Source organism: Vulpes vulpes, chromosome 12, assembly GCF_048418805.1.
Source record: "Vulpes vulpes isolate BD-2025 chromosome 12, VulVul3, whole genome shotgun sequence".
In the NCBI taxonomy this organism is placed as follows: Eukaryota; Metazoa; Chordata; class Mammalia; order Carnivora; family Canidae; genus Vulpes; species Vulpes vulpes.
In genome coordinates this window covers 31,796,038-32,084,395 of record NC_132791.1, presented here as the reverse complement: position 1 = coordinate 32,084,395, position 288,358 = coordinate 31,796,038, and the positions used below count along the sequence as shown (strand labels likewise).

The 288,358-nt window shown below is 38.6% G+C and overlaps 1 protein-coding gene across 36 annotated transcripts; it reads right to left on the bottom strand.

Moving 5' to 3' along the window:
• Positions 1–83,266: 83,266 nt before the first annotated feature.
• ELAVL2 (ELAV like RNA binding protein 2) lies at positions 83,267–250,057 on the bottom strand. Of its 36 annotated transcripts, none has more exons than XM_072728143.1 (9): positions 249,588–250,057; positions 249,363–249,424; positions 152,881–152,971; positions 149,812–150,055; positions 123,046–123,149; positions 98,136–98,289; positions 94,271–94,496; positions 86,633–86,671; positions 83,267–86,040 (listed from the first exon to the last, which is right to left on the bottom strand). In XM_072728143.1, exons 3-9 carry the CDS (start codon positions 152,950–152,952, stop codon positions 85,710–85,712), a joined length of 1,170 nt encoding a protein of 389 aa, XP_072584244.1. In that variant the 5' UTR covers positions 152,953–152,971; positions 249,363–249,424; positions 249,588–250,057; the 3' UTR covers positions 83,267–85,709. The 36 variants fall into 36 exon arrangements, with proteins under 36 accessions (XP_072584244.1, XP_072584250.1, XP_072584251.1 ...); XM_072728149.1 differs by having other exon boundaries at positions 83,267–86,037; positions 249,588–250,017; XM_072728150.1 differs by lacking the exon at positions 249,363–249,424 and adding an exon at positions 249,202–249,299 and having other exon boundaries at positions 83,267–86,037; positions 249,588–250,013.
• Between the last annotated feature and the right edge of the window lie 38,301 nt (positions 250,058–288,358).

Sequence of the window (288,358 nt, the reverse complement as noted above, 5' to 3'; positions counted from 1 at the left end):
CCACAATTACCAATTGGTCTGTAACCCTAAAAGTTTAAGAATATTGCCAGAGAATATTAAGGATTCTGACCGGACTCCTTTCAGCACTGTATGATCCCTCTTCTAATCTTGGTTCACAATATATTGTATTTTTAATTTCCTCCCACAAATACATGACAAGACATTTATTTAGTCTTCTCTACATGTTAGAAGTGGCTGTCCACTCTGCTTCACTCCTTCATTACCTGGAATGCCAGGCCCTCCTAAATACACTCCCTCAGAGAAAAGGTGGTGAAGCAGGGCACATCCTGGAGCTAGGAACATGGGCCTACCATTATTAATCCACACTGTGTACACTTTGGAAGAAATCATTAATAGCATCTACAGAGCTCTTACATGTGCCAGGGGCAGTACTAAGTAGTTCACATATAGTACCTTAATTATGTCTCACACCCTTTGAGAACCAAGTATTATCCCAATTTTTACAGATGAGAAAACAGGCTTACTGTCGACATGCAGCTAGTAAATGGTACACCGGGACTTAAGCCCAGGCCAGTGGGTAAGTGGGTATTGAGATCATTGCATTCTTGTAGCGTTCCTAGTTCTACCTGAACGAGCCCTGCAATGAGAATCATTCCCTTTAAAAACAGGAGGCAAAAGCCAGCATTGGATAAGGACTATATTTTTTTATCAAAATACATCATAAATCCACAGATAACATGTCACTCACTGGCTGTATAATGTTGGGGACATTCCTTAAAATTCTCAGAGCCTAGTGTACTGATCTGTAAAATGGGGATCAGAGAAATACTTGGGTTCTTGGAGAAAAAGTTAAATAACATAGGCAAAGTATTTAGTGTGGTTCTAAGCATTTTGTAATGACTAAAGTATTCGTAATTATGGTTATTATTGTTGCTGGAAAACAGGTGGGAGCCAGTGTTCCAATTGATTAGTCTCCCTAAATGAGCCAAGAGAGCTGAGCTGAAAGCAGTTATCACCTAACTCCTCTGCTTCTGTACAAGGAGATGAGTCAGAAAGGGAAGACCCTTGCTTTGTAAGAGCTTTATGGGAGAGTGACCAATGACAAGCTTGTCTTTCTCTGACAACCAAGAGTTTGTGGGCAGGAGGCAGATGGGACCATAAAGCATGTGAGTCCCCAAACAGATTAGAGTTGCTGCAGCTGGCTTTACACCCACTGGAATGGATCCCAGATTCAGCTCTGCTCACCCAGCTCTACCCAGCACTGTATACACAGGAACCCAGGCAACTGAACTCTAGTCCACCAGGAAACACTAACACTGTGTCTAATGCAACCACATCCATCCCAGGAAACATTGCTTAACTCCTGAGAATCTTCCATCCTGGGGCTGAAGTAGGACAACGCCTGGGTGGCAAGTGAATTTCTACTCTTTCCCTTGGGAACATGAAACCAATAAACAATCTCACATTCTGGTTTTATGTGTGTGGCATTAAAGAAAGTTTCATGCAGAAGTGCCACACAGACTACCAGGAACTAAAGCATGTGGCTTTAACTTGTAAAACACAGTCCACAAAAGACATATTACAACAACTTCTGAGTTACAAGGCTGTCCTAAAACTTCCAACGAAGAATTTTCCATACTTAAATTCATGCTTGGCATTCTAAAGCAGTACTCAGCCATGAAACACATCTTCCCTATTTCACCACACTGTCTCCCCCAACTGTCTACGTACTGTTCTAAAAACATATTGAACTCCTTCCTGACTCCTAGATTTAGCCCACAGTTGCTCCATTCCCCACCTGGAATACTCTTCCTTCTTGTCACATATTTACAACTTACCCAACCTTCACATATCATCCCAATTCCCATCTTCTGTTTAAATGTTAAGACTTCCCCAATTCCTGTCATCTCCAGTCACCTTGCTCATCCTTGTGTATACTCCACAAATACTAAACAGACTCTGTCTGCCAGGCAGGGTGCTACACACTGGAGATACAACAGTGAACACAACAGACAAGTGGTAAAGACGAGCAAGAAAGCCTACAAAGCTAAAAAAGATATTTCCATAGCAAAAGGTACTACTGCAAGATTACCATCTAAGAAGGACTATTAGAATGAAAAAGGATCTCACCAGGTTCCCTGAGATCTGGGGTGATGCAGGATTGGGTCAGACTTCACTATAAGATGTCCTTGAAAACAGCCAAAGGTGGAGACTGTAGTTTCCAACACCCAGTGAAGTACTGATAGAAATAAACCAGGACTGAGTGAAATCAGCCAATCGGAGAAAGACAACTATCATATGGTCTCACTCATATGTGGAATATAAGAAACACTGAAAGGGACCATAAGGGAAGGAGGGGGGCGAGTGGGGAAAAATTAGAGAGGAAGGCAAACCAAGAGAGACTCCTAACGCTGGGAAACAAACAAAGAAAGGGTTGCACAAGGGGAAATGGGTGGAGGGATGGGGTAACTGGGTGAAGGGCAGTAATGATGGCACTTGATGGGATGAGCACTGGGTGTTATACTATATGCTGGCAAATTAAATTTAAATAAAAAATACATAAGATATAAACCAGGAGTTTTAATAAACACACACAGTTTGTGTGGGTAAGTTTGGAGCTCATGCAGAGCCTATCTTGTCCTCTTAAGATTTAGCCTGCCCCACCGTTAATGATCTACATGCGCTGCCTTGCCTTCCTTATAATGAACAGGTGCTTTAGAGTTCTGGTAGCTGTGGTTCTTTCAATGTACCATATCAATTCTACCTTTCTTCAAGCAGCATGGAGTGAATTTTGAACTGTTTTATTCTGGTGATGTCCCTTCAAAGATATCCATTTATTAAGTATCTCTCAGGTCACTGTCGGACTAAAGTCCATCATCTGTAGACAGAAGTGAGGACAGCACAGTTGGAAAGAAGTCTAAAGCTATTATTGTAAACAAACGGCTAGTTACAAGTGCCGGTAAGGGAGAGCTTTTCCATTTGTCTTTTCCTGCATACACTGGTTTGTCACCACAGCATTCATGTCCCTAATCTGATTAGCTAGAGGGGTGTCCAGAAATCCCTTAGCTACAATAGCCACTTGCAAAATCCAAATACATCAAAACAATGATTAATAAAATATATCTATAAGCGTGTTTATAGTCACAGGGGGTTAAGAGGGAAATGAAACAGCAGCTATTGCAAGCTCCTTTCCCCCGGAATTCATAATTTATTTACCTTGTCTGTCCTGCTCCCGGTGTGGCTGCAATCAATTGCATTCAGTGTCAACTCCGAGTGTAACAGTCTACTGTGCCTGCATTTCTAGCTCTACAAGCTAAAATACTTTTTTTTAAAAACGTCAGCATGTGCATTTTAGTTATCCGGGTGAAGTCTAATAGTTAGTAGAAAATTATCTGGGGGCCTAACCACCACTACCACCACCGCTCCCCACCCCCCAAAAAATATTTTTAAATAGGAGTATATTAATCAGGGTAGGCTAACTGGCGAAAGAACAACAAAACCTCAATGCCTGAACATAATAAACATTTCTTTCTCATTTACGCCAAGTCCAGTGGGGATATTCCCGATCTGGCAGTCTCCTGGGTGGCACTCCTTTAAGTTACAAACTCAGGAACTTCAACTTTTGTTGCTTGCGTTTGCAACATGACCCTCCATGAGTTCCACAGATGAATAATAAGAGAGTATCAGGCAGGACCTATCAGAAACTTATGGACTTCTTCCAAAATTACACACATGATTTAGGCTCACATTCCATTAACCAGAAGTGGCCACATGGCCTCAAGGTAAACACAAGAGCCTTGAGAAATAAATGTAAACCTAGACGAATGGCACTTTGTAAGTCCACCCCACGGAAGGAGAGTGCCAGACTGGTGATCAGCTCGCTATCTCTGGCCTGAGGACCAAAGCAGCCATATATAAAAAGTCCACATGATCTCCTGCCAAATCTCAACTCCTACTGATACTAGAGCAGATATCGATGCATGGCTGTGAAGGGAGGGATCCCAGTGAGACAGCAGGAGGTACCAGCTTAAACGTGTGTGTTCAGGAAGCTGACAGACCCAGATTCAAATCCTGGCCCATAACTTGGCAGGGGTGTGAGCCTGCGCAGATAACTGATTCTGTCTATGCCTCATCAGAACAACAGAGACAAGAGTAATATTTTACTCATACAGTTGTTGTGAGGACCATCTGAATGAGAACAAAGAGAGGCTTGCTGTAGTAAGGAATCAGACATTATCACTTACATTCAGCACAGACTCGAAGGCAGGAATACACAGAGAAAGGGAAGGTTTATACACAGAAACTTCTGTATACAGAGAAACTTCCCTTATACAGAGAAAAAGGGAAGGCTTCAGGTAGATGTAACTGGAGGCTGTTGGCATGGGGAGCCTGGAGGAGAAGAAACTAGAAGAACGCCTTTAATGATTCATTTGAGAAGCACATTTAACTTTCTCTGGGTAATCCTGAATTGAAAGTGGGGGGCAAAACAGGGGCTCTGGCAGTCACTGACCAAGGCCTGAACTTAGGGAGCCAACTGCTGGGGAGGCTATGGGCCAGGATTCCATCATCACCTATGGTCTGGCCACTGCCCCTCTGCATGTTCGATCTCTCGTCAACTATTATTATTCCAAAGTGGGTGGGTAGGCCTCCTTTTCTTTCACACTAACAGAGATAATCTGCCCAGGTCTATACTCCACCAAAAAATCAGAATTTTTATATAAGAACCCCGGGCACCAAGGGGTAAAGAGTGGGGAAGACACAGGAAAACAGCTTTACGTTCTGTGCTCTCTGGCAAAGCCAGGCCAACCACTACACTGCACTGCACAGAGCCAACATCTCTGCAACCAGGTAAAGCCACTATGACAGTACCACACTGTGTACTCCAGTGCTGGGCATGCTGGGCGCTCCAGGAGGCTGGGGAGCTGAGGGCAAGGGGAGACAGCTTAAAAGGCCTATGCACAGACTGCCTTTCCCCCCAGGGAGGATGGAACCCTCTGACATGAGCTTCCAACAACCTACAGGTATCCCTCTAATACAGAAGAATTAACCATGGAGATTTTATGGATTGTGAAAATTGTGTCTGAATGGAGATGAAAGATGTGATAGGAAGGAACTCTGACCCAGCACAAAATTAAGCTTCTTGGCTCGAGGAAGACCTTACTTGGACCGCACAGTGTTACTGGTGGCAGCATTCTCCTTCCATGACCGGCAAAGACTCTGGGGAAGCTATGAGGCTGCTAGAAGGTATCTTGCAGCTACTTCTGCTCAGAGGGCTGGGTGATTTTCATCCTTAAAACAGTGACCTGCAACTCTGCAAGTGCCTGGCTCAGACAACAGGTGGTGCCCTGTCTCAGTCACAAACCTTCCCAAAGGCAGGAAGTGCATTTAAAGAATGTCAGCAGGACATGAGGCAGGCTCAAATGGAGGTCCCAGGGGTACAAACACTTGGAAGAATGAATGAAGAAAGGAACTGGAGAAGCCAACTTTATGCTAACACCACAGTCTAAAACATGAATGGGTCTTCCCTGGGTTGGGAGGAGGGAAAGGAATTAGTTACTTCTCTATCCTTGGAAACATTAATGCAAATACAACATACTATTTTTGAAATGTTCATTGACTCCTTCCCCAACCCCCAAGAGGTTTCCTTTGTTTCCCTCTTAAGCCTTCCTTCCTTGTTTCCTTCTTTGCCCAGATGTGCCGTGCTCACTGCCTCAGGTCAGGGAAGGAATGAACACTGAGCAATATGGAGCCCTTCCTACACTGGCATTCCAAAAACCCAGATTCTTCAGGGAATGCTAAGGGGTAAAAACAAACACACACAAGTCACCCACCACACCAGACAACAAAGCCTCTTCTGAGGCAGAAGTTAGACACAGACAGAAGTCTGTGGACAGTCTGTGCATCCCTTACCTGCAGGCAAGAACCGAGTCCACCTTTGCCCTGGAATTAAGCACATGCACTGCCTGTCTTTCGGGGTGCTGCCCACCACCCCATTTGGTGACCCTGACAACTACCAGCGCAGGGGTACACTGCTGCCCAGGAAAAAGGCCCTTGCACTGGCCCAGAGCCTCTGCTCAGCCTGTGAGAAAACTCTCTCCCACTACAAATTTACCAGGTCCTAGATGCTATAACAAGCTCCAGAGATGAAAGAGTAGAGGGTGGAACCCTGAACAGCCAGCAAGACTGTTGGTGCCGATAGGAAAGGTTACACGTTGGTAGAACTAAATAGGCCCAGCTCCACCTCTGACCCAGGAGAGTGGAAAATACTTTGTGATTACACATAGACTTGAACAAGCAACTGGCACAGAGGTATGAGAGGGCATCTCATTGTTTTTTTGTTTGTTTGTTTGTTTAAAGATTTTTACTTATTTGTTCATGAGAGAGGCAGAGACACAGGCAGAGGGAGAAGCAGGCTCCATGCAAGAAGCCTGATGTGGGACTCAGTCCCAGGGATCATGCCCTGGGCCAAAGGCAGACGCCCAACCGCTGAGCCACCCAGGTGTCCTTCATTAGGGGTCTTTATTAGGGTTCTCTAGAGAAACAGAATCAGTAGAGTATGAGAGAGAGCACGTGCACATGTGTATATGTGCACGTGCGTGCATGTGTAATATAAAAATTTATTATAAATAATTGGTTCACACTATTATGGAGACTGACAAGTCCCAACATTTGCAGGGTGAGTATAGTTCAGAACAAAGGCTGGCACTCCACCTACTGAAATATTAATATCATTCAGAAATACCCTCATAGACATACCCAGAGTAATGCCTGACCATGATCTTGGCACTCCGTCACCAAATCAAGTCGACACATAAAATTAACCAACATAAGATCTCGATGAGCTGTCCTTTAAGGCCATTTCCAAAACTTAGATCCTAAGCCAATAAGCATTTGGTCCTCATTAGGTCAGTACAATGTAGTGATTAAAATGTGTTCTAGGCACAAAGGCCCAGATTCAAACACATGTTCTCCCAGGACATACATAATGACCTTGGGCAAATTATGTAATTCTTTGAGACTCTGTTCCCATATCTGTAAATGTGGGGATGGCACAGCTTATCCTCATTAAATCAAAGGATGCCAGTAAATAACTTAGCTCAAATATTTAATATACATAAGAAGTGATTATTATAACTTAGAGTTCTTTAAAAAGTGCTGCTAGCACAGCCCTGAAGTCTTTTTTTAAAAAAATCCTTACTTCACTCATCCTTTCTCTTTCTCTTCCATTCCACACCTTAGCCACAACAAAACTACCACTGATTTCTGAGGTTAACAGAGATTGCTAGTAGAATACTGAGTGATAATTTCCTCAGAAACCCAGGAACTCCATTCAAGGGCAGGCCTTTGACTTGAGGCCAGAAAGTTGGAAACCAGAAAACAAAGATAAATAATCCGATTTCCTCCTTCAAATTAAAGCTTTGTGTGCACGCATGTGCACCAGAAAATACTGACTTAATCAGAAGCATTCAATTAAGATTAGAAGAAGTAAAATACAGCATCAGAACTACAGGACGCACAGTAATCAAGTAGTTATTTCCAAAAAATCCAACCTCATGACAATGCTCAATATTGCTGATGTGTGGATATAAGCAATTCCAGAAGGAAAGATAATTACACCATTTGACAGTAATGCAAATTTTGTCTCCCTATGTCACTTTATCTCCAGCTGTGAGGCCAGAATTTTCCAGGGAGAAGAACACTCAAGACGATTTTGCCTTGACTACTTTTACACTTGATCTTTGCCAAAAGGCCAAGAAAGGATAACTTTCTAAAGATGTACTTCTTAATAAATTTTTATATGCAAATTTTGAGTTACGTAAAAGAAACAGGGGCTAGCTACAGCTTGCTAAAATTACATTGTCCTAAACCACACTGGTTTCCATCAATGGTTTCAAGAGTCAAATAATTTTGAGAGGGTAAAATAGCAACCAGTTTCTTTAGAGAGACTTTTATGGATACAAGTCGAGGTAGATGCCATATAACTAAATATAATGGTATATTCCACACTCCATGTCCATGTGGAATATGTGATTATTTCACATAGATATAACACCTTTTGTGCACAAGGAGTTCACAAAGAGTTCAAAGCATTATGTGAAAGAAGTTACACAAAAAAAAGAGCATATGCTATAATGCTCCTATTGACATAAAATTCCAGAAAATGCAAATCACAAACCTATAAACAAAACTCAGATCAGAGAGGTTGCCTGGCAAGGGAATAGAGAGGGCACTGGACACCATTACAAATGGGCATTAGAAAATTCCTGTAGGTGATGGAAATGTTTTGTTTTCTAGATGTGGTAATGGTTTTGCAGGTGTATATACATGTCAAACCTACATTGTACAATTTAAACATATACAGCTTATTGTCCACTGATTAAGTATAAAAACAGAGAGAGAGAGAGAGAGAGAGAGAGAGAGAGAGAGAATGTGATATGAACAGTCACAGTGCTGAGCAAGGAGATGCTCCAAATATAATGAATGAGTGAGCTCTCCTAGGAAGAGTCTGCCTACCCATACTGGAGCCGTTGTTCGGCCGGTGTTGTGTGTGTCCCATATACGTGTATATAGCTGTATTCTCTTATGGTGTAATTAAAGGATCTGGATGATATATGTTCTGCATTAGTCTTTACCATACAGTTTCTCTCTGATTTCTGTGTTCACTGTGTCATCTTTTCCTCTATAACTGTTTCTTCTTCTGTCCCATATTTCTCTTCTTTGCATATGTATCATGAACTTCTGCTAACAGCATCTTCATTTCCCTCGGAGGAATGGCTAAAACTTTTCTACAGGCTGTGAAGAAAGAGTCCTCTTCCCTTTTCTACCTGAGTAGTAAGAAAATAAGCATGGACTGTGAATAGACATTGGGCCCCACCAGGGAGAAACCTACTAAAAATGGAGCCAATACAGAGGAGAACTGGAGCAGTGTCGTGTGAATCCGAGTCCACATGGGCTGTCTCCGTACTTCAGTTTTATGACCAGTCAATGCCACTTTTCAGTAAGCAATTTCACCTCGGAGTTTTGTCTTCTGCCATATGGCCCCTGTGTATCCTGAAAAGGCAAGTGACATCCGTGGAAAAACATTATTTGGTGGTCCGCCCATCAGGGAAAGATGGATGGGAAAGTTAAAGTGCTAAGAGTATCTGAAATCACTAAGTGAGCTTCCATAGCTATGAACTGTGTGTCCAGGCACCTTGACAAGCCAGAGGATGCTTACAGGTATGGGCCTTGCTACTAAACATATCTGAAATCAATCTCAGGCAAGATGAGCACAAGCAGCAAAATTAGTCTTATCAGCTGTGTGACTCAAGCCAACTTGAGCTAAGTTTCAGTTCCCTCATTTTAGTTTTTAAAGATTTTATTTATTTATTCATGAGAGACACAGAGAAAGGCAGAAACAAAGGCAGAGGGAGAAGCAGGTTCCCTGTGGGGAACCCGATGCAGGACCCAATCCCGGGACCCTGAGATCACGACCTGAGCTGAAGTCAGAAGCTCAACCAGTGAGCCACCCAGGTGCCCCTCAGTTCCCTCGTTTTAAAAAGAGGCTAACACATGATCTACTTTTTGTTTTTTTCAAAAGACAGCTACATTAAGCTATACACTTAAGTCCTTCGTACAAAGCCTAGCACAGAGTAGGCCTCGGGAAATACGAATTGTTGTATTACTTCACTAAGACGTCATTATCTTCACCTACACTACAAAGCCATTACGGTTCTCCCTTCTTGTCCTTAATGCAAATCCTGCACATTCTTCAAACCCCACCACCTCCTCCAGGGAAGTCTTCTTGGATTACTTCACCACACAATGTACAATTATTTTCCTATCTGAATTTTCAAGCCATTTATTTTGCACGTGTGTCTGATGCCCCAACATACCGTGTCATAAACTGAATTTCCAGTAGTGGGCCGATGCCAGCTCGTATCAGCTTGTGAAAGCCAACTGCTAAATTTTCAGGAATTTTGAGAGACAGTGGTTAAACACAGCCATTATTAAAATTTAAATTACATAAAATTATAATTAAATACATTGTATTTAAAACAATGGTAATACACTCAAAACCTAACACTCCCCAGTTGTTTATATTACATTTTATCAACACCTGTGCTCTGGAGGTTATTTATGTCTGTGATGTATGGATGGAGGAAATACTATAAAATGGAGGGTTACTGTACATCTCCTTCCAACTCCACATGCAGTGACATCATGTTGGTAGTTTGCAATCAGTCATGGTGGGAGAATTTACACTGCAGGAATCAGCAAATACCAATCAGGGCTCTCCCTCCACTCCCAGCCCACTGAGATAGCTGTTAAACATTTACTGGCAAACCACTGATTTTAACTTTTTCACATTTGTCAAGTGTTCTGAGTTCATTAGCTCTTTGACAATAGGAATGCTTCACATTTCTCTTTGTTCTCTGTGTTGCTCAACATAGCATTCCATACACAGTAGGTGCTAAACATTTTGCTACTTATTAGAAGCATAGAAAGAGGCAATCACTGCACAAAGAAGACTTTGCTATGGCTACAGCTATGTGACCTAATGCATTTAAAAATATCCCTAACACAAAAACCTTGCAGTTCTACCACTGCTTGAATTGTAAATGATGGTGGTGAGGGGATGCCAAACATGAAAGTAGAGGAGAAATATTATAGTGGGACAAAGTAAATGTGTACTGACACATCTGTATCCCATAACAAAGAGCAGAGATCACTGAAACTCATGTCATAGGGAATGGTAAAAAAAAAAAATCAGTATTGTTTCACTTAGAGAGAGGAGAAATTGTAGGCACACAGAGGGTAATAAAAACGTCTTCAAATAGTTGAAAGGCTATCACAAAAGAAAAAGATTGGATATTTTCTGTATTGCACTAGACAATATTACCACAATCAAGGTTTAGATGTTACAGAGGCACATTTTGATATGATGAGGAAGAACTGTCCTACAGAGACAACTCAAGATGGATGAAATAAGAAGTGGTGAAATCTTGCTCCAGTATTACTTGAACATGTGGACTGATCACAGGGCTTGGCACATAGTATTAACTTGTGAATAAATAAATTAACAGGCCGGCCAGCAATGGTTCTCACCTGGGTGCCACTACTGTTCCCTGGGGGGTGTTTAGAAATTCACTGAGGCACTTCCAGAGGGGGCAGGAATGCAAGGCAAGAGATGTTTCCATACAACAAGGAATTCTATTGCCCAAAATGCAAACAGCGCTCCCACTGAGACATAGTAGGCTAAACAAATCTCGGAAGGAATGTTTTAGTTAATGTTTTCAATAATCACGGAACAAGTGTTTGTTGAGCAACTATGTTTCAAGCACTTTGCTAAACTCTAGGACTAGTTGCACAAGATGAAGTTCTTCTTGCAAGAGGCTCAAGACTAATGGAGGGAGATAATCAAGTAAATAACCAGTTTCAAGGCTAATCTAGAAATGTGACTGGGTGCTGAAGAAGGAGAGGGTTCATCTCACTTTTGTAGGACAGGGTCTGTCAAAGGGTGGGGAAGGCCTCTCAGAAGTGCTAGTGCCTTCAAGTTGGGTTTTCTAGAATACATGCAAGAGTCCGCGAGTTGGAGGAAGGAATTCCAGGTGGAGAAAATAATCTGTACAAAGAATAGCAATGAGAGAGAATATGGCACTAGATACCTGGTGCCATTAAAAAGATTTTGTTTTTGGAGGGGGGAAATCCCTGGGTGGCTCAGCAGTTTAGTGCCTGCCTTTGGCCCAGGGCATGATCCTGGAGTCCAGGGATTGAGTCCCATGTCAGGCTCCCTACATGGGGCCTGCTTCTCTCTCTGAGTCTGCCTCTCTGTGTGTGTGTCTCTCATGAATAAATAAAATCTTTAAAAAAAATTTTTTTTTGTTTTTTTGACTTTCTTCATAGAGCTGGAACAAATAATCCTAAAATTTGTATGGAACCAGAAAAAGATCTCGCACAGCCAGTGAAATGTTGAAAAAGATAACCAAAGCTGGAGGCATCACAATGCCGGACTTCAAGCTGTATTACAGAGCCATAATCATCAAGGCAGTATAGTACTGACATAAAAAGAGACCCACAGATCAATGGAACAGAACAGAGAACCCAGAAACGGACCCTCAACTCTATGGTCAACTAATCTTCAACAAAGCAGGAAAGAATATCCAATGGAAAATTGGTCTCTTCAATAAATGGTGTTGGGGAAATTGGACAGCCATGTGAAGGAGAATGAAACTGGACTATTTTCTTATACCATACACAAAGATAAACTCAAAATGGATGAAAGACCTAAATATGAGACAAGAATCCATCAAAATCCTAGAGGAGAACAGAGGCAGCAACCTCTTCAAACTCAGCTGCAGCAACTTCTTGCTAGACACATCTCCAAAGGCAAGGGAATCAAGCAAAAACAACTATTGGGACTTCAACAAGATAAAAAGCTTTTGCATAGCAAAGGAAAGAGTCGAAACTAAAAGGCAAGCTAAGGAATGGGAGAAAATATTTGTGAGTGACATATCAGATAAAGGGACAGTATCCAAGATCTGTAAAGAACTTATCAAACTCAACACCCAGAAAACAAATAATCTAGTCAGGAAATGGGCAGAAAACATGAACAGACAATTCTCCAAAGACAACATATAAATGACCAACAGACACATGAAACAATGCTCAACATCACTCGGTATCAGGAAAATACAAATCAAAACCACAACAAGATACCACCTCGTATCAGTCAGAATGGCTAAAATTAACAAGTCAGGAAATGATAGATATTGGCAAGGATGCAGAGAAAGGGGAATCCTCTTACACTGTTGGGGGGAATGCAAACTGGTGCAGTTACTCTGGAAAACAATATGGAGGTTCCTCAAGAAGCTTTAAAAATACAGCTACGCTGTGTCCCAGCAATTGCACTACAAAGGTATTTACTTCAAAGATACTAATCCAAAAGTGACCCAAAGGGGCATCTGCCCCCCAATGTTTATAGCAGCAATGTCCAAAATAGCCAAACTATGGAAAGAGCCAAGATGTCCATCAATGGATGAATGGATAAGGTAGTAGCATGTATATATACATATATATATATATGTATATACATATATATACACACACACACACAATGGAATATTACTCGGCCATCAGAAAGGATGAAATCTTACCATTTATACTCATGTTGATGGAACTGGAGGATATTATGCTGAGTGAAATAAGTCAATCAGAGAAAGACACTTATCATATGGTTCACTCATATGAGGAATATAACAGCACAGAGGATCCTAGGGGAAGAGAGGGAAAAACAATGAGAAGAAATCAGGGAGGGAGACAAACCAGGAGAGACTCTTGACTATGGGAAAGAAACTGAAGGTTGCTGGAGGGGAGAGGGTCAAGGGGATGGGGTACTGGGTGACAGACATTAAGAAGGGTGTGTGATGTGATGAGCCCCGGTGTTATATGCAACTGATGAATTACTGAATTCTACATCTGAAACTAATGATGTTCTATATGCTGGCTAATTGAATTTAAATTAATAAAAAAGACTTTGGTTTTTTTGGTAACAGTTACATTTGGGCACATGCTATACTTTTTAAACATTTCCTTAGATGGCACTGCAAGAACCTAAGCATAGCTTGCATGAAGGCTGAGTTCAGGTACTGTTGGGAAAAAAGACTGGTAGTTTGGGAAATGTCACTTCCAACCTGAGGATCTTTGAAACTTTCCCCATATAAGAGAGGAAAGTTATTACTAGGATACCATCTGATGAGCAGAGACCCTCATCTCTCTGTACTCTCCCCTTTCCCCCCATTCTCTCTGCTCCAGCAACATGGGCTTTCTTTCTGTTGATTTATCACATGACTAAGCTGCTTCCCACCTCAGGGTATTTGCACAGGCTCTTCCCCCTATCCAGCACTCTCCTTCCCAGATACTTACACAGTTGGTTCCTTCTCAACCTGGAGATCTCAACTCAGCATCACTTCCCCAAAGAGGCTTTCTCTGTCCATCTAAAAAGCATTAACTGGAAATGTCTTATTCCTTTTTTTGGTTATAGTCTGTCTTCACCACTAGAATTTTAAGTTCCATGAGTGCAGTATGTCCTCTATCTTGTTACCCACGCTCTGCACAGCTAGCATCCAGCAGGCTATTTATCCATGCCTGTGCATCTCATCCTGTAACAGATAACGTAATGGACAAGGAGGAAATAGAGGAGCACACCTGGGATGGCTGCATTACATCAAGGTGGGCTGGCATGGGTCCTTCCAGGAATCTGGGATGGGATTAGAACTAGAAAACCAGGTCTTTAGACAGAAATTTGTAGAACCTGGGATATTTAGCCTAGCAAAAAATCCTCTCCAAAGGTGCACGCTCTTTTCCAGTATCAGGAGAGCATTATGTGGAAGAAGGAATAACTGAACCAGAAACTACATAAGAGAGAGACTTTGGCTTCACAAAAAGAAAGACAGTTAAGAGGCAAAAGAAAGGTCAAGGTTCAAAAGCGCCCTCTGGAAAGTTCAGGGTTTCATCAATGGAGTTTAAGCAGAAGCTGGCCAACCAACCCAACAAAACCAAAGACTTTGAGCCTCAGGCAGAAGAGCAGACCCAACAACTAACATTTGTATGCCACTCACCACAGGCCAGGTGCACTATTCCAGGTACACAACAAATATTAAGTCATTGAGTCCTCACAACAAGCTCAAGAGGCAGGTGCTATTATCCCCGTTTTGCAGACTGAGTTGTAGAAGTCAGCTCACTTGACCACAGTCACCCTGCCAGTAAGTGGCAGAGCCTGCTTTTTTTTTTTTTTAATGACCTTTAATGCCTTTTCTAAATTTCACAGTAATTCCTTTCATGCCTCAACCAGAAACGAGTTGACATCCTATTTTTATCGTCCTCAGGGAAAAATATTACAGAATGTCCAAGTGTGACTGCCTGACACCACAGAGGTTAAGACTGTAGGTGACCAGACGGTACTCGTGCAGAACAGACCTCCAGAAAGCCTGTGCCGAGGGAGGGAGGGGCTCAGCCCCTATCATAATCTCTATTTCCTTTTATTGTCTATCTCCTCCTATACTCCAGACCCAAAAGGGAAGGAAGGGATTTGGCTTTGTTGAGTGCTGTATCCTCAGGTGTTAAATAAATATTTGTTGATAACAGAAAATAGAGCAAAAGAGGGAGGGAGGGAGGGAAAGAGGGAGGGAGGGAGAAAGTCTACAGTCTCATGGGTCCTCCACCATGAGCTCTGCACATTTGGCTCTTTGTGGTCCTGTTCATTTGAACCTACCAAGAGAAAGAAACCACTAGGAGCCCAGATCTCGGACAAACTAAACATGAAGCCCTTGTGGTTTTCAAAAGAATCCCTCACAGTTTGGGTTCCACGTAAAAGAAAAACAAAAACAAGCATCTTTCAAGCAAGGTAGCTGAAGCAAGGATAAAAGTTTAGAGTATATCTCTGGGTCGCTTTCAAAATCCCATTCTGATTAAATGTAATAAAACAGAGTCAATACTAAAATGTTAATAAAATGCTGTTTTTTCCCTAGTCACCACCATCTAATAAAGGTGTTTTGATCCTATTTATGAAATAAATTATATTACTTAGTACCCATGGGAGCTATTTTGGCTGTGGGAGGTAATCATATTCTAATTTAATGACAGAAGAGAAAAAAAATATGCATGACTAAAATAGCTATAACACAGGCTATCCAGCTTCAAGACGACTACATCTTGTAAGGGGCTACAGACATGCCAGTGCTTGTGGAAGTATTAAAATTAACATGTTTAAATTTTTTCATTTACTATATATTCAGTTTTGCCTTCTTCCAGATCCCATAAGCCCACACTATCTTTCTCATGAATATTTAATTTTTTTTCCCTGGGAAGTCAACTCTGCAACCACCCCTCCAGAAAAAGAACTGTAAACAAGGCTGGAGGGAAAAGTGAGACAAGGGAGACGAGGCGAGAGCAAATGCAAAAGGACAGATGGCTAAGAAAAGCAGAGCGTCCCAGAGTCACCCTCCAAGGGAGAGAGAGAGACAATTAGAACCCAGAAGTGAGCAGATTCATTGTGGAGGCATTTAGTGCTCTAATACCTTATCCAAATGGAGAAATGGGTTCTATTTTGAGGCAAAGGGGAGGCTTATGAATACTTTATAATGTTTGCATTAGAGAGACTATGTCAGCATGAATAGATTGCATCCTTTGGGTGAGTAAGCCACTCCCTGGTCAGTGGTTAGAAATTTTAAATGTCTTTCCTGAAGCAAACTTCCTGGGGGCAGTTGAGTCACCAATAAGGAGATTTTGAGACAGACAAGAAAACCTTCGGAGAGTAATAATGAACCACTTTGTAAACATCCATTAGGCCCAAGAGTATACCGGGCCTCTGAACAGAAGTGAGAGGAAAACCATTAGTGTAGCCACATTTTGAAGCTGCATGAAGACAATCGTGGAGGGGTCTAAAGAGTGAACCTTCTCACCCACATCATCCTTCTCTTCTACCTGAAGCTGGGATGGGGGCTCTTAGGAATTCATTTGGCCAGGAAACAGGGGGTTGGCATGATTTATTAAAAATTGAGCTATTGAATCAAAATTTCCAGAGAGAGGAACATCCTTTTCTAATACCCAGACACCATTAGGAAGGCCAGACTGCTGCCTCTACAGTACGATAAGCATGCCCGAATCCTGGACTCAGTAGTTGTGCGGGAAACATGTTTTCCCTTGGATTGGGAAGAGCTAACTAAATTCCATGGTTTTATTGGTTTTGTAAAAATGGCACTTGGTTTGGGGCTATTTAATAGTTTAAGGTTCCTCCAGAAGTAGATCTAGGGCTGACTCTTACCATGTAAGTGGGAGGTGATCCAGGGACATGGCAGTAAAAATGTTGAGAGGAGAAGGGAAGAACACCAGTAGAGGGGTCATTATCAGTATGCCATCAGGAGGGGCAAAGGAGTGTGACCCCACGAAGGAATTATGGGAAGCAGCACGGAAGAGAAGCCTCACATGGATACCCCGAGTGCGGAAGGTGGTGCCCTTCTTCACACACCAGCTCCCATCATGGGCCACTGTGGGAGGTCAGCCAGCAGGGGGATGGGGTGGGGGAGAAAAGAAGAAAGGTCTGAGTTGGCCGACCTTCTGGCTCTCTGTGTGCCCCCAGCGGGCTGAGGAGTGTGCTCCAGCAGCCAGAGGGAATGCTGAGGCGACAAGTGACAGGTGCTGACACTGGAAGTTAGGCCCAGCGTGCCCTGAAATGGCAAAAGCCTAGCGAACATGGGAAGGGCAGCAGTAGCAGTTGCCACTGCAGGGAAAAAGGTCAAAAAGCAGGCAAGTGCCAGTGCCTTGGCATGGACTACAGTGAACCAAAAAATGTGGGCCATGAGTGTCCAACAATCAGATACTGGCATGCATTGCTGGTTTCAGCCAAACCTGGAGAAGGGTTACTTCTATCTATCCCAGCAGCAGCACCACCTCTGCTGAGTGCCCAGCATGCTTATTAGTGCAACAAAACTGGATTGCTCTGCTTAACAGGGGGGAGTGGAATTTGAAGAAGCCTATGAGAATCAAGGATGGAGACACAGGCCTAAGATCCTGGGTAGTGCATGCAGGCTGAGGAGAAAAGTCACCCTCACTTCCTTTCTGCTCCTCGCCCTAAGCAGAGTAGCTGTGTAGAAGGCTGAAGAAACAGGGGATTTTTAATACAGCTTTCCTTGTTTTGTTTTGTTTTGTTTAATGTTGGGGGAGTGTATGTACAAACAAACTTCTCTCTCTGTTCTTCAAAATCTTCAGTAAAAACATTATTTACAAATGCTTTGGTATGACTTGACCCTAGGGATGCTCAGAATCCCACTGGTCTACATCTTGCCAGGGCAGAGATGGACAAGTGGACAACTGCATCCAGATTACATCACCATTCAGAGCACGTTCTTAAAGATCAAAGTTCTAAAACAAGTGACCTGCAGGCTAATTCAGTCTCAGATTTTGCCCCCCAATTCCCAAATTAAAAAAAAATAGTACCAATATTTTTCATATGACAGATACTGTGTTAAATTTCTGACCTCCTGGAAAAATAAATCAGAAGTTATTATTCACTAGAATAGTCATCTAGCAACAATTAGCCAAAAAGTATGCATTATTTAGATTGCCGCAATCCCCACCATTCTTTATTGTTTGCACTGATTTTTCCTAGCAAAAATGTGTTGATCAAAAATGGAAAAAAGTCAAAGGGTAAAAAGAAAACATACACAAATATGATGCATGATTGAGCAACAGCAGAAAATAGCTTATTGTTGTCTAGTAATTTGTGATTATCTTCTGTATTATTAGGGAATTAAGGTGACTTTCATAAATTTGCATGTAACTTCCTTAATGGGTAGCAGAACTTCTAGAAAAAAACCTGGAAGATAAAATTGCACTGGGAGGTTCTTTTTCGTAGCTGATTAAAATAGAGAATTATTTCTAAAAAAGAAAAAAGAGAAAGGAAAGCTATCTAGAGTGCTGCATGATTCTAGGAAAAAAGGGAATGCATACTTCTCTGTGGAAGTGAGGAACAATCCTATGTTTAAAACAAAAAGTGTGCATTAAACATGAGATTTCTAGAGTCCTTGAGGGTGACCTTTCTGCTCAGAAAAGATTACTCTGATGGTACTTTGGTTTAAAACATTAATATTTTATTTATTCAAGTTACAATTTTAAAAGCCTAGTTTTTCCTTAAGCTTCTCATTTTAGCTTACAAATTTAATTCTATTTATAATCTAGTAAATTTTAGCAATTGCTTTTAAAGGGACTTAGAAGAATATTTAGCTCCATTTATAAACAGTTATTTGAAGCTCTTCAAACATTTTAAAATTCATTTATAAATTTAATATATTTGATTTCCTTTAAGTACTTCAATTGTCTGACTTAAAACCTTCCTGAGTAATTAAATAAATCTCTTAAATCAAATAAATTAAATTTATAAATATAGTGAATCAAGTTCTTTTAAATATTCCAACACTGTAGATCAATTTAGTAATATTTCAACCTAAAACCACAAGTCTAAATCAATTACTCAATTATACATTTTAAATTAGAATTAGAAGACTGATTTGTGACTCTACCAAATGAAATTTTCTTAACACATTATAAAAACTTTAAATACAAAATAAACACAGGTTCCTTTTTAACAAAATAACATTTTGTGTTGTGATTCTTTTAAATAATTTTAAGATTTATTTATTTTAGAGAAAGACAGTGAGCTGAGGAGTGGGGCAGAGAGCAGGAGACAAGCAGACTCCACACTGAGCACGGAGCCAGAGGCAGGGCTCCATCCGAGGACTGCCCCCATCCTACAAGATCATGACTGGAGCCGAAATCAAGAGCTGGATGCTCAATGGACTGAGACACCCAGGCAACCCTCTTTTAAACGTTTCTATATTTAATTTCAAACCGTGGCTGGTTAGAAGATAAGACTATTTTTCTAGTTAATAAACACTGCTGTTGATTTTGACCAGTACACTTCACTGGATTCTGGCTGGCGAAAGTGATGGGACATCCTGAGTCCTATTTACAAGGGACATCAAACCAAACAGGTGATCACATAACCAGGTTCTTAAGATTTTAGCCACATCACTATTAAATTTCAAATCAGATTAGAGTCTGTATGTAACTGTCACTCAGGCGGCTATACACTTTGATTGGATGATGTTATTTCTTTGGCACTTACAATACACATCTCCCCTTTTCAAATCTAAAGACCTGCATCCTAATGGTGGAATCCTCATCCTTTTCCTATACTTCCCATCTCTATCCTGCCATTCTTATGGACATTAAGGTGTATAAAACTTATCAAAATGATATCCAAATGTAATCTGGACATTTCAAAAACGCTTTTGCGGATTTGCTCATGTTGTCTAAGATAGTTCTACTGCAAAGGCTATATGTATGGAAAGACTATATCTGGCTCCTCCGCTCATGTGCCACAGGTAAGAATTTGCTTTGGCCAACTGTGAGGTATACCACACTATGAGATTAAAAATTCAAAAGCTGTTAACATGGAACTCAGGCAAGCTGTAAAAGTCCTCAAATTAAAATGGAGGTGAGGGCAGCCCCAGTGGCTCAGCGGTCTAGCGCCACCTTCAGCCCAGGGCCTGATCCTGGAGACCCGGGATCGAGTCCCATGTCCGGCTCCCTGCATGGAGCCTGCTTCTCCCTCTGCCTGTGTCTCTGCCCCTCTCTCTCTCTCTCTCTCTCTCTCTCTCTCTCTGTGTGTGTGTGTGTCTCATGAATAAATAAATAAAATATTTAAAAATAAAATAAAATGGAGGTGGGAAGGATGTATTCTTTATCTTAACATCTTAGGAGTCACCAAGCTTTTAAGGAATCTGATAAAAGTTACAGACCCTCTGCCTAGACCAACACACAGAGCCTTTAGTTTATAATTTCCAAGATCTTGTGTTTTTTCTGATAGTCACCAATAGACACCATGTTAAAAAAACAAACAACAACCCTTCAACTAGGTGGATCTTTAAAGTTATTTCCCAACATAGTCTTGATAACATATCTATCAAAGTGACATATTACGGAGGTGATATCAGAAATTTGGTTCAGAGGATTGGTTTTCAAAATGAGTAATCTAGAAAGTTTGTCAAAGTAGAAGATAGTTCAGTAGACATTGGCTAAGGCTATTTTCTTTCTTACAAAATTAAATTTTATAGTCTGTCTGAATTTTCATTAAACATGTATGTCAGAGGTAGGGTATAGTAAAAAAAATGAACCTGTAAGGCTAAAATATATATATATATATTGTTTTTACTCAGCCTTCAAGCAGCAGGGAGGAAGATTTCTATGATAGGTTTTCCAAATAAATGAAGAAGGGCTTTTATACAATGAAAGGTAATAAGTGTGTGCTCCATCTTTCTATAATTTCAGGACAAAGAAGTTTTTGTTTGGTTGTCTTTTTTTTTTTCGATGAGTTACTAAAGACAAAATAGAAACAACTTCTCTGGAAGTCATAACCTTCTGTTCTTCATCTGGCTGGGATAATTAAGGATTACTGAATAGTAAAAGGAAGAACTACATATTTCGCGTGACAGATGAATGAATGAAGTCTTAATATTACTTCCAAATCCATAATCTGACATATGTCATGGCAGATCATGTAGGTTTCCATGAGCTTTAGCAGTTGTTTCCTCCATACACACTACACCATATTGTTTACTAAATAGAAATAATTCTACAACATATTATTCTATTTTTAGAGTCTATATTTTATCTAGTAATGTCAATCTAATTGAGTTAAAACTCCACATTGATAGAAGTTTAAAGGAAGATTTACAGCTACCTTCAACTCCCTTTGTGTCCTCTACGTGCTAAAAGCCAAAGGCAAACTTCTAACATGTTTTTTTTACCTTCTGGAGTATTTTTAGAGGTGTAGTGGATTTTTGAAACTATTTTATCTGTGCAGCCCCCAGAGCCAGGGCCTCTGCATTGAACACATTTAAGGCTTATGTTTAAGCTGCCTGGCTTTCAGAGTAACACAGAAAATGAAGCTCTGATGCATGAGGCCATCAACTAAAGCAACATGCTTTCTTTAAAGTTTCAGTTCAATAAATGTTTGCCTTACAGAATAGGTCTTTGCTTTTGGAGACTTTTTTACTCAAAAGCTCTCATTTTAAATTATGGGGTTTTTTAAAGAACATATTTATTGTATGGTAGAGATGGGAATCACCAACGTGTCGACAAAATGATAGAATTACAGCGAAGGGAAAGGTAAGAGGCTTGAACTCTGAAACCCTGGGCAGTCCTTAAACCCCTATGGCAGAGGTAATAAGAATAAACCTAACACAGAGACAGTGAGTGGAAGGAGTGAGTATCTTCAGCATTTGGACAGCTACCACAAATACCTGGCTCCTGAGGATTCAGACCTCTTTAAAGGCATTCAAATTTTGAATTTTAAAAAAGGCAGTAGAAAAGATGTCCATGAGATAGATGAAACCCAGGGATTCAAACCCAGGTGCCTCTGTCACCTCCTACACATACATTTCTAATCAGTGAGGAAGCTGGAAAAATCTCCATGCATCCTTCTCCTTGTGGGAAAAGTGGCCTAGAGGTTAAAAACTCCTACCAACGTCCTTAGTACTATTATAGCCAAACTTGTCAATATTTTAGTGTTTCCATTTTACCCTCACTAATCCTAAGGCCAAGTCCCTTCTTTCCACATTGCATATTTTTCATAGACCCCTCCAGTTAGCAATTTAAAACAAAATCGTTCATGTTTACATTGAAGTAAAACATAACATATATTAGAAACTAAAATCAAGATATGCAAACCCATAAAATGATGAGCAAAGATATATTAGAAAATATATTTCAGTTCAATCATAGACAAAATGCAGAAATGATACTAATACATCAATCACTAAAAAATGCATTTACTCATCTATCCATTCATCCAATTATCCATTCACTCATTTATTCAGTCATCATATACTGAGCTCCTGCTATGTGCTAAGCACTGATGGCAAAAAAAAGGTGAACAAATCAGACAGATACTCCTTCAAAGAGACACTCCTTCAAGGAGATACTGCGTGGAACGTGGTAGAAACAAGACATTGAGCACAAGACAGTGCATCAGAGGATTAAAGATGATGTTCTGGGAACAAAAAGAAGGCACACCCAGTTTAGATGAGGGAGGGGGTGGGAGCTCTAAAGGCTTCCTGAATAAAAAGTCTTCAAAAATAAGCAGGAGTTAGCTGGGTAAAATGGAGGATAGCATTTTAGAGATAATGTTTTTTTTTCCACACATAACAACAAAACACATTTCCAGCATGTGAAAGTTTTCCAAGTCTATTATATCCACATGAGGCTCAGATCTGATCTGAGCATAGCCAATCAAATTATCTCCCTGAAGCTCATGGGAGGTTGGTATGAGTTTTCCTAACACAAGCCCATGGTTCCTCTGACAGCACAGTGGACATACAAGGCAAACTCGATGGCATCTCAGAGAAATGCAGCTGGAAGACAACAATTAAAATCCAATTTCTCTCTTATGCAGGGTGTGCACACAATCATACAAATACTACAAGTCCCAGAATCCTAAAGCCCCATCCTTGCAAAGGAACGTTCACAACCCTTTTAACTAGTGAATTAAATTAAAAAAAAAAAGGGGGGGGGGAAGTACCTTATAGAAATAGTTACAAAGTAACAAAGGAGTTTAATTCTTGGGAGGGAGGTCTTGCAATTTCCAAGAGAGGTGGAAGAGCTGCACTTTCCCACTTGCTGAAGTCACTTTTGTTTTCAGCACACTGTACTTTTATCAGTACTAATTGGAACATACTTCCTGCCAGGGTTTAGCATTTCCAGATTTTTTTGTAGGCACTGATTTAATGGCGCTGACATTAAGGTTTCTATCCACTGGGTCACATAAAAGCCAACTAAAATGGGCTGCAAAAGGAGAAGAGTGTTGAAAATCAAAAGGAGTGGGAGGGCAGAAAGAGGACTGTCAATGTGCTTAGCCCGCCGCAGAGACATGATAGCCGATGCCGGCTCTAGTTATTAGCACAGCATGATGAAGGTCTACTGAGAGTTTCCACTGAGCCTCCTCCTGATGGGAAAAAGCTTAGAAAGGAGGAGAAGGCTACAGTCTATCTTCTTTGATCTCACAGACAGTGAACCAAATATTCCCATCTTAGTAGAAACAAACAAGCCAGTCCCCAAATCAGTGCTTTGAGCCTTTCTCAAGTGCTGTGGCCAGTTTGGTCGCCCTAGTAAAATTCAGGCATTTGCAAAGAAAGCAAAGATCCACAGCACTTTCAGGAAAGACCAAAGGCATGAGGGAACCACCAGGAGTTTAGCTTTTCTAAGCCCATCTTGAATCACTGCCTAAACTCCGCAGGAACCAGATGAGTAATTGAGGGGAGGGAGCAAGTGTGGGCATACCTAGAGAGTGGGGAGGACTGTGACCAACGGGGGAGTCCAGGCTCTAAGAGGCACCCACTATTCAACTTTATCCAATGTTCTGTCATAACGGCATGCAGGTCCAATCTCCAAACCTTCTGATATTTCGAGAGAAGTGGAAATAAAAGTTTAATGTGAAATTTCCCAATTTTGAAATGTTGGCAACAAACGTAAAACACATCCAGGTCAGGGACGCCTGGTGGCTCAGTGGTTAAGCATCTGCCTTCCGGCTCAAGGCATGATGCTGGAGTCCTGGGGATGGAGTCCCACATCAGGCTCCCTGCATGGAGCCCTGCTTCTCCCTCTGCCTATGTCTCTGCTTCTCTCTCTGTGTGTCTCTCATGAATAAATAAAACCTTAAACACACACACACACACACACACACACACACACACACACACATCCAGGTCAAACAAAATAGACCTGGTGCCAGATGCAGCTAAGAGAGTAATAGTTTGTATCACCTGATCAAAGTTTTAAGGCAAGAGTTTGGAGACCACCTCAGCAGAAAATAGGGCAAAACAGACATCGCTAGAGCTTAGGCCCCTGAACTATGTTACTCAAACCCAGAAGGGCCCCAAGAAGCATACCAGCTAGTCTTGGATACAAATGCCTTTAAGTTTTTCTCTCCTTTTCTCAAAGCAAACTTACTATTAGGTTCAGGATTTCCTAAGAAGAGAAAAAGAGACCTGGTTTTGATGTCATGGTTTTCTTTTAAAGGTTTTATGGGGAACGTGGCACTATCAAATAGCTTGCATTGGGTCTCTATATTCAGTCTTCTTTATTGAAATAAATTTGCAGTTTGGATTTCTGATTCTCAAGAAGACTTATTTTTACAGATATGAGAACTGAATGATCTGAGTCTTCTTTTAGTTTTATAGACAAAATGAGGACTTTTTAAGTTGGCAGTCATCAGCACTTCAGAGACTATAAGGACAATTTCAATATACAAGGACATCCCAACTGAATTTCACAGTGGCCAAAAGGAGTTCAGAGCTTAATAATAATAATAATAATAATAATAATAATAATAATAAACTGATAAGGGCTTCAGAGCCATGGGTCTATTTCTGTGAAGTAGGTGGTCAATGGGCAAGAAATCAAGTGCTCTGTCCTGGACAGGCAGGGCTGATAGCCTTTTATTCCTAAAGTCTCCAGCAACACACAGCATAGGCTTAAGCAGTCTGAAGTAGAAAGAGTCAAGTGGATTCATATGTCCATATGGTAAATATGTATTTAATTAAAGCCTTCTACAGGCCAGGTATTGTTCTAGTGGCTGATGATCTGTAGCAAATTAAACACATGTTCTGTATTAAAAACATTTCTTAACAAATAAATGTATACTGTAATGTCAGACACTGCCAAGTGCCACATGAGAGAAAGGAGAGAATAAATGAGTCATGACAGGATAATAAGGCTACTTCAGAAAGTTTTCTCTAAGGTCACAGAGTGCATTTCCTAGACACAGGAAGGAGCAAGAAACATTTGCACACTTGCATTCACATCTCTCTTCACCCTGCAGAGAAAAAGCACAATTTGAAACCCAGCCAAACTATTTATCACTCTTATCTTTGGGCAGGCTTAGACACCCTATGCCTCTGTTTCCTCACCTGTAAAATGGGGATATAATCATAGCCACCCACCTCTAAGGATTCAACATCCAGGAGCCTCATCACTAGGTGCTGTGCCAGAGATCGCTGCGTCAGCATGATCACGTCATCGCTGGGGCGAGCACAGTGTCTGCCTCCAGGCAGTTCCTCAGTTGGAACCTGTTGATTTCCCCTTTTCACTCCCTTAGAGCCGTGGCACAGAGTGGGTGTGAACACACACACGTTGATGTTCCAAATAGGAGTTCTTTGTAGGAGTGTGGTAGGTTGGAGATATGTTGAGGATGAGGGCAGCTAGAGTTCTTTTGGGACCAAAGTAAGGAGAAGAGTTCTGATTTCACTGCTCTTTTTTCTTCTTCCGTTCCATGCATATAGTCAAAACTTACACACTAATGAACTTGAAAGCAATTTTTGAAGGAATATTTGGACTGTCTTACAGAGAGTTTTTCATGATCAACATAAAAACTTACTTCCATTAAAAAAAAAACCTAAAAAAATTAACAGTTGTATGAAACCAAATCCTTTAAAATGACAGTGCTAAATGAAACTTTAACTTGATTTGTATGGGTTGATGACTGCCCAAAAGTTGCATAAAATTTTCCAATGCAAAAATATTAACTTTTTTGAAATGGAGGAAATGCTTCAAACATATATTTGATGAATCAATTCTAACACTAGTTGAATACTGACTGTGAGATTTTTCAAAGGTTGTTGAAAATGGGTCCCTTTAGCAATGCAGGTAAGGGAAAAATAGAGAAATTGATTTCAAATTAAATTTGCAAACTTAATCCCACAGCTGCTTACCTACATTCGCCCAAATATGAATTTAATAGATTTTTCCCGCTCACCATTAAAAAGTATGTGTTAGTCTCTTGAAAAACTGCCCCTAGGAAATCTACTTGAGAAATAATAAAAATAAAGAAACAGCCATTAGTTTATGAAGAACAATTAATTTCTAGATGTGCTACATACAGCATTACAGCCAGCATATTAGTAAATTTATTCCAAATCTTCCAAATTAATTAAATGTATTAAATCAGAAGCTGCATAAATCACAATATATTATAAAAACTAATGTTTATTTCTAGATCTAATACGTCTGTGGAGAAACCATGCCAGTTAATTTTCATGGACTGTCACAGACAGAAGGAAAACAAAACTGGCATATCTTTGACTTAAAACAATGAATCTGCATCACCATCATCAATCTTATGAAATTATAGGTCAAATCAATGGGCCTAGCATTAAACCTCGCATGCAAGCCCTTTGTTAAGTTGTATTCACGTTTTTAGCAAGATCTATCATAGTAAGTTCAAGTAAATCTGATCCTTTTGACCATCATATTTAATAACTCAATACCTCTCACCCTGACTACCGATGTCCCTCAATGTATTCTCCTTTTTTATCCATAAGACTTATCTTACTTCTTCTATATGCATGTGTATAGATGCACATATTATACATAATATCTAGGGCCTACTTTCCCTCAGAAGATTTTAAGACCCCCCAATAGTAGGAATCTTTAATTTGTTCAGTGGCAAGACCCAAGCGCTTAGAACAGTGCCTAAAACATAGTAAGCTGTCAGTTAATATGCGTTGTCTGTTTAAATCTAAGTATACTTATAGCAGCTTGTTACTTAGAGCACACAAGGGTGGATTTTTTTTTTTTTTAGTAAGATGAATTCTTCTCCCATTTAAAAATGTACATTCATTTCCTAGTTAGGAGCCCATGTTTCTCTCTGCCAGGTGCTCTAAAAGAATTAACTGAAGTTTATTTACCAAAAGAAAGACAGAAAAGGTCACTAAACCACAATGTGGGTACTCACATCCTCATAACCAGTCATTCTCGTATTTAACAGCTCCAGGCCAACAACATACAAATGCCAACATACCAAAATGTTTGTAGCCATGCAAACATGGTCTGGCCCAGAAATCAAAAGCGTGCCATTGAGACATTAATGTAACAAAAGCAGGCTTCCTGCAGGAGACTACCTTTCACGTCAGACGAGTCATTCAGCTACAGCCACAAGCTCATCTATATCAACATGCACCTTATTCTATTCTTTAAAGGCAAAATGCAAAACACTTATGCTGAATACTACAAAGTATCAATACAATTCAAATGTATAAAGTTCTTCTTCAAATGGCCAGCCAAATACCTTTTCTCTCATTCTGAGTCAATCATCAAATCATCTATTTTTTTTCAGTTTTCCTATAGAAAAATATGTACTAAGGTCTCAGATATTAAAAACAACCCTTTATTGTGATCTCTACCTTTAGCAGTGGAATGTCCTTGGGTATAACTCTTATATTCCTGAAGTCTCAGTTTCATCATTTCTTGAACAAGGTCAATGCCATGCAGAATTGTCAAGGTTTAAAGGTAGTGAATGCAAAAGTCTTGAGCATGGTTTCTGGCTTGTAGTACTATGGCATAATTTCTATTGAGGTAATAATGTGAATTTTACTCATAGCTGCAAGAAGCAAAATCATGAACAGTTATTTCCTCCCATTGTATGAATAGAATTGTCTCCTGTGATCTGGATTCTGGGGTCTTAGTTATGGGTTAAAAAAAGACAGCAGGTGACAAGGGAAGAGAGAAAGGTTGGTTAGTCATCCACTGAATGAGAAAGCAAACAGTATGTCCGAGTGCATCTTCCAAATGAGACTATGTGGTACCTAGAGTGAACTAAATCCGTAGCTCAGTACCTTGATGAATGATAGCTGTGCCAAACTTGCCTTTATTTTTTTTTAAGATTTTATTTATTTATTTCTGAGAATACACAGAGAGGAGAGAGAGAGAAGCAGAGACACAGGCAGAGGGAGAAGCAGGCGCCATGCAAGGAGCCCGATGTGGAACTTGATCCTGGGACTCCAGGATCACGCCCCAGGCTGAAGGCGGTGCCAAAACACTGAGCCACCCGGGCTGCCCCAAACTTGCCTTTAAAATGAAGGGTTAAGTGTCCAACTTTTAGTTTCGGCTTATGTCATGATCTCAGGGTCATGGAATCGAGCCCCAAGTTGGGCCCCAAAAGCACTGCAGAGTCTGCTTGAGTTTCTTGCTTCCTCTGCCCCTCCACCTGTGCTCTCTCTAAAATAAGTAAATCTTTTTTTAAAAATAAAATGGATCATACTCGTAATGAGTCAGTGACAACCAATATAGATAAGAACAAGGACGCTTTCACAAAATGTCAGACTGCATATGGCCTCCAGAACTCATGTAACACCTTACGAAGATCTCCATCCCAGTAATAATTGATGCTGGACATCTATCCACTTTGGCAAGTAGAAATTTAGGCCAATTTAAGTTTTGAGCAGTAAGGAAATATAAAATTTATGCAGCCAAATGTTATAAATTTCATAGCCATCATTCAAATGATGGACTCACACTAACTCTATGGAGGGATTTTCTCTTTGAGTGGGGGGAGGGGAGTTGTGAAAGCATTTTTTTTTTTTTTAAGATTTTATTATTTGAGAGAAAGAGAGAGAGGGCATGAGTGGGATTGTGGTGGGGCAGAGGGAGAGGGACAAACAGACTCCTCACTGTGCAGGGAGCCCGATACAGGGCAATGCAGTGCTCGATCCCAGGATCCTGAGATCATGACCTGAGCTGAAGGCAGGCATTTAACAAACTGAGCCACCCAGGCACCCCAGAAACATTCTCTTTTCATTAGAATGATATCAGGACACCTTCAGCATCACTGCATCAGCCTTCAAGGCCATAGTACATGCTGACATCTAATCTGTGGGACACAGCCCTGGGACAGTCACTAGCTAAGGGAGCTGTGACTCCCCTGCAAAGCAACTAACCATTCTAAATTCAAGTCATCAAAGGAAGCTTTCTCCTTAAAATGAACTTCAAAAAGGTGAGTCACTCCTTTTCACAGTCAGTAAGTTATCTGCAGGTAGAAAGAGAAGGGATGGTCATTTATGCTCCAATGCTGAAAATATGGGTTATGAAATGCCTCTTTGGATGCCTTTCAAAACAAAAGGACTTGAGTAACCACAGGCACAGACGTCAAAAGGCACTCCCCAGGGTGACCACACAAGTAGCAGTGGCAGCATCGAAACAGAAAACCCTTCACTGAGAGCTTCTTCATGTGCCAGCCATGGCCCTCGGCACTTTCTAAGCAATGTCTCTTGTTTAGTCCTAACCACAACCCACTGCTACTATTATTCCTTTTTTTTTTTTTTTTTGATGAAGAAATTCAGATTTGAAGGGATTAAATAAACTGTTGAAAAATCAACCAGTAAATGCAGAGAAGTGCCTGAGCCCGGGTTCTGCCTCTCAGTGGCACAATGTGAACACCTGAGTCAGAGGCGCTCTGGGCTACCGCTTTGCAGTCAGGCCTCTCTGATCCCAGTCATCAGCCAGCCATCCTAGCTTTTGCTCCTATACCCCCTCTTCTCCTGCTGACACTGCAATGAGCAAATCTCCCATCCCCTATCAGTTAGGATCCTGGGACGGAAGCAAACCCACACCAACTATCTTAGCAGAGAGAGTCTGACACAAGCAGTTTAGTTAAAACAGGTGCTGTCGAACTGAACAAGTAAACAGAAGACCAAGGACTAACCAGCACACACCCTATCAGGATGCACTGGTAAGAAGAGTGGACAGAGCAGGCTATAGGAGCTCACCACTGACAATTCTGTCCCTCGGCTGATGATGAGGTGTGACCCATAATAATGCCACATGAAAAAACTCTTCCCATCTGATCTGTCCTCTAGGGAACAGCTCCGTGAATGGGAGAATTAGTCTCTGTTTATGTCCACAGTGTGTAAAAATATTGTACCGAGAATTCAATCGCATGCATCTTTATATTCAATGTTTATAGGACTGTCAGTTCTGCCATAACTCGACACAGGCATTCCCTCAAATCAGCCTGCTATGTGAAGTCACACAATAAAAGCCACATGACTCATGGGAAAATTCAGGTTAGGGGTGCAACATTCATAAATTTTTGTCAGTGACACAGGAGAACCTAATAAACAGTTTTAAACTTATTAAATGAACATGAAATATGTGAGTACTGTAATAAATACTTATGGAATTTTATGAAACTTTACCCTGAAAATGCCCTTTGCTTGTGGAAAGGAGTACCAGATGGGCTACAGCTTGTGAGTTATTATGACATGGTAGAAGTACGGTTACCTAAAATCAGAGGGACAACTGTAACACCAGAAGTGGATGGGTGTGGGTTATGGCCCACAGAAATGAAGTAGGTGGTAGATTTCTGAGTTGTGGATGTATGATCTGTGCATACCTACACAGTCCAGTTCAGCTGGGTATAATTTTCTGCCTTCACCTAATTTTTCTTGAAGACAAAAGCCCACATAACTCAATACAAAATCATTCTGTGATTAAATTGTTCCCTAACATGCTGATACTAGAACCAATTAATGGTTTCGAAATACAGCAGAACTGATTATATTCTATAGGCTAGGTAGTATTAACTACAATTTTACAGATAAGAAAATTGACTCAGAGAGATCAAACTTCCCTTAAAAAAATGCTATCTTTCTTGGGGCAGCACTATATTTTCTCATCTAAGGTGCATCACTTGACAGTGTGAGGTCAAAGCAGCAGAACCTGAGGGCAGCTTTCAGCGCAGTTTTGCTGGTGACCCTCTCCAGGTGGGAGTAAGTGCCTGGAATGGCATGGCTGGTGATCTCAATCTTCTTTAGGTCAAAGTTTAAAGCAAAACTGCTGAGCAAAGGAATTCATGTCTCTCCTACACTTTCTCATAAATGAACCTCTAGACCTGTGTCACAGTGCTACTCAAAAGATGCTGGACAACGGTTAAAATCCATGGAAATAAATGTCCCAACTTCCAAGATCCAGAAATAAAACACAACGTGAATTACTAAGTCTGTTGTTCAGACTCTGCCAATCTTTCTAAAGATCTTTCTAAAATGCAGAAGTCAATGTAATTCCCAATGCCAAAAAGGTAAGGCCCCATGCTCTTTGGCCTGGAGGATAGGGTACTCCTAGATATGGCACCTGCTTACATATCCAGCTTCATCTCCAACTAAACACCCACCTAAAACCAAGGCTCCAACCAACTGAAAGGTTTGCTTTTCCACATACCCAAGTTCCTTTCAGAGCTACATAATCTGCCCACTTTAATCCCTCAGTTCAATGCCTGTATGCTCTATGTCTAGCTTCTGAACACCAGCCCAATGCTGCTCACAGCTCCTTGGATAGGATCCCTTCCCCATATCATCTGATAGAATGAACAACTTTTATTGGGCCCCCACTGTATCCTACACTAACTCCTAACAAAGCACTCTGCCAGGCATGTGTATATGAAATTTGACTTTTTTTTTTTAAATCACAACTATAGGTATTGGCCATGTCTAAAAAATTGTCACATCTCTAGAATCTACCTCAATCTACCTCAACTAAATGTGTCATAAATGTTTAAGGATTGAATGATAAAAGGCTATGTTATCACAACAGAAAAGAGAGAAATCTAAACCTTTTTCTTTCCTCTATCTGAAATCTGGAAAAGATCCTCAGCTCCACTGTTTCTGTGTAGGGTAAAACCTACTGGATTTGTGGAGGGTTGGGGAAGGAAGAGGGAGAGGGAAAGAGAAAATCTTAAGTAGGCTCCACACCCTGTGCAGAGCCAACACAGGGCTCAATCTCACAACCCTGAGATCATGACCTGAGTCAAAATCAAGAGTTCGATGCTTAATTGACTGGGCTACCCAGGTGCTCCTAAAGCCTACTGAATTGATAAAGGCAGATGTCATGGGCTGAACATCTGTGTGCGCAAAAAAAAAACAAACAAACAAACAAAAAAAACAAAAAACTCTGTGTGCCCTCAAAATTCATGTATTGAAGCTCTAATGCCCAGTGTGATGATATTTGGAGATGGGACCTTCGGGGGGACAGGGGAACAGGTTTAGATGAGGTCATCAGGGTGAGGCCCTCCTGAGGATTAGTGCCCTAACAAGAGCAAGACAGGGACAGCTACATTCCTCCATGCACATGCACCAAGGAAAGACCACATGAGCCCATATTGAGAAGGTCACTATAACAAGTCAAGAAGCAGGTCCTCATAAGGAACCAAATCTGTGGGCACTTTGATCTTCGATGTCTAGCCTCCAGAACCATGAGAAATCTCTGCTGTTTAAACCACCTAGCCTGTGATATTTTGTTACAGAAGTCCAACCAGACTAATATGGCATATGATCAGTAGATGTATCAGATGATTTTGCCAAGATGAAGATGGCCTGGGTCTACCATCTTACATCAAAGTGTAAGATTCTTGAGGACATGAAATGCACGGATGCTTCACACAAAAGACCTGTTAAAAATATAAATAGTACCAAAAAGTAAAAATTAAATAGTAGAAAATGCTCACCCAGGTTGAATTATTTAAGTGAGGTACCTACCTACTCAGAAGCTATGGAGGAAAAATAAGATTTTGGCTGCTCTGGATAATATATACTTCTTTATAGAATATGAGGACTGTGGGACACCTAGGTGGCTCAGTGGTTGAGCATTTGGCTCAGGTCGTGATCCTGGGGTCGTGGGATCAAGTATTGCATCGGGCCCTGCAGGGAGCCTGCTTCTCCTTCTGCCTGTGTTTCTGTTTCTCTCTGTCTCTCATGAATAAATAAATAAAATCATTAAAAAAAAAAAAAACCCCGAGGACTGTAAGAAAACTACTCCCCACCCCACAGCATGAGGCTGACAAACTCTCTTTTTAAGTACAAGAGGCCAGTCACCCAGTTTTACATTGAGGCCCATTTTAAATCAAATACTGTAACAAGTTTGCAGACATCAAATCTATGACATTGTAACAAACACAGACTGCTTCAGGGCTTACCTGGAGTTTTTCTGGATCTGCAATCCTCAAGAAATCTCTTAAACTGATGGTGGATTGCTGTCCCTGGTCAGCAGTGAAACAAACAGTAAATCATGTGATGGTATATACAGTCCCAAGAAATACTAGGTATGATATTCTTGAAACTGCATATTTTATAAGAAAAGTATCTACAAAAAGTCTAGTTTTTTTCCCTCCATTTGGGTCATGCATTTCTTATCACGAAGAAATGGGAAGTCTTGAGAATTAAATTTCTTTTTTAAAGAATTTATTTATTTATTCATAAAAGACATAGAGAACAGGGACATAGGCAGAGGGAGAAGCAGGCTTCCTGTGGGAAGCCCCACATGGGGCTTAATCCCAGGACCCAGGATCACACTCTGAGCCAAAGGCAGATGCTCAACCACTGAGCCACACAGGTGCCCCTAAGAATTAAATTCTTACATGGATATCAGGAGATGAATACAGGTACATTTAAAAGCAGATATTATGTGTCCTCCTCTGGGGACTTTGGCCACATTGATGTTCTAGGTCTGTTTTTCTAAGACTTCCATAGTGTATCTCACAGTTGCCTCAAATAATGCCTGAAACACCCTTCTTTGGTCCCTTGCCCACAAACATGCTGACCTGTCCCAAAGAGCTATTCCTACATGGTATGATCATCAACCCAGAGGGATTCCCTCATTCAAATCTTCAAATTGTCCTTCACTTCTACTGGTCTCCTCTGTCAACAAAATCTCATCACTTTCTCCTGTAAAATATTAGGGATAGGAAAACATCTAAACCTTCTCCTGACCATGCTTTGGAACCAGAGCATACATTCTGGGATTGGCTATACTGCTGTTGGGAGGTGGCTGCCCATGCAACAAATCCATTCCTCAACCCTACCACTTGGCAGTAAGGTGTGACCAATGACAGGCACCACCTTCAGACCAGGCTCATGGAAATGCCCCTCACATGCTCCTCTATGGCTCTCCCCTCTCTTCTGGCAGCAATGAAATCTGAGGTCTTAAGAGATGGGGGAGCTACCAAATGGAAGAAGCCTGGATTCTCTGTCACCATGTGAAGGAAAGTTACCCTGTGTCCAACGTCCCACTTAACTGACAGATCAAGAGATATATTTTATTGTAATAAGCCACTGAAATACTGCAGTTTGCTATTTTACAGCACAAAAAGCAAGAAATCTAGAACCATACAAGGTTAAAGCCATCTCCATGTATGTGATAATAAAGGCTGTGGAACTGCCCTTGAGTATATGATTCAAACCTTTTTTCCCCAATTATACAACAAACATACTGATTCAACAATTCTATACATTACTCAATGCTCACCATAAGTGTAGCCAAACACTTGATTCAGACCTCTTATAGTGATTCAAACCTCTTAAAGTTTACTGCTTTATTTATTTATTTTTTAATATTCTGTTGTCTGGATGTACCAGTTTATTTTATTTTTTAAAGATTTTATTTATTCACTTTTTTAAAGATTTTATTTATTCATGAGACACATACACAGAGAGAGAGAGAGAGGCAGAGACACAGGCAGAGGGACACAGAGGGACAGAGAGACACAGGCAGAGGCTCCATGCAAGGAGCCTGACGTGGGACTCGATCCCGGGTCTCCAGGATCACACCCTGGGCTGCAGGCGGCACCAAACCACTGCGCCACCGAGGCTGCCCTTATTTATTTATTTATTCATGAGAGACACACAGGGAGAGGGGGAGAGGGAGAGAGGGAGAGAGGGAGAGAGGGAGAGGGAGAGGGAGGCAAAGACACAGGCAGGGGGAGAAGCAGGCTCCATGCAAGGAGCCTGATGTAGGACTCGATCCCGGGTCTCCAGAATCACACCCTGCGCTGCAGGCGGCGCTAAACCACTGCGCCACCGGGGCCACCCAAGTTTACTGCTTTATGAAAATAATTGCGATTGTACCATATATCACATTAAAAGAAAAGTTACCATTTATTGACCTCTTTCTGTGTGCTAGGCAGGGATCATGTGATGTGTTTTATGTATTTTAATCTTAGAAACAGCCTATAAAGTAGATATTGCTAACTCTGTCGCATTTTACAAATGAGAACCCTTAGGCCCAGGGAAGGTACCGAGGACAAGCCTGGGTCACACAGCTAGAGAGCAGCACAGCCAGCATTCAAGCCCTAACAGTCCTCCTCCAGAGCTCCTAGACTGCTTGCTAGTCAGCCTTCTTTAAGCCAAATCCAAAACAAAACAAGAGAAGAATGTTAATGGCTTTCACTCCAGTTACCACATGAGACTCTGCATTTCACAACGTGCATGTGAATTTATTTTGTGCCATACAGAATAAACAATCCATATTTTAGTTAGCTCTACTGCAGAGTCCCTCAAGTTTTACATCAGGGTGCCCTGGCCTGATCTCAGCAGCTGTATAATGAAAGGATGGTTTTCTGCTGCTCACCTCCACTTGCTCCATACTCCACCAACAATGCTCCACCCTTCACCCCGTGAGTACCTCACATGCCTCACGTTGGTGCCTCTAAAGTTGGGTTTCTACCATCTCTGATCATCTTTTAATTAAATCACCAGTTTGAAAATACAGATTTCAGGCTTGGTTTCCAAAATGGTAGATCCTCCCCCTGGCATGTGGGCTCATCGGACTTTAACTTTCTTCCTCTTTCTCCAAGAAAATCCAGATGGCAGGTAGATTGCATCATGTCTTTGAACAGTCATGGGAACTGAAATCAGATCCCTAAATGAATCCACTATAATGAGTTTTTAATGAATTAATGATCTTTATATAAACTCCCCTGTTTATGACCGATTGCCTATCAAATTACAGGCTGACAGGAAGGACACTTATCGGTGATTGAGTCTCCCTCGACAAAGCAACCCAGGTGACCAACTATGAATGAACAAAGCCTCTCCCAGCAGACAACAGGGGAGCCAATTTGTGAAACAGGATAAACAGGCATAGCTGAGGTCATCCCTCCAAGGTCACTGACCTCCTAACCCACAGGAGATTCCGGACAGGTATTTTACGTGCCAACCTGGGCACAAAATGTAACTTTCTGAGTTAAAATGAAGACAAAGGCAAATTAGGCACTTCTATGAGAGTACAGATTTTTTTTTCTATTGCTATGGTAACACTACTCCATTTTAGAAGAAGGAAAAGGAAGAGTGGGCCTTAAAAACTAAGCTATACAATTTGTCAATGATGTATTAAAAAGGACTAAAAAGATATTTCTTTTAATTATTTCACTGCTAGGAATTTATCCGAGAGAAATAGTCTAATAAATGCATACGTATAAGAGACTTAATGACAGTACTTTATTAAAATTGGAAAAAACAAAATGTCCAACAATTAAATAAATTATAGTATATTGATATAGAGGAATACCAGACAGCTATTTCAAGTTATGATATAGATGTATATTTCCTGTCGCAGTGCATGTTCATTGTATATCTTTAAGTCTTACGTTAAGTGACAGGATAGCATATAGCATTTGACTACATTATAAAAATTTCTCAGGGAAAAACATCTGAAGATATTTATATCAAAATACTAACAGGAGCAGTTATTTCTAGTGAGAGAAATTTGGGATGATTGGAAATGTCTGCTGTGTGCTTTTCTGCATCTTCTAGGATGACTTTTCATTATTTGTGTCATTAAAAATAGGGAAACATATAACCATGGATGACTGTATTATTTATTCCAAAATATTTGCTGCTCCTTCTTAGGGGCCTTTGTTGCCTAGTTGTCTTTTTTTGTGAGAAGAATATAACTCTCATACCGAAAGACATCAGCTTAACTACGTGTTTTCCTTAGACTAATAAAAGATAAAACACAGAAGGGCATATGTGACTCTAAGCAAAAACTTTAATAGCTTTTATGTGTTTCCACCAATTTTTATTTTTCTTCTCCTCTGACAAAGGAAAATTCTAGATAGGCTGCTGCTTTTGCCTGTATCACAAACGGAGATGTAAAACAGATTTGAGCAGACTTGCAATAGTTCTATCATGAGTGAGGAACAGATCTTGGGTTGTCATAAGCCACTGAGATTTTGGAGCTGTTTGTTACCATAGCTAAAAAATTCTAAGCGGACTGATACATGAACTTTTACTACCACATCTCCAACAAGACCAAACTAAGATTTAAGTATAACAGCCTCTTTACTGTCTATCTCTGATTAGTTCTAAAGTTTCATGTTTAGCACAGACCTCCCATTAACAGTCTTTTAAACCGTGACTTGTGGCAGAGTTTACTATACCCAGCCTTCTTTTCATCCTGTCTGCCTCTCTACAGCCTCTCCGAGTCATACTGACTACTCCTCTGCCTTTCATGACCATTTCTTTTAGGCCTCACTATTCTGCCTATACTCCAGGCCATGCTCATTTCATGTCTACATATGCTGGACATGGACACTCACACTATCCTTCAACGTTCTTTATTCAGTGTTGTGAGATTTGCCTTCCTTCAACGCTGCTTTGCAATTTACCACCACTGGCTTCTGAAACCTTTAGTTTGAGTTCAGGCCACTGCATAATTCCTCAAACTTACTCCCCTCCTAACACAAAGCCTCAGCATTGGCCAAACAGCAATTCTGATAAATTTTCATTATTGTTACTTTTAGTGAGTAAGAGAGACAGAGAAAGACAAAGACAGAGAGCACACAAGTGCCATAGAATCTCAAGTAGGCTCTACGTCCAGTGGGAAACCTGACATGGGGCTCAACCTCATGACCCTAAGATCATGACCTGAGCCAAAATCCAGAGCTGGACACTTAACTGACTGAGCCACCCAACAACTCCAGTAATTTTGTTGTATCTTGTGCACACCTCACATCAGGGCCTACCTGCCCTCAATCAGGGCCTACGTGCCCAAGGTTACAGTCATGATGTCAGTAACCTAAGCGCTCTAGAGAAAGGGTACACTGGTGGTAGAATGAAGGAATAATTTCACAGGTAACTCTGATACATCAACTATAGGAAGCATGCCCTTAAGGTACAGGTGACAATGTGGACAGAGTAACAAGCATGGTGATAATCTCCAAACGTGGCCACCAATAATTCCTCATATTCCTGAACACACAAGACCTATTTCCTTTCTCTTAGAACTGTGCTGGCTTTGTGACTTTTCCACCAATAAAATGCAGTGGAAGTGATGTTCTGAGAGCTCCAAGAGTATAGAAGATACACCTCCACCTCAAAGCCTAAGCACTAAGCTGTAAGGAAGTGCAACACAGACTACAGAAAGATGCATGCCCATGGACTCGTGGCCACCTCGGATTTTCCAGCTCCAGCCCAGGTGCCAGTCAAATGAGCCACCTGAGGAGCCTCAGGCAACACTATGTGGAGTACAATAACTACCCAGCTGAGCTCAATCAACCCCAACACTTACGGGGGGGAAAATATTACAGTTTTACAAAAGTTTGTTTCACAGTAATACATAGCCAAGACAACAAGTATTCTCCTTACTTCTGCCCTGAATATAACACCATCCCAGCCTCTTGGTGGATGGTGGTTTAGAAAACTGTTTATGGAGCATTCCTGCCTGGCACAGTAGCATCAAGAAGATACCCTCAGGTGACTAACAGGAAGTGAATGTAAAGAGTGGAATAAGGGCTAGGTGTGCATATGAAATGGGAGAGGGGAAAGATGGCAGATAACACATAAGTCTTGCTAACAGACTAGAGCTAGATGAAAACCCAGAGGTGGTGGAAGATCCCTCCTGAGGCTGTGGATAGGAGCCAGGACAAGGGGAGTTATTCTGTCACTCTGTTTCCTCAGGCTAGTAAGGACTTGGGAAGAGTCAGGGGCATTAATAGAAACTAAATCTATACACATCCCTAACACCCCCAGGCTCTGGTTATCAGCAGAGAATATATAATCTATTATGGGCAAAAGCATAAACCTCCCATCATCAGTGCATCTAAGTCCTAGGTGGCAGAGGCCACCAGCTGATCACTGATGTGGATCTGGGTGCATAGACCACATCCTCCAGCCTCTTTGGCCACTAAGAGCGCCCATGTGACTGAGTTCCACCCAACAGAACAGAGATGGAAATGATGAACACCACTTCCCAGCCTGCCTATCGGAAACCTCCATGTATCTATCTCCCTTACACTGCTACCTTGGAAGGCAAACATCAATAATGATTAGAGCCTCAAGAGGACTCTGGGTTTCTCTGATCTACTGCTTGGAGGAAAGTCATCATCCAAACCAGCACATTAATTCTGGTGACTGAAAAGGTGCTCGACGACTGAGATTTGGGCATGTATGTTTTATGGTGGTTTACCTTTTATACCCTGCTAATACATCTTAGTTGCTGCATTGCAACACTGTATCTGAAAATGTCCCTCAGGGCAAAGATATGCAAAACAGATCTCCAGACACTGGAAAACTATAATACGGTAATGAAAATCCTTGGTTATTTCTAATAGTGAAATGGCTTAATAGAATTTTTACATTTAGGTTTACAAATTAATCAAAACATCACATGTCTCTGGCTTTTGCCTGGAATACACAACCTCAGTGTAACAATACTACCAATTTCATGACTATCAGGAGCTCTGCACAGCTATTACTGCAAAATTAACTATTACTTTAAAACACACCTTCTTTGATCAACAAAATCTTTCACCACATGAAATAATAAAAGTAATACCTGGGTGTACAAAGACTTGGAATTGCTGCTCCCATATACTACATCCACACAGTGTGTTCCCTGCATGTATTTTTCCCTAAGAAAATGGGCATCCCAATAGCGTACTACAAAGGCATTTTCAAAGACTGCTAAACTATCCATGAGTCTTATTCTTTTGAAAATATCAAAAATAAATCTTGGCAACAAGAAGATGTGGCTTTGGTCACATTACTTATTCTTTCTGAACCTCAATTTTTTTTTAACTGCAAAGGAGGCTTCTTCCATTTCCTTGCAGTGGCTCCCAAGCTTGGGAATCAGCAGCAGCAGCATGGGCTAGATGGCTCATTAAAGCAGACCGCTGAGTCACTCATATTGTTTCTGATTGGCAGGTCAGGGGTGGGGCCTGAAAATTAGCACTTCTAAAAAATGCCTGGATTTATTAGTCAAGATTTTCCAAAGAGAACCAATAAGGGAAATGTGTGTGTGTGTATACATAAATACATCCCACAACTTTAAGAAAATGAGGTCACAGGATTATGGCAAGTCTAAAATCTAACCAGCATGGCAGACCAGTAGCAGTCAATGTGAAATCTTGATTCTAAAAGCAGTCTGTAACAGAGTCCCCTTCTCTTTTGGTAACCTTAATCTTTTAAGGCCTTCAACTGATTGGATAAATCCCAGCCAGATTATGGAGGGTAATCTGTTTTACTCAAAAGTTTACTCATTTAAATGTTAATCACATTTTAAAAATATCTCCAACCAACATCTAGACTGGTGTTTGAGCACATAACTGGCATTTGACCAACTCAGCCAAGGCGACAGCTAAAATTAACCATCACATGAGGAGAAGCTGAAATTTTGGTGTGCCTCTAAGAGCCACTGCCCTACAGGATGTGAAGACTCATGAGCTAGGAGAAGTAACATCATCTGACTGCAAAGGGTTTTCAATTACAATGACCTCTCCTTTTTCTCATAGACCTTTTTATTTTTAACCAACTAGGGAAATTAGATTTTTACTCCCCAAATATTTGAAAGTTCTATGATTGCTTCCTAAATTCAAATAATTTCTGGATTAGCCACCTTATGTTACCTGAACCTCTTCTTGATACTCTAGATATAAAACCTGAAAGTTTAGTTATACTGCTGAGATCACCATTCTCATTAGACAGACATGGACACTAAAAGTTAATGTGGTCTTCCATCCACCCCTAAGATTTCTCAAATCTTCATGGATCTCAGTTTAGAAACCTGAATTTTAAAATTAATGCTGGTATTCTGACCAGGCACTTAATAATTACATGTTACATAAACATGATGAATAATTTTATATTTTGAAAAGTTGTAAAATGATGATATAAATGAAATGCTAATTATTCTCTTTTAAGAGAGTTGTTTCCTACTAGGATTAAGTTCTTGCTTTTTTGACACATTTTTAAAATCTGCACTTCACAGCAGTTAGGAAATAGCAGAATTTAGTTCTGATTTAATCAGATGAGAACTAATTCAGCTTCAGGCCAAAATGACACTTGGTGGGAGAGGTTGAGAAGCTTTCACACTATATTTTTTTTAAACACAAATTTCTTTCACTCTTCCCTTGAACTTTCACTCTGCTTGATACTATTCCTAGATTTTAATTCCTAATTCCCCAAAGGGTAGAGAAAAGCCATCTAATGTATTATAATGTAAGACATGTTTAGTTTAAAAAGAAAGGTTTTATAATACTAGAATCAAATAAGCCACTATGCAAGGAAGACAATAATATTTCTATACAGACACACACATCATTTTGACCGAAGTCCTTTAAGACCAAAAACATTTGGATATCCCTTATCTATAGTCATTATTTCTGTTTCACAAATTATGCTCCACAAAGTTCTTTGTAATAGGCATTAGGAAAAAAGAATAACTCAATCAGCTGGAGGGAAGCTCTAAGCTAAACAGACTCCTTTATTCAAGAAAGTATGTTTTTTTAATACGTTAATATATGTGGTGACTTAAAATGCACATGTGTACACACAGGTACACAAAGTATACTTGATTTCCCAAACTTACTTGTTCATGAACAACTTTTGTTCCCTGCTCAGAGCATCTCTCAGGATTTAGATTCCACTAAAACATGCTAGAAAATGGCCTAAAGAAACATCCAGGAAGAATTTACACTAACAATTATATCTTTCATTTAAGGAAATGCTTATAAATATCAGGCTGTCTGTACCTGACTCAAAACCAGTGTAAGGCCCACCCTTCAGCTGAAGGGAAAAAGTGGAGTCTAATCTGAGCAACAGTAATGCTTCTGTTTTCTAAGCATTCCAGAAAACTGATTTCCCTACAAAATAATGATGGTCTTTCAAACCAGTGTGAATGTATGATATAAAACTGCTAAATACTGGGGCAGTGGGGCATGAATGTAATATTATCAATATTGCTCATTTCTAGGTTGTTCAAGTTATGGGAGTTTGTTTCCTTTGTGTTGTTCTGAGTTTGTTTCCTTTGTGTTGTTCTGAGTTTTCTAAATTTCCTAGAAAGAGTTACACATTTCTAATTAGAAAATAAATTTAGGGGCACCTGGGTGGTTCAGTCGGTCAGGTGTTCAACTCTTGATTTTGGCTCAGGTCATGATCTCAGGGTTGTGAGACTGGGCTCCAGGGGGGCTGGATGTGGAGCCTACTTCAGATTCTCTTTCTCTCCGTGTGTCCCTCCCCCTTCTCTAAAAAACAGGAAAAAATAAAACCTCCAAGAAAAACCAATTTAAATATCGTTTTAAAAATATCATTTTATTACTTTTTTTAAAGATTTTATTTATTTATTCATGAGAGACACAGAGAGAGAGGCAGAGACACAGGCAGAAGGAGAAGAAAGTTCCATGCAGGGAGCCCAACGTGGAACTCGATCCCGGGTCTCCAGGATCACGCCCTGGGCTGAAGGTGGCGCTAAACAGCTGAGTCACCCGGGCTGCCCTAAAAATATCATTTTATTTTTTTTTAATTTTTTTAAAATTTTTTATTATTTATTTATGATAGGCACACAGTGAGAGAGAGAGGCAGAGACACAGGCAGAGGGAGAAGCAGGCTCCATGCACCGGGAGCCCGATGTGGGATTCGATCCCGGGTCTCCAGGATCGCGCCTTGGGCCAAAGGCAGGCGCTAAACCGCTCCACCACCCAGGGATCCCTAAAAATATCATTTTAAAAGGTAGTCGGATAATTGCTTCTCAGGGGAGATTTTATAATGTAAATATTTACGATGACAACATTTTCATCTTCATAACCAATAGGAAAAAACAGAAAACCTAGATCAAAAATTAAAACTAAAACATGAAATATGACCAAAAAGTGCCAAACTTGCCTTTGTTTTTTCTGTCAAAGTATACTGAGCTGTCTTTCAGCAAGAAAAGAGAACCTTCACTTTCATAAGAGATACAGTGCATGCTGCTGGAAAGACAGATTTCATGCAACTAAACTTAGATTAAAAAGAAAAAATCACCACTATAGTCAATAAATCACTTCCAGAAGTCACTTTCAAAATAGCTGAGATGTCTGTGGTAGAGTGAATAATACACTCCCACCCCCCAAGTTATCCACATCCTAATCTCTGAAGCCTGATCAGCTTTCAGACTTCTGGCCTCCAGAACTCTGAGAGAATAAAGTTCAGTTGTTCTTACTTACCAAATGTGTAGTAACTTAACAGCACCCATAGAAAACAAATGCAATGCTGCAATCCAAAGTAGGCAAGTAGTTTTGATTTATATCAGGCTGCAGGAAACTCACCCTCTGGCTGACCAGTTCCTGAGGGCAATCCTTACCTTGGATGGCTTGGCTGTTCCTTGGTCCTGATTCAGGGATGACCAGGACACTGGTTTGCAAGCTCTGGAAGCAGCACTTTTGAGTCACATGCTATTAAAGTGAGCTAACTCTAAGAGACAGAGCCCAGGCATGTGAATACTACCTATGGTAATGTAGATTTATTATTAAATACATCATTTCCTGAGATCTTTAGTGTGTGTTTAAAATCATCTCTCTGGCTAAGATATTATTAAAACATGCACCTGACACCATTATATACACACCTATAAACCCGATGTCCAACAAAAAGCCCACAAATCTAGAAAACAGCAAACATTTTAAATAGGAAACAGGTGAGAAAGAGACATTTCACTTACCTTATTGATTAAACTTTGAAAGAATAAAACATATACCGAAGAAAGAACTGCCGTACTTGTAAATCAAATTCATTCCACTTAAGAGCTCCATTATCTCCTGGTACTACCAAAATTGAAAAGAGGTTATTGCTTTTAAAGGTTTAATTTAAATTTAGGCCCTTTCAACAGCAAGTTCAATGATTTATCACACTGATTGAATTCTAATTCTCTTACTATGTTGAATTCCAAAAAGCTATTTCCTTCAAACATTAGGACCACTGAGATACATACCACACTTACAGGAACTCCTTAATCCTCCAAAAAATAATCTAATTCACACAACACGTAATTGAACAAGAAACTGTTACTACCGCATGGTGATTAAAGTAGTGGTACAAGGAATATGACAAAGCATGGTACTTATTTTCACATGGTCTTCTAGAAAATCTGGTTTTGCAAACTAATAAAATATTGATTACTCAGGGTATTCTGAATATGGAAGGAATGATATAAGACTACTAAAACACAGAGGTAATAATCTAAAACAACTCACTTTTCTTTAGGAGGAACTTCATCTCCCTGCCCTCTACTCACTCCATACCACCCTCTACATAAATGTGGCCATCTCAATGTAAAGCCATGGCAATTCTTATCTGAATGCAGATCAATTCTAAATAAACATCATGGCAGAGGCTTGCTAACCATTCCCACCTTCCTCATGGAGGCTTAAACTAGATTTCCCAGCCTCTTAGGTTGTTAGGATTGAACACAGGATCAAGATCTGGCTAAATACAGGTATGTATTTATGATACATAAATGATATGCATCACTTCCAGACCTGGCCTGTCAAACCCCAAGATCATGCATATTCCTCAACCTTCTATACCAGTTTTTGGAGCCACGTGTTAAAGAAGGCTTGCAGAGCCACAGAATGGAAGGACCCTGAAGAAATAAACTATGGTCATTTATTTCTTGAAGCAGCTGGCATTAGCTTAACTAATATTGTGGTTTTGCTTGACTTAATTTATGTGTTCAGTTGAAGTAAGAATATAGTGGCTGCTCCACACAAGCGAAAAAACAAGGAAATGAATGAGTCAACCCAGAAAACTCACCAAACAAGGAAATAACACAAGTACACAAAATTCCAATGGTGCATGGTCCTAAGTCCTAAAAATGAAATACACAGAGTTCTGGAAGTTTCAGTGGAAATTGGACAGCAGCGCTAGGGAAATATGGGCCATGATTCCCAAGTTGATTCTTGGACACAGACATTGCAGGAATTTCTCCAATCACAGGAAAAAACATATGCAAAAACTGTAAGGGGCAGAGATTGCAGGGCCTATGGAGAATGGAATGGGGAAAGATGAGGCAGGGGAAAGACAGGCTTGGTACTCTCTCCAACACCCTCCAACGTTAGTATCACCGACTGAATGATGCTAGTAGCTTTGTTAAGGAGACTGTAGGTTAACCTCAGGCAATGGCAAGTCACTGGTGGTGGTTATGGTAGGCACAGGCAGACTTAAAACTGCTATTGGGATCCCTAGGTGGCTCAGCGGTTGCTGTCTGCCTTCGTTCGGCCCAGGGCATGATTCTGGAGTCCCGGGATCGAGACCCACATCAGGCTCCCTGCACGGAGCCTGCTTCTCCCTCTGCCTGTGTCTCTGCCTCTCTTTCTTTGTCTCATGAATAAATAAAATCTTTAAAAAAAAAAAAAAACTACTATTTGGAGGGAAACACCCACCTATGAAGTAGAGAATAGTTTTTTTTTTTTTTTCCTTTAGGAGATGGTGTGCTTTCGAAGGAAAGGAATCCAAAATAAAGGGACCAAGTTTACAAACTACTGGAATTCTTATAAAGCAAATTAAAGGGTTTGCATGTGTGAAAAGTTCCCATATACTTTCTCCCGTGTCCCACATACAGTTTCCCCTATTGTTAACATCTTGCATTAATGTGGCACATCTGATAAACCACTATGGATACATTAACTAAGTTCCACAGGTTACATCAGGGTTGACCCATTGTATTATACAGTTCTACAAGATTTGACAAATGCATAATACGAAGCCACCATTATGGTATCACAGTTCACTGCCCTAAAAATCCCCTGTGCCCCACCAATTCATTCTCCCTTTCCTCTCTCCCCCTGAACCTCTAGCAACCACTCATCCTTTTCCTATCTCGGTAGTTTTGCCTTTTTCGGAATGTCATATACCAAATCATGAAGTTTTTAACCGTTTCAGATTGGCTTCTTTCAATTCTAATATGCAAGGTTCTTTGATGTCTTTTCATGACTTGATAACTCACTTGTTCTTATTACTCAATAGAAAATTGCTATTGTATGAATGGAGGAGAGGTGGTTTATTCACCTGTTAAAGGGCATGCATCTTGGTGGCTTCCAAGTTTTGGCAATTATGAATAAAGTGGCTACAAACATTCACATGTGGGTTTTTTTTGTGTGTTTTTAACTCATTTGGGTAAATAACTAGAAGTGTGACTGAATCGTATAGTATGACTACATTTAGCTTTATAAAAAAGTGCCAAATTGCCTTCCACAGTAGCTGTACAATTTTGCATTCCCAACAGCAGTAAATGACAGTTTCTGTTGCTCCACATTCTTGCCAGCATATGCTATCAACGTTTAGAATTTTAGCCATCCTAATAAGTGTGTAGTGGTATATCTTGTTTTAATTTTAATTCACTAATAACATATGATGTGGAACATCTTTTCATATGCTTATTTTCCATCTGTAGATCTTTGGTGTCTGTTCAGATCTCTTACCCATTTTTGAATTGGGTTGTTTCCTTTTGTTGAGTTGTAAGTTTTTTTTTTTTTTTTTTGTATATGTTTTTGGATACAAGTACTTTATCAGATGTGTGGTTTTTCCAAGGATTTTCTCCTAGTTCTATGGCTTGTCTTTTCATTCTCTAGCAGTGCCTTTTGCAGAGCAAAAGTTTTTAAATTTAATGGAGTCCAATTTACCAAATATTCCTTCATGATTCATGCTTTTGGTGCTATATCCAAAAAGTCATCACCAAACCCAAGATCACTTAGATTTTATCCTAGTTCATCTGAGGATTTTTACATTTTATATTTAGGTCTATGATGTATTTTGAGTTAATTTTTGTGAAGGGGGCAAAGTCTGTGTCTAGATTCATTTTTTTTTTTTGCATGTGAATGTCCAGCTGTTCCAGTACCATTTGTTGAAAAACTTATCTTTTCTCTGATGCACTGTCTTTGCTTCTATAGTCAAAGATCACATGACCATAGTTGTTGATCTACTTCAAGGCTTTCTATTCTGATCCACTGATCTATGTGTCTATTCTTTCACCAGTATCACCCTGTCTTGATTACTATAGCTTCACAGTAAGTCTTGAATTTGTGCTTTTCTTACTAACAAAGAAAACAAGAACTGTCATCACAAAGGTCACAGGCAGCTGGCTGCATATATCTAATTCAGAGAACAAAACACTTAGGAGAAGCCCAGACTATACAGTCAGTGTAGATCCTAAAGTTAGGATCAAGTGGGCCAGAGGCCTCAGCTAACCCATCATGAATCTTATGCATGAGTGGAAAGAAATTTTTTTGCCATTTTTAAGCAAATGAAGGCTCCAGTTATTTTTTAAATGCCACCTCCGCTAGCCTATCCCAAGCACAGAAACTTGGGACTGGGAAGACTTTTCACAACCTTAATGAAGAAAACCCACTTTGATCTCTGAATCCTTCATCATGAGCAGAACAAATCAGTACCAAAAATGCTTCTATAAATGTAGTCACATAGCATTAGACATGGCCCTCTTAAGAAGAAAGAAGTAAAACCCTCAACTTCAGCAGGTAAAGATAAGGCTCTGGATAATTCAGACATGTCAGTGCATCTGTACCCAGTGTGACCTTCAACTAGGCATGGAATCTCACTACCCAACAGTGGAATGTGACTCCGCCCACCAAGGCAGAGAAGCCAATGCAAGAACAAGAAACCAGAGCAGAAACCAGGTAGAGCCACCACACTACAGAACAGACAGCAGTTCCCAGATACTTGGTTGACTCACCACTTGTATTATATAGAGGAAATTGGGCTTCAAACCAATTGAAACGATACTGTACCTGAAGGAAGTTGTAATCAATTTCATTAGCAGAGACTGAGAAACTCATGCAATGAAGTGCAACTAATTCCAGAACAGACTTGTGGGGAAGAACAAGGACAGGGCAGGACAATCAGCAAAATACTAAAGGGGCACCCAGATTGGGCCAAAGGAGAGTAGTCGAAGCCATGGGATATATGTCCCCACCAGAACCTTTGTGAGGAAGAGCCGTAAGTTCATATCACATCCCATCCTCTCAACTGGCTAATGACTTGGAATATGCACATTTTAATACATATAACACATTTTAATTAATAGAGCAGATGCTGGCAAACTAGGGTATGCAGTCCACATCCAGCTATTATTGAAAATCAAGTTTTACCGGAGCACAGCCACGGCCCTTTGTTAACATAGTGCCTATGGCTGTTTTAGTTAGAACTACCAGGGCAAAGCTGAGTAATTCTAACAGAGACTACACAGATTATAAAGTCTTAAGTATTTATTACCTGGCCCTTTACAAAGAAAAAGTTTGCTAATCTCTGATCTAGAGTATAGATTTTTGTCAGCCAATAACTCTTTTTGTTGTCTTTGGGAAATTTCAAGTATTAAAGAAGTAGAACTATCTTTAAAAGGCCCTACTGGGCCACAAATGTCAATATTTTCTTAACCCCAAGAAAATGATAATGGCACTTGCTTTAAGAAGATGACTGGGAGGGTATGGAAGAGAAACAACTAACTCTTCACTGTGTTCTTTCTGTTCATTTTTACTATTTTAGCAAAAGCACATGTTAAATTCAATATCTATGTATACATATAAATATGTATTTTCCATGCACACATTTTTTTTTACTTAACTAAAAACTGGTTCCATCAACCAAAGTTATGTGGATTAAAAGTTTTATTAGGGTTCATTTTGTTTAACTCTGCAATTGTAAAAGGGAAGAAATAAACTTAAGAAAAAAACAATGTGGAAAGAGTGTTTTTAAGAGTGGAAAGTGGAAATCACTTAAATGTCCAATTTTCCAAAATATGGTCAAGTAAAGGGGGTGAGTTATGTAAACTGTGGTATATCCATTCAATGGAACTCCACGTTGCCATTACAATAGTGAATTACACATCCATTTCTTCACATGGAAGTAGGTTTACAATGTGGTATCGAGGAAAGTACACACAGTACAATATAAATCTCAAAATAAACTTACATGTATACATAGGCATTGAAAAGACTGGAAGGACATACATCAAAAAGTTAATATTTATGTATTCAAAGGGACTATGTTTTTCTTATTTTGCTTTTCTGTACTTTTAAAATTTTCAACAGTGAACATGGATTCCTTTTCATTACTGAAAAGAAAAAGGTTTTAAATATTACTGAGTAGAAGGGTGTATAAGGGAAGCTTCTGGGATGCTGGTCTGGTCATGTTTGGCTCCTGATTTGAATGCCTGTAACCATGAATGTTCAACATGTGAAAATTCATCAAGCTGTGTGCACTTACATGCACCTCAACCACCTCCCACCGATTGGACTCCATGCTGTATTAATACAATTACATACTGATGTGGATGTAAGTCATAGGATTCAATTACAGGTTCAGAAACATTCAAATAAACTAGCTTAAGCAAAGGGGACATTCATTGGCTCAAAGAAACTGAAGCAGCACTGAAAAGCAAAATAAAGGCAGAGAAGCCTCTAGGCCAGCAGTTATGAATTAGAGATAATTTCCCCATCCCGCCTTCAGAACATTAGGCAATGACTGAAGACATATCTGGTCAACACCACTGGAGAACACTCGTGGCATCTAGTGGGTAGAAGCCGAGGGGGATGCTAGACATCCAACAAGGCACGTGACAGTCCCCTGCAACAAGGAATAATTCCGTTGAAAACGTCCAAGAGTTCCCCGGTTCTCAGAGAAACCCCAAGGCCTTGTTACTCGACTCATGGTCTAACCACCAGCAGTTCCAGCCAGCACCTGTAACAGCAGGTCAGAAATTCAGACCCGTGGTGCCAGCCCAGATTATTTAAATCAAACCTGCACATGATCCCAGGTGTCTGTTAAGCATTTCGGGGTCTGAGAAGTACTACCGCCAGCTCCCACAATAAGGAGTCAGGTACTGACTCTGCCCAGCAAACTTGCTCCCTGTGTGACTTCCCTCCTCTTGCTTCAAATGAGATTTGGCCTCCCACAGGAATCCTGGCTGCTGTGGATTCCTGAGGTTCATAGGTCACATCCTTCCACGGGAGGGGAGACTCTCTTCTTCGGGTGCTGGGCTTACCAAATCATAGGTGGCTCTCCTAGCCGCAAAGGGAAATATGGAGTCCCACAACAGAACTACCTGAACTTAAGATGAAGAAAGCCCACACTGAAAATTTAAACTAATTTCTGAAAAACAAGGACAGTTAGTGAGACAAGACATTTTTTTAAAGATTTACTAAGCACCCATGATGTTCCAGACACCGTCCTGACTCTGAGAATGTAACGATGAAAATGACAAAGTGCTGGAATGCCTGGGTGGCTCAGTTGGTTAGGTGTCTGACTTTGGCACATCATGACCCCAGAGTCCTGGAATTGAGCCCCACGTTGGGTTCCCTGCTCAGCGGGGAGACTGCTTCTCCCTCTCTCTCCTGCTCATGCTATGTCAAATAAATAAATAAAATCTTTAAAAAGAAAAGTCTTCAGGATCCCCGGGTGGCTCAGCAGTTTAGCATCTACCTTCGGCCCCAGGGCGTGATCCTGGAGACCGGGATCGAGTCCCATGTCAGGCTCCCAGCATGGAGCCTGCTTCTCCCTCTGCCTATATCTCTGTGCCCCCCACCCCTGTGTCTCTCATGAATAAATAATAAAATCTTTAAGAAAAAAAAAAAAGTCCTGAGCCTACCTTTGAGTTAGAGCTCACAAATTAGAGAGTTCTGAGTTAGAGCTTACTGCACAGAAGTGGACACACATGGGAAGAGAAACAACACAATTACAGAATGTGATGAATCCCAGGAAGTAGAAGGAGGTAAAGAATCGAAAAAGTAAGGGAGAATGTGATAGAATGCCTAGGGCACAAAGACAAGTATTTTAAGGATTCTCCAAACGAGGTAACATTTGAACTGACACATGAAGGATAATGAGCCAGAAGCACCCAGGAGTAGGGCATTTGAGCTCAGAAACAAAAAGGCTGAGGAGGACAGACTAGTGGGCTCACGGATGAGGGCAGGGTTGATGGGGAGGAAGGCGGGCATAGAAGGGGACAGAGAAAAGGACAAAGCTGAGGATGCAGCATGAGAGAAATAGGGCACTGCTGTTGACATTAACTAAAATGACCTACCTCCAGAGGCAGGAGGCGAGGTGGCACATACTGACGAGGGCTCTGGACTCCACCATTCATTACCAGTGTTACTACCTCACACACTTACATATTAGATCACATATTACTAATCATATGTCAAGATGCCTTGGAACAGGCCCACTGCCTGTCTTCATATGGCCTATGACCTGAGAAAGTTTTCTTTTTACATCTTTAAATCTTCATATTAGACATGGTTATAGAAGCCCTTGCAGGATTATCCTGGATTTTGTCCTTGGTTGGCAAAGACTAAAATATTTAGCATGTGGCCCTCCACAATACAAGTTTGCCACAGAACCAGGTTTGCACGTAACAGTTGCTCAGGGGTGAAAACAGTTACTGTCCTCTGTCATCTCCATGGACAGGTGGATCCCCAGCCAGCACTAGCCGAGGCTTTTCACGTAACACCTCCGATAACAGCCATTTGCTTGACTTACAGTTAAAATATAGGGAAGTAACCTCCCAAGGACACACAACTTAACTCTAATTCTTGAATCAAAATTCAGTTCTTCATGTTTTCAAAACCCATGGTCTTTCCGTTTACTGTGGGAACTCCACTATAATTAAGGCTTTATTAATATGTTCTCCAAGCCAGGTATTTTATTCCCTACATGCCTGACACACAGTTAAGCTGGAACTGAGTAAATTTATATCATGTCGCTCATTGTATGACCGAAAAGGGGGGCAGAGAGGAAATAGTTGTTTTTGAGGGTAAGACATAAGTCGATTAATTGTCCTCCTTTTTACTTTTCTCCTTTTCCCATTTTCTATAAGTGTGTTGCTTTTATAATAGGTAAATACACTTTTTTTTTTATAAAGAAAGAAAGCAGAAATAATCAGTCTTTAGGCAAAGTATCTACATTGTACTTTTTATTTTTTTTTATTTTTTTTTACATTGTACTTTTTAAAGACAGCTATTTTGACAGCCAAAAAATACACTTAGGAATGCAGCATTACAAATTCAAGATCATGTCTATGAACTTGGCTTGAAGAAAAGCCCTCTGAAAAAATACAACCTACCATCTGTACAATGTATTAAAAAATGATTAGCATAGCATGAAAAAATAATGCTGGAATAGCAGAAAATTTTTCATATTTTAAGAATGCCCCTGGTTCAGTGTCCTTTTCAGACTTCTCCATGAGGTATAAGCAAAGGCAAAATGGAACTTCAAGTCAGGAAGACAGACACAGGACGTAAACAAAGCTGGGAAAGGAACAGTAGATGCTCTTTACCAAGACGTAGCACTGCTCTAAAGATTTCACAGAGCCCAAGAGAGAGAATCTTTGTCTGCGTGCACCGATGTCGAGAGCTGTAGGGGGAAGCCTCCCATCTCTGGCTTCAAATGTTAGGTCTGAGTCCTCCTAATACTATGTCAGCCATCAAAAGTGATAGAGCCCTTTCTCTGACAGCAGGGCTCTCACTCTCATGTCAGCAAAGTGAATCAGCAGAGCTTGCAGACACAGAACTGAGAAAGGTCCTCAACGCTGACCGTGCAGAGAGCACAGAGGGACATGCAGAGCGGGCTGCTGGGCTGGGAGAGCGGCCTTACGGCCCTGCATTCAGCTTCCATGCAAGGCACAACCTTGAACAAATCCCTCAACTTCCTTGAGCCTTAGCAAATATAAGGAATGAAGCCAAGACCTTACAACAACAACAACAACAACAAAAAGCCATTCTGTGCTTTTGTGATTTAAAAAATGAGGTCCTGTTCATATTTATATAAATATATTTTAATGCAGTGACTTCCAAACATTGACAGTTTTAGGAAACTATGTCTCACAAATGTTCAGATATTTTTCCCAAAATGAGAATTTTTAAATGTTTCCATTTCATACTTATGAGGGGATATTTTTAACATTCAAGTGTAGCACCCCAAAGGACTCAGGAACTCTGATGTCTGCACCTAAAAAAGCAGGCTGGGTGGGTTTGCTCCTACCTTGTCAGTGGCCCCTGGAGGATCCCTTATATATGAGCTTCTTTGTAGGAAAACTACCACACCATAAGGTGATCAAGAGAAGGTCCTCCAGCCCTCTACGGCAGCTGGGAGCCAGATGCCTAACTGAACTTCTCCTCCTAGGGGCCAGAAGACCTCCTGCCAGCCATGAGCCAATCTCTGGAGAATTTCAAATTTAAGAAATAGGTTAGGTACAAGCTGCTATCTTTTCCTCCTTTACCTGATCATCTGTCCCCCTCCACCCTTGGGGCAGACAACAGCCTCCGGTATGTTTTGCCTGTGACACTGCCCGCCTGGTCTCTTCCAGGACAGAGATGTGTTAAGGCCCAGCATAGGAGGAGACTGTGTTTATGATCTTTGCTCACAATCTCCACAACCTCTTCAGTTTCAGAAGCTACCTTACTTGGTGGTTGGAAGAGATCAAGTCCCTAATGCTGGCAATTGCACAAAAATGCCCCTTTAATGCTAACTTTGTTTGGTCTACAGACAGAAAAGACAAAACAAAACAAAACAAAAAAAACAACACACCTGTGACATACCTCTGCCAAGAAGGATCTAAGGGTTGGATGAGGTGGACGTATGAACACCAACATGTGTTTCCAGAGACTGAGAAATAAACTAGCACAAGTGTCAGCAAACTTGCTGTAAAACCCCATACAATAAATAGTTTTGGTTTTGCAGGCCACAGTCTCTGTTACGCTACTCAACTCTGCTGTTTCACTGCAAAAGCAACAACAGACACTCTACAAATGTTTCCATAAAACTATTTATGAACACTGAAATTTGAATTTCATATCATTTTAATAGATCACAAAATCCTTGTTTGATTTTTTTCAACCATATAAAAAATGTAAAACTATTCTTGCCTTGCAGGCCATACAAACATGCGTGGGTTGTAGCTTGCTGATACCTGACACCAAGAGAATGAGACAAGTGTCCTATTCAGCATCCCACCACAGAGCATGCAAAGTGCAGTGTTGCTTCTGTCTGGTCATACTTGATTTATCCCTTTCCTTCCTCAAACCCAATCCTTCAAAATATTCCTCCAGTGGGTCCACTTGTCTCTACACCTCCTTGGTCTGCTCCCACCATCCTGGCGGTTCCTCATTCTGCTCAAATCTCTCACGTCACCAAAGGAGCCTCCAGCAACATGAAGTGACAACAGGCCTTGAAATGAGGTGTGGTCAGGTCAAGAGCCTCCTGGTCCTTTCAGAATTAACTCCAAACTCTTAACCAAGAGCCACAAGGCCATGCCTCTCTCTCCAACCTTATTTGTGCTCCTCTCCTTGACTTTTGTGTGATATGCCAACTTGACCGGGCGACAGGGTCCCCAGACTCTGGGCCGAACACTATTCCCTACACATCTTAGATGAGATTAACAATGGAATTCATAGACTGAGTAAAGCAGACTGCCCTCTGTTAGTCAAGATTCTCCAGGGAAAAAGAAGCAACAGGAGATTGGATAGAAGATTATGAAGGCTGGGGAGTCCCAGGATCTAAGTCTTAGTCTAAGGACAGGAGAAGACTGATGCCTCAGTTCAGCAGTTGGGGAGTGGGGGTTGGTGGCATGGTATGGGAGGGAAAAAGAGAGAGAACTTAACCTTCATCCATCTTTTTGTTCTACTTGGGCTCTCAGCAGGTAGAATGATTCCTACCCATATTGTGAGGGTATCTGCTTTACTCAGTGTACCAATTTACATATCTTCTAGAAACACACCCAGAAATAACATTTAACCAGATATCTGGGCATCTCATGACCAAACAAGTTGACAGACAAAATTAATCATTCTCCCTAATGTGGGGTGGGCCTTGTCCAATCACTTGAAGGCCTAAGTAGAACAAAAATATTAACCTTCAGTTAAGTAGGAAGAAACCCTTCCTGCCCACTTGAACTGGGCATCTTCTGCCTTCAGACCCAAACTGAAATGTCAGCTCTTCCTGGATGATCTCAAGTCTGTCAGCCTTCAGACTGGAACTATACCACTGGCTCTCCAGCTTGCCCACTTATCCTATGGATCTTCCATAATTGTATAAGCCAATTCCTTATAATAACAAGTACACACACACACAACCACCTGTTCTGTTTCTCAGGAATAACTTAATACAACCACAAACTGTTGTACTTTTTTCTCTCACTTTCTCAAATGATGTTCTTTTTGCATTTGGGCCTTTTATGTTTCCTTTTTTTTGGAATGTTCTTCACATTCTTTAAAACTATCTTCTCATTCAAGTCTCAGCTAAATACCTCCTACTTCCCCAATATTCTTTGTAAAATAGCTTCCATTCTCACCCTCTGCCAGTGCTTTTCTATTTATTTCAGTCTCTGTTTTGTTCCCCTTGAAACATTTATCACAATCAATACATCAATTATTTTGATTATTTGCAAACATACTCTATTCGTTAGGGTAGGAACCGTGTGTGCTCTTCACTGTATACTTGGGCCCTAGGGTAAAGCCTGACATGGCATATACTTTCAACCAACATTGTAGAATGAATGAACAGCCTCCAGTTTATAAACTCCTCCCCTCTTGCTTGGATCTTCTATCTTCTTTATTATAAAATGATACTTGTATGAGCAAATGGCTCTTGGTGATGATAAAGATTCCCCCCACAAGGTGATACCTGTTTGCCTATACCACCATGAAGTCCTCTGCCACCTTCATGGTGTTCTTGCTCTCCCATCACTGAAATGCAAACGTGCTCTCAGAAGGGGCTATGTCTTACTAGTTAACTGCATATTTGCACTGGTGATTCAGATTAACAATTATGTCACCAATACACAGAGAATCATGGTAGGGACTGTCTCTCCCACTATCAGACTATATATATGCACAACCTGAGGTTCTCTGTATATCTCTAGTTCCCAGCAAATGGTAAGTACCTAAAGGTCTGCTGAATCAATCAGCTTATCCAGGGGATTTCCTCATTCACTGGATGACTTCTGCTGAATCGGCAAGACCCAGAGTAACAGTGGACAATCAGTGGCAGGGGAGGAAATTAATGGGTACAAGCTGTAACAAGAGTCTTTACTCTAAAGTAGAATCTGGGGATCCCTGGGTGGCGCAGTGGTTTGGCACCTGCCTTTGGCCCAGGGCGTGATCCTGGAGACCCGGGATCGAATCCCACACCGGGCTCCCGGGGAATGGAGCCTGCTTCTCCCTCTGCCTGTGTCTCTGCCTCTCTCTCTCTCTCTCTCTCTCTATCATGAATAAATAAATAAAATTTAAAAAAAAGAATCTGTTTAAAAAAAAAAATAAAGTAGAATCTGAAAGCCCATTGGCTTAATGTCGTTGTTTACTAGCAGAAAGTGTTTCCTCCTATTACTTATCATCACTTTTTGGCAAGTTCCACCCAGTGAGTGCTTGCTCTCTATTCCTCACACTCGTTTCTGAGAAGAGAATATCCTTCCACACAGTGCAGAAAGCAAAGTGAAAATAGGGTGGTTATTCACTGATTGGTTTGTAGTTGGTTAGCAGTGTACGTGATGAGCTTCTGTTGTGTCCTGCCTCATCCTCTGAGGCTCTCTCCTGCTTCACAAACTGTAACAGAAAGAACACCTTTAATTTAGGTAGAACAATCTGATCTCAGGGCATGCTACAACTTAATTGAAGATAAAATAACCTGTCAGCACTAGTTATGTGAGTCTGTCTCCCTACACCTGAGAGCTCCCCAACAAGGCCAGACATGGTTATCTGAAACCTGCCAGCAAGTCCAGGAATCCAGCCCTGGGAAATCTTCCTTTGCTGGAACTGCTCTATCATAGGGAACATCAGAACCTCAAAGACCTTCAGGTCTGCATGTGCCTGGGATGGCATTCTGCTCCCCTAGTTCTTTAATGGAGAACATGTGACTGGAGCGTGAAATGTGTTCATTCTCTGGATGGCAATTTTCTTTCCAAGTAAGACGACCCCTCATACCTGGTCTAGAGGCTTAATCCTATCACTTTTCCAGTGTGGATGTCATGCTGCAAGGGGCAGAGTTTGGGAAAAACAAGGCAGCTATTTTTATACCTGCCCAACTTTCTCTGCATACAGGCAAACAGGATTATCAGTGGTGATGCTTCCCCAAACTCCTGAAAAAGCTCCTTAATAGTGACTTACATCTGAGCACTTCCCCTTCGAATTTAATTCTCTTCACAAGGCAGCACCTTGAGGTGTGAACTTCAAAACAGCAACCAGAGCACAACTGTAGGCATTACTGTTTCCCAACTCCAGACCTCACTCTGCGAGCTGTTTATTTTTCAGCTGATACAATGGGGGGGGGGGTATGGGACAGGTCTGTCATATGACAATAAAAAAATCAATTATGTGGGTCACACTCTAAAGTGATTAAGTACTGGCCAGCAAGGCCAGAGTTGCTTTTGATTCAATGGAAACACACTTTCCAGCCCTGCATTCTTATAAGGCAATGCAGTTCAGTTTGTAGTGCAGTTCTTTTTATACAATACTTCTTTATTTGATTCCAAGTATGTATTTGCGAGATATTGCTATAAGTCACAAAAGGAAGAAGGGCATTAATCGATCGTGCTTCTTCTAAGCTTTATTTCCACAACATATGGCTAAGTGCTAGAAATGAAGAAATGTCTCAATTTGCCTGAAAACCTCCAACATGGCTTTCTAATAATAAGTACAACTACCGGGTAAAAGCATTTCTCAGTATTTGACTAGTGAAGCCTCCCACTGCTGGTAAGATTAGGTTTCCAGCAAGACTTGCCCCTGCCCCTCCTCAGCTACAAGAGCAAGATACACAATGGTCTCTGCTTGATTCCAACTATACTTTATTCCCAAACTCATAGTTTAGTTTTCTTCAGGATAGAGCTGTTTAAAGTCAATTGCAACATTAAAAAAAATAATAATAATGATGATGTCATGAACACTCTTACTGAAGAATTTCTGCACCTTGCTTACTATGCCCCTGAATAGACCACTGGTCTGTCCACGGATGCAGAGCAACAAAAAGCCAACTAGCAAGAAATGTCCATCCTCACAATCAGAACAGGCCAGCACTCCCAGAAGTGTAATTCATTAAGTGCGAACAAGAAGTTTTTTGAGAAAATGTGTACAAGAAGTAGAGTTAAATAAAAGTTAAATGGAATGCTTTTCTGCAAAATTTCTCTGAGCCTTTAATACTCTAACATGTATTCTGAATCTTACACTTTATACCACTGAATTCTTTTTCATAAAGTGCAACATTTTGTAGCAGTAGCATTCCATGGAATACATTTTTTGGAATTTTTGGAATAGGCCAATTACGAGTGTCAGAAGTATTTTACTTTTCTATCACACACATATTCTTCACTATTTCCTATTTTCCCATCACAAGGATATTATGCATACTGCTGTGTAAAATACAGTATTATACTAATAGAGAGGATACAGGGCAATGAAGATGTTTCAAAATGCTCACTGGCATTATATTACTCCTATTTCCTACTTGGCTGGTATTTTGGGCAATTCTGGGATGGGTCTTTCCTCCGAAGCACATGGTGATCTGAAGAAAACATGAATGAACAAAATGAGGGGCTGCATAGAAGTGCGACTGCCACATCTGTTAGCAGTGCATTTGGTAAGCTTTCCCCTGTCACTATATATATTCAGAAATAATGACAAAGAAATGTAGTTCCTCCGGGCAAATGAAATGGAGGTGCAAATTAGAATCACACCTCCAGTCTCATTTTGGTATCACTTCTTGTCTGGATAAACAACACTTACTCTCACTTTCCTACTCATGGCAAGTAGCCACTGTTAACACTTGCATTAGGGATCAGTCACAACAAATTACAGTTAAGTTTCACACTGCACTGCAGGAGGCAGCGTGGGCCCCAGGAGAGCACTGAGTTAAGCTAGGCCCGTTACCAATTTTGAGATAACTATCATCGGGGCTGAAAAGGCCCCTGTGCCTCAGCCACATGAAGTGGTTAAAATTCTAACAGTCTAAGTGGTATCTTAATATTTCTGTGTATGGTCGTTTATTATTCTCTGTGGAGAGCAGCGGTGGGTAGCCGCTTGCAAAAAGGGTGATTTTAATCACCAATCATTTTCAAGAACACAAGAGATCAGTAGTACTCCACTGTGAAAGCCTTATTATAAAGGGAAACTGCCTGTGTGGATTAAACACACAAACAGATTTCACTTCAACATAATTGTGTCAGATGCTAAACTTGCGAAATGTGGAAGGAGCTACAGACCTTGTGCCACACAAAAATATCCATAGAAAAGAAGAAGAAAATGCAGACTGTAGACTCATTACTTCCAAGAACTTGCCCTAACAGATGGACACAAGAAAAGGGGATTTTGTAACCCTGATTCTACAATAGCTAACTTATTACCTCAAATAGGGCAAAGTCTACCTTTTCTAGTGAAACCTGAAAAACAAAAACTTATAGAATTCATGCAATCAACCTCTTTTAGAGAAGAAAAAAATAAAGTCTTGGGAAACCTTTAAGAATCAGCATAGCTAGGAATAAATAGGAGAAACAAGCACTGTTAAAACATTCTTTAAAGGAAATAAGTTCAGATGAACTCGTTCATCACCAGACTTGCTAAGTTTTTTGGCAGATTACTTATATAGGGCACCTCTATGAAGTTCCTGAGTGATCCTGACATTCCAAAATGGGAGGGAGGAATCGAGGCCCTTTGTTTTACAGAACCAGATGATTTTACAAGATTTGGGAACAGGATTCATTTTATAATTTAGTATATTAAAATGTAGGGGGGATTTTTATATGATTTAATCCCAAGTAAAACATAAATAGGTTTATTAAGATGGCTGTAGATCTCTTCTCCACAAGGCTCCTCCCTGTTGTTAAGTTTCAGGTATCTGCTAGCTCTTCTAGAAGTACAGGAAAATTATTATACTCCACTGTATGGATATCCTCTCACTCCTACACCTTGGGACATGTGTTACCTTAAGTGTCCTCTCTTATTTAGAAGAAATAATTGTGTGAAGCAGCCCCTTATAACCCAATATGCACACTGCTGTCAGTATTAGCGTTCCATAATGGCAGCACACACCAAATTCCACACTAAGTACTGGATATACATGATCTAACTTATCCTTCATGATAAATCTATAAGCAGGTATTATTCTGCTTATTTTAAAAGTGAGGAAGTTGAATCTCAAAGAGATTTTGATATAGATTGCTCCCAGTAACAGAGCAGATAAGTGATATAGTATAAGCTCAATCCCAGCCTGTTGGACCCCAAATAAGGATGTGCAGATTTCTACTAAGAAATAACTAGGTAAGGAAAACAGATATGTGCAGATCAAGACATGTTATCAAATGAGCTTAACGCTTCATGGAAATCAGTGTGAAAACCAATAACCAGGAGAGGAGGCTACAACAGATTTCAGGCCAAGAGAGGAGGATGCAAAAGGTGGCTTTTGAAGTAAAGCTTTGGGAAGAGGAAAACATTCCATTGAAATTCTGTTCTTCCTTCCAGGCTCAACAGGATTTGGTAAGTGGGACAAGGACATTTCAGATGAAGAAATAATGTAAGGGTAAATAAAACATAAAACACAAAGCTCACACATTGATGAGACTGCAAACTCTTGAGGTTAGCAGAGATATAAGTACAAGGAAGAAAGGTATAAGGGAAGAGTGGAAAGACAGGACTGGGCCAGTAGTGCAAGCAAGGCATGCTTTGGAATTGCACTTAACTCTTCTAGATCACTGCCCAACTCCACCAACATTTCCCTTGCACTTTCTCCCCAAGCCTCTTCCTTCCATTTCCACAAGCATTTTCCTTTCTTTTCACTTGGTCACCTGTCTCCTAATCATTTTCCATCTCTTTTGAGCTCTTCTTCAAATACAGCTCAGGTTCTGTCACCATTCCTCATCTGCAAACCTGGCCTCCCATACAACATTCGTGGTCCTCTCTGACTTCATCCCACACCTTGTCTCCTGCTCCATCTCTCAATGTACTTAACATTTGTTAGGTTCAATTTAGGGCTTTCCCCAAAATAGCTGTAATGGCTTTGAAAATACACCATTAACTCATCTCCTCCGCCAACCCTGTTTCACCCTCACTGTTCTCCATCTCAACAAATGAACAAGTGAAATTCGAAAGCACAATCAAGTTGGAAATTTCATCATCAACCAGAACTCCTACCTTTACTCTGATTTTGAATGTAATTTTTTAAAAGATTCTATGGGCACTAGGTTCTAACTGGACAAGTTTTAGAAATAGATAATATCATCTCTCATTAGCTTTACAGCAAGGGTGTAAGTGATCTCCTTACTTCCAGTCTTATCCTCTTCCCAACTCCTTATCCATATTTTTCATAATAATCAAATTTAATTGAATCGCTTCCTTGCCTAAAACTTTTATTAATTAATTAATTAATTAATTTATTTATTTATTTATTTATTTTTAGGTATCCAACTGCCTCTAGAATAAAAAAAACTAATCTTTTAAACATGTAATAGAACTATCAAGAGTTGACCCCGTTCATATCTGTAAGCCTTACCTCTTATTCCTCTCCCTTGTCCCTATTCTCTCATTAATATGAACTACTAAGAAGTTCTGAAACTCACATGCATTTTTTTTCTCATCTCTGGACAGGCCAAGCCAGACTGCACATGGCCCATCTCTCACTGCTTTCCACATGGGTGAACTAACTCTCCCACGTCTTTCAGAGCCTCAATTTATGATACTTCTGCCAGGAAGATAGATCTGTCTCTTCAAGTCTAACTTAGGAGCTTCTCAGCTACTCTTCTACAGCACCCTGATATATTCGCCCTCTCCATTGCAATTGCCTTTTTGTCTTTTTCACCCATTATCTCAAGAAGCTATGGAAGACCTCATTAAATTCCTGCAATCTCACACATGAAAAAGTAAACTTTTCCATAGTAAGTCAATACTACTGAATTTCCTCATATTTACGTACTATTTACTCATTTTTCATGTATCTTCCTCCAATTTTGAAGAAAACGCTAAGAAAAAAAACTATATTCACATAATTTACTTTCTTCCTTTTAATTTCTCTGCTTTTAGACAGCAACCTTAGCTAACTGGTCCCTTTGAGAACATCACAAACATCTGTCAGTAGAAGAATACAGTAAGTGAGTTAACAGAATACACAAATGAAAGTCTAATAAGTGATGACTCTATGTACCATTTTTCATAACACCATATAAACTCCATTAACAGCAATTCATGGTACCTGGAAGCTTATAGTTTCCAAGACTAGGAATAAGAAAGATGGGAAAAAATATGCCAGTATTTTTCCCTGTATCTTACTACAGTTCCTTCTTTCTTCATTTCCTATTCCTTCTTCTCTATGAATGAGAACAGTGAATTCATTTAGTAAAAATGAGCTCTTGGGGGTGCCAGGGTGGCTCAGTTGGTTAAGCATCTGACTCTCCATCTCAGCTCTAGTCTCAATCTAACAGTCATGAGTTCAAGCCCTGCATTGAGCTCCATGCCGGGTGTGGAGCATACTTAAAAAAAAATAAAATAAAAATAGTTCTGGGGTACATAATGCACTACGGGCATCTGAGGCTTCCATTTATTTCCAACAGTAAGATGTTTAAGTAAGACACAAGTAGTTGCCAAACTGTTTGACTCATTCACAGAAAATTAAGTCTTAAAATCAATACCTAAGTAGAATATTGCCTTTAAATAGCAAAGTGGTTAGTATCTGGCCCTTATAACACATTCCTGATGAAAAATAAAAAGGCAAATGTTGCATGTGTCTAATAAGTCAATGTCTCTTTAAATTGGGCAATAAAAGAAGAACTTTCAGATGGGCACAATTACAACCCCTCCCCATGGAAAATGGAGAGAGAGGAAATCATACAAAATAATGCAAAAATATTTAACTGGTATTCACATTCTAGCTTGTAAATAATTTCTAATTCACTTGCCTAGACAGTTAGCCATCAATCTGGATGTAAAGAATGTAAGCCCAACCAAGAAACAGGAAGCATCAGTTCTGACACATGTGTGTTTATTTTGGTGGCTCACATCTGCAGCTTTTCCCCCCTCGATGTATCCTTTCAGAGAGAGCCAAATGGGGGAAAGGAAGAAAGTTACTGGGCCTGCATACATCTTTGTGACTGTGATAAACTGAACCACCCACAGCATCTTTAAAAGGAAGTTATTAGTTTTATGATGAAAAACTCCAACCCATATGGAGGCAAAGTCTAGAAGTAAAGGAAGTCTATTCGATATGACTGACTTTACTCAGTATGCCCAATGGCATCCCAGGACTGAACTAGTCACATTCAGTTTAGAAACGGTGTTTCTAAGAGGATGTGTCAGACTGATGTTCAAAGGTATTTGGTGCTCTTCTGGGAGTCCGACATCAGCAAAGGATCCTCTTGACATCATCCTGTTTTGATGATGAAATTACTTCCAAATAATCAGAAACTTTGATAAATAGTGAATAACACAGAGATGGAGGTCAAAACTGCCATGACCAAATCTACGATTCAAAGGGTTATAAGTTTCACAACATCAATTCGACAACCACACTGAATGAACCCTAATCCTTTGACTGAAAAATCTCTCATGCATACTGAATTCTTGTAGCCTTAAACAGGGGTGGATAAAAACTCTGGCCTGATGGCTAAATCTTGTTGATCACCTCTTACTGTAAATAAAGTTTTATTGGGATACAGCCACAACCACTCATTAATGTACGGCTTTTGTGCTACAAGAAAAGAGTTAAGTAGTTTTGAGAGAGATCACATGGCCTACAAAACCTGAAATATTATCTTGCTCCTTCCATAAAAACTGCAGATCCCTAGCCTAGAATGATGGATTATTCACCAATCTTTGCTCTACATAACCAGGTTCTGGATCAAAATTATTTTGTCTAGATTTTATACTTCTTTACTTAAAAGACCATAGCACTTAAGGCTTTGGGTTGGCCCAAAGACAACCCAACCCTCCACTTGGAAACACTATAGGAATGGGTCCAAATGGCAACCCTACAGATCTGAACAGATGCCTATTTTTCTTCTGCCCATGAGACAGATGGTCCTCAGAGAGGGGAGAATAATTCGTCCATGAGAGAGAATTCTCTGTGCAGCACTAATTTTGGAAATTTATCCCTGATCCATCTGGCCAAAAAGGATTCCTTAGGAGTACCTTTGCTTTTTGAATTTGTTTAACATTCAAGAGGGGAATCCTAAGTACCAAGGCTAGAATATCAGGTATTTTCTCTCTAAATGTCAGTAAAGCTTTCTAAGTCTGCCCTTGAGATAAGAAAACTCAAATACTTAAAAGAACAGAAGATGACTATAAGGATGAAGAACAACTCACCACTCATTTAGGGGCCCCATTTCAAAGAATTTGTTCAGTCCTCTGACAATAAATAACCCTTCTGGGTAAGGAAAATAACACCTAGATATTTCTGCCACATGCAGAAAGTAGGAGGATTAACATTTACTTTCCAACCCTAGATACAACAGAGCTTCCCCTTATTAACCACTCTAATTCGTCTTTGATATTCTGACTCTGCTGTCCTAAGAAGCTTTTCTACCTGGGTAAAACAAAACATTTGCAAAGTTAGTTAACTCAGATGTGATGTTTTCCGCCATTCCTTTCTGATGCTGCTCCACAACATCAAGTGTTGGTTAGGTCTGTTCCATCCATAAATAAGGAAGAAACAAAATTAAGAACTGACAAAGGAAAGTTAGGCAACTAGAAACAAGGGCCTTAAAGAAAGTAACTGTGGAGGGGTTCTTTCCATTAGTTTCAATTGAAGTCTGATGGTCTTGGGTTCGAGTCCCACATCTACCACTTACTTACCTATGTTATCTCAGGGTCCTACCTATGAAACAAACAAAAAAAATAACCTACCTACCTGTGGAGTTATCACAGGTGAATAAAAATGCATGTTAAATCATTTAACAGTGCCTGGGTAGCAATAAGTCCTTAATATGTACTTAAGTCCTTAATATGTCCTTAACAATCTTTACTGCAAAGTTCCTGCTAAGAGGATAACTGCTGTCAGAAACAGAAAGGTAGACTACAGGGGAAAAAAATTCACAAAGCAAAGGTATCTTTCTTGACTTTCTTCTGAGTCATATATACTTGGAGACAAAAAGAAAATTCTTAGTAGAAAAGATGTCATTAAATTTGATATCCACTATTCCTATCATTAAGAATACAACTGTTTTTAGAGTGCTTTTGACGCCAAAGCTGTCTATGGAGTTGCTTTTGAGCCTGATATGCCATCCAACCCCGCCTCACCCAGTCACAACATCAAGGGGAAAGAAGACGCTGCCTCAAATAACCAGAGGTCTCTGTAGATGATGCTATGCTGCAATCAGTCAAGAAGTAGTTACATGCCCAGCATTAGACAAGAATGGGTTGTGGAAGAAAAGCATTCCTTCTACAAAGAAAGTTGCTGTAACTTTAGCAAAATTTTATCACTGACCCTGATGTGGTTAAAGCACTTAGCTTAAATTTAGTCCTACAAGATTTTCTTAAGAACCTACTATTTATTTGTTTACAAAATTGCAACACCTTCTATGTAAGATCCCCAGACACATGTACGAGACATAGAAACAAAAACAATGAACTCATAATAAACCAAGGAGCAAGAGTAGATTTTCAAGAAAACCAGGCTGGAGACAAAATGACAAAGGACTTATAAATGAAAATCAATACCTGAATTGTATCTGGGAAGCAAATGGGCAGCCAGAACAGACTACAGAACACAGCTGCAGTGACTTCAAGCTGTTGTTAATCTCATAGAGCTCACCTTTGGGGCAACTCCCTGAAAGCAAAGCAAGATTATCCAGCTTCTCTCACCAGATGCTTCTCTTTTTCCAAGCTCCATGGATTTAGGTTATATCTGAGCTCACTTTCACCCATGTTGCGAGCTAATTACAAAGAATCCAGAAATGTGGGAATGAACTGGGAATACTGTAGGCTGCTTTAACAAACCTTAGCACCATCTGCTGAAATATTAAGATGCTTGTTTAAAAAGTTGGCTGCCAGAGAAGGAGGTCACAGCACTGACAGCGGGGATATTCTCTTTAATAATTAATTTTTACTTCTGTTTCTAGTACATAAGCAGTGGGGCACTGAGCCAAAGGTGAACAGTCCAGACATAAAAGAAGACCATTTTTACTTACCTTCTTCTCCTGGTCCAGGTACCAGCAGGAAAGAACCTAGAGAACCCTGGTCATCAAAGGACAAGAGATATAGTCAAAAGATTGTGGCATGTTTGTGTACTTTAGTGAACAACAGTTATTTGGGAAAATACACAGGAATGTCATTACAATTCCTTTTTTTAATGATCTGGCAGACAGACAATTAAAGTGTACAGTATTTATGCAAGACATCATGTAAATATGGTTTTATCCAGGTATAATCATCCCTTGGATACTCATGGGATTTAAGGTTCTTTTTGCATGGTGGATGTTTCTAACAGAATAGTCAAAAGTAGCCCCAGATTTGTGGACAAAGATCAGGCCAACAGAGTTCCAAAGGGCTTAGGAAAGGAGAGTCTTATATGCTTTAATGCCACCGTTAAAAGGCTTCAACACAATCACACCAGTAGACAAGAAACAGATAATAGCCCTGGTCCTTCGTACTTTTTCAAGAAAGGGAAGAACATTCATCAGTCTCCAGGTGATGAGGACAGCAACAAAAATCAGTAAAAACAGCAGCCAACATCTCTTGAGCACACACCACATACTAGGCACTACACTACAGGCTCCATTTGTTATATACTAATTCCTCCAACACTCTGAGGCAGGTACTGTTCTCATTTTATAGGGGAAAGAAAATGATGCTTACAGAGTGTAATGACCTTACCCAAGAGTTCATCAGCCTGGAATGGGTAGAGCTGACACAGAAGCCAAGCAGTCTGACTGCATGTGCAACCACTGTGGTCTAGTGCCTACAGACACGGTGTCACATAGGCCAGCTTACGTAAGAAGTGTCATCATCAGGTATGAGTAGTGACCAGAAAGACAGACCTTACAAGAGCTCAACTACATGCTTCACAGAGACAATAAGAGGAAAACCAGGCCACACATGTTCAAGAATCTTCATTCTTATGGCCACCATTACTGGGACTCAGCTATGCTACCTATTTGCTTCTCTGCACTCTACCAACTAGCTTCCACTCTGTTACTGATCCAAGTCACTCACTGGTTAAACTACAAATAGGCTGTTCTTGAATCAGGTACCAATGGTCCATTTAGCAGAGGCCAGGTACAAAAGCCTGGGCCACAAGGGCCGCATGACTTCACCTGAGTTACTGGAGAAGCAAACAATTGTGAACGAAGCTGGGAGCACAGCAGGCCCCAGGCTGCTCACATAGTACAGAAAGCAACTCTACAACCCTACTTGGATCCTGACTCACATTTTTGGCATTTACAGAGATTATTTATACCCAAAAAGGCACACAGGATTACTTCTCAGTCTCAGCGGTCTCCATGTAGTGAATATAGAGATGAAAAAGTAGGTACATGAAGATCTCCTACTAGTAAGTGCAAAGAGTACAAACAAAAACAGACCGGTAACCTGTGAAGGGTTCTCCTCTCCCTTCTTCACTTTGTGTTTGTTTCAATGTCCTGTTTATCAGAATTAAAGGTGCACAGGTTCTGATTTCCACTTACCAGGAGGCTGGTCATTTTTCATCATTATGTAGAGGGGTGGCTCCGAGTTTAGCTCAACCATCTGTCGTCCCTCACAAGCCTGAGGGATTCACAGCAGGACCAGGAAAGTTTGCCAACCCTCTCGAGCAGGCTCTCAGGGCAGGGTCGACAAGTCACTTCCCAAGCCTGTGTTGACCAGACAGGAAGAACACATGACTAGATAAAGTCAGACATGTGGGCTTGATAGGTCATAACAAAAAGCAAAGTAACCCTGCAGGAGAAAAAAACCCATCCCTGTTACATTCACTTTCGAAGCTGCAAGTGCTTATACTGGACACTACCTTCAAACTCCAAAGGTCTCTCAAGCAGAGAGGCTTAAAAATGGTCTTAGGTAAAATAAGACTTTCTATGCACACAAAAATTAATGAGGTAAACATTAAGCTGCAACATAAGCCAAAAGATGAACAAACATCTATAGTAAGAGTAATCAATCCACTGGAAAGAATACTTCACTTTAAAGAGGCAGGGCATTTAAAAACTTTCTCCTCAGAAAACTAAGTTCAGAAGACATGGGTTATTAAATATTATTAGATTAGATTCCCAACTATTAACACATTTCAGTTTTACAAGCTTTTTTATGAGACATTACAATCCTAAACGATTTTGCTAACAACTTTTCCTGGCTCTTTTATTTATTAATTTTTAAAATTTTATCCAGCCTCTTATAAATACCCTTGTAACAAACTGTTAGGATAGGCATAGAAAAGCCTACCAGGTTTGGAGTCAACATGACTGTTTGATCAGAGGATCTGCCATTTACAAACCTTGTTCAATTCAGCCAGTCCTTCCGCCTGAGTTTTACTTTTTTTTTTTTTTTAAAGATTTTATTTATTCATTTTGAGAGCAAGAGCAAGCAAGCAAGTGATCAGGAAAAGGAACAGGGGGAGATGGAGAGAAAATCCCAAGCAGACTCCACACTGAGTGTGGAACCCGACAGAGGGCCCATGACCCTGAGGTCATGATCTGAACCAAAATCAAGAGTCAGATGCTTAACTGACTGAGCCACCCAGGTGCTCCTGGCTGAGTAAAAATCCTACCTGTCCAGCCAAATACCACCTGTAAATAAGCACATTAGCACCTGCCCTATTTCACAAGATTATGAATATTTTCAAAACTTTAAAACTTTGAGTTAGGCATGAGGCATTTTCATTTTTAATGGCCACATGGACTCAAATCTATTTTACCTAGCTTTCAACAAAATAAGCCACATGTGGAGAGTAGGTTTCAGACTCCATGTTCAAATCCAAATTTAAGTGTTGGCTCTGCAAATAAATCTTGGGCCTTTACTTAAAGGCCATGTTTCCTCAGCTGTAATAGTGGAACACACAAGTCAGTTTATGGAATTGTGAGGTGCTTCACACAGTGCTCAGCCAATAGTGGACACCTGATGAAGCCCTGGTGTTCTTTTAATCCCATGGTTCCTTCCAAATAAAACTTTTTAAATTACCTGATGGCTCTGTGATACCACAATTTCTTGTGATAAAGGAAGTACATATACACACGATGTCCACTTTTTCCTAGAACACATTTTCCAGAAAATAACCTTCCAACTCTTTGTTCCAAAAGCACAAAGAGTCAAAAACAAAAGAAACTGACAGGGAGCACGAATTTTACAATCCTGATACCTGTCATATAAGAAACTTCCACTCTTAGCAGTTACTTTATAGATTTATGAATGGGTTACTTTTAATTATTAGAGGAGTATGTTGAAAATTAAGAGCAAATGAACAAAATTCCACATACCCAAGCTTTACCTCCTGATTTAAAAAAGCCCAAGTTTCCTGAGTATCACATCCACAAGTAGTGAAGCAACTTCTTTTTCATTACAAATATCAAATACTTAATGCCAACCAAAGAAAATAAACAATGGTTTAAATATTATACAAAAAATCCTCTAGAAAAATTTACTTTAGGGGTGTGTGTGAATTTTCCAGTGCCAATGCTTTTTAAAAATTTCATGATACAAACAAGAACACATTTAACCTCCAAGAGCTTTCATTTTGAGATGAACACAAGTGTACCTATGAAAACTCAAGCAACATCTACCTCCCTCCAAATTTAGCAGTTGTACAAGGGTGGGGCTCACTACTTCCCAACCACACTGATCAACAGAGTAATTTATAACTGTAAAGGTACTTATGCTCTCAATGGGCAAACTCAGAAAAACACCTTGAGGCAAAGTAGTAAGCAGCCAACCCTCCATACACAAAAACTGCCTTAAATCAATTTAAAAAGGCAAGACTGGCTGGCCAAGTAGGCTGCTGAGTTCTGATCAGTGTTTGTGGTACTTGGCAAGGGTAGCGATGAGAAATTATGAGAGTTCTTAGAAGGAAGTGGAATCTTAGAAAAGCTGAGATACACAATTTTTCCTTTTTGATGAATAAGGAGGGCAATGCTTCTGGCCAACTCATTCAATGGCTTCCTGGAAATGGTTCAAATATTATTTCCCTGTTCTATTTATCCTTACATATGTATTTATCTATATATATGTATCTTCCCTTCTCATAGTGACCACAGAACACTTTCTCATCAACCTCAGTCCTTTGCAGGTAACTTTTCAGTAAGTGCAAAACTGTTGTGAACTCCACCTTCAGCCCTTGGTAAAAGTACCCAGAGAATTGGTTGTACAAGTTCTTAACTTCATTGAGTTCAGCCATCCAAATGATAGTGGGAATAACCCAGCAACAGAGGCCATCCAAACACTGCTGCCAGGTATGATGCAGAGATAGGACAACTCCCAATGCATGCATCCCAGACCTCCTGAAAAAATCTCTGGGCCCAGAAATCTGTGTTTTAACAAGCTCTCCAGGTCCATCTTAAGCATGTTCAAATCTGAGAAACACTGCCAGAGAGCAACACTTCTCAAATTCTAATATGCATAAATCTGGTCATTCTGCAAAAATGCAGATTACGGATCAGTAGGTTGGAGGGCAGAAACACAGTGAGTCTGAATTTCTAATAAGTTCGCAGGTGATATCAATGCTGCTGATCCATGGACCATACTTAGAATAGCAAAATCGTAGAGAACAGAATCCAACATTCTTATTCTGTGTACTGTAATAATTTTTTTTGTACTGTAATAATTTATCAGCCATCTAATCTCAGAACCAAAATTAGGTAATGTTGGAGGTTGGAAGGGTGGTAATGCTAAGTATTCAGACACAGCCCGAGATACTGTGCATTTTAGAAAAACTCATACCTTCCATTTTCATGCATTTCAATTTAGATAGTGAGTGCTACTGCAAAATGTATTTCCAAGTATCATTTCACCTGATACAGCTAGGTTTCTAAATTAGAGCCTGGTACCTGGAGGTCTGCAATTCCAATCACACAGCAAGTGCTCAACATTAGTCAAGCCAATCGCTTCTCTTTTACTCAAGTTCCTCACCTGCCAAATGAAGGCATTTTTCTAACTAATCCACAGGCTTATGTACTCCTTACATATACAATAGTATGCATGACCAATAGGAAACATTAAAAACAGAAATAGCCACAATGCTCTCTGTGTCTCTCTCATGAATAAAATCTAAAAAATAATAATTTTTTTAAAAATAGCCACAATGGCTACTGACATAATTTTCTAGACACAGAAAGCATAGGATAGCTGTGTATGTTACCACCAAAAAAACAAATGTTCTCTTGTCTCTGAAGACAGAAAAATTGGGCAGCCCGGGTGGCTCAGGGGTTTGGTGCTGTCTTCAGCCCAGGGCGTGATCCTGGAGACCCGGGATCGAGTCCCACGTCAGGCTCCCTGCATGGAGCCTGCTCTTCCCTCTGCCTGTGTCTCTGCCTCTCTATCTGTGTGTGTGTGTGTGTGTGTGTGTATTCTCATGAATAAATAAATAAAATCTTAAAAAAAAAAAGAAAAATAAAGACTTCAATCTGAACTAGATTTCTTGGAAGTGCAGGTACCACACATAGTAAGGAAATAGCCTGAGTTCCAGTCCCAAAATGTATTCCCCTGACCATACTCCAGTTACCAAATACATAATTTACCATTTACCTACCTGGAAAGGGAGAACTCTCCTTTCTATTTTCTTTAGCAATGATAAAAGAATCTAAAACACATTTTTCCCATCAGGGGATCCTTTGTCTCCTCAAGTCTTTAGTTTTCCTATCTGTAAAGGGAGGATAATATTATGCACCTTTCAGAATTACCATGAAAATTAGCAACACTCATACAAATGCCCAGACTCCTGACTGAGTCACAGTTGACACTCAACAGAAGAAAATCATTGTGACAACCCAGTTTTATATGAGGAGAGTCTGATATAAGTCAGAGAGCTATCTGTTCAAATACACCCTAGAACTCCAATGGTGTATTATGGATGGGATGTTTGTACCCTGCCCCTGATGCACCTGCAGAAATGTAATCCCCAGGGTGATGGTATTTGGAGGTGGAGCCTTCGGGTGGTAATTAGGTCATGAGTGTAGACTCTTATGAATAGGATTAGTGTCCTCATAACAAAGAGGCCAGAAGTGGCTTGCTCTCTTTTCATTACATAAGATCACAAAAAGTTGGCAGTCTGCAACCTGAAGGAAGACCCCCACCAGAACCTAACCATGTAGGAATCCTGATCTCAGATTTCCAGCCTCCACAACTATGAGAAATACATTTCTGTTGTTTATAAGCCAACCAGTCTATGGCATTGTGTTATAGCAGCCTGAACTAAAACACTCTACTTAACATCCTGATATTCTTGTACGACTCTCTTAGGACTTGGATTTAGTCAAGAAATGACATTAGTCAAGCTATAAACTCTAAGCAGGGAATATTATTCTATTACTTAGAGAAAATTCAAAGAGGCCAGGTTACTCTTCTGGCTGTTAACACCATAATATTTCCATTAAAAAGGGAAGAGCTGTGAAATCTCAGGTTTATAAATGTACACCAATATCAGGTCACCTGGGACCCCTGAAAAATAGGGCCAAAGACATTTCAACTTCTTGTAACGTTCCTGTTTCTCATCTTACTGATCACACACTATACAGATACAGGACCAGCTTACACAGTATCCAGGAGAAAAGACCTTAATTGTTCATATCCCTCACATTCACAGAAGACTTTTTTACCCAAGAAGAATAGAAATGGAATGTGTAGCAGAAGTCCCTGGATGTGCAGACTTGTACTTCCTCTTGGGGCTCTGTAACTCCTTTCCCATACTTTCTCTGGAATCATTTTACAATTTAAGTATTATTTCCAACCCTGACTCGACCTCAAAACAAGCAAGCAAACCTGAAATATTTAAGAAACACAGATATTATAAGCATTCATTTCCTGATAGAGAAAATACATTTAAGAATAAACGAGGCCTCATACCACCTCTAATTCTGAGGAGGCAGCAGCTCCTCAAACTTCATTCTTCCCTGTTATGTATTCTACAAGTATGCTGAACACTCACAATGTACAAGATGCTATGGTGGACACAGAGGAAAAAACACTTAGCTCAACCACAGAAACATCCTACCCTAGGGAATTCCTCAGTCTAGAAAGTGAGCTAAAACATGAACAAACATATCTATGTGTTATGGACTTCACACACGTACACACACACACACACACACACACACACAAAATAAACCCACCAAAAAACCCCAAATGGACTCTTTGCCAAAAGGAGATGTATTTGCTGTAGTAAACCCAAACCACTTCATTTTAGGATAAAATCAAGTGTTTCCAATATGGCTGCCCACTATTAGCCATTACTATACACAGCGTTGCTAAGCCTGTATCTCTGAAGTCAGACAGCAAGCTGCACTAACTATAGTCCTTGGACAAGTTTCTTTACTTCTTCAAATCTCATCTTATTCCTCTCATAAATAGAGATTATTACAAGTACCTCTCTCATGACTTTACAATTGAGATACTGCACAGAAAGTGTATAACATGGTGCTTGACCCAAATACACAAATGTAAGTTTTCCAGTTGAAAAATGAGGTAGGAACAGACTACCACAGGCTTCCTGGAACCTGAAAATAGGTAGAGTAGGAACACCTTGTATTCTTATACCCTCTACAGCCCACTAACCATTACAGCAAGATGTCTCTACCATGGCAGAGAAACCTCCCTGTACTATGAAGCCCATCCAGGATTGACCCCAAGTCCAGAGAACTAGAACCCAGGAGTGAGCCTCAATATTAATGCTCCAACATTAAAAGCTTCAAAAGTGAGTGTCAAGCTCACAAGTGAACTTGAGAACCACTGTGGAAGATAAAACACTTTATAAGTGCCACAATGTGTGAAACATGTTTCAGCCAAGATCTGATGTTTTACTTTGAGGCTGCCCAGTCTTTAAAATCTCAGGATCACTGTACTAAATTCCATCAAGAAGTCTTCCTAATGAGGTTTTCACAGATCCATCAACACAACATCATCCCCCTGGGGCATTCATTGTGTCAGAAAGGAGAGCATCACACGAAGGTGCCCTCCTCACTCCTCCATTCAGATACTCTGGCCAACCCATCTATCCATGTTTCCAAATCTTTATCTCACTTAACAGCATCTCTGTTGAGTCTTTAATTTATCTAAGATAAGGCTGCCACACTCACTACCTTCAAATGTATTCATAATCAAATCTGAATATAAAAAAAAACTTTGTTCAATAAACATACTTCATCCTAATCATTCTAGTGCCCTGTTAAATACTGGTTAGGTTTCCAAAAGGTTTAACAACATAAGAAATGGTCTCAAGAAATTTGAAGAAACAAGAAAGCTATCAATAATTCATATTACAATTATTTAATCTTATTCAGAAGGGAAGAGGGGACAATGTCTTGCACTTTGCTGCAATTTTTGTGTATTCAATTCAAATCATGATACTTTAGGACTATTGTATCATTCAAAAATAAACTCACCCCAAAAAGGATAAAAATTTTACAGGAAAATGTATTAAAATTCCTGGAGTAGAGGCATCTAATTGGCCTTGGTGGAGCATGCAACTTGATCTCAGGGTCATGAGTTCATGCCCCACAATGGATGTAGAGCTTACCTTTAAAAATAAATAATTAGGGGATCCCTGGGTGGCGGAGCAGTTTGGTGCCTGCCTTTGGCCCAGGGCGTGATCCTGGAGACCCAGGATTGAATCCCACGTCAGGCTCCCGGTGCATGGAGCCTGCTTCTCCCTCTGCCTGTGTCTCTGGCTCCGTCTCTCCTTCTATGTCTCAAGAATAAAAAAAAAAAAAAAAGGAATATCTTTTAAAATAAATAAATAATTAATTAATTAATTAACCCTAGATTAATTTTTTAATTTACCAATGTTTAATTTCTCATATAGTTTAAAATTTTTTAAACTATATGAGAAATTTTATTGGAGGAAAAATGTGATCAAAGAAAAATACTCCACTTAGCAACAGATCGAAGGTGGCTGATCAGATTGCCATCTGGTCAATCAATTTCCATTTGAAAGGCTGCTCTAAAAATATCTTCATATAAGTGTCAAAATCTCAAAAAATGTAATGACTCCTAATTAATTTATGTTAGCTAACAGGAAACAAACTTTCACTGTACATTTTAGATTCCCACTTAGATAACAATTACCGAAACCCTCCAATATTTCCCAATTTTTTTCCCAAGTAAAGATGAAAAAATATATCCTGATTCTATTCTGAGTAGCCACTATAAACTAGTCTTGGGCATTAAAACTATCTCAAGCAGCCTTTAAAATAAAGAGTTCATCAACCTGCTTCAACTCAGTATGCTGGCAGTAAAATACACAAAATACATATTTTCTTTTTTGTACAAAAGTAAATGGCTACAGTAAAATAAGTAGGTGGCTGGCTACCCACTAACTCTGAGACTATCTATTCTTCTGTAAAATGGGAACAATAAAGAATTCCCTGCCTCACAAGTTACTATGACATTCAAATGTCAAAATGTATATAAAAGTATATTGTGAATCATAAAAGCAGTAATATTATTAAGTATGTACACACGTATATCCTCAAGTATCAAAACTATATTCAAAGGCAAAGACACAATAAAAACGTGAAATCCACAATCCCTTTATATGAGCTGCTGTTTCTGGAAGTGTCAGGCATTAAACTGGAGCCAAAATTATCTACAAAGTCATTCTTTGCTAAAGATACAAATCTGAGGCACCAGACTATTCTGTGAATCTCTTTCTCACACTTGTACATGCAGATTATCCCCCCAAAGGCCCCAACAAATCAAGAGCAACAAACAAGGAGTAAAAAGCAAAGGACACATTACTGAGAAAACAGCATGATGCTTTGGGATGAACCCTATTCAGGTTTGCAGAGGGAGGACTAAGAGAGAAAGGAATGGGATAGGTTCACAGCCAACCCGGCTTCCACAAAGCAAGGTGGTTAAGTGACTCTGATCAGTACAGCATGCTGACGATCCCACTGTACATCTGATTTGGCTCAGGATCACCCAATTGAATTTACTAACACAGTAGACTCCAGAAGAATCATCCATTAAAAACATTCCAAATACAGACTCTAAATGTGCATAAGGCCTTTTGTGATCTCCGCTGGAGCTTATAGTATCTAACAGCTGCAACTGTGACTGTTCTAGCTAATTGCTCTCAGCAACAAAAATAAACAATCGCTCCAGGAAGAAGACTGTACCCGCCAAATATTAATGAATTTTTTAAGAGTCAGAAATCTCAAATCTTGGTTCTAAAAGCCCTGCTACTGGTGGAAAAAAAAAAAAAAAAGCCATCTCCAAGAACAAACAGGGTTGAGGCAGCCCAGACAAAAAGTCCTTATTTTGTATTTAATCCTCCCCAACACTTCTGCACCCCCCCTCAAAAAAAAGGAAAAAGGAAAAGTGCCTTGTGTCTGGAAGAATTTAAGCAATCTGAGATATTTTAACTCATGTATAACTTTTTAACATATGGGGGAAAAGAGTCGTACTGATTGGAGCTATTTTTAAAGTGCAGCTCTACCGTAAAAATAGACATTTACTCATAAGGATGCTTGAATAGAGAACAAGCCCAATCTACGTCTCATTGTTAAGAAAGGGGTGAAAAAAGGCTGCTGTGCTTTCTGGAGAGCCGTTTATGGTCCGCCTGTGATGTCACGGCAGGATCCAGGTGCACTCTAACAAGCATCTTTCAGCCTCCTCAATCCTTTGAAAAGTGCTCTTCTACCATCAGCTACTTCTCTGAGCACAAGCAATAAGGAGCTAGTATTTACTCAGACCCTTGCAGAGGGAAGATCACCGCAATCAGAGATGCATGGAAGGAGAAAGCGACATTACTCACCCACAATTAGGTGCTTCATCATCCTCTCCGCATCCAGCATTTCCTTTTGCTAAGGAAAGAAAGGACAGAAGCAGGTGACTTATCAGTACTCTGGGATATCTACTTGTCCTCTGTCCATAAGAAGTAACTTCATAGTTCTCTCCTACCCAGACCCCCAGCTGCTTAGTTGAAGCTCACAACTACATCCCTGCCATAGATAGTGGCAAGCAGGCATTCAGGCGTCTCCACAACCTGATGCTGGACCTCAATTATTCTTTAGCCTGAAGCAATGGAGTTGTAATGGGAAACCATGTAGAAACACAGAATTTTGTACCTCCCTGAGAAAACGTCAGCGGCAATCGATAAAATAAAAACCAGGCAACACTTCTCACGTACCATGTCTCAAACCAAAATCAGAATGCATTAGCTTATGTCTGCTAAAAAAATTTTCTCCATTCATATGGAACGAAAAAAAAAAGGGGGGGAAGCATCCTTATCAAAAGAAAACCAAAAACCAAATTTGAATGTTTAAAAATTTCATTAAAGAGATTAGACATATAATCATGACTTTAAAAGTACCAGAGAAAAACAGTATTCAATGATCTTTTTCAGAAGACTGAGTTAATTCTGATTTGTGCTTGTGCTTTTTGTACTTTATAATTTTTCCACAGGGACTGTGTTATTATTGATTGAAATTATTCACAGGGATTAAAATAGTATCAGGTGCTTCATAATAAAATACTAAAATAATACCAAGTGCTTCATAATAAAATACGTGTATTTGCCTATGTTCAACTTCTAGATGCCATATATATCTCCTGAGGATTTAAGAAATCTGATCCCATAAAAGGACGTAGTTTATAAAAGTTAGTTCCACGTGTGTTTTAGTAACACTCAGTGATAGTGAAGGGCAAAGAACCAAGAGTTAGGAGGGCTGGGTTCAAGTGCCAAGTCTCATATTAGTAAAAGAACCTTTGAGAACCTTAACGTCTCTGGGACGGACTCACACATCTGCTGAACAAGACCCCTGAAGTGTCTTCTGGCTCAAAAGCAGAGAAAAACTAGACATAAATTAAATGTGAAGCCCAGAGGCATAGCACAGCTACTGGTACAGAGCAGGTGCTCAATGTATATTTAATGAAAGAATCACCAAAAGAGAAGTTTTAAAAAATATCTAAAACAGAGCATCCCAACCTGTGTGCCACAATGTGCTGCCACGTCACAAAGGGGTAACAGGTGCATGAGGATACTGATCTGCTCAGGACTACAGACTATCATACAAAACTGTTTGTAAAGCACAACTTTTTTAAGTATACTACCATTACACACAAAAAAAACATCTTTATTTGGATATGTTTACGATCAACTTATAAAAAATTCTGAGCTTCCTTAAGAAAGACAGCATATGTGTCTTTATCACCTGATACTCAAGCCATTTAATCTTAAAACAGCATGAGTACCAATTTACTTGTATGTATGGGTATAAAACAAGCACTTCTCTAAGAGTAACTTCTGAAAACCAGAATACTTTCAACATATACTTGGGTACATATGGAGAACACACAACAGCCATTCTCAAAAGAGAAAATTATCTTAAAGAATATTTAAGTAATACAGTAGCAACTGCAATGTGTGGCTTGACATTTATAGCAACAGCTACTTATCCTTTTAGATGGTAACTTGGGAATTTTTTGGTGTAAAAACCTGTATTTCATGCAATTATTAAACCTGGCAACCTCACAAAACCTATTTTTTTTTGAAAAAGGAAAAGATCTGGAACATGTCTATAAACATATGGAGGGGGGTTACTTTCAATGAGGTGCTTATCGATACTTCCCAAGTGGCAGCTTTTCCCTCGGCATCCATCAAATAAAAGCCCTGCATCTTTTGGAAACCGATCACTATATTTATGGGTCATAACCTTCCCTTCTCCCATCTCACCTCAGTCACTTGACCTTTGTTGCATCTGCAGTACAATCCACAGAATAAAGCTACCTTGCCAAATGCACTTCATTCCAAAGGACGGGTCACTCATACAGGAGCTGCCAGTTTCTTCAAATCTGCAAGGAAGTCCATGGTAGGGCAGATGGCTTCTGAAACTGTCCAGGGAGGATTCTCGGAAGGAGTGCACAATGAAAATCAGAGTTAGAGATGGCATGTGGCTGCCTGCAATCTGTAGGTCAGAGGGGCCTTCAGAATAAATAAATAAGCTCCACCCCCACCAAGGGCCACTTAAATGATCTGCCTTTCTTTCTTGTGGTTCTTCACTGAAAGGGAAGGTGTGGCTATCAACTGAGTTCCAAAAAATAAAAAATAAAAAAAAACCATGACGGTAAAAAGCTGTCAAAACCTCATCTTGGAAATGCTTGAGGAACATTTGGATTTTACAACGTTCCCCTTATCCTCTATGAATGTGATTCTTGTGCAATATGGGTTAAGAAAAAAATAAACTACAGTCCAACATTAAGAGTCTAATGGGTACTATGGCCCTAGAAATAGTATAAACACTGTAGAAAGATCACTTTACCACCTAAAATCATTGAGTTTGAAAGGTATATATGCTGAGAAATATATTAGTCCAGTGCTCTGGGAAGATTACTGGGGAGATTTTGTAGGGGGGTTTGTTCTGGTTTCACGTACACTGAACCACATGCTCCAAATAAATGTCTCCCTTAAAAGGAGGCAGCAACTTCTCAGCAACTCCAAAACTTACATATAACCAACCTATCATAGCAGGTGTATTTAGTGTTACAAGAGAAATATGGGCAAAGGAACAAAGTTTTGATGATTCGATACTTTGTATTTCATTATGGACTCAGATTTCTGACTTATCTGAAATTTAAATAGTTCTAGACATAAAAATGTTTAATGAACTCATAAGTCTATATTGAATGACTCCATTGCCCAGGAAATACTACAAGTAGACAGAAGCTTACCCACATGTCTTTGATCAGTATTCTCTTCTTGAATTCCTCCCCCAATGTCTTTCAAATGCCACTTAATGCCCCAGCTCAATTGCTACCACTGTGTGGTTTCCCATTCCCACCCAACTTATCCTTCCATCACACACACACACACACACACACACACACACACACACACCCTTCCTCTTTTTTTTTTTTTTTTAATGTACTTTGTGCACAGCACTCTTGATCTTCTTTCTACTGTATAGTTACTTGTAGATGTGGACAAGTCTTCTGGAGCACAAGACAGACTTTATGAGAACAGAGAAGCATATGGCACCCAAACACTTCTGTCTGCCCCTCTGAGACACTGTATGCTGTGGGGATTCATGCTTGGTTGCCAGAAGGTTTTTGAAAACATAACATCCGTAAGTATTTCTGGGGGTTAGTATGAACTACTTCATCTTAACCTGCATCTTTAGTTACTTAAACTAAAAGTAATATTAAGATTGAATTTGAGACCCTAAGATTGTGACATATCTTAATTCAAAGTAGAATAATGCCAGTTGGCGTACTTTTAATATTCAGGGTATTTTACCATATTAGTGCTTTGTAAATTGTTGCCCCTATATTATACTCACAGAGGACAAAAACATTTAGGCAAATTCTTCCATCAACCCAACTACTCAGATAAACAGTGTATTACTGTATATAATTACTTTTATTTTGCTTCAGAAAGGATATGGACAACTTAATGCGTAAGATCACTTTGAGATTCACTAAATGATACTAATGTCAAATTAAAAATTACACAAATGAGGGACACCTGGATGGTTCAGTGGTGGAATATCTGCCTTTGGCTCACGTAGGGATCCTGACTTTCCCCGGAATTGAGTCCTGCATCGGGCTCCCTGCAGGGAGCCTGCATCTCCCTCTGCCTGTGTCTCTGCCTCTCTGTGACTCTCATGAATAAATAAATAAAATCTTTTTTAAAAATTTACACAAATGAGCTAATAATCAAATCTAAGACAGGAAAAGTGGAATCCATAAGGGGAAAGCAGGTTCAGTTTCACAAATTGTAACTGGGCTTATAAAAACCATAGCAAGTTAATTTGAAACCTGCTGTGGGCTCTCATAGCACTTACGATATTGCAGTCCTGGCCTTGTGGCTTATCTGTCCTCCCTTCTAGGTTACAGCTTCCAAGAAGGTAAGAGCCACATCTTGCTAATTTTTATAGACTGGGAGCACAACACAGAATACACAGATAACCAAAACCTATACTGAACAACCAAAATAACTTATTTCTATAAAACAGAATTCTGGAGAGGTTAATTTCAGTAACCCTACATCAACAGGCGGCCTGTATTAATGGTATAGATGTTTTAGCCCTTCCAACTTAAAGGAAATTGAGCCTCCTTCTGGGAATTTTCAGAGAAAGAATACAAAGAATAGTAGAGAAAAATGAACCATTCACTGCAACGACTAAAACTATAAATGCTCTTCAAACAATAATCATGATTTTAGCAATACTTCAATTTTCTTCTCTTTGAGGTTCCAATATGGTAACAGATACAAAGGCTCAAAACCAAGGCCACTTAAAAATATCTCCTTATAAAAAATGTATGCTTATTGTTCTGGAAATGTATTAAAATTTCAACACACTTATTGTTAAAACACATGCATTTTCTTATTTCCAGGTAACCCTCTGAGTAGGATATTATAAGCTATGTTTTTTATCTTCTTATAAAGTAATAAGGGTAGGACACTTAGTCTTTTTTTTTTTTTAATTTAAACAGAAAGGCTAAACTGCTAACACTTTTACTCAAATCAAACTAAAATAATGTAAAATGATGGTAAGATTAAAAAATTTACGTTGGCAACCCTAACACTGAATTGGAATACTCTAGATGATTTGCAAGTTAAGGGGAGATAGGATTCTAAGGAAAAATAAAAACATCTCTCAAGTATACCAATAGTCTCATCAACCTCCTTTCCTGAGAATTTTTCCACTATCTATTCAGATATAAAAGAATAGCTGACATGCAAACCAGTCAAAATATGGATAAGCATGCAAGAGGAGAGGAGAGAGGTGAGGAGAGGATGTTCCAATTTCACAAAATTAGAGTATTAGATTCATATAATAAAGAAGGGGGTATGGAGATTTGAGATTAATTGCATGTTAGAAGAAAAGGAATTGTCTTGTCACTCAGCTACACTCTTGACTGCTAAGTTGTGAATTCAGGACAATTGCTTTTAGAATGGCTTTTTACCACAAAAAAAAGAAAGAAGAAAGAAAAAAAGAAAAGAAAGAAAAGAAAAGAAAGGAAAGAAAATAAAGAAAAGAAAAGAAAAGAAAGAAAAACATACCTGACAGATACAATCAAATTTTAAAAAGCCATTTACATGGTACTTTGTTAAGGGGGGAAAAAAGGAAATGAAGTATTTCATTCTTCTATCAAATTTTCTTCAGTTTGCATAAAAGATCAGCAAGAAGCATTTTTCTTCCTCCACAGAAGTGGTAAGTGTGTGTAATGAGAACCAAACATGTATGTGCAACACAGGGTGGGTGTGGACACGTGCTACCCACATCAGCCTTAACCTAATGAAAATGGAGTTTCTGATTTCAGAGAAGAGTTTCTTGACAATCTGGCACTAAATCTCACAGACCAGCAGTTAATCCAATGGGTGAATTAAACTTTGCTGGCAGAAGCAGAGTAAGATCTCTTCCTTCCATGTGGCTTTTCTTTAGCTCAAGTGAATTGTGAGGACAATTCCCATTTGTTTAAAAAAAAAAAAAAAGAATTGATGATTATTAAATCAGCACAACAGAATGTCATCAGCATCCAATGACCCAAACTTTATAACTAGCAGATGAATGCACGTATTCCCATAAAAATTACTCATTCAGTAATATTTGAAAGCTATCAGATGTGTCATTCAAAAAAAAATTTTTTGCACATTCTACTTCAATTAATATGCAGTTGGAATTCTTACTGTAGATAACACTGCCTTCAACTGAAGCTCTGAGAGAACCTCTTAGCGCAAGAGGGTAAGTTCGTGAGCCTGAGCCCAGGAGCCCCCAAAATGCGTATAAAGACCTACTCACCACACTGTTCTTTCCCTTCAACTTTGTTTATTGATGTACTGAACATGAAAAAGTACAAAGAATCCAAACACAAAAGAAAACATGTACAGCCTCTTAAATACTCAACAGAATATATTTTCTATTCCAACAGATGTGAATTAAGTCATACTGTACAACTTCAAATAAATACCAGCCTTACATTTTATTAAGTGCTCTGATAAACACTGTAAAGTGAAGCACAATTTGCATGCCCTCTCATCAATGCCTTGGTTTGCTACAGTAGTATAGGAAAGAAGCATGTAGCTGCTGTTTTCCCATGAGGGAAACCTTATTTTTTTTTAAGTATATACATGTATTTTGTTTTTTAGTTTTTTTTTTTTTTAACGCAGAAGGTTAACTCTGACAATCTAAATGCACCTAAGGATATGAGAAAGTGCTAAGCCAATTGATTTCTGAATAGCATTGAGTGGGTCAGCATGGAAACTCGCTTATTCACTTTAGCACGCGCCTCACAGTATATGTACTGTACTATACTGAAAAATTTTATAACTACAGTTTTAAATAATAAAAAATAAAACTCAACGCAACCGCAAAGATAATGTACAACTATGTTATGCATAGCACATTGCCTGTTCTAAGGGGAAGCATGTGAGCATCTCAGTTTATACAAAAAGCAGGACGTAACTATATAGTTCTCAGTGCATCCTGATGAAGGCATTTTTGCCTTCAGCTTTTTTGAAAATTTATTATAAGCTAGATGCTAATCAGAAAATATTTTGTATTTTTTAAAATTTCTTTCATACATGGTAAAGACTTATTTTATTATTTCCCCAAATAGTGGTTTAAGCATCATACAAAGTTAAATTTCAGTAGCATACAGATATTTATGATTTTTGTATGAAAAATGTAAGGAAATTTGTTCAAAACCTATGGTTATACTCATTTTTTTTACCACAAACATATTTATAAACAAAAATGTAGCATCACCATAAACAGCTGAAGCTAGACTATCTACAGACAAAATTAGCAACAAATCTGATGCACTGTAAATTCAAGTCCTCAGGACAACAAAAGTGAGTAAGCAAGACCTCAAGTAACAATGTTAATGCCATTTACAAAGGAAAAAACTGATACAAAAACATTCAAAACCTGAACATCACTTGGCATGTAAGGGAAAAAAAAAATCAAATTAGCTGAAAGGTTCATAAACACAAGGTCTTATTTACATTACACAAAGCTCAGGTGTTAGCCTTGAACGTAACTTTCAAAATACCTTCAAATATATCCAACTCAGATCACTTTTGCCGATTTGCTGCAGTACAAATCATGTGCAACATCTTTTTTCCTTAAGACAAAACAATTCTTCAAACAATACTGCAAGTACATCACTAAACACCATGAGCTCTATCTGAAGGGATTTCTTTAGGAAGAACAGATTTTTTTTTCCCCCATCTCTTGGTAATTTAAATTTCTTGCCTGCTCTTATATATCTTTTGTAAATTTTTTTTTTGTTTCAAAATCACAAATCAATGTGAGCCACCTATCACATAATAACCAGGATGATCAGACGCTCCACTGGTGATTACAAAAACGAAACCAGCAGTGTTTCCCCCATTGATTCTACTCCTCTCATACAAAGATCTCAAAAGTAGTATTTTCTACATCATAAATCTTTCTAAATTTTCCAACCGCTGCAAATTTCCTGGTAAATTTTAAAAGCTCACTAGGTGTCATATGAAGAGATTTCTCAAAGTATTCAAGTCAAAATATTTGTTCCAGGACCAGTAAAAAGTTTCTCCAAATTTTCTTTTTTATAAAAATAGATGCTTTTTTTAAACCCACATCAAAGAGGCTCTTATCTCTTTGGCAAGGTACTGCTTTACGAAAAGTTCTCCAGTATTCTTACAATAAGCGTTTATAATGTAGCCCCCCCCTTCCCCAACCCAAATCATAATTACAAAATAAATACTGTTTTTAACTTCATAAATAAAAATGTAAACTTCAAAATACTTTTCTTAGACATAACAGCAATGCTTTAAATGTAAACCAAACACAAAGCTAATCAGAAAAAGAAATAAAAGGGGGAAAAAAAGACACAACCAACTGAAGAATTACAACACAAAGCCTCAATATTTACTCACAGGTTCAAGGCAGTTATGTAAAAAGAAAAGAAATGTCTTCCCTTAGCTGAAACACTTTAAAAGGTCCACCTTCTTCAAAGAAGGCAATAGAATGCAATGTGACAGGTAAAAACCCTGTACCTCTTGTCCATATTCAAACATAAAAGATATTTAAGAAGTTTTAATTCAAATACTAGCAATAAAAAATCTCACATATTTCTTAGGATGCTAAGTAGTCGTTTTATCCCCATCTCAACACTGACTTACAAAGACATTTACTAATGTATAAAGTTTCTCTTAACTTGCCTTTGTTGTATAGTTTTCATATATAAATGGACTGAGGACAAGAGCTCATTAGGCTTTGTGCGTTTTGTTTGTCTTAAAGGAGACCTGCAGTACTCTGTCTCCCAGACGGTATCCATTGAGGCTAGCTATCGCCATGGCGGCCTCATCATAGTTTGTCATAGTCACAAATCCAAAACCTTTGCATTTATTGGTGTTAAAGTCACGGATGACCTTCACGTTGGTGACAGCTCCAAAAGGCCCAAACATTTGCCACAGGATACTCTCATCTGCGTCAGGAGCCAGGTTGTACACAAAAATACACCACCCTGTTCCTGGGTGCCCAGGGATATTAATTCCAGCCAAACTGGTCATTCCATCAATGGTCATTGGAGAAAACCTACTAAACAAAATAGGAAACACACATGCACACACACACATATGCACACACACACAAACACACACAAATAGAAACAGAGGTTGGTTACAGTAATGGACTATTTCTTTTCCCCTCCCATCCCAAGAGTTTCAGTAACCCCCTCCCCTCCAACAGATACATACAACTATCTGATGTTTCAACCAAGATCTGTGTGTGGCTTGCAGTGACATGCTATATTGACAAGGTATTAATAAATTATGAAATGGACATTATATGCTATATTGAATAATATGACCCACTATAGCAAAGAAATATATTTAGAATATATTTACAAGTGGCTTTGTGAATTAATAAGCAGGATTAGGGGGAGGGTACCAACACATACATACACATGCTATAACGTCGCAATGCAATATAAAACAAATGGGGTTTTGTAAGACCAGGTGGCATCCAGTGGTATAAAAACACTTGAGTCAACCGTGCTTCAAAATGCAGCTTTTCATTAAGTTACACATGCAAAAGAAAACTGAACAAACTTATGAAGGGTGTCACTCCCCAAATCAAAGAAACTAATCAATTATGGGAAGGGATGAGTATCATGAACCTCTATCATTACCTCTTTACTCCATAAGCCATATTGAGCAGATTGTCCAACCTGCAAAACATACATTTAGCAAACTTCAGTTTTTAATTTTCCCCTTGATGTTCAAGAAAGCTGGATTTGTTACTGCCATCTTCCAAGGGGATATTTGTATGTTAATTCTATGTGAAATCTCAAAAGACCCATATGTGGGTCTTTTCATATTCCTGAGAGAATGAGTACCCATTGCCATTAAGACGTTCTTCTGATGGATAGTTTATGGTTACAGCGATCAGTGACATACAGGGGAAATTTAGGTGGTTGTTTGAGGAAAACACTCAGAGAGGAAATGTGGAGGCTAAGGAACAGTTTTTCTTTGGGTTCTCACCTATTGCTAGGTAAATTCTAGGTGCTCCACATGCACCTTCATGTACTTTATAGTACTGTGAAAGAAAGAAAAGAAAGAAAAAACAGAAAACAAAGAAAGAAAAAAGAAAAAAGAAAGAAAACCAGATTCAAATGGAGTCACCTGTGCTGAGCCCCATGTCAGCAAACGAAGACTTAGTTTCTAACCTAATAGGAGGTTCAAGAATTCAAACTTTAACCAATCTATAAGTACCTGGTCAGGCCTAGCAACGTATTCTGCCTATAAAGACCCCTAACTCTTCCCCCAAAGGAAGGTGACCTTGCCTGAAACAATCCACTCTTTGTTATAAATGGCCCTTTTCCTGCTCTCTTCTGCCCATAAAAGCCTTCTTTTTGTACAGCTTCTTGGAGCTCCATTCTATTTCTTAGGTGAAATGCTGCCTGATTCATGAATTGTAGAATAAAGCCAACTTGATGTTCAAAGTTATTCAGCTGAATTTTGCTTTTTAACCATTAAGTTTTATAATTCCACTGACTGCTGATAACTCCAAGGCACACAGATTAAGTGACTTGCCAAAGACCACAGGGCTCATAAAAGTGGTGACACCAATATTCCATAAATTACCCTTCAACCTCTCAATTCTGAAGGACTTTCATTTCTTACAAAATGATGTATTACAGTCATGGAAAGAACCTTACAGATAGTATCAACTCAATCTGCCATTTCTCCATGTGTTCAACTAAGGTCCAGAGAAAGACAAAAGACTCCTTGCTTCTGCAAGCAACAGGGCAAAGAGTTCAGAGCAACAGGGCAGAGTTCAGACCCTGAGACTGATACTTATTCTGACTATACTACAGGAAGTGTAGCTCTGTTCAAGGTGGAAGAAGCCAGGTAGAAACAAACCAACCAACTTGAGCTTCTCTTAAAATTTCTAAAACAAAGGGCTGGGGTGGGTAGGTACCCTTTAAAACTCTCCATCCTTTTCCCATTTCAAAAGTTAAGTTGATTTTATAATACTTGATTCTTCTTGCTTTGTCAGTGTCAAAAGAGATGATTCTGACGTTCCAAATTTCCATAATGTATACCAATTAATTACATGTGTTTAGAAGAAGTAAGTATCTTATTTCACTGTAGACAAAACCACCCTCAACTGCCACAATGTTCAACACTCTCCAAGTGAGACCCTGAGGCAGGGGGAACAATTTTTTTTTCTTTCAACACCTATGAAAGGTAAGTCTGAAAAATGTTTTAATGTTATTGTCTAACTTGTGGCCTCAAGTAAGGCTAGGGCACACAAGAGAAAGCAATTGCTTCTAGTTTTATAAAAGCCAAAAAACATCTCTTTCTGGTCTTTTAGAATTGGAAAAAAGAATCTTCACACATTCCTATTCCCAATCACCTCTGGGCATTCTGTGTTTTGTAAAAATGGAAAGAAATAACTGAGCTGATGTAATGCAAAGTGTAAAGAAACAAAACAAATCACAATGACAAAGGATCCTCATCTGTATGTGTCTTTCTTGTCCCAAAACCCTCTCAGGAGCAGGGACATGTTCATTCCCCATTATGCCACTAAGCATAAAGCACAGGCCTAGATCACTGCAGGTTCATAATAACTGTTGACAAAGCAATAAGGTTACAAATACTATCCTTAACTATTTAGTCCAGAATGAAAATTATCAGGAGGGCTGGTTGGGGAGCCTGTTCGCACATGCAAGGAGAAAGCACGTGGGTGGAAAAAGTACACAGGTAGAAGAGCTTTGTTTTCTGCAGAGGCATTAAGTCAAAGATGTCATGCCTTTCTACTCCAAAAGAAAGGCCACAAATCAGAAATCAAAATGCATACAACCTAATATCACCAACCTTACAGTAATCTGATACAGATAATATCCTACAATTACTGGAAGGATAAATAGAGAATGAATTTGGCATATGACACCTGTAGAAAAGAATGGCCAATTAAAGTCTCCTTCCAAAGTGCTGAAGGGCTCAGATGCAAGACACCTTATCAATTCATTCAAAATAGTTACACCATCTCTGCCCAGGTAGGGACTGTCACACTCTGCAACCATCAGCTTAGTATACCAACCAGAAGTCCAGAGATGGAATCTCCTAAGCAAGTTTTCAGTATTTTCAAGACAGGATGGAAACCAAAACTACCCCAGAAGTGAATTACATGTGTTAGGGAGAGACACTTCATTCACCATTCTACATCCAAAGATTCTCCAGGCAGGGGGCCTACGACTTTTATACTAAGATCTCTGAGGACCCACTCAGTGGGTCTCGTATTTGCCCCACCTATGAAATCCTACCATACACTGTGATCCTGACCACTGATTTCTTTACTCAGTACACATTTTCAGAAAAAAAATTCAGTCTTTTGGAACTTAAGCCACGTTATCTGTCTAAACTTCCCATCTGCCACCACCATCTCCTTCCTCTCTCCCACATCACCCCCATCCCATTATCAAGGAGAGCAAGGAGGAGCATGGGACCTAAGAAACAGGATGAGACAGTGCTAAAGACTCCAGCCTGCATGCAGTTGGGCCTAGCAGTTTTCCTTACTCTCTTGGTGCCACACATTCATGTTTCTCATGGGAGCTAGAAAAAAGCAGTGGGTGCTCCATGTGGACACTATGTACCTCAAATCTTGTAGCTGTTGGAAAACTATAAACTAAGCATCTTATCTTGTAATTGCCTAGTTTACAATATGCTCAGACATAGGACCACTATTACTCTCCAGAATTAAACATTTTTGCTGGGTGTGTCCAGAGCTCAAGGACAGTCATCTTTTTATATGTGGTCATTTAAAAATAGAAAGCCAGTATTTAATGGAGACCAAGTTAGCAGTCTCCAGAATGATCCAGGGAGGTGTGAATGATCATGTACTACAGTATGGCAAGAAAATATTAAAGAGTCCATTAAAAAGATACTTTTAACTTTAAAAATATTCTTTATTCAAATTTAATGGATGCACTGCCCCCTGTATTCTCACTCAGTATCACTTATTCTCCTGAGGAAGACTGGGAAGTCCTCAAAGGGACAGTGACACTCTTCCCCCTGTTTTGTAGCTTGGATATAATCCACTTTACAAATGACACATTAAGTGGATTTAGAGGATTAGAAAGGGAAACCTAGCTATAATTAAAATAACCCTCAAAGAAGAGATAGCTTCATAAAGATTTTTATAAAAATCATCATCATCACAGTCAGGATGACACCAGTAAGAGAAGCCCAAATAAACAAAAATGGGGAAAGCTAATTATTTCTCCTCTCCCTAGTAAAGTACACTATGAGGTTAGATACAAAATAATCCAACAGGAAGTACAAAATTATCAAGGTAATTTTATGAATCTTGCTTTAAAGATATAGGATTTATTAAGATACAGGATAAATGAAATGTAAAGCTAGTCAACATGATAATAAAAGGCATTTAATATATTTCTTTCATCTTTACCTGTATTTTCTATGTTTGATTAGCATTTATGAGTTAATGAATAGCACAAGCCCATGTTCACATAATTTATGAAAAAATATATACTGAAGATACATGTACAAACATTTTTCTGTCAACAGGAATACAACTCAGACTAGGCAATATTTTGAACAGAACCATGTATTAGAGCATTCCCATTCCAAAGTTAGAGGTCTACAAAAAGATAACACCTTAGTTTCCAAGAAATTTAGCTGACAGACTGTAGGGAGGCGAACATGCAAGTAGAAGGGGAAATGTGAAGTCAATTAAAGTAATATAAAAATATAAAGAGAGATCACTAATAATACGTAAGAAAGTGAAACTCTGAACTCTACAAATAATGGTTCTCAAAACTTCTCCAAAGTACTGGCCAAGATGTGCTCTGAAGTTAAACCACAAGATCATCAACTTATCCCTTATTCCATTAGATGGTGTCATCTATTCTCTAAGAGAAAAAAAAAAAATTATTCAAGAGGACTGACACCAGCTTCTTCCAAAAGGAAATTATCATGGTGCAACCAGCAAATGCCTTCAACACAATGTAAGAATGGATTTAAAAGGCTCCTTTAAAAATGCATAAAAGCTTATAGAAGCAAGCACACAGGCAACATCAGACTAGATCACACTCAATAAAATTAAAGCTGCTCCGTAAGAAAAGAGATGAAAAATTTGGCTAAAAGCTTAATTCTGACACCATGTCCCAAAAATGTACTTAAAGGGCTTGAATTATACTATCCATCCAAATAAGGATGGTTTTATTTTGAAAACTGTAGTCAATTAAGTGAGCATATTAGATCAGCAGTGCTCATGTTAAAATAATTATATGCACGGATTGAGAGTCATAAATTTCATGAGCCTACTTTTAAACTTTACCCTTAATGCATGGGTTCTACTTTTTTTTTTAACCTTAAAAGATCTAGTGCATTTCATGAATATTAAAAATATCCTTGGCTATTATTATATTTATAACTTGTAATCTCTAATCTCTTTCAACTCTCAAGGTACTATGACAACATAAAAAACACAGTGAGAAATGTTCTAAGTGTCTGCTGGAAAGTGACAAATTGAAGGCTAAGAGCATTTGGACACAGATGTTAGGGACAAAATATTTCTGTAATGATCTAGACTTGAATGAGAGAAGAGCAAAATACCAACAAAACAAGCAAGTCCTTAATTCAACAGTCTTTATGAAGAGAAAGGAGATTCAACCTTTCAAAAGAAGGAAGGAGGGAAAAAATGAAGGTAAATGACAATCAAGTTTCTAAAATATTAAAGAAAAGGAACCAAACATATATCAGGTTATACCTGAACTCTGGGAATAAAGGCTCCCAATTTCTTCTAACACTCAGTCTAGACCAAGCACTTTCACTGGGCTCAAAAACTAGTTCATTACTTATTATCTACACAGAGATTATGGAAGGAAAGAACAGAGGGCAGTCGATACAAGAGTTAGGAATCTGAAAGAACAATAAAAATCTTCCCCATTTTCTGAAACCAAGTTTCCCTTACAACAGACAATTCTTATTCCCCTGTTTTCAGAATTTCTTTTTCTAAGAGTCAAGGAAAGAAGACTTTCAAGTTAATAGCATATGGAACAAAAAGATAAAAGCAAAGGATGGGCAGAAAGGTATTTAGAAATGATATTAAATTTGAGCATCAGAACATTCTGGAAAGCTTTCCAAACCACAAGTCTGAAGCATGGAGAATGTACGGAGTGGGCTGGGTGGGGCTGTGTGCAAACACAGCAGTTTCCAGTTTTGTCTTTGAGTCTCCTGAGTGCCTCACCATTGCAATGATCAGGTATTCTCCTGCAGATCCTGTCACCTTAGACCTGTGGTCCCGTATCTCGCTCATCATTCAGGCCAGACTCTCAGAACAAAGTTTAACTTAATGACTACCATAAAATGAAACCAGAGTTTACACCAGAAAACACTAGAATTAATGAACAATTTAAAATGAGCACAGCTTTCAACATGAAAAATTTTTATTTTCACAGGGTTGAAATCAACCAATGTCTCAAAGAACCTTCTTCCATGTAAACACAAAAGTCTTTTCTAGATTCCAAGAGCTCTAAAGTTAACTGGATAGGCTGTCCAGGAAACAACTCTAAAATTCCCTCAAGTTTGTGCAAAATTTGCAGAAAATATTATTCACTTTAAGATATCACACAGGAAACCAATAATAGGCAGAGCCTAAAATAAACAGTTTTATGAGATTTCTTTCTCCACAAGCTGCTCCAATCCATCTCTCCCTGCAGTCATGGCTACCATCTACCGTGGTGAAAGGCAGCAGTGTTACCTGACAATGCTTTAAAAAAAAAAAAAAAAAAAAAAAGGCAAAGTTTAAAGCAGAGCGTGAACACAGGCTCAATCAACTGGGTAACCCAGTTATCCAGTTTCAAATGGATCCTTTTGACAGTATCACCTCTTCTCCCAAGGCAAAAGCTATCCTAAGTAGGAACAGAACACAGTGTTTATGGCGAATTTCTTTCTCACACCTCAGGTGACACAATTTTTTTTTTTTTTTAAAGCAGGTATCTGACCGATTTAGCACTCTAAATATCCCAATGAAAAAAATGCATGTGATTTAAGCTCAAAAACATAACTGCTCATTAAGCTACATTTCTGATCCTATTTTTGGTAATTAACTATTCTACCCCTGCAAGGAAAGAAAGAAAACTGATATGCACTTGGGATTAAAAAAAAAAAAATAGCATGGGGTTAGATGGATGGAATTATGGCTGCAGTATACCATATGGCCAAAAAGGATATTAAAAAATGTTCTGGAAAAACAACCTTGGTAGCTTTGCTTATGAAACTGAAGTTCTTTGTGCCGTGTTTAAGGTCTTAAAGTCACTGTTCTCACATGAAGATTAGAGAGGTTTTTAAAACAACAGTTGATTTGATTGTTACCCCACGTCTAAAATAAAACTTGAAAAATTGAAATATTTATGCTGTCTACAAGATAGAATGTCTTCTTTGGACTAAAGATGCATAGTCATTCTATGGACTATACAGGGGTCTGAACACTACCACCCACAGGCCAAATCCACACTGCCATCTGTTTCTGTATAGCCTAGGATTGAAGGATGGCTTTTACATTTTTAAGAGTTGTTTAAAAAAAAAAGATATATAAGCAACAGAGACCATGACCCCCGAAGCCTAAAAGATTTACTATCTGGCCTTTTATAGAGGAGGTTGGCCAGTGAACCCTTAAACAACAAGATATAAAAATTTTAAAAGGGGAGAGGAATCCATTTGTAGAAACTTAATGTTTTCACATAGGTTACATATTCTTGGTGGTGTACATATTATAAAACAAAGTAACTAAAAGTGCTTGACCTAAAAGCTGAAATACAAGAAGAAAATCTTACCAAGAAAAAAACTAGAAAGGGGAAATGAGAAGCACTGGAAACAGAAAGAACCCAGCAATCTGTCGGTCAGGGTTTTTCAACCTTGCAGAACTATTGTTTGAAGCTAGATGATTTGCTGCTGTTGGGGACTATACTGTACACCGTAGGATGTTTAGAAGCATTCTTGACCTCTAACCACCAGATGCCAGTAGCAAACCCCACCCAAGTTTGCCCACATAAATGTCTCCAGATGCTGCCAAATGTCCCAAGGAGCAAAATTACTCCCCAGTTGAGAACAACTGCTATAGCTTATTGTCCTTTTTTGTTACCACCTTCCATATTAGCAAAAGACACTAGGTTTTCTTTGTGGCCATAAGAAAAAGAAAACAACAGTAAGAGCAAACCAGAATCCTGTCAATAAAAGTACTGCATAGTGAACCTCAGATTCTTAGTAGCTGGGTGCAAGAACCAGACCAGACTTACCTAAAACGCTGTGCCTGCTGAGCTAGTGGTCCTGGATACCTTCTGTTTGGAGACTGGTACAGCTGGGAAAGGATGGCCTGATTGGTTTTTTGGCTTGGATTATTAGCAAACTTTACAGTGATTGGCTCTGTGGCACCAGGAGGTTTCTGGCCATTTAGGCCTTTGATAGCTTCTTCTGCCTCAATCCGCTTGTCAAATCGAATAAACCCTACACCCCTTGATATGCCTATTGGTAGATGTGGGTAAGGATTTGGGAAAGAGGGAGTGGAAGGAGAGGGAGGGAGAGAAGAAAAGGATAAATTAATTTTTCCTTCTCAAAAACATGTTTTCACCCACATATAACATCTGCCACAAATCAGAGGAGGAAAGTCTTACCTTACCTTAGTAGCAATTCAGTCTAGATCACAATTTTATATATTTTTCAATGCATAAAGTCATCTATACAATCTGAATATCCATTACTACATGCCTACCAACAAGCCAAGACAAACAGAAAGCACTCAGGATGTCCACATTCTCCATACCTGCCATCTTCATGCTCTCTCATATACAACCTTGCCTTTAATAATGTCAACAACAGCATGCCTGAGTTCTAGTTCTCAAATTATGCTATCAGATAAGCAGCTCACAAATGAAGGGCACAGCAGCTTCCTTTCTTATAAGGAGAAGAGAACAAGGCATTTGGATAAAAAATGCTAAAAAGCTGTGCTAAAAATACATCACAGTGGTTGAAAGAGATTTCAGCTAAATTTTTAAATAATAAAGTTCTACTTAACAATATTACATAGGATACTGGCCCTCTAAGAAAAATGTCTGAAGAGGCTTCTCTGATTCCCTGAAACTCTCCCACTGCTTTTAACTAGCTATACTTTATGAGAGAAGCAATATTATAAGGCGAAAAGGGGATCAAAGAGGACCTATATTTTTAAAACAAAGAAAATAGAAATAAAGCCTCAAAGCTTTCTAGCTCTAGCAGTGTTACTCCTATGGTAATGCCATCTTCTGTCTCATGCTCTCCCCACTCTGAGACACAAAAAAGGAAAGCAGAGGGATGGCCAAATACCTGCCCAGCTAAAAACCCCATCCATTTTATTTCATTAGCTTAAATGGGCTGGTTGAGGTAGCCATGGCTGGCCATCCAGAGAAACAATTGTAGAGAAACACTTTCTTGGCAAGCAAATTGGTACTAGCCATACCAGCTTGGGACTAGTAGCTAGAGAAGTCTAGATGATTCAGAGTATGTCAATGAAGAACAGAATAAGAGGTTATTGAGAGAGAGAGGCTGAGAAAATGTACTTAGACCATCAGGACTTATAGGAACTTTAAAAAGGAATGAAGTTCTACTTGCTTTGTAATTAACACTGTGTAAGTTCAATAGCTTAGAATGTTATTTTAAGGTGGAGAGGCATTTCTTCCATATACATTTATCTCAGGCCTTTCCTATTTAAGTTGTATCAGTTGTACATTATTACCACCTGATGGCTGAATAACAAAATTGCAGGATTTTCCATTTCAGGTAAAGTGAATAATTTCACCCTGAAAATTTTAAGTATAAAGAAAAAATAATATGGTGAAATGATAGTAAATATATCCTTTTAGTTATCCACTAATATGAAGAATTAATAACCACTAGAACTTAACTATTCCACGGGGAAAGCATTTGATTAACAGACTGAGTCACTTAAACCTGAGGTACTCTAATCTGAGTATGCATAATAACCCAAAGCAGGGCACCTGGGTGGCTTAGTCAGTTAAGTGTCCAACTGTTAGTTTCGGCTTAGGTCATGTCTCATGAGATCAAGCACTCAGTGGGGAGTCTGCTTGAGATTCTTTCCCTATGCCCCTCCACTCACTTGTATGCTCATACTCTTGCATGCCTGCGTGAGTGCTCTCTCTTTCTCTCTCTCTGAAATAAATCAATCTTAAAAAAAAAAAAATGAATAACCCAATGGCTTGGTACAACACCCACCTTCAGAGTTAAAAAGATGGGCTTTCTATACTAGAGGTGAAATCTACTTCTCCATCCACCAAGTTCTCACTAAGAATGACGAATTAAGAGGCACCTGGGTGGCTAAGTCCATTAAGCAGTTAAGCATTTGCCTTCAGCTCAGACATGATCCCAGGGTCCTGAGATCGAGCCCCACATTAGGCTCCCTGCTAAGTGGGGAGTCTGCTTCTCCCTCTCCCTCTGCTACTCCTCCTACTTGTACTTACTCACTCTCTCTCTCAAATTTAAATGATGAATTAAAAAGCATGAATGATATGAACCCAAAAAATGGCATTTCTGTTGCTTTAAACAAATTTATCTGGATTGCTAAACCTGATTTCTTCTATTTAACTGATCATCAGTCTGTGATATAGCAGAGTGACAGAATGTACAAGGAAAATTATAAATGCAGCTATGACGAAAAGACCATATTTTTACATTCCTTCCATAGACTACATTTTCTTCATACAACAAAACCTATAGCCATTTGCCCAAGCATGTATATGAAGGTAGGTATCTCTCTACCCAGAACTCTAACAGTGATGCCTCTTATGCAGTGAAGCCAATTAACAGCACTGAGGAGAACACGGGCTGCTTCTGTTCAAACTGAGATCAACTAAACTGATTTTCACCTGAAAACTTAAAAACTTGGCCTGATTTTAATCTGTAGTTAATCTACTGCTTTAAAAAAAAAAAAAAAAAGATTAGAGCAGAAATAAATGATATTGAAACCCAAAAAACAAAAAACAAGAGAACAGATCAATGAAACCAGGAGCTGCTTCTTTGAAAAGATCAACAAAATTGATAAACCTCTAGCCAGATACACCAACACAAAAGAGAGGACTCAAAATCAGAAATGAAAGAGGAGAAAATAATGGTCACCCACAGAAATACCAAGGATTGTAAGACATTATCCACTGCTTCCTTTAGAAAGGAAATAGACACTGTAATATATGATACATCTCCTCTGGTGGTATCAGAGAGAGAGAAAAATGAAAAAAACAGGGAAATTGAGAGGAAAGGAAACACACAAAAAAATTAAAGCAAAACCTATGTTTTCCCCAGAACCCACAAAATCTTAATGTGACTGCTTGAGTACACGGCATTATGGTTGATTTTCCCCTCCTTATCATGTTTCTCTGTTTTCAGTATGTTTTTAAAAAGAATAGCATTGTTTTCATAACAGAAAATTACAATTTATTCTTAAAATCCATAATCAAACCTGTACTGCTAGCTTTTTAGCTTTTCTTTAAAAGCTTTGGTAGGAAAAAAAAAAAAAAAAAAAGCTTTGGCAGAAGAGCTCCCTTATAAACTTTTAATAAACCTATCTGTCTTCTGATTTTCGTTTGGTCAAAAGTTCTACCAGGAATTAAATAAAATTTTAACATTCAAATTTCAAACTCTTACACATGCCCATGTAACACAGCATGGACCTGGAAACCATCCTGAACAGCCAGTGCAGACACACCGTTATCCTCCCTTAGAGAACTAGGTACATACTGCTGTATTAAACTACATTTTTATACAAAAAACAAGACTATTTAGTAGGAGGAGCACTTTATGAAGAGGATTGGGGCTTTTATTCATGCAGCAGCTTGGAAATGAGGATTATATCATCTACAAATTTATTACATGCCATAAAACAGACTTCCAACCTGCCCCTTCGGGGTGGAAATGACTCAAGCTCGCTTACTCCACTCCACAATCTATTTTTATCCATGCATATTTATGAACAATTCCAGCAGAAAATTGCATTTTCTGGTCCACATATACCTTTGATGTGTTCTAGAGGCAAGACTGCTGTATGGAAAGGCAGAGTATTTCACAATCTGCCACTCAGAAATTGTAAAAGATTGTCTAAACCAGATGCCTACTTACCAGTGACCTGGTCAACAAGAATACGAGAAGTAATGATGCGTCCATATTGTGAAAAAAGCTGTTCCAACTCCTTCTGGGTCATTGTTTTCGGAAGTCCACTGACGTACAAATTTGCATCTCTGATAGAAGCTGAACTTGGGCGAGCATAGGAAACCTAGGAAAGGAAAATGAAATTAAGCATATACACATCCTCTGTTACCTGCCTTCAGAAACTCAAAGACTATCTAAAGTTAGTTAGCACCTTTTCCATACAGAGCACATAACAAACAACGAAGTTAAAGCAAGTCTGGCGTTAACAGTTTTACTCATTTCTGGAGAAATGCTCAACAAATGAGAAATGTCACACCCCCAGAGAGGGAAAAGAGAGAATATTTAGCCCTAGGTTTGCAGGTTTTCAAAACAAACTACATAACACAGTAATACTCGTGGTAATAGTTTGTCCTCAATGGGGCCAACCCCCTAAACTAGAAATGTAGGCTTAAAGACTCTAAATAGTTAAGCTTAATAGTTAAGCTTAAAGACTCTAAATCCAACCAACATATTTTTGTGACCTGTTTTTGAGCCTCTCCCATCTCTGTAGGTGGTGGTACAAAGTTTCCAAAAAGTCACACTATTTAATCAGTAAGTACACCTTTTTGATTCATTGCCAAAATAACTTTCTATCATCCCAAAACTCTCAGAAATTTAAAATATGTGAATGAGCTATATCCCTTGTTACTCATGTTCTTTTAGTACACAAGTCTCTGTAACATTGATTTTTCCAAAAGATCTTAGGTCCCTTTATTGGTTCTACCTACCATTTTATGTATCCTTTCAAAATGCTTCCTCTCTTTAAGATATAATGTCCAAAATTCTAGAAGGATGGAAGACAAAGTAAGTCTGCCTGTATTTATTTGTAATCAACATTCTTCATGTAACCTCCATGCCTTAAGGAATTACATCTCTTTCTTATCACTGATATCCTCAATACCTTGGCATGTGATAGATGCCTGTATATTTGCTGAGTAAAACCCATTTAATACCCCACTGATCCTGTGGTCCACAGCAACCGCTAGACCAAGGATTTAAGGGACAGTTCATGCAGTCATTGAGAGCATGCCCAAATTATAATCTACAGCTCTTTGCCTACAACTATCTCTGCCAATTTTTAGATAACTCTAAATCTCATGTGCTATTCCTAACCACATTCCCTCTCGTTTAATTCTGAGCTTTTCTGGGCTAAGTCCAAGAACTTCACAATATTACCCACCCCCCACCTTTCAGATCATTCATAAAAATGGCAATGGGTCTAACTTAGATCAATTTGTTCAGGGATCATAACACGGTAACTTCTGCTTGCTACTTTTATCTATTAGTATCCATCTTTAATCTAGTCCACTGTTCACTGCAACAACAACAAAAACATCTTTTCCATTTAAACAAGCTTTTGGTATTTTCAAATATTTTCTCCATGGTTTACATTATGTCCACAGTGTTATCACCTTTTTATTTTTGGCTTTTCAGAAAAAGTTAGTCAGGTTTTATACTACTTTAAGAAAGTCTTGTTATCTTTCATCCCCGCCCCACTCGTGTTAACATTTAATACTCTTAACCTTTATTCAACAAATTTGCTCATTAACAAGTGAAAATATACCTATTTGTCCAAAGACTATATCTGAGTCACGTGAGGATTGTCCTGTCTTAGAGACACAAGGAATTTGGAAGAGTGGTGGAGAGCAGATACTTTATTTACATGTGCTTTCTGTCTATGCCTAAACACTTAAGAAGAATGAAAGTTGGGAAACTTCAATGTAAGTGAAAAATAAGAAATGAAAGAAAATTTCTAGTGATCATCAAAATAATTCAAGTGAAATCTAGTCTTAGGACTGCTATAAACTGAAAACACAAAGCAAATGAATTACATACATACTCAGTGGTATAGAAAAATGAATACCCAATTTCTTTCCTAAAGCACAATTCTCAATTATCAGGGTAAGCTAAAAATCTCACCACTTCAATTCTTGCTTTCAGCGGCAGGGAACTCTTAGCAAGTTAGCAGTTAGTCTGCCCTGGATCACGTGATTAAAGTGCTCCCCTTACGAAGAGCCACCTCCCACAGGCAACAGAGTAAGCATCTGTACATTCTCAAAGTCGCAAGGCTCCCTTCTCAGGGAGGATGAAGCAAGCCATGGAGCAGGTGGCCACTCCATGAGTTTAAGCAAGGCATGAGATAGTGTAATATGGTTATAGGTGACAGCTCTCTAACCAGAGTGCCTGGACTCAAAACTATATTCAATTCATTGAAGGCTCTGTGAACTTGCATAAATTATTTAAGTCTATTACCACATAACTGTACATTCTTTGTATGGTTACTAGGATTAATAAAATAATTTCTAATCTACACAAAACTTTTAGCATAGAACCTAAAAACCTAGCTGACTATAAATACTATTTACTGCTACATGCATCTGAGAATATAGGTAAAGACACAGACCATTAAAGCTGAGAGTAACCTGAGTCCATTACAGTGTTCCAGAATAATTTACTCATGCAGTGACATTTACTGCTCTGTGCATTTCAGAGGAGTGTGGGTGGAGTGTTTTAAAAGTTATCCTAAAATATATTTAGGAAAACCGATTTATATTTAGTGCTTATATAAAAGCTTTGAAAACATACTTGGGTCAGTTATGTTATCTGTTTTTTTTTTCTTCAATGTCTAGTCTTAGGTTTACATTGGTCCTTTAACTCTCAGCCTGTACTGACAATATTTTATTTTCTATATTCTTGATGCTCTAGCATTGGGAGCCATTTATCCTGGAGAGACTGCCCCTCCCAAGGATAGCTATTTCTTGGATAGTAAATGACTCCCCTGTGAACATGTCTTTGATATATATAAATAACCAACCCAGAGCCCACAGCCATAACTCCTTTATCAAATTCTCACACACCAAGCCTATTTTCCCTTTCCTAATCCTAGGGCCAGATGCCTGACAACTAGGAATCCCAATCCCAAATCAAGCTAGAGTCCTCCAAAATTATTCAAATTAGCCAATGCTAAACTTAATCAGCACACCTACCCTGCCTCACCCTTTCCTTCCCACTAGCAACTCCAACAAAAGCTCTGAACCATGCTCCACCTCCTCTCTGCCTCTTGACTATCCCTGATGCTTCCCCATGTGGCCCTACAAGTCATGTTGCACCCTATTTCCAAAGATCTGTAATTATAAACTTCTACTTTCATAATGATAATTTCCGTATCTATTTGTCCTACCATACCTTATTAAAACAAACTCTAGGTATATTTTTAGAACGCAGCTACATTAAAAGAGCTCCAAGAACCAATAATAAGCCTCCTCAAGACTTATTTTTCAGTAATTTTGTAAAAGAACTGGTTCCCATCACTACAGGCAGGATAGAGGTGACCACACTGCATATAAACTCATGATAGTAACAAATAATATTTCCATTTAATTTACACTTAGGGACTTATAAGACTACACCATGTGCAAAGCATTTTTAAGCAGTGTTTTGTTTGTGGTAGGTAAGGCACACATTAACATATTACAGCTGGGCACATAGGTAAATAACATGCCTATGTTAAATACCACTAGATTCAAACTGATCCTTCTGACCCCATATCCTTGTATCTTTGTCCAGTTTTCTTTCTGCAATTTACCACACTATAGTAAATTTTGTTCTGAAAGTGTGGAAAAATTAAATGGATCTTGGCTATTTCTTACACATACAGTCAAACTGAGCTAAGGCAGCAGAAAGGAGACTGACACTAGAAATAATTGTTAAGTCAAAGTTATTTTATTTCATTTTCCATTAATATTTTCTAAAAAGTAACTTCTCCCAAGAATGAGTGGTCACTAATTGAGATTCACTGCAGAAACTGCACATAATTAGCATTTTTAAATTAGCTTTATTACTTTCTAATTCTTAAAATGAATTAAATGAGCAATATTATCTCCTCACTACCCGTCATCCACTTCCAAGAAATAAAAATGTAAGGAAGGGCAACCATCCCTCTCCCAGACCAAGGGGCCATGTGTCACATCCATACCTTTGTTTCCTCAGGATTAACAAGCCCTTCCTCTGCTCTATCAAGGACACCACTGTCAATAACATCCTCCCTTCCAAGACAGGCAAAATATTTCTTCTTCTTCTATCTCAAAGGATTATAAACAGAATGTGTACTTAGATCAAAGTAGGAAGAAGACTCCTGCAGTGGAAGACAGATTTGTACTCTGGAGATTCCAACCAGTTTCCAGACAAAATTTTATATCTAGCAATTATCAGCAAATTTCTCCATTCGTATTTTTCTGTGGATGTGGAATTTCTACTGGTGCCTTGAATCACTCACTTAGAAAACTATTCTTGGGCTAACTTAAACTTCAAAGTGTTATGTCTATTTTTATGGTTCTTCAAGGTTAAAACCTCTTGAAGAAGATGCAAGAGATGGCTTTCTTTTATGGCAAACTATGTATTAGAAATACTTCAATACAATGAACCTTCAGCGTATATCCCAGTGGGGTCAAAATAGCTTCTTCCTTCACCAACTGCAAGCTATTCTCCAATCTACTTTCACTAGATTAATAGAATGGGTTTGGATTTTAAATTTTCACCGCCATTTAAACAGGTGAATATTTAATGCCTGAGGAGCAAGGTTATGAAATGTCAAAACTACTAAGTGAAGGATCTAATTTAAGAGGCAGCCAGAGAGTCTGCAATTTAAATATTTAAAGATGATACAGGGAGTACAACACTGAACACCAATCTACTCCAAAGATAGCAATTTAAAACTCAGGTTTTTTCTAGAATTTCTCACAATCCTACAAGTGATATAATAAACAAAGACAAGCAATATTGAGATTACTTGAGGGGAAGGAAGGGAAGCAGTTAGAAGTATAGACACATAAATGCTCTAGCCAATGGCTTCTCAAATTGTTTTCAAAACGAGATCATGCTGGACAAAACAGATAAAAATCGGTTTATCAAAGTAATTAGGTCTTGAAAATGGAATAGTTTGAAACACAATATATTCTTTGTAATTAAAAACGCATTTCTTCATCAGCAACTAAAACTAATTCTACATTAAACATTCAAGGACAAGTAACATATAGACTAAGAATGGGCTATCAAAACACACATTAATCAAAATACACAGAACTAAAGGAATGAAAATATCTTATGGATAAGAATTAGAACTTTATTACATGTACATAGTAAAGTTTAAAATCCCAATATATTACTTTCGGTAGAAGTCCACTGAAATGCTTTTGTCCAGGAATACAACTGCTCTCATTTCTCTCTGATTCATCAACGAAAGATCAGTGACAGTGGACATTAATACCAACAGATTAAAGAGATAAAGTCTATACATGAACAAAGCAATTCCTTCTTTATTAAACTAAGAACATTTGAAAAACCTCCCACTGGCAAGATCACCATTGAACAACTTCTATCACTTGTCAATTACTGACCCAGGTCTATAAACATTAAACCTGAAAATTAGGTACTTGCCACTTCAGACTTTTTTGAAAAGCTCCATTCAATCTCTTCAACTGAAAGGAGTGGACAAGGTCATGCTTGTGCCTATTTAAACTGAGAATTAATTGCTGTTCCTATCAATAAATGGAGTTTTGATGGGACTATCTGAAAAATGACAATCTCACTAAATAAAAGTTGCTCTGGCTCCAGTAGGCAGTAGCAAAGGTCTTGTGGCAGCATTAAGGCTTGACAGACAGGTGGGTAGACTGGACCCTCCAAAAGAGCTCAGAAGTAAAGTACACAGATGGATGCCATCTCCAACCACAATTCAGGCCACAGACCTCAAAATTCACCTAAAGGGAACTGTACTTTTATCTGCCTCTAAATGCAAAACCCCACCAGAAACAAGTCTCAAACACACATCAAGGCATATACATATCACAGCCTAAGATTACGTTTTTTTAAGGGCATATTTCACAAATCGTTGCAAAGGAGTAACCCTGAGAGAACAAAGCATACAAAAATAAGTCCGTAAGAAATTAAAGATTAGCTCTAGCAAAGGTGTTAGAGCTAAAAGCAATAATCACCCCTAACAGGAAGGCTTAAAAAGGGTATTATAGATTAGGGGAGTTACCTTTAATAAGTATTCCAAGACAAAGAATTCAGAAAACCACATCAGTGGAAAATACATGGGAGACCTCAAATTTTACTGAGACTCAATTTGTTGAATGCTTTAAGTCTCATAAAGATTGTTTTAATTCAAGAAACACCACAAAACACAATTGTGCTCTTCTCTGCTTCAAATCCCTCAGGGGCTCCCTAATGCTTTAAGATTAATTTCAAATTTCTTAGTTCTTTATGTTCCGGGCACGGACTCCCTTCTCTATATAAACACACACAACCTTCAGTAGTTTTCCAAACCTTCCTCTCTGACTTCCCTGTGTTAGTATAACCTACTCCTCCCACTCAACTAAATGTGAGTCACTTCAGATTCAATAAGGGCATTGCCGAGTGCCTAACGTCTACTCTCACCGCCTTCTCCCATCGTAGTTTCCTTGCTGGGACCCACACTGCATCACACATCTTGTTCTCGTCCATACGGAGGAAACCAAGATCAATTTGTCTCTTATTCTGTCTCGTAATTGCCTGATGTCCTTGAAATAAGTAACCTACCTAGTCTTTACCCTACACTGCACACCCTGGTACCTGCCACACATTTACTGTAATGAAAAGGATTTACAATCACACAACTAGGTGGGGAAACTTAGTTTCTGAAATCTTGTCTTAAAAAGTTAAGAGGAGCTATAATCTTTTTTGTAATACAGCAAACATCGCAGTGATGGTTCTCTGTGCATAGACTAGACTGCAGATAGCATTAAACATGTCAGGAATGAAGTTTCATTTCACAAATTGGGGACTCAAATCCCCAGAAGCAATAAAATCCTTAACAGAATAATAAATTGCTGGGCGATGCAGGGCAGCAGCGGGGTCCTTAATTTTGGAGCAAAAAGGAAACAGAAATCACTTAGCCCAATTTCTTGATATTTAGAAAAGAGGAAGACTGAGGCACACAAAGGTGAAGTGACTTGTCCAAGGATGCAGAGCAAGGTGTAGGATTGAGGGCTTGCTGCTTTGTCAAGGGATTTTCCACTACACCACTGGCTGCAACAGAGCCTGAAATCATACAAGATTCTAGCAAAATGACAATTCTTGGGAGAATGATCAGACATTTACAAGGAAATACCAGAAGAGATATGCAAGAAGGTAAGTATTTTAGTTCTGCTGCATTTTTTCTTCTATACACCTAAGAAAATCTGAATACATCAAAATGGGTCTTTTCCTTAGAACAGTTCCTGTATTTCTTCCACTACTAGTATTGCCTGAGAACTATTTAGGAGATGTCTATGAAAGAGCTAAGAGAGGTGGGAGATGGCAGCTGAAAAAGAAAAATCAAGAGTCTCAAGACTATTGCTTTACACCAAGTAAATTGAAATGTACCTCAAATAGAATATTTTAGGTATTAAACAGGTTTTTTTTTTAATTACATATCATTTAATGGAAAGGGAAAACAGCAACTGGGTATACTACACTAGGGACTATCCAGCTTCACATCATTTCCAAGTTTTAGCGCAATAACATTAAATAAAATTCAAAGCAGTTGATCCTTATATCCAACTTAAAAATGAACCAAAGAATAAGTGATGTCATAAGAATAAAGTGATCCTGTATGGCATTATTAAAAACAACGCTAACACTACAGAACAGCAACAGAAAAACAAAAGGATGCTGGTTATAAGATTTGTATTAAGCAACTCATCACAAGCTGGATACTTGACAGCCTCTCTTAAACCCAGCCTCTGAAAAACTACACTGAGTAGAATCTATCAAATGTTCCCCAAATCAGAGGTACCTGGGTGGCTCAGGTCATGATCTCAGGGTCCTGGAAACCCACCAGATGGACTCCCTCCCTGCTCAGTGGGGAGTCTGCTTCTCCCTCACCCTCTGCCCCTCCCACCTCATGCTCCCTGTCTCATGATAATAAATAAATCTTTTAAGATTTTTTATTTATTTATTCATGAGAGACACAGAGAGAGGGGCAAAGACATAGAGGAAGAAGCAGGCTCCTTGCAGGGAGCCCAATGCAGGACTCGATCCCCAGACCAGGATCACGCCTTGAGCTGAAGGCAGACACTCAACTGCCGAGACACTCAGGTGTCCCAGTAATAAATAAGTCTTTTTAAAAATGCTACCCCAAAAAATAAATAAATAAATAAAAATAAAAAATGCTACCCAAATTTGTTTCATGCACGTATATCAGTTAAATGAGGGTCTAACAGACTGTCCTGATATCTTTATTTTTTTTTTAAAGATTTTATTTATTCGTTCATGAGAGACACAGAGAAAACGAGGCAGAGACACAGGCAGAGAGAGAAGCAGACTCCACGCAGGGAGCCCAATGTGGGACTCGATCCCGGGTCTCCAGGATCACGCCCTGGGCTGAAGGCAGGTGCCAAACTGTGCCAAACTGCTGAGCCACCCAGGCTGCCCTACATCTTTGTATCTTATTAAAGTATAGTTTTCTTAAAATTTTATGAAAGTATCAAAGTATTTAGTATACTACCCAAGTTAGTAGATCACATCTGCCCTTCCATTTTGCTTCTGCCTGGATGAAGATTCAACACATGATTCAACAAGGACTCTGCTGGTAAAGGCAAACAGGGAGCCTGTGGTAAAGCATTCTTGAAATGCAACTTAGGCAGAAAACGCCTTCCAAATTTCTAAAGATCTCTGTACGTAAAGACGTTAACAAAAAAATGAAAAACAAGTGATGCAACATCTGACGGGAGTGAAGGATTAAATCTGATCTACAACTATATTGGCAATGCATCAGTCATCCTAAAATCTAAGCAGGAATCTATCAAATGGAATTGATACTCCATTTCCAATCCCATATCTTCACTTAGCCCATTAATATTTTGGAAAGTGATTACACTAAAGTGGCTTGGAAAAAAAAAAAGTGGGAGTTTCAGCTGTAAGAACTAGAGTTCATTCCTACCCTCTCTGCATTAGGAAATTTTCTGTACTGGTTAGGAAAAGCAGACTCCCTTACTTTTAACATTAAAAATACGAAATGAGATTATTTATTTGGCCACATATCTTCAGAAGTATTAAGGAAGGGACACCTGGCTGGCTCAGTTGGTAGAGCATGGGACACTTAATCTCATCAGGGTCATGAGTTCAGAGCCATTAGGTGTGGAGCCTACTTAAAAAAAAAAAAAAAAAAAAAAAAAAAAGAATAAGTAATATAAATAGGCTAGAATTGAGGCAAATATGAATTAGTTTAGTACTAGGTCAAAAAACTTTTAAAGGCAAAAGAAAATACATTATTACTCGTGAAGTTCTGGCTGCAACAGGGCATACTCTGAACTGGTGGCCAGAAACTGATGCTAGTCCCAGAGCCGTCCAAAGTTATGAAGTAGTAAAAACCAGGGCATGGAACTGCATGGAGCTAAATTCAGGTCCTGTCTCTGTTACCTTACCAGTTATATAACTAAGGAGTAATTTCTGTATAGGTCCATCTGAAGCCTCTATTTCTTCATTTTGCAATCTGATGTTAATGACAGATGATAGTCCTTACCTCACAGGGACCACACAAGGATTAAATGGGAAAATGTAACTATTAGCACAGAGCTGGAGAACCATAATTATGTTTCATCATACTATAAGAATTTCATGTATATATAAAATCTTAACAATATAAATAATGATAGCCCCAAACACTTATTAAATGTTTATCATGTGCCAGGCACTGGTCTCAGTAGGATGGATGGATAGATAAATTTATCCATCTGTCTATCTATCTATCTATTTAAAAGAGAGAGAGAGAGAGAGAGAGAGCGCACAGGTATGAGGTGGAGAAGGTATGACAAAGGGAAAGAGGATCCCAAGCAGACTCCCTGCTGATTGCAGAGCCCTGATGCAGGGCTTGATCTGAGGACCCTGAGATCATGACCCAAGTCAAAATTAAAAGTAAGACACTTAACCAACTGAGCCACCCAGGTGCCCCTCAGTATATTACATATACTATTACATAGTTGAATTGACCCTAACAGCAAGGTATGGATTGGGTATTATCATTAGCATCTCCAATTTGTAAAAGAAGAAACTCAAATATAACTATCTCTGAGAAGACATAGGAAGACACAGAGGAGGCCTTTTGGCACAAGAAAGATTATGCACTTTAACCGAAAAATAGTTCAAAGATAAAATAAGGCTTCTCCCAAATCCTGGCAGTTATTATCAAAATTAACCCTTACTAACTATAGTACAATATTACAATACAATATTCCAAGTATTCTGTAAGACAATGGCCGAGGAGTGTATTAGAAAGCCCAAAGCCTGGTTGATGCTTGAGGAAAGGCTGTCTTACTATCATACAGAGGGTCAACAACCAGCATCTTTAAGCGGGCTGATAGAAAACACCAACTTCATTTTATTTCTCTAACCCAACTATTGCATATTAAATCCTCCCACTTCCTTATTCTCTCTCATAAAGATCTGTTAGAGCCTAAAGTTAGATGCAAAATGAGAAACAGAGGAGAAACAGAGAATCATCTCTATTTCAGGGAGACAGTGGCAGAAATAATAAATGGACTTCGGGGAACAGTGCCTAATTTCAGATTAGGGTTGCATGTATGTTTCTGAATGTGGGATGGGTTACAAGTCACCAGTAAATCAGTACCTAATGACTCAATGTGATTTCACAGTAGAAAAAAAATACTGGCAGGAGTACTGTGAATTTTTCATTTTGGACACTATCACTATGTATACTAGCAGGACATTACAGAGACTTAAAAAAAAGGAAATCTCAGTACTTAGTGCTCAATACTCAGATGTGTCTGGGGCCTCTTCAACATTGCCAGAGCAGCAAACTACCTCAAAGCATCTTCCCAGGGTAACAGTACGACAATTCACTTACAAAGCTTTTACGTTATTAGGCTGTAAGTTCCTAGAGGGTTGAAACTAATTCTTACATGTGCAACTATCTCATAGCCCCACTCATCAACCAGGCACTCCAGTTCCTCCTGAATGAAAATATTCCATGGCCTCCTGCAGGGGCTACTGCTGAAGTACCTCTCAGGCAAGATGATTAGAAGGTGTGATGCTTGTCCAACAATCTGGCTTTCTGTGCTTCACTGGAAACAAGACAAGTTAAACTGGCTTACAGACAGATAGACGTACTCATTCAATTCTTAGAAAACCATTCTCCAGTAGTAGCTTCTTAAGGATTCTTTCAAGATTCTGAAATTTGATCAGATGCAATCTCCAACAAAAGCCATGCTATCAAGTTACCTGTTACAATTTTACCTCCAAAAATAAACTTAAAATATAATTTATGTAGTACTGGGCCATCTAGTAGATCTAAAGCACTGCCAACAGATTAAAATGTTGAGTTAGAGAGTTAAACCTAAAAGGTCTCCACAGTACTCAGTAGAAGCAAACTGGAGCTGTTTCACAATAAAAGTCAACAAACACTGGTTGGTATTGTGTAGAAAAGGGAGGAGGTTCTCAAGGAGCCAAATTTGTGGCTTGAACATACCCCCATCTAAGGTCTAAGAGAAAAAAAGGAACACATGAAAATGACAGAGGACAAAGACACAAGGCTGATGCAGGTTATGTAGAAAATCACACATAAAAGGAAAACAACAGTTAAATCCTCATTAACTATAGAAAAGAAAAAGCAGGTAAGTCTTTTATATATCCTTCACTCGACAGTGTCTTCAATAAATTGTAACACCTATCAGAAAGTGTCAGTTTCACTTTTGGCTTCACTTAAATGTGAATATTCCTATCTTTGAGCATACAGAGCACATCTTCACTATTCCTTATAAGCAATATATAGAAACTTCCTCATTCAAAAATTTTAAATAAATGCTTATTTTGTGAATCGTTCTGAACACAAAGATGTCTGCCCTCTGAGAGCAGACCACCAAAGAGGTAATGTACAGTAAAAACCGAATGCTTTTATGGCCAAGTAGTAGTATAGAGCAGTATAGGCAGAGAATGACCCAAGGCAGGAGGTAAGACTTTGACTTGCATACTCAAGGATGAGGAGCCCAGCTAAAAGAATCTCTGCAAAACAAAGAAAACACTGTAATAGCAAGCTGGAGCAGATTCTGGAACCTGTAAATGTCACAATGAAGCTTTTATAAGCAGGGAGTGACAGTCCACAGAAATGTATACGTGTAGGTCAAATACATATACAATGTGGAGATAATTTTCCCATAAGCTAGGTGAGTGGAATAGTCAAAATCAGTGTGGCAATTTTAAAAGCTAATTTAAATACCATCTACAATAAGTTCCCTTTTTTTCTATAACTAAAGGAAAAACTGCTTTGCCGCAATGTTGGTTCAGAAATCCAAGTCTTCTTTGACCTACTTATACATACAGTAATGAAAATATAATGATCCTATTTCTGTGTGTACACTAAATACTCCACAGAGAAATTTCATCTTGGTACCATCTTTAAATATCTTAAATGAGTCTCACAGGTTACCATGGATCTTTGCAGAACAAGGCAGAGAGGTATCTATGAACAAATGAATTAATCTGCATAAAATTCATTGCTATAGTTCCTTTTGTGAATTAGATCTTCACTAAAAAAGGATAAATGTAAACTATGGGGGTAGGATTAATTAAATTGTCTTATCAATCACTTTCATAGAAGGTTAATATTTGACAGAATGAGTATACAGTTTCCAAGTATAAGTTTCTTCTAAAAAGTACATGTCACATAAAGGCCTCTCTACCTTTGGATGAGACATTCGTTCATGTGTAATACCTGTCTTCTTTCTCTAGGAGATAAACCCCATTTTGCAAAACCCTATCACCTCTGAAACCATTGAAGAGGCTTCTCGACAGCCAGTAACATAACCATTCCCACTGTGCTCTGCATTAGCTTATCATACATCCAAAAAAAAAAAAAAATCATATAAAGTGCTATCTCTCACTACTACACAATGACCCATACCACCCTGAACGCACCCGATCTCGTTTGATCTCGGAAGCTAAGCAGGGTTGGGCCTGGTTAGTACTTGGATGGGAGACATCTTGTCATATTTTAGCATGGCTCCAACCTTTTAGCAAGGCTGACTGGGTCATACTAGACACTCAAAACACTTGGAGAATTAAGTACTCCATTACTCACAGATGTGCCGTATCCAAGACTGTATGGTCTTTAAAAAACAATTTGCAATTACTTTTTTAATATTACATTTGATATCTTTGTCAGGGGGGAGAAAAAAAAAGCACAGGGATGATGGACATTAATAACTTTTAAAGCATATGCCCTAAAAACTAAATAAATAAATCATATGCTCTTCTATACAAACTTGGAAACTAACTGCTGAACTTGCTATGATTCCATATAATATAAAAGGCCTTAATGGGATTAGACTCTTGAAGATGAAGTAACCACTTTTACTAAACCTTTAATGTTCTTTAAAAATTATCCTCAAACATCCAAGGGAAAGTTCTAACAATCTTCCTTCAAACACCTGTTGTAAATGTAAAAACAGTTTGTAACCCATACCTACATTACAACTAAACCGAAAACACTTAAGAAATGTTTTCGGGCCTGATTTAACCCAACTGTCAGGAATCTAATGTGTGTATGTGTATATGTACACACATATATGCACAAAAAGGAAAACACTTCCTTTCAAGGGGAGCCTGTCTTGGGTAAGCCTTAATGAGTATAAACTATACATCATTTAAATAAAATGACTGGAACAAAACTTTCGGTTGCCTATGGCATTTGTCTCTCAAACAGACCTAGATGAAAATTTGTGTGTGAAACACATGGATAACATAGGAGAAAAGGAAAAAAAGGATAATATGAATGTTATTATAAGTCTTCCCCAGAGCCAAAAAAAGTTTTACCTACATATATTTTGTGGACCTGACATAAGTTATACAATGATGAAAAATTTATTCAATAGATAATTTAAAAGGAATAACCCCTGAAATATTGCTGAATGTTTTATAACTTCAACCTACCAAGATATTTTTCTCTCAACATGATTAGACATTAGAGAATAATCACAGGGAAAGCTTTTTTAAATGAACTGATTTGCAGGACTAATAGTCTCATTCAAAGACAATCCCTCATTCTCCAAATATCTATTAGACACCTGAGCTGTATATCCCCCAAACAGCTTTAACAGAAAGTAATTACTATATTCCTAAAGGCTTTTGTATGACAGTTGTGAAGATTTTACAAGAAAGAGGGTTTTAAGGAAAACATGGACAACCTTACCTGTACACAATGAACAGACAGTATCACTGCCATTCATAGACTCCTCCAAAAATTTAAAGAGGAGCAGTCGGAGACGATAACCACGTTTACCTGTGCTGCAAGACAAAGTGTTCTCTTGCTTCAGATGTGTGGAAGCACCTCACTTTACCTTGAGAATCCAGTCCTGCAGTATTTAATTACACTGTCGGGAGCACCGAATGGTCTGGCACCGTGCCCTTTCCCTGGGTCTTGCTGATTGATAGCATCAATAACATTCACTGGCTGTAATTAAACCACCAAATAGTACCCCCTTTGCCACTTGGTAGATCAATGTTCTTTAATACTCAGAGGACAAAGTACAAAGGTGAGAGGGGTGTTTTTAGCCCTCACCTTCACAGCTCATTTGACTTTGTGCGCCAGCAGTGTGCAGACAATGCATATTTCACAATTCCCCCAAGACACTGGTTAATGAAGAACACTATGGAAAATCCTGTAAGTTGATGACAATTACTTATTAACCCATTTTTGCAAATCTGAGAACAGAGCCATTCTAAGCCTTTTGGTGACAGTATGCACTGCCTTCACACAGCCTTGGGACAAAATTGCCAAATAGGTCAAAAGGTTTCTAAATTAAGGTAATATACAGTAAATTTTTTTTTTTACTTTAAATATTTATAACATGTTATCTGGGGGAGTCTTTATGATAAAAGAGCAAATTCCCATTTATTCAAACCCTGACAAGCAAAGTTCAAACAACCAAATACTGGGGAGGGGAAAAAAGAGGTGTGGTTGGGAGCCTATTAATAGGAAATAAATTTATATTGCCTTTTAAAAGCAACTTCCATATTCTGATTCACAACCCATCTTGAATCATATAATTCAACTCCCAATCTCTATACTAATATGAAATACCCATTTTAAATGAATGAGCCCCAGAAGAACCATATTGCAAACTCTCTACCCTCAGAATCAAATATTAAATGACATTTATGTACTTGTAATGCTAGAAGTATTTAATGACACTAAAATGCTCTGAAAATGAGTACCCTGTGTGTGTGTTTTTGAGAGAGAGACAAAGAAAATGTTATTATTTAGGTAAATCCAGCATTATAAAAGTACATCTGTTAACCACAAGTATTACAGACAATTTACGATAGAACCCACAAATGAAAATTTTATTTACATGTACATTTGTTTTTGAAACAAGCACCACAAACCTATCCAAGTTCAAAATCACTAGGATCTACCAAACGATGGTCCTCAGGTCAGACCATCAACCTATTAACAATCACCGGTAATGACTGGTTAAAATACAATCTCTGCTCTCACTCAGCAGATAATCAGATTCAGTAAGTTTTGATTAGGGTCAGAAATATACATTTTTTCAACCACCTCACTACAGGGATTCTGATGAACATTAATGTTCTGGCAGTTCCTCATATAGAAGGATTTTAAATAGGTAATCCTCCAATTCCAGGGCATATTCAGGATTCCTAGAAACTAGCTCATCAAAATTACAGTGTCAAGCTCTCCTTATCACCCATCAATATTGGTTTCCAAATGAGTAAAAAACTCACAGGTAGCTTGAAAGTAAAGTATATATGAATGTAAATCACCAACAAATACTAAAATGTAAAAGTAAAACAAAGCCCATATAACTCATTCCAAGGTAATTCCAAAAATCAGCCTGACTAGATGGGGCTCAGCTGGATAGGAGTTCATCAGCTTGGCTGGTCTGTGCAAAAGGCTGCTGTGCTTAATTCTATGAGGTCAGAGCCACTCTCAATGATTCCAGAATCTTTCTAGGTATATAGACAGGGTTGCTGGGGTGAAACAAGCAGGAATAGTCAAATTTCTGAATAGTCTTTTAACAAATTTGTGGAAATGAAAGCATTTTCTGGATGACTGGTTTCCAGGACCATGCAGGTAACTCTGCTTTCCTTGCCCTTCTCCCGCTACTAACCTGAAGGTCAGTGAGGGTCATTTTAAGACTCATTAGCAATCCCAGAACCTATGCAGGAAGGATTATACTTCTCATTCCTGTGGGATGAGGTAACTTTATACTAATGACCAAAAAATAGAGCACATTAGCATGATTTATTGATTTTTGTCCACAACCCACTTTTTTATAGCACGAGGTAACTATAGTTTTTAAAATATCCAACAAAATTAAACCAACAAACTAGATAGGGTGACTACTTTCTTCAGAGAAAAAGTAGCAATTTTCAACTCTTCCCCAGCTTGATTTCAAAATACCACTTTTTAGAAAAGACTGAAAAACAACTTAATATTCTTGATCTTCTCTTTCTGAAAGTAACAGGCCAACACAAGTACTTTCTACCTCTAGATGTTAAATCACATGATTTACAGTAACTGTGTAGTGGTTACCATCCCCACCATTTTACAAATGAGAAAGCTAAACCAAGAGAGTAGGACATAAATACAGGTCTGTGGCTCAAGGTAGTGATGCAACCTTCAAATGAGTGCTTCTCATTTGGGGTGGGGACACACAAGTAACAGACTACCTGTACAGTTTTCAAAACACAGCCCTCTTTCCTGCTTCATCATAAGCAGTATATCAAAAAGCTTCCCAAAGAAAACCCCCACAAGTCTGATGTAGTATCTGTGGCTTAGAACTGATGATAAGGGCAATGACAGGATAATATGGCAGAGGTAAAAGAAAATGGACCAAACACGCTTTTGTAAAGAGTACACACAAACTTAAAGAATGACAAACGCACTTTCTGTAACTTGTAAACTTGCATCTGAGGCTTGCCACAACCTACCAGAAAAACATTATTGAATGGGTAGTCTCCTATAGAACAGAGATCCAGAGAGTTACTAAATTCCTTTACTTTCCAGTTACCATCAAAATACTTAAATCTATGTGGACTTGCCCATCTGCTGAACATGACCTCCAGACATCAGTTTTCCTCTCAACCTGGAGGTATGGCTGTCTCCAGCACTCAGACAAAAGACAGTTTTTCCACTGCTAACAACAGTTCCACTTCCTCACACCTAACAGATCTGATCCAGAAAGTCTCAAGACAGTAAAAGACCCAAATTAAGGTCCCCAAGGAAATATTCCATTTGTTTGTGGCAGTACCTATAACCAGTTTCATAGGAAAACATTTGAATATCAATAATATGAGGTGGAAAGAACACAATAAAAGCCACCAGCATCACCTGACATGATCTTACATTTCTGTTCCTAGGGTACCGTTAGCCGTACTGTGTTTGAGAACAAGTCCCTTAACCTGACCTGCCTTTCTCTGGTCAAAGGAGTATTTGCCTGGGACACCTGAGTGGCTCAGTCTATTGAGCATCTGCCTTTGGCTCAGGTCAGGATTTCAGGGTCTGGGATTAAGCTTCATATCAGGCTCCCTACTCAGTGGGGAGTATGCTTCTCCCTTTGCATCTCCCACTTACCTCTTGTGCTCTCTAATAAAATCTTTAAAAGGGTGGGAGGAGGAATATTTGCCTACAAGAAACTATTGTTTTTGCATAAATCCAGACAAGTAAAAAGATAAAAGTCCTATGCAACTACTATGAAAAGTAGAGCAAGAAATTAAGGCACCCTTCTTCAGAAGTTAGCATACCTATCTTAAACTCTCAAGGTAGCTTGGTAGATCAGATAGAAGCCACCAAACTACCTCATAGTACTTCTCCCAAATCACAAATGAAAGACAACAAGCCCTGCCCTACCGTACCCTTAAAGAGCAGGAGAAATGAAGTGTTAACAGTGCCAAGCAGAAATGCCTTTGCTGATACACATTTATGAAACAGGCAGAAAAAGTAGAGGCTTGGATAATATAATCATCTATGAACTCCCTCCTAAGAAAGATGGATTCAATCCTGAGACACTCCCCTCCTCCCCCCCTACCACCACCCTGCCCTGTGATTCACAAGCAGGGACAGGCAGGAAGGAAGCAGACACTACCACCAGGACCTTCCTCCTCACCCATCCTTCTGTGCAGGCTCAGCCTTTGCTCCAGCAACCATGAAAACATTATCTATAGAAAAACCATTCAGATAATGCCAAGTTATTGCTCTCTGGAATTCTTCAAATGTCATTTCTACTATGAAGAGAGCTTGGAAGACGCAGGCATAACACAAACAGGCTTGAATTGGGACATTGAAGTTCAAGACTAGGCTAGGTTACCTACCCACACTCTCTAGTCCACCCAAAGTAAGTAAAAACCTATGGTGTTTTGCATTAAAAAAATTTTTTTTTCAAGCTCACAAGTTAAGTATTCTGCAAACACATGATACGCATTATACAACTAATACCTTATTTTAAAAATCTTATTCTTTATGTCAAATAAAAACTATATAACCTGGACTCAATATAGATGTAAGAGTTTTATTTAAATGCATTGAAGAACTTCTGATAATCAGATGCAGCAATATACTGGTAAAACCTGGCACATGTCTTCAGAAAGTTCCAGGCCATGGGTTAAAAATGAAGTTACAATACATTTAGTCTTTTTTAAAAAGGTAAAGAAATTATTCACTCACCTACCATTCTCACTTCCACTCCTGGCAGGCACTTTTCCCACTTTTTTGTCCCTCCACAAACAAAAGTTAACCTAAAGTGTTATTTGGCTGGTCAGACATCTCAAAACTTGTTAATTTGAAGCCTGTCCTTCAGATTATTACTTTAAAAATTTCCAAAACTGGTCAAAGTAAAAGGTAAATGATCTATATGCAGCAGTACTAAAATGTGGAGTACTTTACAGGAGATGCTTTTAAGTTTGTAAAGCCCACATTTCCACAAACACCTAAATAAAATCGATTTGTATAAGCCAAAAGAACACTAGGCTAGCCTGGGATGCTCAGAGAGACATGGAGTTTACAACAAACAGATCCTCCCTTCCTAACAAATACTTAAGTCCAATCCATCATTACCCTGCTCAGAACTCTTTGGTGGTTCCCCTCACCTATAATATAAAACCTTGGCATGGCACACCCACATTTTCTAATCTCTCAGTGCTCTCTGGCTCCTTTCTGCATTTCTCCCCTTGCTTACCACTCTAGCTAATTCTATGTGGTTCCCTGAACGTCTGCTTTCAAACTTCTCTACAAAAGTGTGAACTCTCAGCATTATTGCTATTATGAAACTCACTTGTCTCAAACATCCCAAAATGGTGCTGCAGATATTCTAAAAGAGCACCTACCAGGTGGCAAGCCTAACCTCACTTGTATTTCTACTTCCATGCTATTTCCTTCTCTACAGTGAAGAATCTATGATTTATGCAGCATTTCAGAATTAAATTTTATAAAAGAAGGATTTACAATGATAAATGAGAACCAATCCCCTTCCCAATAATTCTGTACCAAAAACACATTTGAGCTAGAGAACTGTTTCCCAAAGCAAATTTTACTGTGGCTGCTAAATTTTCAACAATGATAAAGAGAAACAGTTAAAATTGCTGTCTTCAGGATAGGGTCCTGCATTTTATTACTAACTAAATCATTCTATGATAACCATGAGTTCATTAACTATTTATTAAATAGTTACACCTTTTCTTATAATACACAACTTGGCAGAACATGGAAAAAATTTTTTTTAAAAAGCAGGTAATATACATACTCAGTGATGAATAAATTTTACAGATAAAATGGAAACTTTAATGATTAAAAGACTTGTCCAAGAGCACACAGCCAATAAAGTCACTTTATCAATGTCAGGAAGACTAAAATTTCTGAAATGTAGTTCTATATTTCTCTTATATTAAGGATATAGTTCATGCCAAACAAGTACAAAAGAAGTCTGTGAATACCACAGTTACTAGAAAAAGGATAGGTTAGGAAAAGATATAAATTTAACAATTTAAAGCAACATGGCTCAGAATAAAAGTTTATTATCTTACTTGTTCTTTACCTGAACACTTTAAGAAATAGATACTATCCATATTTAGTAATCCAATTTCTTTAACAGTTTCTCCTTATTACCTTAAATGGTGGTTTGGTTATTTTAATATAAGAAATTTCACATTAATGTGTATCAATTAATAGCTTTTAAGCAAAGGTGAAATTTAGGCTGGTTTATGTATGAATGATTAAGAATCTTTTTAGTCAAAACCAAATTAAGATAGTTTTTCCATGCTGGTAATATTTCCAAATAGTTCCAAAAAATAGGGATTTTTCTTCAGTAGGGCAGAGAAGCCATGAATTTCTATTCCTGAGATAAAAACTCCCACTTTCCTACATCCCTTGCAGGAGAGGCAGAAGTTGGGAGTGATGCTGGGAGGAGAAAATCTCCATCACCTATTCACAGTACTTGATGTATAAGATTTTTTAAGGAATATTCAGTATTTTACTCCACTAATTATGGATTTAAGTCTGATAATCATTAACCTAGGCAAAAAAAAAATGCATTTTCCCTTGGGAGAGAGTAGTATTGGCTTGAAGCCATAAATGTTTCATATACTGATTTAGATTTTATAAGTACTTGAGACCCCCTAAAAACAAAACAGAAAAAGAACATGAGGACTGAACACAGTGACCACAACCACTAAGATGCCAAATGGTCCTGAGAACGAAGGGTTCCCATGGGGATGAGGGCTCTTGATGAGATTCCCCCCGTATACAATTTTTCACAGTGGTCTGAGATGATTCCCACCATCCACACCTGAACTATGCACAAACTATCTTTTCACTATCCTTCCTAATATAAGAAGTTAAAAACATTTTTAATTCTTCACACTTAATTTACCATCTCAGTATCAGGGACAATGGGGCAGGCTTTATCATGACTGACTCCCATGTAGCTCAGAAATGGTGTCATCACCAGCAAGGTAAGCTGCCAAAACATTGACCCAATCAGGAAAATACTGATCCTTAGGAGAAGAGACTAATCACTTTGAAATTTACACCTATGAATGCTGCTACTTATAATAAATACAGTTCTAACATAAGGTGAACGTATTAAAGTTTTTCTAATTCCTAAACCATACTTTTTAAAAAGTGAAGATGGTGTGAACTACTTTTTACTCTGAATGCTGAACTATCATTCAGCACGCTCAGGAGAATTACCCACAAGAAGATTATCAAGGTAAAGAATGGAAACAAACTTAACTTTGCATGCAAAAATACCAAATAGAGAACCCACCTATTGAGAAAAGGTACATTTTGGTGGTTCGTAATGCTAGGCCTTAGACTTGCTGTTACTAATCACAAAGCATATAAAAGGCAGATTCCTGCATCTCACCTCTGGACACTAACCCAATAGTTCTGAAGTGGGCCCCAGAACCTGCATTTCTAACTCAGTTCTGCTGAATCCGATACAACCAAGTTTAGGAATAAATGCCTTAAAAATTTCTCAGTGCCTGAGGGACTCTGCTTCACTCATTGCAAAAATACTGAATATTTGTCATTATTCAACACACTCTCCATCTATTGCACAAAACCCTACTGGGCTAATGCTATTAGGAAGCCCCACGAGAAACTGCTAAATAAACCACCTTTCATAGCACTTGATTCACTGTTTCAATATTCCAATTACTAAGAATTCCACCATATGCACACTAAATGCTAGATGGCTTGGAAGATGAGAAGAACACAGTTGTATACTTGTATATGATGTATGTATTAATTAGTCTACCACAGCTTTCTAAAGGGAAAGAGTTTTGACATATTAAATATACAAGTTTTGTCTTTAAGGGCCTGGTCTTAGTCAAACTCTTTTCGGACTAAGGTCTCAACTCTTTTATTGGGGGCAGAGCCCAGCCAGGCAGAGGCTGAAGGAAGAACTTTAGATGGGCTCCCATAGATGGGGAGAGGCTGCTATTCAACTAAAGCAGCGTGAAAGAGACTGAGAAGATCAGCCTGCCAGTAAAGAGCCCATCTGACCACCATAGAAAGCAGTGATAATGCTGGGTCAACTCCAAAGTTAAGTCAAATGACATGGTATAGGAGTAGGGAAAAATAAGAGACGTCTGACTGAGAAGTAACATGAGGTAAGTGTGTAAGTTTAGCCAGACAACAACCACCAGGATGGACTGCAAGAAGGATAAAAAGGCTCATTTACGGAATAGTATCCCAGGAAATGGAATGGTTTAAACGCAGCTTCCAAAAGGTACTTGAAGCAGCCAACATGAGGAAAAAACTGGCTCAAGATGTTGTCTAAGAACATAAAACATGTCTCACTGAAAATAAGAAAGAAAAACCACACAAAGAACAAACAGACAAAAATGGTGCTCTGTAGTTTTGGAAAATGGTCCGCTTTGCCTCTCAGAGAAATCTGGGCCAAATTGAGGATACCAGCTGTTATCTGATATTTTTACAGGAACCAAATGGGGGCGGGGAAAGAAGTAGCCTGCTGCTTCCCCACCACTCCCACCCCCATTTCAGAAAATCAGAAGAGAAGTAGCAGATGTCACAGTTTAAAAGCCACAAGGCATTACTGTCCTTTCTTCTACATATGCTGCCCGAGCAGCTGGGCCCTGAAGAGAAAGCCGGGCAATGGGCAAAGAGGAAGCAGCTGTCATCAATGGTCTCCTTGCAGGCCATGGAAATTCATTCTCTGGCAACCCGTTTCCCCTGCATTTCTGCCTTCTTGTAGACATTATTGCAAAAGAACTCAGCAAAAGAACGGACTTCCCTAGAATCAGCTATGGGTGACTTTTTCTAGAATGGAGAAGAGTATGCTCTGGTTTGAGCGATCTACTCCAATTTCTTCTTAACCACAGCTCAGGACCCCAGCACAAAGATAAATTAGCAGCAATTCTGAAAATAAATCTAACATGGGTAGGCCTACAAAAATCTTCAGTAGGACAGAGAACACACAAAACAATCTGAAGGTGACTGGGTATTAGAAGTCTTTTTTTTAGTAGCATTTGATGATTACTCAATAGTAATAGTGCTTAATATTACTAGTAAAAAGTTAACCTTTGTGACAAAAAGTGTGCAGAGAAGTATGGAAATTGAAAAAAAGCAATCCAGATTAAAAAACAAGTATCAATCGTAAGTCTTTGTGCTTATAGACTATAAGAAATCTAATTTTTTCCCTCAAATTCTGGTAGCGTAACAACCAGCTCTTTTTCTGGCTGAAGGGTTAATATTTTCAAAAGACATTTCCTTACTCAAGAAACATGTAGAATTCTTGGACATCTTACATCCAAATATATCTGGGAGCTCCTCATACAGTTCCCTTTAAATGAGACAGAACTAGGAGGCATTTTTCCTACGGGCCAATAAATATAAAGAATGAGATGTCAAAACTACCCAGGGCTAATGAATTACCTTAAGCTGACAATTCTGAGAGAAGCAACATTTAAGCACAAAGATGACACTGCATTTCCAGACTTCTGAAAAAATGAGCAGAAATCTTCTAGACGAGTCTCTAAGCAAGATGGATGCCATAGTCAGCCTTGACTAGCTTCCCCTTACCACTTCAGGCTATAGTGTGAGCCAACTTCTTAAATCAAGGGTGGAAAATAGGTTCCAGCTTGAGTCAATTGATAGAGGTTGTCTGGAACACTATTTTGAAAAATATTTGGGTGCTACATCTAGACTAACTGAGAAAGACTGCCATGATTGATTGGCAATGTCTGCACTGGGCAGGAGAGGCAAAATTGATGGCATGTGCACTAAGCATTTGCCAGAAGCAAATTCATTCTTTCTTTTTTTTTTTTTTAAGATTTTATTTATTTGATAGAAAAAGAGAGAGAGCATGAGCACGGGGCAGGGGCAAGGGCAGAGGGAGAAGCAGATTCCTCGCTGAGCAGGGAGGCTGACACAGGGCTCAATCCCAGTACCAGCCAAAAGCAGACGCTTAACCAATTGAGCCACCCAGACACACACCCCCCACCCCCAACCTTTTATTTTCTAAAGGAAAGGAAATCTACACTGCAAATTATATTAACTTTTATGTTGACATTTTGAAAATTCACAAAAGCCAGAAAATATCCACAAATTACTGACCAATTGCCTTGAAAAGTATAACAGGAAAAATAACATGTGTGACATCTAAGCATGTCCAAACAGTCTCCTCAGAGTTAGAGCAGAGTCAGAAGAGAGCCCATGGACCACATCCAACTTGTCGGTTGTTTTTTATGATCTCTGAGCTAAGAATGATTTTTACATTTTTAAATGACTGGGACAAAGAAAAAAGACTATTTTGCAACACGTGAACATTCTATGAAATTCAAGTTTCAGCTTCCATAAATAAAGTTTTCTAAAATCACAGCCACGCCAATTCATTCATGTCATTATTGTCTATGGAAGCTTCAACCTGCCAAGGGCAGAGTTGAGAAGTTGTGACACAGACTGCATGGCCCACAAAGCCTAACATTATTTATTACCTGGTCTTTCACAGAACAACTCAGCCAAGCCCTAAGCTCAAAGAACTGGTCAGGGTTTTCTCAAGTTATATGTGAAGTACTGACTATAAAGGAAGGAGATTTAATTCAGCAGGCTTCAAAAAGTACTTAGCTAAAGGAGTTGCTACTGTTCCTTTATTGATATAGGAGTGAAAGTACTCCTGAACATTTTCCCCCAACATGTAACAAAAAATTCTGCTAGGTCTCTCAGAGAAGTGTCTACTTGAGCATGAAACAAAGGAAAAGAACTACAAGACAACCTGAATTGTTTTTAATCTCTGTTTTACAAGTAGATATAAAAAAATTTAAAACGTACTTTTATTGTTTTGGTTTGAAGTCTCAATCCATTCAGGGTGTTGATAGCTTTCTCTGCATCCTTAGGGTCAATGTAGTTCACAAAGCCATATCCCAAGCTCTGCCCTAATGAAAGGGGAGGAGAAAAAGGCATATATTAGTTCTACACCGCTGATGACAGAGATCCACTCTCATTTTGGCATACGGTCTTATCATTCACACCAGCACATTTTCTCAATAGTAAAAAGAAGTCTACATGAATTCTTCTAGAAACATATATGTAGTCTTTTTTTCACCTCCTGTCTACTACATTTGCAAGTTTAAACATCAGTTAGAACTCAGCAAGCTGTGCGTTTAAAAACAAAAAACAACCAAAAGAACCCCCACACATCTCCAAAGCATCTCATCAAACATATCCTGCCTGAGCCAGAGCACCCAGCAGCAAATGTAACGTTCAGCCTCAGAAACAGTGGGTGCAAGTCTCCGCCGAGCTGCTGAGTGGGCTTCACGGGCACGACTTTTTCAGTTTCATTTTCTTTACCCATAAAAGGCGAAGGCATCAGCATCAACCAAGAATCTGTCAGTATTCTGTACATTGTACCCTGACAAATTTACAGTCTTTACCAAGAATAATTATTTCCATTTAAAAGGTGAGGAATCGTGTGTTCACTCATGCATGTGTGTAAGCATGTGTACATGTACATTTTGTAGGAGAGCCTCTTCAAATAAACTGAATCCAATTTTCTAAAAAAGGTCTGATGACCTAAATAAGGAGACATGGAAATCTGAACACAAAGATTTACACTGAGAACATCCAAGCCAATGAGAACATGCAGGAAAGGAAGGAAAAATATAAACAAAAATAATAAAACACAATTTCTGAAGTAAGAGTAGCTTAACAAGGAGTATTTTGTTGTTTTTCCCTAACATCTGAGTTCTCTAACCCAATTTGTCCCAACTCTCAAACAAAATGGAAGATATTCAAGGGATTGGAATCAAAGGAATGCACACATAAGTAAAGCCAATCCGAAATATCGCAATTTTTCAACCAAAAGCAAGTTTTTCAGTTTCAAAAGGTAAGAAATACCATGGTAGAGTAGGTGACAAAAATGAACATAAAGGTTTAATCTACTAAAGTCAAACCAAACTAATTGAGTTTCCCAGAAGATGCTCAGCAAAGGTCCAAATACTTTTTATGAAATATATATATTTTTCCCCATCAATTTCAGAGCAAATAGGGATTTTTTTTTCTTTGATGGGGTACTTTAGGTGCATGTGGTTATGAACACAGGTATTTAGGATAGCCTCTCTGGCTACCCTAAAGCATTCCCTATAACAACACAAAAAAAAGAGAACACTAAATATAGTACCAAATAACCATGAAAACTTGTGGTTGTATTCTGGAACCACTATCAGAATTTGGATGTTGTACAATATTCAAAACTAATATGTCAGTTTACCTCAATTAAAAAAAAAAAAAGATTTGAGTAATAATTGCTAACATATGCCCTCTTACTAAATTGTTTGTTTTTTTTTTTTTAAGGAATAGCTAAAACTAATTCAATCCATTATTTTCTTTACACTAATCATAGAGATTTTCTTTTACTTACAGTTCTATTTTTTAAAAGTTCCATGGGAAGCCATTGTATTTTAAGCATTCAGCTTTTTAATAAATTCAACATTTACCGTATGTCTATCGCGTGCATAGTGCCCTCTTATGAAATGTGCTGCAGTTCTATTGTCATTGAGCAGGATTCAAATGGGCTGAACACAAAAGCAGCTCAAGGAAGCAGTTTATAAAAGAAAGAATATGAGCTTTGGAGACAGACACATAAGAGTTCTAATCTGCTCTGCTGTTTTAACAGTTCTCGGACTTTGAAGAAGCTACTCAACTTCTCTGAGCCATAACTTCCTTATTTCCAAAATGAGGGTAGTAATTTTTACCCAACAAGGTTGCTTAGGCAGTGATGAGAACATTCACTACCAATGGAAATAAATCATCCATGTGAAAAGATAAAGAAAAATAACATATCTAGAGGATCCCTGGATGACTTAGCAGTTTAGCACCTGCCTTTGGCCCAGGGCATGATCCTGGAGCCACGGGATCAAGTCCCACATCAGGCTCCCTGCATGGAGTCTGCTTCTCCCTCTGCCTCTCTCTCTGTGTCTCTCATGAATAAATAAATAAAATCTTAAAAAAAAAAAAAAGAAAGAAAAATAACATATCTACTATATTTTAATGAGTCTCCATGTATTCATTTAAAATTAAATCAGGGGATCACTGGGTAGCTCCATCAGTTAAGCATCTGACTCATGATTTCAGCTCCGGAAGTGATCTTGGGGTCATGGTGTCAAGCCCCATTGTTGGGGGCTTTGCGTTGCAATCTGCTCCAGTCTCTCTCTCTCTCTCTCTCTCTCTCTCTTCCTCCACCCTCCAAAGCTCGCTCACTCTCACTCTCAAGTAAATAAAAAATCTTTTAAAAAATAAATAAGGAAGATGCTACAAATATAATGGGGAAAGGAAAGACAAGCTGAACGTTGTACAGTTTTGTCACATTGCTAACTCTATAATAAAATAGAATCATCAATTGTAACTGCATTAGGAGTTTATTTCTCCTATCTACTGCACTATCCTTACACCTGCATTTTAGCACAATTAATCAAAGTGTTTTTTCAACCTTGGTCACACACTTGGAATCATCTACAAAGCTTTAAAAATAATAATAATAATAATACTTGAGTCCTATTCCCAAAGATTTTTATTTTATTGGTCTATTATGAAGCACTAGTACCAGGTTTTTAAAACCCTGGTGATTCTAACATGCATCCAAGGTTGAGAATCACAGTTTTAATGGTGAGAGATAATCTGGGGCTGCAAATCTGGGACCCTTGAGAGGGAGCCATGTGCTGACGGTCTGGGCATGTGAAGAAACCCTGCAGGAAGACAGGAAGACTGTCTTTTTTATGTATGCACTTTCATATATAAGTGAATGTCTTCCCTCTAAAACCTTCAGATTAGCCATCACTTCAGATAGACTGTTTATTGTCCTGTGAAGGTCACTCTCAGGCACAGCAGTGCCTGCTGGAGTTGGGTCACCAGATAAAGTAAAAAGCCTACCCTTCCAGTTCCCTGCTTAGCTGTCTGCCAGACTGGCCTCTAAGCACTTACTCCTAAGCACATGGTAGGCACTCAAAAGTCTGCTAAATGAATGAATGACAAACACAGTGGTTTTATGTATTTAACCAAAGGCATTAATATCATCAACATCACATTAGACCGTCCATCCACTGAACGGGTCTTTCACTTGATCTACCCCCCAGAGTAAATCACGGCTAGTTTCTACCACCCATAAATTGACTAAAGTCAGACAATATTTTATCCCTAAATGACCTCTCCTCCATAAACTTCCTAATTTGCTTAGTGGCTTTATTAGGAAATGTACCACTCACTCATCAATTAGAACATGTCTGTACTAACCAAATTTTACTATTAATCTAAGCAAGATAATACGAAAGGAGGTATTTGCCACAAAGGGGTTGCATTTCAAAATCCACTAAAGCAGATGAATTAGCATGTTATCACTGGGGGTACAGGGAGTTAGGAACTTGAGATTTTTACATTAAGGTATTATTACTGAATGCTTACAATACATAAATGTTTCACAGATGATACCAAGATAGGCAAGACTCCTCCCATTCTTACCTTTCAGCTATGTGATGGTTTCACTATTTAATTTTAGCCTTTTATTTATTATGCATAATATGATTTTTAAAACTGGGCAAGGTCAGTCAGCTCCCTCAAATCAAAAAAGCAGGTAGGAAAGTAGTGGTCAGGATCTGAATCCAAGATTCTCAAATGCTAGGCTCTTCTGCACTCAATTTACAACTAGTTAATATATGAACCCAGACCATCTTCAATATGCATTAAGTATAACGTAAGCAAGCATTTTCTAAGAGGGTTCTATCACAAACTGTCTGGAAACAGCTCAAATTCCTATACTTCATGTGCAAATATCAGTTTCATTATATATGAATTTCAATGCTTTTATTCATCCTATGACAAACTGCATCTTATATAGTGACTACTTCACTTCAGGTTATCCTGAGTCAAGAGTAAATAAAAAGATATATCAAGTCAAAATTATTTAGCCAGGGTCCAGTGTTTCCCACTCTTGTATTCATCAGCTAGTAATCGTCATAAGCCACTAAGGAAGAGTTAGACACCAAGCATCATCTATCCATGCCATCCAAATCTAATTTTCCAAACATTCTGAAATTAGAACGTGCATATTGATAATCCCCAAACCAAGAATCCTTTCTTTAAAAAAATTTATAAAGCTCTACATTTAAATTCCAAGTATAAAGAAACCCAAAGTGATTAAAAACCGAACAAAAATGACAAAGCTAAGGTTCTCCCAAAAAAGCCTTCAAGACAAAGAAATTCTGTCTTTAAAAGTCAAAAAAACTGGGATGCCTGGGTGGCTCAACGGTTTAGCACCTGCCTGTGTCTCAGGGCTTGATCCTGCAGTCCTGGATCGAGTCCCACATGAAGCTCCCTGCATGGAGCCTGCTTCTCCCTCTGCCTAAGTCTCTGCCTCTCTCCCTGTCTCTCTCATGAATAAATAAAATCTTTAAAAAAATAATAAAATGTGAAAAAATATTCCTTCTAGTAACTGGACATCGAGAATAACATCATCACTAGTCCCCAGGCTATCCTTACAAGCTACCTTGTCTCAAGGCTCTTAGGGATTTTTGGAACCATTAATCCAATCCTTGTTCCTAACGGCAAGGATTCTAGAATCCGACTACAGAGAAAGCCATGTGAGCAATCACATGGCCTCAGACCTCCATACAGGGCACTGAAAACTCCAGGTCAATACCATACTTCAGCACTTATATTTTATACAATGTGTGGGTGAATGCCTTCTGTTTTGCATCATCCTTTCTAATCCAACATATATGCCAGAAGATCCCTTCTTCACAAGAGGTAGAAAAATCACTTACAAACTGCTCCTGTCATGAGGAGAACAGTTAGAAGCAGGCTACTTAGAACCACAGTCAAGTGATCTAAAGCACAGAGCTGAAGCACTCCATAGGCCTCTGAACGGGACCAAGGCCCATCAAGAGCCACAAGGGAGGGGGTCAGGGCAGGAAGAGGAAAACAGGAAGAGTTCTTTCAGTAACAAAATGCTGGTGGGACACAGAGTAAACTTCAATTTATCCCAAACTGTGTGTAATTCAAAGCCAGCAGCCGTTCCCCTGCCACCTACATTGCTTTTAATAGCATACTTTAATTAAAAATTTAATTGCATATTTTAATTAAAAATACACAATCTTCTGGACCCATTTAATTCAAAGGTCACTTTATTTAGTCTTTCCTATTTCAAATTACTACCGATGTGCAGAATATCAAATTACCCCCTCAGGTTTAAAGGTACAGGTAATAGACCTCCATAATTCTTGATCATAAATCTGGTACATTAATTTTTATCCAACTAATAACGGAGATCCTTCTCAACAGAACTATGCAAAGTGAAATTCTGTATTAAAAAAAAATCCTACATATTTCTCACCAACATTTAGCATTCATTTGTTCAACAATTATAGACAGTCTACTTTCTGCTAATCCCCAAAAGACAAAAAGTTCCTCTTCATAAAAACCTACATCCTGGGATGCTGGGGTGGCTCAGCTGGTTAAGCATCTGACTGTCGGTTTTGGCTCAGTCTTGATCAGTCTCAGGACCCTAAGATCAAGCCCCAAGGGTGGAGGCAGGCTCTGTGCTCAGCAGGGAGTCTGCTTGAGATTTCCTCCCTCCCCCTCTGCTCCCCCCACCACCACTAGCTACTCTTTCTCTAAAATAAATAAAATCTTTGGGGGAAAAAAAAACACAAAACACCCTACACCCAGCTAGGAGGAGAAAAAAGATCAAGCTCTCCAGTGTATTAGGAAAAAAAAAAAAAAGGACTAAAGAGATAAGAGAAGTAGAGAGAAGAGTGTGGCAGGGTGGGGTCAGGGCTGCTATTTAAATAGAATCATCAGTGGGCCTCTCCAGAAGGTACATTTGATCCAAGACTTGAAGGAGTAACTCATAGTCTAATAGGAAAGCTTTGTAAGACTGACTTCAGTGCAAGTTCTACCAACTAAATCTGCCCTTCCTCCCCAGCCCCTTCTACATTACCACAGGTCCTCATGTATTATTCTAACTAGAATTAGTGCTACAATACCATCACCCTTTCCCTAGTCTCCTATGAACTCCCAAACCAACTGTCCTCCACCATGCTGTTGTTCAAATGACCTTCCTAAAAGACAAATCCAATCACAGGGCACCTGGGTGGCTCAGTGGTTGAGCATCTACCTTTGGCGCAGGTCGTGATCTTAGAGTCCTGGGATTGAGTCCTGCATCAGGTTCCCTGCAGGGAGCCTGCTTCTCCTTCTGCCTATGTCTCTGCCTCTCTTTCTGTGTGTCTCTCATGAATAAGTAAATAAAATCTTTAAAAAATGTAAAAAAAGACAAATCCAAGTATGCTCTGGTTTCTAAGGTCTTCATCAGCTTCTTGCTTACTTCTACTACTGCTCTACATATACCCTAAAATGCACATTCAGTTCCCTATGCCTGAAATACACATCTCCAACTGGCCAACTCCCACATAGCCTTTGAGACTTTCTTTGCTGACATAACCTTCTCTCGGTACATACTGTTCAATACGCCGTAGTTCTTCCACGGCCCTTATATACCTTTATCTTATAGTACACAAAGGTGATAAATCAACTTGGATTATCACCTCCCCAAACCATGCTTTAAACTGTTGAGCAAAGGCAAACGGAGCATAGTTCCTGACATAGAAAACTCTTAACACAGATTAACTACACGTTCATTGAATGAACAAACGAGCTAAGGAACAAAGAACAACCGTCTGCATTTCAGGAAATTAGGGTTTAGAGGAGATATATCCTGCTCCCCATGTCCCTACCGTTGTTCTAGAAAGATTACAGAACAAAGGTGTTCAAATGTTACATTGTTCTGTCCTTATAAGGAATTGATGTGAGATGTATTTAAGATAGTTCATGTAGAATTTTTCATGAAAAATTTCTACAAATACCATTTAAATGAAATCTCAATTTTAAAAAATAATGTCACCTAGAGTAATTTGATAGATTTACATAAATCTGTTTCACAAATCTGTAAGTATGAATTATGGGATGTCAGCATATAATTTTGTTGAAAGTGCTTTTTCACTAATATAATTAAGTCTGCCGAGACTATTCATGTACAAGTCAAATAAAATGCAGAGTGAATTCTGTAAAAACCTGGTAGTTGAATCAACAATAAAAGGTGACTATGCTGATTGATGTGTATCTATTATTTCATTTAGAGCAGTAGCAATGTTTTATGAAATAAAAAAGGACAAAAGCAGCATGAATCTTTTCTAAATCCCACAGTTAGCAGAAACAGGTCACTATGGTTCTCTCTGACAAGCAAGACTATTTGCAATCTGAGGTCTAATAATGTAATACTTAAAAAAAAGAAAAACCAAATTGAAAAGACACAATGTCTCCAAACACAGCCCCTATATAAACTTCATCTCCTAACAAAAAAAAAAAAAAAAAAAAAAAAGGAAATAATCTGAATTAAGAAAACAAGTTTACTCTAGGAGGGGGAGGGGTAGACAGGAGTGCAATTTTTGTTTTTTTAAAGACAGACCTCCCCCTTTCCCTCATTGTAACACCCTTCTTTCCTCCTCCCCCCACACAATAAAGTTGCAAATGTGTTGTTTCTTCAGATGGACTTTCTGTTCTTGGGCACTGGTTATGTCTGTCTGTTCAGACAGGCTGTGCACTGCAACTCTGGCATCAAAACAAGGAGCACCAGACTTTCCAAAGGAGCTCTCTTAGTATCTCAGATCTGATGTGTAACAAAACCGCATGGATACCACACATCAGGGTAAAGGTCTGAGAGAATCTTAGAAGGTTGTAATCCTCTCAAGTTTTCTCTCCAAATTTTAATTCCTGACTTACCCTTAGTCTCCTCAGATGCAGCACACCAGATGCAGCAAGACCTTTCATTTAAACACTCAACTTACTCAGGTCAAATTAAACAGGTCCTCCTCACTGCCCCCTAATGAGGAAGATCAAATTGTGAGACAGAAGACTAGTGAGATCCTATTACTACAGAACAAGCCAGCCTTCCTGAAAGCTCAGAGCATTTTTACCAGCTTCCCAAAGGACATTACCATGGATTAGCGAGAGGAAGAATTCAACCTAGACACTCACATAACACAGAAAACAGATGGCTCACTCAAGGACTTATCTTCCACCCAAATGCTAATAAGGCTGGCCTAAGACTAAAATGCCCCAATATTTTAAAATGGGTTTCAGGACTTCACAGATATATTGAGATAATATAGAAGAGTTTAAATTGTAACTTTTCTGCTGAAATTAAAGTAAATAGTGGTAATTTGGTAAATATTACCTAAGCAGCCTAATTCTAGAGGGAGCTGTTAACATCCTAGCACCAAGGCATTTTCCTTTCAAGTTAATTTTAATGGCCTTATCTGTCCTCTGATTATAAACTGGTACAGCTCTATTTTCCTATGGTTCCAATCCCAGTAATTATGAATCTGCTGGCAATGCAGCATGACCTTGCTTAAGTTAGTGAAACTGTGGATTCTTAATACATCACAATTTCAGACAACATTAAGAACTCCCACACAATTCGGTCTCAGGCTATCAAGAACAGCAACAGCATATTAAATTCGTGAGTACTGCACATGGGTACTAAGATGTCTCGCATCCAAGACTAGAAAATTAGGAAATACGATCTTTATCCAAAGTGAGAAAAATAAACCAATTGTTCTAGCATATACATCTTAGAACAAGACTTCACCTTGGAGGCTCTCTCTAGCCAGAGACAGAGTGAGCTACTGTAGCATCTCGACCACATTTAAAACAAAAGCCAGTTTTCATTACTTACTGATTTAGGTAGCTGCCCTCAAAAACAAACAAACAAAAAAAATCAGCAGTTTTACCTTAAAAACTGGACTTGCCCCCTATGATGAGAGCAAAAGCCAAAAACTATCAGATGGCCAGAAAGACCCTACAGTTAAAAAAAAAAAAAAAAAAGCTAGCAACTTTCTTTTGTTTAAAAACAAGTCAACAAGTATGAGCTAAGGCAAAACCTACTTTCAGCAGATCTAGGTCTGCTGCCATATTCTCACTTCATTGTTAACTATAATTAACCCCATGCAAATTTATTTTTTTAAAGTAGGCTCCATGCCCAGCATGGAGCCCAACACAGGACTTGAACTCATGACCCTGAGATTAAGACCTGAGCTCAGATCAAGCATTAGATGTTTAACCCACTGAGCCACCCAGGCACCTCTATACAAATTTCTTGTAAATCTATTCACAGACACACAAACACACGCGCACACACACACACAGAGGCTTGAGTTATTTGCTTTATCTTGTGCTTTCCTAAAAGGCAATGGAATTGTTTGAGTAAATATCATCTGAGATGAGGGCAAAAGAGCCATGTATCTCAAGATATTGTTATGGTAAAAAAAAACCAGTTAACAACTGCAGTAGTAAAAAGGGCATCTGCTGTTGCTTGCACTACCTGCTGGTGTCAATCTATGCACACATGTGCATATACACACTCATACACACATAGGTAAGCAGTCCATCAAAAAGCAGTAAAACAATGTATTATTCTCTCTTTGCAAGACATTTTTTATTCAGATTTGCAAGAAAAAAAATTTAAAGATCCTAAAGCACTATAATGAGCTCAGTGCCCTTTTGAAACTGTGTCAAAGATTCTTGCAAATCACTATGGTGAGCTACCTATTTCATCCAGAACAATGGGAAATAGTCTACAAATCCCACCAGATTAAAAAAGAAATCTTTTAAGAGATAAATTTTCTTATTAAACACATAATTGTTTGTGTAAATATATCTGATCCAAAAGTTAAAATTTAAATTCACCAAAAAAACCTTCCAATACTGAAAGCTCAGTAAGTCTGTGGGAAAAGTCTATTCCTACTGGACCATGACTGCTTTTATCTAAGCTTTCTAGAGCAAATGGTGCCACTGCCTAATTATAAACTGCCATCATGCAACTTATAAGACTTATATTACACATATTAATATTTAATTCTCACAATAAAGCTCTGTGTACATAGATCTGTACCAATTTTACAGTTATAAATTTAGAGGCCCAGAGATGCTAATTAACTTGCTCACAGGCACACAGCTAGCTGGTTACCATAGTTAGGTTTTTTCAAAGCCAGGATTGACCTTTCCAAAGTTGGTATTTCCAGCATACACTTCACTGCCTTTGGCCAAGTTTGGGAATTACACGGAGACAGAGTCCTGTGCATCCAAGGGTCTCAAGTTTTCAACAAGGATATATTCATAATCTTAAATACACCTGCAAATTCTTTTTTCTTGTTGTCATGTAACTGATTGACTGGAACTTCACCATTTATTAAAAAAGATTTTACTTATTTATTTATTCATGAGAGACACAGAGACATAGGCAGAGAGAGAGAGAGACAGAGAGAGAGAAGCAGGCCCCCCTTGGGGAGCCTGATGCAGGACTTCATTCCAGGACCTGGGATCATGACCTGAGCCAAAGACAGATGCTCAACCACTGAGCCACCTAGGTGCCCAAACTTCACCATTCTTTCTTAATCCATCAAGACACTGAGTACAAAAGGGGGGTGGGGGGGAAGGAATGGCATCCTGCAGGTGCACAAACCATTTAAATCCTCAAAACAAATCCATCATTACAAAACAGATTAGAGATATCCACAATATAAAAAGATTCATTTAAAACAGGACTTGATTTGCATACTCTTTTTCCAGAAACTCAGAAAGCAATTCTTATGGCTAAAGCCAAACATGTTTGCGACTGCCAAAATTATCTCCCACACAAGACACTTCTCTCGTCAGCAGATTGCATTAAAATGCTTTTATACGCACAGTGTGGTTTCCTAGCTGAAGAAAAGCAGGTGGAATCAATACCACATGCTCTCTGCCCTCTTAAGATCTTTGTTCAAAAATTTAAAGTAAGACAATAAACAAGGGGAGATGCAGGCCCCTAATGAACATGGAACACCTCAGATTAATCACTGGAGTTTCATGCTCAATCAGGACGAACTTGCAAGATATATTTAGTTAACTGAAACAGAAGAAACTTAGGAGTTTCTTGACAGAGAAATAAGAAAATAGGCATACGGAGAAGAGCTAATGTGTAGAGAAAGACAGAGGAAATAGACCAAAGGCAAAATGAATGAACAGTACATGGTCTGTACAGAAGTAAAGCAGCAGGCTCTGAGAACAGAGGTGCCCCTCATGAAGGTCAGTAGTGGTCATCCTGCAGTATGCACCAAGCAGGAAGGGACTATTGAAAAGAGAAGAGACAAACAGAAAAATCTAGGGAGGTTAACTCTGGAAGCCTAGAACAATCAGGACATAAAGGTCTAGGACCAAGAAGACCATGAGAAAGAAATTTTGATAGTCCAGGAAGGGCATCTGACCCAAATGCTTTTTATTCAAGTACCCAGGATCTCTAATAAATAAATAAAAATAAATAAAAATTAAGAAATTACAGGATAAAAAGACACAAGCTCTTTCACAAGTCCCTACAACCCGCCTCAATATGAAATGACTAACCACCTATCTATTCTCCTACTCCATAAAACCTTTTGCTTATGCTGCCCCTCTCTGAGCCTCTATTTTTACCTCTGAATAAACATGATTAATTCATTCTAAGCCCTCTATCCTCAAAATTGTACTTTTGGAACAACTACTCTTTTCCTTTGGTGGGCCTTCCATAATAAGGGCCAGGAATGGAATTAAAGGCAACCCTCTTATCCCAGTAGTTCCATACTTCCAAGGTATAACTTCTCACCTTCCTAAGAGTAACAGAAGACAAGGAACCTTCTCAGAAGGTTAATTTCTAATATTCAGAAATTATCAAAGCACCAACCCAGCAGCCTCTCCAATATTCATTTGCCATGCAGTCAAATAGATATGGATAACCCTGGCCATCAAACAGCAAAACCCAACTTGACTATCCAGTGAAGACTTATGATTTCCCAAGATCTCTTTTACAAAGCTGTAAAAATATATACACCTGAATTCTCCTCCTCACCCGCAGTTAAGCTGCTCTTTCTTATGAGTAGACAAAAAGTGTTAATACTACTATAAACAAACACAAATACTTTACATTTTGTGCAGCTATCACAAGGTTATACAGGATTTCTGAATGCACACACAGACCTAAGTCCTACATATACAAATGGTGATACCAAGTCAAAAAAGAAAAAGAGAGTTGAGAAAGAAGGGAAGGCTGGGTCATTTAAGAAGAGGACCCTGCAGTGTGTGGCTGGCTTAGTCCATTAAGCATCTGACTCTTGATCTCAGGATCATGAGTTCAAACCCCACGTTGGCCTCCATGCTGGGTGTCGGGCTACTTTAAAAAAGAAAGGGGGGGGGCAGACCTTGGATAGCATCACAGCATCACATCAATCTGGAAAAAAAAAGTTTCAAATAAAGTAAAAACATGTATCATTGCATCTCCTCATCTGTATCATTGATAAAGTATCCTCAATATATGTAACAAAGCTTCCCCTTGGGAACAACTCTCCACTTTAGCTCATTTTATTTCTAAAGAAAGACCATAATTAAATTAGAGATATTTTTAGCAAAGACAAAGGAAGTAAAATTCCAAAGGACATCCACTGTCCCCAACTGACACAAAGATTTAGGTATAAATAACATGTGATTTTCCTTCTCTTTTGTACAGTACATTTTGTTTAGTTTATATTTAATAAAAAAAAAGGCAGTTACATTTTCAGAAAGATATGAGGAACATGATGTATTTTTCCCCTCCCCCTCAATTTAAAATAGTCACATAAAAGCACTGATTTTTATACTTAGGAGAAATCCCCAAACCAACCAATTGTGTTTGGTCAGGTTAGGATATAAATGCTGACTATAAAGGAAACTTACTTAAATACTGCAGACACAGCTTCAAGGACCTCAAGAAAATCCTCTCTTGAAGCAGTAAAGAAAAAAGAATCCCAACAGAAAACATTCTATAGAGAAAGCCAGCAGTACAAGGTGAAAGTTTAAAAGGCTGCGGGCCAGATGGGAACCATGGCTACAAATTAAGTCAAAGAGGTATACCCGAACAGAAATAAATATCCATTTTGTTTTTGCTAAGGGACAGATATGTTACACCAAACCACTCAGACCATAGGGCAATTTGCCCACCAATTAACAGATGGCTTCTAAAAAGAAATACAAAATGGTCTGGCTCCCATGATTGCCACATTCACATCACACATAAGCATCTCTGACAAAATAACCTAGTTTAAAAGTTGGAAAGAAAAAAAAAAGTTGAAAAGATTAACTATTGTGATCCTCCAAATTTAAAATTCACATACTTTAAGAAGCAAATGCTTAGAAGATCTGTTCACACAATGACTCATTAGCACACAAAAACCTTGTCCTCCTGAGCATCACAGCAAATGGACCATCACACTGACCTGCAGAAACAGAGCTGCTCTCTTACCACTGACTAAAAAGTATATTAAAAAGGAAATATGCAAATCATATGCTCCACAACTTAGCCTACAGGCCCACTCCTAACTCTGGATACATTTCCCCTCTAAACAGGAAAAACCTAAACACAAAAATCATCTTTTTAATTTATTACCATTTTATGGACTCAAGTACCCACGAACCTAAAGAAAGATGGTAGGGAAAAAGAATTTTATTCAATAAGTGCATCTAGGGCGCGGGTCTGGCTCAGTTGGCAGAGTATGTAACTCTTGATCTCAGGGTCATGAGTTCAAGTGCTACATGGGGTATAGAGATTATTTTTAAAAAAGTAAGTTAACAAACTTTTAAAAAAAATAAAAGAGGTAGACCTAAACTTTATCTTACAGAAATTTTTTTCTCAATTTTAAGGATCTTTTAAAATTTATTTGAGAGAGAGAGCACGAGGGAGGGCCAGATGGAGAGAAAGAAGCCAACTCCCTGCTGATCAGGGAGCCGGACACAGGGCTCGATCCCAGGACCTTGGGATCGTGACCTTGGCTGAAGGCAGGCACTTACTGACTAAGCCTCCCAGGTGCCCCTACCTTAAGGACTTTTAAAATGATGCCTGCTTTCATCTGCTATTACTGAAGATTACATATCTGAGGCTCATTCTTGGGGAAGATGCCGTTTTTATGGTACCAGGATAAATGATATTAAGGATGTCTGATGGGGGAAGCAACTTCTACATAGTTGCTAAGCTATTTGGGTCGCATCACATGGCAACCCTGCAAACATATTTCAAGATTAAGGCAAAGACAGGTGGCAAAAGGTAGCTCATTCAGAAAAATCCATCTTTTTGCCACAAAGTGTCCCCAAAAGAAAAGGGGGCTGGGAGTGTAACTCAGCCCTACGATGCCGATCTGTGAAGGGATACCTTACCTGCAGAAAAAAGCTGGGCTATATGCACTCTTTCATGCTCACCCCGTGACTCCACCATCTACCTTGCCCTTGTCACACAAATCAATTCATACCAGAACATTCCAATCAGTCACGTTAAAGAGCCTCCTAAGCCGTAGAGTGCTATACAAAAATGCTAGGTATTCAAGTACAAGTACACCACTCAAATGACGATTTCACTAGTCTTTCAGCTCATTCCAATATTCAGTAACCTTTAGTGTCAAGTTTTCTTATGTTGTTGCTGACAATTTCTTCCTTGCTATTTATAAAGGAGAAGGAGACTAAATAACTATATGTTACAAACTAATTTCCTTTGTCTTAGGAAAACTTGAAAAATTTAATATATGGTGCCAGAGCACTTAATAGTCAAGAGCTATCCCCAAATACAATTCAATGTATAAATTAAGGGCTTATTCTAGCTATCCTCATAAACACCAACATTATTAACATAGTCCCTTTACACCTAGCTTACCAACCTCATTTTCCTCAAACAAGAATATTCTCCTAGTAAGAAAACATATATTCACTGAAATGCATCTCTCTTAAACCCAAAGCCTTCCGTTCTGTACCTGGGTTCTTGATCTCCACTCCTCTCTAAAAAAAAATGACATCTGAGACTAAAGGAAGTAGAACTTATACTGTGTTTTAAAAGCTTTAGCTTCTATATATATATATATATATATGTGTGTGTGTATATATATATATATATATATATATTAAATTGTAAAGGTATAAAAACTTCAGATATCTCTGAGATTAGTTGAGATTGAGATAAAGATTGGCTCTAAACAGCTTTCTTTTGAAGAAAGGGAGAGGGACAAATTCTTTTTCTTAAGCCTCCAGACTATGAAAGATTACATTAAACATACAATTAAACAATTCAATTATGCTCTTCTGTGCTACCTGAATGTCTTCATTTTAGTCCTTGCACTCTTAAAACATGGAAATTAACCCAGAATTTTTCTTTCCTAGCAATTCTCAAGACTTTTGATTGAATATTCATAAAACAAAGAACTGAAGGTTAATCTTAGTGATAACTCACATGAGCTATCCTATCTTAAATGATTGTCACCAAATTAAAAATCTTATCATCAGACATAGTAACTTTCCAATCTTGTATGTTACCCCAAGACCCTGGATTCCATTATTGCTCACAATGCTAACTTGTCCCTTCACTTTCATTCTCTGTAATTCTCATCTAAATTAAAAGAAGTACAATTTCTACAGAAACACAAAGTGACCAGGAACTATATTAGAATATTACAATCCCCAAAGGAATTCTGTTTTTTCTAAATGTAGAATCTACAGGCCAATGAAAGACTTTCAGTATCATATCTTAAAACTTGGTGATACCCTGGGTCGGGCCGGGCACCTCCGGACCCCTATGTCATGTTTCCACTGAAAGCTTCTTGAACAGATTCCCATTCTAATCCTTTAAGCTTACATAAATATCTTAACAGGTTGCAGGGTGAGAACATAAAACCGACAATGGGATAATTCTTTCAAACAATTACAGTTACAATTCTGCATTAGGGACTAGTTAAAAATAAAAGCACTGTAAAAAAAAGAAAAAGCAAGAATTTTATTTTCTCCAAACAAACAAACAAAAAAAACCCACAACACTAAAGACTGTTCAAAAACCATTGATACTGACAATGTAAACCACTAACTCAGTGGGACAACAGATCTGACACACCACAACCAACCTATAGAATACATTTCGGTGGTATGAAATAAGCTCTTGGGGACTTGTATGAGGGTTAGGAAAGAGGACTCCGAGAACAGTGCCTTGGAGACCACTGTGTTACTGACCCAGTGGCCCCTGAAGACTAGATTTTAAGCATCAAAATGTGAGGAAATAAAATTGTTCCCTCAGATTCCAATGACCTTGAATACAATGAAAGGACTCTGGTTTGCCTGTTTTGGAGCTACTATGCCTCCTTTAAACCTTGCTTTAAAAGGAGAATTTGACTTTCTCAAAATAAAGCCAGAAGGTCAAACAGGTTGTGAAGAGTCAAGGACAAGACCACATCTACTCTACAAAGTAAAAAATAACAAGATCTATCACCTCAAATGCAAAAATGCAAATTTCTCTGAAGCTGGACAGGAGGTTGGGGGTGGATTACAGGACTTGTGAGCCATATACACTCCCCCTTCAAAACCAAAGCATTATGTAGAAAACAGAGTTCCAACAAAAAGTACAATGATGAGAAAAGAACTCATTAAGAGCTAAAAATAAACTCTAATTCACAATATGCATACGGTTTTAACAAAAAAAGGAAAACAAGATGTAAAATTGCATCTGCTAAGTTAACCATGCCCTCGTGGAAATCGCCACCCCCCCCTCCACAAACTGAAATCTGTAAGTCTGTGCTGACTGAATAGAAGCAAAGCTTTAAACGTTTTCAATGAATATTCTAACAGAAATAAAAGGATAGCAATATTTTTTATGAAGTCCTCTGATCTGCTAACAGTACATGAATTCTGGGCCTAACAACCAAACACACAGGTCTCTGCATTTCCCTACTTGAATGTCTTATTTTATGAAATCAGAATATTTCATAATAATATTTACAATTTATATTAAAGGGGTACTAATTTTAAAGAAGGTGTCCCTCAAAGTAAAAGCAAGTATCAGTTTTTATCTAACCAATACCTTTTGACTCAATTTAACAGCCTGCTGACCTTCTAGGCCAGTAACAGTCCGCTGGGGAAGCTCAACAAAGAAAACCTTCATATTTTAAGTCAAGCTCATTCATTCTGAATAACATGCACACAATACCACACACAGCAATGACTCCACACTCCAGCACTCTAGTTCACAGAGACTGATAGAGTATCATTAATCATCTTTCTGGGCTCCCAAGTCCTGCCTTGAACTTCCTATTCCCACTTCATCCCACCTCTAGAAAATCAATTATCTTGGTCAAATCACCTAGAAAGCAGAGAAAAAGAACATTAGCTTTGGGTTCTTCCCACATCGTGTCTGAGAAACTATAAGAATTCTAAGGCAACATCTATTTAAAGATTTTTTTCAAAAATTGGTTCACCTAAGGAAAAAAAGTCTGCAATTGTCTGAATGTGTATTAACTGGTAAGAAGGAAGACAGGAGAGAGATACCTGTGTGCTACCCACTTTATTATTAATTATTATATTATTATTATTATTATTAATAATAATAATAATAATAATAAGAGACAGAGAGAGAGGCAGAGACATAGGCAGAGGGAGAAGCAGGCTTCCTACAGGGAGCTTGATGCAGGACTTGATCCCAGGACCCCGGGATCAAGCCAAAGGCAGATGCTCAACCACTGAGCCACCCAGGCACCCTGTGTGCTACCCACTTTATAAAAAAGACTCAACTTTGGAGTCAAATAGCTCATATAAGGCTACATTACAAGTAAGTGGCTACACTGAGATATGAACCCAAGTGTAACACATTCTTTCTAGACTAAAACCTCTAAAATAGCCTCCTTAGGCCTCCTCCCTAGCTGGGGAGTAGCAGGTAGCAGGCATTTTGTTTCAATGTTAATCCTGAGAACTTGATCCCAAGCTAAGCAAATAACAAGCCTAGTGTACATAAGGGTTTGGTAAATCCTATTACCACTACATTCAAGTCCATTTCACATGGAAAGATACAAAGGAATGCTATGGATACAGTTTAAATTGAATATTTCTATCTTGCATTTTTTTTCCCAGTGAAGGAGGCATACAGAGTAAGATTCTTTGCTCCTATTTAGAACAATGCAGAATGACCCATCCTCAATTAGCTAAACATGATGTATATTTTTTTTTAAGATTGTACTTATTCATGAGCGACGCAGAAACGTAGACAGAGAGACAGGCAGGCTCCTGTGGGAGCCTGATGCAGTAAGTTCTCAATCCCAGAACCCTGGGACCAGGACCTGAGCCTATGCTGCTTTACAACTTTAAAGCTCTCCAGCATATATAGTTGATGACAGATACTATCACCAATAAAAGGACATTCAGTGGTGTCAAAATATTGACATTGTAAAACTTTAAAAAGCAAAACCCCGTTTTAAGGAGTAAAACATACTTACTAAAGCCACTGCATAGGCCTCACAAATCAAACGACACAAGTAAAATGCCAGGAAATATTTCTTAAAGCTGACCTTTTTAGTTGAAAAGGCAAGCTCTGAGCGTTTCCACAGCTCTCAAAATTCAGTAGTAGCAATGCGCTCCACTGAAAGTCAATTAACTTAGAACAAGCTAAGAAGAAGCTGATGAATTGTGAAGCATGGTTTTAGCTTCAGAGATCAACTATTCTGTTCAGGAAATGTTCCAACAGGTGCAAAAGCAAAATGCTTTGCTCTATTCATAATTTCGAAAGTTTAAAAAACAAAGGTTGATGCTAAGGTGGCGTAATAGATGAGACTGAAATAAAATCCATCACATCAAAAAAGGGACAGGGAGAGTCAACTTCATAGGTAAAGAGAAACAGGATTTTAACATTCTTTGGATTACAGAAGGAAGAAATCCTGTATCAGAATTTAATTGCTCTTTATCTTCTCCCATTTAGATCACCATCTTCTTTCTAATCTACATTTTTCCATCATTACAGGGACTGCCACTGCATAATAAACTGAAAGTGGTTTCTACTCTATGTTACCAATCTCCTAATGCAGAAATAAACAAAAACTAGAAAAAACAGTGTGAAAGATCTGGTATAGCAAAGAGCACACAAACACGGACACTAAATTTTAAGGGGAGGACTCCTTACAGATGAACTCTGTGTTTTCTATGAATTTGAATACATTAACAAAGCTTGTGTTTTATACCAAAGTCATAAAGGAATCAAGTCAAAGGCACTCAATGAATGTTCTTAATCTATTGATAAGACAACCATGATCATTCTAGAAGCCCTGGTGATGATATGGGCCAACAAAGCATAGAATCAAAACTCATAAACCTCATTTACACAATAGGTTCAGGGATCCCTGGGTGGTGCAGTGGTTTGGCGCCTGCCTTTGGACCAGGGTGCGATCCTGGAGACCTGGGATCGAATCCCACGTCGGGCTCCAGGTGCATGGAGCCTGCTTCTCTCCCTCTGCCTGTGTCTCTGCCTCTCTCTCTCTGTGACTATCATAAATAAATACATTTAAAAAAAAATAATAAAAATACACAATAGGTTCAACCTCATTTTCCCGTAAATATTCTTAAAAAGCTACTGTAAAATGTGTAATCAGCACTAGGAAGCTGCAATACTTTTCCTTCACTTCCTTCTAATAGAATAAAACAAAGTAACACAAATATCAACATCAAGAAATCAGAGAAGCTAAAATCCAGATGACTGACAAATTAATCAGCAATGGTTTTGTTTCAAACTTCTCTATACCTTCACAATGCCATCTTTTCTTCCCAGCAACTAGCCATTTCAGGTTGCATTATCATAGGATATCCACAGAAGAAGAAGAAGGTTTTCTGTTTAGGTGTGCTAACTGAAAATTAATTTATCTCATGATAAAGAGGTCCTAAAGAAGATACCACTGCAAATATGCCATTTTGGCCTAAGATTATTTTGAGCTGAAGGCAATTACGAATCAACAGACACAGAGAGTTCTCTTCCCTATCCTTTTCTGCCTACAAAGAAGTCACAAATTGCCCTTGTGAAGAGGTCCCCTGCTCCTGTGCCATAAAGAGGAGAGCAACTTCCACCACCCGAGATGGAGAGCTGGCACCAAAACGTACAAACAAACCTTGCTAAAATATCTCAATACCTTCTATTAGTTCCCCGCCCCATGTAATGCCTGATCACTTTCCCACAGTCTATCAAAGCTTCAAAACCCAAACACCCTTTCCTTTGGTAAAAGGGTATAAACCCCCAAATCTAACCACTTCTACTTCAATTCTCTTTTGTGAACCCCAGTGTACATAAAATACTAATGAAAACTGTGCCTCTTCTGTTAATCCCCCCACTCCAGTTTTATTGAGATATAGTTGACGAGACATTGTATCATCTATCTTTTGTTAGGTTCAGTCCCTGGGGGGCCTGTGAATTAAACTAAGAATTATGGAAAAGATTTTCCTCCCTGATAATGGTAAAGAATTGTCTTTAGTTTCTTAAATTTGACAAATTTTAATTGCATCACCCTAAAGTTCTTCATCTAAACTACTCAATGCTGACAATGAATTCCGTTCTATAAAACGCTAGGTTCAAGGTTTGAGTGGAAAAATGAACATAAAAGAATTTTAAGTTTCTTCCCCAAAACTTTATAAAAAGCTTCTATAGTGGTAACAAATTTTTTAAATGACTGATTAGCCATGACCTTTCAAAAAAGACAACGGTGCAATTAACAACATAATTAAAAATATAAAGTTTCTTCAGTACCACAAAAAAAAATTCATTTTCTACAAAATTCACCTCATACAAATTTAGCCACTAAAATCTGAAAATAGCCATATTCAAATGTATTGTATTCCACAGTTGATTCACTAGGGACCACCAAAGCATTTATCTAGTAGAGCCAAGTTACCCTGTTTTGTGAAAGCCTGAGCACACACCACCCATTTCTGCTAAATCTCTAATTAAATACCCAGAGCCTGCAATATGAGGTGTTTATTAAGCTACCACCAATCACCCACCCACTCTGCCTCTCTTCAATTGCTTGTTTGAATCAAAATTCTTAATCTTTTGATACTATGGACACTGAACAGCTGACCTTAGGATTGCAACAGACACAAACAACCCACCTTTTCAAATTAATGTTCATCCAAACAGCCTGAGGCTATAATTGACTTCATCACAGTAAATATTAATATTGAAGGTATGTATTAGAAAAATAAAAATGCATCTTACTATTTCAATCCTGAAAAGCTAAGCCTGTACTTGTTTTTAAAAAGAGGAGAGAATATTCTCAGGAAGCAAAAAAAAAAAAAAAAAACCCCGAAACTTAAGTCTAGCTAAGAACTCTCCTATTAAAAAAAAGATTTTACCATACAGATAAAGGGACACTGGCCAAGTCCCTCCTTGGGTCTCCTATAGTTTTTATTTGTCTGAGTCTTTGTTTATTACTTTTGTCTAAAAGATTGTAATTAGCAGCTGACTTTCAGGGGCAGGGGATTGTCAGCATAGGATCCCACTCAAACAATTCCTAGAATAAGATTGAAGACATCACACCAAAATAAAAAGAAGCACCACTCATTCCAGAGGGCTTCAACTAACTACACTTCTCTCTGTCTTCTATTAGAAGAAAGGAAAAACAACAATAACAGAACAAGCTATCTTGGCGTTCTGAAAACTACACATGTGCATACACATAACCTTTCAGGGACAGGCTGGACGTTCAGTAAAGACAGACTTTTGAGTGGTAAATGACTTTTAAACTACACATCCCTAGACCTAAACCCCAGGAGTTAACTCATCAGAAACCACCACTGGGGAGAGGACCACACCTGAAACTCAGTTTGCCATAGTTCAGGAACTGCAGTTATAACAACTCTCCCACCCACCTCCAACCAGAGTTCAGGGAAACTGGAAATTTCTGCTTCTATCTCCTTGCAAATTTCTCAGGAAATGCAGTGGATAACTCCCAGGTAAATGGAATATTCTGGGCCTTACCTCAAAGATTGTAATTCAGTAGGTCTGGGCAGGGCCTAGAAAGCTGCATTTCTGGTCATCATCCCAAATGATTCCAATGCAGGTAACTACTGATTATAGTTCAAAAGGCTGATTCCCAAAACTGTTCACTTACCCATCAAAATCACCTGGGGAGCTTTCTGACAACAGATTCCCAAAAGTCTCCAGAAATTGTATTTTTAAAAACTCCCTCACATGAGGATGGGCAGCCAGGTTTCAGAAACACTGAGCTAGAATATCCAAAATTCACAACTACAGACTACAAAGTTTGTAGAGAAGTATGGATGTTCTCCTTCATTCTATGTATTCCCTCAGTCCTGGACTCTCAAAAACCTCTCATTCCCCTTCTGAAGACGACACACTTACCAAAAGATGCCCCTTAGTGAATCTGTTCAAGTTATGTGTCTCACTACAAATTCATCAGTTGTTCCTGTGGTTAGTTTTTTTTTAAAGAATTCTGGCCTCTCACAAGAGGCAAAGAGGAAATGTCCCAAGAAAGAATCAGAAAACCAGGATTCTGGTCCGTGCTTTACCACTTAAAAGCCATTGGTCTTGGACTAGTCAATCATTTAAACAAACCTGGGCTTCAGATAACCTGTTAAATACAGAGTTGGCTAAGGTCGTTTCAAGGACACTTCTGATTCTGACACACTATTACTCATTCCTTGCATCATAAAATCTATTTCACTCCTCTAGAATGCAGCATCAGCAGGTGTCAAGGACTCTGAAGTGCATAAACTCAAAGAGATGGACCGACATCAGCTAAACTGTACAAGTAGCAGTAGCTTCTCATGATGAATGTCTATAGACAGGAAACGGGATGAAGCCTAAAGCTGGGCACGAGCCCAAAGCAAAGGCCTGAAAAACAACATAATAAATAGAATTTAGGCTAAAGAGAAGATTACTATATTTACCACTAAAGAGGTGTCTTAATGTATTTCTCTAAAGCTCATTCTATCAAAATGGTGACATTAATTTGCCAACAACACAATCTAAAAATTATATACTCTTTTAGAACTTAGGAAAGAGGCACATACTTTCCTAACTCGATTTCTTTTAACCTGAGACACAGTTTCCTAATTCAGCATTATTTAAACAAAGAAAGACTTAAGAAAAATGAGAAAAGAATGATTTAAATGTTCTTCCCAAAGACCGATCTCATTGTTTTCTTATAACCCAGACAGTTAATGCTCACCTCCTACAAAATCAGAATACAAAGAGTTGGCCCAGTAGTTCCCCAGGAGGTAGGGTAAGTTGGATAATTAGACCCTCAAACTTGACCCTAAAAATGTGTACTGAAGGGATCCCTGGGTGGTTCAGTGGTTTAGTACCTGCCTTTGGCCCAGGGCGTGGTCCTGGAGTCCTGGGATGGAGTCCCACATCAGGCCCCCTGCATGGGGCCTGCTTCTCTCTCTGCCTGTGTCTCTGCCCCCTGCTCCCCATGAATAAATAAAATCTTTAAAATAAATAAAAATGTGTACTGAGAAACTGCATCAGCTGGCTAATGCTAAATAGCACAGGGCAGGGTCCAAATCCTTACAAATTCTTTCATTCTTTCTTTCCTTTTTAGGTTTTATTTATTCATTCACGAGAGACAAAGAGAGGGGCACAGACATAGGCAGAGGGAGAAGCAGGCTCCCTGCGTCCCTCTTTCAGTTTTTCTAGATACGTTAATAGTAGCTTCTTAGGACGATATGCCGACTTCACAAAGTACAGCCATTCAAATTCCAGTTTTAGAAATCTACCATTTACTAGACTATCCTTTGTTCAATACAAATATTTACTAAGAAATTCAGAATTAAAAATCTAAATGTACGCTTTGAAACTAAATGATTCAGACCCTTCTAAACACCATTTAACCCATACTAAGAATAAGATGGCAACAGACGAAGTCAAAAACAGGGTTACTAGAAGAGGTAGGTCCCTTTGTGTTATTTACCTACTTACCTACTCATCTTTTTAATATACAGTTATCATGGATGTTCACTTATGAAACATGCTCATACTCTGATGCAGAACAAGTTACAGAAGAGTTTCAGAGTGTCTGATAAGTCATTAAATGATTTCAATAGCTTTCAAGCAAAAGCTTTTATATGCTCTATGGATATCTAGTATTGGGGAGATATCTCCCCAAATGAGTTCTAAGGTCAAGTAAGGCTGGAAAACCGGTTTCTTTACTGCAGGATTTTAATGTATGTTTTCTAATATGCTAGGGATCTGCAGTTTCTCAACTGCAGGGCAGTTGAAGGGCAGCATTTCTCAAACTTATCTGTGAATGAAACATTTACTTTGAAGAACAAATAAGACTGTCTCCTGGAATGAAGCTTAGAAAACATCTTTTGACGCTCTTGGCCACTATGGATTTTCTTGGGTACTCCACTTGCTTACTAGAGGTTTTAAACAGAAATTTTACCATGGTGGAAAACTTCATTGGCCCCGTCTCACTGAAAAGACAATGGGGTGCTGGTGGGGAGATAAAGAAAGTGGAGAGCATACGTTAATGCACTTTGCCAATATCTAACCATGTACTTCAGATGACCGTGCACTGTGGTTCCATTACCACGGTTTGTCATACTAAAGACAGGTAGGAAGACATAGAATTCAAATTTATTACACGATAAAACAGCTCTAATAAAAGACTTTGAAAGAATAAGATAATTCAGGACTGCCCACTCTGAAATGTGGGCAGCCCGGGTGGCTCAGCAGTTTAGCACCGCCTTCAGCCCAGGGCATGATCCTGGGGACCCAGGATCGAGTCCCACGTCGGGATCCCTGCATGGAGCCTGCTTCTCCCTCTGCCTGTGTGTCTCTGCCTCTCTCTCTCTCTGATGAATAAATAAGTAAATCTTTAAAAAAAAAAATCTCTGAAATGTTTTCTGCAGAAGATGCCTAATAAAAAGGATGTAAGATTTGTTTCATATTTTTATCTATTCCCACTATCATAACAAAAAAATTCAATGTTTATATACCTAGTTCAAGTTTTTGGTTTTGTTTTTTTTTGTTTTGTTTTGTTTCTTAAATGGTAGGAACAGTTACTAAATAATCAAACCAGAAATCATATCATTGATGTCATGGCCTTTATACCATTTATCACACATTCATGTCAAAGAGGTTGCAAAATTCGTGTATGAAGAAACTGTTTTCCTAAAGATAGTAATAAAATTTAGTGTGTCAGGACAAATGTATCAAGAGCCATTTGTTCTCTACCTTTTCAACTGTTCAAAAACTGTTTATAAATTTAATGTATGATGATGACACTGATTTGGGGGAAAGAAATGGAAAAATATTTTCCATTTGATTATCACTATTCAATAACAAAAACAACCAACTCTTCCTTTTTAAGATTTTATTTATTTATTCATAAAGACACAACCAACTCTTCCTAATGATACTGTGGTGAACATCTAAGTAACATAATTAGTTCAAATATAAATATTTGTTCAAATATAAATATTCAGTATAGATTGATGACAACCAGGTTTTACTGAGTTTTTACTTGACTTAAATATGTTCTCCCTGTGAGCTTCAATGTGTACCTCAAAGAAATAGGATTGTGAGGCCAAGCTGAGGTGACAGCTCTCATTCACCTTGGAGACAATAAATCCTGCTGTCTTGTTAAAAGAACAGCTAATGGTATGATCTTAAAGTAAAACAACAACAAAAATAACCTCACAAATCACCTAGCGTGACCCCTTTCTTTGCTCTCTACCTCATTTTACCAAGGGAGACCTGAAGCCAAGAGTTGATTTGTCCAAGGTCAGAGGACTGAAGTTCAGACTCTTGGTCAAACTCTTCTCACTGCCATTAGGGCTTCTTTGCCCATTTCACCTATTTGGTTTGTATAGTTTGAGTTATAAAGCCATGTAAAGCAATTTAATATACACCATCACTCAAATTTAATGTGAGAAAGTTTGTCTTTCTACAATTAACTTCTTACATTTTCAGTGTTTGAAAACAACTCCCGCAAGAAATGTTAACTCCTATATCCCAAGAACCTGCTCCTCGATCAGGTTTTGGCTTATTCTAAATATTTAGTCGAATCTTACAAAATACTAAGGATATTTTCCACTACCCAATATTCAAAATTCAAATTACCTATCCTTTCATTTTTACCTTTATGATAAAAGGAACACTCATATACCACTTTTTCCTATCCTTACCAAGGAATAGAACAGAGGATCTTGCTACATGCAAATTTTATCAGTGCAAATATTTATACATTGACAGTGTGAATATTACCATTTATTTTGTCACACATATTATAAGCAGAACTATACAGACTTAAAGGAAAAAACATTTTAAGAGATTTCCTCCTCTTCCCAAATGGAATATTCTTCTTCTACCTCACTGTTAAAATGCTACATCATATAAGCTCAGGGAACTAAAAACTAAAGTTCAACATGACACTTTCTGTCCCATAGAGACACTTCTAAAACATTTTTGAAAGATGTTAGTGTACAGCACACGATATATAAAAGTCTAGTTATAATATATACTGCCCACAAAAATATTTTATACTTTAAAAGGAAAACAAAACTCTTAAAGTTTCATGCTGCTGATTTAGTAACAGAGTGTAGCTAGATGTGTAAAACTGTACCAATGAATGATCTACAAGCGGTAAACTTATTATTTTCTCACACTTGAAACACTGTTTAAAAGTGAATAATCTATGAAAAACTGCATACCTGTTATTTTGTCTCTTACAAGCTTACAGGACTCTATCTCACCGATGCTCCCAAAAAGACTCTTTAGTTCCTCCTGTGTCATGTTCTGAGGAAGGTAGTTGACTATTAAGTTGGTCTTGCTGTCCTCTGTGTTCCCAGAGTCAACTGGTGACGAGCAGTTGTTGTTTATAGTAGTTGGACCATTGGCTGTGTTATTGCAAGTTGGCCCATTAGACAGTTGTGTTTCCATGGCAGCAATTACCTGCTAAAAACAGAGAAAATAAGAAATGTCAGAATTCATATTTCACAAACTATTAGAGATTCCTACCAGGAATGTAAATACTTGTCACTAAATACAAGTCGTTCTGCTGAAATTACAATAAAGCTTCAACAAAATGTGAAACACCTACGCTAATTTATACTTCACATATTAAGCTAGTCAATTTAAGTTCACAATTATATTTTCACATACATATTCCATACATGCACATAAAAGCACACTGTAAATGTTAAACATTTACTAGAACCGCATTTTGGGTCTACTCACATACCCTTACTCACCTGCAATATCCAAAAACTTGAGGAAATTTAGTACCAAAGGGCACGGAATTAAACCCTGACTAAAATCATACTACAAAACAGAAGTGCTTAACATGCTACCAAAAAACAAACCAAAAAATGGTATTCCTAACTCTGAAGAGATTTGCAGTTAGCCTAAGAGTTTCAATATTCTAAAACTGACAGACATCCATTAACTTAAAATCAAGGAGCAAGAGTACTTTAAAAAATATAAATTTGTCAACATGTACTGTTTTGGTTACATATTGAAAATGTTTTTGATTGACAATATCTTATACCTCGTCTGTTGGTAAGAAATAAGAAAAATATCAGATGTTAAATGTTAGGGAATGAAAAGGATTTGTAGGATAACTTGGAAAAGAAGCTATGAGTACTTAGTGTACCTTGTAGAATCTAACAAGCCATTCTTGTCAACCTTGGCAGCTAAAGATCACCAACAAGGTACCTGGTCTACAGCATCAAAATAGAATCCCCAAACAATTCAATATGGCATTTTGCCTTGATTCTAACTTTAATGGGAAAAAAAAAAAAAACAAAACAAAAACCTCTCCAGCTCAGCAGAACGTAAATATTTCAACTTTTGCAAACAGACCAGCCCAAGGAATTCTCATTTGAGCACATAAGCCTGTTGAAATGCAAGTAATAAGGTACCTATAAACTCCAAATATAGAATAAATAGCAGACTTGGGGGAAATGGCCTCAAACTGTTCAGGCTACTCTAAAAATCTACTTATAAGCAAATTTGGATCCAGTTTTCTAAAAATCAATGCTATGCTCTTTGAGCAAGAGTCACAAACCACAGCCCCAAATTTTCTAAAATCATCTTCCAATAGCTATCTACTTTGGACAGCAAGATTGTGGGGGAATCCAAAAATCAAAGTATCACTGAAAGAATTATGCTTCATATTTCATTCAATACAGCTCTCATCTCCACAAAGAACTACTTCTCAAAACTGACAATTCTGAATTGATGGAATGCTACTTTTAGGGAAGTTCTCTAACATATAAAAGGCAAAGAATTTGAGGCAAAATTTTTAAAAAGCAAAGTAGAGGGAAAGAGTGCGACAAGAGAAAAAAAGTCTTTTAAAAAGCATATTGCCTATGAAAAATAAAAGGGCACAACACTGGATAAGCATACAGAAAGAAATCTCTACTGCCAAGAGATGTTTATAAAAGAAGGCAGCATAGGATAGATTGAGACTGGTCAACTGACCAGATTAAGACTGGTCAGACTGGACAAGAATCAGCATTATCTTGATTTAAAAAAAATAGACAAAATCTAGACTACCTATCAAATATCAAACAACCTACAACCCTCCATGACTGCATTTCCTTTTCAAAGAAATGGGTTTTTTTTTCCCCCACAAAACTGCATGCTACCTCTTTTGTGTAAGTGTTCTTAAGGAATACTTAAAGGAGTAAAAGAAATCTTTGGAAATCTGTAGGAAAAAAAATTGAAACAATTCAAGACATGCATTTTATTCTAATTAACAAATTTATCTGAAACTGAGAAAGGAGTTTTCAAATTTCCTAATAAAGTATGTAACTGTTCCAGTCTGTAGAATATTAGCTGTGGGTCACTTTCCACAGCAAAACTCTTACGGGATTATCTTTGCCCAGGATTTAGGAAAACAATGAGTTGCAAGAGGAGAGTGGCCAAGGCCAATTAAAACGAATCGCTATTCAAAAGTTAGGGTATGTGTAGAAACTATGTGAACCCCAAGTATGAGATTTGGACTTAACTCATTGGGATGGCATTTGAAATATAAAGTGTTCATTGACTGAAATTAGCAGGATTTAGCAAGGACAACAAACACTCCTCACTTAATTGCACATTTATTTCCATGTTCAGGTGGCAAGAATGAGCTCCTAAGCCAACATTCAAGTGAACAGCTGCAGTAGGCTGTGTGCGCTGAAAATTACAGCATCTCTCAGCTATAGGACCATCTGCTCAGAATAAAATGATACTAATGTGCTATATTTTACAAATAATGCATATTCCATTGATAGGCTCAACACAACTGTTCACAGAATGCAAACTCTTTCAACAGTTACTGGGCAAATAATTTTCAGCCAGATTTACAATTTCAACAATTTTTTTTTTGAGCATCAGGAATTGTAAATAACTTCAAAATTTAGTAACCAAAAAAATACATAGTAAACAGAATGTAAAGAATTACGGTAACTTAGTATTCAGACCATACCAAAACTTTTTTGTTTTTTTTTTAAAAAAGCTTGTCACTCTTTTCTTTGAGTCTGCACTAAATCCTAATTCAGATTATAAAAAGTTACATACAAAAGCATGGTTCTGATGCTACATATACCACTATGGTTAAAATTGCAATGTGCTTTCAAAGTCCTAATGATGGCCATACCACAATAGGTTAAATGTAAGAATAATTAGTATGCCAAATGAAAAGTTCAAGTGTTTGGTATGGCCTCAGCACTCCTGCAACATGCTAAAAAAAAAAAAAAAAGTAGCCTACAGAATTTAAGAAAAATCCCACAGACCCCAGTCCAAGGCTCTGCTGCCCACGAACCACTTCTAAGCAGAGAAGCCACATCACACAGTCTGACTGCCATGTTAGTTTGGAGTTGCCGTCTGCAATATGGACACAAAAAGTACCGTATGTTAGATGAGCAAGATAATGCAACAAATCAGTTTGTACAAAATTTACAGTGATTGTATTGATATTCCCAGCACGTCCATGCAGTGTGGCTTAATTGAATTTGAGGCAATTCCAATCTAATCTTTCCAAATTCATTTTAACATGTAGTTTTCTTGCACAAATTAAGCATTTTTAATTAAGAGCCTGATTTTAAAACAGTATTAACTAGTTACTTTGACATCTATCCTGAAGAACTACCTTAAACCACATCTCAAAAAAATTTTTAAATGATAAAATGAAGCAAAACACTGCATGCTGTCCTGTCTCTTAAGGATGTGGGAGAAGGAAAGAAATGTGAATGAAATTTATAGTGAGAAAAGGCAGTCATGCAATTCATAAGTGAATGCTTTGCAGAAAAGCATTCTTTCCCAAAAATATCAGAAAGGCAGTAAGGGAAACTATATTTGCCCATACTGTTACATTATACTATAAATGATCCTTAATCCTGGGACTTAAAATTAAAAATGAATCGAAACCCTGTGAGGTTATTCTGACACTATAGTCCAACTGATCTCTAACAGTTTCACTGAGAATTGTTCACATATACTAAGAGGCAGTAAACCAGCATCTTTCAATTGAAATAATTGGACCAATAAATAGGATTGTTTGGAGTAATGCTTATATAGGATGTCAGCTTTGTCCCTGAACGAAATCAAGTGAACATTTTTTAATATGTAAATTGTAAACGCAGCACGATTTGAAATTAGTGCTGCTATGAGGCCTCCAATATAGTTAATGAGCCATTTACCACTTATTACAAGTTGCCCAAATACTAAACAGAGCCACAATATTGGCACAAAAGCCAAAGTTTACATTTTAGCCATATAGGCAGATCCTTTAAATGGCCAACAGAATATTCAGAAAAACTCAATCTCTAAAAACAGACACATGACAAAGGAGAGCCAAAAACATCTTTTACTTGGGTATTTATGATTATAAAAATTTCATCCTTACTTAAACCTGGCTATAAGTGGTTTACTCTTGATGTGAGCAATGACATTAATTAACATGTAACAATGGATTCCATTTTCTGGCATCTACCAAAAGGGTTTAACATACTCCTTACAGGATGCCATGAAAATGTCTTACACTTCTTCCCTTCTCCCACTGTTATAATTCAGTCTGATTCTATGTTTACTTTAAAAACAAAAAACCTACTTATAGTTGAACTAAACCTGTGAAAAGATAAAGTGCTTTTATACCCATGAAATATTTTGACAAGAACCTAATCATGGTTAGACCACATGGGTAGAAGAGGCAGGACCACACCCAAGAGGTTAAACCAAGCTTAAATGTATGTCCTGAATACCTTCGGAAATTAATATCTGAACATTTTTCACTACATAAAACCACAGATTCACATTTAATGGCCTTGGTCCCTTCTATTCCATAGGAGACGACGCTAATAAGCTAATCTATTGACATCCCTCTTTCTGAAAGCCCCAGGGATGTGAACAATCACTTTATTGCACCAACTAGCTAGGAAGGCTGTGTATGGAAAATGATTCTACTGCACTTTTACATTTCAAGCACCCCAGACAGTTTCTCTGCTTGAGGCAGACACATACCTTTATGGAAAGTTATAAATAAGTTGCTCACATGGCCCTTACCTTTATGCTGGCCAACAATTCAGTTACTAAAAATGTAAAGCTACTTCCCCTTCACTTAAGGACAGGCGATTCTGCTCTACTCAATCTACCACAGACAACCGGCCTGCACTATTTATAGATTCTACTGGCTCTGAAACTCTTTGGAAAGGGGGAGGGGGGTGTACATTCCAACAACACAGAACTATTCATTTTAAAGCTTAAAAAATAATGTTTCAATATATGTTCACATCTTAATTTAGACATCAATTGTGCCAATTAAGACTGCTTTTTTTTCCATGTACTAATTTATGAAAGGCACTTTGGCATAGATCTAGAATATTCTAAACTTTCTCTGGGCTCCAAAAGATAATGATGAGGTGTTGGTTTAGTGGAATCATGATTTTATTGGGGGAAAGGGGCTCTCTGTCTTCACACTTCCAAAACTCCATAAAAGTTGATTTTTTTTTTTAACGTAATGGTCCACTGTGTATTAAACTTTTTTTTAAGATTTTATTTATTCATGAGAGACACAGGGAGGGAGGGAGGGAGGGAGAGAGAGAGAGAGAGAGAGAGGCAGACAGAGGGCGGAGGGAGAAGCAGGCTCCATGCAAGGAGCCCAATGTGGGACTTGATCCCGGGTCTCCACGATCAGGCCCTGGGCCGAAGGCGGTGCTAAAAAACTGAGCCACCCCGGCTGCTCTGTATTAAACTTTTTAAAGATTTTATTTATTCATTCATGAGACACAGAGAGAGAGGCAGAGACACAGGCAAAGGTAAAAGCAAGCTCCCCTGCGGGAGCCTGATGCTGCACTTGATCCCAGGACCCAGGGATCGCGCCCTGAGCCAAAGGCAGACGCTCAACCACGGAGCCACCCAGACATCCTTGTGTACTTAAACTTCTAAAGTTTCTTACAATAATGGATTTTAGGAAACCAACGCTATTGCTTGATTTCTCCTATCTGGGACCAACAATTTTCTGGTCACATGAGAGAAAACAGAAGTTCCTATTTTAATACAGAGTTCTGAAAACTAAGGTTTATCAGTGTTCTTCCTATTTTCAACCTCTTACAAGACAGCCACCCAACAAGATAGACTGCAAATCGAAAACATCCTAAATATATTCTGCGAATGCTCATTAATAAGTACAGGTCTACAAGGGAAAAAAGGCTTTCCAAGTCCTAGATTCCACCTGATTTAAGGAACAGACCTCTGGAGGTTAGAGTCACAGCAGACTGCCAAGAGACCACTGCACATCACCTGGTGAAGCCTGTGCATCTCCACCATCATGGTTACCATCCCAGTCTGGGCCCTCATGTTTCATCATCTGAATCATCTGAACCACTTACATAGCCTTCCCAAAGGTCCCTCATCATCCAAATCCACACTAACACTACTACTCCCTAATGGATTTTCCTAAACCCACAATAGCTCCCGGCTGTCTATCAAATTAAGCACAAACTACTAAGTATGAACAGTATAAGCACCTGGGACTCTCTACAACTTCTTTCACCAGCTCATATTCAATCACCTAAAAATCTGAACCATTCCTTGTCCCTCAGAGCTCCAGTACTTGTGAAGCTGTACATTCATTCTCTGGCTTTGCTCATATAATTCCATCTGCCTAGAAGGCCCTCCCGCCATACCCACCACACATGTACATACCTGGTTGTGTAGACTAAGCATCTGAAAACATACCTAAGGTCAAAACAGTTTGTTTTAAAAAGCTAAGCATGCAAGGGCAGTGACCTCCCTAAATGCATGCCAACTTAATAGCTTTTTTTCTATCCCACCTCAAGTGTTCCAAGCCAGAGATAATTAGGAAAGCATATTTTCAATTTTTGGTGCACTCCATAAGCCACCCTTACCCACTAAAAGCCAAATTCTCATTAAATGGCATAACAAAAGACACTATCTTCAGTGATCACTTGTGTACTTTTATTTCAAGAGTCTATTATGCCAAATTGCCAACTATAAAAAAGCTTGAAGCCAAAACAAAAACATGATATAAATACATTCCAAGCCTCTGGCCAGCAAGGTTACAGAGATGTCACCTCTGGAATCTGGGTCTAACTTGAGGAAAATGGCAGAAGAGGAGGCAGATGTGGAAAAAAAAATAACGAACAAAAACAATAGATTTTATAACACAAAGGTGTTTAAAAATGCATCATAACTAAGTTACGGATCTCAAACAGTTTTAATTTGATACAGACTAGAATGTTTATGCAAATATGGAAAGCAACATTTCTAAAAAGAATCTTGGCCAAGGTCAAGAGTAAGCATTTCTCTCACACTTTGAAAAGTCACACTTGGATAAAGTGACTTTGGTTAGGACACTTCCTTGCAAGCTAGCAGGCTCTCAATACCTCAAGTAGCAGAGCACCAGTGTAGAATCTGAATAGTGCAAAGCCTTTTTCCTCTGACCACAAAACTCTCTGAAAACCAAGTTACAAGGTGAACAGAAGGCATCTGTCTCTCAAGTTTAAAAGGAGAAACTACCAAAATACAGACAGAAACCTTGGCCCAACAGCATTTTCCTTTGGAGTATGCAAGGCAGGGAGCTAAAGCACTACAAATTATCAGGAGAGTAATGAGAACTTACGATGAGAGCTGGGTAAGCAGCTGATAGGGCCATCTACCTAGCAGATACCATTCCCACATAATAATTTTTATCTTTCCCACTAAAATGGCATCTTCAGGATGTATTTCAACTTTACTGAATTAAGCAATGGAAGAACTCAACCAAGCACTAAAAATCATGGGGCTGACGTGTCAGCTACAGGAATGAGCCATTAGTTTTTCTTTATAAACCTCTTCACTTTCCTTTGTCCTTCCCAAAATGATAAAGGCTTGTGGTTTTAAACTTCATGTGATTTCCTCAATTCTAGAATCCCTGTCAATTTCCTACCCCACATCCATAATCATTTTAACTGCCTCACAGGCTCTATAGATTTCCTCAGCCTCGTCAAGTTCAGATTTTTGGCCTTGGGGCTAACAAGGGTCTAAGAGCTGCCAGAGACAATATACCAAACAGCTGCAGAAATCACAGAGAGAATGTTCTTTGGCAGTGAACACCAACATTTCTGTCTCTTGGCCCTTTATGGCTCCTACAAACAAACTACAGAGTCTTTCTGACGCCACTCGTTCTGAGGTTTTGTAGTTCTAGAGCTGGCAGGATTAAAACTTTTGAGGCTAGAAAGTAAAGCTAATGAATTTAGAAGTCCCAAGTCCTTCCCTTAATTCTATGTCCATTTCAGGCATCCGTGCTGGGCAACAGAAAAGCAAAGCTCTAGTGAGAAAGGTTTGCTTAAGGTTCACACACTGTTTCATTCATTCACTCATTCATCAAACACTTATACACATCTCCCATGACCTAAGGACTGTCCTAGGTACTTGAGATACAGTAATGAAGATGAATCCTGCAGTCTACATCTGCAACAGGAGGTGTGTGCAGTAGACCACAAACGAACATATATAAGAAAGTAATGTAACAGCTATAAACAAATGAGCTTTTGAGCTTTGTAATAAAAGAAAATGTAAAGCCAAGTAGGGGTTGAGAACGTAGGGAGGGGTAGTTTCCAATATTAAACAGGCATCCCTGAGAAGGTGAACTCTGAGCAAAGTTTAGAGACAGAAACTAGCCACTGTGGTGGGTAAAATGACTCACCTGGATGTTCACATTCTAACCTCTGAAATCTGTGAATATCTAGTCACATGAATTGGGAGATTTATTTTTTTTTAATTTTTACTTATTTATGATAGTCACAGAGAGAAAGAGAGAGAGGCAGAGACACAGGCAGAGGGAGAAGCAGGCTCCATGCACCGGGAGCCTGACGTGGGATTCGATCCCGGGTCTCCAGGATCGCGCCCTGAGCCAAAGGCAGGCACCAAACCGCTGCGCCACCCAGGGATCCCGAATTGGGAGATTTAAATTGCAGAGAGAATTGAGAGAATTAAGGCTGCTAATCAAATGACTCCAAAATGAGGAGATTATCCCACATTACCCCAGCAGAGCCAGCATGAGCAGAAGAGTTGTTATAAATACAGGAGGAAGGATGGAGATTCAGTGTTAGAGTAATGCAGCATGAGAAAGACTCAACTAACTGGCTTTCAAGATGGGGGATAGCCACTAACCAAAGAGTATGTGCAGCCTCAAAAAGTGGAAAAAGCAAGGAAACAGATTCTTCCCTACAGACTCTGAAAGGAATGAAGTCCTACCAACACCTTGATCAAAGCCCAGTGAGACCCACTTAAGGGGGCTCTGACCTTCATAATTGAAAGATAATAAATTCACATTGTTTTAAGCACCAAAATTACGGTTATCAAAAATATAACAGAGAACAAATACATCCTGTGGGGATATCCAGAAGAAGAGCATTCCAGGCAGAGAACATCTAGGGTGAAGCTAGAAGGAGTCAAAGAAGTAATAAGGCCAGACCATAAAGGGCCTCGGAGGTGTAGGGGAAAAGAAAGGTTTCTTAGATCCTCTTAGAGTCCCTGGCTGGATCTGAAAATTAGACTGGCAAAAACAGATTAACAGGAAAAAAAAACATAAAAATTTTATAAGCTTTTACATGTACCCACATGGGAGCCTTCAAAGGAAATGAAGCCCAAAAGTAGTGGCGAGAACAGGAAACTTTCACACCTTTTAGATAAAGAATAAATTTGTGAAGAACTTGACAGGACAAAGGGGTTGGGGCTAGGGTATTAAGTGATGAAATGACTAGGTAGACAAGGAGTAGTTTAACAAGGTTTGTTCGTACTATTCTTAGTCCAATTCCCATTCTCTGGTAAGAATGTCTGCCTTCCTCCCTCCCACTATTTTGTGAGAATATCTTTCACATAAAGAGTTCTAGAACCTGTTTCAGGGGAAAAGGGGGATGGATAGTGGGCAGGGTGACCTTTCTGTTTCTGTTTTCTCAAGCTCCTTCAACTTAAGAAATTCAATATGCCAAAGTACCATATTTTGGGGTGGTGTGTCCTGAACTCTGTCAGAGGTCACCATAAGATTTTCAGCATAACACCATGGGGGTGCTGTAAAAATAAATCACATATGATTATATGGGAGGACTCCGCAACTTTGCCAGCAGGAAGACCTATCAAGAAACAACTGCAGTAACGTTGATACAGAAAGACAGGACTCCAACAAGGGTGACACCAGAGGATCTACCCAGGAGGAAAACAGGTTACTAATGTGCTACTTTAATTACATCATTAAACTGTTGAAATTCATGATCAAGAAACTGGCTTTGATTCTAACTGCTCACAGGCTCACCAACCACCAGTGCATTTATTAAGATACGGAACTCAGAACACAAGATAATTAAGCAAAGGAATGGCTTTCTATAGAAAGCGGTCTTAAGGGGTTGGCAGGGAGCTCCTCAAGGAAATTCAACACATAAAAACTGAGTTTATAATATTAAGTCAAAAATTTTTCCTTTTACTTATGGATTAATAGAAGAACCCTGTGATTTATTTGTTTTAAAAGTTACAAAATGGGAATCACTTGTGCTATGCCCCACATCACAGCAAACCAAGACTTCATTCCAAACCTAACTGCAATTTCAACCTATCCCAGGAACACAATCTTAAAACTAGTAAATGTGGAACTGTCTGGTGAGCACTAATGAGGTAATCCATCTAACATCCTTCTGTCCCTCAAAGAAAGATGAAGTAATCCACTCTTTCCCTTGTCCCCGCCCCCCTTCCACTTATAAAAGACTCCCTCCCACTTTGTTGACTCTGTGGAGCTTCCTTCTATCTGATAGGGTGCTGCCCAATTCCGGAACTGCTGAAAAAACCAGTAAGATTTCTTAAGTTTATCCATTTTAATTTTTTTTTTTTTTGACTCGGTGGCAGTGACAAGATCCAAAGTGAACTTCTGATGATATTTGGGGACAACAACAACAACAAAAAAACACAGGAGTAGTACTTGCAAGCCCTTGGGTTCTAGGTCTTTCTCAATATTCCCGAAGGCCATCGTTAGGTTCCTCTTACTTTTGAACACCACCCTCTGCATTAAGGTCCCAACCTAACTGGGTTTCCAGCTGAGGGCAGGTCAGCTTGTGCTAGCAGATGGTTCCACCAGGAACCCAAGCCCCTTGCCCTTGATTCAGTCCACAATCTCCCTTTTTTGGAAACCCAATCCAGTACACACTCCTCAATCTTAAGGTCTGCTGGTTCAGTCCGTTCCCCAGTTCCAGACTGGAAACTGGTGGTGGTGTGCACAGGGCTTTCTCTTGGCCAGTCTGCAGTAACATTTCTTGTTTACTGCCAGTGTGTTAAGCTGCACATGTGTCTTGTTTGTGTAGGTAAAGGATTCAGTGTTAATAACTGTTAATAACTGATTCCTTGATAGGAATCTCAGGGGAAAAGACCACAAAAGTTGGTAGGTACAGGTGTAGCGCTTAAATGCCATCTGGGCGTTTACCACCTAACTCAAAAGACTATGTTAGGATAAGAGCTAACTGGTTAAGTAACAGGTTGTATTTATACTAGGGTCACCTGCCAACTTCAAGAAAATTTCCATGCAATGAAGTACACTGTAAAACATCACAAAATTCCCAACCCAGAGGCACATCCCTTCCAGCTATCAGTTTGGCCACAAGAGATCCAAAGACTTAGCTTCTAATTATATAATAATAATAATAATAATTATTATTATTATTAAATTTAAAAATTAAAAACTAAATAAAGAGGATCCTTAAATTCTAAAAGTTAAGCAAGCCACAACCCAGCATATCTGCTGATTTTAAGGTCTAAAAACTATGATTCCAGAAGCTGTATATATTTACATAAATAACAAAATCTCGGGGATCCCTGGGTGGCTCAGCAGTTTAGCACCTGCCTTTGGCCCAGGGAGCAGTCCTGGAGTCCCGGGATCGAGTCCCGTGTCGGGCTCCCGGCATGGAGCCTGTATCTCCCTCTGTCTGTGTCTTTGTCTCTATCATGAACAAAATCTTAAAAAAAAAAATCTTACTGAAAATAACCTGGAATTAGAAAAACTCACTGTATTATGTATGTCCTGAGAATTTAGCTTAATAACCGTCAGATTAGAGGTCCCTAACTACCACAGGCAGAAATATGGGTTGTACCCCACTTATGGTTAAGGGTCCCACCAAACTACTGCCAGTCCCATCGGGGAAATAACAGTGGCTGTTATGAGAAATGTTCCAATTAGTTAAGATTACTTAAGAGGTGTACTTACAAGTAAGGGCTCAGATTAAGCAAATAGAATGGGATACCTATTTTAACTGATATGCAGAAGCCTCTAAAAGATTTCAAGATTCCAAAATAGCTCCATTGAAAGATTCATTGTAAAAGGCTAATGACAAATTAAAGACACAGAGAGGGGATCCCTGGGTGGCTCAGCGCCTGCCTTTGGCCCACAGCGTGATCCTGGAGTCCCGGGATCGAGTCCCGTGTCGGGCTCTCATCATGGAGCCTGCTTCTCCCTCTGTCTGTTACTCTGCCTCTCTCTCTCTATGTCTATCATGAATAAATAAATAAATAAATCTTTAAAAAAAAAAAAATAAAGACACAAGAGATGCCTAAGACAAAAAACTCTAAGATGAATGCAAACTCCTACTGCTCCCATCTATCCTTCTTTAAGTACTCCTTCTAGTAATCCTGTCTGAATGGTCTTTCTGCTCTAAAAAGGTTACGAGACCATTAAAAAAAAAAAAAAAAATGTGCCAAGGGACAATAATTCTTAATGACAACAAAAGAGGAAAAATCGATTAAAATTTAGAAAAAATGATTCTTTTATGTCTTCAAGTATTAGTAAAAAGCTTTTGCCACCTGAGCAAGTAACCTCAATTTATCTCACCTACCCAAAAAACTTAAATCCAACTTCTTTCATAATTAGTGCCTGTATTATTATATCTGATTCACAGCAGTAATTTTAAAATAGAAGCTATACTGTTTGCATCTGTCTACATGTTTATGTGTATCTACACGTTTATTTGTGTCTACACATGTTATACATGTGCAGTATCTTCTACCTCCAGACGATACTGCCAAAAATTTATCTGTAAAAGAACTCCATGTAATTGACTTTAAAAACACAAAGTGCTGATATGAATTGAAATGTTCCTAAAATTCTCAGAAACCTAACAGAAATTAATCTAAATGCTTTTCAAGTTCATGTGGATTTGGGAAAATATTCAGTACTAAAGCTAATCCAGATCTGTAGGCTTAATTAAAATAAACACATATTTAGAGTTATTAACACTGAATATAATACATATAACTTTTATTCTTCCTGTATTAGTCAAAGTAAGCTCATGTTTTGTTATAAAACTTGGCAGCAAAAAAAATAACTTGATATGCTGAAATTTTCATAGGTAATCTAAACATAATTACTGAGAACAAGTAAATTAAATAGATGTAAGCAAGACAAAAGTTCTGGGTCGATCTTTAAATAATCTCAAATCTTGGTAACCTGAAATTTTACAGTTAAATGATGAAGTCATTAAATGTCAAAATCATTTCCAAATATGATAAAACACAAGAACATTAATTACTAAAAATAGGCTTATCCACTTTTGGCTTCCTTTACAGAGGATCTAGAGATATTTTGGATCTATTAGTAAACACGTTTTGTGCCATGCTGAGAAACTTACTATGAGAAACATATGTTTCCAAAAATTATAAAAAGTATACATAAATTTGCCAAGCCACAGAATACTAATGCTAAAAAGACAATTCACAGTTGTGTACTTCCTTGTTTTTTTACTAGAAATTAAGGTTTTTAAGCATTAAGAATTCTAACATTGATTTAAATGACTAGAAATAATAAGAGAAACAACTATATTCAAGGAGAGCAGAATATGGGTTTTGTTTGTTTTGATTAGAAAAGGCATGAGGCATTAGAAACAACAAATACCCACCACTGACGTGGATGGAACTGGAGGGTATTATGCTGAGTGAAATAAGTCAATCAGAGAAGGACAAACGTTATATGGTCTCATTCATTTGGGGAATATAAAAAATAGTGAAAGGGAATAAAGGGGAAAGGAGAAAAAATGAGTGGGAAATATCAGAAAGGGAGACAGAACATGAGAGACTCCTAACTCTGGGAAACGAACTAGGGGTGGTGGAAGGGGAGGAGGGCGGGGGGTGGGGGTGACTGGGTGACAGGCACTGAGGTGGACACTTGATGGGATGAGCACTGGGTGTTATTCCATATGTTGGCAAACTGAACACCAATAAAAAATAAATTTATAATAAAAAATAATAAAAAAATAAAAAAATAAAGTTGTAAATGATTAAAAAAAAAGAAAGAAAGAAAAGGCATGAGGTTTGAAGATGGGTTTCTGTTAAGGAAAAAGGAAATAAATTTGTCCCAAAGTAAAACTGGTTATTTCGTAATGGAAAAGGGGAAAATAGGGGCACCTGGGTGGCTCAGTGGCTGAGCATCTATCTGCCTTAGGCTCAAGGTGGTGATCCCGGGATCCTGGGATGGAGTCCGACATTGGGCTCCCCACAGGAAGCCTGCTTCTCCCTCTGTCTCTCATGAATAATTAATATAATCTTTAAGAAAGGCAGGGAATAAAACACAAATTTTTTAAATAGAAACTTAGAGAGAAAGAAAAAGAATCTGACTTTGTTTGGATCAGTTGGTTAGAATTAAATGAATTTATTATAAAGGTTATTAAATTAAGCTTTGTAAAATCAGTAGTGTACTCATGTAAAAGCAGCACTCAATTGTCCGTATCTGCTAAAAAGACAAAAGTTTTCTTGGGACTACTAGTCCATTCCGGATAAGAAACTGCAATAGGTTTTTCTTTACCTTTTAAGCATTCTTCCCGGAAAACAAAGATTTTGTGTCTTGCCAAAATAATTTCCTGTGTTTCATGTCATTCTTATCACATCTCTGATTATTTTTGAAAACTCAGTCTTCCCTATTAAAAGTGCTAAGGTTTTTTTTTTTTTAACAACTATTTAACTTTCTGTATTTGCATTCAAAATCTTTAATCATCCTTATGATTAAATGGATAAATATCATTTCAAAGTGACCTATGATCCTCTATGACCAAGTGTTTTAAAACCTTTTTGATAGTTTTGATAAACTTCACAAAATCAAATTCTAAATGATGTCTTTTTGACCTCAAACTAATTTGTGATTTTTCAGCAGGTCCCTGGAACATCTCAAAAGATATAGCTTCTCTCCTTATAAAAAGGGAGATGTTAAACTTATGTGATAAAATTATATAGGAAGCACCGTCAAGAATACTAAGTCTTTTTACGTTGTATCTGTATACAGGTATATGTTAGAAGGACTCCAGAAACTGTATGAAACCAGAAGAAATCTGATATATTCTGGCATAATGTTATCAGTCATAATTCCAATTCTTAAATGCTGTATATCACAAAAATAACCAAATATCCTTGTCAATCCATTATGAACACTCATCAGATCTTTTAAACATGAACCATTTTTAAGCCTTTTATCATTTGTAGAGTTACTGTTTTACTCTGATGCTTTTGCAAAAGGGTTCCTGTAAAAGTGCTTCATTTCTAAGGAGATTCATGGAAAGCACTTTGACAAGTACAAGTTTCTGTTAACTTTAAGATCATAAAACTGAACTGGCTAAAAAATCACCAGAACAAATGGGAAAACTGGATTCAAGCAGAACAAGTATTAATGGAAGAGGACTATAATCTTTATGATTTTTTGTTTGAAAACATTGCTGGTTCCTTAATATTTTGATTTCCTAGATTTAAGGAAATCTTTTTTCTTAAGCTACCTATGACATAGCAATTTGGTAAAAAAAAAAAAAAAAAAAAGAAGAAGAAGAAAAGAAAAAAGAAAAGAAAAAAAGAAAAGAAAAGGAAAGAAAAGAAAAAAGAGGAAACATTTACCTTTCTTTTCCCTTCCTACTAAATCCCTCCAAAGTCAGAAAATCTTGAGTATTCTTTTCAGGACAATATAGGTATTTACATAAATTCAGTAAGAACCTGTTCTCCTTGCACCAGGGCAAGGCAAGAAACACTAACCAAAATGAGGGTAACGACAGGGAGAAAATTTGTTTACACCTTTGTTGATAATAAATTCTAATACCATGGTCTTTGAGGCTACATACCTGTAGAACAGATTAGGTGCTAAACTCTTCTGGTTTCCTGAAATATTTGTCTATGACTCTCTCCAAACCTATGTTTCAAATTTTTTCCCATCTTTCGGATTTGGAATCACTAAGAACAAATGCTACCCTACCCCCTAAAATCTCCTTAGGGGAACTATACCAAGTGCTCCTCATTACCCAGACAGCAGCCAAACTTCACAGACTAAAACCTCAGGTGCATATTTCACAGCTAAAGAAGGCTTTGCCTGACATCTATGGTCCTGTACAAACACTGGAGACCTTCAAATCAAATTGCCGAGGAAGAGAAGTAGCTGACATTGATGTAGACTGCTTCCTCCCAAGACACTGAATCAAAATTTCATGCTTTAACTAAACATGAAACCCTTTCATCTTCTCTTTCTTTCCTTCACCCTAGCATTGGGCTGGAAAGATAACCCCATCATCCATATCTCCCAGGCTACTGCTAAGAAGGGTAACCCTCCCAGACTGTCCATGGTTCTGGAGACCCCCTGGGTCCATTTCCCAGTCCCTGGTTAGCAACCCCAAACCCAGAGAACCTTGGGCCCAGGCTCTGTATGAAGAAAGGGACAGAAGGCAACCAGAATAAAACTACCTGCGCGGTTGGCAGACTCTAGAAATGTACAGGTCTCCACGGCTGTCACTTTTCCTATCCAAGGCCATAGACTCAAATGGGAATTACCAGGAGGCAATCATGATTCAAAATTAGCTTCCACTGGCAGATCAATGCTCCTCTAACTAGAAATAAATGAAAATGAGGAGGTCAGGGCCCTCTCCTTAACTCTAAAAAGTATTGCAGAATCTGCTGCTAAAATAGTAAGTACCCAACAACTGGACCCTCTTGCCAAAGATATTCTTAATAAGACAGCCTTTTATTATCTTTTAACTCAGCAAGAAGATGTTTGTGCTTAGGCCAGAACCACCTACTAACCTTGGATTAACACTACTTGGGAAGTTGAAACTCAGTGACATAAGATCATCATATGAGCCCCAAAACTTAGAAAGGTGAATCCTTCAATGGACTCTTTCTTTGATGTACCTGATTTTGATTACTTTGGGTCTTGGAAACCATGGCTCCAAAGTACACTCCAAACATAGGAATTTTCCAGCTTATAATAATCATAATAGTCTCCACAGCATGCTATATTCTCTGAAAAGCTATAAATGCATGTCCACAGCTGCTAAGCATCAAGCAAATGATCTCCCCTAAGACTGGACTGGTAAAATAAGTGACCAAGAAAATGACCAACTTAAAAACTGTGAACCTGGAGGCATCTAATTGGCTCAGTCAAGTTAAGTGTCCATCTACCTTCAGCTCAGGTCATAATCCCACCTGAGATGGATCCCCACATGGGCTCCCTGCTCAGTGGGGAGTCTGCTTCTCTACCCACTTACACACACTCTCTCAAAATCTTAAAATAGAAAAATTGTGAACCTGAAGTAATGGCCTGTAACATCACAGAGATTAAGCAAAAATCAGCATGGCCTATGAAACCACACAGATGATCAACCAAAACATTAGAGCAATAGCTGGGAGTGGTGATAATGCCTTGAATTTTTATCATGTCTTTTTCAGTTAAACTGACAGTCTGGGGATCCCTGGGTGGCGCAGCGGTTTAGAGCCTGCCTTTGGCCCAGGGCACGATACTGGAGACCCGGGATCGAATCCCACATCGGGCTCCCGGTGCATGGAGCCTGCTTCTCCCTCCGCCTGTGTCTCTGCCTCTCTCTCTCTCTCTCTGTGACTATCATAAATAAATAGAAATTAAAAAAAAAAAACACGTTAAAAAAATTTAAAAAAAATAAAAAATAAAAAAAAACTGACAATCTGATCAAAAGGAAGGCATTAAAAAAAAAAAAAAAAAAAAAAAAAAGGAAGGCATTGTTAAAAGAGAAAACACAGGTCCAAAATGGAGTTACTTACACTAAGGTCCACATTAGCAAACCAAGACTTAGTACCTAGCCTAATTACAGTCTCAACCCCTCCCAGGGATGTAAACTTCAACTAGCAAATCTGGAATTTTCTGGTCAGTACTAGTGAGGTAATCTGCCTGATGGACCCAGTATGTCCCCCAAAGAAAGATTAGGTAATTCACTCTACTTATCTGTCCCCTTCTGCCTACAAAAGTCTCCCATTTTGTTCAGTTCTCTGGAGCTCCTTTCTATCTGCTAGACAGGATGCTGCCCAATTCACGAATCACTGAATAAAAGCCAAGGTCTTTAAAGTTTACTCTGTTGATTTTTTGTTTTGTTTTTTACAAACAGCAAATGTAAAACTTAAAAGAGTAATTTAAAAGATACAACTACTAAAAAGAGTATAGTATATCAGAAATGGATTCAAAACCTTTGAGAATCTCCTTAAAGCTGTTAGAATTCAAGATAAGAAAATACCTCAATATTCCTCCTATGAGTTTATAATGAGAATAAGTTACATATTGTGCAATGGAAGTAAGGTTTTCAATCTACATTCTTCAAAAGAGCCATTTATACACCTCCAAAACAGTGAAAATTAAATCAGGGGTTAACTCAATCCTAGTTATAGGCTGGAATACACTACCTTCTAGTGATGAATCATTCCAACCTCATTCTTTCATTCTAACCTCAGTGGGCCTAATTAATTTCCATGCCATTATTTGGCTATAGAACCTAAAAAGAGATATGAGCATAATAAGAATAAAATCAACTACTCCCACAGTTTTGTAGCAGAGTTCCTGTTTGGTATAGGCAGATAAATTTGAATTGCTAAATTAAGACAGTTAACATAGTAATCAACATAGAAATTGGATTAACTTCACATTCCTCCACTAAAGTCACAGCTAAAGGGAACCCCCTCAGGGTAGCAACAAATTGTGAAACGCTGATTGGAAATCTTCAAATTAATCCCAGTAGTTGAGGGTTTTCATTAGGTAGGTTAAAAACATAGCTCCTCTATAGGATACAGACACTAAAATACAGTCATATTCAAGCTCCAAAAGGCAAACTATGCTTAGTCTTAAAGGAACTGTAAGAAAAAGAAGGTTTATGGTCACAAACATTTTGAACTCACAAGTGTTATAAAGGGCCACAATACCCCATCTGGCCACTAAGGTTAGCAGTGAAGAGTCAGCATACTCTTCACTGTCATTTAGTAAGATTTAGTACAGAAAGCCAAAAACTGTAGTTAGTATTTCATCCCTAGTGGCTTACACCAAAATGTCAACAAAACAAGGTAATTTCCTTAATAATGTTGGGAGGCTACAATTAGTTCTTTGGGACCTCAGAGAAATTGAGAAGAGCAGCTACGCTCAGACAGAAAATCTTGCAATTCGTTACTGTGCTGTGGAGACTACAACAATAGGCTCTCACCCCGCACACTGTAGGACCGCAGGAGTATAAACCTTGATCAGGACACAAGGCCAAGCATCCTTTCTCTCTGTAATGTACATCATCTCAATGGTATTCGCCTATGAAAGAGATTTTTCTTTTCAGCTGATGTTTAAAATACTGACATTCCCAAGAGACAAATACTTTTGATTTAGAAACAGGACTATGAATTATTTAGTATGAAAGTTGCAGCGTCTTAAAAAACAAGACCCACATTAAGAAAGATACTTTATTTCCTTTGGTCCACCTCTTCCCCTTCCTCCCTAAAAGACAGCTTTCTTCAAAAGTTACATCCCAGCTGGAAAACAAAACAGAGCAAAACCAAAAAAAAAAAAAAAAAAAAAAAAACCCCACCTAGGTAATTCTGTGGCTTCTTTTGGTGATTAAACTCCTAGTTATTTGCTACATTTCAAGAAGGGATATAAAGGGGAGGGCAAGAACTGACATTCAGTTAAGGAAATTTCTGGTTAATCTCTAAGGAGGGAGGGAGGAAAAATACTACAAATTACAGATCAGGTAAGGCCTCTTTCTTAACCTCCAGGCTTTGTGTGCTTATTACAACCACAATGGGCACATACACCCATCCCAGATCTCAGATACCTCTCTAACAAGGAAAGGAGTCAAAGTTCCCTGTCACTGACACTTCAACTTCTGTCAGATTTCCCTTTCGCAAGTTAGCTTACTATCACCAAAGCAAAGCATGCTTTAAACAAATGCTTAAGGATTTCTAAAAGGACACTGGGGCAAGTCCCCCCATTGTATAAATGAACAATGAGGCAGGTGTGTGAGCATATATGTGCACACAGAAACTACTTATGTATGCACATATATATTTCCAAGAGTTTAATGAGAAGCAATATTGATCTCCTATAGGTTAAAGTATTGAAAGGGGGTGCATATGAAACACAGGCTACATTTTAACATAGGAAAATTCTTAAGACTCAAATCACAAAGACAGCTAGCCTTTAAATTATTTCCACTCTAGTAAGAGGGAGGGGGGAGGGGAAGGATCGGTTTCCTTTAAAATCTTTAATTATAAACATATTACTTAGTCAAAGAGTATGTGAAAGCACTTTACAAACTCTGAGGTGCCAAATGAATACTAAGGACCATTATCATTATTGTTAGACCAAAGGAAGATGCCCCTTTAAAAATGTTACCATAGATAATATGCTTATTTGTCTCCTAGGTTAAGGTTTAGCCCCCCACCCCCACGAATGTCTACAGGCAATAAGGGTTCAGAGTTTTGTTGGGAGCTTCTCAACATGGATAGAGAACACTGTGGACAGAAAGTGCAGTATGCAGACTTTGCCCAACCATGACTGTCAGCTCCTGTGCAGGGCCTCTGAAGCAGATGCTGTGTTAAACTACATTTAGCATAGTCACAAATGGTGACTAAGGAGGAGAAGAATTTTTACTTGACTTGCTGCAATTTTTAACCCTAGACCTCTAAAGACTACATTTAAATATATAGAGTGCCCAGAGCCTAAATGTTTCACATCAGAATTACAGTCTTATTTTACCTTACTTTAAAAAGTATCTACACACACATTCACACACACACACACACACACACACACACACACACACAGTACACATGCCTTCCATCCTCAACTCCATCTTCTCATGCTCAGCTGCTCAGCCTCTTGAAATTTTAATATTTAAAATTAGAAACTGCTACCTCACTGTTCCTTTGGCTAAGAACTCTAAGGATGACACAAGCATCTTCCACTTATATTCAGGTTTATTATTTACAACACAAGAGAGAATGGGCATGAAGAAGTCTCAGCCATGAATGTACTCTAGAATCTAGATTGAAAATGTGCACACTGAAATGTGTCACACGGTGCCAGTTTCTACAATCCATATATCAAGGAAATGATCCCACGCACATCCACACACAACTGTCTTGTCTCCTCCCATCTTCCTATCATGATTTTCAAAATGACCTGAATTTGAACATTCCTTTCCTAAGCCTGCTCTAACTTCAATTTTAAGGCAATATTTAATTAAAAAAATAATAATAAAATTAACTAAGGCGTCCTCCTAAACTCTCCATGAGATTTGGATATCTTTTACTACAAGAAAGTTCGGATTATTTAAGTCCCTCTTGCAGTAGAATTTAATAAATCCTACTATCAACAGAAGGTTGGAAAAAGTAGGAAAGGAAAAGAAAGCAGCATCCCTTATTCTAGGCAAGGCCTCAAGCTAGATATTTTACAAACAAAATCCCACTTGATCTTCTTGTATACTATGAGCTATATACATTATCTTTAATTTACAAATGAAGATTTCAAAACTTCAGGAATCCATACAGCTATTAAGTGGAAAAACGAGGATCTGAAAGCAGTGCTGAGACTCCATCTGAAGATTCCTAACTGATGCCTCTGCTTCCAGGCTTGGCCCTTCTCCAATTCATCCTCCAAACCACAGTGACAGTGATCTACCTAGTGGGGTCCGCATCCCATAACCATTTTTCTTTTCCAGGTCTTCAGTGACTTCCCCCTGCCTACAAAGCAACATCTCAGCTCAACAGTGAGACACCCAACCTGACCTGGTTCCCACCCAGCTCTCCATGCCTACTCTCCATGCCAGTAGGCATGCCTACTCCTCCAACTGGCACACATGAGGCTCTAAGCAACCTCCTGGTATTCCCTCCCATGCTCAGGCTGCTTCCCACAGCTTCATTACCTTTCCTCTTCTGGAAATGGAAACCCCCTCAGCACAGGAAAAGGAGGAACAAGGTCTCTAGGAAGCCTTGTGTAAACTACTGAGTAGGGCAAGATACTCCTTCTATTATATTAGCCCATATACCACCCCCCCCTTTACCTCCTCAGCAATAAATGTTAACAGAGATCAACAGAGCATCAGTATCATCAAGTGCAATTCAAATGGTGAGTAAAAAAAACTCTACTAATTTATGGGACTTTTCATGTGGTTTTACCTTCCCGGCAATGCAACTCTATATACCCTGAGGAGCCAGTCAAGTTCACCACAGACTAGGAATAAAGAGGAAGACAGGGGCGCCTGGGTGGCTCAGCCGTTGAGCATCAGCCTTTGGCCCAGGCGTGATCCCAGGGTCCAGGATCCAGTCCCACATCGGGCTCCCTGCATGGAGCCTGCTTCTCCCTCTGCCTGTGTCTGCTTCTCTCTGTATCTCTCATGAATAAATAAAGTCTTTTTAAAAAAATAAAAATAAAAAAAAAATAAAGAGGAAGACAGACTTAAAGCAGGCTGTCGTGGCCTACCACCAACACACACACACACACACACACACACACACACACACACATCCCTTTCCAGATATGCTTACTAGTTCTTAGAAGCTAAAGCTTCAAGGTGAATCTGAATTTTTCTTTTTAATTCAAGTACCAGCCTTTGTTAGAACAATCTAACCCTCAGGGAGGAAGTTAGAGGGGGAAAGACAGGTATTGTCACCACATCACAGTTTAAGCAAACCTTACCACAATTGTGAAAAACCAAGACCTTACCACAAGCGAATACCTCTCTCCTCTAACCCAACCAAGGTCTGGTATATAAAACAGCATCAGAAAGAGAACTAGAGAAAATTATACCCAGAGCCAGAAAAGCAACATCTCTCTGATTTACAGGACATGAGAGGCACACTGTGCTGGATGCTAGAAAAACAAGGTAAACAAAACCTACTCATATTCCACCCCTCATGAAGCTTCTCCCAAACACACCTGCACCTAGAGGAGTCAAAGACCTGCAAGGTAGTCTTTAAGAATCCACAGCCATGGGCAGCCCGGGTGGCTCAGAGGTTTAGCACCTGCTTTCAGCCAGGGCATGATCCTGGAGTCAGGGGATCGAGTCCCACATCAGGCTCCCTGCATGGAGCCTGCTTCTCCCTCTGCCTGTGTCTCTGCCTCCCATGCTCTCTCTGTCTCTCATGAATAAATAAAACCTTAAAAAAAAATCCACAGCCAGGAATAATAATCTGAATGACCTATGCTAAATACTGTGCTATCTAAGAAAAAGATACAAGAGCAAAGGTCATTGCCATGGAAACTACCACCTGTAACTTAAACATCTGAACTTTAATTTAGATACACATTTGAGCAAAAATGAACCATTTTCCTTACCAATATTTAAAACACTAGAGAGTAATAGGAGATTGTGCACAGCTTTCTCATTTAAACATTAAATTGGATTTTCACCTCATCATGAAAATTTGAAATTACAAAGACGCACAAGCTCAAGTTTTTCTGCTTTAGGATTGCTAAGAGCTTCTTCTACCCATTTCTTGCCGTAACTTTTTCCCATATAAAGAGCAAGTTTCCTTAAAAGAATTTTCTCAGCACAGACTTTTACATGTAAATTACTGTTAACAAGACTTTCAGAAATTACCTACTATGTAACAGGCAATATGCTAGTCCAGAGCAGTTTGGACTACAATCTCTTTTCCCATAAGCCTAAAAGGAAAGAAAGCTTTACCATCATTTACTACTTTAATTAAGATGAACTTGGAAAAAAAAAAAGGGTGAAGGGAATCCTCAAGCCATTCTTGAGGCCATGACCCTAATTTTTTACGCTTTTTCCAGGAGAGGGGGGGGGGGGCAGAGATCTACACAAGTATACTCTTTCTTAGATGTATTTTGGAGTGCCTTAACTTGATTTTGATTGCCAATCTCTGGTTGAGAATTATCACTATATGATGAATGGTTTAGAAATATGATTTTATTCTACCCTTAGCCCCACCCAAGCATGGCTTTTAAAGCCATCTTACATTGGGCTTAAATAAAGCCCAGGATTCACAACAAATGCCTGGGGACTGCAGGCCTTGGAACTGAGTTAAGGAATCAGGATACTATTTTTCGTTTTCTGTTTCAAGAACATGGAAAGCAAGAAGCAGGAAGAGAATCAAGCTAGATGCAGAAGTAGTAAATTAACTCAGCGATTTAGCGCTGCCTTCAGCCCAGGGCATGACCCTGGGCGAGACCCATGATGGAGTCCAACATCGGGCTCCCTGCATGGAGCCTGCTTCTCCCTCTGCCTGTGTCATTCTCTCTCTCTCTCTCTCTCCTCTCTCTCTCTCTCTCTCATATGAATAAATAAAATCTTAAAAAAAACAAACTAAGACTGGAGAAAACCACCATACTAGAACACTCTTTAGAAGAAATTTCACTGCCATCAGGTCAAAAAAGGATTACTATGCATCACTGGCCAAGACACAAGTGGTACTTGGCTAAACTAACTTCTTGTCCTAAACTGAAAAAGACATATCTTGACTTGCTGAGACTAAAGACAATTGGCTTCCTATATTAATAACTGACCAAAATGCAAACAAATAAATCCCCGTATTATCCATCAAGGTTTCCTGCACATTAATCAAGACCTATTCAACACAGCTAACAAAAATAGCAGCAGCCCAGTGACCATTTTTGACATCCTTCGTGGTATAAAGCTCATCACATACCTAATGGCATGGTGAACAAGACCCAATAGTGCCTCTGACTAGAAGGAAGAAAAACTGTACTAAGGAGGAGCGGCAGGGTTTAAGGATAGAGGGAGACGAAGTCTTCCTAATTCAAATATGCATTCAAATACATGCCCACAGTTAATGAAACCCAAAATAAAGCTCAAAGACAACAATGGACTCTGCTTAAATAATCCATGCACAAGACAAGGGGTTACAGGATCACACTTCAAAGGAAAAATAAGGAAAGGTGCCAAAAAATATTCATGAGTAACCACATAAGATCATACACATGCCTCCTGGAAGAAAGCCAAGAGATGGAGTGGAATAGCTATCAGGCAATGATACTCTTCAAATCTGCCACCCAGAGTCACAACTGGAAGCCAGAGGGCAGACTTAGTCTGCAAACATGTGTTATTTGGTTTATCTAATCTTTTTAATTAGTACTAACACTTAAAACTAACAATTTAGCTATTCACAGGTTTTAAAAAATTCTTAGCAACTCTTAAAAAGAGAGACTGGCCACAGTGGCCACACATTCCCACAGAACTATTGGCCAACAGGCTGCCCTTTTAAATGCAACATGTTCTCTGCAGTTCTCCGAACACCAGCTTTACTCCTTTGCCTGGTTTCTGCAAAGGCTGGACCTCAAGTAAAACGATGTCATAGCTTAAAAGGCAAAGATGCTGAAGGGTGTGCAATTTTTCTACCTTGGTGGTAGAGAGGTTCAGGTAGACCAGAATATTGGCACATAGGTGGGGGAATAGAAATGACAAGATCCCCTAGTACAAAATGCTTGCCAACTTCACTGTAGATATGGCACAGACATACAGAGTAGGGTGAATTAATATTAACTGCTTTTGGCATGTCATGTTTATCTAAACTCCGGATCTTCCATTTCAAACCTAATTGTCTATGAAATAAGTATAACAAATAATGATGCAAAAAAACATCATTACTGTGTTACTTACTATACATCTCAAAATGTCTACCACATACATTCAAAACACTCTAAAATGAGGGGCACCTGGATGGCTCAGTTGGTTAAGCATCTGCCTTTAGCTCAGTTCATGATCCCAGGATCGAGCTACATATCTGGCTCCCTGTTCAGCAGAGAGTCTGCTTCTCCCTCTTCCTCCCCACTCCCTCTCCCTCTACCTCTGCCCTCAACTCATGCTCGCTCTCTTGCTCAAATAAAATCTTAAAAAAAAAAAAAGCACCCATTAAAATGAGATCCATTTTGGTATGTTAAACTACTGTAGATTGGAACTAACTAGAAAACCATCTCGTCCAAAAAATAATAATAATAGTAAGTATATCCTATACCTTCTGGAAGTTCAGGAGAAGGTTAATTCAGACTTAAATATCTTAATACCAGAAAGAAGTAAAGAGAGGCACATTAAGTGCTTTATATTGGGAGTGGGAGGAGGCAATCACATAAAAAGATTTAAAAAAAATCACCATTATATCAAAAAACCTTAAATTAATACAAATAAATGTGAAGGTCAAACTCTCTAAGAACTATTAATGAGTTACCATAAATTACATTTTTGAGGTGTAACAGAAGGTAAAGTAGGGACAGAACAGAAGTATAAAGAAAAGATCTTCCTTGAAACTTTCCTGTGGTCCTTGTCTTACCCAAAATACACTGCTGTAAAAACCTGCTTCAAACCAGGAGAGCAGTCAGGCCACGGGACAAAGGAGACCCCAGGCCCACAGGAAGTCTCTGAGAGCCAGGAGAGTGGAAAGCCAGTAGACTGGCCACTTCAATGCATGGTGGATATGCAGATCAGGAAGTGGGAGATGGAATGAAGCACTAGAGGGTAGGGTTCAGCCCCTTCTTCAGGTCTCCGAAGGAGCTATTTTGTTTCTGGTAGAAGTTTTCAAAGCCCTGCAAAACTGTCCTTAGGTCCATTTGGCAATATCAGAGCAATTACAATTTGGTTAAAATCCCAAGGTAATTAACTCACCATTCTTTCCAACTTTCTAGAAATAGAGGTCTAAACAAAGAGCAAGGGACATCACCACCTGGTGATTAGAATAATGGTTTCCTAGGAATCTCCTCAACTGTGAAATCCTTGAGCATTGTAAATTTCAGTAATTTCAGGCAAAGACCAGGAGAAAACTATACTTTTCTCCTAACTAAAAGCCACAGCTGAAAAAGTCAGAGAAACTCCAAAATTGAGGATTTTATAGGGCATGTTAAATCATTCTTTATCAATGGCAAATCTTTAAGGCTGCAGAGTATTACTTTTAATGCTAATGATTTTTTTTTAACCCCAGAATCCATGGTAATTTTCCTTTAAAAAAAAAAAAATCCTCATGAACTTCCAGTCTAAACTATTGTGAGTGAAGGAGATAGAAGTCCCCTAAATGGGCAGGGCATACTGCCTACTTGCAAAACCTCAGGTGGAATTTAGTTCAATTTTCTTCTTCCAGGGCTGTTTTACCAAACATGAACTGCAAACAGACCAATATTTGGCACTAAACAGCAGTAGTGCATTAAAATATTTATTTTATATTTACTAATCTAGTGTATAAGTTTCCAAAACAAAGTGACCCAAAAATGGAGATCTTACTAAGCACAGAATCTGAAATTCTCATTTAAGTATGAAAACAAGTATTTAGTTCTCCCCTTGACACCTAATTGTTATTAACCCTCATGATACGTTTTCAGCCGAATAACCTTAGGAAAATGGCATTGCACATACTAAATTCCTCCAATTTTACAATAGTTTATAAATACTGAGTATTATAGGTCTTTGTATAATCACTCTTAAAGGTATTTTCAGTCAATTTACTATGACCTTGTAAAAGTTACACTCTAGAATATAGGATTTACAGATAAGACGTATAGTACACTTAACTCATATCATTAATTTTGTTGGCTGTGCACATCAAGATTCTTATTATATATATATATTTTTAAGATTTATGTGTTTATTTTAGAGGAAAGACAGAGTGTGAGCAGGGAAAGGGGGAGGGCAGAGACTATCCAAGTGGACTCCCACTGAGTGGAGAGGGTGACACAGGGCTTGCTTGATCCCACAAAACAGATCAAGACCTGAGCCGAAACCAAGAGTCAGTCACTCAACTGATTGAGCCACCCAGGTGCCTATTATATTTTAATTAATGACCAAGCTTATAGAAATTAAGCACACCAGATCAGCCTAAATTCAAATCAAAATTATCATGTATAATATAAAGCAGCTTCTAAATATAGCTATGACTTCCCATGTCCAAAATATCAGAAGGAAATGCATCCATATGTATTAAAATAAAGGCTTCAGTTCAGTTCTTCAGAAGAGTTAAGAGATGGCCAGGTCAATCAAAGTCAAGAAAAGACAAGTCTCAGTATTACAGAGCACGTGCAGGAGACATGGAGTTTACACTTTCACATCAACCACAGTCAGGGCTGGGTAGTAACCTTAGGAGAAACCATCTCCTTTCTTGGGTGCTAGTCTTATAGACAACATAGGATATGGAAACAGGAGAATAAAATAAAAAATAAATAAAATAAATAAAATATGAAGTCAAGAAGTTGGCTGCCAGTCCTAATTGTTTTTCTTAGCAAGACAGTTCTGTTGATCTTTGACATATTTTAACCTCAGTAGCTTCCCTTACCTATGAAGTATAGATTTTTCACACTCACTCTGCCTATTAAACAGGGCTTTTATAGAAGAAATAAGCTAAACAATAGGTAAAAGAATAACTTATGAAAATACTAAGATACTAACCTTCTTGAGAACAGTATTCTACTCCCCCCCCCCCCCCAGATTTTATTTATTTATTCATGAGAGACAGAAAAAGAGAGGTAGAGACAAAGGCAGAAGGAGAGGCAGGCTCCTTGCGGGGAGCCTGATGTGAGAAACTTGATCCCAGAACCCTGGGGAATCATTACCTGAGTCAAAGGCAGACAGATGCTCAACCACTGACTGAGCCACCTAAGCATCCCCCACTTTCTCTCTTCTAACAGCACACTTCTAATTCATGCTAAGGTCAAGCTGTCACAATCACTGTAACTTGGAAAATTCAAATGAAACAAGATAAACCATACACTCCTGCATATGGACCAGGCTGACTGTGCTTTCCTCATTCACTCAAACAAACGAAAGGTCATTTTTCTATCTTAAACTTACCTATAAGCAGACCAAGAACTCTCATATACCAAGTTCCAAGTATCAAATATTTAAACTACCGCAGCAGGTAGACTATTTGAATAGTTTGCAAAACATAAAAATGTTTAAGCAGATACTGATTCAAAACACTTTATTGCTAAATAACTAATGGTGATATTTAGATGCCATTTTAAGAAACACACTATAGATACCCTGCGATAATTCATAATTAAACTACACAGTAGGTATCTGCTTGCAGCCTAAGGATTAACACAAGATCCTAACATGGTCAACAAACTGACAGTAGCCTGAAATTAACATTAAATGCTTAGCATTCTTAAAAAATAAAAATAAAAAATAAAATGCTTAGCATTCTTGAAAAAATCAAAAAGATTAGGCCATTTTAGATGTAGGAACTAAAATTAAGCTTGAAGATGATTAGTATGTACCATACCACACAAAGGAAGTCACTTTATACAGCCCATACTTCCTGGTATAGTCTGCTGATAAAGCAATCCAACATGAATTTACTGATAAAAGAAACGACTTACAAGCCTACCAAACAATTTGGGCACAAGGGAAAAGCATAACTGAACATAGAAACCCAAAACTCCAAAGGTGAAGGTAGCATCCAGAGGCCAGGATGGGAAAGCAAGAGGAAAAGCAGAAAGAGGCCAAATTTCTTCGATAATCTTAGACATATCATAGCAGCCCTTTACTTCCCTCCTATCTTCTCACCAGGCCCTCATCCCTTCTTCCAGTTTGAGAGCTCAGTTGGGTCCTCAAATATCCTAAGATACTAAATATTTGCCTAGTGAGAGACAGAGAGAGAGAGAGAGAGCCCATCACATTTTCTAAGGTATCCAACAAACTCATACCTCAGAAGGGCAGGAAATATCTGGAATTTTGTTCCACTACTTGTGAAAGGTATTCTCTGGAGCATGGAATCATCCCCCTGATAGATGATCCATTTGAGCAAAATCATCCCTACCTCATCTGTTAACCTTTACTGCTCAAATAAAAATAGCCAAAGTGAACATAAATGCTCAAAGCACCAAGGACTGAAGACATAAGATCTCAGCTTCCAATCCAGAACTACCTACATGGAGTGACTGCAAACATTAAGATAAGAAATACAGATCACTACAGACAGCATAACAATGTGCACAACTAAGGACAATTACAAAGGGCCGTGCACCCACCTGAAAACAAGATTCATTACTGAAAAAAAGGCAACAAGGATGCTTTGAGATGGAGCTTTCCAAAGAGGCTTAAGTCATAACTAAAAGGACACAGAAAAAAATAGATGTGTCTCAAACATCAACACATTTGAAGGACAAAGACATTCACATTCATTCTAATATGCAAATCCTGTAACATTCAGGGCACTGTGCTGGATACCCAAGATGACTCAGATAAGGAGTTCCCATTTAGTGTCTAGCAAAGAACAGAACGCATGCAGAACCACAGCACAGGACACAATCTGGTAAATGTTAGAAGGAGGGATTATATCTGGATGACAGAAAAAAATCAGAAAGGTTCAAAGAACAGAGAAAGGACATATGCACCAGAGGCTATCCATTGTCATATGTTCAAATAAGGGATAAGCCACGCATGGATTCAACCACTTAATAAATGCCTGCAATGAGAGTCCACAAAACAGGCAGGCACTCAGGGAAGGGAACTTAGTAGCAGAGAGAAAAATATTAAACAAAAAGACAAAACTATTTTTTTAAAGATTTTATTTATTCATGAGAATGACAGAAATAGAGGCAGATACACAGGCAGAGAGAGAAGCTGGTTCCCCATAGGTAGCCCGACGCGGGACTGGATCTTGGAACTCCCTGATCAGGCCCGGAGCCAAAGGCAGATGCTCAACCACTAAGTCCCCAGGCATCCCAAGACCAAACTATTATTTAAAATGGTAATGCATGCCACGAGAAAGAAAGAATCTACGGGTGTGAAATAGGAAAGGTAATCAGCAAAGTCCTCCCTAGAGAAGTGACATTGAAACTGAGACCTAGAGATAAGGAACACATTTAGATACATGTTAACACTTGGTCTTTCAAAGGAGAGGATGGTGACATGCAACATGCAAAGTGTTCAGGATACTGTAGAGTTGGAATGGTAAGACATAACCCGTGCCCTGAGGAATATCTCAGCCTAGGGTAGCAGGCACATGCAGAATGTGGAAGCCCCGTTAGCACAATTTTACCATTATGGAATCTTAAAAACCTAGAGAAATCTTGAAACCATCCAGCTCAACCATTCCTTTTTTTTCAAAAGAGGGACATAAAGGCCAAAGATTGGCTCACAGTCACTGAACTAAGTAGGGGCTGCAGTGGGACGCCAGCCTATCAATTCGCATTATCCCGCACTGCTCATTAGCTTTTTAATCAGAAAATTCATTTGGGAAACCAACAATAGAATAGAAATGTATAAAGAACGCTTAACATCTGTAGGGAAAATAAGTGGACTCGGACCTAAGTGTCCAGCACTTCATTTAGACATTGTAGACTAATCTTCCCTAGTTCCAGACAAAATAAAAAATGTCAGTTTTTCAAAAGGTGAAATATAATTTCTCTTCTGAAATTACATGCATCCAACTTTTGGGTGTCTAAGCATCCAGGAAATGATATTTGATAATGGAGATTGTGTCAGATTTTCTTAAGTGACCAACCTGCCCTGGCAAAACAGAGTCGGCAAACTATCAAACCCCCTCCCACACACACACTTTTGTATTTTATTATACTTGCCTGAAAAATACATTAAGGAACAACCGTTACAGAGAGGGTAAGGGGGAATGTGGATAGCCACTTAAGGAGTTCATAGTAAGGCTCATCAAAGCAAAAAAATTAAAGTAACTCCAGTGCTTATCAAGGAAGATAAACAGGAAATTGAAGACATGAAGATAAAAAAAATGGCTATATACTAACACAGCTAAATAGAATTCAACAGCAAAATAGGACCTTTCCATAAACCAAAGTATATTATAAGCTGAGAATTTTTATGAATTTAGTTTTGTGTCCTGGACAAAAAAGGGACTCAGAATCTCGTAAGTTATTATAGCTGTCCCAGGAAGTCAAACGTAGTTAAAAAAATTTTTAATCACATATTTTCCATATCATACATCATCATTTTTAAAGGATCGTATAGAAAGAAATGTAAGAACAAGGAAAATGTCCTTTAAATTGGAGCCACTGTAACTCAACCCTCACTGCCTCATATCTGGTTAACCCAAAACTCCCACTACAAGCACTAATCAATCTATATAGCACAAAGACCCAAACATAGTGTGTCAATTAGCAGCTGCTCAAGGTCAAGATGTTAACAAGTATTTCTAAAGCCTATGATGGAGGTTTAGCCTGAGTAGAATGGGTTAAAACTGGGGAAGGCGCACAATGGGAAAAAAAGTGAATGAGTTTATGGAACTCTGCAGAGAGTTGATCAGACACTGGGTCTGATTTGAAGATGACCTATCTCAATCTTTCATTTAATTTACAGTCTCAACGAAGAAACAGTGACCTAAGTAAAGAATTCCAGACCTTTGTGTGAAGGTCACCAGATGAAATCACCCTGAAGGGGAATTCTCCCAGAATGCTGATTGATGCACTGGAAAAAGCAGCCTGGCTGGTCTTCACTGATGCCACGCTCTATTTTGGACACTGTCTCAAGCTAGCTGAAGTTGGGAGATTTTTAAGTCTTTCCAAGGACATCAGAAACATTTGTGTCTGTACTAGAGCATTTATCTCTGTTACTGAAAAAAAGTCACCTTCTAGACGAATTGCGTGAAAGCCCACATCACGTGGGCTAATAAAAAAAAGTAACATAGAAAAGGAAAGGTAGTTTAAAAACACAATTCTGTAATATAGCAGGAAGGTCAAGGTGAACTTTAAGAAAATTAAAACCTTGATACCTAATTTTACCAAAATGATGTAAGCAATAGAGATCTAATTTATACTGAGACACGTTATATAGTTCAAATTATTCCAGACAAGGAATTCAGAAGGATGCTTGTTTCATACCAAGATTTATAAGACATGAATGATTTAGAAATGTACATGGACTTGAGCTACTAAAATGATGACAAACCCAAAGTGATTACTGACATATCAGAATAACAGGAGTTTTGAGGGAAAGAAGTCTCTTTCATTCCAAAAAAAAAAAAAAAGTGGTTCAATAAAAAGTCATCTTTTAAAAATAGACAGTTATCCCTTTTAACTGATGTTGATCTGCCCTTTATCACTGGAGATAGAGTACTTCAGTCAAAAAGTCACCTTGAAGCTATAAAGGAGGTTGGGGGAAAAAATTAAACTTCAGGTAAGGATAGGGCTAGCAGCCTATTAAAACAAAAAAAAAATGTACTAAGACATATGTGTTCAAAAGAGAGTATTAGTCTGAAAAGACTCAGTAACAGAGTCTTTAGGGGTGAGAACAAAGAAAAGAAAGCCTTTAAAAAATCTAGGCCATTGAAATTTTAAAACAACACCCACAAGTCCCAATTTACTTTTCTTCAAAATTTTTTTGAATCAGTATGTTACACAACTGAAACTACTACTACATTAAGTGTCAACTATACCTCAATAAAATTTGTTTTAAAATATGGAAAATGAGGGACAGGAAGAAATAGAAATGAACAATTTCATGTTTTCTCACCATTTGGGACTCAACAGATTTGCTCCAAGTTTTGAGGAATTAATACACTACAAAATGTTACAGTCATCTTAATCATAATGGGAATATAAGCTTTTCATAGTAAAGAAACACAAAAACACACTACACACACACACACACACACACACACACACACGCAAACACAAAAGAGAAGAAATACCAAATAACAAAAGATTTAAAAGTAGCAACAACAGAAAAGCATAACACAAAATACAGGACAAAACTAAAACTTAAAACTGTTACATAAAGGAATCAAAATGGATTGAATTCATGTATGAGGAGAAAGGAATCTGCTTAACTTACAGATAAAATCTAGCAATAACGGGGGCACCTGGATGGCTCAGTTCGTTAAGTATCAGACTTGATTTCGGTTCAAGTCATGACCTCCCGGCCGTGAGATTAGGTCCCTCTGTCAGGCTCCATGCTGGACACGGAGCCTACTTAAGATTCTCCACTTTGGTCCTTCCCACCCCTCCCAAAAACAAAACAAAAGCAATATGCTACAAATTAGAGACACTTATATGTCAAATTTTATAAGAATTTATGGCAAATTCATAAAAATGTATAGAAATATTTTATAAAATATTTGTTAAGATAGCTCAAAAAGGTTGTCAATTTTTTAAAAGATGGGGGGAAAAGAATACCAGGGAAGTGCAAATAACAATAGTAACAAATTACAAGTTGGGATCTTAGAAGATCTTGAACCTCAGTCTTTGAAATAAGCCTTAAGCATTAACTGTGATTTTTAAAACATCACAAAATGAGGGCAGTCCAGGTGGCTCAGTGGTTTAGCGCCACCTTCGGCCAGGGCGTGATCATGGAGACCCGGGATTGAGTCCCATTAAAGGCTCCCTGCATGGAGCCTGCTTCTCCCTCACCCTGTGTCTCTGCCTCTGTCTCTCATGAATAAACAAAATCTTAAAAAAAAAAAAAAACACCAAATGAGAAAGTTGATAATCCATAATGAAAATGAAATCATATCATAAAATCTGTGTGGTAAAAAGAATTCTAAAATATCCCCCAATATTCCTGACTCTCAGTATCCATCTCTATGCCTTGTATAAATCCCTCTCCTTGAAGCTGGGGGGAAAAAGTTGATGTTATGTATCTATTTTTCTTTGAAGTTTTCATGTCTAATAAGATGTCAAAAGTATGGAATAAAACATCATTGACCTGCAAACAAACTTTAATGGTAAAGAAAAATTCAAACATGAGGCAAAGGCAATATATAAATGGCAAATGTGAAAAAAGAAAATGGGCATTTGGAAAAGGAAAAAAATGTTGTTGATTGGGGTGAAAAAGACAATTGTTATTATTAGTTTAATTTAGGGTATGTCAGCCAGTATGCTAAACCCTTTAAGAGGCAGTATTCTCATGTGATCCACCAACAAGGAAATGGGTCATTTTAACCCTATTTTGCAGATGAAGAAATGAGCTTTAAAAAGATTAACTTGCCCAGAACTATAGAACTTGCAAATCCAGGTCTATCAGACTGTAAAGCACATGCTCTTTGCACCACATCAGTAAAGCAGTTAAAATAACCAATGCCTGGCTTCACCCCAGACCAATTAAATAAGAATCTCTTGTAAAGGCCCAGACACTGGTATTTTTTAAAGTACCCCATTTGATGCTAATGTGCAGCCAAGGTTGAGAGCCACTGCAAAGACCTTCATAATACACGTGGAATATCAGCTGGGTCATACAGAACAAGCAGGAGTCAAATCAGCAGAGACAGGGGAAGGCATCCAGCTTTTAGCAGGGAGTGACTATGTGGGCACATCAGTGCGGATGCAGAGACAGAGCAAGGCAAAAACATGTCCAGGGAAAAGTCTCACTAAAGCAGTAACTAAAAAGGCCAAGAAAGTCAACCGGAATCTTTTTGCTAAGAGCACAAAGTACAGGCCAGGAGATCTGCAGTGTAAAGACTACAAGTAAGAAGGAGGCACAAAACAATTTTTAAAACTTACGTAACAAAAGGGACATAGATTTTAGGAAGACAAGGAAGAAATAACAGTTGACTAATCTAAAGTCAATAGGCACCCTTGTGCCTGGGTGGCATAGTGGGTCAAACGTTTGCCTCCATCTCAGAGTCCCAGGATCAGACCCCACATCAGACTCCCTACTCAGCAGGGAGTTGACTCCCCACCCCCCACCCCCACCCCCAGTCTCTCTCTCTGCCCTTCTCCTGGCTCATTCTTTTTTAATAGACTGAATTTCTGTATTTTAATACAATGTAATATAAGAAAACCATACCCCACGTGCTCGCTTTGGCAGCACATATACTAAAAAGGAAAACCATATCCCAATTTTTCCCTTTTCCCGATAGTTTTAAAGACAAAGTAAACGTAGAACAGAATCTGTTGACAGGCCTATTCAGTTTCTAGTTTCAATGACTCTCCAAATCTGTCCAGTCCAGTCAGAGGTGGATGCAGCCATGAAAAAAAAAAAAGGAAATTCTTCCTAAATGGTAAGATGGAATACACCTCCCCATTCCAGAAGATTTTCATTTCACAAATAGTAAAAATGTATATATTAAGTCATTAATTTAATTTACATACAAAATCATAGTAAACAATACTCTCTATCCTCAACTGAATTCTTGGGGCCACATAGTATGTAAGAAACAGATTTAGTAAGAAGACTGCTTAAACTTTCAATTATTAGTCAAAATAACTGACACAACTTAAAATCTGAAGTCTGTCAAATGATAAAGCTTTGGTAGTCTGTAAGATTTCCTATTTTTCATTTTCCCATACTTTATTCTGCCTTAAGATGATTTCCCACACACTTAAGTAGGTAATCCTTAAGCTAAGTTATCTTTAAAATTACACTGTGCATGGCAAGAAACTGCTTTCTGAATAATTTGTTATGTTATACAAACTATCACATCCAGTCATTTATGATGGAAACCTGATTTGGTGGTTGGGTCTCTCTCCATCCCCCCAAAAAATAAATATCCTTAGAGAAGAAGGGGTCAACAAAGGAAAAATGTGGAGTGCAGTCATAAAAAGAGTCAACTTATTATATCTTTCAAGCCTTTATTAAGTATACCTTACAAATGAGGAAAAAAAATGAAGTTTTTTTTTTGTTTTTTGTTTTTTTTTCGTTTTTGTTTAAGATTTATTTGAAAGCAAGAAAGCAGTATGGGACTGGCAGGGATGGAAGGAGAGAGAGTGTCTCAGGCAGCCTCCATGCTGACCATGGAGCTGTAAACTCAGAGCTCAACCCCAGGACCTAGAGATCATGACGTGAGCAAAAATCAGGAGTCAGATGCCCAACTGACTGAGCCACTCAGGCGCTCCTGAGGTCGTTTTTAAAAGAGCTTTGTGTTCTTTTAATGCTCTCGAGTGTATAAAGGTATGGCCCTGAGAGCTGAGGGGGAATTGGTGGGGGGCGGTAGCAGGCAGGGAGGAGGAGGGGAATGAAATAATTAATTTCTAATTCCTGAAACCAGTTTTCTTTTTTTTTTTTTTGAAAGATTTTATTTTTATTTATTTATTCATGGGGGGAGGGGGGTGGGCAGAGACTTAAGCAGAAGGAGAAGCAGGCTCCATGCAGGGAGCCTGATGTGGGACTCGATCACGGATCCCAGGATCACGCCCTAAGCCAAAGGCAGACGCTCAACCGCTGAGCCTCTCAGGGGTCCCATGAAACCAGTTTTCAAAGAGAAAATGGCTACAGTGCTTAAGACAGCTCATTAAGACACACATAAAATGGCAGTTGCTGATGGGGGGGGGGGGGGGGGAGCCTTTCAGCAAATGAGAAATTTTTTCCTAAATCATTCTTTGGCTAGAGAACCACTCTAAAAGAAGTGAAGGGTCCTACAGCTGTTCTCTCACTTTGTACTGGAAACAAAATAGATCTAACTATGATAATGAATAGCAGGGAGAGTTCAGAGAGGGACTCCTGAAACTGACAAACTTCTGCGGCAAAAAGGACAGAAGACACAAAAATACACTGAAGTACTCTTGCTTAGATGAAAGAACACTGATATTTTCCCCAAACCACTGGAATCCACATTCTCAGAGACCCAAACCTCCTCTTTCCTATTCTGCACCTACACAGGTAAAGCAAAAATACAGTCTGGCCTTTGGAATGGACTTTCTATTTGATAGATAAATTGGAGGCGTACCGGCTGTTTTGGGAGTTCACTTTCAAACAAAATGAGGCCAACACTAAAAAACCTGACTGAAGGAAATGGGATAATACCCATTTAAGGTTCCATCCCATTCTCACAACTCCATCTCAAATACCTATAAACCTCAACCTCACTGTGTTCCCCCAAAAGAGGAAAATCAAAAGATCTGAATCTCTGAGGATTACCCTTATGAGATAGTAAAGCGATCATTTAGTTGGGGCCAATAACTATAAATTGACTACCTAACGTAGCTAGGTGCTAGCCATTTATCCCAAAACTCTGATTTCAAATTTTCTGTATTAGTGTTTCACTGCTGATCTTCTCTGTAAGTTCGAAAATCAGAGCCTCATTAAAAAGTTGTGACTTGCAAACCTGTGCTCTTGGTAAGTACAGAAAGCAAAAGAAACAAAATACCACAAACCTTACATCTCTTAGCATTTCCAACACAAGTTCCATGAGGAACACTTGACTTCTTAATGTCCTCCAAGTAAAGGGGGCCCACAGGGTCTCAGAGCTACACAGATACTCAGGGAAAACACTGCCAACACCCTCTTGACACTCGTGGCAAAAGCATCGTGTCTTTTAAATATATATTCTGTTTAAGTGGCTCTTAAAGCATAAGCACAGTGCCTTCCTTTAAAAGCAGTTTGTAACAAAAGGCCAGACTAGAAAATTGAAAAGATGAGAGAATAAATCAAATGTATATCAATTGTCAAAACCCAACCTGCAAAGGCAGAGTTGGTCAGAAGCTGTTGTACAGGGCAAAGAGGGAAGGAAAAAAAATAAGCACATTGGAAATGCCCAATCCCCAAAGGAGCCTTTGACCCGTTGTAAAAATCAGATAGCATTTCTCTTCTGCACAGAAAAAAGGAAAACTATACATCAGAAATGCAGGGCAAAGACTAATTTCTCTTCATTCCTGAAGGAATTAAATACAGTTACCCCTGTTGTGCGATGGATGTGCTTCCCAAAATCCATAGGTTAGGTTGAAGTCCTAACCTATAGTCACCAAAGTGACTATAGTTGGGGACAGGGCCTTAAAGGAGGTAATTTTATTTAATGAGGTCATAAGGGTAGATCCCTAATCGAATAGGACTGGTGCCCAAATTTGAGGAGGAAAGTTCACCAGGAGCATGCAAACATAAAGGCCATCTGAGGACATCGTGAGAAAGCAGGTATATGCTAGGAAGAGAGGCCTTACCAGAAAGGATTCTGCCAGAACCTTGATTCTCGACTTCCATGCCCCACAACTATGAAAACACACTTCTTTAGTTTAAGCAACCCAGTCTGCAGTGTTATGGTAACCTAAAGAAATTGATACAGCCCCCAAACCAATTCTGTGTCTCAGTTACTGTTTCCTCCCTGACGCTGTCACCCAGCCTTCAGAGACTTCTGGGATCCGAACCTTGGGTAGAGATCCACTAAATCATACATCCTTACTTTGGAATCCACAACCATTTATTTTTTCTTCACTACCACCAACATCCACCCTTCTATCTTCTAATTCCTGTGACACAAGCCTTTAGCACCATATACATCGATCATTTCCTGTCTCCCCGCAGTCACTTATGCTTCATTCCAATGTGGCTAGCTTCAACTTCTCAAGAGGATCTCATTCTATCACCTGCTCAAATATCACTAATAGCATACATACACACCTATATTCAAGGTTTTTTTCCACTTCCAACTACTTACCGTAATGTGTCCTCCCAGCTTCTAAGGCAAAAATCCTGCACAAGGTCAAAATGACCCATAGCCATCCCATGAATCTCCTGAATTTTCCCATCTTCCCTCTTTTTATTCTCAGTGTTGCAACAACTTAGAAAGTCCTCTCTGCTCTATTTCCTCTTACTAAAGGATGGCTGGAAGAAAGAAGTTACTGAAACACACTGTACAATCACAAGGGGCCATGGCAAAACCTGTACCTCCAAATGCTGCTCTGCTGTGCATTTTATCTTATTCAGATAAGCTTTTAGCCCCACCAAGGCATCATGCCAAGTTCTTACATGAGAGTTGAAAGATGGTACCATCTACTAAAAGAGAAATAAGAAACACAAAGTCACAAATTCAATAACATGTCTGGACTATTTCTGGTTTGAGAGAAGGGAAGAGAAAATCCACCAGGGCTTCAACTGGCCCTAGGAAACAGGCACATGAAAATAGATGACATGCTCTATTAGAGTCAATGATGTTTAACTTTTCACAGTACAGGTAAATTTCAGCTCCACAAAAAACAGGAAATGGAAATCATACATAAAAGAAATTAATAAAGTTTCAAAGACTCTCTAACTCTCATCCTACCCTAACTCTCATCCTAAACGCTGCATTGCATAAGGTCTAGAGAGACCATGAGACACCAAGAGACTGGATCTCAGAGTTCACCAGTTCTCCCCTCAAACCCACTTTGTTTCTAAAGCCACCACCTATATCTCAACAACAAAACTTGTAACACTTGTTACAAGTTTTCTCAGATTTTCCAAGTTTTCTGTGATTCCCCTCCCCTAGCAACCGCCCTCCCCCCAAGAATTTCACAAGTCTTTTCAATCTTCTTTTTTTTTTTGAGGACATAACTGATTTTATAACCTGTATTAGATCCTCACCGATTTTCATCATGTGGGTGACAAAAAGTAAATATACAAAGGTTTCAACAAATTGAATGCCTGGCTCTTAATTTTACATGTCCCCAAAACCGAAACAGCTTCTGTCCCACTCACTGGACTTTCACCTCCATATCTTCATATCTCTTCTTTTCTCCACTTGACATCTTCTCTCCCCTAGTTCCAATTCACACACCCATCACCTATAAAACCTTAACTCACCTTCCAAGCCCTCTTTTCCTTTAAAAACAGTATTCCAAGAACTTTCCCAGCAACTTAGCATGCATATTATCATGAAGACATCTTTAAGACTCTACCAATAACGACTTAAATACAGCCTTAGTTCTACTGTTCCAACCTCAATCAGAATGGACTATAGTCAGTAGCACTCAGATACTCCAGTGTCACTGCCTAGCACACCAAGAACACACAGATCATTTGATGAGCTTATCTTTCCCATTCTAACTTAATGGTGAAAAGACGGGGAAATAATACCAAGCAGATCTACAATCAGGTCCAGGAATCAGAAGGACTGATAGTATAACATTCAAGGACTTCAGTGACTATTTCACGTTTTGTTTCTTGGAACACCAAGTGCCCAAGAGGGCTGGGCCATCAGATTCCCACCAAAAGGGGAAAAGAACCACCCACTTTCTAAAACAGATTGACTGTTAAACACATGTACAGCAGGCCTCTTGCAGGAGAAAAAGCAAGCTGTCCTGAGAGTTCTTAAAAGCTTCTGAGGACAACAATTTTTTTTTTTTAAGAGATGAAAAGATACATTCTAACCCATACTGGATAGATAACCCCTTTCTCAAATTCAACACATAATGAGAAACGTTTTCAGTTTTAAAAATTCCTATAATTTGAGAATTCTATAATACCAGCCCTTTTCAAACCAATAATTACATTAGTCAAACCAGACTACTTGTTAAAATTACACAAAGTTTGTACGATCAATCCCTAGTATTTAGGAAAGTCTTTCTAAAATTTATGTGGTTAATTGCGACCTAATCTTTTTAGTCAGTACACCAACCATTTGTCACTCTTCTCTAAAACCTGGGAAGATTTCCTGACCAATAGAATAAAAATAAAATAAGGCAAAATAAGCATTAATATTTCCACTCTCGACATTACAACGATACACAGAGCCAGGACTATATATGGTAGGTACATGTAGCTCCCAGAAAACAAACAATTAATACTCTCTTGAATTAAAATTTTCCTCGTATCTCACACACACAGAAAACACCTGCATACACACCCTATAAATCAGTAACTATCAAACTAAACTACAGGAATAAAATGGCATTATTGCTTTTTAGAAATTAAAACACATTTCTAGGCAACATTTTCAAAGCCAAGAAGCTTAAAAAACAAATTAATCCCCTACCTTCATAGATAAAGAAGCTCATGATTAATTTGTTTACATAAAGATTCTCAAAGAGTCTAAGATCCCACCAGTAACTATTGAGAAGAATTGAATTTTTAGTAGACAATACGTCCACTGTCATTAACAGCATCTGAAATGACCCCAAAAAGAAATTAGACATAAAATACAGAACATCTTACATAGAAATTTTAAACTGCCTATATTAAAATGGACTTTAAAATCTCAAGATTGCATATTGTGCAGTCAAAAAAAATAGAATAAAACTTTGCCATTTGTAAAAACATGGATGCACCTAGAGAGTATTATGCTACATGAAATAAATCAGATTGAGAAAGACAAATATCATATGACTTCACTCATATGTGGAATCTAAAAAACAAAAAGCAGAATCAGGCTTGTAAGTACAGAGAATGTACTGATGGCTGCCAGGGGATAGGGGGAATGGGCAAAATGGATGAAGGGAAGTGGGAGATACAGGCTTCCAGTTATGGAATAAATATGCCATGGGAATAAAAGGCAGAGCATAGGGAATATAGTCAATGATACTGTAATAGCGCAGTATGGTAGCAGATGGTAGCTACTCTTGTGAGCACAGCATAAGGTGCAGGGATGCTGAATCACTGTTGTACACCTATAACCAATGTAACATTGTGTATCAACTATACTCAAATTTTAAATCCCAAATTTCCATGTAGTTAATAAAGAGCGTTCCTTTGTCCATTACAAAGCAGATACAAAAGCAAGAGCTATTTAATGGCAATGTATCTCCTCCCTGAAGGCTAATTTATTGTTATTTAGCATTTCCAGGAAAGTATTTCCAAGAACTAAGCAATAGTTTTTAATACTGACTCCTCTTCACAACCTGCTCTGCAGCACTACCACCTCTTTACAAAATGAGAAAAAGGCTTACATGGATGCTTAAATGACTTACTTCATCTCGGTATTTTTTCCCACCAGACTGTGGAATATCATACAAAGGAAGTATATTCATTTTGGTCCTTGGATTTTCTACTGAGACTTAATTCTACAAGAAACAAAATTATACAGAGTAAAACACTTCAGCAACCTAAGTAAGATAAACTTTCTAGGTCCCACCCCAGAAGGAATGTCCAAAACAGACTGTGCCTTTGGAAGGATGATAGAAGTGTAAGCGTAACTCTGGTTCCAGCCTTGGTCTCAGGACTTCACTGGGTTATTACAGTTCCGGTGATTTACAAATGTAGAAGCTTATTACATATAAAAGCTCTTAGTTCCAATAAGCTCTGGGTAACTTGCTATCTCCATTTTAAAAGCCTCTTCCTCACAATTACCATCCATTTGAAGAGTGATTTGACCCATACTCTGTCCTTTGAGACATTACATGAAAGGACTCTCACCTACTCAGAAATCAATCTTTTCAATTAGATGAAAACTTAATGAAAGCTGGGATCATCCTGATGAAAGCAAAATACTGCCAAAAGGCAAAAACAGTTTCACACTTTAACAGTAAAGCCAAAATGTTGCCAGATTATAATTCTGCTATATACTTATTTCTATATACTTATATGGTCCAAATATCTGTAATTTACTTCAATAAAGCAATGGTTTTTCTATAAATTAAGTTATTCAGAGTTTACCATCCTTACAGGAAGTCATGACACTATCATTGTCAAATCTATGTACAGATTTGGTTCCCTGAACAAGAAGATATTTAATCAAAGCTCTATAATTCAGACTTAAAAACAAGGAATAATATACCAAATATTACAAGCTATTATGAGAACTGCCCTTCCTTGGGTCCTTTGTATAGGTTGCCCTACTGATTCAGTATCATTATGGAATACAACAGAGGGAATGAATTTAGGTTTGCTTATCCACTCAAACCCATTCTCCTGATGGCCAATAATAAGGTTGCCTTTGATAGACAGCAAACCATAAAAGATAAGGAATGGGATGATGGAATGCAAAACTGGCTGACATGGAGTCCAACTCACAAGAAGGACATGGCAGCCAATTTAGCTAAGTGGACAAAGGTTGAATTAACCTAACCTTTATGCTTTAAATGTCCTGATTTGTACAATGAACCAAAATTCAGAATGAATCCTACTTTTATTTAAATCTAACAGTGAACCTTCATTCTGTTTAAGAAAAAAGGGGGGGGGGGCATTTTCCAAAAATAAAGCCAACAAAAAGCACTTTAAAAGAGAACTCATTTCTAAAAATCATTAAATTCAATCTTAAAACATAAGCAGCCCAAAGTAAACACATGATCCATACCTAAGTCACTAACACAATGCAGGAGCAGTATAAATACAAACAAAAACTAAGAAATGTAGAAGTCATTTTCATGTTATAAGGTAAATCTCATGTAATATACACTTAAATGAGCCGTGAATGCCAGGCATGGGGAACCAAAAACTGAAAAATCAGGGTGCTGCAGAGAAAGATAATGACAGGCTAATCAAATAGAAAATGAGAGAGGATGGAAAAGGACATCATATATAAGATTCAAAGATGCCATGACATGTGTGAGTGAATAAAAAGTATGGGCTAAGAATTCATTGACCATGTTCAAGGGAGAAAAAAATCTCTAACTAGTTCATGAAGAAGACATTACATCTGGGAAAGAATGGAGAACTCAATACTCAGCCAAAAGTGCCTGAAATTTGTTCTGTAGGCCATAGGGAGATGCTGAAAATTTCAGGCAGGAGTGGCAGAGTCAAAGCTATCCTTTACCTGTTGTCTCTTCTATACACGGTTCTAACTCAAATGTGCCTAAATCTTACAGATTTTTATCCATGAGATCTTTCATAAAAATCAATGCTAAAAAGGTTACAAAAGCAAAACAGTACTCTAACATATCCACAACTGAGGTCTAATACCTGGGCACAGAGAGTTCTAGTATAGTTTAGAATCGTGCACTCTGGAGCCAAACTGCATGCCTTCTAATTCTAGCTTGCCATTTACTGTATCTTTGCCCTAGTAACTTAAAACTCCTGTGACGCAGTTTCTCATCTTTAAAGTGGGGGAAATTTGACTTACCTAGACCTCAAAGTTCTGAGAACTTGAGAGAAAGATGTAGATTGCTTAGAACAGTGCATGGCACAAAGAAAAAGCTTCCAAGTAAGGTTGATACAACAACTTCCATGCCATATCCTTCTGACATCCGATTAATATTATTGTAACATTTCATATAAAATGAAGGAGTGTTGATTCAGGAGCCTCTGTAAAGGTATATTTATGTGGGAAGTCTGATTTTTTTTTTTCCTGTTCTGATCCTTCTAAAAGCACAAGCGAAACGCTACATACCTAGGTGAACAGTTTCCTTTTTCAATATGCCTTTGTCCATTTTTCCCCTCGCAATGGCTTAAAATGGTTCCCAGGCACATGCATGTAATTAAAATTCATTATCTTAAAAGACTGCTTTAGGAAACTCCGTAATGAAATCTGCCATCATCCCTTTTTTATGGATAGATATAATTACAACCTAATAGGCATCATTTAATCAAGACTTAACAATTAGGTTCTTAAATCCAAAACTTGATTATTTTCTTCCTTGAAAGGTGCACAAAATTTTCTCCCAGGTGGTGGTCATGTAAAGTGAAAGGCAGAAGAACTATTAAAACCCTTATCATAAAGGCCTTCTGAAGTGCTAATTACTATCCAATTATGACAGACATAATCTGAAAGTAGAGACCTTAACACAATCTATCACAATCTCATGGCTTTTTTTTTTTTTTTTAATTTGTTCACCTACATCTCCAAACAACTGCCTACAAAAAGCCCAAAACTTCAGGTTGTACTTAATTCTCACCTACTCCTTCTAGATAATAAGACAAAGTCATAAATAACAGCATCCAACCCCTTTCCTTGTTCTAACATCAGCAAATCAGATCTCTAAAGGAGAAAAGCAACCTACGCTTGTATCTCATCCCACATTTTGGATATAAAAAACCACAGACCCTGAGGAATGACAAGCTTTCCTAAGACACTTAAGGCCAAACCGGCACTAGGACCTAGGTCTTCCCCAGTACAAAACCAAATTTTGTATACACACACACACACACACACACACACACACAATATGTGGGGAAAACATTTTTGAGGGCCTACATTTTCAAGTCTGATCCCTGTGCCTCACACATCTAATTACAATATCTATCTCCATTTCCAGCTAAATAAGATTAATTCTTAGTCACTGATGCTTAATAGTAACCCCTGCTACTCCCAGCAGCCAACACCCTAGTTTGAAAAAGATGCAGATCACTAATTAATGCATCATCTATTGAGAGCCTGTAATTGCCTTACCACACCCAAGTCCCTTCTAGCTAGACTAAGCCTAATACATACCAAACATAAGACACACAGTTAAGCAAGAAATCTATTAAAGAATTAGGAAATCCTGGGGCACAGGGAGGGGGGAGGAGACCCTCAGTCGGTTAAGCATCTGCCTTTGGCTCGGGTCATGATCCCAGGGTCCAGCTCCCTGCTCAGTAGGGAGTCTGCACCTCCCCCTTCCTCTGCCCCTGCTTGTGCACTCTGTCACATAAATAAATAAAATTTTAAAAATATATAGAAAATCCTGAAATGGCTCTATAGATCACTAAAAAGAGAAATCTAAGCTCTTGGGTGTTTCATTCTTTCCTTTCCCAAAAGCTGTGAGACATCTCCTCAAAAATCTAAACCAAGCCCCTGCCTTTAAACTTAGTTGTCCAAGGACTCTCCGATTCAGAGGACACATGTGATCTTTATGCAAGATTCAAAGGATTCTAAAAGAGTAGAAACAAAGGCTTAAAGTCAAATAATTTCTTCCAAAATAACCTCATTAACATTAGCAAGCATTTTTTCAGTTTCCAAAGAACCCTAATTCAGGACAGAGAAAAGAAAATAGCTGTTTTTGAGAGTTTACTACGACACCCCAATCAACCCTTCATGGATTATCACTCTCATTTTGTAGATCAGAAACTAAGATTTGGAGAGTCTAAGGAACTTGAATAAGCACCCCGAATTCCTAATCTCCCGATTTAACAATCAAGTCCTAAAACAGAAGAGAGTTCCTATTTCTTCCTCTCAACTCCCCAAACACTGGCAAGTGTCACCAGTGTCCGCTCCTAGGGGCCACTTCACAGAGATGGCGCAGCCAGAGAGCCGCTCTGTTAAACTAGAATGAGCAAAGAGCAGCGTGCTTCAGCAACAAAAGTCAACCTGAAACCTCTAGTACAAGTTCTCCCCCTGCCTCTCCTCTCATCCAAGAAAGTAAAGTGGACCTGCAGCCCCATATACTTTCTTAAAAAAACTAAAATGAAATTTTAAGAGCCATTCGAAGGATGTCATCTTTACTAGTGTTAAGTGGTAGTCTAAATCACATGAGAATGTAAAACCACTTGAGATTGCATACTGCTTTCTCTGAGTGCAGAATCAGGATGGAATCCCTCTCAGCAAATGAACCTACAAAATTAGAAAAACTCAACTTATTTAAAATAAGTTACAATAAAAGTTTAAAATTTAATTTGGGGAAGCATGTGATGTTTGACATTCTTATTCAAACACTAATTCAGATCTATCTTCTCTCAATATGGGTGCCTTCAAAGACAATGAATACACTTTTTTCAATCTCCTCAGAGGATCTCATCCTCATTTATGAAACAAGCCACAGGTAAACTGGCCTCTTCCTGCTCTTCCGAAACAAGAGCACCTCATTTGGGCTTTTCGGATCAAAAACATATTCCATACCAGTAAACCTTATAGCTGGACCCAGTTTCGAGCCTAAATATTGTGAACTGTATATAGCAATCGTCCCTTCCTTCCATTTGTACTTTCCACTTCAATTTGGAGTTCTGTAACGGAGTTACCCTGCAGACTTTGTATTCTCAAAACAGCTGTTTGCCTTCACAGACACCCTTACCCAGAGACACACCTCAAAGAAAGAAATAAAAAAGCCAAAAAGATATATAAAAGCACCACTATGGGAAACAGTCTCAAACTTATATATTTTATGTAATATATAAATATGCATGCATTTTTTTTATAACTGCTGCCTTATTTTTTTTTAATTAGGCAGATATTTTCTCAGGTCAAAGATTTCATTGTTTTATAGCCACAAGTGATTTCCAAAATAAAAAAAGTGATAAATGTTCTTAATCCTGAATTTTGCATTTGAAAGTAAATAAAAGTTATATTGTCATTAATTCAATAAATATTAAATTCTGTATACAAGGAACTATCAGAATATAAAAGCGTCTTCTTGGGGCACCTGGATAGCTCAGTGGTTGAGTCTCTACCTTTGGCTCAGGGGAGGATCTGGGGTGCTAGGATTGAGTCCCTGATTCAGGCTCCGTGCTGGGAACCTGCTTCTCCCTCTGCCTAAGTCTCTGCCTCTGTGTGCCTCTCATGAATGACTAAATGGTTTCTTTTAAAAATAAATAAATAAATAAAAATGTCTTCTTTGTCCTCAAGGACTTCAGAGTTTCCAGAGAAGTAAGTTTCTTATGGGTTGTTACAACCTGAAACTCCAAAATACCAAGAATTCTCACCATTACTCAGCAAAGGTATCCTAGTGAAGGAACATTTGTTTTAAATAGAAATCAACATCATTAAGAATGCTAAATGTCACTGGTATGGATATTTCTTGATCAGGTACAGTGTATGAAGGTCTCAATACTTGACAACATAATGTACAAGAGTTTGCTATCCAAATTAAAATGCAGAAAAGGCCTAAGAAAGCAAATATGAAACTTAGAAGTTAGTGCTATCAGAATATTACACACACACACACAAAAAAAAGATTACACAAATGTGGAATCATACACAGAAAAATGGACACCTCTTCACCACCAGCAACCCCACGCTGCAATTTAAGAGGGAATGGATTCCTGTGGTGTATTCTTCTCCCAACAAACACAGCACCCTGGAATGGACAAGGAGAGCCCTGCCTGATTGTGGTAGTTTGGATGACATCTCAACGTCCTCCTCCCTACCTATCTAATCTGGGGGGGGGGGGGGGGGGGGCTGGAAATAAACGCAGTGGAAAATTAAAAAAAAAAAAAAAAAACAGTGCAGGTGTATTCAACAGCTGACAAAAGAGGTTAAGATTCCATATACACCCACGGTACCATTTAGTCAATTTCTATTTAAGAAACAAACTGGGACAATGATTCCAATGTACAAAAAAAAAGATGCCTTAGGTGAACTACTCCAAGGCACATTTTTAGCTCATGTGACCTTCCAAAGTGCTCCAAATGTGAGTATGTAGATGTGTGGGCATGTGTATATTTATAGAAAGTGTTGAGAACACTATAAAAACAACAAAAACAACACATGACTAAATCATGTTAATGTTGCAAGGGCCTTCTGACAACTAGTCCACGGCCTCAATTTTTAGGAAAGGAAAATAAGAACTACTTGCACCAAGTTTTTAAAACTTCACAGCACTAAGGTCTTCAATCCCAGAAAAATCTCGCATTTAATTCTCTAATTCCATGCCTTTATTCTTAAATTTACACTTCCCCTGGAAAGATGACTGTCTACTCCTCCCTATAATACAGATTCTAAATCGTCTTTTAGGGCTCAAATGAGCCTTGCCCTATTTCTTCCAGGCAGGCCATTCATCTAACCCAGTGGTTCTCATATTTTGCCCTGGGAATACTAAGGGTCCCTAAGACCTTTTGATAGATCCAAAAGGAGAAAACAATACTTTTTTCTTATTCATTCTCACGTAAATGTACAATAGAGCTTTCCAAAGGTTATGTGCTTCTGTATTCAGTCTGGTGCAATATGACTATACAGCTGACTTCTATTAAGCCACACATTAAACAGATGAAAGAATGTAAAATAATGCCACTCTTATCACTATTATTCTTTCAAAAAATATATTCTTCATCTTTAAAACATTATTTTTTAAAAGATTTGAGAGAAAGAGAGAGAGAACAAGCGGGAGGGGCAGAGGGAGAGGGAAAGAGATCCCAAACAGACTCCACATTGTGCATGGAGCACAATGCAAGGCTCAATCCCACTGCACAAAGATCAGACCTGAGCCAAAACCAAGAGTCAGATGCTCAACTGACTACACCATCCAGACATCCCTTTAAAATGTTATTTTTGGGGATCCCTGGGTGGCGCAGCGGTTTGGCGCCTGCCTTTGGCCCAGGGCGCGATCCTGGAGACCCGGGATCGAATCCCACATCGGGCTCCCGGTGCATGGAGCCTGCTTCTCCCTCTGCCTGTGTCTCTGCCTCTCTCTCTCTCTCTCTCTGTGACTATCATAAATAAATTAAAAAATTAAAAAAAAAAATTTAAAAAAAAAAAATAAATAAAAAATAAAATGTTATTTTTGGGGATGCCTGGGTGGCTCAGCGGTTAAGCGTCTGCCTTTGGCTCCGAGCGTGATCCTGGAGTCCTGTGATCGAGTCCCACATCAGGCTCCCTGCATGGAATCTGCTTCTCCCTCTGCCTGTGTCTCTGCCTCTCTTCTTCTATGTCTCATGAATAAATAAAAACTTTTAAATAAATAAATAAAATGTTATTTTTGTTAATGTGTTATAGGCTTATTTATTTTTTAAACTAAAATATAGTTTTAAACTTTTTCAACTTCATTTCTATATAACAAAAACTGATAGACATAACCAACATAAAAGGTCTTCTGAGTTCTCAATAATCTAAGCCTATAAAAGGGTCCCTAAGAAAATTTAAGAAACATTGGTCTGACTCACTGTTAAGCTAGTTTTTTTTTTTTTTTTTTTTAACGAATTTGTAGTGAATTCTTTTAGCACATATGAATGAACTTCAGAAAAGCTTCCTATTCTTCTTCCTACCTTCAAAGGGATGTTCCTGTAGCCCTGGGACAATGTAAACTACTTCTTATGCCCAGTACTTTTTTAATCACATGAACTTCCTTTGATAGGGAATTTTTATAAACCCACAATACAGGAGCCATGAAAATACCTTTATATTCCAGTTCTCAGAAAAGACACTTTATAGAGCAACATAAATGCTGTTAAGTGTTGCCTACTTAAGTTGGTTTAGAAAATGCTTGTGAAATTGCACTACTGGGTATTTACCCCAAAGGTAGAAATGTAGTGATCTGAAGGGGCACCTGAACCCCATGTTTATAGCAGCACTGTCCACCATAGCCAAACTATGGAAAGAGCCCACAGATGTCCACTGAGAAATGAATGAATAAAGAAGATGTGACATATATTATATATTAGTTAGCCATGAAAGAGAAAGAAAGAAAGAAAGAAAGAAAGAAAGAAAGAAAGAAAGAAAGAAAGAAAGAAAGAAAGAAAGAAAGAAAGAAAGAAAGAAAGAAATCTTGCCATTTGCATTGACATGGATGGAACTAAAGAGTCTTATGCTAGGCAAAAGAAGTCAATCAGAGAAAGACCGTTATGATCTCATTCATATGTAGAATTTAAGAAACAAAACAGAGGATCATAGGTGAAGGGAGGGAAAAATAAGATGAATCAGAGAGGGAGACAAACCATAAGAGACTCGAGACAAACTGAGGGATGCTGGAGCGGAGGGGGGGGTAAGGGAGACAGGGTTAACTGGGCGATGGGCATTAACTAGGGCATGTGATGTAATGAGCAATGGGTGTTAATATAAGACTGGTGAGGGATCCCTGAGTGGCGCAGCGGTTTGGCGCCTGCCTTTAGCCCAGGGCGTGATCCTGGAGACCCGGGATCGAATCCCACATCGGGCTCCCGGTGCATGGAGCCTGCTTCTCCCTCTGCCTGTGTCTCTGCCTCTCTCTCTCTCTGTGACTATCATAAATAAATAAAAATTTAAAAAAAAAAATTAAAAAAAAAAAGACTGGTGAATCACTGAACTTTACCTCTGAAACCAAGAATACATTAAACATTAATGAAATTTAAATTTTTTAAAAAAATTTTAAAAAAAGAAAAAGAAAAAAAATGCTTGTGAATGTTACAAGTACCTAGGATGCCAAAGAGTGGTTTTTCATTTGGTCATTTCCATCACAGGCAGAAAATCATGTCCTGTTTTCCTCTCCTGAGGCCCCACTCCTTCTTTCCCTGGGCTGCTTCTGTCCTGGCAGCCCCTGTTCTTCAGCCGTCCTCACAACTAGCCAATCCTACAAAATTGTCCTCAGTCTGGTTTCTCTTAAGGCTTCTCTCTACTACCCACTTGCTACGAAGGCTTCATAATGATCTTCACCATACAAATGGAAACACTTTGGCCTGGGTGTCAAGGCCCTCTAGAAAACCCAACCATCCTCCAACAGTCAAAAGTATTTCCTATATATGATAGAAGTACATCATATGTGACCCTCTCTTTTCCTCCTAGGAAAAAAAAGTCTCCCTCTCCTATATAAAAATCTCCCTCAAAGTGTCACTCAGGTTTACGTACTTTCCCAACTATGGCAGCAGCCCTCACAAACCACACTCCCACACTCAATGCCTCATGTGTCCTGCCTAGGGGCTGTCGGCCACACTTACACAACTGAAGGACAGCATCCATATCCTACTACATCTGAACTCCCAGAATCCTGGCACAACACAGGTACCGCACACTACTGAACAGTTAGATGTAGACAATATTAAAAATTTATTAAAATGCTCTGAAAAATAAAAAGGGGATCATCTTTTGAATTCGTAATTACGTGTCAATAGTTTTTTTGCCAATTAAAAAATATGAGTGATACAAAAAGATTGTAACTGCTAAACCATTTAAAATGAAAGACAGAAGTCTTGAATTCTTCCAACCCATACCCCAGAGATTAACAGTTTCATCAGCAATTTGAACACTGTCAAAATGAAGACATATGTATACCAGCACAGATGAGGAAAGCAAAGACTCTAATACATACAGAAAGGTATTTCTTTGCAGCTTGCTTTTTACACTTAAATATCAACACATAGAGAATACTTTCTTTATAGAGGACTGTAACAGACATGTTACTTAATTAACCAATTAATTAACTGATTTAATTTAACCAATTCCCTACTGATTAACATTCCAAGGTTTTGCCATTTTAAACAATGCTTCCAACAAATAACTTAGACGGGAGAGCAAAAATATAAATTTAAAGATAGAAATTGCTAGTTCACAGTCTATTTGCATTTTTAATTATACTAATTGCTGCCAAAAAGGCTCTAAAAACTTATCAATTTGTAATCCCTTCAAGGCACCGCCTGCATTTTAAAAATGAAACCAAAATAATACAGCAGGATAGAGGAAAGGGGATTGGGAAAAGGAAAAAAAAAAAGCCAGGAATCAGCGTAGGCCCTAGTTGGGTCTAGGGCCTCCAAACACTGTCACGATTTGTAAGACATTAAGAAACATCTTCGGCATTAATTCCGCTTGCATCTATTAAGGGTACTGGTCAATATTGTGGGTAAGGGCCTCTCCAGCTCTAACATTCTCTGACATCCTTGAATTTGCTATATATATATATATATATATATATATATATATATATATATATATATATATATAAGAAACACACATTACATACAAAGACAAATACTTATTCTCTAGTACTGCCCAAAACTTTAAAAAAAATTTAAAAAAATAAAAAAAAAAAGCAGAGAAAGTCAAATTGCTACACTGGGAAAAGTAAATGCTCTGATAAAACCCCTGCTAGGAATTTAAAAATGGAACTGAAATGGAGACCAGAGGAAATGGCTACCTGAGAAGAAATATTAAAAAAAAAAATTTTTTCGAAAGCAAAAAAAAAGGATTATTCTAATCATTTTAGGGGTTTTCCTAGTTTAGGACAAGCTATGTCTCATTGGAAGAAATACAGCTAAATGGCTATCACAAGCAAGTACCAAAGCAACCTGATGGCTACTAATTAATAAAAAGTCACAAACATCCCTTTCAAGTTTACCATCTGAAAAAGCCAATGATAACAGGAGATAGGATTTGCTAAGCTAAATAAAAGCCTTCATTAGCAAAAAGTGACAGGATCACAACCCTGCTGCTGATAAACTGCCAACACACCGGAGGCCTTCAAGTAAGGGCTGCCCATTTAACATATTGCAGCTTTAAAATGAGTTGCTGTAGAACAAACAGTTCTATGTCAAGGCATACCAGATGGAGCTGCTGCTGTACCCTGGATAGTGTAAATGGGGGGGGGGGGGGGGAGGGGGCCCAGGGTTTACCACAGGAGTATCCAGTACAATAACACTTCTTAAGGTTAGCCTTCCGTAATGAGAGTATCTACCTTACACTCAACTTCTCTGTCTGCTTCCAGAAAGACTCAGTGTTGAGCAGAAAGCAGCCATTCTTCGGACAGCCAGAGGAGGTTTTACACTGCTATTAAATGATTGGCCCAGCGGTCATCCCTAGAGCCTGCCTCCTTAATCCAGACAAACACAGCCTCTTAGTCCAGTCCTGAAGCAGTGATACCTTTTTAATATAGCATGCTTTGAAGCTGTATAAAACAGATCATAAAAACGCGTAGATGGCACAATCTCAGCCTAGCCAGAGTGGTTACAAAAAGCATCACATCAGACCTTTTCCTGTGTGGTCCAATTGTTAAACTTACCAGTTCGGAGGCTGAAAATAAGATACAGCAAAATCTTAATCATGGGGATGGATGAAGAGGAACAGTACTGTTAATACAGAAGTCATCTTAAAATATTAAATTATTATCTACCAGTTAATTACTATCGTATACTAATAAATATCCATTTAAAAACAGATATTTCATCTAAACATTAAAAATTTATAGTAACTCCCATTCATAAAGTATGTATGTTATACATGGCCCCTTTACGGTAGCCAGGGTACCAAAGCAGTGTATACCATTAACACACACACACAAATCCTGTATACAGTGTTTACCTTCAGCACGTATAATTCTGTAATTTTAATCTTGATATTAATAAAATAGGACCTACTACATCTGAGGAGTACAATTGCAAGACAGGATAAGTGACATCAAGGAACTGCCAATTTAGTCAAAAACATTTAAGAGTATCCCAAAAGCGCAAACATTTGGGGGGGGGGGTGCAAACTAACTTAAAGAGCCATTAAGAATAGACACTCAAAGCAGTGGGTAGTTCTCACCCCAATCCTTTCCCCTTAACTCTCAGCTCAGCTGTCTGAATAATGCCAGAAGTAGCATTAGAATTCTCCTCTCTTGAACTAAAGTTTGTTTTACTTCTAAGTTCCCTCAATCGAGAACGGAGGCTACTGTGTATATTTTCAATGGCTTCATTCTGCACCTACAGAAAAAGGGACTCAAGTCTAAAAGTTGTGATGAAATAAGATCCAACAAGAAAAAAATGCCGTAGGAACCAAATTACACAACTCTAGAAGATACCAACTACACGATTCAAGTTTTGACTGCCTTCCAAAAAAACACATAATATTAAAAAAAGAAAATAGCTGTTTTAACCATCAGAGTCCACTTCTGAGGAAACTAAGGAGTTAAAATATATTATAATAAGTGTAATAAGCAGGTAAGATACTATTTAAAATATCATGTCATAAATTCACTGTGCAGTTCCATTCTGAGCATCTGTGTGTGGATGAGGAAATTGAGCCTCATGGAGAATTTACTTCCTCTTCAATTTTCTTCAACTCTTTTTTCCTCGGCTTTTTCTGAATGCTTAGAGCAATCTCCCAGATTCTACCAATCTCTTACAAACATACATAGTCCTTTAGAATTAAGGGACTGGACAAAAGCCACTCAGGTCATTTCCAAAAGTGTTTTTCAACAAATGTCTTTAAGAGGTTTCTACAAAGAAAACTGCCTAAGCCTCCCCCATCCCAACAAATGTTTTAAAGACAATTCCAAATTAATATGTTACTTGTTTTTAGTTTAAATATAAATGAATACAGGGAGGGACACAGTATTGTGAAGAAATGGGGTGGGTTTTTCATATCTGGCAGAAAAGGATTCTACAGAAGTTTATTCTTTTTTTTTTTTTTTTCAGAAGTTTATTCTTAAACTAACCAAACAATTAAATCAATGACAAACTACAATTTTAAGTAGCATAGTACTTTAAGGCAAGCAAAAAGCTAAACAGATACTCCTCTTTAGGGACACCTGGGTGGCTCAGCAGTTAAGCATCTGCCTTCGGCTCAGGTCATGATCCTGGAGTCCTGGGATTGAGTCCCACACAGGGCTCCCTGCATGGAGCCTGCTTCTCCCTCTGCCTGTGTCTCTGCCTCTCTCTCAGTCTCTCTCTCATGAATAAATAAATAAAATCTTAAAAAAAAAAAAGATATTCCTCTTCAGTTTTTACCATCTCAATCAATATACGAGAAAAACACAATCAAGAAGATACTGATAAATTACGCTCCAAAACTCAGAAGGCATTTTTCAAAGCCATGAGTGAACTGAATAAAGAACACAGACAACACAGATCTCTGCTGGAGCTAGCATTCATTGTACAGCTTTTAGTGTGAAAGCTGCCTAATTATTATTATTGTCCTAAAGAGAACATTAAAATTTGTTTCTCAGCTGTTAAGAAAAAAAAAAAATTGCCAGATCTATAGCAAAACAAACCAAGGCAGAGGGATCAGATCCAGATCCAAAGTTCACCATGAATCTATCAAGAAAAGAAGATTTAACTTTAAAACCCTTTTCTAAGGATGTCTGGGTTGCTCAGTGGTTAAGTATCTATCTGCCTTCAGTTCAGGGCATGATCCCAGGGTCCAGGGATTGAGCCCCACATTGGGCTCCCCTACGAGGAGCCTGCTTCTCCCTCTGCCTGCTCTCTCCCTATGTATTTCATGAATAAATAAAATCTTTAAAAAATAATAATAAAATAAAGCTCTTCTCTAATAAACTAATGTCTATAAATTTAAAAACAAACCTGTCTTTGTGCAAGTAACACAAGGAGAGGGTACACAGGAGGGAAGATAAAATTATAAATGAATTTCAATGACCACTCCATACTAAGAAGCCCCAGACTTTTCCTTCATAGCACAAATCACAATTACAAACAATAACTTTCTGGAACTTTAACACATGTTCTCCTTGAATAAAGTCTAAGTTTCATATCAGCAGGACTGTATCATGTTTACCACTGTAACTCAATATGTAAGTGCATGATATACAGTATGAATACAAATACTAAATAAACGACTTTTGGCATAGGAAACCAAGAAATGTTCACATATAGAGACCAGGAAAGTAACTGTTTTTAAACTACTGAAGGGCTGGGGCACCTGGATGGCTCAGCTGGTTAAGTGTCTGCCAGGGTCCTAGTATGGAGCCCCACACCACCTGCCCCCCATTTCAGGCTCCCTCCTTAGCGCGGAGCCTGTTTCTCCCTTTTCTTCTGCAACTCCCCAGCTTGTGCTGTCAAGTAAATAAAAACCTTTAAAAATAAAAAACTAAAACTAATGCAGGGCAGAAATGGTTGATCAACATTCAAAAACAATGAATGGGTGAGCAATCAAAAACAGCAAAATACCTTTAACATCAGGAGGCTAGGCATAATACAATCATAAAAATGAAAATCCTGTGAAAGTATAGGTCTAGAGAAAAGTTTAATAAAAATTAGATTGTGGGACACCTGGGTGGCTCAGTGGTTGAGCACCAGCCTTTGGCTCAGGGTGTGATTCCAGAGTCCCGGGATGGAGTCCCACATCAGGCTCTCTGCATGGAGCCTGCTTCTCCTCCCTCTTTCCCATGTCTCTGCTTCTTTCCCTGTGTTGCTCATGAATAAATAAATTCTTTTTAAAAAATTTTTTAAAAATTAAAATAAAAACTAGATTGTGCCAAAATAAAAAGTATAGTAAACATTTTCAAATATTCATGAGCCACTTAAAAAAACCATCACCAAATTTGCTTCATTTTGTTAGTAACAAACAGAAAATAATCATGGAGAATGGAAAAGAGAAAAGATAATGAAAAACTCCTATGGAGAAATCTCCACAAAACTCCTTAGGGAAAATTAAATAAAAGAGGACATCCAAGATTTGACAAGTCCCTGTAGGTTTCTGAATTTCTTAAAGAACTGGGGAACTATAGAAACATTTTACTCAAAATATGTGGTAGTCTAGGCCAACTTAAAAGAGAACAACAACAACAAAACCACAGAAATTAAAGTGGTACATATCATCAAAGTCATAGTTTAAGATTACAGTGTCCTAGAAGTTAAAATGATGTAAAAAGCCATTCAGCTTTGAATTCTCAACACCTATCTCAATTACTGTTTCATCTTGTGATGCCCTAAATCATGGCTAAACAGTAAGGAGCATCTTTGGCAGGATTGCACATTCTACTCTTTGCTGTGTCTATTCTCACTAGCCTATTAGGCCAATTTTACACCAGAGACACCTGCTTATAATGCATAGACAATTTGATTATTTGATTGTTTTATTGTTTTATTGTTTTAGGCTTACATCAGCTTCACAGAGCACAAATATTTATAATCTACAGGGAATAAAATATACATAGAGATAGGAAACCCAAGATCATGTTAATGCACAGCTACTTTAGCTTCTCAATCCTAATAAGACATCATAGAAAGATGCACCAGTAACTCCACAGCTTTGAGAGAAATATATATGTCTGCTTAATATAGTGATTTTTATTTTTTTTAAGATTTTATTTATTTATTTGAGAGAGAGCGCGCACAAGCATGGGGAGAGGTGGAGGGAGAGGGAGAAGAGACTCTCTGCTGAGCAGGGAGCCAGACATGGGGCTCAATCCCAGGACCCCGGGATCACGACCTGAGCCAAAGGCAGCAGCTCAAACAACTGAGCCACTCAGGCGCCCCAAGTAGACGTATTTATGAGACTCAAAAACAATGTAAAAAATTTTACATCTAAGACTTGAATATGCCATTTGTTAAAGCAACAGTTTTTACTAATATTTTCTTGTAGTAATTAAAATTTTTATAAGATCATCTATCATTTGTGGTTTACCTAGAGATTCAAATAAAATTCTTAATTGACAGTAAATTTCAAGTACTGCATTATCTCACTTTTCCTGTAAATTATCTCTATTCCAAACTTTGAATTCAAGTGAATTAAACAAATGCTTCCTAACTTTCTACTAAATGAGTAACACACTAGATGCAAGAGATAAACCAAAAAAAAAAAAAAAAAAATCAATAATCCCTTTTGGAAGACCAAAAGGATTATCTTGAACCTATATTCTTCCCCATCCTCCCTCCAACCAATTTTTCTGACAGTTAAGTTGGAGAAACAAGTTGAATCAAGAACACTCTTTACCGGGTAGATATTTTCTTGATTCAAGTTTGGACATCATACATCCTATTGAACATCTGACCTGCAACTATTTTTCTCAGAACAAAAATAGTGATGCTTCTAAAAGCCCACCAGATTTGGAAAATACTAGTTTCAGAAACTTAACAAGTTTAAGGAAGAGCAAAAAAAAAAAAAAAAAAAAAAAAGGAAGCGCCCTTACGGACTCTCTACTACAATGAGCCAGGGTTATATGAATGTCACCTTCACTGGGAATAGAACATACAGTATTTCAATCTTTTTTCCTGATTTTAGCAGCATCCAAAAATAAGCTGGAGACAGTGTCTTCATTCCCTTGCTTACAGAAAATAACCAATCCATACTTCATATGCTTCCAAAAAGTAATCCTCCAAGTCAAGACTGCCAAATGGCATCAGGAAAGACACCAGCCTGCGATGGAATCCTTCCACAAGTCACCTAACCACAGACATAAAATAATGCAACGTCAGAATCCTAGCTCTGGGGAAACAAGTGGTGGTCATTTTGCTAGGAGTGCTACAGAACCAAAGTGAGGCTTTTAAAACACAAAAAAAGGTAACAACAGCTCCACCACTGAGGAACCACAGGAAAAGCCTGGAGATGGAATACAGTTGCTAAGATGCCTCTTGAATCAATCTCTGGCCACCAGTAGAACTATGAAAGGTAGAAAAAACACTCTGGAGTTCACAGAAAAGGTAAAAAAGGTAAAGAACTAAGAGTCACAGACCCAGGTCCTACTTCCCCCCTGGGTAGATTGAATCCTTAAGGCAAACCACCTTAGGCAAACCTCTGAGCCTCATTTTCCTCATCTACCCCAGGGAGCTGTGGTAGGGTTCTGGAAGAACAGATATATTGGGCCCATCACTGTCACTACAGGAAACGCTCTCATCTCTTGGTCCCATCATTTTGGACGGTGCTGTTTTTCTGTCCTACAACATCTGTCAGCAACTAAAAACAAAACAGGCAGCTCCTTACTGCCCTCTCCCAATACACTGCCAAATCGTTCAATACAAGGTTGCTTAAACTAATTGTATTCTTAAGAAGAAATAATTTAGAAGTTATTTTAGAAGTTGAACAAAAGGGGGTAGGGGTGCCTGGATGGCTCAGTGGGTTACGTGTTGTACTCTTGATCACAGCTCAGATCTTGATCTCAAGGTCAGAGTTCAAGTCCCACATCGGGCTCTATGCTGGGCATGGAGCCTACTTTAAAAAATAGTTGTAAAATAGGGAGGAAAAAGATCCTTTTTTTTTTTTTTTTTTTTTAGATCACAAACTATGCTGTTCACCCTTAAATCAAACTTTACTCCCTACTGTCCACAAACTAATACCCATAAATTAGCCAAACTCAAAAGTCCAAGAAGGAAGATACGAATTATACCCAAATAGCTAGTTCCAAATGAGGGACTGAACCTCTCCAGAAAACCAAGGAGATGAAACAGCATGTAAGTCTGTTTGATCACCTTTCAGAAAAAGAAAAAGAAACCTAAGTTCCGTTAATGCAGAAAACAGGCAGACCTGGGAACACCAAGAACTGGCAAGAAAAAACTATGATCAGTAGTCTTGAGAATCCATGATCCTGGCAGACACGGTCTTAGGCATGAGGAAGACTCAAGGAAAAGGTGCATATCAGTGCAGTTTAATACATTCCAGCTTCTAATCTGTTACTTGCTTTCTACTACTGGAACTATACTAAGGAGGAGGAGTCAAAGAAACATCTTACGACTCTCCTAGGTGTTTGAAAAATGTTATTTTTGATGCTGGCACATCCTGCTATAGAGAGAAGACTATGAGGGAAAGGCTGGGGTGGGGGCTCATGTAGCCCCACACACACACACACGCCTGGGATCGTTCTTTTGGTACAACAGCAAAATTAAGACAGTCACAGCAGTATCTCTGTCCAGCCACAACTTAAAATTTGGCAGGTTCTGCAGTGCATAAATATTCTTCACCAGTGACTGGGCTCCTGGCAAACCGGGAAACACTCATACCACAAAAGAGAATCAAAAGAAACAAAAATTACATGAGAGGAAGCACGGAGAAGAGGGAGACACAAAACTAAGTAAATAAATATACACATAAAATAGACCAAGAAAAGCTATATTCTCCTGTCCCCAAAGCAATATGCAGCAACTTGGCCATATCCCTAAATTCCCAGACTATACAGATCTGTCCCTTTACTCAATCCCTCAAACTGAGAGGCCATCTTTTAAATTATCATTTTCTGCCTCATCTCCTTAAAGCAGACAGACCAAATAGGACAAGGATGCTTTAAGCTTCTCTAAAGCTCTTTCAGCATCTAGGAGTTTAGTAATAACATGTGATAAGATAATAAATTCTATACAATCTACCTGGCTTCTGAGCATAGTCTCAATACAAAAAAACTTTAAAACTTTTTAAAATCCTAAAAACATTTTAGATTAATTTGGAAAAGCTCTAGATGTCAAGTTAACCACCAACAGTGCACCTATACCAAAGTCTTTCTTACCATACAGGAGTAAGCTCCACAACTGATTTTCAACCTTTAAGGAGATAAAACATTTTTTTTTTTTTTTTGTCAATTCTCATTTCCTCACCAACAACCCAGACATCTTAGTAGCCCCTCAACCAGAGGATCCAGGGCACATCAAAATAACCATCATATTCATCTATAACAATCATATAACCAAGGAAGAGGACTGGTGGGATGCCTGGGTGGCTCAGCGGTTGAACATCTGCCTTGGGCTCAGGTTGTTATCCTGGGGTCCTGGAATTGAGTCTGATATCAGACTCCCCGCAGGGAGCCTGCTTCTCCCTCTGCCTATGTCTCTGCCTCTATGTCTCTCATGAATAAATTTTTAAAAAATTTTAATTACTTAAAAAAAGGAAGAGATTAGTAATCTTCGTACCAAGAGTTATTTTTAAGTGCCTCTTAAAAGTAAGTTCAAAATACAACTACAATTTTTTCAAAACCATATACACAGTTAATTCAAAATTAGGTTTTTAAAATAGGCATATACTTTTACTCACATCCCAAGTATAGGGAAAAAAATGGCTGGGCTGGAAACTGCACCAATTTTTAAACTGCCAGCATTACACTCCTATTATTCAGAAGGCTTTTGCTAAGATGTTCAATACAGGGACATATTCTAATTCCTCGTTATGACTAGCCTACCTCAAGTGGCTGCCAGGAGAGCAGGGTTTTATAAGCATTGTTCTGTCCTCACACTCTACATCAATGCTAGGTTGATCAAACAGATCTTTGTATCTGTTTGCCAGACTGAACAAAAAGTTAACCAGAAATGTAACTGTGTCAAGTCACCAAAAGGAAGGCTCTACATTGACATTTTCTACCTACTTATCATTCATCTGCATTCATCTCATTAGACATTAACACACAGCAAAGTTGCTCTCTGCTATTCAAATTGTGCTATTATGCTCAGGAGTAGATTATAACATCCACTTTCCTTATAGTAAAAAAATAAAAAAAAAAAAATACACCATTGGTCCAAACATGGTATGTGGAGCCTCTTTCTACTTCTGCTGGTACACCTGCCTGCTCTACTGCACACATGGGAGAAAGCTTTGCTAAAGCTGTCCTGCTGTTTCTAGAGAAGGGCAGAAAAGGCTGAAGGCTGGAAAAAGGAGAAAAAAAAAAAAAAAAAAAACCAGGGGAAAGAGGAGAGACAAACACATAAACCTCACACCTGGTAACCTCTCATATCAGCTTTTTTATAGCAATCTGAAGGGAGAATGTCTTTTCTAAGCTGACACCATCAGCAATACAGTTAGCAGGTGGGCGGCAGGCCTCTTTAAGCAGCTCATAACAGCCTATTAGTTTTCACAGCACAAAAGCAACTTCTGCTGACCCCAAAGCGTATGAACAGTAGGGGAAGGTCTAAAATTCCAGAAAGACGGGAGGGGGGAGGGGGTAAGATAAATTACCAGAAGTACAATCTTGTAAAAGAAAGACAAACTCTCTTCAGACCAGAAATAAAAGGAGACTTCTCTAAATGAGGTAAATGAGATCATAAAATCTAAATTTATATGGAATGATCTAACATAATTCAACTATTTACAAACACAATCAAAAGAATACAAAATCTTAAGAACTCACACTTTTGTCTTTGTATTTGAGTAAACTTTTAATTTCCATGGCCTTAGGGAACTGTCACAAAGTAATAACTCAAATATCCACAAAGGCCAGGCAGTAATTTATTCCAAAACAAATCATGCTCCATATAAAGGATTCAGTTGACAAATATGCGCTCCATGTTGCTCCACCCTTCCAACTTTTCAAAAGACTTAAAATATGGTTCTAGATCTTTATATGCTATTTCCCAACACCTAAATCAACACTTCACTACTTTTTAAAAATATGTATTTTTGGGGCCAGGAGTGTCGGGGAGGGGGGAGGGGCTCAGTCAGTTGGGCGTCTGACTCTTGGTTTCAGCTAGGGTCATGATCTCAGGGTTGTGGGATCTGCCCACAACAGTGTCTCTGTTCAGCTCAGAGACAGCTGGAGATTCTCTCCCTCTCCCTCTGCTCCTCCCCCATTCACACTCACATGCTCTCTCTCAAATAAAATGTTTTTAAAGAATGGTTGAGGCCAAATGAAACAACTACAGACCATATGCAACCTCTGGCCATCATCTGGGACCTATGGCAGAAACTATTTGTCCATGGATACCCTTTTGTCCTCTTAAATAGCAGCAATTCACTTGGTCACAGAGAAATTCTTCAGTGAGTAAAATGTTGCAAACTGCTTAAGAGCCAATGGAAAGGTGGAAGCCGAATGAAAAAATAAAAGGACAGGTGACTAGGCTGCACCTGACCCAGAATTGCCAGGCCAGAGGTAGAACTACCACAGGGCTCAGAAGCACAGACAGGTGACTGAGGGACAGAGGGCTGGCACAGAGGTGTCAAAGAGAAGAGAGGAAGGCTGTGGATAGATCAAGTTCCTTGCAGAGTCAATGGCAGGGAATGATGAAAGTCAAAAGCGCTGATGACCTAGTATTTGGGAAAAGTCCATGAGTCATTCACAGCCATAGGCCACATAGGACCCCAGGGGTTTAAACAAAATAAGATGGCAACCAGTAAGTAGCACCTCAGGGAAAGAAGGTGGTGTTGAGTAAACTCAGACAGAAACAGACCTTACCTGGAAATAGGTTATAAAAACTTGCTCACTCTGTAATAAACTCTGTATACTTAAAACAGTCTAGCTAGCTCTGCAATAATGATGGGTGATTCTCACATCACCAGAGGTGCCTCCAGTAGAAAAGCAGCATCAGTGAGTTTTTTAAAAACTGACTTCAAAAGTAGCTCAGAGTAAACTCAAAATCAGGTACAATCAGTTCCAGGAATATTTTCCCCAACTTATCCAATTCACTGAATTTATTTTCAAATACACTGATTTGCTTGAGAAATCTTTCTTATACTTTTGATACACATAAATGACACCCAAATAAAAAAGTGTTAAACACCCTTTAGAAACTGAGCAAGTGAACAATTTCTAATAACTGACTTGACAAGACATCCACCAGTGACTTTTCACTGAGGGTGGGGAGAGGAAAACAAGCAGGAAAAAAAATAACATATTTCTATATAAACTCCATTTTGTAATGTATACGAAGAGATCCTTAATAAGAGATCAAACAAAATTCAAATCAGGAAAATATGGACTGATTATTTTAACTTAAATGCTTAAATTTAAAAATCTGATTTCTCATTGAAAAAAAAGATGGAATATTTAAATTAAGACATTTATATTCCTGGAATGTTAGCTAGCTAAATTCTCATAATTTCACATGTAATTTTTTAACATTATTTATATTTTCCAGAAAAAAAATGCATTTTAAACTTCCCTTCCAAATCTCATCATCATAGATATATTTATACCTATTTCCATACTGAAATGTTCAAAGGCACAATTCTCCCCCTACAGTTTGGGAATTTTTTTTCTTCATGGCAGAAATATGAATTATACGATGGCATGTTATAAAGAATTGCTAAAAATTATAGTTCATAATAACTCACTGAAGGCCAAATATATAAAACTAATCAACGGGAACCACCAATTACCACCTTTCCAATTCAGTAAACATTGTCAATCCACTGCCAAAAATCTCATACGTCAGTATGCTCATCTTCACCTTGTCCATGAGATGTGGAGGTTGAGGTTTTTAATACTCAAAAAGGTTAAGAAACCAAGGACATAAGTAACTGAGCTAAAAAACAGACAACGGAAACTTCAGGTTTCCAGCCTAGCATATTCCACCTGGCTCTGCTAAATTAACAATTTCAACCTAAGTGACAAAACCTACTGAGGCAAGACAACTCAGTAACTAAACTGGCAGCACTGTGCTCACCACAAGACCTTACATGTGTAATATTTGTTTACAAAATCAGAATGGATTTTTAAAACAAACCATGAGGAGACAAGGAAGCTTAGAGTTTGCCTTTGATGAAAGCTAAAAGCCCACATCGCTAAGGCTACAGCAGACAAGAACTGACCCAAATGGCTTCCCCCTAACCTCACCTGTGTAAGAAGACAATTCCCATTTTCGAAGGCCTATTTCCCCAAGTAGAACCTCATTTTAACCCTATAGAATCCTGAGAATCTAGATAGTAAAAATCATATGGAAATTTCGGTGTATGTGCATTTCTCTAGGGAGAGAGAGCCCACAACTTTCTTCAGATGCTCAGAGAGACTCAGAACTTAGTATTAACAAGAAATGTCAATTTTACAGAAACTCTGTAACAAATATACAGGAAAGCTGAGAATCCTAAAGCAACTACTGTCCCTATTATCATAAAGTAAAACTAGTCAAGAAAATGTCTAATAAAGCTTGAAGTGAGTTTGACCACTGCTAACTAAAAACAAAATAAAATAACATTCTAAAAGGTTAATCTGCTTGATATTTATGAAAATATGGATTTTTGTAATATTCTATTAATACAGTATTTAAAGCTGCTGAAATCCTCTCCAGCAACAAATAGCCTACAACAACAAAAATTCTGTAGGAAAAGAAAAGCCAGCCACGTATTCTTTCTTTCTTTTTTTTTTTTATGAGACTGACTCCTTTAAATCCAGGGAAAAGGCTGGTATAAACCTACCACTATTATTAGATTAGACCAGGAAAAAATACAGCTATCTCAACTCAGGAGTTCAAAACTTACCTGATCGAAAGCAAAACCTTCAACATGTTAGAAAACAAAATAATTACTCTGTCTCATAATAAATATGCCTATTGAGGAAAACTGTCAAATTTTTTTTTTTCCAAATAAATCTCTAAGAGTAGGAGAGGGGGGTCTTGCCTGTCAAACCTTATTTGCTATACATTTTCAGTCAAACTGACATCATGGGAATCAGATATGAAAATACACAGGTACTACAAAAGTGCAAGTTTAAAAAAAAAGAAAGTTACTTGAAATTAATAAGGTAACTTCCAAATTGGTTTAGTTTTAACCTCCTGGCACCTACTGCTATGATCTTGGTTATTTTACTTATCACACTCCTTCCCAAAGCACCCATCCTTCTCTATATGAAGATCTGTTACAAGGAAAACCGGCACGCACCACTCAAAACTATTCAGCAGCACTCAAATGGGAAACATACAATTAAAAGAGTATCAATAAAATTGATGCATTCAAAACCTAACCCGTAAGTCTGAGAAAATATTACCTTTACCAAAAACAGATATATTAATGGAGCCCAATCTCTGGACAGGTAGCACTGATATTAAAGGGAAAGATGTCTATAGGAATGCAACTAGTACAGTGTTACAGAAAAGTCACCTTTTGTTTGATACAAAGTGCAAGGGGAAAGATAGAGAAAGTCATATTCTCTTAAAAAATATTCTGTGATCTTACTAAAATTATGGTACGCATCATACATGCTAAAAACCAAATCCGTTATTGAAAAATCTCCTACATATGCCATAAAACTGCCATAGTATTTTACTGTACTAATTGCTATTTTTAGTTCAGATTCTAAGCTACCAATGCTATGTAAAACCATGATAAAATGCCTATCTTTTAATACACAAAAGCCTTAAAAATATTATTGCCTTTCAAGTTTAAACCGCTTCTGTTTCTACTTAGCAGATTTATATTACTTAAAATCAAGAAGAAAAATCGACTAACGTTGCAAACCAATTAGTATATAAAATCAAATAAATAGAACTTAAAATGTTCTTCCCAAATTAGAAACATACAAAACAGTGAGTTTGGCATTAAAGTACACACACATGGGTTCTGTGAGTAACCAGAGCCAGGGAATACTTTCACATCTGTAAAATGAAACTGACCAAAGCAAGTGAATATTCTATGTGTTTGATATCCTCTACAGAGTTAATTCAAGAGTTGGGTGTGGCATCACCAGTGCATAAAACTTTCAAACAATTATATATTAGCGTTAAACAGCAGTACTGGCAGCTAAAAATATTAACCAATGATTAAGACTAACCAGGATAAGCTATGTAAATCCGTGGATCTCGGTACAAAATCAAAGTAGAGGGTCCGCCAGTTCAAAAATTTAAGAATTTCAAGGGGGAGTGGTTAAGACTGCACAGGTTATATGCCTATAAAGCAGTTCTGTTTCCAACCGAGGACTCACGCTTAAAAAACAAAAACCAAACCTCAAATGTGGTAGCTTACTATGATTATTGGCCTGTCCAGCTGAATATCAAAAAAAATAAAATAAAATAAAAAGCTGAGGAAGATGGCTATAGGCTGGTTTTCCACGGGGGGGGGGGGGGGGGGGGGGGGGGCATATCACCCAGGCCTCATACGACCTCACCTATACAGCCCCTCAATGCCATCAAAAACAATTATCTGACCAGGCTAAGTACCATGGATTTCCCTTCCTTCCAAATATACGTTATTGGTGTAAAACGTGGCAAAAAGAATGTGTTAACGGTAGCTTTAAAAAGACTTCAAATGATAGCAGAAGAACTGACCCTACCAGGCAGACTAATCTATCAAAATGGTAAACAGTAAAGTTAGTCTTAATGCGATGCTATTTTGGAATATCCAGTCCTTTGGGGGAAAAAAAGAACATGAACAGTAACGTGCCACTGTGGTGTTCTTGTGCCATGCTACAACCTGAAAAGCATCCCAGGTTTAAAAAAAAAAATTTTTTTTTTCCTCATCAAAGAAAGGTTGATCCCAGTTTAGAAGTCGGGGTATTCTGGATGGCTTTGTTGTGTCCTTAAAGAAAACTTGGGACTTGCTCCTAGAATAAAAGAAAGAGAGGTTTGCTGGGCGGAGGTGAGGAGCAGGGATGGAAAGCAGTTATCTTTTAAATTATAATGTCAACCAGAAAAGCATGGAAGGCTAGAATGGCTGAAATTGGTAACAAGAATCAGCCAGGAACATCTGCATACAAAGATCCAAAAGGGTAGATTAAGGAATGGGTTAGTAGAAATGCCACTTAGAGCGCTGCAGTTCCATACCTCAGTAGGAGATAGGTCATAACTAAAAGTGCAAAACCCAGGCAGAGAAGGACTTTGCTTCTCTGGTGAAGAAGCATTAACCAGAACCAGGGAACCAACCTCACCCTCACCCCCACCACCACCCCCCCAGAAAAAAACAAAACAAACAAACAAACAAAAAAACCTCTTAACCCATGCATTTTTAGCCTGAAAAATAAGGTTCAGTAGTATATAACAGACAGGTCCGGCCTAACTGTCCGGCCTACACTTACCGGTTTGGGGTATCTGTTCTATCCCAGAAGCATACTCTAAAATTAAAACTCTCTTCATCCAAAGGGACATTGTATACAGTTTAAAAGAGCTGACCTGATTCCTAAGAGCAAACACTATACAGTGGAGGAAACACCTAAAGACACAGGAAAGGGGGGCCTTAAATACCTCAGGCTGTCTTTGAAGGGTAAATAAAAAACCCTATTCCCCGAAAGGTGGCAGCACCAAGTTACCCAAATAGGCAATAAGTGGCCAGTTTTGATCATACAAACATAAAAACATTCTCTCAAGAAGATAAAAAAAGGGGGGGGGGGCAGAAGAATCACAGACTGGATGTAATGTTTCTTCATCATTTAATTTTCCCTACCCCACCCCAGCCATTTCCTTCTAGACTCCTTTTCTTCCCGCCCCAGCCCCCTCTCCCTCCTTCCTCTCCCATTTCCAAAGGAACTTTCTCTAAGTATGCACATACACCCCCACCTGAGCAGTGTTAAATCAACATTCTTACAAACCTCTTATAAAGAATAACCCAAAAACAAATGCAGTAATAATGTTCCAATGCATCCAGCAAAAACAGTCACCATTCCTAGACCTCCTAGACCCAAAGGTCTAGATGAGAAAGTAGAGCCGGGCAAGCTCCTCCATCCCTCACCAAAATGGAGACTCCAGGTCAGCTCCCGCAAGGAAGAGCGAGCTTAGCACAAGTGGAAAATTCAAAGGAGTCTGGGGAAACGGTTCTTGAGAAGGCCGTCTTCAAGGGCAAACTAACCGGTAATTCAAACCGATTTCTTCAGGGAGATGGGAAACATCACACCCCCAATGGTACTGGAGGGGTTTTAAACGGACAGACAAATGTCATTAAGTTTGGGGCAGAGGTACATGGTACGGAGGGCAGAATCACTATAGGTAGGGCCACCAAACAAACAAATAAATAAATAAGTTTCAAAAAACTCTTTGTCCTTGACGGAGGTGTATTCATCCAGCATTGCTAAGCCCCATTCTTCGGGGAGGGAATGAAAGAGAACAGATAGGTCCCCCCTGACAAGTCCTCCTCTCTCACATTCCCAGAAAACGTAGAGATGAAATTTTTAGGATAAAGATGATGTTTCTAAGCGCACGCTACTCTAAAGGGCCATGAGGACGGCTACAGCCCCGTGCTCGCGGCTCGCATCTAGAGACCAGGTCCTGCACCCCGGCCCTCAGCACCGCGCTGGACAGACCGCCCGCCGGTCGCCGTCCGACCGCTGGAGGAGCACCTGCCGGCGACCCACCCACCGCGCCAGGGCACGCACACACGCCGGGGCACGGGCCGCGACCCGGCTGCCCGCCCTCCCCGGCGGGGCTGGAGGCGCAGCCGCCGCAACCGAGGGCAGCGAGCCCAAGCCCCGGGTCCGGCTCGGCCCGCCCGGCGATTCCCGCCCCGCGCACCGCCCGCGCGCAAACCCGGGATGCCACGCTCGCTGCGACCCGGCGCGGCTGCGCCCGGCCTCCCCGAGACGGCGCGGGAGGGCGGCAGGCGGGAGGGCGGGAGGGCGGCAGGCGGGAGGGCGGGAGGGCGGGCGGCCGGGGGATCCCGTCGGCTCCGCGCTGCCGCCCCCCGGCCCCACGCCGCCCCCGCACGCCGCGCGGCCGCCCGAGCCTCCGGCCGCCCCGAGGACCACGCGCGAGGCGGCGCCGAGCCCAGGGGGCACCACCGCCTGGAGAGCCGGGGCGGCCAGGTCTCGCCCAGGAGCCCGGCGCTTCTCTAGAAAGGCCCCTCCCCCACTTTCCCCCCGGAGCACTCACCTGCGTCTCGGCGCAGCTCTGCGGGCGCCGCGCGCGGCCGTCCCCGGGCACGTCCAGGCCTGAGCTCGCTGCCCGGCGCGACTGGCCCGCTCGGCTCCCGCCGCCCCCGGCCGGCTCGTGCCCACGGGCGGGGCGGCGCCACCTGCCGAGGCGCCCGAGTCCCTGCGCTCCCGCCGCGCGGGGCCGAGCTCGAGGAACTTCGCGTGCGCAACCTCCGCCGCCCCCACCGGCGTCCCCGCCCGAGGCCGCACTCGGGCTCCCACGGCGCGGAGGCCGGACCGCGCCCCGCACCGCGCCCCCCGCGCCCCGCACCGCGCCGAGGCCCGCCCCCGCCCCCGCGCCCGCGCCCGCGCCCCCCGCACTTGCCTGCTGCGACTCGGGCTGCAGCTACTACGGCTCGCGCCGCCGGCCGTCAGCACAGCCGCGGAGGAGTCGCTCCGGGCGGGCTCCGCGCAGAGGCGGCGGCGGCGGCGGCGGCGGCGGCGGCCCCAGTCCTGGCGGAGGCGGGAAGGCGACTGGAACCCGGCGAGCCCCCGCCCTGCCCGCGTCGCCTCGCGCCGCGACCGGCTCCTCGCGCGGCCGGCAGCTGCCTCAGTGACGCCCGGCGCCGCGGTCCCGCCGTTTGTAGCGGGGCGGGGAGGAGGGGCTTGCTGGGACGAGCGCCAGGAGGCGGGGCCCGCGGCGAGTTAGCGGCGCCGCGGCGGGCGCGTGCCCTGCCCGGCCGCCCGCGGGTCGGTGCCTGCGAGGAGACGCCCGGCCGCGGCCGCTGGGCTCGGCGCCTCGCGTCCTCCGCCCCCGAGCGAGTCTGCGACCGGGCGCCCCGGCAGCGCGGAGAGCGCCGCGCGCCCGGGGCGGCCGATGCCAGGTGCAAGTTTGCAAACCCCGAGGTTCCGGGCGCTAACGGGAAGCCGGAGCGAGCGACTCGCGCGGGGTCACTGATGCGTACGTGTGTCGCGCGCACACACACACACACACACACAGAAGCAGAGTTACTCGGCTCTTCCTGCCCCTACTTCACAGCCGAGGGGTCCTGCCCTTGGTCCCTTGAGATGGCTTGGCCCCGGCCGCCGCCTCTCTGCCTCTCCAGATGGCACCTGACGTCCAAATAAGCCCCAGTACCTGTGCGGGGTGCTATACTCTGCCTCAAACGCAAAGTAGGAAACCCTGCACTCGACTACACAAGAGGCTGCTGCTCGCCGCATCCCGCCAACGCCCCCCACCTTAGCCCCGAAACGGCCAACTCCTCGCCGAGGGGGCGTCGCATCGCGGCTTGGCCTCGGCCCGCCCCCACGCCCGGCTCAATCGCCTTTCCCCAGAAAAACCTGCGCCCGTCCTCGGACTCAGCCCCGCCACTGGGAGTCAAAACCGACCCCGAGCCACGCGGTGGGAGCACGTTTTTACACCTGCTCGGCCGCTTAATTACGAGAGCACCTGTCGTGTTGTGATTGTTTTCATTGCGAAGGCTTCTGTTCTAACCCTCCCCCCCCCCTAAAAACTGCACTTAAAATAGCACCTGTCATACCTACCTGAAATCGCAGGAGGTAAGCGAAAGGAACTGAGCAGTGGGCGACTGAGTCGCCGCAAGAACGTGACCGAGGTTACAGCTTCAAGGGCATGATGCGGGCTTGATGCAGCAAGGTCCGCTAAGGGCGCCCAGCGCTCCCCGCCCCCACGCGACGGGCGGGGCGGGGCGGGGTGGGGGGGGGGAGAGAATGGAGGAAGGGCTCCTTTCACCCAGGGCGGGGGTGGAGGAGACAAAACTGCCCTCTTGGGCGAAGTCAAATCAGGCATAGCAAAGTAAGGGGCTCAACCCTAATCTAAATGAAGACAATCCATCCCTCGATTTGGGGGGCCCAGACTGGGGACACCAGAAATAGCTAATTGATTGTATATCAGCATTTCTGTTGTCACCCCAAATCCGATTAGCAATTAAATGACCTTAATCGACATTGTGCGGGGTTACTGGGAAAACTGCTCAAAACGCCTGCGCCTCTTTTGACCTCCCTCTAAACAGTTAATGATAACATGCCCATGCTAGGCAGGCGGGATTGCTAAAAATGCCTGTTTTCCAACGTTAGGTAAAAATGGGCCTACCACAGTTGCCAATCCAAGCCCAAAACTCTAAGAATGCCCTACGCCCTACTTCCTGAGGCTGACTTCTTGAAGTTATGTGAGACCTCTCTACAGAGTTACCCAAGTCTTCCAGTCCACTTCCACCTGCACACGTTGCGTTTTTCGTGGAGAACTCCAGAACAGGTTAAAAACGGAGTGTCCAAACACTTGGTTAAGAGAGGGAAGAACCCAGGAGTGATTGGTGTTAAGACAGACAGACTCGGGGAATGACAACAATTACTGAGGTAGTTCCTTTTTTAAATCCTCCAAAAGTGACTTTTAAACACTCAACATGTTCTGGTTTTACAGACTTATTTGTTTAGATTCTGAACAAACCTTTCAGATGTCCCATTTAAGAAGCCATTTTACGAAGTAAGTCTTACAGGCCCAAACAGCTTTTCTACTCTACCACCCCTAAAACATGCACACTTTCTTCTTGACCTTTAGGAACTTATTTTCAATTAGGAAAATAATTTATTCGGTTACTATTGTCTACTCTGTAACCATCCCCCCCCATCCACTTTAAGCCTGTATTTTTATAGGTTGCAGTGTAGGCCTAAGAAATAAACCATCTCCATCTCCCTCCTATTTCCAACATCCAGGATATATATACATATACATACATATATATGTGTGTGTATATATATATATATATATATATATATAGAGAGAGAGAGAGAGAGAGAGAGAGAGAGAGAGAGATGTGGGGAAGGGCTAAAGGTTTAGAATCTTAACCAACAGGAGAGTTTGTAGGTGAGTGGGGGAGGGGAAGAACCCATGCATTTAGGGGAGAAAGTAAGGGACATTCATCCCATCCCAGCAGGGTTAAGAGTAAATACTCAATGGTCGACTATTTCTCTCTGGCCACAATGAAGCCAGATCTGCAGCTGGCTTTACAAGAGAAAATACCCAGTCTCGACATCAGTTTCGCTAACCCGTACTTGAAAATGGCAAATGGGGAACGTATCCAACCTCCAATTTGCCACAGTTGTATAGCTCTCATATTAATTCTTTACAGACGTGAAATAGGTGGGTACGTAGCAACGTGCTGGGCATAAATTAAGCAACAATGGCCACGCGAGGTCCTTTTCGCCGCGGAGCTCCCGTGCAGGGCACTGCCACCTTGCTATCCCCAGACCCCACCGCCCCGGGGATGGCACGGTCGAGTCTGGAGGCTGGCCCGCAAGTTGGCTTCTAGACCCGGGAGGGTGGGTGGGGTGGAGAGCAGGGAGAAATTAACCACCCCGCCGGTTTTGTACCTTTTCCCCCATTCTCTCCGCCTCAAGCACCACACCGGCGCTCTCATGCACACTCACCCACACCCCCTCGTGCCAATAATTTAAACTTCTTTTCGGCAAAGGCAGCACCTCGTTCACCGCCACCGTCTCGGTCCTCCCCGCCCAGCGAACACCCTCCCCCTTTTTCCCACATCTACCCCGATTTCTCTTTTTCCGCAGTAGAAAGCCAGCTGGTTTCTCCCAAACCCTGAGAAATCACAAAAGTTAAAATGAAGCATGTGTCTGCCCAGCATCTCACCACCACCACCCCCCCCCCCATCTTTCTCCCGGCGTCAGTTTAACAATAGCTATTCGGGGGAGGGGGGGGGCGGTAAGAAGGGGTGAGGGCAACGTAGCCGAGTTGGCTCCCGGGGTAGCTGTGCATCCTTGCGGCTGCGAAGGGGTTCCCCCTCGCCCCGAAGGCGAAGTCAGCCGCGTAGGACCAAGGACAGGGCTTGGAATCCACTTCCCAGCGCCCAGCACAGCAAGGCTCCCAGGCAGCCGCCACTCCACAGACACAGCTCCAAGGATCTTATTTACGCTTTTCTGAACAAAGGGAATCTCATATCCGGTACAGGCTTAAGAATTCGGCCCTAAACTGGCTACCTTCTTTTAAAAAAGAATCATGGTAATTGGCGCCCGTGAATTAGAGCCCGCACACCTCGCAATGATGAGTTTTGACAGCTTCTACCCACCCTAGCCCCAGCCCAGCCCTAGCCCTCAGGCGGCATGTACTTTTTCACTCAACTACAACTAGCAGCCTGGTGCAGCATCTAAATTCCATCTGGCAATCCCATCTCCCCAGCACATGTTATCTGGTTAATGCAATTAGGTGTGGGGTTTTCGCTGGTCTAATCTGCAAGTCCAAGCTTCTGATTCCCCTCAATGGTATTAAAGCCTCTCCAGTCCTTTGGTTGCTGTGCGAAAGTAGAGGCATGCACCCCCCCCCCCAAGCCCAAGTTATCCCTCTCTTCCCGTGAAATGAACTTCCAACCTCAATCCTGAATCCTCACTCAACACCTAGACTCCCATTGAACCCCTGCTCTACTCTAGCCACATTTACCACTTAAGTTTCTGCCATTGACATTTGCGAAAATTCAGTACGTCAAGCATGCGTCCACTGTCTTTTAGTCTAGCTCTCTAGATTTAAAAAGCAGAGCAGTAGCTTTGAAATGAGATAAACATGTGCAATTAACTTCATATTCTGTATTCCGCTCACTTACAGGTTTTCTGGGTTTGCCAGCGCATCGCTGCAACTAATGATTAAAGAAACCAAACCGAAACTTACCTTTCTCCCTTAAGGTTTTTGTGTATGTGTGTTTTTAAAGTAACGGTGCAGTTCTCCCAATAAGGATGAGCAAGAAGCTGCTGGATAGTTCTCTTAAGACAGCACGAAACCTAAACTGTGCTCGGCTTAAAAGAAGCAAATAAAAAGAAATTCTTTCGACCCCCAAAGTCCAACGCTAAAAGAAATGGCGAGAAGAAAAAAAAAAAAATACGAAAGGGGAGGGGGAACTTAAAAAAAGAGAGTTTAAAAAAGAAGGAGAGACTATCCTCCTATTGCCGTTCAACTAAACAAAAAGGGGCAAGAAAAACAAACGAAGGAACAAAGAAAAGAGACGAAAGAACGTTTTTTCAAAAAGACGATGTCTTTCTCCTTGTTGCTTTTTAGTAGGTCGCTACAGGAGTAAGCTGCTGCATCTCTAACTGAGAACAGAAATAAGGGGGGAGGACGTCTTAAAAGGGAGGTGGACTGGACCACAGATTTATAGCACCGTATCACCAACCCCTTCTCTGCCTCCGCACTGCCGTGTGTGCAGCTGCTCTCCAGGCTCCTATCCCGGGCAGCACGCGCGGAAGTATACGCCGAGTGGCGCCACAACGTAACTTGCTCATCTCCCCAGGACCCTGATTGGTCTAGATGCTTCCATTGAGGCCGCCCGGGCGAGCGAGCCCGATACGATTGGCCCGAAGCTTGTGTCACTCTCCAGAGCTCAATGGAGTCCCGTTTCAAGGTAAGTTGTGCGGGGAGGTACACACTTAACACAGGCGGCGAAGGGAAATGCAAGAAGCAAAAAAGAGATGGAAAGAGCAACGTGGGAGGGTTGGAACTGTAGTATCAGAGTTTGCGATGTGGCATGATCTTCTTTCCTCTTAAATCTTTCTGCTTCCGAAAGGCTCATTTTCCTTGCCATCACTGCCGCATCTCTGGCACGTTTCTTTATAACATTAAACTCTGTCCGGTATGTATGAGTCATTGAGAGCTCCCTCTCTTTGATCTGAGTGAAAGGGATGAATGTACATCCATTACTTGCCCGCATGCTTTTTTTTTTTTTTTTTCGATTTGTGTTCCAGTATTCTGTATTAGAAATTAAGCAATGTTATGTCTTGCTCTATTTTAATCTATGCGTATTGCAGCTCTCTTGTTTATTGTTTTAAAGCATCCTTTGAGGATGAGAATGAATTCAGAAATGCTTTCTAATAAAGCTGCACGGGTTGGAGTAGCTTTCATTTCATGTTAGAAAAGTGAAGGGTAAACATCCTGTCAGGAAAAGATGTACTGAGCAGAGCTAAGGTCCTTCACTTTGAGGTAGGTGGTGACTCAAAAAGAGCATCTGTATATAAAATTAGAACAAGCCACTCCTCTGTATTTGCTGGCGGTACAGTTCTTGGACCACACATGTATTGCTGACAGTTAAGATCAGTCGAACCTTTATCTGGGTTCTTTCTCCGAGGATTTAGAAAGAAAGTTTAACTGGAAGACCAAATGTGGCAATGCTTCTGCTTTATAGATGAAGACTACTTTTATTAAATACCGTATTTTAATAACATTCAAGAGACTGAACTATAGTTTCGTGCGTGGTATTTTATTTCTTTCTCCAAGTGAAAGTGTGATCCTCAGGATGATTCGATGTATAAATGGAGACATTAACTTGACCTAGGTTCTTTTCCAGCCTGAATTTCTTCTTTTAATCTTCTCAGTGCCAACTTCCTAGATAGTGCTTAATGTTTCTTACACAATGTAACAGATCTTCTGTAGATGCTCATGCCTTTGTAAAAGCAATTCCTTTACCTGTCTACTACTAGTGGCTATCTTTGAAAATTCAGAAAAAGGAGGCACAGGTAAGAGTTAGAGGTTGCAGAAGGGTAGAGAGGGATGGAAGGGAAGGAACAGATAGTCACAAAGCAAAATGACTACAAAGTGACGGGTGAAATAATTCAGAATTCCTTGAGAGTGTCCTTGGGTGTTGATAAATGATTAATGGCAAAGACCAGAAGACCTGTTTATCTCCCGTATAACCCGTAAAATATGCTCAAGTTCTGTTACTTTGCATGACAACAACAGGGGACTGGAAAAGGAGGCCTGAATCTTCGTGCTATAATTAGCATTGTTATCTTATAATTTATAATTACCATGTCCTAATCCCCAGTCCCACTTTCTATATAACAACAGGACTGGGGTCCTAATTTCAGCTTAAAGCTATTCTCTAGACCTGGGTGGAACTCATGGGAAGAAGAAAAAGCAGTTTGAGGAAATGGAGTCAAGAGACTGAGGGAAGGACAAGTCAAGGGAAAAGACAGAAAGACTCCACCTCACCTAAAATAGATTAATCACTGTATGAATAAACAATTGGAAGATTGTGTTTGTTATCATTTTCCTTCAACCCTTCCCCTCACCCCCAGGTCAGTATTGAGAAATTACTCTTAATAAGTACAATTTAAATAAAAATATAATACTGTTTAATCAGACTTATTTATGAATGGTCTTTTCTTCTTGTTAGCATGCTCTTAATATTGGATTAGTTGCATGTATTCATGTGTATTCTCAACACTCTGTAGGAAATCTTTACCATTAACTTACAACTACATAAGTGTCTTCTAACTGGGTGGAAACTAATGCTCTGTTTTATTGTTTGATGTGTGTTTGTCTCCACAAGAATCTGCAGATTACAGCGGTATATTTTACAAAAGGGGGAAGGTGGATAAGTAAAGCTGGGTGTGGTGTGATGAAAATCTAGCCTGTGTGTTATGTAGTTAAAGAAATGTCTTGGAAAATAGTAAAGTTCTCCATTCAAATGCAAAATGCTAAATTCTGTGGATTGGGTATATATGCTTCCTTTAGCCAGGGCAGAGGAGCAAATGTTTTTCAAAATGTTGTCATCCTCAACGTGTTGTTTTTTCTACGTAGGAAAAATTGAGTTAAGATATTTTTAATATCTTATTAGTTTCCTTCCTCAATAAAACAAATGCTTTTAAATTTAAAAACATTTAAATGGATACATACACAAGTAACATGTATTTTTCCAACTTTTAAAACTAAAAACTGAATACAGCCAATTTAAAATAAGTGATGTCTGGATGTAGATTTCACTTTGAAATTCATGTTCTCATGACCTGAAATACTTATTCTATCTTGTAGTTAATAAAGACTGCGTGTAAACATCATACTCCACATTAACCAACCGCTCTTCATCCATAGTTAGGTAAAGAATTATCCATGGCATCCGAACTTGCCTTAGAAAAGCATTTTACATCTGAGTTATGATTGTCATCTTAGCTCTATTTTCAAAGTCCTTGGCATTATTTCAAACTGCAGCAGAGAATGGATAGATTCTGGGGGTCAATCACTAAAAGTTTAGAGAAAAAGTTTAATATGGAGAAAGTTGCAAAAAGATAGTTCTCAAAACTGAAAAAGTAATGAATTCAATAGATTATTTTGCTAAAGTTTATAAAGGAGCACTCATTCACAGGAATACTCATAAGCTATTATAATATCTTTTAGGATACAGAATTCCCTTACAGTAGTAGAGGGGGGTGTGATTTTAGCATTTTATGATAAAGGATGCTGCAAAGCACTATTGTGACTTTTTTTTTTTTTTTTTTTTTGGCAAATAAAGCAGTTAAGCCATTTAGGTGAGTTTACAATGTGTAGCTTAGGGTGATAATCCAAACATTACCCTCTCAGAAGGATAAAAATATTCTCTACCAGTTTGTTGGGCACTTTGGGTGGGGGTGGGGTCTGTCGTTCAAAATGTTGGAAATGTGACAGTTTGATGCCTGCGTGAAAAATATATATATTATATAGCTTGATGATTACTCTTTTATTTGTTCTTCTTAAAGGAGAATGTCAACTTTCCTTCTACAGTGTAGAAAACAGAAAAAAAAAAAAAAAAGTCGAGAAAATTGACACCAACGTTGAGTTTAGAGCGGGCAACCAAGCAAGAGAATGAGGCAGGAATTAGCACCATGGACAGAGACAAGCAGATCCAAAATAAAAGGTTTGCAAAGCCTAGTAGTTTTGTCTCCAAGTAAGACACGGAAACTGCAATTCTTGGGAACGTTTTATTCCACAGACTTTAAGGAAGAGGCTGTCCTACTTCACAGAAACATGTTTATTTTGAATTAGTCTGGCTTTTGCGAGGACTCGGCCTTGGTGACAAACCGTCAAGAGGGTTAGAGCCCTGAACTCTGGGCGCACCCTCCACTGAGCTTCTCCTTTCACACACACACCCTTGCCCTGGTGAGCCTGCCTTTCATCAAAGTGTTCATGCAAAATAAATGCAAATCCAGGTAGTCATCGGAAAGTCTGCAAAACCTACTCCAGAGTTCTTAATCCTCAAAATTCCCAGCGGGAATCGCAACAGAAAACGCTTTCCCCGTTCCCCCCTCGCTCCCCCCACCCTCAGTTCTTCCCCGGCTCCATCCACCTACTGGCAAAGGGGTAAAGTCTTTTATCCGAAGATAAGGGACCTCTTAGACTATTTTGCAAAGGACCCTTTATGTTGCAAACACTTTCCATCCGGGAGAGTGCCAGAAGCGGCAGTGAGCAAGATCACAAACATCCTTCATTTTCTCTTTACATTTTGTCTTGAAACTCCTGTGCGAGAAAAACAAAAACCCAACTGTAAAGAGCAGACACAGGGAGAATTCCCCTAAAACCTTAGGTTACTGCTCACACTTAAAAATATGTGAATTGTTTATTTAAATGTTTAAAATTTTAAAAATGTAATCTAGTGTCGCGGTAAATCTTTTGAGACCAGTTTAGAGTGTTCTCCCCCTGCCCCCTCCCCGGCCTTTTTTTTTTTTCTGAGCAAAATTTGTATGAAGTTCATTCTCCTTTAGGTGATTTGACTGCAGATACTGAGATTCAGAATGATCGGTTGCACGTGCCCCAGAGTGTCTCAGAAAATATATTTGCAGCTTCGTATCGACGATCATTTATGTAAAGCTTCCCACAAATGTCCTCAGATTTATTTTCCTCTCCTCTTTTTACATAGTAGCAACTTTTAGCAGGATAAACTCATGTCTTTGCTGAGCATGCAAAGGGAGGTCTAGGCAACCAGGCAAGGGTGAGGTAAGAAAAACTGGAGGTGAGAAAAGGCAAATCAGAGCTTTGTGTCCGTTTCTTTCAGGGATGGTAACAGCTTTCTCTAAGCTTCCTCCTGGAGCCGATACATCTCATGCAAAATTAATACAAGTAATTAAAAATAGCAGTTTCCAAAGTTAAAGGAAACCATCTGTCTCAGCTGGTGGCAATCAGTCTTTTGGCCGGCCCCTTTACCGGGACCTGGGAAGAAACGGTTTTTCTGCTTCCGATGCTCCGAGGCTCTTTCTTATATTGAAGATTTATGTTTCCACTTGTGTGCGATGCACGTCTAATTTGAAATAATAAAGCCGGGCTGAGCGACCAGTCAATCAGAGCTATCAACTGCTCTCGGTACGCAGCCCTGCCCCCACCTCCCTCCGGTCTCTAACCCTCTTTCCCTCCCCTACTCCCCACCCCACCCCCCCCCACACACACACACACGCTACCCACCCCCTCCTCTTTCCCCCCCTCCTCTGCTCTCTCACACACTCGCACTTTCCCCCCACGTGTGTTCAGATCAAACCCTTGCCCCATAGAGCAAGTGACCGCACCGGGGCACGGTGACAAAGGCGGAGTTTGTATCAGAAGAAGACTGAGGCCCGGGGAGACACGGCGGCTAGAGAAACAGCTGTCTTATCAGCCCGCTGCAGAGATGGAGATGGCTCGATAGGTCCTCAACAGATAATCACTTGAATAGGTTTGCAATGCGCCAAACTTCACGCTTGATAAGACCAACCCAATGTAGAGAGCAGCCCGGATCCTGCTCCATTCTGTTTTATCTGAGCTGTAAATTAAGAAATTGAAATTCAGGTGGCAGAGGCAGCAGTCTGCTGATAGACCGCTAAAGTAAACTGTCATTAAAATGCTTGCGGCAGGCAGAGAGGGGGCGCTTGGCATGGGATATTGTTTAATTTTTTAATGGGGAGTGGGGAGTAGCCGTGAGAGCAAAAGCCCACCGGTTTTAAAAATTATCTGGGAAGAAGCTGAGGAGGACTGGCAAAGGGATCACACAGGATCTTGATCATGATCCCTTGCCATAGCTGCCATGCATAAACAATCTGAAAAGTATAAAGTTGTGGGAAGTTTGGTGAAATAAAAAGTAAGGAACAATTTAAAGCAATCTGATAGAAAAGAGAATTCTGTCTTTATCAGAACAGAGGGCAAAGGAAGTTCTCTGGCTACACTATTAGAAATTGATTCTAAATGCAATCTACAGTTTTTCTTTTATTATGAGCAAAGCAGATCAACTGGATACAGAGGAGTTACCATAAACTGAGGTTAACTTGACCTTTTTGTTGATGTGATAGTGGCACTGGAGAGATTCCAGGGTGATTTTTAGACTACCCTAAGAAATTACTGACTACAGGAAGAGAATCAGCTTAGCTACTTATAGGAAGAAGAGTTATATTTCACCTCCTTTACCCAGATAATTACCAAGGGGTAATTCAGGAAAAAAAAAAAAATCCCATGTGTGTATTTTGACACCACATGGTTCTTACAGCATACTTTATACCTACACTCCTATATCTGCTTTTATGGATAGGAGGCGTGAAATTCTAAAGCATTATTTAAATGTTTCACAAAAGTTTAAAATGTATAATGACCAGAATAATCAGTGTCCTTGCTGCCTTGATTGAGTAATGACTTTGCACTGTACCTTGTTCTGTCATTGAGTAGATTGTAAATTCACTAGTGTGCATTTAGGAGAGTGCATGACAGGATGCATTTCATTTTTCACAACAGCATTTATATCTTAAGTTTTAGCAATATTTTTTAAAAGAGACATTCTGATGATAACACATAGTTAATGCAGCTTTAGAAAATCCATCAGTTTTTCCTTTAACCCCAAAACTTTGATCAATGTCAGAGTACACTTAATTGATACTATTAAGGCTACTTAAATCACAGCGGGATGTGGAATAATTAAAAATGAATTTGTCAGGAAAGGTAGTGAAAAATATTTAAGGTGCTGGTATACCATTTCAGTACTTATTAAACTATTTAGGTACATTTAAAAACTATTTTAAACTTTGCACTTATCTGATTACTCACAGGGAGATGAGCAAATAAATACAAGTCAGAGAATCTCAAACACATTTCTTTTTAATTCTTCATGCAAAAATCTTTCATATCTTCTAAATCAGAAAACAGGTGGGGTTTTTCTTTTAATTCAAGTGTATAGATGAACGAGTGATTCTATATGGATTATTTCATGAGACAAAAATTTATGTTTATGAAAGCTAACTTTTCCCTTCCATATCACTATTTTCCATAATGTTATACTGGTTTAAAAAATGGCCGCTGTATAAGAATTTTAAATAGTCTTTTAAATTCCAGCCTTTCAAGCACTATTATCTTCAAATAATCAGACAGTAAGATATTTTTCTGCTAGTTACAAATACTCTAAGTTTGAACTGCCAGCTTTATGAGTCTCTTAAGCTATGTTTATTTTTGTTTTTCTTAATTTTAAAAAATGCATATAATGGACAGCTTAAACTATTCTTTGGGAAGATAGGTAGGACTTTTTAAAGATGGGAACTTACATAAGGGCTAAAAGATGTACTCTAAGTCTGAAATGTGAGAGAAAGATATTTTATAAATGTACATTATAATGTTTCAAAACTAAAAGATAATTTTAAAAAGTACACTATTGAACAGAAAAATGTTTTAGCATGAATTATAAAAACCACTCTTGTCTAATATTTGTCGCAAATGATATATATAGTACTATGAATGATGAAAAATAATTTAAAAATCCAAAAATGCCAATTTTATTTTTAAGAGGATTCCCCATTAACTCTTCTCTGTGGGAAATGGGATAATAGATTTTTAAGGAAAATATTCTATGATGAATAAAGGCAAAAATATCAGATGCTTTAGAAATATCTAAATTTTGTAATAATTTTGTTTAAAACTGATTATAGATCTATTCCCAAAGAAATAAATCAGGCAGCTAATAGTGTCCTTATACATATAATATTTATCTTCAGGTAACAGTCGAATGACCAATACATAATCAGTTCCTAAGTATTTATTCCTGATCTTTGACAAAAGACCTGTTTCAGTTTGATTTAAGCATCTTTTGAGTGCCTCTATTTGTACAATCTCTTCACAAGTTTTTAATAGTATAGCTTGTCAAAAATTAGTCCTTTAAGTAGAAATTGTAATGTTACTCTAGCAAGAGCCACAATTTTGTAATTGTGGAGAGTTTGGGTTTGGACTTCAGGCACATCCTGATTTGAACCCGACTCCATCACTGTGGGGCCTTGGACAAGTTACTCAATCTCTTCTAAGCCTTGATTTACTGATCTATACAACGTTGATAATAATGCTTAACGTAGGATGACTGTGAGTTGAAATGTAACCATGAGTGTAAAATATTTAAACTTCTCTCAACAGAGGAAACAACGGATACACAGTAACTACGATGAAGGAAACATAAATGGTGACTTAGCACACTTATCTGATGAAGCAAGGATCAGAGTTCCTGCCTTTACATACGGTCTCTGAAGTATAGTCATTTGCTCTCATTACTATCCCAACCGATCTATCCTATGATAAATATCTTTTCCCATTTCTAATTGTAACCAAGTTTAAAAGACCTCAAAAGGTGTAAAATCTTCTGCCTGCCCTCTGATAAGGCTTCAATACATTTCCCAGTACCATTTCATGATTTGCCCATGAAAAGTTGTGGGTCTTCAAAAAGGAACTTAGTCTGAAATCCCATTTGATTGATATAATAAAAACACCTTAGATTTTTATAGTACTTTTTATCACAAAAAGCTCAATGCACTTTTACATATTTATCATTGTAACCCAGAAGGTAAGGAAGGACATAAATTTTTTTTCTCATTTTCAGGAGCATAACAGAGGCATTAGGAATATGGGTTACATTTTTAAGATTAATAAGAATAAAGAGCAGCTTTCCTGAATGTTGTCTTTCTACAGTGTTACTCTCTTTGGCATTAATTATGACCATTGCACTTTGTTAGGCTCAAAATGTTAGTGTGTGGCATTAAGTTATAATTAATTACTCACTGAAATCAGTTGAATGAAATATATATAATCAGTCTAATCAAAATAAAATATTTTTATTTTATGCCAAGAGATACTTTTATTACTTTTATTTTATTATATATATATATATATATATATGCATGTATTATCCAATCTTATTTACCATTCTGTGTTATCTCTAAGGCAAGAATTTAAAAGTTACTAGTCATTTACGGCCTTGGAAGAAATCAGTTTCAATCTCCTTATCACTGGCCTTTCCCCAGGCTCTCCACATTTTTATAGGCTATTATATTTATTCCATTTACATAGGCTAACAGTACTCCCTGCTCTAGTTTTCTATTTCTTAGGTTGTCTGTGCTTTAAAAATCTATCAAATAAATATCCAAAAGAAGGTAGAAGTAAAGTGTATAAAGGGCACAAGAGGCTATGCTTTTTATAATTGTCTTTTGAATGAAAGAAAATGGAGAAATAATGTCCACTTGACATTATAAAACATATAATATCAAAAGAATACTAAAATTTGCTTATGGTTTATACTCTTGCTGTTTTCTCCTGGACTAACATTGCCACGGATTGACAGAGATACAGCTATGGATGTGGACTTTCATTGAATTAGCAGAATGGAAGGAAACAAAACTCTGCAGCCCAATAAAAAGATGCATCTTAAACTTTTTGATGTCTAAGTTCATAGATGACAATGAAAGACCAATGGTATTTTTATTCTCAACTTCAATGAGCATCTCTCTGTGCCCTGAATGTACCTTTCAATTTGTTGAGATTGAATCACACAAAGTCCAGTCATGTGTCTGCAAGACTTCTTTGAGGAAGTGCAATTAGCACCAAGAAGAAACATACGTACACACAGAACAGAGCTGCTCTTTACTGCCATCACACCAACCCCTTTTAATCCTTCATGTTGATGTCGCTAAGTGGGAAATCTATTTCTCTGACTGAGCATATGTATGTGCATCTTAAGGGAATACAGAGAATACTATTGTAATAAAAATGATGTTCTGTTCCTTTGGTCACTGTCATTCTAGTATGAAAAATTAGACAATATGGTTGTTTTAAATGTCAGTTTTTGTAAACATGAGTTGGAAGATGTAACATAGATGAACGGTGTTACAGACTGTTTAAGCTGTTTGAGTAACAAATAGACATTTCCTTGAATTATTTTGACATAATTTACTGTGAAATTTCTTTTTTTCTTTTGCTGATATTTCTAGATTTCTTGTGCAGACAACACAAAGAAAGGCCTTTCTTTTATGTCAGTGCTCTCATTATTTAACTCATATAGCACTGATGTTTTTTAGAATACTAGTATTTCCTAGACATGAAATGAATGCTAAAAGAAAGGTATGTTTCCATATGAGCCATATCAAAAGGATATGAAGATCTGAGCCTCTTTATAAGGTGTTATAAAAGAGGAAAATATAAATATATGTTGTAGTGCTTTAGTCCCTAGTTTCAAAAGATCTTTCTATAAATCTCCTTTATTGGGTTGTGTGCATGTGTGCGCATGTGGGTATGTTTAGAGCAAATGAAATGAGATTCAGAGGGAAAAACTGCAAGACTTTGGTAGAGGAGGCCAGGCTGACTGTAGAGGAGAAAGTTGGCTGGAGAGCAAAGATAGGTTGGTTCAGTATTCCAGAGACACGTCATAGAGGCTTTGAAAGCCAGCAGAGGAAAATAACTGACATAAAACTAATATACTTGATCTTGGCCGAAAGGCCAAGAAGTGATACTGACATAAACTACTAGCTACAGAATATATCTATCGATAAGTGTAAATTTTGGACATGCCAAGCAGGAGAGACTCAAAGGCATACGAATCAGAATCAAGACATAAGGAGGACTAAGAAGCTAAAAAGTTAAAAAACAAAAACCTACTAAGACTCCTTGGAATGAGGTGGTAAGGTCAGGGAATAAATAGAGATAGGCAAAGACTAATAGGTATAGAAGGGTTCACTGATAATAATGAAAATGTTTTGACAGCCAAAATACTTATAGAAGGCCCTGGGAAAGTGATAGGGTTCTGAACAAATAATATTTGATCCAAAAAGCCCAAGGCAGCTATGAGGGTGAGAAATCAGGAACCAGAGCCTGTACCCTGATTAGATGTGGATGCCTCTAAGACACCTCTGTGCCCAAGAGGGGCCTTTAAAAACATCGCTAGGAAGGATGCACCAAGCTAAGAGTCCTAGGCTTGGAGAAAGGAGATGTGAGTCTGAGTGTTCTTTCTCCCACTAACTACTGATTCCCTATAAGCAAGTTATTCTGACTAAATCTCATGATTCCCAGAAGACTGGATTAGTAACAAATAATAATGGATAACAAGTATTGAATATGTACTATATCCTAGACAGCATTCTAATGTTCTATATACATTAAATCATTTAATCTCACAATAATCCTATCATTTTAAGGATGAGGAGACTGAAGAAGTTGAGTAATTTGCCCATGATCACACAACTAGAAACTGAGAGAGGTGTGATTTGACCCCAAGTAGTTCATTTGCATGGCCTAAGTCTTTAACCACTACATATCAGATGACCTCTGCAGTACGTTCTGGGTGTAAAATCCAGTAATTCTAAATAAATAGATAAAAAAGGGCAGCCCAGGTGGCTCAGTGGCTTAGTGCTGCCCTCCGCCCAGGGCCTGGGATCGAGTCCCATGTCAGGCTCCTTGCATGGGGCCTGCTTATCCCTCTGCCTGTGTCTCTGCCTCTTTCTTTCTCTATGTCTCTCATGAATAAATAAATAAAATCTTAAAGAAAAGAAAAAAATATATAGCAGAAATTAAAGAGGACATAACACAAGAGAACAAGAGTATAGGGAAAATAGAGATTACAATTAGCATAAACAGACAAAACTATTTTTTAAAATGGAAATAATCATACTCAAGTCTTTAAATGCCATCTGTTGCTCACTAATGGAAGAGAGATAAAAATGATACTTAAATAGTTTACTTCTTTAAAATGATTCAGGTCAGGGCAGCCTGGGTGGCTCTGTGGTTTAGCACCACCTTCAGCCCAGGGCCTGATCCTGGAGACCCGGGATCCTGTCCCACCTTGGGCTCCCTGCATGGAGCCTCTGCCTGTGTCTCTGCCTCTCTCTCTCTGTGTCTCTCATGAATAAATAAATAAAATCTTTAAAAAATATGAAATAAAATGATTCAGGTCAAATACAATAGGATTTTGAGAAACATAATATACAATGTCCTAGGGGGTCCTAGCTATCAGTCATACTAGGTTATGAGGAAATTTTCATTATTTGGTTTTTGTAAATTTTAATTTTCAGAAGTCTACTCCACAACCATAGTAAATAGTGATAAGCCATGGAAAGGGCAGTATATATTTGGTAATTCAATGATATATAAAGATTTCCATGAAATATTGAGAGTATTCAACATCCCATAAAGAATAGTCACTAGAACATTAAAGAGTGGCATGCTTTCTTTTTTATAAATCTGAAAAACAGGTAGTTTTGTGTTTGGGGTCAAAAAACACATGAAAAACTATGGCTAAGAGCTCAAGTTTCAGGCCTATATTCAGCAAGGTAGAAGCTGCTGGTAGATACTGAATGTTGAGGACCAGAGACCTCTTAAAAGACAACTTACATTTGTAGAGAGGACAGATGAATAGCCCTGGAGTTTCCAAACAAAATATTATTCACTTACAAAAACAAATCTTGAGATTTAATCCATATGAAAAATACATTTATAATAGAGCAAACTGATGAAAATTTCAGAAATTACCAGTTTCTAAGAATGTAAGATAATAACTCCCCTGCCCATTTAGAATTGCCTAATATTCACTATACTCAATATCAACTATTTCCTTCATTTAATGCCTATCTGTATTATGGCCAAGGGATGTTCTTTTCATTTAATTAATCATTTCTTTTTCCCTATTATGCCCTTTCCTGCAGTTGCTAGCGAATCTCATAAAATGCACCTTTATTCTCAACTAGCAAAGCCCTTAAAGTGATTTGCTTATATTTCTATAGCATATAAATAAATGAAAACCATAACACAGTAAATAATTATAATGAGATTGAACAAAAACTGGCTTCCTGACAGGTACCATTTAGTGAATTGCTATTTCAATGCCCTAAACAGTCACCTGAGTTAATTCAATTTTCTATTGTTTAATATTTGTCTTTAAAATCACTCTGCAGAAAGTGGGAAACTGGCTCATGGTCTCAACTCTATAGGATGGTACAGTCTGAACACTCTCACTTATTTAATTTGCTATTTAAAAATATTCTAATGTTATGACCAAGAATCTAACAAGAACTCCATGCAGAATTATTTGATTTTAAAGGAATATAATGACCAAACTTGTAGTCTTGGTAGAATTGGAAAAGAAGATATTAAGAAATAATATCAAAATAAGAGAAATTTATTTTTTAACATGAAGTTTTTAATGTGGCTCTGCTACTGTCTTTTAAGCTTTATAAGTTGTAAACACATATTAACTTTTAGATATGAATTATGACCATTTTGAAAAAAACATTATTTGTCATAAACAGAGGACATAAGCGCCACTGCCCTCGATCATGCACTCATTTGACTCGTGGCGCAGTCTTGAATAATTTTAAACCAAACATGACTGCGGCAATCAATTTTCGTCCAATTTATTGGGCATGAGTTAAAGCCAATTAAAAAACCATTTTTGGTGCAATTCAAGGGGAAAATGTATAAACCCATGAAAAACAGATTTCAGTCCTAGACATGAGTCATCACTATTCTAAATAATGGTGTCAGCCCCAAATCAGAAAGAACAAATCCTAAAATTGCATATTCCACACGGGAAACTGCATTTCTCAGCAATGATTTTATGTATTTTAAAATATTTTTTAATAAGAAATTAACCTGGAAGGAAAAAGTATGCTCTTCTAACACTGTGTCATTTCTGAATATTTTTTAGCCATGAAATTAAAAGGTAATTTATAGCGGCTCCTGAGTTTCTGAATTAAGACCTAAAGTAGAAAGTCATCTGTAACTTTTATACAGAGAAAGCAAAACATTTTACCTATAATTTTAAAGAATCTTTTAACTATTAGACCATGGCTCCTCTCACATGAATATAGTAGCTATCTTTTAAGGCCATAAAATGAAACAATCCCTGTACATTCTGGATAATCTTAGGATAATCAAAGCAGCAAAATGGGAGCTTCTAGGTTGGAAATTACAGCTATAAAATACAGCCATGCATTTTCAATCTGTATATTTAAGAGGCCTTCTCAGGATTGCAGCCGCTCACAGTATTCAAGCAGATGTGGATTCTGGTTCTGCCTCTCCCATATTCCTTGGTATATGACTTTGGGCCCATTCCCTGACCTCTCCAATCCTCCGATTTCTCTTGGTAAAATGAGTACTATAAGAATAAGAGCCACATTTTAGGGTTATTGTAAGCACTAAGTGAAAAAATACTTGTCAAGGTCTTAGGAGAATGCCTGGCACAGAGTGCATCTTCCAGTGACCATTAGAACCGGTGAGAGGAAAGTCTGGAGATTCTCACACATAGCTGTGAGTTGAAGCCTCAACCTACTGGGTAGGTTTTTTTCTTTTAAAGTACAGATGCCTGGTCTGTATCCTAGGACATCTGCTCAGTAATTTTGAGGTTAGGTCTCAGCGTATGTGTTTATAAAAATCTCTACGGATGATTCTGATTGATTTAAAACAAAAAGTAGTACTAACTTTTCAATTGCTCAGGTAACTTGGAGTTTAAGTATGGCTTAAACTATTTAAGTGTGGCTCTCTGTTGAGCAGTTTAAAAAAAAAAAAGATTTTATTTATTTATTCATGAGAGACGCAGAGACCTAGGCAGAGGGAGAAGCAGGCTCCCTGTGGGGAGCCCGATGCAGGACTCATCCCAGGACTAGGGGATCCAGTCCTGAGCCAAAGGCAGACCTAACCTGAGGCACCCAGGTGCCCCCCTGTTGAGCATATTAATGAGAATAATTGCCAAACTTGTACTTTTGTGTTATGCTGAAAGAGATTTAACTGGCAGACTTTTAAAAGATTTGATTTACTAAAGCTTGTAGCTTTTACTTCTATTTAATAAGCATAGACAGATGAGGCAGGGGATTTTTTCAGTTCTATTTTCCTGTTGAGTTAGTTCATTTCTAACTGTCCTATTTCAAGATAAGTAAGCAGTCTCCTCAGTGATAGAGATCAAGGAACACTACATGGTTAAGGAAAGCAGCTACCAGAAAAATATTTATATTGGCCCGACATGACTACCCGACAGGTTATTCACCATGATTGTTTAACAAAAATGAGGACATTTTCCCTGGGAGTGACTTTCAAATATTAACCGGGGAAAAAAGGACTCTCTTTAACATCTTCCCATTAGTGGGGAATAATTTATTAGATTTACAACCTGTCACCTTGGAAGGGAAAGAGATATTGTCGTAGTAGACCTTGGGTTTTAACAATATGAGTAAAGGGACAGCACAACCCTAAGGAAACAAAGGATGGCCAGGTCTTAGAGGTATCAAGAGAAGGTGATGGGGAGGTGAGAAAACCAGAGTTTTCCCCATTTTTGTTTAGGGCCGCTCAAAGTACAGCTGGTATATTCCCAGACTTAAGGCTTTTATAGGCCTTGTTGGTAGGAAATCGGAGTTATTTAAACCCTGGAATATCTCTACACAAGAATCCAAGAAAATTCTAACACTGTCACACTACCAGATAGTTTTTAATTTAGAGCGTATGCCATTGATACACTAGATTGATACATTAGATTCTCCCTGAATCGAAGAATGTAAATTGTATAGGTGACCTAATATTGGGAAAATCCTCATTCTCTGGGAACATTTTTTAGCCTGACCCCTGGGGTTTAGAAAGGACCCTTAAAGTCTAGATGTAATTCCAACATCATGCATTGGCAAGCTATTGGTAGATCAAGGTGTTGAAATATTGATCAAGGAGTTGGTATACCCCAGATTCCAGTTTTAAAACTATGAATCTCTGTTTCTTATATATAAAATGAAATTATATTATTTACTCTTCTTACTTTATGAGGTTATTGTGAAGCCAAAATAAAATTACATATATGAAAACTGGAAAATTTTTTATTGTTGTGGCATAAGAATTGAGAGGAAAATAACTATTTTTTAATGTATAGAACTTTCCAGCAAATTACCCAAAAGCCTTTCAGGAACATATTTCCTTTTTCTTATTAAATAAACTTTTCCCCCCCTTTTCAATATAATTCCACAAAAGTTTCAAAATCAGGTTGTAAAATAACAATTCTATGTTAACACTTCAAAAAGTGAAATTGCCTGAAACTTGCTGAACTATTATGAAACATGAAAATGAAAATCTGTAAAAATAAAACCTTCCATTTTCCTTGTTTATGAATATAATGTTTCATCTAAGTCTAGCCTTAGACAATTGGTTTCTAAAACATGGCTCTTTGAAATTTTAAAGAGAGCTCTTTCAGAATTTTTTCATTTAACCAGCAGAGAACTGCTTTCTCACAGCTGGAAGCTTAAACAGCTGGTGACTCTGGATACTTTTTTATTCCCCTGGGTAACAGTTCAAGGATCCTCACTGTGGTCTCAGGACAGCCAGCAAGGTATGTGGTCAGGAACATGTTCCAATACAAGCCAATTCCAAAGCCACCCCTCCACACATCCCCTGGGAGTAGAAAACAGATAACTCAGAGCCTTGTGTCACCTGAATGGGCAGATATTCTATCTGTTGAGGAAAATCAGCCTTCATAAGAATTTGCTTTCTGACCCATGATCAGAGATCACAAGGCCTATGTGACCATAAGGATTCTCTGAAGGACTTAGGATGTCAGTCTCAGGATTTGGTTTTTGGAACTTATCAATATCTGGCTCCCCCCTTATTTCCATTATATAGGAAATAGGAATTCACTTAGGATGCATTTCTGAGTCTTTCTTAATAGAGCACTACATAGTTAACTTCATTTTTAACTTCCAGGAAGAACAAGCAAAAAGAATATTTCAGCCTAGCTGTCACTGCAGTACTATTTATTGTATCCACTAGAGGACTCTTCTCAGAATGGCTCAAAATATCTCCCCTCTCATTCCCTGTGGCCTCTGGCATTTGATGCTCAACTAACTCTTGAGTTGGGCCACTGGCTACATATCAGTGTTAGAATGAAAACATTCCCCCTACTTTACACCTCCTGCTAGTTCAATAAAGCGATGTTTAAATAACTGAACTGGCTTCAATGAACTGTACTTGCCATTTTTTTCCTGCTTCTTAGCTAGATAAAATGGAGATAATTATGAAGTGGATGAGCAGGTTTAATGAAAGCCAGTTTCTTTTGGTATACTCCTGAAGCAGCAATCATCATCTGTTTGGCTTTTGAAGAGCAACAATTATAATCACTTAAACCCCCAAGGGGAACAAAAATAGAATTTACATTAGCATATAAAATATACAGCTGGATTGGGCAAGCCTATAAAATTCTGGGGAAATCATTCTAATCTGAATGCTATTCAAACTCACAAGTAAAATGAGTTCAAGAGTATTTTACATGCTTCCTTCCTATAAAATAATACATATAACAATGTTGAGAGGATTTTCCTAAAAATGAACACAAGGAAACAAAAAATTGTTGCCAGGAGAGAATCCCAGTGAGAATGGGATAAACTGCATTGTCAAGACATCAGAAAGCAAAATGCATAATGATATTCACATGAAGTACTAATCACTCTGAAGTAAAGATTTTTCATGCAACTGGGAGTTTAAGAAAGAAAAATAGGGTGGTTTCAGTCTGATCAATGATGAAACTTAATCCTAAGTAAAGAAAATTTCAGATTAATAGTACTTCCCTCCTCTGTTGTAAATGTGAAAGCAACACAAAGGAAAGTGAAATCACTTAAGTTGATGCCCTATTGTTACAAAGCAGAACTCTTTTTTTTCTATTTTAAAACATTTTCATATCCTTTCCTCTCAAATAACCTCTTTCTTACACCTCCTTTTCTAATTCTAGCCCAGATCACAGGCAATCTCCCTCACCATTTATGTTATTTAATTACTTTTGCTTTTGTGTGCCTTTCACGGTTTGCAATATACTTCTTTCCCACCCACCCACCCCCCTTTGGTAGAGGATAGAAGAATAAAAATGGAGCCTGTGCTTTATCCATTATGCTACTAGCAACAAAACACTAACATAATCAATATATTAAAGGCTTGCCTGGCTGTGCACATTTGTCAAAGGCAGTGTATCTGAGAAATTACACTAATGAATCTTAAAAAATTCAGCATCACAGAAAACTTGCTCTCCCTCATCTTAAGTACATATCAAAATGTAAAAACTAGAAAAATATATACTGCATCTTTCTTTATATTATCTGAAGGTCTACTGTTACTTTTTTTTAAATTAAAAAAAAAGTGTATAAAACTTCACTGCCACTGAGAAACACTTCCTGAATACCCTCACTAAAGCCAACTGCAGGCAAACTGGTGATAGTGTCCTCTATGCTCCTGAAAGCACTTTGTACATAGCTCAGATAGCAATGATCTCACTCCATTATAACCATTTGTTGACATGTCTGTCTCCTGCACTGACTGTGCAATGCTCGATAGCAAACGCGTCTTTCCCAGTAGGGTATTTCCCGGCTCCAGCCCTGTGCCTAAAATGTAGTAAGCTCACGATCATGTTTGTTGAGTAATATATGTGCCATTAATTTGTATTCTAAGATACACCAAAATGTTATGGTGTCTATGATAAGAACTAAACATATTAAATACCATCTCTGTTATAATATCAAATTTAATGGTGATAAATTAAGCACCAATAAATTAGAAATTCAGAAGTTTAGATTTCTATAGCAATCTTCTCACTCTCATTATCCTTAACAAAGGATAGTGGTAACTTTTTAATATTTTATTAAATATTTATAATCTGTACTGTGGTTAATTATTTTTATTGGAAACACTCAAAAAAGCTGAATTCTCAGTTCTAAACGGTAATGACCTCAGATTTCATTAACTGTATATGTCTATTAAAAAAAAAAAAACCCAAACATTAGAACTGTCTTCTCAACCTCTGCCAATGTCTGTCAGGTGTGATAGTATCTAGTTTGTATTATTTTACCCTTTCCTGTAAATCCCTCACGCTCTGAGAGACTTTGATGAAAAATCCACGACATACAACTTTACTTTGAACAAAAAATGTAACAATTTCATGTTTAAAAGAATTTAAATGGATTAAATTGAGGTGCAAAGCTCGAAGGATTCCAGAACCTATGCAGGAATTATCATAAAGTTCTTCCATTCTTTCCCTAATTTAAACACAGGGATTTAAACATCTCCTAATTTTTCAAGTGAAATTACCATTTTGTATGAAGTTATGGGAAAGCAATAGTGGAGATAAGGATCCACAGGCCTATCCTTAAAAACTTAGATTTTTAGTTAATAATAAGTATAGCTAATGTACTTTTCATTAGATAAAATTCCGTTTTGTGGCATTAATTATCCCATAAATTTAAAACTGAAAAACTGCTTTAATAAGTTTTCTCTTTTGCTTCCTACTAATAAAACTATAGCATTTTGTATATGTATATTTACACTTATTATTTACATATAGACCTGTGCACTTTGATAAATTTGAAGGGAAAGAAAATTGTCATTTCTGTGATTTTAGTACTTAAAATGTAATGTAAAATTTCAAATCAAAGATAAATAGAAAGTTATACAAATATTAACTATGATAATAACAGATTGAATTTTACTGAAAATGAGCCAAGTAACTAGAATTAGTTTTTGGAGAGTGAAAATCCAAGGGTTTGTCAGGGCATGGTCTCCAAGGTCAGAGTGAAGTGGAGCCAAGTTATGTGTGACCAACAGCAAGAATTCTGCAAGACTTAAACACTTAAGCCCCACAGCTCTTTGATTATAACGTGGTCCTTAAAAGGCAAAAGCTATAAGACTTTTAAAAAAGCTACTGGCACTCTCATAGTAACTGAGGTTTAAACATGATAGATCTATGTATGGGTACCTGGATAGCTCAGGCAGTAGGGTATGTTCTCTGGGTCTCAGAGTCTTGGGTTTGTGCCCCACCCCACGTTGAGTTTGGAGATTACTTAAAAATAAAGTCTTTAAAGAAAATAAAAATAAGTATGACAGATCTGAATGATTTTACTTTATAAAAAGCTGAAACAAAACAGATCAATTTCTAAAAAGTTCTTCACTCAACGAGAGCATAAAATTCAAATGCTCTTTTAACAGGTGAGCTCTGTGCATTTTGAAAAAGTAATTCAATTAAAAAAAATGTTTACACCAAACAATTTAGGAACCCATTTATTGTATAACATGCAGACAGAGTTATTCTGAGTGCCTTCATTTCTTCTCAGGTGAAAGTGAAAAATCGAACAGTTTTCTGTTGAATGTAAATGAAGTCCTTAAACATTTTTTCATTGGTACTTAAGGGAACTTGAATGGATTACCTCCATAAAATCTTAACATCTCCATTTTTGCAGATTCGATATCTATGTCTCATTCTCTCAGGTTCAAAGATTTTATAAATAAAAGAACAGCACAATTAGAGCCTTTTAAAGGGAAGGAATCTTTTTTTCTAATATATGAGAGTCTATCATCTTTCATATTTAAAAAGGAATCATATAATAGGATTTCATTTGAAAATTCTATTTTCTATATCACTTTCTATATGTCTCTAACTAAATGAGGGCAATTTAAAAATTCAGAAAATAATTGCAGTGTAAGTTAATTGATTATAGGTATATCAAGGTAAGCTAACTTAAAAAATACATAGTATGGCAAAAAGTCATTAAATGATTTGCCACTCATCAAATCATATAATATTACTTAGGCAAATATTATTGTAATCAAAATTTTAAAGTCCTTAAATGAAAAATTAAATAGCATTTAAGTTGGTAACATAACAAAAACACCACTCTGCTTATTTGATTTTGAGTCCCCTTGTAAGGAAAACTGAGTTTGCAGTTAGATTTTCCTTTTAGTTAGTAGGCATCTTTGGTACTTATTTGAAAATATTTCTGTCATTATCATTGATTTAATCTTCCTCTCCTTTTGTTTGTTTTGGGGTGGGATGGAGAATGCAATAAATTTTCCCTAATTATTGTCCCAAGAGAGAAACAACCAGTCAAATTAGCCTATTATATCCAAACCCAATTTGGGAATTATAATTAGGAATATTTCACTAAGTTTTATTTCTTCAAAAATGTTTTATCAAAGAAAGTGCCAAGATTAAGAGTAATCATTCCTATCTTGGGAATTTGTGGAGATCATGTGGGTTTTACGTGGAGGGTCTTTTTAAATTTAGAAAATTATCACACATTTTCATTTTGTTTGATTTTAGATCCAAGTTATGATAGATTTGATTCAACTGGTTATGAAGCTGTCTGACCTTACTCTAGTTAGTTGCTAGGCATAATAAAACCTCCACCTAAAAATAAATAAATAAATAAATAAATAAATAAATAAATAAATAAATAAATAAAATAAAACCTCCACCTAGAGTGTTTTGATGATTAACTGAAATAATATATGTCAAGCACTCACACAGGAATGGATTCATGGCTGGGTCAAGGCAGGTGGACAACAAATGTTAACTACTAAGGTTAACTTCTTAGCTATTTCAGGTTGTATACTTGATACAAGGTATACATTACTAATTAGAAGTAATAAATGAAGGTTATTTTTGAATTGTTAAAATCATAATATCACTTCAGCTCTTCCTCTTTTGCTTGTTTGCTTGCAAGAACATTTCATTTCCTAGATATGGTACAAGGGGTAAAAAGTGCAATGTAACATTGGATGACCCTGGCTGCCACCCACCTGCACTCCCCACACATATCTCATCTATTTTGCTCCTTTATATATGATACCTATTTACATAAATTGAGTAAATGTTATGGGATAAATATTTCTATGAGAATATTGCTTAGTTGAAAACACTTAGAATTTTGTTCTTATGAATATTATAAGCTTCCTGTTTTTGTGAAATTTATTCTAATGGACTGAGGTTTAGGGAAAATATCAGAACATGGCCACTGTATTTCTAATGTGCTAGTGACATGTAATTAGAACATTGAGGAAAGAAATGATAATAGTATTACTTTCTGATATAAAGATATTTTCATAATGAGAAAGTTTAGTAAATCTAAAATTACCACAGAATTGTAGTATTAGTGAGGGAAAGTGCCTGGAATATTAGCAATAAATAATTTAAGTACATTTATAAGATATTAAACTATATGTATTATTGTCACTTAGATGACTTTCAATTACCCAACTTATTTTAAATAATAATTTTTATGAACATCTTCAAGAGAAACAGTATTTTCAATGTGTAGGTAGAAAGTTATAGTAAAGTTGAGGGCTTAGGTGAAATTATGAGTATTATAAAATAATTCTGATTAAAGGGGTTTTTCCCCAAGTATCCAAGTAATTTAACTTTGCACATATACAGGCCATAAATTTACTTGCAAATAACTGTACAGCAGTAGTAGTGAATTCTTACTTCATCTGTAGTCCTCATATAAATGCAGTTTAAGATGTTCCTTAAAATCAACAAATAACCCAGGCAGTACCAGTATAGATCAAGATTAATCACAAAATTAAATAGGCATGACAGATGAGTAGAATGATCCAAAGTAAATTATAGTTAAAAATATTGTCGGTCGACTATCTGTAGTTCAAGAATAGCAGTACAAAAAAAAAAAAAAAAAGTCAAACTTCTTAACTGAATCTCTTGCTACCAGAAATATATAAAATACTATATTTTAATTTAAGTTCTTCTAGCATTTCTTTTCAAAGCTTCATTGAATTGATTCTGCTTGTACCAACAGATTAGTAGTTTACTTTAGCCATTTGGAGTTTCAACTCTCAAGCAGAAAACTGTTTTAAAGAAGATGATTGCAAATAGCAAGACCAAAAGCAACTGATTTGAGAAGCCAACTGCATAAGGTGTGGCTTTACCTTGACAGTTACTGGTAAATTACATCAACTTTTTGGAGAAGAGACCACATGTAAGTCAGTTGTTAAAATAAGTCATTAAACTGTATGCCCAATAAAATTCATTAATTTTGTGGCAATGTAATCAGTTAATTGTTACTTTCTGTGTTTTTTATGATCAGAGGAAGTTTATGATAACTTAAAAATATTTTAGAATAGGTCTTGAAAAATTTAAGCATATGCAATTATACCTGCACACATAATTACCAAAAACAATGTTAATTAAGAATGGTTGCAACAAAACATGAATACAATTCCTCTTAGGGGTCGTTTTTGTTTCCATTACATCCTTCAAAGGAGAAAACTTAGATGGCCTTGCCTCACCAGAGAATGTGCAGGTCCATTCCAATATAGGGCATCCCAGCCATCTCCATGACAACAGCCCTTGACAAATTAAAAGGCAACCAGATTCACACACAGAAAAAGTTAAGACTACTGAGCACTGTTAATCTTTGTTTGTTTGTTTGTTTAATTCAGAGCTGGCCAAACTATTTAGAATTTTCCAGAGGAAAGGCTGAACCTTTTACCAAACTTGAAATGGTTAAGCAGACCACCAATACTAAGTTGGATAGCTATTCTCAGAAAGTGAATGAGATAAGGGGACAAAACTCAGAAATCCTTTTCTGGAACACACCTTTAAAAAAACAAACAAACAAACAAACAAACAAGAAAAAGGGATTAGGAGAGGAGGCTGGGGAAGGACCCTTAAATAAATCTCTATTCTTCAGTTTAAAAGGAGAGAGGGCTAGAAGAGAAGGGAGAAATGGGAAGTGGGGGCTAAGCAATTCCTTTCTCCAGCCTCAAGCCTCTTTTTAAGACCACAACTTTCCAAATGTATTCTTTTCTCATCTGCAGGTGTTTAGGATTTGTCTAAGAATGACGGCTTCTAAGATTGCTACTGAGAAGTGTGAGGAGGAGGGTGGGAGGTCTGGCAGTGCAGGTGAGGGCGCAGATAGTGGTGGTCACTGTGGGTGACCCCACTGTTCCTCTCCTCCTCAAGGGTTTGGGTCAGGAATGACCCGGCTACTGTGCTGAGTTCAGGAAGTCAGAGCTGCCCGGGTCTTTTAGAAACCAGACAATAACCTCGTTCCCTTCGCCTCCCTCCCCTGCACCTCCACCCTGCAGACTGCCAACTCTCGCTCACTTTAAATGCATCAAGCCCATTACCATCCCAAGAGTATCCACCAGGTAAATGCGGAACAGGTCTACTGACCAGAGTCAAAAGAAAAACAAAATTTCAACTACTGTCTCATTTGTTTCACCGCCCCCCTCTTCCCAGCCCCTAGCCCTTTGTGTGTGAGGATTCCCCTTCAAACCACCCACCCAGACCGAGCAGACGAGAATAAATGGTAACTTTTGGTTTAAAAGTTCACTTACCACGGCAACCTCATATTGCTTTGTCATGCTTTTTGCACTTAATTTTTCAAAACTGCTTGTGCAGGGCGCGGAACTGGGAAGGCAGGACTAAAGTATCTCTAGTAATCACAACAAAAAGGAGAGAACATTCACCAATCAGAATTACATTTAAATGCACAAACCTCTGAGCAAGACGCACGGTTCACACCACACGAAGGAGAGGGTGGGGGTGGACGAAGCCAAGCTAACAAAACAAAAGGTAAAGGGGAGAGTTGAGTGGTTGGAGGGCAAATTGATCCGAGCCGTCTTTGAACTGAGCCCTGGCTGAAAACCACCACCGCCACCCACCGCCACCCACCAGCACCCGCTCCCAGCACCCCAGCGATTACCCGAGTGACTGCACTTGCCTCCAGCCAGCTCAACTGCAGGAGAGGAACGCCCCATCTAAGTTCACTAGCCCTGCCACAGCCTTCCACTGCCTGATGGGTTCGTTCAGGAAGACACTTCCAGAGGCATCCATCCACTTGAGGTCTGGGTTTGGCGGCTGCTGCGGGGCTGCTGCGAGCAGCTGCGAGGCTCGCTGCCGTCGCGTTCCTGCCTGGTTCGCGCTGCACAATAGTCCCGGCTGGGTGCACCTCATTAAGCCAGCCCGAGAGCCCCAGGAGCAGGGCAAGCCGTGTGACAGCGCTGCCCCTTTGTAAGGACTGTGTGATGGATGCAACCGAAGGGTGGGGTCTGGGTGGGTCAGAACTGTTAATGACAGTATGTATCATTCTGTCCTCCCGGAGAGGGAAGCCCCCTGCCCTCCCCCTAGGTTGGTTTCTCTCTCTCTCTCTCTCTCTCTCTCTCTCTCTCTCTCTCTCTCACACACACACACACACACACACACACTCCTTCCTCTTTCCCCGCCTCCTTATGGCATTTTTCTGCAGTCAGCGTTCAAAAAAAAAAAAAAAAAAAAAAAGTATGAAAACCATCGGGTCATGACTATCTCAGTAGATGATGGAGAAGCGATTTTATCCAAACTCTTAAGGAGACAGAGGATCCTCAAATCGAAAAGACGGGCGCAAGAGGGGCGAGAAGAGCGGACCGGCTGGGTGCGGGAGCGAGCGGCCCCTTAACTGGCGGAGAGTTTGCAAGAGCGAGTCAACTCGCACCCGCACCCGCACCCGCACCCGCATCCGCACCGGGCCCGGGCGCGCGGGACGGCGCCTCCGCGCACAGCGCAGCGCCCTGGGGCCCGGGACGGTCCGGGGGGCGCGCAGCAGGGCGAGGAGAGGGCAGTGCCCCCCCCCCCAGCCCCCGCCGCCCCGAGGCCCGGGCTGGGGGGAGCCTGCGGGAGGGCCCTGCACTCCGACCGCGCGCAGCCCAAGCGCACGAACCCGGCCCCCGGAGCGAAAGCCCAGCGGGCCGGGCAGGGGCCGCCAGGTTCCGCCCCCGCCGCTCGGCAGCCCTGCGGCCCACGCCCCTCCCGCCTTACCGTTCCGGCTCGTCCTGTGCGCGGGAGCCCCGCCCCGGCAGGTGCGGCAGGTGCGGCAGGTGCGCGGCGACGTCAGCCTCCGCCGGGCTGGACCCCCACCCACCTGGCGCCCCCTCCCGCCTCCGTCTCCCCCGGCTGCCCCCGGAAGGCGGAAAGCGCTGCAAACGCCTCTCCTTTTGCCCACTTTGTGGAATCTTGCATCTTGGCTCCCCTGCCTCCCTCTTGTCCTGTTGAAAACATCCACGGATACCTTTTCTTTTCCCCTTCCCATTTTGTTAATGGTCAGAAGAATCCAAGGTTACAGGCACTGATGTTTCAAGTATAGGAAAGTCTTACAGGGCTTTCATTTCCCTACATGGACAAATAGACTATTATTTTACACTCAACTTTCTATTTCCAACTTACTGTGATGCTCTATACTCTCGAGATGGTCACAAAGCACCTGTTCCAAACAGCCTCAGCGATTTCTCCAGAACTGCGTGGATATTTATTTACGTTGATTAGAGTTTATGGAGCACCACGTCTCTAAGACTATGTAATCCACTTCTCTATTTTCATCATTGATGCCTTAGAGCAGCTAGAAGAAAGAAAAAAGCAGAGAGAAAACACGACATTTATGTCTAATGAAACACCTCTCCCTTTTGATGTCAGCTATTAATCACTTAAACTTTGCGTATATAGGTTGTGCAGCCTGTTCTAGGCTATAAGGGTTCCCCTAGAAGGATGTTTATGACCCTCCTCAAAAAGCTTCTGATATCTGGGGAAGGTAAAAAGAACTGGATAATCTTAATTGTTCTATTAAGAAACCACTTTTGGTAGACAGGAAAGATCTTGTCAGAAGACTTGAGCCATAGGAAAAGAAAGGTGTGGTGTTGCTTTTGCGGGGTTCCTTCAGGTCTTATAAACCCCCAAGGTCAGAGAAAACTTCCTCTTTTTTTAACTAATTAGTTTTCACAACTTTTTACAATTCTATGATTTGAAGGTAGTACCAGACTTATGTTCATGTACTTTCTATAATTAAGTAAAGGAGAAAGGTTGGGGAGGAAGGAAGACCAGTTAGAATTAGTGAAAAACCTAAATAAATCGACGTATTAATACATTGACAGTAATACTGACTTAATAAGCATGCTTAGAAGAAATCCCTAGAATATACCTTGACAAGGAAGAATTAGAATTATGTATAATTAACAAAATAGTTTCTACATAAATACCTTGTAAGAGCATGAAAACTTTAAAGTTGCACTTATATTGTTTTACTAATTTGCATAATGTGATAGCTAAAAAAATAGTTGAATGGAGACAGCAAATGGCTTTTGTAGTTATTAATTGTAAGTAGAGTAATAAACAAAAGTTTATTTATGTTATTAAAGCTCTCCATTCCTCAAGACCTAGATAAGCAAGATACTAAACACGTTTCTCTGAACATATTATCCTGTTTGAAAACTATGACCTTTTTTCTAAAGAATAGCTCATTAGCTGGCAGGGTAAGTTCCCCCTCTACCCTCATGAACTTTTCAACAGTTTTGAAGGCATTCTGAAAAACATACACTTTACTAAATTTTCTCTGTTCACCCTTTCTGTACCTCCAACCTAGAACTACATCATTAGGATCGGAATAATGGAAGGAATGGGAACGCTAGCCAATGCAATAAGGGTGTTTTCCCTGACACTCTGAAAAGTAGGCAAAAGAAATGAACAATAAATTTGGAAATTGGGTCTTTTACTAAATGCAACTTTTAAGATGGGATAAAAACAGCTCCAGTAAATGTATATGTTAAACATATTAACCTTGTGAAACGTAAGATTGCACCTGGGAGAAGTTAGCACAGTTGGAGATTATTAAGACACATCAGCTCACTCAGCATTAATGAGAACTTGAGCCTCGTGTGGAACACAGTTGTACCAAATTGGCAAGAGTCATATACCTAGACGTAAACTGAAATTTTTCTAGGAGGGAAGGCTATATCAAACCGAAAGAAAAACTGTAGAGATGTTTGTTTTTAATTTACCATCCTGCAAAATGTTTATCCTACCAAAATTTCCTAGCACATTCCACAATAACCTATATGATAGTATCAGTACATTCTGAAAAGAAAGTGTTTAATACCTGACAAAGGTAATATGTTCTAATTTCTATTTTTATTAATACGATTATAGGCTTGATTTATTTCAAGCCCTGCTCTACGTGGCAGGAGAAAATAGAGGACAAAACAGTTTCTTTAGCATACATCAAGGAATACATTTATAATCAATAAAAGCAAACCAAGTCTGGAAAATATACAAGCTACGTATTAAATAAGCAATTCACCATCTGTAAATCTCCACCAGTGGGTGAATGTTGAGAGTCATGCTTAAGGCTTCAGTGACTTATGGAATACAGTGCTTGATCCTAAGCGACCTTGACTTTCTCCTTTTAGGAACTTCCCAACAAGTTTTGTGACAGATACTATGTAAGAATCCAGTATGGATTCTAAAGATTCTCCTGCATGCTACCTTTCAAGAGGAGGTTCAGCCTTTGGGAAAGCATTGTTTTGTGCTTTTATGATTTCTTTGCCCAGGTTAGAGAGCAGGATTTCTGGAGTAATATTGAAATTGGTTCCAGTGCTTATAAGCTGGATAACTTGGGCAAGTCTCTAAACCACTCTAAGCCACACTTCTCTCTTCAGTAAAATTAAAAGGACTAACTCCTACTGTTGTGATGATTTAATGATATAAAGTATGAAATCACACTGCCTAGTAAAATGTAAGCCCTATTGAAACGGATAATGTGATTGGGCTCACTCAACACAAATTCTCAACCTCCTCCCTCCTTGTCTTTAATTTAGAGCCTGGAAATTTGAATATTTGATTTCCCAATTTTCCTTGCTACTACTAGTGGCTGTTTGACACAGTTCTGGCAAATTTAATATAAATACATATTTGCTAAAGGGTTGTCTGGAAAAACTTGTGCTTTCTTGACAGAGGAATAGACACAGCTGCCACCACCTTTTGCCCATTTGTCCTACCTGGATATTTTGTGCTGTCTGGAGGTAAAGCAACCATCTTGCAATTATAAAGCAATAAGTTGAAGTCCAGTCCCTGAAAGATGGTGAAGAAAGATGCAAAAACCCAGGTTCCTGATGATATATTTGAGCTGTTCAATTAGTCCTGGACTGGCTACTTTTTAGACTTCTTATATATGGAAAAAACCTCTAAGTTGTAGATCACTGAATATTCTGTATCTTGAAGCTTTCCTAAATGATAAATTGGCTACTATTGTGGTTTCCTGCTTGTAAATACAATCTGCCTTGATTATTATGATCCTGCGTGACAACCATTTTGAATTCCATGTAAAAGATCTTTGAGATGCCACCTGTACCAGGTCACTGGTAGTAGATGAGATAATCTGCTCAAATTATTGAACAAGGAGTGGGTTTGTAAGAATCATTTATTTAAGGAAGTCCCATACTAACAGTTCTTTTTTGAAGAAATTATATAATTGTGCTGTAATAGGTTAAACTTGACGTTTAGTCCAAACATTTTTCCTCTTTTATGATTCAAACAAACATATAGGCCTAGTCACCTTGGAATGTATCAATATTGAAATATCTAGAATATTCACCTTGGAATACTATAAACACTTTTAATTGATGATCCTAGTTTGTTGCCATAACCAAAAAAGTGTAAATGCCTTTTTTTAAGGAATTATGTTCAGAATCTGAATCACAGATTTGGGGAATGCCAGCAATGTCGACAAATTTTTTCTCTAAAGATTGGATATGAGTTTGGAAAATATCCAAGAAGTTGTTCACAGTCAAATCTGGTAAATTAAGTATGCAATCACTTACAAGCTGGATAATGCATATTTTTGTTGTTACTGATAAAAAACAGGAGTATACACAAATAATGAGAACTAAAATGGGCCTAAAAGTGGGTTGTAGCCATGATGACATTGTTTAAATAAACATATGTCTTCCCAAGGTGACTGCTTTGGAGATCCACACACTTGGTCACATGTGTTAGCTAAACTGTCAATCTCATAGCCATGTTCAGTTGCAATTTCTTTGAATAAACCAGATGTTTCCTTTTCACCTTTCCCCTTCCATTCTGTCATAAATTTCTTATTCTGAAACAGGCTCAGTGTTCAATTGATTCAAAGCCATCTTTTGTAGTACTATCACTTTACTATAGTTTTTTTTTTTTAAGTACAAGTTTCAAAACAATAATGTCACCAAAAAGGAGTAAGATTCCAAATCCAATACAATTTCATTTGCGTGCCAATCTTACTACTTACTGATTGTATAATATGAGTGGTTATTTAATCATTTAAGCCTATTTTTTAATCTGTAAAATTGAGATAGAAAATAACACCTATCATATGTTGTGAAGATTAAAAAGGATAATAAGTATGGGTTTTGCATGTAATGTTTGCCATATAGAGAATTATTAACAAGCATCACTTAGGATAATACTATACTAGACAAATAGTGAAGTCTTTGAAATGCTTAAGATGTGGGACACCTGAATGGCTCAGCAGTTGAGTATCTGCTTTTGGTTCAGGTCCTGATCCTGGGGTCCACGGATCTAGTCCTGTATTGGGCTCCCTGTGGGGAGCCTGCTTCTCCCTCTGCTTATGTTTCTGAGTCTGTCTCTCATGAATAAATAAATAAAATCTTTAAAAAGAGAGAGAGAGAGAGAGAGAAATACTTAAGATGTAAAGAATATCAGGCTATTTGCGGGAGTTGCTACCAAAAACAGCAACTCTACTTTTCAACAGTTTTGAAGGCATTCTGGAAAATATACATTTTTACTAAGTTCACCTTCCTCTGATCTCCTTCAACCAAGAAATACATCTATTAGGAGAGGAAAAATGTAAGGAATCAGAATGCCAGCAAATGGAATGAAGAAGGTGTTTTCCGTGACACTTTGAAAAACAAAAGAAATGAATGATGAATTTGAGTTTGACTTAATTATGAGTTAATCATGGATAGTTAACATGGAATAATCTGGGTACTTATTGTTTTGACAGTGGAAAGATATCTGATGCGGTAGAAAAAAACCAGTCCTATCTCCCACGTATGATTTTAGATAAATCTCTTAATCTACCTAAGTCTTATTTTTCTCAGTGTAATATAGCTAAGGCCTGTCTTCCCAGGGAAATGTTCTTAAAAATAGGTGAGAATCTGGTAATTACTTCTTTCCCCCTTGTTAATAAAAAAATAGAAAACTGGATGCATTTTCTAAGAACCAGGAAGGCACAACTAACTTGGAGTTGACAAGATCTCCAGAGTTATTTCATTATTCAGAGAACTAAGATGACAGAAGGTAGATGACTATTGATTTAGATTATGTGTGTTTATGACATGTTAAGCAAGGTGATTAAACAAAAAATGGTGTCTGGGTGCAAGTTAGTCAACTCCTCTGTGCCTATCCTTCACTGAGAAACTGGAATATGAATGTACTTTTCAGTTATTCAATTATTTGCTTGTAGTTAATTTTAACAAAAAATAAAATACAATTTTCTTATTTGACTGCAGACTTTCCCCTCACTGACCTAATTGCATTTGGCATGGAGGAGGACAGTCTGTAGAAGGGGTAGAGAGATACAAGGGGAGAGATGAAATAAAATGTTTCAATAGTTTTTTTTTTTTTTTTTTTAAGATTTATTTCAGAAATATAGAGCATGTGCAAGTACAGGCCAGTGGGGGAAGGGGCAGACAGAGAAGGAGAGAGAGAAAATCCTCAAACCACTCCCTGCCCAATGGGGAGCCCCACCCAGAGCCTGAAGTGGTGGTGGGGGAGGAGGGGGAGGAGGGGAGCTCCATTCCAGGACCTTGAGATAGTGACATGATCTGAAACCAAGAGTTGGTTGCTCAACCTATTGAGCCACCCAGGCGTCCTGGAAATCTTTCAATAGTTTTTGATTGACTACAGCTTATTATGTGTTAGGGTATAATCTCAAAAAGGAAATATTTTTCAGAGAAAAGGGAAAAATCAAAGTCCTCTAAAAGTACTTATGAAACTTTAAAAATCTATTTTATGGGAAGAGACGTATCATAGATAATGTGTTATGCTATGCAAGAAACTGTTTAAAAATAAAATTAGACATGTTAAATTTTAGGTTTTAACATAGAAAAGACTCCACTGTAAACCAATGGTTCTCACAGCTTGATCTGCGGACAGCAGCATCATCACCTGGGAAATCATTAGAAATGCAAATTATTGGGCCTTATCCAGACTTACTGAATGATAATTCAGGTGGACCTAGGAGTTTATGTTTAACAAGCCTTCTACAAGCTTGCATGCTAAAATTGGCAACCACAGCTATAGGCAAAGGAATATGTCCTCTGTGGGCAGCCTGGGTGGCTCAGTGGTTTAGCACCACCTTCATTCCAGGACGTGATCCTGGAGACCCAGGATCGAGTCCCACAGCGGGCTCCCTGCATGGAATCTGCCTGTGTCTCTGCCTCTCTCTCTAAATAAATAAAAAATATATATATATATATATATGTCCTTTGTGACATGAATTTGCTGTTCCTCCTACCCAGAGGACTCTCTATCTAGATCTTTGGAATCTGGGTTAGTTTTGAGAAGTGCTTGGATCAACAGAATGTGGCAGTAGTGACAGTGTACTGATTTTGTACCTTGGCTTCAAGAATCCTTGCATTTTTCCTCTCTCCTGATACACTGGCACTGCCATGTAAGTAATAGCAAAGTAGCCTATTGAAACATGAGAGAGTGCACGGAGAAGAGCCCAGGTGTCCCAGCGAGGCCATCCAGACCAGCCTACAGTCATCAGCAACTAGACACATGAAAGAGCCTGGCCAAAATCAGGAGAGCTGCCTCCAGGACCCACAGCTGATGCATGAGTAATGCCACTCAAGAGTAGAACGGCCCAGCTGACCCATAGATCCATGAATAATAATAAATGCTTATAGCTTTAAGCTGTTTTGTTATGTAGCAGCCTGTGAATTGATACCAAGTATGTAGAATACATACTTTTCCAGTCTTTCCTTGAGAAACTTTACATTGGTAACTTTTTTTTTTTTTTTTTTTTTTTTTTTACAATTTTATTTACTCATGAGAGAGAGAGAGGCAGAGACACAGGCAGAGGGAGAAGCAGGCTCCACGCAAGGAGCCCGACGTGGGACTCAATCCCGGGTCTCCAGGATCACACCCTGGGCTGAAGGCAGGTGCTAAACCGCTGAGCCACCCAGGGATCCCCACACTGGTAACATTTTAATGAGGTTAAAGCCTCCTGTTATGTGTGAGGTGATATTTGCTTTATAAAGATCATTTTAAAGATTGCCAAGTAAATATGTATACCATTGCTAATTCTTACACTAACCCTGTAAAGTGGGTATTATTAATCCCATTTAACAGATGAAATTGAAAGTAATATGGATTGACTAATTCACTCGGTGTCATACAGTAAGTGGTGGAGTTGATACTGAACATGTCTTTTTAGCACCAAAAACCCCATCTCTCCACTCTGGCACATCACAGGAACTGGAAGGATGATAAATACCTTCCAGGGCAAACCTCTTATTTTGTAGGTAAAAAAGCTAAAGAGTGTAATCACTTGCCAAAGTGATTCACAATATAAACCTTTCAATCTTTGTGATGCCAAATATTCACCCGATTCCAAAAATCAGGACACTAAGCAGCGACCTCAGAGTTGTCTTGACCTGGGTAGAGGAATCATTTTTTAAAGGAGCCTAAATAGGTGATTGTATAGGTGGGCCGTGCATTGTTTGAGAAAGACGGAGTCAAATCAGTCACGGAGCCAGGACTCAAATCCTGTGGGGATTCCCACCAAGATCAGCTTTAAACCACACCAGTGATTTTCAATAGAGTAGGGAGAAGGATTCCACATGGTGATGCTGGGTGGACAGGAGGAGGTGTGTAACAGAACCTCCCTCAGGGGCTCAGACCACCCCTTCAAGGGCAGACAAGTCTCCTCTTGCTCGCCCCAAATGGGAAAACTGGCCCTAGCAAGCCACCGCTATTGGCGGGTTTATGTAATCTTCTCCAGCCTCCAGGCGTATGGGAGTTGACCAAAATAGTAAAAGTTGAGAAGTTCTACTGTACTGGGTTACGCTGCCTCAATTATTTTCTCTGGTTAGATGTAGTCTCACACAATGAAATCTAATGAATAAAGGCTTCAATGAGAATAGGAGGGACCCAGAAGCATTATATTTTGAACACAGTAAATATATAATGACAGGCTTGGGTCCTGCTCATAGTTTTTTACCATTCCCTGATGGGGGCACGTAACTTCAACCCCACATTCAGGTGACACTTACCTCAAGGTAAGGACAGTATGTAGATCTCTATGTTTGAAGTTTTTTGTTTTTGTTTTTAAAGATTTTATTTATTTATTCATGAGAGATGCACTGAGAGAGAGAGAGGCAGAGACACAGAAGGAGAAGCAGGCCCCATGCAGGGAGCCTGATGTGGGACTTGATCCCAGGTCCCCAGGATCAGGCCCTGGGCCAAAGGTAGCGCTAAACCGCTGAGCCACCAGGGCTGCCCTCTATGTTTGAAGTTTTTAGACTCAGTGTAAAGCTTTTACTACCTTGAGCACAAGTTTCTAGTTAAGAAATCTGCTTTGTTCTCCATTTTCTTGGTCAGTGAGTATTAATTAGATCCTTATACAATTAACTGGCTGGAATGCCCTGTTCACAGGTCTTATCACCTGTCCTAGTGCTCACTACCTGCCTTTCAACTTTCCTGAAACAGCCATCTGCCCGCCTGGGTATCCATCCATTTATTTGCTACTGGATTTACCTGCCAACTATGCTTGTGTCCTGTCTGCTCCATCCCTTTATCCCCCTTACAATCTACCCAAGACAAAAGATGGAAACTTCTCCTTGGAATGCCCATGCTAGAAAAATGACCTCTTGCCTTGTTTCTACATTCAGGCTTTTTTTTTTTTTTTAATGTACTATAGGTTCTATCACTGCAGCAGTGTCACCCACCACCCAGGTCTTAGAAATGACTTGCAGGAGGAGGAAGGTGAAACATGAGTTACTTGCCTAGTCCAGGAAAGGCAGTATAGTATAGATGTCTGAAGGACAGTGAGTTTTTCATTTTTAAAGATTTTTTTTTTTTATTATTTTAGAGACTGAGAGCATGCAAGGAATGGGGGTGGGGAGTGGAGAGGAAGAGAAAGAGAACTTCAAGCACATTCCCCACTGAGTGGGGAGGAGCCTGCTGTGGGGATCAGTCTCTCAACCCTGAGATCATGACCTGAGCTGAAATCAAGAGTCAAACCGACTGAGCTACCCAGGTGCCCTGAGTTTTTCCATTTTTTAAAATGCTATTGGGCAAAGTTATCCCAAAGGAACAGTAAGACACTTAAATGGAGCAAGTTGCCCAAAACAGTTGATGCCTTTGCCTAAGGACAACCCTGTATCCATGGACATTCAGAAAAATGGTCCGGGAGAGAAAGTTATGCTATGTTTTCAACTTTTATTTGCTGTATTAGTCATGTATTGCTCTTGTAACAAATTATCACTAACTTAGTGTCTTCTAACAACACAAAACTTCGCAGGTCACAAGACTGGAGTGGATCTTACCAGGCTAAAATCAAGGTGTTGGGATGGCTGTGTTCCTTCTAAAGGCTTTAGAGAAAAGTCTGTTTCCTTGGCTGATGACTTCTTTCCATCTTCAAAGTCCGCCATGATGGATGAAGTCGTCCTCACATTATATCACTGATATCGACGCCTATTGTCTCTTTCACTTATAAGGACTGTTATGATTACATTGGGCTCACCTGGGTAGTTTAGGACACTCTCCCCATCTTGAGATCATCTAATTAGCAACCTCAATTTCATCTGTAACCTTAATTCCTCTTTGCCATATATTTACAAATCCTGGGGATTAGGTCATAGATATCTTGAGCCAGGGGGAGCATTTTCTTACCACCATATCTACATAGTGAAGAAGAAAAATTTCTCATGGATGTATCTTTTCATTTTTTAAAGATTTATTTATTTATTTACTTATTTATTTTAGAGATGGGGGAGGGACAGAAGGAGAGGGAGAGAGAATCTCCAGCAGACTCGATCTCATGGGACACCCAGGCACCCCAAATGTATCCCAGACCCTGGGATCATGCCCTGAGCCAAAGGCAGACGTTCAACCGCTGAGCCACCTAGGCATCCCCCAATGGATCTTTTTTTTTTTTTTAAGGATTTTATTTATTTATTCATAGAGACAGAGAGAGAGAGAGGCAGAGGCACAGGAAGAGGGAGAAGCAGGCTCCATGCAGGGAGCCTGATGTGGGACTCAATCCAGGGTCCCCTGGATCAAACCCCAGGCTGCAGGCGGTGCTAAACCGCTGCGCCACCGGGGCTGCCCCCAATGGATCTTTTTAAAGGCATATCTGGTTCTTCATCTTCTCTAAGTATTGTTTTTAACCTGAAAGCATCACACCTATATGTATAAGGAAAACATTTGTAAAACCCAGCCCCCACCAAAATAATGGAGATCAATTCAACTGAAATGGGTACAGGTATAAGCAAAAGGAACAGAACAAAAGATGGCTTTGTAAAAGTAGAAGCAGTTTTTTGCATTCTGATTATAATGTAATAATTGCAGGCTCAAACCTTCATCATTTCCTTTGGCTCCAACCCTGGATCCCATCTATGCTGTTGATTTAGCAGCCAAGTCAGTGATTTAAGTGCTAGGACTTATTCTGCATGCTAAATTCTGTTTACAGAATCAAAGGATTTTCAAATGGAAGTGCTTATCTGGAATTTGGAGATGAGATCTGTCCAAGTGCACAGAAAATCTTAAGTCTGAGGAATAACTAAATAACTAAATTACAACACTGTTTTTATTAAAATCAACGTCAGTTTGTTAAAAAAAATTAAATATTTCTGTTTTTATCTTTCCTGTTCATTTTTTTAAAGAAAAACGACTTTATTTATTTTGTAAATATAACGCTCATTTTAATGAATTCAAGTCATGCAGAAAAGTAAAAAGAGATTTTAAAAAAATCACCCCAAATTCCTTTTTACCATTATTAACATATAATACTTGCTATTTTTGTAAGTAGAATGAATTAGAATGAAGCTAAAATGAATTGGAATGGATTGCTAAATGACAAATAAATGTTGTATCCAGTACAGTGCATGTTAATCATGTTAATTCTTAAACGATCCCTCTAAAGGTGAGATTATCAAAAACATTAAAATGTTGAAATCATAGCTTTAAAACCTGCATATTTCAACTGTAGATGGCATCAATTGTTTCCCTGTTTTGGAAGACTTTAACTTCTTTTCCTTTCTCCCACCTCTTGATCTTGTTATTTGTATTATTATGTATATATTGCCAAGTTTATTTATTTGCATTGTATTCTGAAATGAGTTAGGTATATTTTAAGTTGAGTTAGGTATATTTTAAGGTGTTTCCATTCACCCAGGGCCTTTTACTCATTTCCTCTTTATTCTTTAGTTCACTTTTAAGTGGCTAGATTTTATTATAAAGTAATGTGTGTTAGTCTGTTTTTTGTGTTTTGCTTTCATTTTGGTGAAGGGTGCCCAAGGTATTGTATTCCTCAAACTTCTTTCATGTTTGAAAACATTTGTCTGTTCTACCTATTACTGTCACATACCATGTGGACATGTACTTTATGTATTTTGGATGTTTATGTTATTGTTTGATTCTATTTCTTTCCTTCAAAATTTCTTATCTATTTTTCCAGTGGCTTCTGTTACTGAATGTTACTGCGAAATAATGAGACCAGCATTGATATTTTGTTTTGATAGTTATTTGCTTTACTTTTTGGTGCGCCTAAAAGCTTCTCATGCTCATGATGAGTGTTCCCAATCAAATTACCTTTGGAATATATATCACTTTTCAATCTGTATATCAAACTGTTGTTTCATTTCAGAGACGTTTCTTCATTTTTTTTTAAAGATTTTATTTATGAATTCATGAGAGACACACAGAGAGAGAAGTAGAGACAGGCAGAGGGAGAAGCAGGGTCCATGTAGGGAGCCCGATGTGGGACCTGATCATGAGACTCCAGGATCATGCCCTGAGCCGAGGTTGGAGGCTCAACCACTGAGCCACCCGGGCATTCCTTCTTCATTTTTAAAGAAGTTTTGTATTTGAGTTCGTTGCTGTGTTTCTCTGGGTTTTCGACCTAAGAGACACGGCTATGTTGCACAGAATTTTTCAGTCTTCTGCTTCAATGAACTTTTTCTGTTTCCTTAATTTCTTCATTATTCATCTGCATTTCTTATGATCATCTCAGGGCTTTCTCTCTTGCTTTTGAAATTTATTATTTCAAATTTTGGGTGTTTGACTCTTGGTTTCACCTCAAGTTGTGATCTCAGGGTCTTGAGGTTGAGCCAGGTGTGAGGCTCTGACTCAGTGTGGAGTCTGCTTGAGATTCTCTCTCGCACTCCCTCTGCCCCTCCTGCTCATGCCCTGCTCTTTCAAATAAATAAATAAATCTTTAAAAAATGAATTTATTATTATTTAATCATTCTGTTTCAGTCTTCTGTTTCCTTATGTTTACAGTCCCTCTTTTCTTCATTCTGCTGTTTTTAAACTCATTTTTGAATTTTTGTTTTATTCTTCTGAAGTTATAAATAGCAAAGCACTTGCAGAGAAATTAATCCACTTTCTTGCATTGTGTTTTTTCTAGGGTTGGTTCAATATTGGTCTTTTTTTTTTTTAGATTTTTATTTATTTATTAATGAGAGAGAGAGAGAGAGAGAGGCAGAGACACAGGCAGAGGGAGAAGCAGGCTCTATGCAGGGAGCCCGACGTGGGACTCGATCCCCGGGTCTCCAGGATCAGGCTCTGGGCGGAAGGCGGCGCTAAACCGCTGAGCCACCCAAGCTACCCAATATTGGTCTTTTACACACTCTTCCTGCCTTCCTAATTTGTTTGCATTGTTGCCTTGCTATTTTTTCATAGTGCGTGTTCAGGGGATCTGTCCAGACCTGCATTTCTTTTCTTATAATTAAAGGAATGTTTTGATGACAATGCCACCTTAACTAAGACCAGTTTGTTTTCTACTCATGTAGAGTTTGATGACTGATAATTTAGTATTCTAGATTCTGCACCCCCGTCCCATGCATCATGAAGGCAAAGGTGTACAACTCAAGATTGTATGAACATTTGGGCTCTGCTATCCCTTTGCACACATTGTGAAAGGTCTTCTACCCGGGATCATTGTTACTACTTGGGCAGTTGTGGTATATCTCATTCTTATTGAAGAATATACTTGGAATTTGGGTGGATCCCTGAATTCTAAGTGTAGACCTCACTTCTTTCAGAGAGAGAGCCCACACCATTGTTTACTTCCTTGTTTCATCTTCCTCCTCCTTGGCAATCATTTCTAGTACTCCCAAGTCAGAAGAAGAAAAAGATAAGGTTGCCTACCCCTGATGGTACTTTTCCTGTTGGACAAGATCCATTAGCACTGTATTCTGGTCTTTCCTTAATCAAAGAGGTGCTAATGGAGATGGAGTGGCTTCTCTGACAAGTAATGATGTCTCTTATTTGGTGGACAAATCTGTCTAATCCTGGGTGCATTTTGCTCTTACCCTAAGCTATGTCATCAACTTAGCCTCTTTGTATTATAAATATAATATATATGTCTCCCTTCTACCAATACCTTATGTTCTCATTTTTTCCCCTTCAGAACACAGGTAGGCCAGAAAGAGCCCCAGAGACCTCAGCAGTACTGTTTGAGTGAGGGTGGGGCAGGTTAGAGGTGATGGTGGCAGACTCATCATGCATGTTGTCTTCCAGAATCCTATACTTAATTTGTTGCTACCCTACTTTTTTTTTTTAATGACGTTGGGCTTTGTCCCTTCTCTTATATATGTAATTTTTAAATTTTTTTAAAAAAGATTTTATTTATTCATGAGAGACACAGAGAGAGAGGCAGAGACAGAGGCAGAGGGAGAAGCATGGTCTATGCAGGGAGCCTGACACGGGACTCGATCCTGGGTCTCCAGGATCATGCCCTGGGCCAAAGGCAGGTGCTAAACCACTGAGCCACCCAGGAATTCCTTACTGTTTTGTTTTTTAAGCAAAAATAATAGCATATAACATACACAATGTTATACTTTTAAAAACTTATATCTCGAAGGTAGTTCCATATAAAAAACATATGCAAATGTTACATTATTTTAAATCACGTATAATATTTAATTTTATATCCATACATAATTATGTAACTCAGACTCATGTGGTGTAATGACAGCAAGTTTTTGTTTCCCCATCAGCAACTTTTAGTAAGTGTAATCTTCCACCTTTCTCTAGGTGGAAATGTGGGCAGATTCCCAGGACTTTTTGCTCCTTCTTAAGAAACCATAGTTTTGGGACACCTGGATGGCTCAGTGGTTGAGTGTCTACTTTTGGCTTAGGGTGTGTTCTGTTCCCCACAGGGAAAGTTCCCCACAGGGAAACTGCTTCTCTCTTTGCCTCTCTCTCTGTATCTCTCATGAATAAATAAATAAAATCATAAAAAAGAAAAGAAAAGAAAAGAAACCATAGTTTCCTTTGTCACAAATACAGACTGAATCCAGAAATCAGAATTCATTCTCAGAGATGATTCAAATCTGGGAGGATGGGGAAAGGCAAGAAGTTTAGACTGATCTCTTTTAAGCTGCATTAATTTATGCCCTCTAGACTGGACATATGTTTAAAGTTGATCATCGGGGAATGGGTGACGGGCACTGAGGGGGACACTTGACGGGATGAGCACTGGGTGTTTTTCTGTATGTTGGTAAATTGAACACCAATAAAAATTAATTTATTAAAAAAAAACCTGCAATAAAATTAAAAAAAAAAATAAAGTTGATCATCCCTGGTGGGCTTTTCAGAGGTTTGCTTCTGGGTTCCACCAAATATGAGATCCTTTTGACATGGGGAAGGCACCTTTTCCTTCAGAAGGCCCCTTCCTATCCTGCCTCAACTTTTATTTCTCTGGTAGTTTACCCTTCATGGTCATTCAATGACAGGTCCTCGCACCTCTGCCAGTTTCCAGAAGTCCTCTTAGGCCAAACAAAAGATGACTCCAGCCTGGCTTTTTCTCTTCACTTCCTAGCCTGTCAATAGGGAATCACATCTTTTCCCCCTGACAATCTTAGGATTGTGGGTAATTCTTAACACAGCAGAACTTTCTTGGCTTTATCATCATGGTTAGTTAGCCTTTTATTTACCCTTTGAACTGCTTACTTCCTATAGGGTGCCCTGCAAGGAACACATCTCAAGCTTTCTCACTGGCCCCAGTGAAAGCTCCTTTCTAATACTCTGCTGAGCTACAATGGCATTTGAGGCAGAAAGAAAATGTGCACCTCTATATACCTTATCAAAATATCTTCCCATATTTTGACCAAGTAAAAGAAAGTTAAAAGCTCTTTCCACTTGCCACCCACCCAAATAACTACTATACATAGGAAGCTTCACTGTTGTCCACTGTGTCTGCACATCTTTTGTCAACCCACAAAAATATGCCCACTGGGAAAGACACAATGGCTGTACTGCCCTGAAACCAGGGCTGTTTGGAAATAACTCTGCTGTTGTACGATAATGCAAAGTCATAAAAGAAACAAAACAGCAGCCTATCTTAATTTAAAATTTTGTTATTTTGTTCAATGTGAATTGGTTATGCATTAATTTTTATTAAAAAACTTATATTAAACAATTATTTATCTTGATTACTGTTTTTGGCATCCCCTAAACTTTTTAAAGAACAGCTTTATTAAGATACAATTCACATATTATAGAATTTGTATATTTAAAGTATACAATTAGTTTTTAGTATATTCTTAGAGTTTTCAACCATGACTATTTTTAGAGCATTTTAATTACTTCCCTGAAAAAAACCCACAACATTAGCAGTCATCCCCCATTTCTCCCCAGCCCTAGGCAACCAGTAATCTATTTTCCATCTCTATTGATATACCCAAGAGAAATGAAAATGTACGTCCACAAAAAGCCATTTGGGTTCACATCTTGCCCTTGCGAGTTAGAAGGGAATTACTTAAACTCTCTGAACTTCAATTTCCTCATCTGTAAAATTAAGATAGCATTATGTTCTTCATGGAGCTCCTCTAAGGTTTAAATGAATCAATTCATATAAATTACATATAGTAATGACAAATACTCAAATAATTAAATGTCAGTGGTTATTTTAAAAAGTTTATTGTGACAAAACCCATAAAATTTAGCATCTCAACTCTTTTTAAGTGTACAGTTCAGTGTTTATTTACATTGTTGTGAAACAGATCTCCAGAACTTTTTCACCTTGGAGAACTGAAACTCTGTACCTACTAAATGATTCTCCTTTTCCTTCTGCTCCTAATCCTTGATAATCATCATTCTACTATTTGACTACTTTAGATATTTCATATAAGTGGAATCATATAGTATTCATTATTTTTGGATTGGTTTATTCCACTTATCATAGTACTCTCAAGGTTCATTCATGTTGTAGCATATGACAGAATGCCCTTCCTTTTTAAGGATGGATAGTATTTCATTGTATGTATAAAGCATATTTTTTTTACCCATTCATCCATTGTCAGATCTTTGGATTGCTTCCACAATTTGGCTATTTATTGTCAATAGTGCTGCTATAAACGTGGGGGTGAAATATTTCTCTGAGACTCTGCTATCAATTCTTTTGAATATATACCCAGAAGTGAAAATGCTAGATCATATGTTAGTTCTATTTCTAAATTTTGAGGAACCCCCACAGTTTTCCATACTGGTTGCACTGTTTTACAATAGAGTCTAAGAGTTCCAACTTCTCTAAATCTCCAACATACTTGTTATTGTCTGTTTTCCTAGTGAGTGTGAGATATCTCATTGTGGTTTTGATTTTCATTTCTCTGATAATTATTGATGTTGAGCATCTTTTCCTATGGCTTTTGTCCATTTGTATGTCATCTTTAGGGAAATGTCTATTCAAGTTCTTTGCCAATTTTTTAATTGGGTTATTTGATTTTTTTGTTGGGTTTTAGTAGTACTTCACATATTCTGGATATTAACTCCTTTTCTGATCATCTGCAAATATTTTGTTCTGTAAGTAACTTTTTAATCATGTTGATTGTGTTTTTTGATTAACAAAAGTTTTTCAATTTGACACAGGGATTTTTTTTTTAATGTTCTTTGTAAATTCTACGTGTAACACTCTGTCTTTGGAACTTCATATGTGCCTTGAGGGAAACTTCAATTTTCACATTCTGTAATATTTATTTGGCTGGCTCATTATCAATGAACACTTAAGTTTTTTTCCAATATTTTGCTACTACCAACAATTCTGTGCTTCTTTTTATATGTGTCATGTCTCATTTGTTCAAGCACATCTGTAGTGAAAATATTTAGAAGTAGAATTGAGGAAAAAAATGATTTATACTTTAAAAATGTTGATAATATCAATTTATACTCTCAGCAATTTATGAAAGTACTTATTTTCTGACACATAGGACAATACAACACAGTGTGTAATCAAATTTCCTGGTTTGTCAACCTGATAAATAAAAAAAACTATATTGTTGTCATTTTAATTTGCATGTATTTTACTGCAAGGAAAGTAAAATAATTTTATAATTTAAGGGCCATTTGTTTTTCCTTTTCTGTGAAATATCTGTCTTTTACACAATTTGGGAGACTGACTTTTTAAAAATTAAATGATAGGAATTAAATCAATATATTAAAGAAATCAAATGTTTATGAGTGGCAAATAATTTGCATCTCAGACTTGGTTTATGATATCCTTTATTATGCAGACATAATGTATATATAGTTAATTTACATTTTTATGTACTTAAAAAAATTTGTTTTTAAAGATTTATTTATTTATTCAGAGAGAGAGAGAGAGAGAGACAGAAGGAGAAGCAGGCTCCACGCAAGGAGCCCGACGTAGGACTCCAACATCACATCCTGGACCTTAGACGGCACTAAACCATTGCGCCACCGGGGCTGCCCTATGAACCTTTTTAAAAAACTCATTCTTTAAAAGGCTTTTTTCACTCTGAGAACTTCTGTGGCTTCCTTTTTTCACAGTACATTTTTGATGCACCTCAAATTTACATCGATATGAAGTATGTAGTACGGATCCAATAATGTGTTTTCCAGATATTTATTTCCACACTATTTACTGTATAATCCAAATCTTTTTTCTCATCTGTAATGCCTCCTTTATCATGTATTATATTTCCATATGTATTTGGGTCTATTATTGTTTCATGATATAACCCTCCCATACAGTTATTCATTCTATAATCTTTTTTTTTTTTTTTTAAGATTTTATTTATTTGTTTGAGAGAGAGAGAAAACCCGCGTGGGGAGAAAGGCAGAGGGAGAGGGATAAGTAGGCTCTCTAATGAGCGAGGAACCCCATACAGGGCTCAATTCCAGGACCCTAAGATTATGACCTGAATTGAAGACAACTGCTTACCCCACTGAATTACCTAGGTACCCCTATAATCTTTTAATTAATGTAGTTTTTCAATACTTGTCTTAATACCTAGGGGTCTTTACCCCATATACCTTAGTACTTGAAGTAAGACTCTAGTACCTATATTTTTTAGAATTTTCTAGCTAGTTTTGCTTGATTATTTTTCATATGAACTGAGAAATGGCTTGTCAAGTTCCAAAAATATTGTCTAACTATTTTTATTGGGATAAAATTAAAGCTTAAAAACTAAAAAGTATTAAACATTTATGAATTTCAGTTTTACTCAGAATATAGTATGCCTTTCTATATATTTACTTCCTCTTTTGTATCCATTAGTGACATTTTAATATTTTTCTCATATAGAGCTAATACATTACTTGTTAATTTTATTCCTGGTGTTTTATCTTTTTTGATGCTATTTTTATTTGGATCTTTTTCTTCATTATATCTTCTAAGTTGTTGTTTGAATGTATGAAGGCTATTGATTAAATGTTAATATTTACCTGGTCATCTTAGTAATACGTGGAAGAGGTTTTTAGCTCATTCTCTTGGATTTCCTAGGTATAAGATTTTACTACCCTAGTAATAATGATAATTCACTTCTTACTTTTTTTAAAAAAATATTTTACTTACTTATTCATGAGAGACATAGTGAGAGAGAGAGAGAGAGAGAGAGAGAGAGAGAGAGAGGTAGAGACACAGGCCAAGGGAGAAGCAGGCTGCATGCAGGGTGCCTGATGTGGGACTCCATCCTGGGACCCCAAGATCACGCCCTGGGCCGAAGTCAGGCGCTAGACCCGTTGAGCCACCCAGGGATTCCCGAATTCACTTCTTCCATTTCAATTTTTATACCAATACTCTTTCTGATATTTACTTGCATTTACTAATGCTTCCACAACAATGATTCCCCTCTGCATGTCATTGTGATTTGCTCTTACTCTCTTCCTCTGCTCAAATGTCACCTTAACAGAAAAGATATCCCTAATTACTCTATGTAAAATACCAATGCCGCACTCATCATTACAATTTACCTCACTGTCTCTCTTACCCTGCTTTGGTTTTTGCCCATGGCAGTTATTGCTATATAATGTTTGTTTGTTTGCTTATTTATTGGTTTTTCCCTAATACTGTAATCCCTATGAAGGCAAGGTATTTAACTCTACTGTATAAAGATTTATCCTGGCTGCCTAGAATAGTGTCAAGTACCAGTTGGCTCTAAAGAATTGAATGAATGAATAATAGTGATAAAGAATATCTTTTAGTTATCTCTGAGTTAATGGGAATGCTTTTATATTTTCCCCATTAAGCCCAATGCTGTGTAGTTGGTATTTAAAGTTTATATACAATCTGTCATGTTTATTTTTATAAGATGTGATTTTAAGTAATCTGTACACCCAATATGAGGCTTGAATTTACAACCCAAGATCAAGAGTCTCATACTCTAATGAACCATGCAGGCACCCCAAAATCTATCTTGTTTAACTTAATAAAAGGATTTTTAAAGATTGAACTTTAAAAACATTTTTAGTTCACAGGTTTAATTTATTTTAATGATTTTTTCTTGGGGGGACAGTTAGGCCTAAGTGGATGGATAGTATTAGAATTTGAGCCTCAAAAATCATATGACTGAAGTTTAGTGTTTATCTGTGTGTCTTGTCACCATTTCATTGCTTTTTTCCCCTCAATACTTCTTTGTTTTGTTCCACTTTGAATGAAACACCTATACAGAGAAGTCCACAAAAATGGAGTGCTCAATGACTTAACACAAAGTAAAACCCCTGAAAGTTCTATGTAGGTCAAAAAATGGAACATTGCCCAAACTCCAGACGTATGGATAATGCCCCTTTCTGAATCACTATTGGTTTTGTCCTGACTTCTAGCACTATAATTTAGTTGCATATGTTTATTTTCTTTATATGAATGAAATCATACACTAAGTATTCTTTTGCCGGTATTCTTTTCTTTGACATTATAAAATTCATCCATGTTGTTACTTATAGATGTAGTTTATCCATTTTTATTGTTGTTTTATGATATTTCATTGTGGGAATACACTACTACTTCCAGAATTTTTAAAAAATATTTATTTGTTCATTTGAAAGGGGGTGGGAGATAGGAAGAGGAACAAGCAGACTCCCCACTGAGCTTGGAGCCTCACATGGAGCCCAATCTTACAACCCTAAGAATATGACCTGAGCTGAAATCAAAAGTCCCTTGCTTAAAGGACGGAGCCACCCTGGCTCTCTACTCCTTCCAGAGCTCCAAATCCCTTCTCCCTGCACTCCAAATAGAGACAATTGTAATATGCTGTTTGCTCCTTTTTTCCTTCCCCATAGAGAGTTTTCTGGCCCTTTTCCATCACTAAACACAATTATTGCCTCTTTCTTTTCTTCTTGACTTTCCAAGGCCTCTATTCTTCCTTGCCCTTTCTGCTCTTAATCACAATGTCCCTGTTTCATTTTCTTTTTCCCTTCAGGAGCCCACTCTTGCCTCCTCCTTTCTGTGGCCATCTAATGCAGAATATTATGATAAGGAAAAAAATACAGCGATAACAAGCTAAAGTACTATACAAATGAACTGTGAATTTTAATTTTTTAATTTTTTGAAAATATACTGTTCACAGAAATCTTTTAGTTTGGAATGATGTTTCTTTTTCTATGACTATGTCTAAGAGACACAGTTATTTTTAGCTTAATTCTTCAAAGTTCTGTTATTAAAAAAATTATTCCTGATGATATAACAGAATTAAAGCAATTTAGAAAATGTATTTCATGTACATAAATACAGATATTTAAATAGATGATTCATACAAATTATTCCTCAAGGGGGGATAACCTCACATTATCTTTTCACTGAAACTTAAACTAAAAATAAGTAATTTAAAGTACTTTGATTTCCATTTGACTAGTATTTACTTCAAGTACTCTCTTAAATTTTGTGACAAATTTTGGCATTGCTATCTTTAAAGAGTGAGAATAATCTGAAGTGTTAATCTAAATTTAAATATTACAGTTATGTTATCCATAACAAACATCTTTATTAAAGACCTCCTGATTCAACTAAATATTGTGCACTTTTGCTTTAAAAATGAGAGTTCTGGGGATGCCTGGGTGGCTCAGCGGTTGAGCGTCTGCCTTTGACTCTGGGTGTGATCCTGGAGTTCCAGGATCCAGTCCCACATCAGGCTCCCTGCATGGAGCCTGCTTTTCCTTCTGTCTGTGTCTCTGCCTCTCTCTTTCTGTGTCTCTCATGAATAAATAAAATCTTTAGAAAAAAAAAAGAGAGAGTTCTGAGGGTACCAGGGTGGCTCAGTTGTTACTCTTGATTTTAAGGCTCAGGTCATGATCTCAGAGTCCATGTTGGGCCCTATACTGAACATGGAGCTTGCTTAAGGTTTTATTCTCTCCCTCTCTTTCCGCCCCTATCACCATGGGCTCTCATGCACAAATACGTACACTCTCACTCTCTTAAAAAAAAAAAATTCTGAGAGTGGATAAATCACAAGAAACCTCTCTTGAGACAGCTATAGAGTTGAAAAATTTTGAAGAGCTTCCACTTAAATACACCCATTGAAAACATGTATTTGTCTGGATTCCCTCCTGAAATGACATTAGAACCACAGTCAAGGAGCTAGAGTTATAATTCACAAGGACAAGGAATGAGAAAAGAGGCAACATTTATTAATGTTGCAACTATTATTCTGACAAATTATTTTGAATTTAGTTACCTAACTTAGTGAAACTGGGGGGCAAGCACTATTTTTGGAAGAACTTCAGCAGTTAGAAATAAGTGAAAAATGGAATCAATTTCCTCATAAAATAGAGTTTCTCATCATTGTTGGGTCTCCAATTACAGTAATGCTATTGGAGAGTAAAGCATTTGATGAGTATGTATGTTTGTATGTATATGTTATGGACATTGTATTGGAGAGAGGTGATGCGGAAGAAGGAGACCAGATGATTTCTGTAGATTTTTCCCCTATAGAGTGTCTTTTATTCAAAAAAATTTTTAAATGTATTTATTCATAGAGACACAGCTAGAGAGAGAGGGGCAGAGACACAGGCAGAGGGAGAAGCAGGCACCATGCAGGGAGCCTGATGTGGGACTCGATCCAGGGTCTCCAGGATCACGCCCTTGGCTGCAGGCGGCGCTAAACTGCTGCGCCACCGGGGCTGCCCTATTCAAATACTTAAAAAAATTTTTTTTATTTATTCATGAGAGATGTACAGAGAGAGGCAGAGACATAGGCAGAGGGAGAAGCAGGATCACTGAGGAGAGCCCGATGTGGGACTCAATCCCAGGACCCCGTGGTCACACCCTGAGCCAAAGGCAGATGCTCAACCACTGAGCCACCCAGGTGTCCCTGTGATTCAAATATGATACAATTCCTTCCTTATTTATAAACCTATGATATCTCTATATCATTATTTTAAAAATCTGAACTTTCATCCTTATGTCAATAGCAATAAAAAACTCAAATTAACAAAATTTTTGAGTATTACAAATTTTTACTTGTTTTATGTCTTAGAGAAACATCACAATTTGATGATTGTTTCAAATAAAGAAAATACATCATTTATTTACAAATAGCTTGTATAAATGTTTGAATTGTGTTGGAGTTAGTTGCAAAATTTCAGTTTATCTGCAAATGCTGGGACTTTATTTTAGAGAAAAGTAGGAGGCATAAAGTAAGAAAAAAAATAGAAGTCACTAATTTAAAAAGCTATAAAGTTGGCCGAAGTGATTTTCTGTTTAGCGTCACGCAGACCTAGTTTGAATCCTGAGTTTGTCATTTTCTAGCTGTACAATGGTTAACACATTGTTTATCCCTTTAGAGACTGTTTCTTTACTTAAAAAATGAGGAAATAAAAATGGAGAAATAGCATCTAGCATAGGGCTTTTGTGAATAATGAAATTAAGCATGTGAAGGATTTAGCACATTGCCTTGCAAATGCCTAATAATTGTTAGCTATTAATGATAGAGTGATGTTAACATAATAGATTGCTACCCCCATGCATAACAGATATAACTTAAGATAGTTCCTATGATATACCATAGTAAGCTCTAAAACTCAGAACAATCTCCTGGAAAATCTCAGTTGGGGAATGCCTGGGTGGTTCAGGGGGCTCAGGGTGTGATTCTGGAGTCCCGGGATTGAGCCCCACATTGGGCTTCCTGCATGGAGCCTGCTTCTCCCTTTGCCTGTGTCTCTGCCTCTCTCTGTGTGTGTCTCTCATGAATAAATAAATAAAATCTTAAAAAAAAATCTCAGTTGGTAGATCTTCCATGAATTCTATGAAAGAATATGGATAACCATCAATTTCTCATTCATCTCAGAAAAATACCACATTGAGATTCAACATATATAGATAATGATCACTATTTTGACATTGTCCTAGAGAGGGGAGCTAAGAGGCAGCATCTGTGCTAGAAAATCTGGTCTTCTATATTCATTTGGTTACGTAAGTAGCTATTGTTAGGTTATATCACTGTGTAGGGGTTCAGCTGGCATAACAAGACGCTAAAGTGTTTTAAAAATATGAGCCTGATATTCTTGTGTGACTAAATGCATTGTTTACTAATGACATTAAGTGTAGGGTAGCTCATTTAAAAAATTTGGTCTATTGTATAAAATGAGCCTGCTTTAAAATAAGACCATGTATTTTATTTAATCCGAAAATTAATGTTCCTGAAGAAAATGCAAACCCATTTTAATGGTTACCATGCAATTCTAATAAAAATATCTGGCAAAAATGATCAGCAATTACTTACTGTTAAGCCTATTTTGCTTGTACTGAATGGAGGGAGATTTTTTAAAAATTTAATTTAAGGAATATATAATAGTAGGAATCCAGAATCATAATGTTCACAGAGAGTAATGGTTTCTTAAGAACAATTCATATACCCTGTGACTAGGTGTGAATTCTTTTGAGCTTTAACATAAAAAAGCAACAAGCAGTGCTAGTTTGCTTAAAAAGAGACTGACTTCTGTTGTAACTGGCTGCTGTATAACATTTTTCCAAGTTAAGTTAAAAAAAAAATTAGGAATAATCCAGCAAATGGTTACAAAATGAAAAACAAATCAATCAATACTTAGAGTTGTTAATTTCCAGCCTCACCCCAGACATCAAGTTTTCTGATTATATATAATGTAAAAAGCATATTCATAGAAGGAAAACAAAGAAGGGAGGGAATCAATTATTTTTTCATATACTCTGAGAATACCTTTTTAGGCTTGCAAAGCTTAACTAATAACGCACTCCGAAAGAGCACTCTTCATAGTGGGTATAAAAATGGCCTAATTTGAAAGACAAAGCGTTGGCCATGCATACCCGGTAGGTTCTATTCAGCAAACTCTTGAGGTTTCATGTTGACATAATGAAATATTGTACTATTCCTTGTAGGCTGAATTTTTCTTTACCTCTTTAAATCAATAGCCTAATAATATTTTGTCCAACTGACTGCATCTAAATTTGAAGTTGCTTGGCTGAAAATTGTAGGCATACTGCTCTCAAGGTACTCACCCTTTCTCCTTACTTCCTTTTCAGATCTTCCCTCCAAATCTTTTAGAACTAGTCTTTGAAATATAATAAACATTAATAAGAATCACTTAAACATAGCTATTTTCTTTGGACACCAGGGAAGATGTCCATCTTTCTTAGTGTTGGCAATTGGTTTAATTTCTTCAGGCTCTTTAATAAAATAAACGCTGATGTCCAATGTGATTATTCTTTCATTAGCTAGGTAATTTCTCTGGGGTGGGTGACAATTTAATTCAATAATGAGCCATTATGTGTATAGGGGAAGGGCATTTTGGACAGAATCATGATTAGTCTTCATAAGATTCAATGCACTATATATGTATAAACTAACATCTTAGATTCTTTTTGAATCTGTATTGTTGAAGGGTTCATAAATTTTTAATTCCCAGGTCTCCACCTAATGATATACTGTTTTTTCTATTACATTTAAATTTTAATATGAAAATTTTCAAACAGACACAAAAATAGAAAAGTAAAATGAATCTCTGTGTACCAATCATCCAGATTCACCAGTTATCAAGACTACCATGATTGCTTCATAATTTTTACTTTGCAGGAGTATTTTATGTAAGCTTTTTTTTTTTTTGAGAATAACAAACTAAGAAAAGTACACAAACCATAAGAATATAATCCTATGAGCATCTGTTTCAAGAAGCAGAACAACAGCAGAACCTCAAAAGTGTTCTTATGTCCCTTTCTAATCACTACCCCCAACTTAGAGGGAAACCACTATTATGAATTCTAGCATCACAGATTAGTTTTGCCTATATTTGGAATGTTATATAAATGAAATCATATTGAATGGGCTCTTTTGTGTCTGTCTTTATGTACTCCATATTATGTTTATGAGATTCACCTGTGCTGTAGCAGCTTGCTGAAGTTTGCCTATTCTTGTCATTGTATGGTATTGAGTTGTATGGATAGGTCATTATTTACCCATTTTACTGATGAACATTTGGATTGTTTCCAGTCTTTGGCATTAAAAATAGTGCTACCGTTAACATTTTTATATATGCCTTTTGGTGAACATATGCATGCATTTCCTTTATATGTACATGTGCTGAATTATTTTAAAGCAAATTTCAGAAATTGTCATTCACCTTTACATATTTCAGCATATTTTGGTATGCATCTCTAAAAAAAAGGGGGGGGATATTTTCTCACAAAATCATGATTGCTTTTTATCATTGGATGCCTTGTCCTTTACTAATTAAAATACAGTACATTCTTAAATAAGAAATCGCCTTTTTTCAAGCAATGACTTCTCTGATGCATAGTTTTCTTATCTAAATCATATGGTGGGAATTCCTACCTCTTTGTGTTTTACATTTATCTAAAAACAATTGGAATATTTATCACAAGGATTTTTCTAGAAACACACTATATAAATATTCTTACATTAATACATTATTTCAATAGTTATGATTTCTAAAATCAAAAGACTGGCATAAACACAAAAGAAACTAAGCTTTCTGCTTTTGTTTTGAATCTTCTTTTTCTTTGACTTTTGGCCACCTAAAACAGGAAAAGCAACAATAACAGACAACAGCTATGATTTACTGAGCCTTACTATGTACCAAGTACTGTGTTTATTATTTCACATAAAATGTTTGAAATCTTTACCACAATGCTCTAAGATAGTTTAATACCAACAACAATAATTTATGCCTGTTTTGCAAGTGAAGAGATTGACATTCAGAGAAGTTAAATAAGTTTTTCATTGTCATAGAGCTGGTAAGTAGTAGAGATAGAATTCCAACTCATTTTTCTTTTCTTTAGCCGCGTCAAGATTTCCTTTCTACAATGTAAACTCACTTTATTCTGCTATGGCATCTGTACAAATAGAATTGTGGGCACTATGATGTAGTTATGTTAACTTTCAGTAAAATTTTAAAGAAATGTCAGTAAATAATGCTATTTTACCAACCTCAAGGGGTGTCAGGTTGTAAAAAATTAAATATTAATGTTCTTTCCTTGAATGTTTGTAAATAGAGCCTTAAACAATTCAGTGAACTTTCATATTATATGCAAAATTACCATATTTTAGGAACTCATTTTTACAAGTTGATAGCTTTTAAATGTAGGTGCAAAATTTTTAAAATAATTAAATCTTACCTAACATTAACTCATCTATTGATGTGTTAGGACATTAATTGGATGCAAAGAAGGCCCTAAGCACCTTGACTAACTGCCAGGCTACATTTCTTTGTGGTATTAACAATGTATAGGATCTGAGCATTCATTTTATTTTATTTGTTTATTATTTTTTATTTAAATTCAATTTAGCTAACATAAACTGTATTATTAGTTTCAGGGGTAGAATCTAGTGTTTCATCAGTTGCATATAATATCCAGTGCTCATTACATCAAGTGCCCACCTTAAAAAGTATCATTCAAAAATCTGTTGCAAAATATTTTCTTCTGTAATAAGGAGCCATGTAATGTGGCTATTCAGAAAATCACATTCCTAATTATTTATCTACCTCTTCATCTGCTGTCTTAGAAGCCTTCAATATAAATAATTTTGGGGGGCTCCTGGGTGGGTCAATTGGTTAAACGACTGACTCTTGATTTTAGCTCAGGTTATGATCTCAGGGTTGTGGGATGAAGCCTCATGTGTAGGGCTCCCCACTCGGGAGTCTGCTTCTCTCTTTTTCCCTCTGCTCCTCCCCCTGCTCATGCTTGTGCCCTTGCTCTCTCTCTCTCTCTCTCTCAAAATGAATTAATAAACCATTATAAAAAATAATTTTTTTTTAAAATAATTTTTTATGAAACAATTCATAATGCCTGAAAACATTTGCCTTATATGGTTATAGCTGTAGTCTCTTTTCTGATTAAAGATTGAGATTATTAGTAAACTGAAGGTCAGTTACTTCCCATGTGCTAAATAAAATATTAGCACTCTGAACTTAATAAATGATTACCTTGGGGGAATCAGATATATTTTCTAATTCTGCTTGTGTTCTTTCTTGTCATGGTTAATGTTTTTAAAGGTCCTGGGAGATTAGAGTGTGTGTGAGATGTGTGTGTGTGTGTGTGTGTGACTATTTCTATTTGTAGGGAGGTAAGACTTAGGACAGAGAGGGAAAATAGGAAGAGGAAAAGAGAATACATCAAAGAGAAACTTTCAAATTAAGGTTGCTAAGAATAGAGGGGTATTACTTCAAAAATAATACTTTCCCACTGTTAAAAATTTTTAAAGAGATGCTGGAAGCTGTTTGGCCAATATGTAGTATAGAGGGTTTGGATATTTGTATCTAATATCAGGTTCACTTATAAATCAAAGGTTCTAGAAATCCATAATTCTAAATGATAGGGAACTGGTTAGAGGTCTTGGATGGCAATTATGAATTAGATCAAGTTCAAAGGGAGAGAGGTTTTTCTTTCTATTTGCATGGGTATAAGAACAGTTTCAAACACAGGGTAATAATAGTGCTTTGTCTTACAAGATGAAAGTTTGACTTCACTTTTCGTTCTCTATTACCAACAGTAATTCAATTAAAATTTTATTTCAAGCTCATCTTCTATCAGAAGCTTTGTCTTTGGTATGCTTGCATTCTGATACACCCTATGTAAGTCATTCAAACTGGGGAGCATCTCATTTGGCAAAAAGAATGCAGTTGTTTTTTTCATAAACAGCAGTTTGGAAAACTGGGTAGAGAACAAACTGTTCACTTAGCATTGCAGTTACTTTGTTCTTTTTCTCTGTGATATGCTCTAATTTTATTACCACAAACAAATGAAAGGCGTAGGGATGGGAAGTAGGGTACAGGCCATATTCTGAACTGGCTTTCAATTGTGACTTGTTCTGATTCCATTTGTACATTCAAAAATGGCTATTTTGAAATTAAATTTGCTTGGCATATCTAGGCTATCATTTGCTTTTGTTTTGTAGAGCTATCTTCATTCTGTGGGATGATAGGATTCAGGTCTAGCTGGTCACTCTATCATTTCAGTGGGTGAAGCTTGTCCTCACTGAGATTGTACTATGTTTAGGAATTCACTTTCTCTTTAGCCATGGGATGAATATTGTTATTAACTTCAATTCTTCCTCAAGTGTTATCTGTGTGTGACTTGCATCAGCATCACTTGGGATGATTAATAGATTCTAGCACAGATTTACAAAATCAAAAATGTAGGGATCTGAATTTTAAACACATTTCCAAACAAACAGGTGATTCTTACTTAACCTAACATTTAAATTTATGATCATCTAAGTTATTCTGTATTGCCTCTCCCCTTTCACTAGCTTCTCAAGGAGAAGTGACTCTTCTTACATCGGTCTGGGTCCCTCCTCTCAGTTCTGAGTCTTTCTCTACCTGGGCAAATCCCTTTGTTGATCCATGAATTCTCCCCCTTGTAATCAAGATGTAGAAACCAAACATCTCAAAAGAACGCTGTGGTGGCTAAATTTTATGTATCTCTTTGGCTAAGCTATGGTGCTCAGTTGTTTGGTTAAACGTTAGTTTAGATGTTGCTGTGGAGGTATTTGTAGATGTAATTAACATCTAAAATCATTGACTTTAAGGAGATTGTCCTTGATAATGTGAATGGACTTCCTCCATTCAGCTGCCTTAAGACCCCAAACTGACATTTCCCAGGGAAGAAGAAATTCTGTCACAAGACTATGATATAGAAATCCTGCCTGAGTTTCCAGCCTGCTGGTCTGCCCTACAGATTTCAAATTTCAGAGTAGTCAGCTCTCAAAATGTATAAGGCAATCCCTGAAAGTCTTTGTCTAGGTACATATACATAGTCTGTAAATAATATCTATCTATCTATCTATCTATCTATCTATCTATCTATCTATCTATCTATCATCTCCTATCAGTTCTATCTCTTTAAAGAACCCAGTCAGGTACAAGTAGGTCCAGATGCCATGTGACTCTCATGTTTAGGGGCTAATGTTCTCAGGATCTCCTTAGTAGCTCCTCCACTATGTGTCTGTATAGTCAATAGTACTAACATCTCTATCTTGGATCTTATATTACTGATTGCCTCTCCATAGCTGGCCTCTAGGATAAGACCTTATGCCGGACAATGAATTCCTCCTTTTCTACCATTCAGCTCATCTAATTCCTAGTTATTGTTTGCTTCTTGTATTTTCTGGTTCTGAACTCCATTTAGTGGACTGCAAATACCAAACTATACATGTAGGATACAGTATTTATTTACATGGCTCTATCTTTGCAACCAGAGCAGTTTCCCTAGAACCCAACTTGTTTTAGAGTACAGATGTGATTTTAGATCCTCTTTGTCTCTCTGTCCTTTCCTCTTGTTTTTCACCTAATTTTCCTAGCAGATCATCATGTCTGAGTCTACATGTTGATTTGGCAATATAAATATCATTGCTGTGTCAAAAAATAATGCTTTTCCTTATCTTGCTCCCTGCCCAATTTTTGTGTCCAGCTTGAAAAGTGTAAATGTAAGGAGATGAGAAAACATTTTACCATCTTAGCAATTAGCCTCAGAATCCCTTTCATGATGAGAAGTGTTTTGGGGTAAAAAGCTCACATGCAATAGATTATTTTTTGTTGCAAGAGTGTGGTAGTTGCCAAGGTCATATATTATATTTGGAAGTAGTATACTATAGAGTTTTACAGGAGAGGTCTAGATTCAGACCATATGGGTTCATATACCAGCCCTACTACTTTTTAGCTGTGTGAACTTGGAAAAATTACTAGACCTTTTGGTTCCTCATCTGTAAGAAGGAGGATAATATTAATAGTTACTTCCTAGGATTTCTGTAAGGAATAAATGTGGTAATACATTTAAAGCACATAGTACAGTATCTGGAAATATATGCAATCCTTAATATATGTTAGCTGTTATTCTTTTCTTTTTTTAAAATATTTTATTTATTCACTCATGAGAGACACAGAGAGGGAGAGGCAGAGACATAGGCAGAGGGAGAAGCAGGCTCCCTATGGGGAGCCCTATGCAGGACTTGATCCCAGGACCCTGGAATCAGGCCTTGAGCCAAAGGCAGTTGCTCAACCACTGAGTCACCAAGCGTCCCAGCTGTTACTGTTTTTGTTGTCAGAGGGGGAAAGCTCCTTTGTATGGGGACATGGAGAAAGAGGGGGAGAGGAAGGCAGAGGTTCAAGAAAGTTGGGGAAAACCTAGGACTGTATTACAACAGTATGAGGGCAGAAAGACATTTAAAAATAATTCAGATTAATATTGATTTGCCGAGATATAAGCCTATTTTCCTTCCTCCCCTCCATAGTCAGTAGTCTGCTAAACTCACAAACCCTCCATGTTTTGTAATGTGTGTATACATTGGAGACAGGTGAGAGATTCATGTCCAGGTTAAAGTTGCACGTTATAGAGATAGTATACGTGGTAAGAAGAACCAAGGTGGCCAAAGATTCTGAAAATCTGAGCCCCTCACCAATTTGTCGGTATTTTTGGAAGTTTTATATTTTGCAAACCAGATCAAGACTAGTTTGCTCAGGTAAAAAGCATGGGAAGTTCCCAGCTAATATCTGGATTAAATGAATAATTTTTTCTTTTCATGTTTCTTGGGAAAGTGTAAAATTGTAGTGCTCTACATTGCTCATTCTTTGAAGGGTGTCATACATATGCAAAGACTGACATTATCATGCTAGTTACTGCTACAATGGTCACTGAAAGTAATTTCAATCTTTACTTGCATCTGTAGAACAAAAAGGGCGGTCCAAATTTATATTCCTAAACTATGCTGTCGATTTATTACTCATTTTGTAATCTCTTTGAGGGAATCTCACTTAGGAACCTCCCCCAGACTCCTCCAGATATCCAGGTCTCTTAATCCCTTTGTCCTCTCTCTTCCAGTTCTTTGTTATATAAATAAATGTAGCCCTCGTGGCTAAGGACTCTCCTTCTTCACTCTGCCATTTTCATTCTTGTATTTTTGCAACACAAAAGAACAGGTCCAGCAAAGTAGGAAGAATGAGAATCCAAATGGGCAATGATAAATTTGTCTTCAGTAGTGATAGAGAGAGAGAGAGAGAGAGAGAGAGAGGAAAACAGAGAACTAAGATTAGAAACCTTTCTCCCCCTACTATATCCAGGAAATCTAAAAAAAAAAAAAAAAAAAAAAAAAGACCATGTGGAATCCAGTCATCTATGTCTCTTTTCTTGAGACATAGATATTTAAATTAATGTTTAATTAATTTTTGATGAAGTAAGTTAATACTCAATGTGTAATGTGAGGTATATTTTACATTTTTTACGCATGTACATAATGCCAAACTAGAGTCACTGACATGCTAGGAAGGAAAGCACAAGAAAAGGAATTATAGGCTGATTTCCCTAATAAACATATCATATGTGAGATTATGCTAGCTCATAAAATGATTTAGGGATTATAACCTGTATGTCTATTCTTTGGAAGACTTGAATATTATTGGAACATTTATTATTATTTTTTTATTTTTGAAAAGATTTTATTTATTTACTCGTGAGGGACACACACAGAGAGGTAGAGACATAGGCAGAGGGAGAAGCAAGCTCCTTACAGGAAGCCCAATGTGGGACTCGATCCTAGGACCCCAGGGTCACTCCCTGAGTCAAAGGCAGATACTCAACTGCTGAGCCACCCAGGTGTCCTGAGACCATACTTTTAATGTGGCATTTTTAAAGTGTGTTACATAGAACCCTAGGTTATGGGATAGTTTTGGAAAAAAAAAAAGAAAAGAGAGTTCTGTAATGAAATATGTCTGGAAAACACCCACTAAAATGTCACTTAATAAATATTTATTAAACCAATGAAACCTTTGTTATTGTTTAATAGTTTTATACTCTTGAGGACTTAGACTATCCTTCAATATGCTTATGCAATTGTAAATATCTAAGAGGCATAAAGGGTGAAAGACTAAGCAGGGTTCCTAAGTATTTGACCAGATAACAACCTCTTCTTGATTTTTAATCAAGGAATTACGTTATCCACAGACACCCTTTGGGAAATGTTGCTTTTAATCTGTTGGATTCTGATATAGGCTACAAAAATGATTACATTTTGGTTCCAGTAATAGCCAAAGATCTGGTATTGGAATAATCATTTTGTCTATAACAATTGTAATTGTTATTAAGTTAACAAAAACTGTGGATTAAGTTAAAAAAAAAAAAAAAGGAAGGCACAAGATTTCACCAAAAGCAAGAAAATACACTGAAAGAAACTAGATCCTTGAAAGAAGAGAACTGCACCAAGTGAGATCCACATTTACAAAGACTTTTCCCAGAGGGCCTTTCGTAGACTATGCAGTGATGGGCAACTTGAATAAAGGGACACAGATGTATTGGCTTGTGGTGTCAAAGTATGGCATTTGGGGCCCTCCAAATAGCTCAAAATTGAAAGGGGTTAATCTCATAAAAGACTACTCAACAGTGTGAAGTCTGTTTATAATCTAAATCTATATATATAATCTCTCTTCTAATCTTCGGTTAATTCCTGAACTGGGCATGCATGAGGATGACTCTTAACCAGTCTGGTGGGTAGCAAGCTAGAAAAGCTAAGTAGATGAGCAGAAATATCGACTGCTGCTCAACATAAGAAAGAATTTGGAATTTGAGTCTCACCAAGTTAACTCTTACACTAGAACAAAATCAAAGTTACAAGTCTAATCTGTTGATTAGGTAATAACATTGTATCAGTATTAATCTACTGATATTGATCATTGTACTGTGCTCATGTAAAATAAGTATTTAAAGGTAGATAAGCGTCATTTATGCAACTTACTCTTACACATTTCAGAAATTAATTCCATTAATATCTATAGACAGAGAAAGAAAAAAAACCAAAAGTGATAAAATGCTAACATTCAGGGAATCTGGAGAATTCTTTGTATTATTATTGTCTTTTCTGTTACTCCTAAATTTTGTCATTTCTCAAAAATAAAATGTGATAATGGCATTAGAGACAGGTAGAGCTAAGGACATGATTAAAGTAGATGAGTGTGTACCATGAAAAAAAAATAAAGAGAATATTGAATGTCATTGAATGTGCCACGAAAAGGCCAATCTTACACATTGCTAGAGGGAATAGAAGTTGGGGAAACCCTCTGAAACATTTACTGATGTATATTAATAGCCTTTGACAATGGGCAACCCATTTTCTTCAGTAATTTCCATTCTGGAAATCCTCCTAAGAAAATTATATAAAATGTGGAAACAGGTTTTTGTATAAAATATGTCCAATCTAGCATTTATAAGGCTAAAAAATATAAGGAGCCTAAATATCTTTTAAAAATTAGATGGTCACATATATTACAGTAAAGTCTTAGAGTTGGATATTATACAATAATAAATATAATGATGAAGATGGTAGCTGACACATGCTGACATCAGTTACTTTGTATCATGAGCTCTACTAAATCTTTTCTATGCCTTATCTCATGTAATTGCCACAATGTCCTTCAAATTGACATTCACGAATAGTTCATATTACTATAAGAAACATTATATGATGTTGAATGTACAATTTAGGATACACAGTTTTATATAGTCTAATTAGAAACAAAAAAAATAATTCCATGGAATGAAGTCCATAAGGAAAACTACCAAAAGGGTAATAAGAACTGTCTTTAGATGTTGGAATAATGGATGTATTTTGTTCCTTTTATTTTGCTCTATTTTACAAATTGTAGGTAATAGTTATGTGTTAATTTTGTAATAAAATATAAAAAAAACAAAAAGTTAAAGTAAAAAATTATTTCAGCAGAAGTCTATACATAGCTTTCATTTAAAATACCATAAAGGTGAAAATATTGTTGAAAGTGTCAGTAGGTTAATTAAGAAATGTGTATGTGGTATTCATATTTAATCCAAATTGATTTCTTAAGACAAGAGTTATTATTTTTATGACAACACCAACATATGTTATAAAATCTGTCAGAGAATATTTGAGCCAATGGTAAGCTTAAAGTTAAATAGTGGATTTTCTCTGATTGTATCTCCACTGTACTGTAGACAACATAAGCATATTAATTCAAAACACTTATTTCTGATAAAACAAAAGTAAATGTGAATTATGGTATAGTATAAATGCAGTATAAAAATTATGTCTCACGAATTTCAAGGAAGAATACACTTTTTTTGGATTTATAAGTTAGTAGTTTACATTTTAAAGAAATAATAATTTAAAAATCTACATTTGGCATGAATACATTAAATACATTAGATGAGAATTAGAGTCTTTCAATGGGATAATTCTTGTCATATTGGCTATGACAAAATGAAAATGTCCAGTGGAATATCTTCTGATTTAAAATAAAGACTTAGGGCATCATGATATATAATGATAATGGAAATATTATGCCCTAAGAATACTTACACTAAACTTTCTATTTTTAATAATAAATTTATTTTTTATTGGTGTTCAATTTGCCAACATACAGAATAACACCCAGTGCTCATCCCCTCAAGTGCCCCCCTCAGTGCCTGACACCCCTTCACCCCCACCCCCCGCCCTCCTCCCCTTCCACCACCCCTAGTTCGTTTCCCAGAGTTAGGAGTTTTCAGTCTCCCTTTCTGATATTTCCTACCCATTTCTTCTCCCTTCTCTTCTATTCCCTTTCACTATTATTTATATTCCCCAAATGAATGAGACCATATAATGTTTGTCCTTCTCTGATTGACTTACTTCACTCAGCATAATACCCTCCAGTTCCATCCACGTTGAAGCAAATGGTGGGTATTTGTTATTTCTAGTGGCTGAGTAATATTCCATTGTATACATAAACCACATCTTCTTTATCCATTCATTTTTCGATGGACACCGAGGCTCCTTCCACAGTTTAGCTATTGTGGACATTGCTGCTAGAAACATCGGGGTGCAGGTGTCCCGGCGTTTCATTGCATCTGTATCTTTGGGGTAAATCCCCAGCAGTGCAATTGCTGGGTCGTAGGGCAGGTCTATTTTTAACTCTTTGAGGAACCTCCCCACACAGTTTTCCAGAGTGGCTGCACCAGTTCACATTCCCACCAACAGTGTAAGAGGGTTCCCTTTTCTCCACATCCTCTCCAACATTTGTGATTTCCTGCCTTGTTAATTTTCCCCATTCTCACTGGTGTGAGGTGGTATCTCATTGTGGTTTTGATTTGTATTTCCCTGATGGCAAGTGATGCGGAGCATTTTCTCATGTGCTTGTTGGCCATGTCTATGTCTTCCTCTGTGAGATTTCTGTTCATGTCTTTTGCCCATTTCATGATTGGATTACTTACACTAAACTTATGTCCACAAACAGAACATATTTTCCAGATCTTTGTAGCCAAAATTTATAGCTAGATTCAGAAAATAGTTTCTAAAATAATCTAAAAATTGTATGGAGATGTTAGGTATTTTATATCTTTTGCACAAATTCTATGGACATTTAGGCTCACCTTTATTATGTAAGGTAAAATTAAAAGCAAAACATGTAGAAAACATATCACCAACTATGTCAATAAATGAAAAATTTATTTATTTATTTAAAAAATGTATTTATTTATTTATCAGAGAAACAGAGAGGCAGAGACATAGGCAGAGGCAGAAGCAGGCTCCCTGCAGTGAGCCTGATGTGGGACTTGATCCCAGGAGTCCGGGATCATGCCCTGAGCTGAAGGCAGATGCTTAACCAATGAGCCACCTAGATGTCCCATAAATGGAAAATTTAAAATGGATGTTCAGGAGTATGTGTTGGATGTATTTTAATGATTTAATTTTAAATGCATTTACATCCACTTCAAGAAATGGTCTTCAAACAAATAAAATTTTAATATAACTGATCTTGATTATAAGGAACCTATGAAACTTTTTATTTATTTTTATTTTATTTTTTTTGAACCTATGAAACTTAAAAATTCCTGCCTAGTGTGAAATGAGTGTTCAGTATCTCAAAAATAATTTGTTTCAGAAAGGAGACAGAGAAAATAATCTCCACTGAAGTTGTAGGAAGCTGCAAGGAGATACACACAAAAGAAGAAAGATGTGGGCATAATTTGAAGAGATTGAAAGTGTTATATGTAATATTTATTATTATTAGCCTCATAAAGTGTTAAAAACATTATGGTTTATGACAATACTTGGTGATGATTTAAGAAAAAAGGAAATAAAATCAAGATTGGCCTCCTATTAGGAAACAATAATTATGTCTAAATTATTACTATTTAGAAGTGAAGGCATACAAAAATTAGCACATGAACATTATATGCAAATATATTTTGGGTCTTCTTAATTCATGTACCTGTAATTTGAAAAAAGTGTTCATTTTTTTTTCTTTTTTTAAAAAGATTTTATTTATTTATTTGAGAGAAAGAGAGCACATAACCTGGGTGCAGGGTGAGAGAGCCGCAGAAGGAGGGGAGGCAGGCTCTCCATTGAAGACAAAGAGCCCAAGGTGGGGCTTGATCCCAGACCCCCAGGATCATGACCTAAGTCAAAGGCAGATACTTAAACAACTGAGCCACCCAGGCACCCCAAAAGTGTTCTAATAATAGTTATGTAGTCCACATTTCCATGATAGCTAACTAAAATTTTGATTTTGAAAGGAGAAGCTTACTATTATAAATAAGCTTCCATTCTTAGAATTTTATTAATACTTTCACTGAACAAATCCTTCCTTCCTTCCTTCCTTCCTTCCTTCCTTCCTTCCTTCCTTCCTTCCTTCCTTCCTTATTCATGAGAGACACAGAGAGAGGCAGAGACACAGGCAGAGGGAGAAGCAGGCTCCATGCAAGGAGCCCAACGTGGGACTCGATCCCAGGTCTCCAGG

What these genes read in the sequence shown, in the direction of transcription:
- ELAVL2 (XM_072728133.1), bottom strand. Translation starts at nt 152,933, where the DNA reads ATGTGGCTTCTCTGCTTAGAAGTGGTTCGTGGGCAGCAGAGCCTTGGA. An exon ending in TGTAAGAGACAAAATAACAG is followed by an intron (nt 123,150 to 149,811) that starts GTATGCAGTTTT and finishes CCCTTTCATTAG; the next exon opens with GGCAGAGCTTGGGATATGGC. An exon ending in CAGCAGGCACAGCGTTTTAG is followed by an intron (nt 86,672 to 94,270) that starts GTAAGTCTGGTC and finishes TATGTTTTGCAG; the next exon opens with GTTGGACAATCTGCTCAATA.